General features: G+C 36.0%; 8 protein-coding genes, 1 long non-coding RNA gene, 2 other non-coding genes and 2 pseudogenes across 12 annotated transcripts; 6 read left to right on the top strand and 7 right to left on the bottom strand.

The window, feature by feature from the left end:
- Nucleotides 1-6,300: 6,300 nt before the first annotated feature.
- Nucleotides 6,301-12,417, bottom strand: LOC146929428 ((R,S)-reticuline 7-O-methyltransferase-like). The gene is made up of 3 exons (XM_085701360.1): nt 12,251-12,417; nt 7,414-8,178; nt 6,301-6,874 (listed from the first exon to the last, which is right to left on the bottom strand). The coding sequence occupies exons 1-3, from the start codon at nt 12,293-12,295 to the stop codon at nt 6,575-6,577; spliced, it is 1,110 nt and encodes a 369-aa protein (XP_085557486.1). The 5' UTR covers nt 12,296-12,417; the 3' UTR covers nt 6,301-6,574.
- A 9,697-nt stretch (nt 12,418-22,114) lies between these two features.
- LOC146929427 (small nucleolar RNA R71) lies at nt 22,115-22,220 on the bottom strand. The gene has a single exon (XR_015009230.1). It is a non-coding gene; the product is annotated as a small nucleolar RNA R71 (small nucleolar RNA).
- A 12,797-nt stretch (nt 22,221-35,017) lies between these two features.
- On the bottom strand, nt 35,018-40,424 carry LOC146929426 ((R,S)-reticuline 7-O-methyltransferase-like). Its single transcript, XM_085701359.1, has 3 exons — nt 40,300-40,424; nt 35,732-36,496; nt 35,018-35,596 (listed from the first exon to the last, which is right to left on the bottom strand). The coding sequence occupies exons 1-3, from the start codon at nt 40,342-40,344 to the stop codon at nt 35,297-35,299; spliced, it is 1,110 nt and encodes a 369-aa protein (XP_085557485.1). The 5' UTR covers nt 40,345-40,424; the 3' UTR covers nt 35,018-35,296.
- A 38,327-nt stretch (nt 40,425-78,751) lies between these two features.
- Nucleotides 78,752-79,672, top strand: LOC146929425 (uncharacterized). Its single transcript, XM_085701358.1, has one exon. The coding sequence runs from the start codon at nt 78,845-78,847 to the stop codon at nt 79,178-79,180; it is 336 nt and encodes a 111-aa protein (XP_085557484.1). The 5' UTR covers nt 78,752-78,844; the 3' UTR covers nt 79,181-79,672.
- A 51,480-nt stretch (nt 79,673-131,152) lies between these two features.
- On the top strand, nt 131,153-132,088 carry LOC146929424 (uncharacterized). The gene has a single exon (XM_085707318.1). The coding sequence runs from the start codon at nt 131,153-131,155 to the stop codon at nt 132,086-132,088; it is 936 nt and encodes a 311-aa protein (XP_085563444.1).
- An 8,089-nt stretch (nt 132,089-140,177) lies between these two features.
- On the bottom strand, nt 140,178-140,932 carry LOC146929423 (uncharacterized). Its single transcript, XR_015008267.1, has 3 exons — nt 140,812-140,932; nt 140,631-140,721; nt 140,178-140,536 (listed from the first exon to the last, which is right to left on the bottom strand). It is a non-coding gene; the product is annotated as an uncharacterized LOC146929423 (long non-coding RNA).
- A 4,259-nt stretch (nt 140,933-145,191) lies between these two features.
- Nucleotides 145,192-146,043, top strand: LOC146929422 (uncharacterized). The gene is made up of 2 exons (XM_085707317.1): nt 145,192-145,334; nt 145,686-146,043. The coding sequence occupies exons 1-2, from the start codon at nt 145,192-145,194 to the stop codon at nt 146,041-146,043; spliced, it is 501 nt and encodes a 166-aa protein (XP_085563443.1).
- A 23,542-nt stretch (nt 146,044-169,585) lies between these two features.
- LOC146929421 (allene oxide cyclase, chloroplastic-like) lies at nt 169,586-171,869 on the bottom strand. The gene is made up of 3 exons (XM_085708231.1): nt 171,573-171,869; nt 171,329-171,450; nt 169,586-170,055 (listed from the first exon to the last, which is right to left on the bottom strand). The coding sequence occupies exons 1-3, from the start codon at nt 171,790-171,792 to the stop codon at nt 169,654-169,656; spliced, it is 744 nt and encodes a 247-aa protein (XP_085564357.1). The 5' UTR covers nt 171,793-171,869; the 3' UTR covers nt 169,586-169,653.
- Nucleotides 171,870-189,545: 17,676 nt separating this feature from the next.
- On the top strand, nt 189,546-215,481 carry LOC146929419 (uncharacterized). Its single transcript, XM_085707316.1, has 11 exons — nt 189,546-189,977; nt 190,061-190,288; nt 190,712-191,082; nt 191,379-191,570; nt 191,695-191,826; nt 191,933-192,037; nt 192,139-192,384; nt 194,875-195,016; nt 214,523-214,579; nt 214,665-214,790; nt 214,878-215,481. Exons 1-11 carry the CDS (start codon nt 189,546-189,548, stop codon nt 215,400-215,402), a joined length of 2,556 nt encoding a protein of 851 aa, XP_085563442.1. The 3' UTR covers nt 215,403-215,481.
- On the top strand, nt 205,760-205,866 carry LOC146929420 (small nucleolar RNA R71). Its single transcript, XR_015009190.1, has one exon. It is a non-coding gene; the product is annotated as a small nucleolar RNA R71 (small nucleolar RNA).
- A 1,354-nt stretch (nt 215,482-216,835) lies between the features above and the next one.
- On the bottom strand, nt 216,836-219,816 carry LOC146929418 (protein FAR1-RELATED SEQUENCE 5-like; annotated as a pseudogene).
- A 3,652-nt stretch (nt 219,817-223,468) lies between these two features.
- LOC146929417 (putative histone acetyltransferase HAC-like 1) lies at nt 223,469-239,514 on the top strand (annotated as a pseudogene). The gene is made up of 13 exons (XR_015008266.1): nt 223,469-223,632; nt 223,733-223,826; nt 223,904-224,129; nt 224,245-224,759; nt 224,866-225,138; nt 225,223-225,499; nt 225,639-225,767; nt 225,853-226,053; nt 226,138-226,283; nt 226,377-226,680; nt 238,892-239,032; nt 239,123-239,178; nt 239,266-239,514. The product of XR_015008266.1 is annotated as a putative histone acetyltransferase HAC-like 1 (transcript).
- A 32,642-nt stretch (nt 239,515-272,156) lies between these two features.
- Nucleotides 272,157-273,984, bottom strand: LOC146929416 (uncharacterized). Its single transcript, XM_085707315.1, has 4 exons — nt 273,732-273,984; nt 273,277-273,473; nt 272,874-273,102; nt 272,157-272,794 (listed from the first exon to the last, which is right to left on the bottom strand). Exons 1-4 carry the CDS (start codon nt 273,982-273,984, stop codon nt 272,157-272,159), a joined length of 1,317 nt encoding a protein of 438 aa, XP_085563441.1.
- Between the last annotated feature and the right edge of the window lie 14,374 nt (nt 273,985-288,358).

Below are 288,358 nucleotides of genomic sequence, written 5' to 3'. Positions count from 1 at the left end.
ATTTTTCTCTTCATTTACCTTCTCACTCACCTTTTTCTCTTCTTTTTCCTTCTTGAAGTCTTTCTCATGACTTTCTTTTACAATGAGATCCTCTATTTTTTCAACATCTCTTTCACGCTTTTTATAATCATTTTGAATTTGAAGGAGCTCTTCCTCAAATGTTTTAAAAATAGCAGCAATCCCTCTCTCAATCCTTAGAGCGCTTTCTTCTTTTCTCACTCTTCTTTTCAAGATTTGATCATGACCGACCTTATCATGTGCAATAATGATTTGACAATTTTTAAATGAAAATGTGTATGTGTTGCTGTGTTGGTCATGCTTCGCTCGACGTTGATGCTGCCATGGAAGCCCAAGTAACAAATCTCTTGTTTTGGAAGGCACCACATCACATAGTACCTCATCTTCATATTCTCCAATTTTGAATGACAATCTCACTTGTTTGGTCACCAAAACATCAGCCATGTCTTTAAATTCTGGATCCTCAAGACTATAAAGAATATATGGATCTGGATGCTCCAGAACCGGAAGTCTCCATTTCTCCAGCATTGATGTGCTTGCCATGTTGATCCAATATTTTCTATCAATGAACAACTCACAAACTTTATCATTAACAAGACATCTTGTAAAGAAAAGATTCATTTGTTTGGCTTCCATGAAGGGCCACTAGGAAACAAAATGTTGAAACTTATGAATTTTTTTTTCCTTTGGAATTTTTTTTCTTCTCACTTTTTTTTAATGGTGATTTTTTTTTTCACACAAAATAAAACAAAGAGGATATAATGAAAGAAAGAAAAATGATATATAACACCTGATTTGTACCAAAGCTCTGATTACCAAATGATGAGTGCAATATTCCAAAAATGGTCATTTTTCCTCCAAACTCACCAAATTGCTTTGATAATTTGAACTTTAAAATTCTTGTGATTCAAAATGCAATAAAACAGAATGAAAAATGGATATTTGGGCTAAAATGGATATATGGCAGAATTTTGACCCAAACAGATTTTGTGGATAAAATGGAGAAATGGAATGGAAAGAAAGGGACGTCACACTTTCTAATCCAAGAAAGTGATAAGTCTATGGGATTGATGATCACCACAAGAAGGATTCTTGATATGATCAAAATTGGTCCAATCCAGAACCAAAGAGCAATTGCTCAAAAACACACATAGTGTAGTTTTTCACTCAAAATAGTCTTGTTTTATTCATAATTTTCGTGTCCTATATATAGGTAGGAGGGACACTTGCTGAATTACAAAGGAAAATGCAAATAACTCTTAAAATTCCTTCAGCCAAATTAATCTATCATTATTTCCTATGGCTGAAGTAAATTAACATGAATATAAGAAATGGTTACAAGACAAATCAATAAATGAGGGTGGCTGCTCTTGATGTTCATGATTATGGACGTGATTTTGATGATGACAGTGGTTTCATATGCTGAAATGAAATGCCTTCATTGTCTCATTGAAGTCTTGTCTCTTTCTTTTTCAATTCTGCCTTCTTTCCTCCATCAGATTAAAATGCTCTTAATGCTTTGTTTTTCTTTTGTCTTCAGCACTCCTTTGCACGAAATAAACACACAAAACACTCCATTTAAAGCTTTGGAAGCTTTAAAATGGATTAAACACACAAAATAACCATACTTAGTGTTTTTGGGCCAATTTTTATTCATTTTTTCATGTATTTTTTTTATATGTTTCCTTCCACATGCTTAATGAGCTCTTGATCTCATCATTCTTCCCCTCTTTAAGAGGATTTGACCTCAAATCCAGACCTGCATAAAATTGAAGTGAGCTATGTAGAAATTTTTCTCCTTGTGATTTTGGGACATAATCATTTTTCCAAAGAACATGACTGTTTTCTACTTGTTGAGAAAAAACTTCTTCATTTGCTTGGTTTCCTTCATGAGTTAAAGAAGAAAGGTTAGGAGATTGCAAAATATTAGAAGAATCCCAACATTTAACTACACATACCAACTTTGATGAAGGTACTAGTGTAATAGTAGGCCAAAACTTCCCAACATTTTTCTCTTCATTTACCTTCTCACTCACCTTTTTCTCTTCTTTTTCCTTCTTGAAGTCTTTCTCATGACTTTCTTTTACAATGAGATCCTCTATTTTTTCAACATCTCTTTCACGCTTTTTATAATCATTTTGAATTTGAAGGAGCTCTTCCTCAAATGTTTTAAAAATAGCAGCAATCCCTCTCTCAATCCTTAGAGCGCTTTCTTCTTTTCTCACTCTTCTTTTCAAGATTTGATCATGACCGACCTTATCATGTGCAATAATGATTTGACAATTTTTAAATGAAAATGTGTATGTGTTGCTGTGTTGGTCATGCTTCGCTCGACGTTGATGCTGCCATGGAAGCCCAAGTAACAAATCTCTTGTTTTGGAAGGCACCACATCACATAGTACCTCATCTTCATATTCTCCAATTTTGAATGACAATCTCACTTGTTTGGTCACCAAAACATCAGCCATGTCTTTAAATTCTGGATCCTCAAGACTATAAAGAATATATGGATCTGGATGCTCCAGAACCGGAAGTCTCCATTTCTCCAGCATTGATGTGCTTGCCATGTTGATCCAATATTTTCTATCAATGAACAACTCACAAACTTTATCATTAACAAGACATCTTGTAAAGAAAAGATTCATTTGTTTGGCTTCCATGAAGGGCCACTAGGAAACAAAATGTTGAAACTTATGAATTTTTTTTTCCTTTGGAATTTTTTTTCTTCTCACTTTTTTTTAATGGTGATTTTTTTTTTCACACAAAATAAAACAAAGAGGATATAATGAAAGAAAGAAAAATGATATATAACACCTGATTTGTACCAAAGCTCTGATTACCAAATGATGAGTGCAATATTCCAAAAATGGTCATTTTTCCTCCAAACTCACCAAATTGCTTTGATAATTTGAACTTTAAAATTCTTGTGATTCAAAATGCAATAAAACAGAATGAAAAATGGATATTTGGGCTAAAATGGATATATGGCAGAATTTTGACCCAAACAGATTTTGTGGATAAAATGGAGAAATGGAATGGAAAGAAAGGGACGTCACACTTTCTAATCCAAGAAAGTGATAAGTCTATGGGATTGATGATCACCACAAGAAGGATTCTTGATATGATCAAAATTGGTCCAATCCAGAACCAAAGAGCAATTGCTCAAAAACACACATAGTGTAGTTTTTCACTCAAAATAGTCTTGTTTTATTCATAATTTTCGTGTCCTATATATAGGTAGGAGGGACACTTGCTGAATTACAAAGGAAAATGCAAATAACTCTTAAAATTCCTTCAGCCAAATTAATCTATCATTATTTCCTATGGCTGAAGTAAATTAACATGAATATAAGAAATGGTTACAAGACAAATCAATAAATGAGGGTGGCTGCTCTTGATGTTCATGATTATGGACGTGATTTTGATGATGACAGTGGTTTCATATGCTGAAATGAAATGCCTTCATTGTCTCATTGAAGTCTTGTCTCTTTCTTTTTCAATTCTGCCTTCTTTCCTCCATCAGATTAAATGCTCTTAATGCTTTGTTTTTCTTTTGTCTTCAGCACTCCTTTGCACGAAATAAACACACAAAACACTCCATTTAAAGCTTTGGAAGCTTTAAAATGGATTAAACACACAAAATAACCATACTTAGTGTTTTTGGGCCAATTTTTATTCATTTTTTCATGTATTTTTTTTATATGTTTCCTTCCACATGCTTAATGAGCTCTTGATCTCATCATTCTTCCCCTCTTTAAGAGGATTTGACCTCAAATCCAGACCTGCATAAAATTGAAGTGAGCTATGTAGAAATTTTTCTCCTTGTGATTTTGGGACATAATCATTTTTCCAAAGAACATGACTGTTTTCTACTTGTTGAGAAAAAACTTCTTCATTTGCTTGGTTTCCTTCATGAGTTAAAGAAGAAAGGTTAGGAGATTGCAAAATATTAGAAGAATCCCAACATTTAACTACACATACCAACTTTGATGAAGGTACTAGTGTAATAGTAGGCCAAAACTTCCCAACATTTTTCTCTTCATTTACCTTCTCACTCACCTTTTTCTCTTCTTTTTCCTTCTTGAAGTCTTTCTCATGACTTTCTTTTACAATGAGATCCTCTATTTTTTCAACATCTCTTTCACGCTTTTTATAATCATTTTGAATTTGAAGGAGCTCTTCCTCAAATGTTTTAAAAATAGCAGCAATCCCTCTCTCAATCCTTAGAGCGCTTTCTTCTTTTCTCACTCTTCTTTTCAAGATTTGATCATGACCGACCTTATCATGTGCAATAATGATTTGACAATTTTTAAATGAAAATGTGTATGTGTTGCTGTGTTGGTCATGCTTCGCTCGACGTTGATGCTGCCATGGAAGCCCAAGTAACAAATCTCTTGTTTTGGAAGGCACCACATCACATAGTACCTCATCTTCATATTCTCCAATTTTGAATGACAATCTCACTTGTTTGGTCACCAAAACATCAGCCATGTCTTTAAATTCTGGATCCTCAAGACTATAAAGAATATATGGATCTGGATGCTCCAGAACCGGAAGTCTCCATTTCTCCAGCATTGATGTGCTTGCCATGTTGATCCAATATTTTCTATCAATGAACAACTCACAAACTTTATCATTAACAAGACATCTTGTAAAGAAAAGATTCATTTGTTTGGCTTCCATGAAGGGCCACTAGGAAACAAAATGTTGAAACTTATGAATTTTTTTTTCCTTTGGAATTTTTTTCTTCTCACTTTTTTCTAATGGTGATTTTTTTTTTCACACAAAATAAAACAAAGAGGATATAATGAAAGAAAGAAAAATGATATATAACACCTGATTTGTACCAAAGCTCTGATTACCAAATGATGAGTGCAATATTCCAAAAATGGTCATTTTTCCTCCAAACTCACGAAATTGCTTTGATAATTTGAACTTTAAAATTCTTGTGATTCAAAATGCAATAAAACAGAATGAAAAATGGATATTTGGGCTAAAATGGATATATGGCAGAATTTTGACCCAAACAGATTTTGTGGATAAAATGGAGAAATGGAATGGAAAGAAAGGGACGTCACACTTTCTAATCCAAGAAAGTGATAAGTCTATGGGATTGATGATCACCACAAGAAGGATTCTTGATATGATCAAAATTGGTCCAATCCAGAACCAAAGAGCAATTGCTCAAAAACACACATAGTGTAGTTTTTCACTCAAAATAGTCTTGTTTTATTCATAATTTTCGTGTCCTATATATAGGTAGGAGGGACACTTGCTGAATTACAAAGGAAAATGCAAATAACTCTTAAAATTCCTTCAGCCAAATTAATCTATCATTATTTCCTATGGCTGAAGTAAATTAACATGAATATAAGAAATGGTTACAAGACAAATCAATAAATGAGGGTGGCTGCTCTTGATGTTCATGATTATGGACGTGATTTTGATGATGATGGTGGTTTCATATGCTGAAATGAAATGCCTTCATTGTCTCATTGAAGTCTTGTCTCTTTCTTTTTCAATTCTGCCTTCTTTCCTCCATCAGATTAAATGCTCTTAATGCTTTGTTTTTCTTTTGTCTTCAGCACTCCTTTGCACGAAATAAACACACAAAACACTCCATTTAAAGCTTTGGAAGCTTTAAAATGGATTAAACACACAAAATAACCATACTTAGTGTTTTTGGGCCAATTTTTATTCATTTTTTCATGTATTTTTTTTATATGTTTCCCTCCACATGCTTAATGAGCTCTTGATCTCATCATGGTTTGTCTCATTTTCAAGTATTTTCAACCTCACACTTTCTCTTAGACGATTATGTTTTTCTTTCATACGACACTCTCTTATGTATGTAATACACTATTATTAATTTGTTATGAGTTAGTTTTTAGTTTGTTCTTATAACCTTTAGAGACTAAGTTTGAATGTCTTCACCAACAATATTAGTGTCAGTGTCAATTTTATTAATGATAATTTTTTCGGACACCCTTTTTTTAATTTAATATTGCTCTCATTTCAAATGAGTTGTATAGAGTAACTCATATACTTCATCAACTGTTAAAACACGCCTTTGGAAAAGCTTATCCCTAGTAGGAACCCGATTAAGAAACAGATGCCAAGCAAAAATCGAGACTTTGAGATGCACCGCTTTCAATCACATAAACTGATTATTATGCAGTTGATTATTATTGTCCACCTCTGTCAAGTAAGAATAAGCATAACAAACAGTGTAACAATTAGAAGGAGAGGATTAGTTAAGTGAAATAAAAAGGCAAAAAAATGTTGCACAACAATTATAATTCTTGAAACACACTAACAAGTCAACAGTGGATTCTCAACACTCACACAACAATCTGCATATGGAACCAAAAACAGCTCCCATGCATGAATCATAACTAGCTCTAGAGGGTGAGCAACATTTTTATTCAAATTATGATACAATGGAGTGTTTGCCTTAGCTAACAAAACAAAAGTCCAAGTAGAGTCACACAACACATACACAATCATCATCATCTTCATCATCATAAAACCAACAAACTCATTATGATTTATGAATTTAGATTGGAAATGCTTCAATGATGGATAGCAAAGCATTGATTTTAATGATGTTGTAACGAGGGAATCCTGTCTCTTTGAATAAGTATTTCCAGTTCTCTTCAGTCCTTTCCTTACCACCAGAGTTGTGTGCAAAAAATATCATGTCAAATGCTATGCCAATATCAGTAAATGGTTCATCTCCTTCTGGATCCAATACATGATCCAATATTATCACCTTTCCAGTTTTCTCTGGTATTGCCTTCCTACAATTCCTCAATATCTTTATGCAATGGTCATCACTCCAGTCATGAAGAATCCACTACCCATTCACACAAAGATATTCATTATATTATATATGCAATTCTCAAATAAACATGTTATTATCCATTTTATATTTATAGTTAGACCGTTAATATTCAACTAATTCTAACACATCTCAAACTATCTATAACAATACCTAAAATTTAAAAGACGTATTTGAAAGAGTGTTAGTATCATTGTTGTCAAAATCCCGACTTAAATCCTAAAATCCAGGATTTTGCGACTTTCTTCACCATCAACGACTTAAATCCATAGTAGAATCCCAAAATAGACAAAATTTATCGATTTTGATTGCGATTTTACGATTTCTTATAAACTAAGTCATTTATGACTATATACCATTTATAACGTATATTTAGTAATAATTTTTTTGGGTAAAATCCATCGATTTTGATTGCGATTTTGCAGTTTCCTATATCGATTCTACAAAAGTCCTTGAGTAAAATCTTTCGATTTTGAATGCGATTTTACAAGTCCCGATTTTGATAACCTTGGTTAGTATATACGATCATAAAATTCATATGTTTAGAGTTATACCTTGATGTAAATAGCATCAGCACTAGGAATAGAAACAAACATGTCTCCTCCAACATGGGTGATGCCATCATACCTAGGTGCCGTTGAAACAACATGAGGCAAATCAAAATTAATACCTTTAATGTGAGGGTAAGCTCTAACAATCTCAGACATAGATCCTCCAATACCACCACCAACATCAACCAATGTTTGAATTTGGTTAAATCCATCTTTGTATCCAGCAATAACAGCTCTAAACACAAATCCAGTTGTGCATGCCTGTCCTTTGTTAAACAACTCATTGAATTTTGGGTCCACACTAGCCATTTCAAATTGGTCATAACCATGACACCTAAAGAAAGCAGTGCCATTTTTTGTGCCTTCTTTTACAATTTCACTCATAAAGTTAAAAGGGTTCATATGAATTGGGTGAGTCTCTAGCAACACCAATGGTGCCAATGTCACTTTTGTGTCTTGTAGAATCCATTTTGATGCACGTGTCAAGCCGTAGAGAATTTCCCCGGTTTCTGATTTTTCTGCACTGAAAATCTTTCTACGAACCATGACTCTCATTACTCTTAAAAGTAAAGTGGAATCAGGGGAGGGTGCATCTTCAAGATTCTGCACAATTTGAGTTAAGGATAGTGGTTTACACTGACGGTCTATAATATCAGCTATACGTAGCTCCACAACTGCTTTTAGAGCAAAAGAGTCAGTAAATTGTGTCATGTATTTCCATATTTCAATTTGTCCAAGCAATGATTCCTCCTCTTCCTTGCTCACACCCTAGTCATTTATAAACTGTGATTAATAATAATTTTTTTTTTTGAAGAAAAACTGTGATTAATAATGGGATGGACTAAAAAAATAAAGGAATACAAAATAATTACAATTTCTTTTTTTTTAGGGAAAAATAATTACAATTTCTTAAAAGTTCTCTAAAAATATATAATTTTAAAATATTGGTCTATAAATATACCACTTTTTACGTTCGGTTTTTTCCTCTAATATTTTTTTTTTCAAACAATGATTTCTCAAATATTTTGTGTCAGTAAATTAAGTTCTCATTGATAAAGGTTGCACACATGCCATTGTATAGAGGGATTAAAAACAAAAGATGATACATTTATAGGATTATAAACTACTTTCATGGCAAATGTTTAAATAAGATTATTTTTATAGAATTCAGCATTGTTCCCATTGTTGTGAGTTGTTCCTCATAATGTTGTGGAGTATACCTATTTTAATGAAATTCACTAATTTTTGAGTTAAATATGTTTTAAATTCTTATAAATATACAAATTTTTCGTTGTAGTCCCTCCAAAATTTTCATTCGACTTAGTCCCTATAAAATTTACAATCACCACTTTTGATCCCTATTTTTAAAACAAATCATGTGTAGCTTTTATATTTTTCAATTAAATTGTGTAGAAATATGTAGAATATTGTAAAAATCTCTCCCAAAAAATTAGAATTTTTTAACAAAACTTGAATTAAATACGGATTTTTAACCGCAAAAAATATAAAATTTATATTTATTTTATGTTTTGTTAAAAAATTTATTTATTTTTAGTTATAATATTATGAACTTTTTTGTAAAATTTTATTCAAAAATATAAATGTTACATATGAATTTACTTAAAAGAAAGAATAAAAAATGAAGATGGAAAACTGGACTAAAAATCGAAGAGAAATTTTAGAACAACTAAAATAAAATGTTGATATTTTTATAAAGACAAACGTTTATAGACGTGGTGATATGTTCTTTACTTATCATTCATTTTGATATCACGTGTCGATGGACATTTTTATGCATATATAGACAGAGTTGACCCTTTGTGTGTTTTTTTCTTTCCTTTTTTGAAAAGGGTCTACAATTTCTTGAATCAATGAGATTCACAAGTCCATAAACTAAACAATTTGAGACATGTTTAAAGTGCCGTCCAACCATATAATCCGTTAGTAACTCTCCAAACTCTTAGAAATCGTGGTTGAGTCTAACACAACCCCACAAAACCGGCTTGTGAGGTGAGGAGTGCATCCTCTTTATAAACTCTCATCAAGAGTCCCATCTATCCGAGTCTATCCGATGTGGGACTTGGGTTTTTCCCAATACACCCCCCTCACACCCAGCACTCTTTGGGCTTGGTGCGTGAATAGATAGGTGGCCCATGAATTCGACAAGCTCTGATTTGTTGAAAATTAGGGCCTAACTCTTCCTTACAAAATCGGCTTGTGAGGTGAGGATTGCCCCCACTTATAAACATATTGTCAGGCGATCACCTATCCGATGTGGGACTCGTAACACACCCCCTCACGACCAGCACTATTGGTCTTGGTTCGTGGATACATCACCTATCCGATGTGGGACTCTTAACACACCCCCTCTCGACCAGCACTATTGGTCTTGGTTCGTGGACCGTGGACATAAATGGTGGGTGGCCCGATAGCGGAAACCTGATAGCAGGTGGCCCAATCCGATGTGGGACTCTTAACACACCCCCTCACGACCAGCACTATTGGTCTTGGTTCGTGGACACATCACCTATCCGATGTGGGACTCTTAACACACCCCCTCACGACCAGCACTATTGGTCTTGGTTCGTGGACCATGGACATAAATGGTGGGTGGCCCGATAGCGGAAACCTGATAGCAGGTGGCCCAATGGATCTTGGAGAGGCTCTCCTCACGACCAGCACTATTGGTCTTGGTTCGTGGACACATCACCTATCCGATGTGGGACTCTTAACACACCCCCTCACGACCAGCGGTGGGTGGCCCGATAGCGGAAACCTGATAGCAGGTGGCCCAATGGATCTTGGAGAGGCTATCCTCACGACCAGCACTATTGGTCTTGGTTCGTGGACATATCACCTATCCGATGTGGGACTCTTAACACACCCCCTCACGACCAGCACTATTGGTCTTGGTTCGTGGACCGTGGACATAAATGGTGGGTGGCCCGATAGCGGAAACCTGATAGCAGGTGGCCCAATCCGATGTGGGACTCTTAACACACCCCCTCACGACCAACACTATTGGTCTTGGTTCGTGGACACATCACCTATCCGATGTGGGACTCTTAACATACCCCCTCACGACCAGCACTATTGGTCTTGGTTCGTGGACCGTGGACATAAATGGTGGGTGGCTCGATAGCGGAAACCTGATAGCAGGTGGCCCAATGGATCTTGGAGAGGCTCTGATACCATCTTAGAAATCGTGGTTGGGTCAAACACAACCCCACAAAACCGGCTTGTAAGGCGAGGAGTGCCTCCTCTTTATAAACTCTCATCAAGAGTCCCGTCTATCCGATGTGGGACTTGGGTTTTTCCCAATACAAACCACATAAGTGGAGCCATTCATGATGGGATATCACTTGTGTACTATTGAGATACTAATACAATGGTCAATTATCCTTTTTCTTCATATGCATATATTTTCTCTTTAGCTCTTACTTAGATTGATTACGTGGCGCACTTTAATTGACTAATATTATATAACATTTGTAACCCAATGATACATAAGTGATAATCCTTGTGAATGTGATGCATTGAGTACATGTTGTCCTTTTTTATTATTTAATTTTGATTATTAAAAACAGATCAATCAAGATTTATTGTTTTTATTTTTAAGCCAATCAAGATTTATTGTTAGAACTTACACATATGTTATTTACAACAATGATAAATAGACACTTTTATTTTTCAAACACTCAATCAACATTTCATTTTATCTACCTCTCTTAATATCACATCAATAAACATGAGTGTCTCAAACAACCATTAGGCCAATAAAGCTCTTGCTTTAGACCTCAAATTTTTTATTTTTTTTAACTAGTATATATGTATATACTATAACTAGTAACGAGATAGCAACAATCTTGTAATGTGCGCGGCTTCCATGAAAGTGTTGATTTTGTTATTATGTAAAACGAAATTATTCATTTCCAAATGCATATATTACTTATATAATAATGATAACAATGCTTCTGTATGAAAAAGAAATGTTAAATGATCGATTACGATAATTTAATAAACAATTTTGTGTATAAAATTTACATCAGATATTTTTAAAAATAAATTAATTTTCTCCATCAAAAAAATATTAATTTTAAAAAGGCTTCATTATTTGTGTTTGCTTTAGGCCGCAATATTGATTGAGACGATAATGTGACTAAACTATCAAATTACTCTCTTTTTCTCTTTCTCTCACTTTGTTTCAAGGTGTACACAAAACATTTTTTTTTACATTAAGAAAGTGAGCACTTCTATATAAATGCATAAGCCTTCTTAACAACAATTATACCCTTCCATAGAAGAACTTTTGCAGTTAATGTGGTACATAATCACAAATAAAAGTTCGATGAATACATTAAATATTACAGCCACAGTTCAAAAAAATAATATATATATATATATATATATATATATATATATATATATATATATATATATATATATTTCCCGAAGAGTTTCCCAAACTCCTTAGTCCAATCCAAACTGAACATGATACAAACTGAGAAGGAGGGTTAGTATGAGATGCCAATAAATTAATCAATATAGTAATACTTAAATGCCAAATTGTACATTGCATTATTCCTTAATTAGGTTCAAAGAATGCATAAAAATTCTCTTAATTTTGTTTGTTTTGTCATGGGCAAATCCATGTTCTGTGAATTGGTAAACCTTACCTCTATCTTTTCTCATAAGCGCAATTTAGCACAATACTAAGGCCAAAATTAGGATTGTTAATTATTTGGTACATTATAGAGTTAATTTAACTGAAAATACCAAAAAATATGTTTAGTGTGTGTTGTTGTATATCATATCTATATCAATATCAATATCCACGCACCTTAAAGGCAGAAGGTGGAGAGTGATTGGAAAGAACAGTCTCCATGTTGTGTAAGAATTGTATACAAAAGAATTAGATGTTTCAAGTGAGTGCTGAGTGAGGAAAGCCTTTCTTTTGGTTACAGCTAGGCTTCCAATTCAGTGTGTTGAATTGGTTTACAAGTTGCAAAATCAATGGTTAATAAAGACAATAAAGTGTCATGAAATGTGTGCATATTTGCTAAATTAGGTATGATAATGTGACAGGTAGTGAGTGGTTGAAATTCACCACCGTAGATTTCATTCCATTATTGGATTATTGAGCTGATATCATAATGTGTGACCAATAACAATAATTCTACAATTATTTTCTAACAACTTTTGTGATAATTTATTTTTATTGATCAAAAACAATATAGAAGGAAGAATGAAGAGAGAATAAAAATATAATAAATGTACGAAAGAAAAAATTATACAAAAATTATCATAAAATGGTCGTACAAATATCATTACTACAATGTCATTAAATCTAAGGTATGTGTCGGCAGACATAGGATAGAGGCTTTCCGGAATGCCAACCTTGTTGGATGTCGGTGTTGTCTCCTGATGTCTGTCTTTCTCCCTGCTTAGTAGAAAAAGAAAAAAAAGGTATGTGTCGGCAAGGGTTTGGATCCCCTCCAATGACTGCACCATGCAGTGAAATCTTGTCCTTTCAAAATTAATTAAGTGAGAGTATTTAATGTTTAAAAATAAGAGAGAGATAATCATTAATGGCTGTGATTAAAACTGGAGAAAAAATTGGAGAGACTCCACTGAAGAGGATCTTTTCCAGACAATATACATGCCAAATGGAAGAAGGAATTGTGACTAAGCCTAAGCCTAAGCTATTAATAAAATATTCATGGCCAAAGTAATAAGGAATCAAATCTACTGTACCCAATTTTTGTCAAAAAAAAAATCTATTGTGCCCAATGAAATTGTGACTTAGCCTAATGTAGGGGAAATACTTGTGTGACATTAATGTCACGGTGACATTAAATCTAGGCCACACATTGAGTGACATTAGATGTGTTGTGTGGTCCAGATGCAATGTCAATGGCAATGTGTGGTTCAGATGCAATGGCACAGTGACATTAATGTCACCAAAGTGCCACCCCTAATGTAGTGAGTGAATTGCGTGACTAAGCCTAAGCTATTAACAATATTCTCACCCAATGGAAATAAGGAATCAAATCTATTGTGCCCTATTGATACTTTTAGGTACAAACAGCCTCTAATAACTAAGAAAGGAGGAGTGGCGTAGGGAATCAAATCTACCCTGCCCTTTTAGAACTTTTTTGTCAATGGGTTATCTTTTACTAATATAATTGGGAAAGTGAATTCATTCGATGAACCAATGTGTTATATATAAGGGTCTTGTTAACCAGTGTCCTCATGGCAATGGTTAAGAAAACTATAAATAAAAAATTTGTCTTGAAAATATAAATTTTGTCTTATGATTAAGTAATAATTATATAGTTTAGCGTACACTCTCGGTGTAGATCGTCACATTGGTATTCAAGGAGTCGGCTAAGGCGAGGTTCTACTCTTAATTGATTGAAAACACTATGTAGAACGCAACCAAAGCAAGGTCGACCACTAATTTGATTGAAAACGCATTGCAGAAACTCACCTTATAGCCATTATCAGCCGAGCCGTCACCCTTTTTTTTCCTTCTTCTTCTACTTGTTAGAGGGGTGATTTAGGGTCAATTTTGACCCAAAAATCACCCCTCCGAGTTGTTCTTCCTTCTATCCTAATTAAATAAGTGATTTCACATATTTTCTGTTTTCTTTCGTTTGTTTTTGTGATTTCGTCGTCTCTGAACGACTCTGTTTGTTTTGATTGCCCGTCTTTGTGCGGTGTGTTTTTAATTTCCCTTCTTAGTGCGGTGTTTATTTGATTCAAGTTGAAAGATTAACTTTGAGCAAGTGCAGATCCGATTAATGACAATGACTTTGGCGTCGTCAACGTTGCAGATCCGGAGACATGAGTATTCCGGAGACTTGAATATAGTCATATTAGTCATATTTATAGGCATAGATACTTTGCCGTTTTATGCTATTAACATGGATGATGTGAGTTTGTTCATAGATTCATCCTTTTTGTTTTTAATGAATTTGGATTTGTATTGTATCGATGTACTCTATCAATTTGAATGAATGAATATCGTTTACTTTTGTCAAAAAAAAATGTAATAATTATATAACTTTTTATAAAAATTTACTCCCTTCGGTTTCAAATGTAAGAAAGTTTTCACTTTTTAGATTCATTCAATAAATGATGTATGTGGTCTATATTATAGATCACATACATCATTTATTGAATGAATCTAAAAAGTGAAAACTTTATTACATTTAAGACCGGAGTGAGTACTTGTTTTGGTTGCTTAACCAATGCTTTGAGGGCACTGTTTAGCATTCTTCTGTATGTGTGTGTGTGTGTGTGTGTGTATATATATATATATATATATATATATATATATATATATATATGAGTTTTGCTAGAAGACACGTTTTTGATGGTGTCTTTTAGCAAGTTATTCTATGAGCATTTGTTAAAAGACACCAACTAATTTTTATGAAGGTGTCTTTTAGCAGAGTTATAACTAAAAAGTGGAAATCACACCTTGAGGTGTGAATTGCTAAAAGGCACCTTCATGGGTGGCATCTAGCAAAACTCGTATATATATATATATATATATATATATATATATATATATATATATATATATATATATATATATATATATATATATAACGCCCAATTTGAAAGTGTCTAGAATATTCAAATGTGCGCTAAAACTGATATTGGATACATTAATTATACAATAAAGAGAACAACATCAAGTCGCGTGTTCAGATACATTCACATCCCAAACTTGTTATGTTACATTATTACACCAAAGTTTGCTAAACGTAGTACAAATACAAAGTATGTAACAACACATCTCATAATGTAACATATGCATCTCTAATCCACATCAGGCTGGCTCCATGACAACAAGATCAATCCAAGACTTTTTCTTTACCTTTTCCTCGAGTAACCTGTAAACCTAAACAAATAATGAGGGGGATGAGACATAATGCCTCAGTGAGTTCTTTCTAACCCTATGCTAGTGATAACCTTTGGGGAAAAACCTACGGTTATCACGTGTCTAAGATACAACCTGCCGGTTGATTATACGTGTGTGGTCTTGCTCTTCTAGACGGTAGTGCTTACTGGATCCGTCATAGGTTCTTCTTAACTTACTAAAGGTCTTGCTTCACTATACGTGTCATGGCGGTCAAAGGGAAAGTCTAAGACCGCTATATCAAGATACTCTCTATGTATCAAGAACTATAATTCAAGACATGACTCTAAATCGAACGATTAGGTTTAACCTAACTCGTCATTGTCGTAACTTCTTTACTTACTTTACTTCTTAAACTTAAACATATCTAACATCAATTACAACCAAAAACATGATTAAGTTAGAAGTTAGCATCGAACAAACAAATAATAAATCTGAGTTCATTTTACCTATTAATTTCGGGTGGAGTAATCCCGAAAGTTAATCCCTTACTACCGGTGAAAAATTACCTAGCTAAGGCACATCGGACTCCCTCAGTGGCGTGCGGGTCCCTTACGGCTTATCCCGTCCCCCTTGGAGAACCTCTTGTATCCACCCATGGAAGAAATACAAAAGACACGACACCTACTCTTACTTAATGGTCTTGACCATATAAAAAGATTCTTGTCTTACTTACTTGCTTATCTTACGTGCGAAAAGATGATAATCGTTCACGCCTTAGCATAAATAAAATTCATGCCTAACTATCTATTTCTCGACAAGCTATGTCGAGTCTCTATGTTCATTCCCATACTTAATATATAGTTCGTTACCCGATTCTACACCTATAACTTCTCTAACATACCATGCATTACTTAATTAGTTAAATACTTGTTTCACAATCAAGAAATTCATTTCAAAATATGTTAAATGAAACCTTGGGTTGAGGGGTTCACTTTTGTAAGAAGATACAACGGAGAAAACCGCCTCGCGAATCGCCATGGCGAGTGAATTGCTGGGGAGGCGAGAAGTTGCTCGCTGTGGCGAGTTAGGGGCGAGTAAACCCCCTGTTTTGGAGGTCTAACTTGTTGTGGCGAGTAGTTACTCGCCGTGGTGAGTTATGACAGTCCAGCACCCTCAAAATTGGTATTTTTAGCCCAAAAACCTCAAATCCAAGTATCCCAAAGTGTATCATATCTCTGGTCAGGCAAAATCGTAGCCCGATTTCTACCCATCGTAGTCCGATTTTTTTCGTGTCGAAACACTCCAAAACCTGGTCAAAATCGTAGTCCGATGCCAAAAATCGGAGTACGATGGCTGCCTGACAGACAGCATCAGATTTTCCAATTTTCACGTTTTTGCGCGTGAAATTCAAACCGTTAACCCATTTTCGATGCCGTTTTCGCCTACGCGCTCCTGACACTTAGCTCTATCATAATCTTCAGAAAAATTCAAGTTTCAACCATCCCAAAATCATTTTCCCAAACCTCACATCAACACTCATTTTTCAAATGGCTAACACTCGAATTTTCACACGAAAATCCCGTTTTCTCCCAAACGACTCGACTAACATAATCACAACATGAAAACAGAAATTCTACTAAATCTAACTCACCCAACAACACCAAAAACTCAGCCAACAACTCACTCAACAAAATTCACCAATTCACCAAAACTCTCACAACTTTCAACAACAACAACAAATCTCATCATAATTCACAAATTCATGATACCCAATGCATCAATTCATCAACAACTCATGTTAAAACAACAACAACAACATTTGAACATGATTTCATCAACAATTCAACAACCACAACTTCATTCATCAATTTCATACAAAAACATACCATGTTCATATTTACCCACTTTGATATACAAATTCAACAACAACAACACAATTATCATACAAATCATGTTCTCAAACATAACAACAACAATCATGCACGAATTTACAACAATTAGATTCAATTCATCAATTTCACAAAAATGGGTAAGAAGAAAAAATTATGAAATTATGAGTGACTCTTACCTATAGCACCAAGAATCTCTAACCCAAGCTTCAATTTAGCTCATAGATGGTGAATTCCTCTTCTAGCTCTAGCCTCCAACCCCTTTCTCTTGTTCTTCCTCTTGAACTCTTATTTTCTCTCTATCTCTATCTCAATTGCAAATGTTGGTGAAAACCTATTTTCTCTACTAACAAGAGTATATATAGGTCCTATTTAATTGGGCTTAACTCACAACACCTTAATGGGCCTAACCCATTTCTATTCTAACCCCAAAATGTTACTACTCACTTAACGGTAAAAAGTAATACTAACGGTCACCTACCGGTAATAAAATAAATTACTACAACTCCCTAGCACTTAGTAAAATAACAACTCTCACTAAGCACTAAAAATAATCCTCAACAAAATTACAAAATTACCCCTACTCTCAAAATGACCAAAATGCCCCTAAGTCCAAAATGACTAAAATACACTTCTAATACCGAATTCCACAATTCCCGACCAAAAATACACACAGAGGCAAATAATCACATAAGAGCACATATAATACACGCAATAAATAATAAAATAAATCTAGCGAAAAATCGGGCTGTTATAGGATGCGCCGAGTGAAAAGGCCGTAAGCATAACGAACGCCTCGGGCATCACGTTCGTCATCAGAACTTAAAGAGGAGGTGGACCAAGAGCGTCTGTTCCACCTTGGTGGGGACTTTTTGGAGGAGATTGTCTAGGCAGGGATCGTCTTGGTGACCTCCTTCTTGGTGACCGTCGGCCTCGGCTAGGAGATCTCACGCTGACGGAACGTCTGGGAGATCTGGATCTAGACAAGCAGGGGCTCCTTCCTCTTCTGTAATGTTGTGGGGAATGAGTGTTGCGCAGGTGGATCAGCTGCTTCTTTGACTACTCAAGTTCAGCAATGCGTCGACTTTGCTCCTCTGCTAATGTCATTTGATGTTTAATTGTGCAAGTAAGTAGCTGATCCATGACTCCGTGGGAGTGGAATTGTCAGCCACTTCGTTAGGTTGTGGAGGACTAAAAGGTGTCTTCTCCTGCGTTGGAACCGCTAGATGGACACTCGTTGGAGTGGTTTCCCTCTGTGGGCTAGGTGCAGGAGAAGGAGAGGTTGTTTGTCCGTCACAATGAGGGCGTTGGACTAGGCTCTAAAGGCGTTAGGTTAGAGCATCGGTCGGGTTCGGGCCTGAACTCGGCAAGATGAATGAAACCGAGCATTCAATTTAAAGACCCAATTCCGCCCACAAATTAATATGGTTTGTGCGGGTTTCGGTTTGGACGGGTCTCGGTTTGTTCGGGTGGGTTGATTCGGTTATTTCTCCAATATTTTTTTATTCATTTCAAATTTATCTGGCTATTTTTTTAACAAAACTTTCATCAATAAATTAATAAGAAAAAGGTCATAGTTCAAAGTATCATATCAATCATTAACATATCACGCTATAAAAAATTTAACAAGAAAAAGAAAGAGATCGGTTATCATTGTTTTTCTTGTTCCCAATATCACGTGTTCATAATTAAAATATTGCACCTGAGACTTGGACATATATGGATCTATGAGTAGATCATGGCTAAATCTAAAGAAGAGTTTGCATTTTAAGTAGAACTACATAGTAAATCAACATAAGATGCCTGGATGTAGTAGGTGCTCTAACACAACAGGAATGCAAAAAGGAGAGATCTATGTTAATGCAATCGCAAGAGAGAGAGAGAGAGAGAGAGAGAGAGAGAGAGAGAGATGAAATTCGAATTTAGAGAAATAGAAGAAAAATGTTGAACAGGGAGAAAAGAGGCGTTGACAGATATAGATGTGTATAATGGATTAGTCTTTGTGGAGTAAATTTTATTTAGGTTGGTCAGGTTCGATTTACACGGTTTTGGATTTGTAAAAACCGGACATGACTGTATAAACCCACATAGACCCTATTTTTTAGTCTTTCTTCACCCGAGACCCTTTTTAACCCGCCCGATGGACCCGCGGGTGACTCAGATATATCGGTTGGTGGACAGGTTCGGATTTTGTGCTCACTCCTAGGAGGTGTAGTGAAGCACCGTTGGCAGCCATGGTTTTTATATGAAAAGTTTTGGTTTTGTTGGTAAAAAACGGAGATAGCTTGTTATTCCCCACAGACGGCGCCACTGATCGTACCTGATCAGAAGGTGGCTGTCGGTGCTTCTTTAATGCGGTAGTTGCAAGGTGGTGGAATACTTTTGTTGAGCGTTGGAACAAAGGGGGGTGTGTACCTACAGACACTCCGACGCTCAAGTCAGTAGAGGTTCTGAATGGGGGGTTTGAGAGTGAAAGAGATTCTACATTGCAGCCTCCTTTTTATAGAGGTGGGTGAATGTAGAGCCGTTGGAATGGCACACGTGTGTCTGACGGTTACGAAATCAGGGGAAGTGTAATCATCGATGAGATATTCGCGGGAACGTGGGAAAGAGACGTTGCAGTTCGTTTGAACTGGTCTCAGATGCTCCGAGCACCCCCCCCCGCTGAGAAGAGGTGTGTGGCGAGTAAATTGCCAAACGTAGTATTTGGGTTTGGTTTTATTATTGGGCCTAGGCAATTGGCCTAGGTCTTTGACCGGTCCAGAACAAAAACCATATAAAATTGTGTATTTTTTTAATTGATTTTGTGTATTGGTGCAACTTTATTCGAATTTATTCAATATGCAACTTTAATCAAATTTATTCAATACACAACTTGACAGGGCCGCAAGTGTACGACTATGTCGGTTTTAGTATAAAAGGTATCGTATCCACAGAGACCAATTTAACAACTACCGAAGTTCGTTGTTACTGTGTTTATCTGAGGCGAAATCAAAATATTTTGGATTTTGTGCGGAATAAAATAGGTTTTAATTAATTAATAGATGATGACATCTTGTCATTACGTAATTTTATATGTATTTTAGCACAAAAATGGAGTTCACAAGGAGACTTATGCAGCAAAAGAGCAGAAAAACTGAAGAAAATACAAAGAAAGAAAACGTGTCACGATTTATCAGAAACGTGACACGATTTAAGAGCTTCAGAAAGGTTTGGTTCGACATTATGAAAACGTGTCACGATTGGTAAAACGTGACACGATTTGGTGAAGCCCTAATTCAGTTTCTTGCTCCAGAAGGTAAAAACGTGTCACGATTCACTTAAAACGTGACACGATTTGGGCGATTTTCTGTGCCTATTTATGCTGAAGTCTATTCCAAAAACAAGGGTTACGAATTCTAGAGAGCCAAGTGCGATTTTGCAACTGCAAGGAAGACCAGGAGGACGATTTCTTCATCTTCCAACCACTTTGTGTATGTTTTATTACCTCTAATGATTATGTTATTTGTAAACACTATTATGAGTAGCTAAATCCATTAGAGGTTAGGTCTGAGATGATTCGTTGTAACCCTAATTGAGATATTATGTTGTGAAACTCTATTTATTGTGAATGATATTCTAGTCTTTATTCAATTCAATTGTTCTTAATGCTTTTTATATCCTGATCAAATATAAATATGATTTTGTGAGAATGAATGACTACTGACCATAGCTTTCTACTTAGACCTATTGAATTGTTCTAATAAACATGGTTAGTCTAGGAATGGATAATCGTTTATTAGTGATATTAGGTTAACGTGCTTTAAACCTTCAAAGATTATTAGACCACCTAAGGGATTAGGGGCTGTAGTTTAAGAAGAGGGTCCTAACTCAAGGGATTGATTAGGACTATTTTGTTAACTATCGTGGGATTAGAAGATCATTCATACGAATAGGTGCAACATAACAATTAGGGGAACATAGATGATTCGAAAGACCTAAACTCATCTCTCTCTTATTCTTGAAAACCAATTTATTTTTAGCAATTACTTTTATGCAATCAAACCAATCTACTGCCTAGTGGCAAATCAAAATAACCTTTATACATCCTAAAATACAACGTAGTTGAATTATTGAGACTAAAAACAGTCCTCGTGGGATCGATATTTTTACTACTTCGATAGTATTTGGTGCACTTGCCAGAGATCTATCAAGTTTTTGGCGCCGTTGCCGGGGACTGTTGAATTATTTCAACAAGGCAATTACGTTATAATTTAGGGTTTTTGCAATTTAATTTTTCTGTTTTTAATTTTTTATTTTTCTGTTTTCATATTCACTTGATTACTTTGCGTTGTGCAGTGCTACTAAGGTATTTTGCTGTTTATGCGAGGTAAACAGAGCTCGGACGACTTAGAGTACGATCCGGAAATTGAAAGAACTGCTAGAGCACTTCGGAAAGCTGTCGGATCGCAAAGGTTAGCTCAATCCGTTCCACCGGGTGTTCGAGAACAAGTACCGGAGCAATTCTCAAGTGAATCTGAAACAATCTCTTCTCCTAAATCTGCAACTATGGAAGGGGAAGGAGTTGTACCACCAAGACCTAAGCTTGGAGACTACGGGTTAGCCACTCATCGCGGTCAACTGACCCACACTTTTCAACCAGCTAACCCCGTAGCTTTCGACATCAAGACAACTGTCCTCAACGGTTTGAGGGACAAGCAATTCGATGGGACTGAAGCTATGAGTCCTCATGAACACTTGAGCCGCTTTGCTGAAACCTGCGAGTTTTGTGTGCAACCAGCCACCGTGACTGAAGCACAGAAGAAACTAAGGCTGTTCCCTTTCACTTTGACGGGAAGAGCAAAAGATTGGTTGCTAACAATTCCAAACGGGACTGTCCAAACATGGGAAGAGTTAGAGCTGAAGTTCTTGGAGAAGTATTTCCCTATGTCTAAGTATTGGGAAAAGAAGATGGAGATCTCTAACTTCAAGCAAGGAGAAGGTGAATCATTGTATGATGCTTGGGAGCGATTCAATTTGCTTCTTAAGAGATGCCCTAATCATGAGTTCACCGAGAAGCAATACCTCCAAATCTTCACTGAGGGGGTAACACCAAACACTAGAATGTTCTTAGATGCTTCCGCGGGAGGTAGTCTCAAGAGCAAAACTGATCATGAAGTCCAAGCTTTGATAGAAAACATGGCTGGAAATGAGTATCGTGCTGAAGCTAAGAAGAAGGAAATAGGAGTGTTTGGTGTGAGTGAACAAACTGCTATCCTTGCTAACCAAGCAGCTATGAACAAACAAATTGAAGCTCTAACTAAGGAGTTTCAAGGGTTCACTTTGGCTCATAAACAACAACAAGTAGCTGCAATCAAGTGCGACTTATGTGGTGAAGAACATCCCAACGGTGAATGCGTTCCGGAAGGATCAAGTGAAGAAGCTAACTTCATGGGAGGTTATCAAAGGCAAAATCAGTACTACAATTCAGGCATTAATAAGCATCCAAATCTAAGCTACTCAAATAACAATGCTTTGAATTCTCAGATGCTTACTCCTCCTCAACAACAACAAAGGAAGCCATCAGCTCTTGAAGAAACTATGATGAACTTCATGAAGATGACTCAAGGCAACTTTGAAGAGATGAAAAAGAGTCAAGAAGCTGAAAGAAAGAACAATGAAGCTTCTAGGAAGATGCTTGAAACTCAACTGGGGCAATTAGCTAAGCAATTGGCTGAACAAAGTAAAGGCGGATTCTCAGGTAACACTAAAGATAACCCTAAGAATGAGTCTTGTAATGCTATTGAATTGAGGAGCAAAAAGGTTTTGACACCTTTAGTTCCAAAAGCTCCAAAGAAGGTTGATGAAGTAGTTGAGGTGGAGGAGAACGATGTAGTTGAAAAAAATGATCATGGAGTAGTTGAAAATGAAAAGAAGAAAAAAATAGAGGGAGATAAAAGTGAGAAATTGATAGATGAAAACTCAATCTTGAGGAAGTCAAAGAGTCAAATCTTGAAAGATGGAGACAAGCCACAAATTATTCCATCATATGTGAAGCTTCCTTACCCTCATCTAGAGAAGAAGAAAAAGAAGGAGGAAGGACAATTCAAGAAGTTCATGCAACTTGTCTCACAACTTCAAGTAAATATCCCTTTCAGTGAGGCTCTTGATCAAATGCCTTTGTATGCCAAGTTCATGAAAGATTTGCTAACGGGAAGAAGAAAGCCTAAAGATGATGAAAATATTTCTCTTTCCGAGAATTGTAGCGCCATTCTTCAAAAGAAGCTACCACCTAAGCTGAAAGATCCTGGTGCTTTTACTATCCCTTGTTCCATTGGACCGGTAGACATTGGAAGAGCTTTATGTGATCTAGGAGCAAGTATCAACCTGATGCCTCTTTCAATGATGAAGAAGCTCAAGTGTGGGGAGCCAAAACCAACAAGAATGACCATTACTTTAGCTGATCGGTCAATCTCTTATCCTGTTGGCATACTTGAAGATGTGCTAGTCAAAGTTAATGATCTTGTGTTTCCAGCAGACTTTGTGATCTTAGACATGGCTGAAGATGAAGATATGCCACTCATTTTAGGAAGACCTTTCCTTGCAACTGGTCGTGCTTTGATTGATGTTGAGATGGGAGAGCTAATGTTGAGGTTCCATAATGAGCAAGTGGTGTTCAATATCTTCGAAGCAATGAAACACCGAGAGGAAAATCCCAAGTGTTACCGGATTGATGTTGTTGAAGAAATAGTAGAAGACAACTCTCGTGAACCTCAACCACCACAACCTCTTGAAAGAGCAATTGTAAATTCTATAGAGAGTTGTGAGCATGATGAAGATCTTGAAGTAAGTGATTGTGTGAAGCAACTAGCAGCAAGCAAGCAAGAGTTGGGTCCGGTAAAAATAGAAGAATTAATGGGTAAGCACTCTATGGATGCTCCTATTTTGAGTGGAGAAGGAGAGAAAAATCCAGAATTAAAAGAACTCCCTTCTCACTTGAAATATGTTTTTCTCACTAAGGATGCCTCTAAACCAGTAATCATCAGCAATACCTTGACACCTTTGGAAGAAGAAAAATTAATGAGGGTGTTAAGAGACAATCAAGGAGCTTTGGGGTGGAACATTTCTGATTTGAAGGGTATTAGTCCAGCTTATTGCATGCATAAAATACACATGGAGGCTGAATACAAACCGGTGGTTCAACCTCAAAGGAGACTTAACCCAACAATGAAGGAAGTGGTAAAGAAAGAGGTGCTGAAGTTACTAGATGCAGGTATGATCTACCCTATCTCTGATAGCTCATGGGTAAGTCCGGTCCACGTGGTACCAAAGAAAGGTGGAATGACGGTGGTGGCTAATGAAAAAAATGAATTAATACCCACCCGTACTGTTACTGGTTGGAGGATGTGTATAGACTACCGGAGGTTGAACACCGCAACAAGGAAGGATCATTTCCCTTTGCCATTCATGGACCAAATGATTGAGAGGTTGGCTGGCCAAGCCTTTTATTGCTTTTTGGATGGGTATTCGGGGTACAATCAGATTGCGGTAGCTCCAGAAGATCAAGAGAAGACAGCCTTCACTTGTCCATTTGGTATATTTGCTTATAGGAGGATGCCCTTTGGGCTGTGTAATGCGCCGGCGACCTTTCAAAGGTGTATGCTCTCCATCTTCTCTGACATGATAGAGAAGAATATTGAGGTATTTATGGACGACTTTTCTGTGTTTGGTAAGTCTTTTGATCAATGCTTATTTCACCTAGATGCTGTCCTTAAACGATGCACCGAAACTAACCTTGTTTTAAACTGGGAAAAATGTCACTTTATGGTGACCGAAGGTATAGTTTTGGGGCATAAAATAAGTGCGAAGGGCATAGAGGTGGACCAAGCTAAAATAGAGGTTATAGAGAAGCTCCCTCCACCTGTTAATGTTAAGGGAATAAGAAGTTTCTTGGGGCATGCTGGTTTCTATCGGCGTTTTATAAAAGATTTTTCAAAAATTTCCAAGCCCCTCTGTAACCTCTTGGTCAAAGAAACTGAATTTAATTTTGATGATGAATGTTTGAATGCTTTTTCTTTGATTAAAAACAAGTTGGTAACTGCACCAATAATCATTGCACCCGATTGGGATGTACCATTTGAACTTATGTGTGATGCAAGTGATTATGCTGTTGGTGCAGTTCTAGGCCAACGCAAGAACAAGTTTTTCCATGCAATTTACTATGCAAGCAAGGTTTTAAATGAGAATCAAATTAACTATTCCACAACTGAAAAAGAGTTGCTTGCGGTAATTTTTGCATTGGAAAAGTTTCGTTCTTATCTAATAGGCTCCAAAGTCATTGTTTTTACAGATCATGCAGCTCTTAAATATCTCTTGACCAAAGGGGATTCAAAGCCTCGGCTGTTGAGGTGGATCCTTTTGCTACAAGAATTCGATCTTGAGATTCGTGACAAGAAAGGAGTAGAGAACGTAGTAGCTGATCATCTATCAAGGCTGGAAAATGATGAGGTGACAAACAAAGAGAAGGCCATCAAGGCCGAATTTCCTGATGAACAACTGTTTGCTATTGGAGAAAGGCCTTGGTTTGCTGACATTGCGAACTTTAAGGCCGGTAACATAGTTCCTGATGATATGACCTATCCTCAGAGAAAAAAATTCTTCAAGGATGCAAACCACTACTTGTGGGATGACCCGTATCTGTTTAAGATAGGAACTGACGGTTTGATAAGACGTTGTGTTGCAGGTAAGGAAGCTCATAGTATCATGTGGCACTGCCATAGCTCAGCTTATGGGGGCCACCATAGTGGAGAAAGAACCGCGGCAAAAATTTTGCAAAGTGGATTCTGGTGGCCCACCCTTTTCAAAGATTGCCACGACTTTGTTGCACATTGTGACAAATGCCAAAGGACAGGTAACATCTCTAAGAGGAATGAGATGCCCCTATCAGGAATCATCGAAGTTGAACCATTTGATTGTTGGGGCATCGACTTTATGGGACCTTTCCCTTCCTCTTACTCTTTTCTTCATATTCTTGTCTGTGTTGATTATGTCACTAAATGGGTTGAAGCGATACCTTGTGTTGCTAATGATGCTAAGACAGTTGTTAACTTCCTGCATAAAAACATTTTCACTAGGTTTGGAACACCTAGAGTCTTGATCAGTGATGGGGGGAAGCACTTTTGCAATAATTTTCTTGAAAATTATCTCAAAAAGTATAACATAAAGCACAAAGTTGCAACTCCCTACCACCCACAAACAAGTGGTCAAGCAGAGGTTTCAAACCGTCAGCTGAAACAAATCTTAGAGAAAACAGTTGCGTCAAATAGGAAGGACTGGTCTAAAAAATTAGATGACGCACTATGGGCATATAGGACTGCCTTTAAGACTCACCTCGGGCTCTCACCCTATCAGTTAGTCTATGGAAAGGCATGTCATCTACCAGTTGAGCTAGAACATAAGGCGTACTAGGCCATTAAGACCTTAAACTTTGATCAAGAAGCCGCTGGTAAGAAAAGACTCTTGAAACTTAATGAACTGGAGGAGATGAGGCTTAGAGCATATGAAAATGCGCTCATTTATAAAGCCAGGACTAAAAGGTATCATGACAAAAACTTAGTGTCTAGGGATATTAACTGTGGGCAATTAGTTTTGTTGTATAATTCCAGGTTGAAACTGTTTCCTGGAAAGCTCAAGTCAAAGTGGTCTGGACCGTTCTTGGTGAAAAGTGTGTCACCTCATGGAGCTGTCGAGTTGATGACACCTGAAGGTGACCGAAGTTTCAAGGTAAATGGGCAAAGAGTTAAACCATATCTGGGTGGCGACCTACCGAAGGCAAGGGTAGGACTTATTTTGAATGATCCTTAGGGGTCGTCATGAGTCAAGCTAGTGACGGTAAAGAAGCGCTTGGTGGGAGGCAACCCACATTTAGATTTCAGGTAGTATTTCTTATTTCCTTTTTTATTGCTTTCAAATATTCAAAAATACAAAAAGATTTTTGCTGAAACGAATAGAGGAAGAAAATTTTTTGTTTTCCAATACTGTGCAAATCGTGACACGTTTTGGGCCAAACGTGACACGATTTGCCCCCCTCTGAAGCTCCTCTCAGAAATTTTTCTAAGTAAAAAAAGGGTGCCATTCGACATTTCCAGAAAACGTGTCACGATGCTGAAATCGTGACACGAATTTTGGCACCTAAATATTTTTCTAAGTCTCAAACTGGTGCAATTCGACAATTGGAAATCGTGACACGTTGGCCAAAACGTGACACGATTTCTGGGCAAGAAAATTTTCAAAAATGAAAAATCGTGACACGTTTAGCCCAAACGTGACACGATTTTAGCAGTTTCAAAAATTTAACCGTTACAAAACAAAATCGTGACACGTTTTTGGCCAAACGTGGCACGATTTTCCCAGCCTATAAATATATCCAACACGATTTTCATTCCATTCACTTCCAAAAGTAGCCAAACTCTGCCAAAATTTTCCCAGAACCCTAACCTACGATTTTCTAACCCTTTTCTACCAAAAATCTTCATCTTTTCATCTTCCAATCATCAAACCATCACCATTAACCTTCATCTTCACCCACAAACAAACCAAATCCAACATCTCAATCCTCTCCACTCCAACCCTAACCCTAATATCCATTTTTCTCCAAACCCTAACCTTAACCATGGTTGAGACCCGCAACAAAGGCAAGTCCCAAGCCACATCCCAACCAGCCAAAAAGGCCAAAATAGCCCCCAAACGCAAACAACCTGTCAAACCTAGCCCTAACACCGCACCCCCACCGTCCATCAACCACCGATTTTATAATACTGCTGCCCGTGACCGTTTCAAGGACATCCGAGGCTATAGGGTGATCCCGGAGAGAGGTTTTGATTTCACCAAACTCATCTCCAACCCTGAATTCCATCAAGTGATCACTGAGAGAGGGTGGGAGTCCCTTGTTAGTATGATTTTCGAGCAGGCCAACAAAACCATTGGGATAGAATTCTATTCCAATGCTAGGTATATGGGGAGGAAGTATGTGTCCTATGTGAGGGGGAAGGAGATAGACTATAGCCCGGAAAGGATTAATCAGTTGCTGGAGATTGTGCCACCGGAGATTTGTGATGTGAAGAGGAGGATGGAGGAGTGCAAGAATTGGGATGATGAAAGGTGGGAGGAGTTGCTAATGCAGATTTGTGTTGAAGGTGCTAAGTGGCATGGAGGGTCACATATGCTGTTGAGGGCTGACTTCAAGCCCCATGCAAAGGCGTGGGCATCTTTTGTGGTGCAAACTATTGAGGGCACCTCTTGTACTTCAGAGATTCCGCTGCCCCGCTTGTTGACGCTGTCTGCTATTCTTGATGGTGCACCCATCAATGTTGGTGAGTTAATTGCCGACAATATCTATATGTTTGCTTCAGGTACCAAGAAGGCACTCCCTCATTTGAGCCTTATCAATTGGCTTTGTGAGGAGGAGGAGTGCGATTTGTTTGCTAATGATTTGAGTGCAGCAATGATGAAGCCCATCACCGACACTTACATGGATAGCTTTGTCAAGGATTATCATGACCGCATGCAGACTATCATGGGTGCCGAGGCAGCAGCAGCAGGACAGCCACAGCCGCCACCACCACAACAGCCACAGCCACCACCTCAGAGTCAGACTTTTGCTGGAGAGGGGAGCAGCCAGCAGGGTGCCTATGCACCTATTCATCCTATGATGCTGGACTACATGTTCGGCCATGCCAACTGGATGAATGAGGTGTCAGATCAGGAGTATTGGAACCGTCCGAGGTTTGGTCAGGAGTTCACTGAGGCGGTTTGCCTCAACAGGAGGAAGATGACTGGGTCTTTCGAGCGCTTTGATGGGTCCGAGGAGGCTATGGACCACTACTTTGATGTCACCAGAGGTCGAGCTCAGGATAGAGAGCAGGAGATCCGAGCTGACTTTGCTGCTGGTGGAGCTCAGTCTAGGCAGCACTTTGGGGAGGATACCTATGCAGAGGAGGACCCCAACACTTGGATTCCGGAGGACCAGATGCAGGATTGAGTGGGCTACTGATGGCCCACCTATTTTTATTTTTCTGTTTTTGTTTCAGCACTTTGGTTATGTAACTTTAATTTTATGTTCGAACAATTTTAATTGCTTTTAATTAAGTTTAACTCGGTTTTATTCCCCCCGTTTATGTAATTATTCCTGCACTTGTTTATTATTGATGAATTTGTTTGTTTAGTTGACTTTTTACAGTTTGATAACAAATAGTTGTTCAAGTGGTATTCCAAAAGTTCAAAAGGAGGAGTGACTTGGTTTTCAAAGGCGAAGTGTACGGCGTTGCTAGGTAGTCACATACTCCCAGAAATCTCAGCCATAAGGTTCATTGCCATATTTTGTTTTTCAATTTACTTATATTTAGCTTAGTTTTCCATGCAACTACATTTCTAGAACTTGCATTGTTTCTCTATTATTGATTGGTCTTTGTTAATTACACACTGAGGCAAAAGTGCTTGGTCCTGTGAGCCTTTTGAAGCCTACCCTGACTATAATTGTTAAACTTTATCCTTTTCTTAGCCCCTTTGAGCCGGTAGGATTAGAACTTTTTGTTCGATGACAAACTACATTACAAACTTAGAGACTTTTAGGACTTGTCCCTTATTGTTTTTCTGAGTTAGGCATTGTAGAATGTTGCTTAAAATTAAGTTTGGGGTTGCTATTGGAATTTGCAACCAATTAAGTTTGGGGTGGGGGTACTAGAGAATAAGAGAACAAAAAGAAAAAGAATTGTCATGCAAAATGCAAAAATACATTCAAAAATTGATGTATGAAAAAAAAAAAAAGATGAAATGAATGATGAAAAAGGGACCAAACTTTGAAACATGCGAGTAACTTCAAACTCGATTGTCCCTAAAAGTTATAAATATTCTCTAGTACCTTTGCATTGATTGTTATTCCACGAGGTGAATGATCGTAGGATTGAATTTGTTCTTTAACTTCTGTAGGAATGCCTAACTCTAATTTTGTGTAGCCTACTTATCCAAATATGTCCCACCTTTCACCTAAGCCCCGTTATAACCCTAAAGACCTCAAAAGTGTGTAATGATATTGACTTTGATTGATGTTTAGAAACTTTTCAAGCGTATGGTAATATGTAGATCTGCATGTCGACTGGTAGAACCCTATTTCAAATATTTGCGTGGAGTTGTGAATTGGTGGATGCATACAAGTCAAACTAGCTCATCATTAGCTAGTAAGGTGTTGAACTTTTGGGTACTACTGCTTGAATAGGTAATTGTTATTTCACTGTCAATTGTCAGCTTTGCAAGTAAATTCCTTGAGGACAAGGAATGGTTTAAGTTTGGGGTTGTGATGACATCTTGTCATTACGTAATTTTATATGTATTTTAGCACAAAAATGGAGTTCACAAGGAGACTTATGCAGCAAAAGAGCAGAAAAACTGAAGAAAATACAAAGAAAGAAAACGTGTCACGATTTATCAGAAACGTGACACGATTTAAGAGCTTCAGAAAGGTTTGGTTCGACATTATGAAAACGTGTCACGATTGGTAAAACGTGACACGATTTGGTGAAGCCCTAATTCAGTTTCTTGCTCCAGAAGGTAAAAACGTGTCACGATTCACTTAAAACGTGACACGATTTGGGCGATTTTCTGTGCCTATTTATGCTGAAGTCTATTCCAAAAACAAGGGTTACGAATTCTAGAGAGCCAAGTGCGATTTTGCAACTGCAAGGAAGACCAGGAGGACGATTTCTTCATCTTCCAACCACTTTGTGTATGTTTTATTACCTCTAATGATTATGTTATTTGTAAACACTATTATGAGTAGCTAAATCCATTAGAGGTTAGGTCTGAGATGATTCGTTGTAACCCTAATTGAGATATTATGTTGTGAAACTCTATTTATTGTGAATGATATTCTAGTCTTTATTCAATTCAATTGTTCTTAATGCTTTTTATATCCTGATCAAATATAAATATGATTTTGTGAGAATGAATGACTACTGACCATAGCTTTCTACTTAGACCTATTGAATTGTTCTAATAAACATGGTTAGTCTAGGAATGGATAATCGTTTATTAGTGATATTAGGTTAACGTGCTTTAAACCTTCAAAGATTATTAGACCACCTAAGGGATTAGGGGCTGTAGTTTAAGAAGAGGGTCCTAACTCAAGGGATTGATTAGGACTATTTTGTTAACTATCGTGGGATTAGAAGATCATTCATACGAATAGGTGCAACATAACAATTAGGGGAACATAGATGATTCGAAAGACCTAAACTCATCTCTCTCTTATTCTTGAAAACCAATTTATTTTTAGCAATTACTTTTATGCAATCAAACCAATCTACTGCCTAGTGGCAAATCAAAATAACCTTTATACATCCTAAAATACAACGTAGTTGAATTATTGAGACTAAAAACAGTCCTCGTGGGATCGATATTTTTACTACTTCGATAGTATTTGGTGCACTTGCCAGAGATCTATCAATAGACGAGTAGAGACCAAAACGACGGTTACCGTCAACTTCCGTCACTCAAGTAAATTGTTGCGCTAATTAAATGGTAACGAGATAATTAAAGCTTCTTGTAGAATTTATCAAACAAGAGACAATGTTTGCTTTCGCAACACGTTGTCGGAATTTTTAAACGCGTAACAACCTACTTTCGTAGCGTATAATTACAGGCCTAAAAAATTCCTTTTTCGAAATTCAATAAACTCTTAATTAAAAGAAAAGAAATGCTTTCGCTTTAACCTTTTCTATTAAAAATTTGATACTCTTCTAAGTCGGATATCGTTTTCGCTCTTTCGATACGTAAACGATATCTCGGTATCTCTACTTTCGTAGTAGATTTTTAACAATTACAAAACAGAATTTTTCAAAACAATTGTTTAAATTCTCGTTACACTAAAAGAGGCGCGTAATTTACATGAGTTCCGTCGGTACGACGAAACCTCGTTTTGGACTCAAATGAGACTACTCGCGCATAATTATATTAAGCATACAAACTATTAATTGATTCATGCTAAAAAGAAATGAATTATACCTGTAAAAATCTGGCCACTTTAATTGAGTATAAATTCCCTCGAACAATTCGATGCAAACTGCTATGTAAGGAAACGTGCTGCAAAACAATGGACTAAACAAACAAATAATAATAACTAGGCACAAACATGTGGCCACGGCAAGTGAAACAAGCAATATAAATGAAAGTGGCACGGCAACAGTGAAGCAAGCACCAATATGAATGAAAGTGAACAAGCATCAACGTTAATTAATGAAAAGAAAATACAGGGAAAAGCTATGCTTAGGAACAGTAACGTGCAAATTGAAATAAAGGGACTAATCACTTGTGAATTAAATTACTGACAGTAACTTGAAAGCAAATAACAAAAGGGACAATTGAAAATTTGCTATTGAAAAGAAAATATCATTTCAGAACTAAAATACGGCAGCTAGGAAACAAGTTTTCAGAATTCTTAAAACCAAGAGCTAAAAAACGTGACAGCCTTCTTCTCATCAGCTGAGCCTCTTTTTATAGCACTCAATCTGTAACCAAAACATCCTTGCTTGAGCCTAAAGTTGTGGGATGAAGATTAGGATTGAATCTGATAACACTCGGAGACTCGGAAGCCTGGAGTGAAGCGTGACTCTTTCTTTGTTCTCACTTGAGTGTGACATCAGCATGATGTCATTAGCCATGGTGATGGGCTGACCATCGTTGACTAACTCAAGTTGCTCTTTTCACCTCCTTATTGGTTCTTTTACCTTTGACACCCTCGTTACCTGAAACACAGCGAAATACTAGCCAGAAGACATACAAAACACAATAAACGACCCTAAAATAAATAAAATTAAACTATTTAGACAATGTATTTTGCGTGTTATCAACACAACTTTAATTGAAATTATTCAATACGCAATTTTATTCAAAGTACCAAAATGTAAACCAAAATGAGCAGCATATCAAAAAAAAACATAAAAAAAAACATCCAGAACAATTAGACATTACAACTCATTATATTTAATCATCTTCCTCGTCACATAAGTTAATTGGGTTGTCCTCGACAGTCCCTAGGGCATCTGCTTTTGGTTGAGGACCAAAGTAGCTAGTCCTTCCGCTCCTCCTCAACCTGGAGTGATTGTACACCGGCACCATCGAATTGTTTTTTTTAATGGAACCATCACATTCGATTCTGTACCATGTTACACTCGAATTTGTTTCTTCTTCTCACCCTCTTTTTTTAATTGAGCAGCATTGCCGAGTTACTGGGACCATATCTACACAATGGAAACATCAGATCAAAACTTACTCTAATCCTAAAAATTCTACCACAAATTCCTAACAATTTCTAACAATACCTAAAAATTCCTAACATTTCGTAACACAATTCAATCAATTCTACTCTAATCAACATCTAACAAATCAATCAAATCATAAATATCTAACATCATAAAATGGCTATAGGCCCATTTAGCAGACAGGGTCGGCCCTAGGCATAGGCCGGGGGTGCGACAGCCTAGGGCCCATGCCGGTAGGGGGTCTTAAAAATGTTTTTATGGTGGAAGGTGTATATAGAAAAATTTGGTTGATTAGGGGTGTATATAGCAAAGTTCAAAGAAATGCCCCAAATATTCACAACGATGAAGGGTTGGGCTGAAGCTTGCTAATGTTTTATTCCATTTTTGTGCGGTATGCTATATATACCCCCTTTTAACACAAATATTTCTATATACATCCTCGCTATAATTTTGTTTTTCTTTATAATGTGCAAAAAAAATTAACATCGAAGAAATTAGTGATATTTTTTTGGGCCCTTTGTTCCTAATAATGTGCCTCGCTAATATTAAAAATATTGGTGATATTTATTATCCAAAAAATTGGGGTAATTTTATAACAAAACAAATTATATTTTAGTTGAAAATGGACTTACTAGAGAAATCAATCTTAATCTTGTCTTTCAAAGGTTCTAAAAAATTAATTATATCAATATAGTAATGTCAACTTTTTTGAATTGATCGAAAGGATTGAAAAATTTTCAATCAATATAGTTAAAATTTCTTAAGAGCTAAAATTTCAGTCTCTATTTTTTAATATAGTAATGCCAACTTTCTTAGATGCTAAAATTTCAGTCTCTATTTTTTAGGTGCTAAAATTTTAGTTTACTTCACAGGTCCTATTGTTCTCTACGCCTCCGATATTTTATTTTGTTTTGATGTCTAAGGAGTATTTGATTTATTTTCAGATCATGCCTAAAAAAAATATTTATTTGGTAGTGAAAAGCAAAAAAAAAAAAAAATGAAATGAAGAGCTAATAAAATCACAATAATGAGCAACAAAAATTTATAACGTATTATGTAAGAGGGCCCTTTCTCATATATATTATGTCTAAGGTCTTGAAAACTCTAGGAACGACCCTGCTAGTAGAACCAACCCATGAGAGGAGGGAATGACCTAGGTATTTAAGTTTGTATCTTCCAACACATGAGGCTATGAAAAACCTAGTTGCATTGTTTATCTTATTTTCTCTTTATGTCATTTTTATTTCCTTTACTTATAGCATAGCTTGAATTGATTGATAGTCGTAGAACCTACTATCACTTTGGCTTAGAGGATTTTGGATTTCTTTATGTAATACACCTTCATGTTATAGAACTTTAATTAATTTGTTTAGAGTTTTTTTTTTTTTTTTTTTTGAAAACTCGGTTGTTTAGGAACAAAGTTCAAATAGCCTCAGCAGTGTATTAGTGTCAATTTAATTAATAATAAATTTCCCATGACCCAATTTCTTTAAGTTTATATTGCTCTCATTTTGAAGTTAAATGAATTTTAGAAGAGGAAAAAGGGAAGAAAATGTGGAACACAAATTATAATTCATCAAACTCATGAACAAGTGAACAATAGATTCTTAACACTCACACAACACTCTGCTATCTGATCTGCTGATGGGACCAAAAGCCTCCCCCCATGCATGAATCATAGCTAGCTCTAGGTGGTGAGCAGCATTTTTATTCAAATTATGATACACAAAAGGAGTATTTGCCTTAGATAACAAAACTCCAAGTAAAGCCACACAACACAACACATACGAAATCATCATCATAAACCAACAAACTCATCATCTTCCATGAATTTAGACTGGGAATGCCTCAATGATGCATGGGAGAGCATTGATTTTGATGATGTTGTAACGAGGGAATCCTGTCTCGTTGAATAAGTATTTCCAGTTCTCTTCAGTTCTTTCTTTACCACCAGCGTTGTGAGCAAGCAACATCATGTCAAATGCTATCCCAGTGTCGGTAAATGGTTCATTTCCTTCTGGGTCCAATACATGATCCACAATGATCACTTTTCCTGTTTTCTCTGGTATTGCCTTTCTACAATTCTTCAATATCTTTATGCAATGGTCGTCGCTCCAGTCATGAAGAATCCACTGCCATTCACCCAAAGATAAGGTCAATTTTAAAGCCATATTTCGAAGAGTGTCACCATTATAATTAAATTCATGTGTATAAACCAAATGCACAATAAATTTGAAAAGAAACAATATATATGTTTAGCATTATACCTTCATGTAAATAGCATCAGCGCTAGGAACGGACACAAACATGTCTCCTCCAACATGGGTGATACCATCAAAATTAGGGGCGGTTGAAACCACATGAGGCAAATCAAAGTTAATAGCTTGAATGTGAGGATAAGCTCTAACAATCTCGGAAAGAGATCCTCCGATACCCCCGCCAACATCAACCAAAGACTTAATTTGGTTAAACCCGTCTTTGTATCCAGCAATAACAGCCCTCGACACAATTCTAGCGGTGCAAACCATACCTTGGTTGAACAAGTCATTGTATTTTGAGTCCAACCCCGTCATTTCAAATTGTTCATGACCATGGCACCTAAAGAAAGCAGTGCCATTTTTTGTGCCTTCTTTTATAATTTCACTAATAAAGTTAGCAGGGTTCAAATGAAAAGGGTGATTCTCTAGCAACAACATTGGTGCCAATGTCATTTTTGTGTCTTGTAGGATCCATTTTGATGCACGTGTCAAGCCGTAGAGAATTTCCCCGGTTTCTGATTTTTCTGCACTGAAAATCTTTCTACGAACCATGACTCTCATTACTCTTAAAAGTAGAGTGGAATCAGGGGAAGGTGCATCTTCAAGATTCTGCACAATTTGAGTTAAGGATAGTGGTTTGCCATAACGGTCTATAATATCGGCTATGCGTAGCTCCACGACAGCTTTTAGAGCAAAAGAGTCTGTGAATTGTGTCATGTATTTCCATATTTCAATTTGTCCAAGCAATGATTCTTCTTCTTCCTTGCTCACACCCTGGTCAATATAAAACTTGATTAATAATAGGATGGACTAAAAAATTAACTAACCATATTAAAATTTACTTATATTTTTATAATTAATTTTGTATTTGCGAATCCAACATAATAGGAATCTTTGACCTAGGCAAACACCTAAAGATATTATCAATGTTTATGTATTTTATATCTGCTACTCTAGCCAGACACTGTTTATTCCCCTTTGTTTGCAAAATTGAGCAATAATAACTATTAAAGGCTACATCTTTTTAATTTATAGAGAGAAGATGCAGTTGCGTTTGATGCATGAAATCATTATTTTTATGTAATTGAGATAGGAATGAAACTTCAAAAATAAAATAGTTATTTGTGTCCTTTTCTTGATGTCTCCAAAGTGAAATGTAAACGATAAGAATGCTTAGAACACTATCTTTCTAACACATTATTGTGGGTCATTTCGGAAATGACTATGAGTCCCACATATAGTGGTGGACTCATATGAATTTTATCAAATAAGATAATGATGTTTAGATAGAGTGTTAGAAAGAGAAAGTTTTTAGTGAGTCTACTAATAATTTCATCAATAAAATAGTAAGTGTGGAATTTTTTTTTTAAGAGTGTGGAAAATAAAGTGTTATATCAACAATATTTCACCATTTTTTATAAGGTTTCTTTTTTCATTATTAATTTATGATAAAAAAACGGTCTATAATGATAAAATATAGGTTAACTACATTTTTTATCCCCCTATTTTTACCTCGTCGTGGAATATTGATCTTTCTATTTTAAAATTCACCAATTTTGGTTCGTTGCTCAAATTTTTAGACTAAACAATGGTGATTTTACATGTTTTAATAAAAAATAACATAGAATCTAATGATGCAGAATCCTCCAATTGATAAATTATTTACATGTCATTAATTAAATTACAAGAATGAATAATTTCTAAAGTTGAATTTGAAGTTTTTAAAGAGTTTTCTTGCAAGTTCGTCGATATTGATCATTCCATTTCATCGGGTTGTATGTCACGTCATTCAAAATATGTCGCATCATCTTTCTTTAGTTTATAAATAAGTGGGAGGGACCAAAACGGGTGGATTTAAAAATAGGGAGATAAAATCCATGAGTGGTTGAAAATAAGATGATGAAAATTCAATTAAGCCTAAAATCTAATAAGAATATGATAATTTAGATAATGTCATATGGGTTTGGGTGCACTATCTCATCCTGCGACGCACAACATTAGTAAGCCATGAACACGAACCTCAGCTAGATAAATAAAATACATATGATTTTTTTTTTTTTGAGGAAAAATAAAATACATATGATAAAAGGTTGTTGAAATATTTGACATGCTTGATTATGCAATTCTGCATTTACTATATTTAGTATGTGATATTTTCGCCACGATTTTGTAAAAGAAAAAGAAGATTATAACCGGTTAATCAAACATGCTAATGAGACAAGTATTATATACAATAATCTGGAACAAATTATGATTCATTCAAAATAATATTTCATTGTTGCCATAAAATTATACCATAGTATAACTAATATCAAACCCATTGTGGTAGACAAAATTATGTTTAGTTTTGATTTTGAAAGAGAAAAAACGAACCTATTTTGGAAAATATTAAATCTTACAACAGAAAAATTCACGATGCATGATCCAGAGAGAATTAGTGTCAATTTGAAAATATAGTCATCATTATTTAAAAATCAGGTTTAGTTAGACTTTTACTTTTCTAATTTGGATTAAGTTTCTCTTTTTTCAAAGTTTAGCAAATGTGATCTTGTTATCTCTCCTTTTTTAATGAAAGTTTATATTCAAAAAAAAAAAAAAATATCAACTTCTTGTTATGTTAACTACTTCGTTTTGTCTCAAAAATTTGAGGGTTATGATTGATTTCGTATACAAAATAGTAATTAAGATTTTAGAAGTTAAAAGTTTAGTTAAAATTTGATAAAAAAAAATTAGAGGATCTTGTAGGATGTGATTATAGAGTTTGAAGAGAGATATTATATCATATATTTTTTTTAAAAGAACATTAATATTTAATTATTCTTTTTACTGCATAAACATGTAAACAAATGTTATGAATTTAATATATGAAACTAGCTAATTATATGTTGTACAAGTTAGTTTCTATCTTTCGATCAACATGTCGCACCATTAAATCAAATTATATATGTTGAGACTTATTGATCTTTTTTTTTGGTCGAAAGAGAGACTTATTGATCTAAACGTGAAAAAGACACTTGTCGATAGTGCATGAGTATTGTACTTGTGCACATTAGACAATTGTGGTGCTAACTCAATGGTAAAATTTTAACTTTAACCTCAGTAAAAAAAAGGGTAAAAAGTAAAAGTTTAGAGACTAAAGACCTATTAAGTTTTTTTTTTCAAAATAAATTTAATGACCTTTTTCAAATAATCACTTATAAGAAAAAAAAAAGTAATTTATAAAAAATTAAAGCTTCTTTTTTTCAAAAAAAAAAATAAAATGAAACTTCTTAAAATACATATATTAAAAAGAAAGAAGAAAAAAATAGGGTAAGTTTTATCTTAATTAAAGATAGTGTTGGCTTAATTAAACAACAATCAAATCAAGTTGTATCTCATTAAGTAGAATTGTCTACATGGATCAGAGGTAAGTGTTGTCTTGATTAAACAAACATGTATAAAAAATATTAGCAAGATAACATAATTTGTTTAAAATTATTTTTAGTCCATTAAGTAAAATAACTAAATTCTCTTTTTTATGTTTTTCATCAGTTAGACATAGTGGTTTTGTCACAAAAAAATGTTAAACATTGTGGTCATGATTCTTTACTCATCCATTTTTCATATCACGTGTGGATGGACATTGACTGTTGCTTTTCTGACATTGAATGTTTCCTAGAAATACATGAAAAAGACTAAAAAAATCCAGCGATAGTTAACTACCGCCAATTTACTAGTTATAAGTCAGCGGTAGTTAACTACAGTTGAGGACATTTTAGTATTTTACATGTGTTTTTAGCAAGTTTTAGACGTTAAAAAGGCAATTTTCATGGACATTTATACATAGAGTTGACAATTTCTTGAATCATAATGTGTCACAATTCAAAAAACTCAAAAATGTGAGACATGTTTGATGTACTGTCCATATGATCCATTAGTGTGTCTCCAAACCACATAAGTGGAGCCATTTGTGATTAATTATGTACCTGTTGTCCAATTTTATAATTCAATTTTGAATATAAAAAACATACCAATCAAGATTTATTGTAGACCTTACACATATGTAGTTTACATAAAGATGTGAACAGTTCTAGTTAATACAAAAACCACAATCTCAACACTAATTATTATACCCTTGCATGAAAGAAATTTTGCAATTACTATGTTACATAATAAAAAAAAAAAAAATAAGCTCAATGAATTAATTACAGCCACAGTTGGAAAAAAAAGATTCCATTTCCTGATGAGTTTCCCAAACTCCTTAGTCCTATCCAAACTGAACATTATACAAACTGGGAAGGCAGGGTTAGTATTGGTCCAGTGGCCATAAAAGCCAGACTGGAACATCACTTAAATAACACAGTAAAAAAATTAGAAATGTATCTGGTTTCTTCAATAAAATGAATGCATAAAAAAAACGTTGCATATTGTCATGGTCTATTCAAATTTAAACAAGACTAAGTAGGCAAATAGAGATGCACAGAACTCAGTTTCAAGTCTTAATATTATAGAAATTAACTAGTAAGATTAATTATTTATGTGTTAAATCATAATAATAGTGCATGCGTTGATCTATATCTGTATCTATATCTACGCACCTTGAAGGCAGAAGGTGGTGAGTGTTTGGAAAGAACAGTCTCCATGTTCTTTGGAATTGTGTAATTCAAGTGAGGGGTGAGGGAAGAAAGCCTTTGTTTTGGTTCCAATTCAGGTGTGTTGGATTGGTTTGCAAGTTGCAAATTCAATGGTTAATAAAGACGATAAGGTGTGATGAAATATGTGGTTGATTGCTAAAGTTCAAAAACGTGGCAGATGGAGTGTGGTTGAGATTCACAACCATGTGCATTATTGAAGTAATATCATAATGTGATTGATGAGTGTGTGGTGGAGATGATAACCATTAAAGTCTATGTTCTCCTTTACCACTACAGTTTGGTTCTGCACTAAAATGTAGTGTGTCTTTCAAAGCAACATTGATGTCGATAAATGCATTTTCTAAAGCAAGTAGAGAGTTAATTTGAGGTAAATCTAAAGTTGGAGTTTTCAACTTTATGATTTGTTGAATAAACAGGATCATTAGCATAGTGCATAACTATAGGACATAAGTAATGACAAACCTTGTGGTCACATCTTCAATTTTCTTCACCGTCTGAATATTGACACGTTAGCACATGTGTGCCATATATGGACATAGACCTCCAATAATTTCACTACAATATAGTGATTGGTATGTCGATAATATAAAAAAATAATGAATCGTAACTAAGCTAAGTCACTTTTTATAATAAAGAAAAAACTAAGCTAAGCTAGTAGGATTTATCATGCACAATGGATTAAGGAATCAAATCTTCTGTCTGTTAATTATTTTATTGTGCTACTAATAACTGAAAATGATTATTTAATCACCTACTCGAAGAGTATAAATTTTTGGATTAATGTGGTCAATTCATTCATGAAATTTTCCCTTTCAAAAAAAATAAAAAATATATAGTTAAAGTGTGTTTGGGTAGCTTCTACCACCAAAAACTCATGCATGTAAGGTTAGCAACTATGTAGATTTGTTTTGGTTCTCAGGGAAGATGGACATGGACAATGGATTGCAATAAAAGAAACCAAAACATGTTATCATGTGAGTAAAAGGGATTGCTCTTTAGGCACTTAGCAATAGGGGTGTTCAAAACCGAACCAATCCAAAAGAAAAACCGCTAATCAAATCAATCCAAACCGAAACCGCAAAAAACCGCATTTGGTTCGGATGTATTCGGATCATTTTTTTTACCTAACCGCATGGTTTGGTTCGGTTTGCGGTTTTGATTTTACCAACCGAACCAAACCAAATCAAACCAAACCACAATATAAGAAGAAAAAAACTAATTAAATATATATCATCTAGATCAATACTCATAGAAATTCAATGGAAACTTTAATAAAAGAACATATTTTTTCTCTTATTAAGTTTCTACTTTGCTGCTTTTTCTATCAAAAATGTATTTATGTGCTACTTGAACTCTTAGAGAATGATTAAAATTTTAGTCTTTTGTATTTCTTACAAAATAGGATTACTTTTTGTCCACGTTTTAATTTGGTCTACGTAGTTGAAAACATTGTTGGATGAAAATAAAATTATAATGTTGGATGAAATTTAAAACATTCCTGAAAATATGTTGTGTTTTAGCTTTTTAATTTGATTTTAAAGTTGAAAACAAAAAAATATATTATTGTCTAAAAAAACCGCACCAACCGATCCAATCCAAACCGGATTGGTTTGGTTTGGTTTGGTTTGGATTTTATTTTAAAAGCCAACCGAACCAAACCAAACCACATACTTATTTATCTTGCGGTTCAGATGACTTTTACCCTTAAAACCGAACCAAACCGCACCGCGAACACCCCTACTTAGCAATCCTTCACAAACACTTCAAACTTTTGTAATTATCGTTTAGTGGTGAATGTTAGTTAACTAGCGTTCGAGTATTTTTTTGAGGTACTTGTGAACAATTACTAAATGCTTAAAGAGCAATCTTTATGAGTAAATGTACCTGAAATCAGTTTAGAGATTGGATAGGGCAAGCCCAGAAAAACTAGCACGGCCCAGCCCATTTCAAAATAAAATTCTCCTTTTCACAAAAGAAAATAAAAAATAAGGCCTGTTACTAACAGGGCCATTGAATCTTTATATGGGTTTGGATCCTATATCTGTACACTCTTGTTCTCACATTTCTTTTTACACCTATGCTTTTTGGGCTTATGAGATCGTCTGAGAATGTCTTTATAAATGGCGGGCAATCTTTATCTCACAAACTAATTTTGTTGGGTTGTGTGAACTCAAACACAATTTATAAAATGGTATCAGAGTCTGGTTCAAGATAAGTTGGACCACCTGTTATCAGGTTTTCGTTATCGAACCACTCACCATTTATATCCAGACTATATAAGTCAAGTTCAGAGAGTAAGGGGTGTGTTAAAGAGTCTCGTAAGTTATGAGTGTGAGGGGGTGTGTTAAAGAGTCTCGTATCAGATACAAGATGGTCTGACAATTTGTTTATAAGTTGGGACATCTCTCACCTCATAAACCAGTTCTGTGGGATTGTGTAAGACCCAACCATGATTTCTAAGACTTATTGGAAATGATATATTTGCAGATATTAACGATCAAATATAGCATGGCTTAAAAAGAACGAGATGATTGAAGTGAACTTTAAGTACAATGAATTTTAAGTTTCTCATTAGAACAAAAGAACTCAAAGGGTTTGATAAATAAACTACAAATAGATAATAAAGATAGCGGACATACTAGAAAAAAAAAAAAATCATATTACTATATTAGTGACAGAAACTAATATAGTTTCTAAAAATTCTGTCGAAAAAAAAAATATTAGTGACAGAAACTAGGAAGAAAAAATATGAGATTTGTCAAAAATCCATCATCTGTAATTAAATATAGTGACTAAATTAGAAAAGAATTTCATATTTTTCTTCTCAAAAATCTCTTCACTAATTTAAGTTTTTAAGTATTTCAGTATACACATTATAAACGTCATATATAAAATAGAGAGTAAATAAACGTGGCAAAGAAAATGATATTAGACGATGAACTACAAGGACAAACTAACACTTTTCCCATGGACAAACCAACACTTTTCGGTAGGAAAAAATATTGATAACATAGGATGGTCTACGACTACAAGGAAGTAAAAAATCATTGTTAGATTTATGTGTTCATTTCAAAAGGGCTATTACTAAAGTATTTAGCAAAATCATAAGTTTGTTGGATTCTGGCTAGAACAATTTTTGATCAAACTTATTTACATTTCGTTCGAACTCCAGATTACGAAGATTCGTTCAAAATCTAAATTCAACAATAGCATATGGCAGACTACATGAGCACAAATTGTCTACTACAGCAAAAACATGAAAAATCATGCTATCATATGAAAGATTTATATACAAAACAAACACTAGTCATATTCCAATACTTATGATACATCTATGTGAAATGCAATAGAAGAACAATTCAAGAATATAAAGATATTTCTGGTTAATTTCTCTTACCTTTAAAACAAGCTTCACATAGAGCATATCTTCTCCCATTCATAGTTGGTGGTATAGGAGCAGAGAAAGTTTTGGAGTGGTTGTTTATATATATTTTTCACACACATTCTTTCTAGTTTTGGAGGAACAAGTAATGTTACTCAAAATGCACGAAATGCCACTAAAGTTTCTAGGAATATTTGAATTAGGAGAAAGTAAGTGTTAACAAAATGATGGGTTGAAACAGAATTAGTATAGTGGGCACCAGAAGTAGACAACAGCTGTAAGTAGGTTGGTTGCATTGAATTTGAAACTTTCATTTTAGGATCCACGCAAGCATGCGTTGTCAAGTTATTTTTGCGTCTAGGATAAGTATCTATCTTTTCACCCATTCTTGGATTTTTATTTCGATTCGATGGAATATGTCTCTCTTCCTCCTCTCTTCATTTTTTTAGGGCACGCGAATATTTGTCTTACATGTTTTTTTTTTTTTTTTTCAAGGATAAACTCCAGATCTTGCGTATATTATATATGGAGAATATTAACCAGTGCCCCTGGGGCATTGGTTAAGCAGCTAAAAGATGTAAGATTTTATTAAAAAGTGGTGTATAATTAATTAGTCAAAAGTAATGGTTTATATTTTCAGACAACTTTTCTACTTTTGTATTCCTTAACCAGTGTCCCGGGGGCACTGGTTAACAAGACACATTATATATTGTTCCTACCAACTGAGTTAAGCTCACGATGACGTCTTACATTTCAAATATTTTATTTATTATAAAATATAACATGTATCATAAGGGTGCATGTTAGCATTTTTTCTAATATAATCTAGGCTTAAATGCACTTTTGGACCCCTATGTTTCAAATAGTTGCGATTTTGGCCCCCTAAGAAAAAAAATGGATATTTTGGCCCCCTATGTTTTGTTTCTCTTTTGGTTTGCTGAAAAGTCAATAAAAAAATCGAAAAAATCAATTTTTAAATAAAATAAATGAAAAAAATAATAAAAAAATATTAAAAAATTCTGGAAAAATGAAAAATAATAAAAAAATTCTGGAAAAATGAAAAATAATAAAAAAAATAAAAATTTTCCAGATTTCAAATTGAATAAATGAAAAAAAATCCAGAAAATCAATTTTTAAATTAAATAAATGAAAAAAAGAATAATAAAAAATTAAAAAATAATGAAAAAATTTGAAAAAAATAATGTCAAATTTTCCAGATTTTTTAAAAAACGAAAAAAATAATGAAAAAATATTACAAAAAAATGAAATAAATTCTGGAAAAATGAAAAAATAAAAAAAAATTAAAAAACGAAAAAATATTACAAAAAAATGAAATAAATTCTTGAAAAATAAAAATATTAATAAAAATGATTAAAAAAACGAAAAAATTTTGACAAAAATTCATGGACAACATTCATTTCCCTAAAGAAGAAATATGTACCAAATTTGTGGCCAAGTTGTATTCTCGTTGGTGTTTTTGTGTATACTTTTTTCGTTTCCTTGCGCCTTTAGAATGTCAAATTTTCAACATTAGAAAATTCTGGAAAAAATTTGAAAAAAAAATTTCGAAAAAAATTCTGAAAAAATTCGAAAAAAATAATGTCAAATTTTCCAGATTTTTTTAAAAAAATTCCGTATTTTTTTCGAATTTTTTAAAAAATCTGAAAAATTTGACATAATTTTTTTCGAATTTTTTCATTATTTTGTATTTTTTTATTATTCTTTTTTTCATTTATTTAATTTAAAAATTGATTTTCTGGATTTTTTTCATTTATTAAATTTAAAATCTGGAAATTTTTTATTTTTTTAATATTTTTCATTTTTCCAGAATTTTTTAATATTTTTTTATTATTTTTCATTTTTCCATAATTTTTTAATATTTTTTTCATTTATTTTATTTAAAAATTGATTTTTTCGATTTTTTTATTGACTTTTCAGCAAACCAAAAGAGAAACAAAACATAGGGGGCCAAAATATCCATTTTTTTTCTTAGGGGGCCAAAATCGCAACTATTTGAAACATAGGGGGCCAAAAGTGCATTTAAGCCTATAATCTATTCGTTTAATTTTAATTGTCATTTCTGAACTAACGTATAATCATTTAAAAAATAATAATTAGTTGAGTTATCTTAAGAAAAAAAATTAGTTGAGTTAATTGAATAGTTAAACTACTTGAACTTAATTGTTTGGTTGAACAACTTTTATTTTAAAATCGAAAAGACCGATTCTAATCATAGAATGTGGCTAAAAAATTTATAATCATACCTAACACGCATCTCTTTATTCTAGAGTTTTACGTAGTTTGTACTTCTTATAGGTTGTCAGGTTTCGCGTTTAAATTTGCAATATCGTGTTCTAAGACCAATATCACCGTGCCGTGAATTTTAGCAGTCAAATTTGTTTACAAAAATGACATTCGAAAGAATCAAATCTAAAACTTCAGAAAGAAAGCTCCAAGATTCTAAACCAACACACGCTTTAAATATTGACCTCATGATATCACAATACCAGATATTATGGTCAAGCCCATAACTCTTAGTAATCTAATACATCTTTAATTTTGGAACCATATAGTTGCCAAACATAAAGAAACAAAGTGGATTGCCTACTTGATTGGATTTGAAGGATAAATTGGGGAATACATATACGATGGAATGATCACGAAGACTGCTTTTGTTATCCAAAGAAAAATATATAAAATAGAGAAAAATAATCACAAACACTGGATTTGCAAACTGATTGATACTTGGGACTTGTTGGATCATTGGTGTGAAGATGGAAAGAAATTGGAAGGTTGACAGATTAGACACTAAGTAATTAAACTTTGATATAGTGTTGTGTGAATTGAAAAAATAGAGTGTAGGGTCCCACATAAAATAGAACACACATTAGTAGTGTTTAAATAGTGATATTTAATTTTAAATACCTGATAATCTATACTATTTTATACTATATATAAAGAAAACTACCTCTTTCAGCACATTTTTGGGTTGAACTTTTCTTTCCAAAAATACGCTTAATTTTAAGTACAAATAACACATGTAACAAATAAATCTATACCATATACTAGATATTTGACCCGTGCTCCGCACAGTTTTATTGTAAAGGGATTGACATACGAATAGGGATATTGCCTACATGATAGGAATGAAATTGGTGCGATGCATTTTTTAGATGGAATTTGTTAGGTTAAATTACTGCTAACCTAATACAGCAAATGAGCGGGAAAATATTAGGTTAAATTGTTGCAGACTTAACAAAATTAATAAATAAGGATAAGAAAAACTACTTATTTCAGCACATTTTTGGGTTGAACTTTTCTTTTTAAAAATACCGTTAATTTTAAATACAAATAACAGATGTAACAAATAAATAAGAATAAATTTAATTTAAGGAGAAAACTTACACACTGTTCCTTATGAATTGTTCTTACTGTTAGCCAATTATAAAATAACACGTGGATTACTAATACATGTCACTAATCGTCTTCGTTAAGCCTCTTTTACCTCCGTAACCACAAATCAAACTCATAAAAAACTAGTACAAAACAAAAACTCATGTTACTTTTTTATCAGCCGCTTTTATGTTGTACATTTGTGTTGTTCCCCTGAATACAACCGACAAAGATTGCCAAGTATTTTCATATCTCTTACACAAAAAATAGTATTTCCATATTATTTTATTACTAGCGGAAAGACGGGCACTATCGTGTCCGTCTGTCCGCTCTTTCTATTGCGCTAACGCATGTGATTATTTTATTATGTTTGTTTGTATAATTTTGATTAAAAATTTTAAATTTTAAAATATTGTGGAAATTAATGATATATTGATTTATAAACAATATTGTCAAGGCATATAACAAAATTATTTTTGAACTCAACATATTTTAGTTTGCTTGCATATAAAATTAAGGTAAAATAATGAAAATTTATTGTTTATTCTAATAGTAATTAGTAACATCATAACATGAATTTGTGCATTGGTGAAATTTGTTGAATGTTGTGATTTATGTGGGTTGGTGTATATGTACATTGGTTGACTTTGTTGATGGTTATGAATAATTGAACTATGCTCTAAGTATCTCTTACTTGCTTGTGCATATACACTTGGTGAATCAATTTCATGTTAATTATTTTGGTAATAGTGATGAGGTGAGAATTGTGTGTGTGTGTGTGTGTGTGTGTGTGTGTGTGTGTGTGTGTGTGTGTGTGTGTGTGTGTGTGTGTGTGTGTGTGTATATATATATATATGATTTGGTGATTCCTTTGATAATGATGATTGCTTGCTTATAACTTTGAAATAATGAATTGTACTTTTTGAGTTAAGTATGTTAAATGAGGAATAAGGTGAGTAATCATTTCTTTGATTGATGTTGATGAATGATGAGCTTATGTCGATGACTTGATTAGAAATTGAATATGCTTTCTATTCCATGTTAGAATTGTGATAACATGATAAGTATGGAATGGGGGATGATATATACGAGGTGGTAGTATTCTAGGAATGTTGAGTATGTGTATTTGTCATGCATGAACCCTTGAATGCATATGTTTGTTTATTCTTGATTATGATTGATGTGAAGCTAACCCCCAGTGGTTTTAACCGCCTACCTGTTTGTATGAATGGGTAGACGGAATGCATGAGTAGTATTGCTTGTTTGGTGAGTTGCTCGAGGATAGCAGGACCTTCCTCTATTTATCTATTTCGGTGTCTTAGATTAAGTTATGATCTAGGATGTCAGTCGTTATCTTTATTTTGGATTGTTGTTGATGTTGTTGAGATTTTTACCCTTATGTCGGGATTTGGAGATTTTATGTATTGATGTATTTGGAGTTTATGACATGTATACTTGGAGATGAATGCTATATATCCGCTGCGTAGTTGTTTGAATTTTTATGCATGTTATATTTTTGGAGAACTTTTGGAGACGTGACGTCTTTTTCTTGAATAATTGTTTTATTTGCGTGTTTTATCGCTTTAATAGAAATAGGGCATTAGAATAGTGTCCGTCTTTCCGCTAGTGATGAAAATAATAATTATTATTATTCTTTATTCATGAATATCACTTCCCATAATTTTAGGTTATGTTTGTTGTGATAAGATTGAGAATCCAACTGAATTTCCTATCTTTCCTTCATTAGTTTGTTTCAGCTAATCTTGTGGGTTTGTTTCTTTTTGAACACATCCGATTAGTTTGTTACTTGAGCTGATATGTGGGTTGCTTAATTTTTACGTTTACTTAATTCTTAAGTTTCTCCAAATTAGTTACAAACTCTCCCTATAAAAGGAGAGCTCACTTAGTTCAAAAATCATACCTAAGAGTTTCATTGAGTTGTCGGGAACTCTTTCTCTCTTCTCCCTTTCTTGACTTGTGTTGACGAGTCTTTATTCTCTTCATCTCCTTTTTTCTGTCCCTTCGGAAATAAGAGTGTTCTTAAGACCATAGTCCCTTTTCGGTTTAATGTCCCTTCGAAATTAAGAATGGTCTTAAGTTCATTGTCCCTTCAATATTTTTATGTTCTTCGGAATAAATAATAATTTAAGATCATAGTCCCTTTTTCGATATAACGTCCCTTCAAAATTATGAATGATCTTAAAATATATTCTTCTTCGATTCTTGACGAAGTTAGACGTTAGAATGGTGTAAAACCATATTTGAGTGATCATAGTATCATAGTTGGAGAAGTTAATAATTAGAATGGTGGTAACACCATATTTGAGTGGTCTCAGCATCATAATAGAGTGGTAACAGTACCATATTAAAGTGGTTTCAGTATTAAAAGAATGGTCTTGGTACCATATTAGAGGCGTAATTCTCGAACGGTTTTCTACAGTGCAGTAGTTAATCAAACAGTTGTAGCTGAGCTTGTTTTATCCTGGAGGCGGTGTGGTTGATAGTCTGCCTTGCACAATTTTGGGCAGTGCCACGAAACGTCTTAAAGAGAGCGACCTGGTCGTGACTCAACCTAGTAACAACTTCGGTAGATAATATAATTTGGAAATCCAAATATAACAATTTGGTGGGCAGTGCCACGAAACGTCTTAAAGAGAGCGACCTAGTCGTGACTCAACCTAGTAACAACTTCGGTAGATAATATAATTTGGAAATCCAAATATAACAATTTGGAAATCCAAAAACAATAGGACTTGTAATCGAAAAGTGAAGAAACATTACAAGTGCAAGGTTATTTTCTTAAGGGAGATGTGCAAGGTTATAAAATAATATATTTAAGCGCTTATAAAATCTCTATTTTTATGATAGAAATATTTTAAAATCTCATTAAGAACAATTATCGTTCACAAGCTCAAGAGAATCTCCTTCAAAAAAAAAAAAAAGCTCAAGAGAATCAAAACTATTTTCATGATTGAATTATCTTGTTCAAGCTTATAGATCAAATATCAAACTTCGTATTTCGTCATTTGATTTCATATCTAAAATCAAGCAAATATATATAAACACTAAGGTTGAGTTAAGAAGAACAACATTCTCAAAAAGGAAAAAAAATAGAGTTAGTAATGATCGATCAATAAAATATTAACAATCCTAAGATTAAGAAAATTACTAGCACATAATTAAAATACAATCAAAGCAATGATATTAAAACGTAAGTGGGTTTGGTGTGAAGGTGAGAAAAGCACACAAGAAAATGGGTTGAATTGTGTAAACTTTTTTGTAGGTTTCTTTTTCTATATACCAACAGCCTCAACAAAATCTGAGATATACAAATTCTGATGTAGAGTCTGTGTGCATCAGATAAATATGAGAACACAAAGATAAAGAGATAGTGATAGAGAAAGCAGACACACAACAATTTTATATTGGTTCCTCCTACAAGCTAGAAGTAGTCGAGTCCCCTTGCACTTCCAAGGGATTTTACTATAATCACACCTGATTACAAATTGCTCAATGACACTTCCATGAGACTTTCCTATGCTCAAGCACAATTTTAAGATACTTCTATTTACTCAAGCACAATTGCAATAGACTTATTTGCTCTAGGACTCTCTACCTAAAGACTTCTGCTCTAGGACTCTACCGACAGACTTCTCTTGCTTAAGCACGCTGCTTAAAACTTCCCTTTTGCTCAATCCCCACTGATTGAGGCTCCTAAGTGCTCAAGGCTTCGCCAAGAGACTTGTATGCTCAAGCATGTAGGCGAGAGACTTTCTAAAGTGTTTGCCCCAACTGCAAACACGTTAATTTGTTCTTACGCTTTTTCTAACTAGTAAGCATAAACTGAACAAATGAACAGACTCCCTAGGATTTCTAAGATTTGACGTGAAATAAATCCTAAGTGTTTTTGCGCTATTAAATTTGACAGAGTAATGGCACAGTTAAATAGCATAATCTTGTTACTTCTTCTTCAGTTCTTCAGCTCCTTTTATAGGCAGTAATTTGAGAGACGTTGGAGAAAAGTGCCTGGGCAAATAGAATCGTTGAGAAACTTCAATCGCGAATGTTGTCCCTTTGCCTGATATGGATAATCCCATTGGAAAGTACTTTGAATTTCCTTTGCTAAAAGAGGAATTATTAGTTGCTTTCCTCGTTCCTGATGTCTTTTGCATGTAGCCAGAAGAAGACAAAATAGTTTCTCGGCCAGATGCAATGATAGAGACAACTCATATAATAAGACAAAAGTTTACGTGGATTCTAGGTCCCTCAGAATGACGTAGCCTAGTCAGCTTCTGTGTTAGGGTCCTTCACAAAATTTGTGGATGTTACTCCCTAGTTTCTATAAGACTCATGTCTACTAAGATGTTGACTTCTAGTTGACCTTTCAGTAGATCTTCATCCATAGTCTTATAAGCTTCCCAATCACTTTTTGATGCTCTTCATATATTCCTCCTTCATGATAAGAGTTCATGCACACTTGAACATATGATAGTAATCCAATTGTTCTTCAATACTTGGTTATCATCAAAACCCAAGAGAACTTGTAAGAACCATTTTTGTTCTAACAATCTCCCTTTTTTTATGATGACAAATACAAGTATTTTGAACAATTGTTGTTAATTTAAATTAACAGTTAGACTTTAGGGTTTGAAATTTGCAAGCCCCCCCTGAGTTTGACATCTCAGTACTGAGGTTCGCAAGCTCCACCTGAGTTTATGATAGTCCATTAAGATGAGGTTTGCAAGCTTCCCTTAAGTTATATCGCCAGTTAATTAAATTCTTTCCTAGTCACTCTTAAGCCCATCCAAATAACTAGTTAAATGTTTATCAGAACATTACCAAGATATAAGAGATTTTGATCACATAGAGGCTTGCAAGCTCTGATTAAGATCAATATGATACCTTATTAGTGGAGATTTGATAGGAACTGAGTCTACAATTTCATCCACTTCTTTTTCAAGAGTCAGTTTCCTTTTTTATAAGACTCTAATATATAGGTGATCTTCTAAGGAATTATTTAATGCAATTAAAACATTTAATCAAAAGAGTTCAAGTTGTTACATCATCATTTTCTCAAAATATGCATAATTCATTTTTATAAAACTCGCAGCGGAAAACAACATCATAAATATCTCAGTAACATATAACGAATCTCAACAACCATGTCTCGGCTCTCATAATACATCACAAACAATATCTCAAATCTCAGACATAAATGAACAACAAGTCTCAGCAACAACATAAATATAGAACATAAGTCCCGACACTCCTAATTAGAGCCTAATCTAGACTTCAAGCAAAAGATAATTGAGGGATGCGCCAAGCAAGCATCGGGTGTGTCGCGATGATTTTCAGAGATCAAGCTATTGATTAGCATTGACTCACAAATTTAGGTTCACCACCGAGCTTTAATTTTTCCCAAGGGAAAGGGTGAAAAGTTCGAATAAACCCGCATTTTTAGAGATTTAAGGTTCAGGGGTTGGTTACGTAAAGGGAAGGTTTTAGCACCCTAACCGTCTATAGTACTATATAGGAACCTCTTGCTTTTATTTATTTTGTGCTAAAATGATTTGTTTATTTGCTTGCAAAAAGGTTAGTGAGATAATAAAAAAGAAAATATTTTGTTATATTTTTTGATGATGGAAAGACAAAGGCGTATAATTAGATAAAAAAAGTTTTGTTATTATTGTGCTTGACAAGAGTTTGATCTTGCTCCTACGTATCTCCAGGTGCGATGGAGAATTCAAAGCTACGTAGTTCTGGGTAGAAAATATTTTTGTGTTGATTAATTTTATTTATGAAAATGATTTAGTCACTCTTTGGGTGAAAAAAGTTTGCTTAAAAAGAGACAAACTCACAATTGGGCGATGGTATTTGTTTTAGACAAAAGATTAAACGCACATGGGCGTGAAAAAGGTTTGTTTAAAAAAGGCGGATTCACACTTGGGTAATGGCATCCGTTTGAGAGAAAATTGAACGCACGTGGGCGTGAAGAGAATAAAGCTTGGTGGATTGAGATTGATTCTATTGATGTGTTTTTTTTTTATTATTTTTTTGAAAGCATTTTTTTGTTAAAAAGCCAAATAGCATGCAAGAAAAATAAATGTGAAATAAACAGGAGGTGCAAGAAGCGAAAAAAACAGATTTTGAGCTTAAGGAGTGGGTCAAACGTGGGCCTTCCAGATTAGATTTGGACCGTTGATTGATCAACGCTCCAGATCTGATCTGGAGGGGGGATAAATATCCTTTTCCAGCAAAAAAAACTCATTTTTTAAAACACTTCTCTCTCTAAGAGAGTTCTAGAGAGAGAAGCTCTCTTCCCCCCCGGTCTGCCTCCGGCCTTCTTCTCCGGTCAAGGGGGACTCCTCCGGCGCGGTGGCCGGCAAGCCCCCCAGTGGCAGCGTCGCTTCAAAAAAAATGCTCCGTTTTTTTCCCCTTACTTCTCTTCTCTTCCTCTACTCACTTTTGGCCTTAGAAATTTCAAAAAAAGAACCAAAACACCTAGATCTAAAAAAACACAATATCTTTTTCTTTAAATCGAATCTGTGGCGTTTTTTGGTGTTAGTACGGGGCTGGTTTTGTGTGTTGGTACGGTTTGGCCGATTTTGTGTGTTGGATTATGTGGCGTTGGGATGTTGCTATGTTTGTATCGGTTTTTTGTGGTGTTGTAATGTTGTTATGTGTTTTTTATGAACACTGCTTTTGGTTATGTGTTTGTGAATGATTTTGTGATTCTGAAATTTTGGTTTCTAGGGTTTGGACTTGTAAAGATTTTCCTCCCCCCCTCTGCTTCTGGTTGTGAATTCTGATATATAGGCATAAAGGATACATTTTTGTATCCAATGGAACCTACTATAGACTGGAAATTGCAAGGTTATTCCAACCAAAAGGACAAGGATAAAAAGTTTTTGGCAAGGTTTGCTGGGAACAGAAAGGAGGCACAGCAGCACTGCTGTTGCTGCTTTTTTTGACTTTTGATTAAAAAACGAAAGATAAAAAAATAAAAGAAATAATAAAAATAAAATAATAATAATAATAATAAAATAAAAACAGAAATAAAATAATTAACAAAAGTAGAAACAAATAAAAGACTAAAAGATAAATAAAAGACTAAAAGAGAAAAGTACAAAAAGTAAAAAACTGTGGGTCCGGAACAAACAAAATGAGGTATTTTAAATACCTCTCTTCCGAAATTTCGTTTGAAATGACAAAGACGTTCCTGTCTAAAAGACGAATAAAAAGGGAATTTTAGGTCAAAAATTGGGGTATGAGAGGGTGTAACACCCATAAACCCCAAATGCAATAAAACATGCAAATAAATCATTTATTTGAAAAAGTTTAAGATGTCACGTCATCATTTCCTCAAAACATGCATAATTTGGTTTTTATAAAAACTCGCAGTGAAAAACATCATAAATGTTCCAACAACATAAAACAAATCTCAACAACCATGTCTCAGGTCTCATAATACATCACCAACAATATCTCAAATCTCAGTAATAATAAAAAACAAGTCTCAATAACATCATAAATATAACATAAATCCCGACACTCCTAATCAGAGCCTAATCTAAACTTCAAGCAAAAGATAAAGAGGTAGTTCAAACTAGCCTCGAGCACTCACAACCAAAATGAATACGATCATGCACGTTTACACCATTTTTAAAATAGTGAGGTGGTCAATCAAACGACCACTGGAGGTTAGATATCATCAAAATCACAATTATCCCTTTTTGACCCATTTGACAAAGTCTCACAAAACACAATAACTTAACCAAGAAATCATATATTCCACAGTGAAATTTATGGATTTTCAATACAAACACATACCCAATAATATTTAGAACATATAGGTCATGAATTCAACAATAATCAACAACAACATCTCCATTTCTACCAATTTAAGCTAGAATTTCAAAGTGAACAATTTAACACATATCAACAATAAAATTCATGCATCAACAACAATTTTTCAACAACTTTCACATACCAAAAATCATCATTTATTTCCAAGCACGAAAATCAACATACAAACTCATCAATTTTCACAAATTAATCAAAACAAATATGACACAAAAGCTAAAACATGATTATAGATTATTAGGAAGAACAAACCTATCCCCTTTACCTTGATTTCTATTAAGCTTAAGCTAATACATCAAAATCTTCACTTCTCTCTCAATTCTCCCTATTTTTCTCTAGCCATCCTTTTGTGTGAATGTGTGAAATGAATAACTAACTCTAATTCTCCTCATAAGTTATCTTTATATACTCCAAGTAATGTGCTAGGTTACCTCAATTCATAATGGGCCTAGTTTATCTTACCATTTAATTAAAAAGTTACTACTCACGTAACTCGTTAAAACATCTCATTCATCACCATCTCAAAATAATTACCTCAAGTACTACTAACTTAATAAAAATAACTATTCACACTAAAACACTAAAATATACTACATTCGAAAATTACTAATTTACCCTCGCTCCTCAAATTATCAAAATGCACTTAGTCCAAAAAATGACTAAAATACCATTCTCGCCTAAAAATCCACTAATCCCAAATCAAACACACAAACAAGCAATTAAGCACATATAATAAATAAATAAAATAATCCCAGCGAAAAACGGGTTGTAACAATTCCCATCTTCGTGATTATTTGCATACAATCGAATTTCTTATTACCGATTCATTCCCCCATCATCATGATTCCCATCTTCGTGATTACAATACTCAATGAATACATGAACTTCAAGTAAAGACTCGACAATGCATAACTCACAACTTATCATCATTATATAATATATCCCATCATCGTGATTCTCATCATTAACCCATCATTTACATCGTGAAGTAATTACATCCATACATCACAAATAATCATCATCAAGCAAATCATCATCAAATCATCATCATAATCATCATCAAACATTCACCACAATAAAGAAGTGAAGTCCCATCATTTAGCAATCATAGTATTTTAGACGAGCAACCAATTACTCCAAGTTAATCCACTTTTCATGAATACATTTCTTCAACAAAACAATCACCAAACATCACCTAATCAGTAGCTAACAATCATTTACAAATTAACTTAGTATAAATCGTCATTTGTCAAAGTCCCTCTATTTTCCTTCAAAATTCATTTATGTTTCATTTTCACACTGTTCAACATATCTCATGCATATTAAGCATCAATTCATTCATACTCCATCATATAATTATGAGCATAAAGTCTTTTTCAAGCAAACAAGTCATATTTCCACATTTCATGAAAGTTCGTCTATAAATTCCAAAGTTCGTCTATTTTGATATTTTTCACAAAAAACAAGTTTCATGTTCATATCAATCCTAACTAGTTATTATAAGTCCATTGTTACAGAAAACAATTCATAACCTCATCATTTCGTTCAATAAAAACCAAGTTTCGAAAATTTCAAGTTCATGTATATTTTTCATTTAAAGTTCCTCTCAAATCATAAAACCAATTTAATCCAATTTAAAATAGGCTAAAATATGGTTTTAGTCCTTGTAAATATGCCTCGTTTTGGTTTTAGTCCCTGTAAATTTTTTTTGTAGTTTTTGGTCCCTGCAAAATATTTTGTTTTTGAAAATAGTCCCTCTTAGGGACCTTTTTAAAAATCAAAATATTTTGTAGGGACTATTTTTCTACAAAATGGGTTCAGTCATCATGTGTCACTTGTGCAAATCATCACAAAAGTGAGGCTAGGGACCAAAACCAAAACGAGGCATATTTGCAGGGACCAAAAACTACAAAAAAAATATTATTGGGATTAAAACCAAAATGAGGCATATTTGCAGGGACCAAAACCATATTTTAGCCTTTAAAATATGTTTCAGCAACATTATTAGTCAAAACAGCATCAAAACACATCAAAAGGAACACTCGAGGATGTCCGAAAACAACCCCGAAGGCCCGAGATGTGCATAACAACACGTGTTGTTCAGCACATCTCACCACGACGCATGGATGGCTCGCCCATTGACACCATATTGTTGCACAAACTTCATCACATATAACATAGTATAAGGAACAATTAAAACACTTAAAACATGGATTCATATCATCAATTAATCAAGTTATCATTGTTATACCCTAATTTTGGACCTAAAAATACTAGCTCCATTCTTCTTTTCTTGCATTTCAAGTCATTTGGACTGTCTCTGATTAATTACATCTTTCTCTGCATTTTATTTCAATATTACTTGCAAAATTCACATAAAAGGGCATTTTAGTCATTTCCTATGTCAAAATTTCCTTCAGTCTTTAAAAATTTGTTTGGGTCCTCTCAAATAGTTTGAATAAGTCTTTGTTTCCATTCTATGTCAAAATCCATTTCAAAAATTGCATTTGAAGTCATTTTGAGTCAGTTTAGCCCCTAGGGGCATTTTGGTCTTTTCATGTGTTAAAACCCTGTTTAAATTCTAAAAATTGTCTCTGAGTCTTTTAATTCGCTTGTATAAACTCTTGCTTTAATCCCTTGTTAAAAAAATCATTTTAAAATTGCATGTGAGTCGTTTCGAGTCATTTTAGTCCCTAGGGGCATTTTGGTCATTTCACATGAAATCTCTGATTCATTTTAATCTACTTTGTTGCTTTTAATCGTCTCGCTTTACGTTAATTTTCAATTTACGTTTTCATTTCAATTTTAGTTTTAATTTTCATTTTGGTCCTCGTACTTTTGTTATTTGCATTTTTATCCTTTTTAAGTTTGTTAGAGTCAAAGTCAAGGTTTGTTACAAGTCAAGTGCCACGTGGCATCACATCATTGGTCCAAGCATTCCCACATCACCTATAAATAGATGAGTCATGGTCAAAGTCACACAACTAATCATTTTCACAAAAACTCCACAAAAAATCACAAACTTCATAATTATTTCCTCTCAATTTTCCCTCTCTTCTAACTAACTTTCCACCACCCTAACTAACTTTCCACCACCACTTCCACCACCCTAACTAACTTTCTCATCATCTATCTCCACCATAACAAACTTTCTTATCATCCATCTCCTCCATAACAAACCTCCATAACCACCTTCAATCTTCATCTTCAACCTCCATAGCCACCACTTTCTTCATCCCTAATCCATCTTTTTCTTCTTCTTTTTCTTCAACAATTCTCCATTCAATCCCTTCAATAAATTCTCCCCTCTATTCAATCTTCAAACAACTCCGATGGATTCATTCGAATCAAATACGAATCTAAACTCACGAGTATCATAAAACCACCACATAACCATCTTTCCTTCCGAATCAAATTCACCAACGACCTTCACCATCACCGTAAACAACCTAGCAGCAATTTGAATCGGATTCATCATAAACACAAGTATTTAAATCGAGTCTCACACTCACGACTTTCACATCAGAAGTAACAACAACAACAAACGCAATCGAGTTCAAAGGAGAAGAAGGTAACCGAAGCAGATCGTTACAAGTAGAAGCTCAAATCAGTCTCGAATCAACAATAAAACGAGGAAGAAAAATTGAATCGTCTAGATCAAGCCAGTTCAAGTTCATATACGAAGAAGCTTTTTAGATCGGAATTCTTGTTGCTGATTTCCGTCATAAGTCCGTTGTTCCTCAGGTATCGTTGTTTTCCTTATTTTATCCGATCTTTGATTTGTGTTGAGCCTGTAATCGTGTCTTAAAATCCAAATTGTTGCTGGTTCATGTGTAAATTCATTGTTGCTTTTATGCCTGCGTTCATTTCCGTTCGAATTTGTTTTGGTGTTGTGTGTTTAGGATGTGAGGAACGATTGATGGAACGATCGGTCTGTATGTGTTTGTTTTGTATGTTTAACGTGTTTGAGAATGAAGAAGAAGAGTTTGAGCGATTAGGATGGAGGAGGGTTTGAGAGAAGAAGAAGAAAAGGTTTGAACGGTGGAGAAGAGAGAATACGCGGTCTGTAAAAAATAAGGAAGAAGAGGTTCTAACCCATTTCAATTGCCCAATAACCCATGGGTCTAACCGACCCAGCTTTAACCCATACCCAGCAGGCTTGTTCAAGCCCAACTACCATGCCTGTAAGCATGTGTTACGCACACCCCCCCATTCCTGTGCCTTTAACTGTTTTCTTGCTGTTCATACCCCCCAAGCATGTGTTTTGTTGCCGAAAAATTCCAAATTAATTCATACGTTTTTCTCCTATTTTTTGTAGTCTTTTATGATATTTGTTGTGTTCAAAATTGATAAAAAAATTAGTGTAGTGTTTTCGTGCTTTAATTGTGAGATTTTATGTTAAAAACTTGTGGTTTTTTTTGCCTAATTTCAATTCCATTTCTTGATAGATGTTGGTGATTCATGATATATGATTTTGTGAGGGTTTTGCTCCTGTGTGGATATGTTTTTTTGCTGAATGTGTGTCTTGTGCCTAATTGCTTGCTTTGCAAGACTTGTTTGTGAATAAATAATGTAAAGTATGCTTAAATTCACTATTAAAATGCATGGTCAATCACATCTCTTTGATCCCCATTTTAAAATCTGAGTTCATGTCTTCAAAATGTGTTGAAATGTGAGGATTATAAGTCATGTGAACCTTGCATTGTGTGGTAGGATTTTAGCTATATCTTGCATCATTTTTCCTATGTTTTGTGGTAATTTCTTTACTTTTGTTATAGTAACTTTTACTTGTTTTTGTTCCTTGATATTGTCATGTGCTACTAACCCATTTTGTTTCATGTTTCGTGCATCCCGTAAGCATTCCATTTTCCATCTCACATTCTTGGCTTTTATTTTCTTACACTTTAACTTTCATGCAAAAATTAGAATGTAAGACTTAGGAATTTTGTAATATTTTACTTTATGCCTTTAAATTTCTTGCAAGACCATAGAATGTATCTAGGCCAATGATGTAATAAGGACTATGGACTCTAATAATGTACACCGACACAAGCACCGACACATGCACACACCTCACTTTAGATATATAGCTAGAATATGCATGTTTAGATGTATGTTTAGGATTGTATGTTTAGATGAATGCCTAGGATTCATACTTAGAAAAATCAATTTTCAAAAAATATGAACAATATCACTCAAACCATTTTCTAATAAACCTTGGGATCAAAATCCCATTGTAATTGTCCTTTTCATTTTCTTAATCAAATTTTAATGAATTTTAATAATACTTAGACCATATTTTGCAAATAACTAATTCCACCTCACCTTTTCTAAATCTCATGCCCTTGAGGCCTCTTTCTATTCTTCAAAATCCCATTTTCAAACTTAAAATCAACCAACAAAAACAAAAACATTTTTGGAAGAGAACTACGGTGGATTTGATCCCTTAAACGGGTACGTAGGCAAGGAACAAAATTCCTTCAATTCAAATAAAATAAAAATTCAAACACATTCTTCTCCCTCCAATTCTTTACTTAGTAAACCTTTTAGGCTTAATATTTTCTTTCAAAATAGCATTTAAAAATAAAGCGCGCGCGTAGAAATTAAAGACGGTTCCTATAGGATACTATAGTCGTTATGGGTGCCTAACACCTTCCCGTAGCGAAAACAACTCCCGGACCTCGATTCTCAAGGGTTTTGCTTACTTTTTCCCTTCCCAAGAAAAAATAAGATATCACCGGTTTAAAAGGTTCAAACGTAATCAATGTTTGACACCCGAAAAACCAAGATAAAACAGCTGGCGACTTCACTGGGGAGCATTCGAGAGTTACGCCTAGTCTTTATTTCCACGCTTGCGCTCTTTTTTACTTGTTTCTTTTACTTGCTTTCCTATGTGAATAAATGTTTAATTTCTTGCAAACGTGTGGGGTGAGAATATCAAAAGTCCTGCACCCGGGCTGAGTGAACTTAGGATTTAGGAGGGATATAATCGACAATTCATTCCGGGGGTTGCCTCGTGTTTTGGATTATGCGATCAATCCCACATAGCTAAGGCATTTTGGAGGTGATGTTGTCGGCGCGTGTTGTCGCGTTTAGGCACTTTACTTCTAATTGTTCTATAACGCTATGAACCGTAGATAACCAAACCCATCCATGGCCATTTTCTAGGACGTAGTGCGGAGGCTAAACCGAGTGTTGTCTCGAGTTTTAGTCGTCACGCGATACTACACTCAAGTTAGACCTTCCACGTATAATCATGGAGCGAGTGTTGTCTCGTGACACCGTGATATATGTCGGAGAGGTTGCAACTTGGGAACCTTTTTAGAACCCGGTTACTATTTCCTAAAGCCCTAGTTTCACCGGACACCGTGTCCACCCATGACTCCTCGACTTTGAATTTCAACCCACCATGTTTTCTCCGAACTTGAACATAATCATGCATTCATGCATACATGCATAAACTTTCTCCATGCATTTGTCGGAGGACTTAGACAAGTCATCCTTTGAACATCACGGATGTGAACGCCAAGTGATACCATCTCAACTAAACTTTTAGTTTTGCTCAAGATCTTCAAATAAAACTGTGTTTCTCCGTGATGTTCACAACCACTTTGACAAGTCTCCTGACAAAAAAAGAGTCTTTTTGCATTCGCATATCATGCATCATATGCATCATTCATCGGTCACAAATGGCTTCCCGTGCTCATTGTCTCCTGGCTCTTCTGCCGCAGTCCAAAAGGTAGCTCGTGCTCGCAAGATTCACCAACCAGATAGAGTTTATCAGACAAGATTGTACAAGAGAAGAAACATGGCTAACCTTGAGGAAGAGAATGCCAGCCCCTCGGGCCAGCCCATTGAAGAGTCTAACCTGGACGAAATTCTGAGGCTTGTTAAAAGGAGTGACTATAAGATTGTTGGCCAGCTGCTGCAAACTCCGTCAAAAATATCCATCTTGTCTCTGCTCTTGAGTTCAGAGGCTCACAGGAAAGTGTTGATGAAAGTACTGGAACATGCCTATGTTGACCATGAAGTCTCCGTGGATCAGTTCAATGGAATAGTGGGTAATATTACTGCTTGTAATAACTTGGGGTTTGGTGACGATGAGCTCCCTGAAGCAGGGAAACACCACAACTTGGCTCTACATATCTCGGTACACTGCAAGTCTGACATGATATCCAATGTGCTGGTGGACATTGGATCATCCTTGAATGTAATGCCTGAATCTACACTAAGACAGTTGAGTCATCACGGAATCTCTCTGAGGGGAAGCAGCTATTTGGTTAAGGCTTTCGACGGATCTCGCAAAGATGTTCTTGGGGAAGTAGACTTTCCAATCACCATTAGTCCTGAGACATTTCAGATCACTTTCCAGGTTATGGATATCAATGCTTCTTACAGCTGTCTCCTCGGAAGACCGTGGATTCACGACGCTGGGGCAGTAACTTCTACTTTGCATCAAAAGCTCAAGTTCATGAGGAACGGTAAGATTGTCATTGTACATGGTGAAGAAGCATATCTGGTTAGCCAAGTGTCATCTTTCTCTTGTGTTGAAGCAGGGTCCGCTGAAGGGACGTCATTTCAAGGCTCGACTGTTGAAGGTGCAGAACCCCGGAGGGCTAGTTCTAGCATGGCTTCATTGAAAGACGCCCAGAAGGCTGTTCAAGAAGGGCAAGCTGCTGGCTGGGGCAAAGTGATTCAGATTCTGGAAAACAAGCGTAAAGAGGGCCTTGGATTCTCCCCAACCTCAAGCGTTTCAACTGGAACTTTCTACAGTGCTGGGTTTATCAATGCTATTGCTGAAGATGCTGCTGAGAGTAGTTATGTGCCTACATTTGTTATACCAGGAGGCACTGTGAGAAATTGGGAGGCCATTGATGTTCCTTTAGTCATGCATGCTTCCATGTAATGTGTCTTGTTGCTCATGTTTTTCTTTGTTTTCAAAATAACAATCCTTTCGCTCTGCCCAAGGCGAAAGTGATATCATTGTAAGGGCATGTTTGTTTCGGCATTGCCGTTATCAATAAAAAGTTGTCGTCTTTCTCACGACTCTTTGTTTTTTACTTTTTAGTGCCTTTTTCTTGGAAATAATGGTAATGCCAGAAAAAAAACCAAAACATTTGTATTTTTCTTATTAATTTCAAAAATCTGCATAGAAAACACTTTTTCTAAAAATCATCCCAATCATATTATGCAGATTGAACCACAATAAACTCGTTGAACACAGTGACCCTATGGTTCCTCCAAATTTTGAATTCCCTGTATATGAAGCTGAAGATGAGGAAGATGACGAAGAGATACCGTATGAGATCACTCGACTGCTTGAGAAAGAAAGAAGAGCCATTCAGCCTCACCAGGAAGAAATTGAGCTTATCAACCTGGGTACTGAAGAGAACAAGCGAGAGATCAAGATTGGTGCAGCACTTGAGCCAGAAGTGAAAAAGAAGATCACTCAGCTTCTCCATGATTATCCAGATGTCTTTGCATGGTCCTATGAAGATATGCCGGGTCTAGATCCCAAGATTGTGGAACATCGGATACCGACAAGACCTGAATGTCCTCCTGTCAGACAGAAATTGAGAAGGTCTCGTCCAGACATGGCTCTTAAGATCAAGGCAGAAGTGCAAAAGCAAATTGATGCGGGTTTCCTCATGACAGCTGAATATCCTGAGTGGATTGCCAACATCGTACCAGTACCAAAGAAAGATGGGAAAGTTCGAATGTGTGTTGATTACAGAGATCTGAATAAAGCTAGTCCGAAAGATAATTTCCCATTACCTCATATTGATGTTCTCGTTGACAGTACTGCTCAGTCCAAGTGTTCTCCTTTATGGATGGTTTCTCTGGTTATAATCAGATACGAATGTCACCTGAAGATAGAGAAAAGACGTCTTTCATCACTCCGTGGGGAACGTTCTGTTATAAAGTGATGCCGTTTGGCTTGATAAATGCTGGTGCTACCTATCAGAGAGGTATGACTACTCTGTTTCATGATATGATTCACAAAGAGATTGAAGTATATGTTGATGACATGATTGTGAAGTCAAGTGATGAAGAGCAGCATGTGGTATATTTGAAAAAGATGTTTGAAAGACTGAGAAAGTACAAGCTGCGGTTGAATCCTAACAAGTGTACATTTGGTGTAAGATCTGGAAAGTTGTTAGGTTTCATTGTCAGTCAAAGAGGCATTGAAGTTGATCCTGACAAAGTCCGAGCCATCAGAGAGATGCCAGCCCCTCAAACTGGGAAGCAAGTCAGAGGTTTCCTCAGACGTCTGAATTATATTTCAAGATTCATATCTCACATGACTACTACCTGTGGACCAATTTTCAAATTGCTCAGAAAGAATCAGCCTGTTGTATGGAATGATGAATGTCAGGAAGCTTTTGATAGCATTAAAGAATACCTGTTAGAACCACCTATCCTTGTCCCGCCAGTGGAAGGAAGGCCTTTGATTATGTATCTGTCAGTGTTAGATGATTCAGTGGGTTGTGTTCTCGGTCAGCAAGATGAGACCGGAAAGAAAGAACATGATATCTACTATCTGAGCAAGAAGTTCACCGACTGTGAGACCCGGTATACAATGCTTGAAAAGACTTGTTGTGCTTTAGCTTGGGCTGCCAAACGCCTGCGTCATTATATGGTGAATCATACAACTTGGTTGATATCCCGAATGGATCCAATCAAGTACATCTTTGAAAGCTCAGAAAGCAATCAAAGGAAGTATCCTTGCTGAACATCTTGCTTACCAGCCTCTTGATGACTACCAGCCGATTAAGTTTGATTTCCCTGATGAAGAGATTATGTACCTGAAAGCAAAAGACTGTGAAGAACCACTGATCAATGAAGGGCTGGATCCCAATAGCAAGTGGGGATTGGTATTTGATGGTGCTGTTAATGCTTATGGTAAAGGAATTGGGGCCATCATTGTAACACCGCAGGGGCACCACATTCCTTTCACCGCTCGAATAAATTTTGAATGCACAAACAACATAGCTGAGTATGAAGCGTGCATCTTGGGCATTGAAGAAGCCCTTGATCTGAGAATTAAGCACCTTGATATCTATGGAGATTCTGCACTTGTTATTAATCAGATAAAGGGTGAATGGGAGACTCATCATGAGAAGCTGATCCCATACCGTGACTATGCAAGACGTCTGTTGACATACTTTACCAAGGTTGAGTTGCACCACATCCCTCGGGATGAAAATCAGATGGCTGATGCTCTTGCTACTTTGTCTTCTATGCTTCGTGTCAATCATTGGAATGATGTGCCTGTAATCAAAATGCAGCGTCTTGATAGACCCGCTCATGTGTTTACTATTGAAAATATGCCAGATCAAGCTGATGAAGATGTGAATGATAAAAAGCCTTGGTATTACAACATCAAACAATTCTTGCAGAATCATGAATATCCACCTGGTACTTCCAACAGGGATAAAAAGACTTTGAGACGATGGGCTAGCAAATTTCTTCTGGACGGAGAAATCCTAAACAAAAGGAACTATGACATGGTCTTGTTGAGATGTGTTGACAAACAAGAAGCTGAGAAGTTGATGCATGATGTACATGATGGTACTTTTGGGACCCATGCTTCGGGTCACACCATGTCAAGAAAACTGTTAATAGCCGGCTATTACTGGATAACTATGGAGCGTGACTGCCACAAACATGCTAAGAGATGCCACAAGTGCCAAATTTATGCTGATAAGATTCATGTGCCTCCACATGCTCTCAATGTTATCTCTTCCCCATGGCCTTTCTCTATGTGGGGCATTGACATGATCGGAAGAATTGAGCCAAAAGCTTCCAACGGACATCGTTTCATTCTAGTGGCAATTGACTACTTCACCAAGTGGGTTGAGGCTGCCTCCTATGCAAATGTGACCAAGAAAGTGGTAGTGAAGTTTATCAAGAATAACATCATCTGTCGATATGGTGTTCCCAACAAGATCATCACTGACAATGGTTCCAATCTGAACAATAGCATGATGCAAGCTTTATGTGAAGAATTCAAAATTGAACATCACAACTCTTCTCCTTACCGACCTCAGATGAATGGTGCAGTTGAGGCCGCTAACAAGAACATCAAGAAGATTGTTCAGAAGATGGTCACTACTTACAAAGACTGGCATGAGATGCTACCATTTGCCTTGCATGGTTATCGTACTACAGTGCGCAGTAGGGGTGTTCAAAACCGAACCAATCCAAAAGAAAAACCGCTAATCAAATCAATCCAAACCGAAACCGCAAAAAACCGCATTTGGTTCGGATGTATTCGGATCATTTTTTTTACCTAACCGCATGGTTTGGTTTGGTTTGCGGTTTTGATTTTACCAACCGAACCAAACCAAACCAAACCAAACCACAATATAAGAAGAAAAAAACTAATTAAATATATATCATCTAGATCAATACTCATAGAAATTCAATGGAAACTTTAATAAAAGAACATATTTTTTCTCTTATTAAGTTTCTACTTTGCTGCTTTTTCTATCAAAAATGTATTTATGTGCTACTTGAACTCTTAGAGAATGATTAAAATTTTAGTCTTTTGTATTTCTTACAAAATAGGATTACTTTTTGTCCACGTTTTAATTTGGTCTACGTAGTTGAAAACATTGTTGGATGAAAATAAAATTATAATGTTGGATGAAATTTAAAACATTCCTGAAAATATGTTGTGTTTTAGCTTTTTAATTTGATTTTAAAGTTGAAAACAAAAAAATATATTATTGTCTAAAAAAACCGCACCAACCGATCCAATCCAAACCGGATTGGTTTGGTTTGGTTTGGTTTGGATTTTATTTTAAAAGCCAACCGAACCAAACCAAACCACATACTTATTTATCTTGCGGTTCAGATGACTTTTACCCTTAAAACCGAACCAAACCGCACCGCGAACACCCCTAGTGCGCAGTTCAACCGGGGCAACTCCTTTCTCTTTGGTATATGGTATGGAAGCAGTTCTCCCTCTGGAAGTGGAGATTCCGTCTCTTCGAGTGATCATGGAAGCAAAATTAACTGAGGCTGAATGGTGTCAAAGTCGGTATGATCAATTGAATTTGATTGAAGAGAAACGTATGGATGCTATGGCTCACGGACAGTTGTATCAAGTGCGAATGAAGAATGCTTTTGACAAGAAAGTCCGACCTCGAGAATTCAAGGAAGGCGAACTTGTATTGAAAAGAAGGATAAGTCAACAACCCGACCCAAGGGGCAAGTGGACACCTAACTATGAAGGTCCTTATGTTGTCAAGAAGGCTTTCTCTGGTGGTGCTTTGATTCTTACACACATGGATGGTGTTGAGCTTCCAAATCCTGTTAATGCCGATATAGTCAAGAAATACTTTGTCTAAAAAGAAAAGAACAACGTGGTAGGTCGAAAACCCGAAAGGGCGGCCTAGGCAAAAATGCGCTTCCCGGTGGGTCGAAAACCCGAAAGGGCGATCCAGGCAAAAGTTAGGGACAAAAAAAATATATGAAAAAGCTCGCTGAGATTGTACGCAACTCAGGCAAGAATGAGCGCCTCGATGAGCTGAAAACCCGAAAGGGCGGTTCATGCAAAAATGAGGTTGATAAAAGACAAGTTACTATATCTGGCAAATCACCATCACCCCTTGGGGCATCTGCAACTGTCAATGATCGTCTTCATCAGAGGCTTCTGTACCTGTGAATTCAAAATTTCTATGAAATGTAGCGGTCATCGTGTTCAATGTATCACCAACCAATAAAATTACCATTTTTCAAGCTTTGTAAATCCGTGAAGTCATGCCTTTGGCTGACTCTCACTCTTCTACATCAATTTGAGCCAGTGCCTTTGTTTGAAACTCTATTCATCTTTCTATTTTCAATGCTATATACAAAATATTTTCTTTCTATTTGATGATGTCAATGTCTGAAACAAACATTTTTGAAAATTGAAAAATCTTTTTCTATCTATTTTGAAAGCAAACCTGAGCAACAGGGTACATCTCAATGAAACATGCATGAATAAATGAATGTCAATGTCTATTTCAATACATGTTACAAGCAGGTTACTTCCCAGGATGATCTGTGGTCAATGACAAGAATGAAAAAACAGAATGGAAATGAAATTTTTTTTTGAAAAAATACAAATGAAAAGCTCGCTAGGTCGAAAACCCGAAAGGGCGGCTTAGGCAAAAATGAGCACCCCGCTGATTGACAACCTATGAAGGCAATTCAGGCAAAAATGGGGCAATGAAAAGAATTTTATTCCCAATGAATCGAAAACCCGAAAGGGCGGTTCAGGCAAAAATGGGATTGAAAAATGAAAGAATGAAAGAATGAAATATTGAAAAGCGTTGACCACAGATACGAACATCCAATGTTTACCCAGCACTGACATGCCTAGCAACGGCGACCTGTATCCAAGAACCTTCCAAGGGTCCTTCCTTTACAAGACTTATTGCCCTCAGCCATGGTTTCGATACGTCTCTCAACGACGGTCTCTCCAAAGAGGTTTTCCCCTGTGAATATGTTACAGCACGAGCCACCACGTGCCCAATCTTCCAATGTTTTGTCTGCCTTTGTGAAACTTCTCTGTCAAGTTACAAGCCAATCATGCATTTCAAGCATTCATACATGCATAATCATGCATTCTATGTGCTCATACATTCAATAATCTTGCTATACCATACATACATGCTGTATTTCCACTTCCAATTCCAATTTCAAATCAATTCCAATTTCAACTCAATCCAAATTGCAACTGTCAAACTCAATTTCAATTTCAGTTTCAATTCCAACTGTCAAATTCAAATTCAACTGTCAAATTCGATGCAATCTCAACTCTCCAATCTCAATTTCAAATCATTTCAACTGTCAAATTCGATGCAATCTCAACTCTCAAATTCCAATTTCAATTCAATCCAATCCTAATTCGAGGCAATCTCAATTTCAATTCAATTCAATCTCAATTCGAAGCAATCTCGATTTCAATTTCAACTTGATCTCCAATTTCAATCCAATCTCAATGTCAATGTCAATTTCAATTTTCAATTCAATTTCAATCCAATTTCAATGTCAATTTCTAACTCAATTCAATTTCAATCTCCAATCCAATTCAACTTCAATTCTCAATTCAATGTCAATGCCTATGTCTCAATTCAATTTCAATTTCCAATGTCAATGTCAATTTCAACTCTCAATTCAATGTCTACGTCTCTGCTCAATCTCAACTTTCAATTTCTCTTTCAATGTCAACTTTCAAATTCAATTCAAATCAATGTCAATTCACTCTCAACTTGCTTTTGGGCCAACAAAAATGGCCATGTCTACCTCCAAATCAAATCAATGACAATTTACCCTCAATTGGTATCTTGTCAAATTTGTATCTTGTTATCAGTCAAGTGACTAGTTCGATCCAATGAACAACTTGTACCTGCTTATATACCTATACTTCCAGACAAACGACAAGTTCAATCCAAAGGACAGTTTGTACCCAGCTAATGCTTTGTCTTCAGTCAAACGACAAGTTCAATCCAAAGAACAGTTTGCACCTACCTACATGATGTGGTGATGATCCAGCGGCAAGTTCGATCCAAAGAACAGTTTGTATCTACCCTTTTGTCCATATCTCCAGCCAAACAGCCGGTTCGATCCAAAGAACAGTTTGTACCTGTCTATCTGTTTGTATCTTCAATCAAGTGTCAAGTTCGATCCAAAGAACAGCTTGAACCTATCTCTTGTTTTGTATTCCTTGGTCAAGTGTCAAGTTCGATCCCAAGAACAGCTTGAACCTATCTCTTGTTTTGTATTCCGTGGTCAAGTGGCTAGTTCGATCCCAAGAACAGCTTGTACCCTATTTTCTTATCCCCTGGTTTGTCTACCCTGTCGATGTCCACCTGAATCCCCAATGACATGACATGCTCCATAGACTCCAGTCGTTTGTCTTGCATTCATAATCAAAGTATTGCATGGCATTCATATTTTTGAAAATCTGAGAACGTATTTTTATGTCCAAAAACAGTGCAAATGTTAATATTTAAGTATCTTCGTCCCATCAACTCAAAGACTTCGTCTCTTGACTCTCCGGACAAGGAAACTTAAATAGGGGCAGCTGTTATACCCTAATTTTGGTCCTAAAAATACTAGCTCCATTCTTCTTTTCTTGCATTTCAAGTCATTTGGACTGTCTCTGATTAATTACATCTTTCTCTGCATTTTATTTCAATATTACTTGCAAAATTCACATAAAAGGGCATTTTAGTCATTTCCTATGTCAAAATTTCCTTCAGTCTTTAAAAATTTGTTTGGGTCCTCTCAAATAGTTTGAATAAGTCTTTGTTTCCATTCTATGTCAAAATCCATTTCAAAAATTGCATTTGAAGTCATTTTGAGTCAGTTTAGCCCCTAGGGGCATTTTGGTCTTTTCATGTGTTAAAACCCTGTTTAAATTCTAAAAATTGTCTCTGAGTCTTTTAATTCTCTTGTATAAACTCTTGCTTTAATCCCTTGTTAAAAAAATCATTTTAAAATTGCATTTGAGTCGTTTCGAGTCATTTTAGTCCCTAGGGGCATTTTGGTCATTTCACATGAAATCTCTGATTCATTTTAATCTACTTTGTTGCTTTTAATCGTCTCGCTTTACGTTAATTTTCAATTTACGTTTTCATTTCAATTTTAGTTTTAATTTTCATTTTGGTCCTCGTACTTTTGTTATTTGCATTTTTATCCTTTTTAAGTTTGTTAGAGTCAAAGTCAAGGTTTGTTACAAGTCAAGTGCCACGTGGCATCACATCATTGGTCCAAGCATTCCCACATCACCTATAAATAGATGAGTCATGGTCAAAGTCACACAACTAATCATTTTCACAAAAACTCCACAAAAAATCACAAACTTCATAATTATTTCCTCTCAATTTTCCCTCTCTTCTAACTAACTTTCCACCACCCTAACTAACTTTCCACCACCACTTCCACCACCCTAACTAACTTTCTCATCATCTATCTCCACCATAACAAACTTTCTTATCATCCATCTCCTCCATAACAAACCTCCATAACCACCTTCAATCTTCATCTTCAACCTCCATAGCCACCACTTTCTTCATCCCTAATCCATCTTTTTCTTCTTCTTTTTCTTCAACAATTCTCCATTCAATCCCTTCAATAAATTCGCCCCTCTATTCAATCTTCAAACAACTCCGATGGATTCATTCGAATCAAATACGAATCTAAACTCACGAGTATCATAAAACCACCACATAACCATCTTTCCTTCCGAATCAAATTCACCAACGACCTTCACCATCACCGTAAACAACCTAGCAGCAATTTGAATCGGATTCATCATAAACACAAGTATTTAAATCGAGTCTCACACTCACGACTTTCACACCAGAAGTAACAACAACAACAACAAACGCAATCGAGTTCAAAGGAGAAGAAGGTAACCGAAGCAGATCGTTACAAGTAGAAGCTCAAATCAGTCCCGAATCAACAATAAAACGAGGAAGAAAAATTGAATCGTCCAGATCAAGCCAGTTCAAGTTCATATACGAAGAAGCTTTTTAGATCGGAATTCTTGTTGCTGATTTCCGTCATAAGTCCGTTGTTCCTCAGGTATCGTTGTTTTCCTTATTTTATCCGATCTTTGATTTGTGTTGAGCCTGTAATCGTGTCTTAAAATCCAAATTGTTGCTGGTTCATGTGTAAATTCATTGTTGCTTTTATGCCTGCGTTCATTTCCGTTCGAATTTGTTTTGGTGTTGTGTGTTTAGGATGTGAGGAACGATTGATGGAACGATCGGTCTGTATGTGTTTGTTTTGTATGTTTAACGTGTTTGAGAATGAAGAAGAAGAGTTTGAGCGATTAGGATGGAGGAGGGTTTGAGAGAAGAAGAAGAAAAGGTTTGAACGGTGGAGAAGATAGAATACGCGGTCTGTAAAAAATAAGGAAGAAGAGGTTCTAACCCATTTCAATTGCCCAATAACCCATGGGTCTAACCGACCCAGCTTTAACCCATACCCAGCAGGCTTGTTCAAGCCCAACTACCATGCCTGTAAGCATGTGTTACGCACACCCCCCCCATTCCTGTGCCTTTAACTGTTTTCTTGCTGTTCATACCCCCCAAGCATGTGTTTTGTTGCCGAAAAATTCCAAATTAATTCATACGTTTTTCTCCTATTTTTTGTAGTCTTTTATGATATTTGTTGTGTTCAAAATTGATAAAAAAATTAGTGTAGTGTTTTCGTGCTTTAATTGTGAGATTTTATGTTAAAAACTTGTGGTTTTTTTTGCCTAATTTCAATTCCATTTCTTGATAGATGTTGGTGATTCATGATATATGATTTTGTGAGGGTTTTGCTCCTGTGTGGATATGTTTTTTTGCTGAATGTGTGTCTTGTGCCTAATTGCTTGCTTTGCAAGACTTGTTTGTGAATAAATAATGTAAAGTATGCTTAAATTCACTATTAAAATGCATGGTCAATCGCATCTCTTTGATCCCCATTTTAAAATCTGAGTTCATGTCTTCAAAATGTGTTGAAATGTGAGGATTATAAGTCATGTGAACCTTGCATTGTGTGGTAGGATTTTAGCTATATCTTGCATCATTTTTCCTATGTTTTGTGGTAATTTCTTTACTTTTGTTATAGTAACTTTTACTTGTTTTTGTTCCTTGATATTGTCATGTGCTACTAACCCATTTTGTTTCATGTTTCGTGCATCCCGTAAGCATTCCATTTTCCATCTCACATTCTTGGCTTTTATTTTCTTACACTTTAACTTTCATGCAAAAATTAGAATGTAAGACTTAGGAATTTTGTAATATTTTACTTTATGCCTTTAAATTTCTTGCAAGACCATAGAATGTATCTAGGCCAATGATGTAATAAGGACTATGGACTCTAATAATGTACACCGACACAAGCACCGACACATGCACACACCTCACTTTAGATATATAGCTAGAATATGCATGTTTAGATATATGTTTAGGATTGTATGTTTAGATGAATGCCTAGGATTCATACTTAGAAAAATCAATTTTCAAAAAATATGAACAATATCACTCAAACCATTTTCTAATAAACCTTGGGATCAAAATCCCATTGTAATTGTCCTTTTCATTTTCTTAATCAAATTTTAATGAATTTTAATCATACTTAGACCATATTTTGCAAATAACTAATTCCACCTCACCTTTTCTAAATCTCATGCCCTTGAGGCCTCTTTCTATTCTTCAAAATCCCATTTTCAAACTTAAAATCAACCAACAAAAACAAAAACATTTTTGGAAGAGAACTACGGTGGATTTGATCCCTTAAACGGGTACGTAGGCAAGGAACAAAATTCCTTCAATTCAAATAAAATAAAAATTCAAACACATTCTTCTCCCTCCAATTCTTTACTTAGTAAACCTTTTAGGCTTAATATTTTCTTTCAAAATAGCATTTAAAAATAAAGCGCGCGCGTAGAAATTAAAGACGGTTCCTATAGGATACTATAGTCGTTATGGGTGCCTAACACCTTCCCGTAGCGAAAACAACTCCCGGACCTCGATTCTCAAGGGTTTTGCTTACTTTTTCCCTTCCCAAGAAAAAATAAGATATCACCGGTTTAAAAGGTTCAAACGTAATCAATGTTTGACACACGAAAAACCAAGATAAAACAATCATCACCACGCTCATATTTCATCCAAAATTTCACAATTCAAACCAAACTTCACAATCAACACCAATAATTCACAACCCATCAATATTCAAACATACCCAATGATTCAACAAGTGATTTAAAACATGTTTGAACAATAATCATCACAAATTTTATGGTTTTCACACAATTAAGCAAAATTTTTAAAAACAACTTATTCTACATCAACAACTTAAACATATAAACAACTTAATTCTACAAAATTCATCACACCCATAACCCAAAAGCTAAAAATATGATTATAGCTTATTTATGAGAACAACCCTATCTATCCCCCTTACCTCAATATCCCAAAGCTAAAGTTAGTGCTTCACTCTCCTCTTAAAAGTTTTGCTCTCCCCTTCTTTCTCTTCTAAGATCTTCTTCTTCTTTCTCCTATCTTCTCTTCTCTCTCAATTCTCTCTATTTTTTTTCTCTCTCTAGCCACCTTATGTGTGAATGTGTGAAATGAAATGTTCAACCCTAATTTTCACTAGTGTTATCCTTATATACTCTAACTAATGAGTTAGTTTAACTCATCTCATAATAGGCCTAGTGTCTCTTACCACTATATTTAAAAGTTACTACTCACTTAACTCGTTAAAACATCTCATTAAATACTATCTCAAAACAATTACCTCAAGTTACACTAAAGTACTCCTCTTTATAAAATTACTAGTTTACTCTCGCTCCTCAAATAACCAAAATACCCTTAGTCCTAAAAATTGACTAAAATATCCTTATCATCTAAAAATCTACTAATCCCAAATCAAACACACAAATAATCAATTAGCACATATAATAAATAAATCAATTAAGCACATATAATAAATAAATAAAATAATCCTAATAAATAAATAAATAAAATAATCCTAATCAATTAAGCACTTTTCGAACGAATTGATCAAGAACTATAGATCGAAGATCGGAAAAAAGAGGTGCCTTAGGAACTCACTCCTAACCACTAACAAGCTACCGGAAGACCGTAGACAATGCAAACAACATCAGCTACTACTCCAAAGCCAAACGAACTAGGATTTTGAGATAAGACCAAGCAACAAAACTTTAGTCAATACATTTTTACCAATGTCATGGTAAAAAAATTAGCTCGAAAGCGATACTATACAAAGGATGGTTTGAATTATATCAAAGCTAAATAAAAAGATGGTTTGAAGGTTATAGAAAACTAAATATGATTCATTAGTATTTTTCAAAGAACTCCATGTTCTAGACTCTTTTTTTTTTTTTGAATAATTCTCCATGTTCGAGACTTAAATACAGAAATTAAAAAAACAAATACAAAAATGTCATTTTCAGCCAACGATTATATTAACTCTTTTTCTTGAGACATTGACGTTAACTCTTTATGATCTGCTAATCTGGTCAATGGTCAACAATGGTAGCTGGAAAGTTCCTTTTTCTCTGTTATCTTATGGTCGTAGGCTTGACATTCAACGTCAACATTGCAAACACAACACCTCAAATGGTAGAATAAGTTATTACTGCTATTATTGGAGTAATAAATATTAACAATAGATTAGACAACATTATTCAAACGTGAACACTTTTTCTTTTTTTAAGAAACAAATATAATTTTACTAATTTTATCATGACAATTTTCTTTGTTGACAAATCTCTTTGAGTAACTACTATTGAGATTAAAAATGACAAAATAAGTAGGAAAAAATTATTCAGTAAGTGATGATTTTTGTCTTTCATATATTTGCACTAATTAGTTTCACAAATAAATATTTTTGGGATCACTAAATTTACATAGTATCCAAAAACCCACAAACTTCTTTTTTTTTTTTTTTTTTTGCTATTATAGATTTAGGGCAAAGGGATGTTACCCAAGTACAAGGCAAGGAAGACATTTGAGCTCAAAGATCACTTACAAATGTGTTTACATTTATCTTCCTTAAAAAACAATACTCAAACTCTAGACAAAATACCACAATCATGAGTACACTTAAAAATGCTAAAGAGACTTTCACGACTCATCATTTTGTATTACACTACTGATAAAAGCAATCGACTCTCTTAGTAAAAGATTTTAGAAGTATGCCTATGAGAAAATTGTAGATTTTAAAACTAATCTAAAACATCATTTATTTTTGTAAAAGCAAGGAAAACAGTAAAAGTAGGAGAGGCATGAATCAAATTACACAGAGGAGCATCTAATATAGGGCACCCCAACACTATCCTTTTACAAAAAAGCAGAAATAGAATGAAGGAGAGAGTCCCACCATTGGGAAGAAAAAAGAGGTAAACTATGCCCATTACGAACTAGATCATCATCTATAGTGTTGCCTTCCCTAAAGATGTGATTACAACAACAATTGATCTCTTGAGCTATCAATAAGTAATTTGTCCGTCGGATTAAAGCAGACTCCACTAACCTAGAGTCTGGTTCAATCCTAAGTTTCTCCAATTCAAATCTTTAGCTTTCTCAACGGCAAACATAGTTGCACTCAAAGTTGTTAAAATCGGGACTTTACTTCAGGTCGAAAGGAAATAGCAAAATCGAGACTCGTAAAATCGCAATCAAAATCGAAGGATTTTACTCAACTACTTTTGTAGAATCGATATAAGAAATTGCGAAATCGTAATCAAAATCGATGGACTTTACCAAAACAAAAATAATGTTAAATATATGTTATAAATTGTATATAGTTATAAATGACTCAGTTTAAAGTCCACAAAATACTTATACATAAATGACTAAAAAAATGGACAAAATTCTTCAAAACCCTTTAAAATTCTGCGATTTTGTATGAAATCGTAAAATCAATGGATTTTGCTTATTTTGGGATTCTACTATGTATTTGTGTCGTTGAAGGTGAATTTAAGTCGGGATTTTGACAACAATGGTTGCACTGAGTTCTGCTACCAAATTCACTCCAAATCCAATATTTCGATCGGACAAAGCTTCCTAGAAAATATGCATTGTTATCTCAGAAAATGACACCAATAGCAACAGTATAAGGGGCACCAAAAGATGATCCATCCATATTTGCTTTTATCCAACCAGGAGAAGGATGAGACCCTAAAACCTCAATCTATATCAAAGTTTTCATAGGTTTACAAGGAACATACAAGAAGTTGGAGAATCTATAATCTCTCATAGAAGAAGTGCTTGCACCACTAGAAATAGAGCTGCTTAATCTCACCTCAGCTATTACTTGGTGGAAGAGACAATGCATATAAAGCCTTTTGTCCTGAAATCTTCTAGAGTTCTAGTATTTCTCTCATTCCAATTTTTGTATAAAATGCTAGTGATAGTGTAGACAAGCAAGTTTTGCATATACTTGCCCAATTTATCCGTGCAACAAAGCAAAAAACCGTTCTAGTTACCTCTATCAATCTGATAATGAATTTCTGAACCGAGCCAGTCCCAAATTAAAGAAGAGAAGAGCTAGTGCATCTATGATAAGATTTACATCCAAAGAGTTGGACCATTGCTACTTGTCAGAGTAATGCCTGGTGCCTTAACATGCAAGCAACTAGGGATGTTCTAGTTTGAAATCAGAATATAAGCTGTTACTTTCATATTCAACTCAAATGTAGGTTCTCAAGTAAATTTAACATATCAGCAATTGGCCTCGACAACCACTTGTCGGTCCAAAAGTTAATTTTTTTGCCGATCTCCTATGCTTCACGTAGAATTCTGGATGACTTTGCTAAAGTGAGGTTTCATGTCTAACCAAATGGAAGAAGTTAAATGATGATTAACAGGTTTTCCATTTTAAGAAATCTGGTTGTACACATAACAGGCTACTGCTTATCAGAGGTGATAAAATTCCAAAGCAGATGAAACATTAGGAACTGTTAAATTCTCTTAACTATAAATTGTAATCAAATTTTTTTCCTAAACCAGTTTTTCCTGAGCATTATTGTTATTATTCAATTAAAATAAATTTACTCAATGTCAACATAATGCAAATTGAAAATGTGGATAGACGGATACATAGTGTCCGTGTTTTTGTTAGTCTATACTTCAGATACATTAGATTTTCGGAAAAATTTACTTACCTCCCCTTAGTGTTAGCTAAACGTAACCGACACCCTCTCTATTTTTTCAATTAACAAAGACCTCCCCTGCTGTCAAGTTTTGTCTAGCAGCCGTTAAATAACACAGAAACAAAAACATTTTTTTTTAGCAAGAAACAGAAACAGTAGTTTTACTTTCTTTAACATTTTCATTCAGAAATTGCTACATAGCTTTTGATTGGTTTTTCGAAAAAAGATTTGCTTTCATCAATCAAAAAAGAGGATTTATTTTCTTTGAACTTGATAACAAACGGTGTTAAATTGAGAAGGAAAAATGTGTGTCTATTTAAAGAGAGATATTAAGGAAAGTTAGCGTCTATTATAAAATTAGAGAAAGTATATGTTTTATATGTTTTATGGGTCTCGCTAACAAGTGTTATTGGGGACATAAAATAATAAACCAAATATTAAAGGTTTTTCCTTAAAAATTGTGTATTTAGTGTCTTAAAAGTTTCAAAAAAGTTATATTTTTAATATAAAATTTAAATTTTATTTCTATTTTAAACTTTTAAATTTGTGCCCTTAAATCACAAGTTAACATAACCCTTTAGTTAAAAAGACCAGGGAAAATCAAACGTAATATCCTCTTAATTTTCAATAAACCTTAAACCATTTTAATTAATATAAAATTTTCCAATTAATGCAAAAAAATACAATTAGAAAGTGATCACATGCACAACAACCAACCACGAGCACTAAACCAAATCATATAAAATTATAGTAGTATTTTACACATATAACAATGTATATAATGCATTGTCCTACCAACTGAGCTACCTTATAATGCAATGTATATAAGGGGCCGGGGTTCGAACCCCAGACACCCCACTTATTCACCTTATAAGGTGAATTCTAGCCACTAGGCTACCTGATCAAAAAAAAAAAAAAACAATGTAGGTTCGCCCGCCAAGTAAGAAAAAAATAAAAAAGAAAGAAAGAACGGTCAAACATACTCTAGAAGATAGAGTGGAAACAAATATATAAAGAACCCATAAAAGTTGGTCCCCTACATATTGTGGAAGATAGTATCCAAAGTATAAACTTTTTAAGCATAGAACAGAACCGAAAGAAGGAAAAAGAACACTCCTATTTTTGTTCTGTTTTTTTTCTTTTTTTCTTTCTTTTCAGATTCAGTTGTTGTAACCATGAACACACTTGTTCGCAACACCACTCTCACCTTCAGCAGGAGGCAAGGATATGAGCTTCTTGGTTTACAAGGGAAAGAGAAAACACTCAAATCAGTAAGCTACAGACGCAGAAGAGCCAAACAAAGGAAAATCTTTCTCACAACATACAAATTATCTTCTTTGAATACTTTTGTAGAACAGCCTAAAAGACCTAAGATAAAAAGGGTTGCTGTTAAGGTCAAGAAAATTGTTAACTCTGTTTTGTTGTTTATGAGAACTGGTTCTTTTAGATCATGTAATTCTAAGTCTGCTATTTCTGCTAGCTCTCCTGTTCCTATTAGGAAGATCCTTTGAGGATGATGAGTGGAGCGATGAAGCACGGATACGGACACGGACACGATACAGACACTAACACGCCGACACTGCTAATAATTTGAGAAAATCACATAATTCAGTGTAATTATAGGTGTCAGTGTCGTGTCGGTGTCGAACACGACACGGGACACGGCTAATCCGAGGAGTGTCCGTGCTTCATAGGAGTGGAGTAAGAGTTGTCTTTTCTTTGAGATTGGGATGATTTAATTTATTAATCTCTTTCCAATGTTAATTATATGTTATTCTTTCCGATCATTTCAGAAGGGCAATAAGCAAAGGGTTTTAGAATTAGTCTTCATATGGTTGATTGATGATGAGAGATTGCTATGATATATATGGGTATCAGTTGTTCTGTAAATAAAGCTTAATCTAATATATATATACTTCTACCGTTTACTATGATTTTTCTTCTAGTCATCAGATATTAGGTTGTTTTTCAGCATTCAATAAAATGATGGCTATCAATTTATATAGTCACATAATTATCTTGACACGTTGTGAACAGCGAATTGGTTCACGCAAATTTCCTTTTATTTGGATGAAGAATATGTATGGCATATAGAGATTCGATACATGTCAGTTTGTATTACTAGTACTACTTACAAACATGGCTGGTGATTAACTTGAACACCACAAAGCACAAGAAACCCTTAAAACCGTGTCTGAAGTTAAAGAAAGAAAGAAAATAGTAGTCAAAAGTTATAGGCTTAATACATCTTCCGGTCCCTTAATTTATTTTATTTTCTCAATTTGGCCCCTTAACTAATAAGTGTGTCAATTTGGTCCCATAAGTCTTCCTCCTTGTGGTCATTTATGTTAGTTTTTAACCTTAAATGTCTAAGGTGAACCAAACTTTGTAGGTGGTCTACCATAAACTTTATTAAAATTTGTAATTTTAACCGTTTGATTTTTTTTTTAAATGAAGATTGTTGGATCATGGAGGGGTCTATTATAGCTTATAATAAACCACAACCACCTAATTTTATTTCTTCATCTTCTTCCCCTACCAATCTTCTTCATCCGCATCTTTCTTTCATCTTCATCTTCATCTTAATCAAAGTTTCATAAAGTTACAAAATTTCATAACTATTTTTCAGCAACTCCACTCCAACACACCAAATTCCAGAATATTACAAGACCTAAAAAATTACAAAATTACAAACACACATCAAACCTAATCAAAACAAAACAACAAAACCAACACAATAAGCTGTATTAAGAGGGAAATAGTGTGAATGAAAAGTGTTTATTCTCATTGCTTGTAACTGAAGGTACAACTGGTTTATATACAAATATGAGTGTACATGATAAGCTACTGAAGTAATGCCGTACTATAGTGTAACTAAAACACTCTAAAGTTCAGTTGCTTGGGGCGCAAGTTATATCCTTATTATGTGTATTATCCAATAGCCCCCCACAAGCTGGAGGTTGATAAATGTCTAGCAAGCCCAGCTTGGATAAAAGAAGAGTGAAAGGTTGAGGATGAAAAGCCTTGGTGAAGAAATCAGCAACTTGTTCTTGAGAGGAAACTGGAAGAAGTTTGAGGATGCCAGACTGCAGTTTTTCTCTCACTATGTGGCAATCAATCTCCAAGTGTTTGGTACGTTCATGAAAGACAGGGTTAGTGCCTATATGCAAACCACTCTGGTTGTCACAAAAAAGAACAGGAGGTCTGGTGCAGGAAACATGGAGGTCTTGAAGAAGGTAAATCAACCATTGAAGTTCATAAGTGGCTGAAGCTAGAGCACGATACTCAGCTTCAGAAGAGGATCTAGAAACAGTTACTTGTTTCTTTGTTCTCCAAGAAATTAATGAATTCCCTAAGAAGAAACATTGGCCATTGATGGATCTCCTAGTATCAACACAATCTGCCCAATCTGCATCTGAATATCCTTGCAAGTGAAGAGGTGAATCTATGGGAAAGAATAAACCTCTGACTGGACAATTCTTCAAGTATCTCAAAACTCTTAATGCATCATTATGATGAGTATGTGTTGGGGCAGAAAGGAATTGACTTAATTGTTGTGTGATATAGGTAATATCTGGTCTGGTGGTGTTTAGATAGAGTAGTCTACCAACCAGCCTTCTGTAGGAGGAAATGTCTTCATAAGGTAATGCACCATCATTGTGTAACTTGAGAGAAGGGTCAGAAGGGGTAGATGCAGGCTTAGATCCTATAGTTCCTGAATCTGCAAGTAAATCTAAGCAGTATTTCTTCTGACAAATAGAGATGCCAAGATGAGAATGAGCGACTTCAAGCCCAAGGAAGAATTTTAACTGTCCCAAATCTTTAATTTTGAACAAAGTGTCCAAAATAGATTTAATAGATGTAAATTCTTCTAAAGAGTCACCAGCAAGGATAATATCATCCACATATACAAGTAAAATGGTGAAGGAAATACCAGTTTGCTTGATAAAGAGAGAATGATCAGAATTAGCTTGAGTATAGTGGTGTTGAATAAGAACAGAAGTCGGTTTATCATACCACTTCCTACTTGCTTGCTTGAGACCATAAAGAGATTTATTGAGTTTACAAACAGTGTTAGGGCTTTAAACTGAAAGGCCTGGAGGTAAAGACATGTAAACATCTTCATGTAAATCTCCATGAAGAAGAGCGTTATTAATATTAAGCTGATGAAGATGCCAGTGCTTAATGGAGGGTAAGGCAATAACCAGTCTGACAGTGGTGAGCTTTGCAACTGGGGAGAATGTATCAAAATAGTCAAGAACTTCAATTTGTGTGTACCCTTTGGAAACTAAACGCGCCTTGTATCTCTCAATGCTTTCATCAGCATTACGCTTGATTTTGAATACCCATCTGCATCCTATGGGTTTTACATTTGGAGGTAAATGCACAAGAGTCCAAGTGCCAGTTTGTTCAAGAGCCATCAACTCAACTTGCATCGCTTTCTTCCGACATTCAAGCTTGTTAGCTTCAACATAAGTTTTAGGCTCATTGTGTGTATGTAAGGATAAAACAAAAGAAGAGTGATTAGTAGACAATTTATTATGATTGAGATAAGAAGAAATAGGGTAAGTGGTGGATTGAAAACTATTGCATACATAGTCTTGCAAATATGAAGGTGTAGTTTTATTTCTAGTAGAATTTCTAGGTAAAGGAGGGACAGATGAAGAAGATGAATGAGGGATAGGGTCATCAATGAAAGGAGGATCAGGAGGGGTTGAGGAAGCATCATGGATAGGAGTCAAAGTGTCTGTAGTGGAAGGGGAAAAATATTCCCAGCTAGGAGTAGTTGAAGAGGGAGTGAACCTATAGGGAAGAATGGTTTCATAGAAAGTAACATGCCTGGAAACAAAAATTTCTCTGGTATTGAGATCAAGAAGATGGTAACCCTTATATCTAGATTTATAACCTAAAAACAAAGATTTTCTAGCACGAGGTTGAAGCTTTGACCTATGAGATTGTAGGGTGGAAGCAAAACATAGACAACCAAACACTTTGAAAAGTTGTATATTAGGAAGTTTGTGAAACATGACATGATAAGGAGACATATTGTTTTAAAATGGAGAAGGAACTCTATTAATTAGAAAAACAATGTGAAGAACAACATAAGACCAAAAGGAAGGAGGAAGTTTGGATTGAAACAATAGTGCTCTACCAATATTAAGGATATGTTGATGTTTTCTTTCAACATGACCATTTTGTTGAGGAGTCTCAACACATGACTTTTGATGAACAATGCCATGAGAAGCATAGAAATCATGAAGAAGGAACTCAGGCTCATTATCTGATCTAACAAATTTAGGCTTGATGTGAAAATGAGTTTTGATCATGAGAATAAAATGTTTCACATGATTAGAAACTTCTGACTTTGCATTTTAAAAGAATTATCCAAAGAAATCTGCTATGATCATCCACTATGGTGAGAAAATATTTGTGACCATGAACAGATGATATAGAAATAGGACCCCATATATCAAAATGAAGCAACTCAAAGTTAGCAGAAGCATGAGACATACTAGATGAAAAAGGTAAATGCTTTTGCTTTGAAAAATGACAAATGTCACAATTTCTTTATTATTATGAACAATAGATGGATATAAGCGAAACATCTTGGTCATTCTTTGATTAGAGAGATGACCAAGTCTAAAATGCCATAAGGCAGCAACAAGAATACAATTTCTTGAATTACAACTAACAGAAAATGAAGAAATACAAGATTTATTTGTGGAAAGCATAAAATTGTTGGAACAAGCATCAGAAGCAGGAGTATATCTGTAAAGACCATCCACTTGATTAGCCAAACCAATCATCTTCAACGAAGTTTGGTCCTGTATTAGGCACTTGTCATGAGAGAAATTCAAAACACAAGATAATGACTCACAAAGTTTAGCAACAGACATGAGATTCAACTAACATAAACGTGAATATAACACATTTATGATATAAAATTGAGGAGTAAAAACAACATTACTAGCATAATGGACAAGTATAGTGGTTTTATTTGGAAGGTTAACACAAACATGTTTAGTTCTATGAAAAGAATTAAAGTAAAAAATATTGCAACATATATGTTCATTTGCTCCTGAATCCAAAAGCCAGTAATTTGGAAGAGAAGGTATACCTGCATTAACTGAAGGAGAAGCAGAAATACTGGTAGAAATGAGGGGAGTAGCTTGGATATGGTTGGTGGTAGCATTTGAAGTAGAGGGAAGAGATGATGAAGGAACCAAATTTGCCTATTGCAGCAAGGATACAAGTTGAGTATATTGCTCTGGAGACAAACCATTACCAGAACCAGTGGAAACCTCCAAACCATGATCCATTGAGCTATTTTCATCAGGACCATCATGAAAAGCAGCATTTACTCTGGATTGTTGCTTAGGAAAACTAGGATGACCATGCTTTTGATAACAAAAATCAATTGTGTGATTGGTTTTGTGACAAAAGGTGCAGTATCTTGTTGGTTTCTGAGAGTTAAAGAAAGAACCTTTACCACGCCCTTGCGATTTCTTAACCTCAAAAGCATTCAATTGATTGGTACTATCATCAGAAACAGACACTGAAGAAGGTAAAGAGTTATTGCTTTCTTCTTTTACCACAAGTGAATACACCTTGTTAAGAGAAGGAAGAGGATTAAGAAGAACCTGAGTTTTAACAACTCCAAAATTGTCATTCAAACCAGTTAGAAATTGCATGATCTGATCTTCATTTCTGTAGATTTTAGCAACCCTAGTAGCATCACAACGACAAGCATGAACACATATACAAGAGGGAATGGGTCTGTGTGAGGAAAGTTCCTCCCATAATGCCTTCATCTCAGTGAAGTACTCAAGAATAGACTTAGTACCTTGTTTCAAATTATTGATGGAAGAACGCAGATTTGCAATACGTATGCGATCAACTTTTTAAAATCGTTCATGAAGATCTTGCCATACCTCATAAGCAGTGTCATAGAAAACGACAGTTTGGGCAATTGAATCAGAAACTGAATTGATGATCCAAGATTGCACCAGATGATTAGAACGTTCCCATGCATTTCAATTGAGATCATCAATATCAGGTGTTATACCCTAATTTTGGACCTAAAAATACTAGCTCCATTCTTCTTTTCTTGCATTTCAAGTCATTTAATATGTCTCTGATCAATTACATCTTTCTCTGCATTTTATTTCAATATTACTTGCAAAGTTCACATAGAAGGGTATTTTAGTCATTTCCTATGTTAAAATTTCTTTCAATCTTTGAAAATTGTTTGAGTCTTTTCAACTGGTTTGAATGAGTCCTTATTTCAATTCTATGTCAAAATCCATTTTTAAGATTGCATTTGAAGTCATTTTGAGTCAGTTTAGCCCCTAGGGGCATTTTAGTCTTTTCATGTGTTAAAACTCTGTTTAAATTCTAAAAATTGTTTCTGAGTCTTTTCATTTGGTTTAAATAAGTACTTGCTTTAGTTCTCTGTTAAAAATCATTTTAAAATTGCCGCTGAGTCATTTTTAGTCGTTTTAGTCCCTAGGGGCATTTTGGTCATTTCACACGAAATTTCGGCAGAGAGAGGTTACTTTAAAGTACCTCATTTAAGTAATTGGTTCATTTTAGTCCGTTTTGTCATTTTTAATCGTTTCACTTTACGTTATTTTTCATTTTTACCAATTTTAATTCAATTTTATTTTAATTTCATTTTAAGTCCTAAAAATTCTAAAAATTGCATTTTAGCCCTTTTGTGTCATTTTATTTTAGGTCTTTTTAATTTTTAGGTCAAACTTTTGTTTTAGTCCTTTTTAGGTTAATTGCAGAACGGTCCTCCAACTTTCAAAAATTGCAAGAAGGTCCCAAGTCCAAATCCAGTCCTTTTGTTCGAATTTCAGTCCAAGTCCAGGTGGCATTTTTGCATTGGCACAGGATCACACATGGCAGGCTATAAATAGTGCATTTACTGCACAATTCAGAATCAATCATTGGGAGCCAACTCATCAACACATTTCCATTTCTCTCTCTTCTCCACAAAGATCAAACCCTAACCGTTTTCCAGAAACACGATGAAGTTCATGAAGAACTTCATCCCCAAATCATAAACCTTAACTCAATTCAACTTCAATTCTTCACAGAACCGTACCAATTTCATCACGAAAAGCTCAAGTTCAACAATTACGTAACCAAAACAGTTCAAAATTAAGGTGATTTTGCTTCGCAATTCTCAGAGATTCGAAAGGAATCATCATCATCGAATTGTGAACTCTGCAATTCCAACACCGAATCATCCAGAGGATAAAACAGTGTGATCACAGAGAGTTTGAGGAAGAGAAGAAGAGAAATCAAAGAACCAGAGAGTACGAAGAGTGAGAAGACGAAGAGAGCTTCGATTTATTTTTGAAGTTCGAATCCAGAAGTTCACCAGAGGCAAGAAGAAGATATTAGATCATCTTCTCACCATTCTTTTGCTCGAACCTCCAAATTCCAGCAGGTAAACCGTCAAACTCATCTTTCTCTCTCATAATCTCGTACTCTTTTGTTTACGAACACTTTCACGTTAGAATCAATGTAGATCGTAAAGAATCAGTGTGGTTTGAAATGTTTCGAATTGATTTCTTCAAAAAAATATCAAGTTTAAAACGTTTCGAACCTCTTTCTTCAAAAAAGCATCAAGATCGAAACATTTCGAACTGATTCCATTGAAAAACGCTTAGATCGAAACGTTTCAAACGGTTTCTTTCAAAAAATAACAAAATCGAAACATTTCGAATGATTTTTCTTCGAAAAGTATCAAGATCCAAAACGTTTTGTCCGATCTACATAGATCTAGGGTTTTTTTTTGTGATTTCTGGTGTTTGATTCATGTTTAGAACGGAAAATAAACGGTGAAAAGCTTTAGATCACAGAGTTTTAGTGGTTTTGAGTGACGGTTAGGTCTCTGGCGGCGGTGAAACCCGCCGGAGAAGACGACGGAAACCTAGAGAGAGGGGAGAGCAATCTGAGAGAGGAGAGAGAAATGCATAGAGATAATGAAGTGGACCGGTCCACCAATCTTTATATAAGTGACTGAACCGGTCTGGTTCAGTCTTGGTTCACTGGTTTTGTGTGTACGCCGTTTGATCTAGGGTTTCAGGATCCTGGATCAATCCAACGTCCCTGATACACTTGGATGATCCAGGATCCATGCAGTTTTGGGTTGGGCTTAGTTCTTTCGTTTGTTTTGGATCTCCTGCTATGTGCACCACTGGACCTGGCTTTTTACACCTCCTGCATGTCAAATTTTTGTGCAAAAATTCCAAATAAATTCCCATGAAGTTCTTGATAATGTTCTTGGTTTTTTTATAATACTTTTGCATAATAAAATTTGATGGAAAATATGTGTATTAATTCTTGTTACTTGTTTACTTTTCTTGTTATTTTTCAAAGAATTTTGCTATGATTTTGAGAATGATACATTGGTGCATGATATGGGTACTTAATATGTGATTTTGTGATAGATATGCCCCTGAATTTGTGGTTGTTTTACTGTCTTATGAAATGGTTTGTGGATTTCTTGTTTTACAAGTTATGTAATTACTTTAGTGCATGAATAAAGTGCCAAATATGCCTAAGACCTATCATAATTCTTGACTTGAGTGTGTACTTCTAATCCTCATATTATGTAGTGTGATAAGACCTTTAGAAAAGTTGACATGATGTGAGGGTCATAGGTCATGCCTTTGTCTTAACATTATGATAAGTTTTAGGAATATTTTGCCACTTTTAGGTTAGAAATTTCATTACTTTTGCCTAGTTTTTGTTTTAGTATTTCTTTTGCTTATAATTTTCAATCCCTATTCTTCCTTATGCCACTAACCATTTCATTTCATGTTTCATTCATTCATAAGCATTCCATACTTCAACTCCTCCCTCACTTTATTTCTTGTATATTTAAATTTTTACCAAGACTTAGAATGTAACACTTAGGAATTTTGTAATATTTTTCCTATGCTTTTAATTTCTTGCAAGACCATAGCATGTATCTAGGCCAATGATGTAATAAGGATAATGGACTCTAACAATGTACACCGACACAAGCACCGACACATGCACACACATCACTTTAGCTATATGCTTAGGTTATGCATGTTTAGATATATGTTTAGGATTGAATGTTTAGATGAATGCTTAGGATTTACACTTAGAAAAATCAATTTTCCAAAAAAAATATGAACAACATCACTCAAATCCTTTTTTCATAATAAACCTTGGGATCAAAATCCCATTGTATTTTCCTTTTATTTTCTTAATCAAATTTCAATGAAAATTAATCATACTTGACCTTTTTTTCAAAAAATAACTAATCAAACCTCACTTTTTTCTTCAATCTCATGCCTTTAAGGCCTCTCAATCTCCATTCTTCAAATTCCAATTTTCAAACTTAAAATCAACCAACAAAAAAACAAAAACATTTTTTGGAAGAGAACTACGGCGGATTTGATCCCTTAAACGGGTACGTAGGCAAGGAATCAAAATTCCTTCAATTCAAACAAAACAAAATTCAAACACATTCTTCTCCCTCCAATTCTTCATTTAGAAAACCTTTAGGCTTAATAACACTTTCAAATAGCATTTAAAAATAAAGCGCGCGCGTAGAAATTAAAGACGGTTCCTATAGGATACTATAGTCGTTATGGGTGCCTAACACCTTCCCGTAGCGAAAATAACTCCCGGACCTCGATTCTCAAGGGTTTTGCTTATTTTTTCCCTTCCCAAGAAAAAATAAGATATCACCGGTTAAAAAGGTTCAAACGTAATCAATGTTTGACACCCGAAAACCAAGATAAAACAGCTGGCGACTTCACTGGGGAGATTCGAGAGTTACGCCTAGTCTTTATTTCCACGCTTGCGCTTCGTTTACTTGTTTCTTTTACTTGCTTTCTTATGTGAATAAATGTTTAAATTCTTGCAAACGTGTGGGGTGAGAATATCAAAAGTCCTGCACCCGGGCTGAGTGAACTTAGGATTTAGGGGGGATATAATCGACAATTCATTCCGGGGGTTGCCTCGTGTTTTGGATTATGCGATCAATCCCACATAGCTAAGGCATTTTGGAGGTGATGTTGTCGGCGCGTGTTGTCGCGTTTAGGCACTTTACTTCTAATTGTTCTATGACGCTATGAACCGTAGATAACCGAACCCATCCATGGCCATTTTCTAGGACGTAGTGCGGAGACTAAACCGAGTGTTGTCTCGAGTTTTAGTTGTCACGCGATGCTACACTCAAGTTAGACCTTCTTACGTATAATCATGGAGCGAGTGTTGTCTCGTGACACCGTGATATACGTCGGAGAGGTTGCAACTTGGGAACCTTTTTAGAACCCGGTTACTATTATCCTAAAGCCCTAGATTCACCGGACACCGTGTCCACCCATGCCTCCTCGACTTTGAACTTCAACCTTCCATGTTTTCTCCGAACTTGAACATAATCATGCATTCATGCATACATGCATACATGCATAAACTTTTTCCATGCATTTTATCGAAGGGCTTAGATAAATTGAATTTGTAAACATTGTAGGAATGGGGAAGACTAAGTCCTACAAGTTCAAGGAAGTGGATTTGGCTAGTTTGAGAGATTTAGCACTCAAGATCGAGGATCCGACTGGTTTCCGACATCGTTACGGGGCTTTACTTACTATTCTCCAGACTAATGTGGATGAGAAGCTTGTGCACACTCTAGTGCAATTCTATGATCGGGACTATCGGTGCTTCACTTTTCCGGACTTTCAGTTGGTACCTACTTTAGAGGCTTATTCTTGCTTGATGGGTCTATCTATTGCTAAGGGGGTACCCTTCGCGGGACTTGAGAATCCTCCTACTCCGTTGGTTATTGCTAAAGATCTCTATCTCAAGACCACCGATGTCTCCAAGAATCTCGTCACTAAGGCTCGTATCCGAGGGTTCACTTCAGAGTATCTTCTTGAGAAAGCCAAGCTCAATACCACTTGTCAAGACACTCTTGAAGCTATTCTTGCACTCCTCATCTATGGGCTTATTCTCTTTCCAAATCTTGATGGCTTCGTGGACATGAATGCTATTATGATCTTCCACTCCAAGAGTCCGGTTCCTACCTTGCTAGCTGACACATACCATGCTATTCACGATCGTTCCGGCAAGGGTCGTGGATACATTCTTTGTTGTGTGCCTCTCCTCTATAGGTGGTTTATTTCGTACCTTCCGGAGTCTTTCCACGACAATCCGGAGAATTGGTCTAGTTCACAGAGGATTATGGCTCTCACCCCTAATGAAGTGGTTTGGCTCACTCCAGCTTCTAGAGTTAAGGAAATTATCTTTGGTGGTGGGAAGTTTCTTAATGTACCTCTTCTTGGTACCCGGGGTGGAATCAACTATAACCCGGAGCTCGCCTTACGTCAATTTGGTTTCCCGATGAAAGAAAAGCCCATCAATCTTGCCACATCTCCCTACTTCTTCCACTATTCCAATGCTCCCACAGGAATAAGAGAGGATTTCATGGAAGCTTGGTCTAAACTTCGAAAGAAAGAGGTGAAGCATATGGGTGTAAGGTCCGGTGTTGCTCATGAGGCCTATACGCAGTGGGTGATAGACCAAGCCGAGGAGATTGGTATACCTTACCCCTCTATGAGATATGTGTCCGCATCTATTCCTACCATGCCTTTGCCTCTACTTCCACCTACTCAGGAGATGTATCAGGAGCATCTAGCTATGGAGAGTCGGGAGAAGCATCAGTGGAAGACTAGATACTATGAGGCTGAGAACTTGATCATGACTTTGGATGGAAAGGATGAGCAGAAGACTCATGAGGTGATGACACTGAAGAAAGAGTTGGCCAAAGCTCGGAAAGAAATTGAAGAAAAGGATAGATTGCTTATGAGGGACTCCAAGAGGGCTAGGGGTGCCCGTGATTTCTATGCACGATACTGCATTTATGAGTCTGAGTCTGAGGATGATGCTCCCACTTCCTACACTTGAGGATTTCCATTTCTTGTTGTTATTCCCAGTTGTTATTACTGCTTTACATTTCAAAGTCTATCCCTTGGCTTAGTATTTCAAAGGGAATCATCTTGTAAGACTCTATGATGTTTGTTTGTTTTGTCTGGTTTTGATGTTTCAGCTGTTTAGTAATGTTTACAAACTTCTAATTTGTCTAAAACCCTTCGATAACACAAAAAAAAAGAGAAAGAGTCCTTTTGCATATGCATTAACACATTTCATGCATCATATGCATTCATTGGTCACAAAAAACTTCTCTCGTGCTCATTGCCTCCTGGTTTTGTCCGCCGCAGTCTGAAAAGTGGCTCGTGTTCGCAAGGTTTACCAACCAGATAGAGTTCATCAAACAAGATCTCACAAGAGAAGAATTATGGCTAACTTTGAAAAAGAAAACGCTCAGCTCCGTGCCGAATTGGCTGCTATGAAAGAAGACTTGGCTAAGGCCCATGACACTATGTCTGCTCTGATGGCTGCACAAGTACAACCAGCCACATCTGTCCCAGCTTCTACTGAAGCGATTCCATCTATCCCACTATCTACTGTGATGACTGATGCTCGGTTTGTTATGCCCAATGGACGTCCCTATGGGCTCTCAGCTTTCTATTCTCCTAATACTGCTGCTGGTGTCTCTGGGTTTGCTGGTCAAGGACAGATTCCCATATCCACTGCTATGCCTCAGGTGACTACTGTTACCGATCCTATTATCCACACTGTGCAACAGGTGATTGATGTCGATACTCCGCGTGGACAAGACCCTGTAATGGAAGCTATGAAACAACAGTTAAGAGAGTTGGCTGGAGAGCTCCGTGAGGTCAAAGCTAGCTGTGGGAACGGTGTTTCCGCTAAGGCTCGTGATCTATGCTTGGTATCCCGATTTGAGGTTCCTAAGAAGTTCAAAGTGCCAGATTTTGACAAATACAATGGATCTTCTTGTCCACATAGCCATGTCATTCGGTACGTCCGAAAGATGGCCAATTATGCAGATAATGATGCACTGATGATACACTGCTTCCAAGACAGCCTAGCGGAAGATGCGGCAGATTGGTACACTGGTTTGAGCGAAGACAATATCCATACTTTTGAGGAACTTGCTGCTGCTTTCGAAAGTCATTATGAGTTCAATTCCCGTCTGAAGCCAAATAGGGATTCTCTTAAGTCCTTATCTCAGAAATCAGATGAAACCTTCCGTGAGTATGCCCAGAGATGGAGAGGGGCAGCTGCCCTTGTTTCTCCTCGGCTTGATGAGGAAGAATTAACACAGACATTCCTAAAGACTCTGAAGAAGGAATATAAGGAAATAATGATAGTCTCTGCTCCAAACAACTTCTCCGACATGGTTACCATGGGAACTCGTCTAGAAGAGGCTGTCAGAGAGGGTATCATTGTTCTTGAAAAGGGTGAATCTTCAGCCAGTGCACCAAAGAAGTACGGTAATGGCCACCATAAGAGGAAAGAATCCGAAGTAGGGATGGTGTCTGGTAATCAGCCTACACCTGTTAATGCTACTCAATTACCTTTGCCCTATCAATACATGCAGTACTCTCAACATCCTTTCTTCCCGCCATTCTATCGGCAATATCCTCTGCCACCGGGTCAACCACCAGTGCCCGTTAATGCCATTGCTCAACAAGTACAACAACAGCCACCTGCTCAACAGCAGCAGCAGCAGCAACAACAGGGTCCTTGGCCCAAGACTTATTTTCCACCAATACCAATGCGGTATGCTGAGCTACTCCCAACTTTACTTGCTAAGGGACACTGTGTCACTAGACCAGGCAAGCCTCCGCCTAATCCATTGCCTCCCAGGTTCCGACAGGATCTCACATGTGAATTCCATCAGGGTGCTCAAGGCCACGATGTTGAAGGGTGCTATGCTCTGAAGTATATTGTAAAGGACCTGATAGAAAAAGGACGGTTGACTTTTGAAAATAGTGTTCCTCATGTTCTTGACAATCCACTTCCAAACCATGCTGCTGTTAACATGATCGAGGCTTTCGAAAGAATCCCTGTTCCTCAAGGGGATCCCATGTTGGATGTCCGCAATGTTGTTTCTCCCTTGGTACCGCTACATGTTAAACTTTGCCAGGCTTCTTTATTCAAACACAATCATGCTTCTTGTTCAGAATGTCTTCAAAATCCTATGGGTTGTTGTGTGGTGCAAGATGATATTCAGAGCCTAATGGATAGCAAGCACTTGATTGTCAGTGATGTTTGTGTGATTGTGCCAGTGTTTCATGATTCTCCTGTTGAAACTGCATCTTAGACAAGGAATGTTGAGCCCTTAGTGATCAGGTTACCTGGTCCAGTATCTTATGCCTCTACAAAAGCAATCCCTTACAAGTACAATGCAACCATGATTGAGAATGGAGCAGAAGTGCCTTTGGTATCTCTAGCTACAGTTGATAATGTTGCGGGAGAAATCACAGCTTTGAGAAGCGGGAAAGTCCGTTCACCCTTGTTCCAAAAGAAGGTGGTTACACCTATTGCCACAGTGACTCCACCAGTTGCTCCTCCTATTGACAAGGGCCCCGGCCCATCAGGCCAATCTATTGATGAATCTAATTTGGACGAAATTCTGAGGCTTATCAGAAAGAGCGACTATAAGATTGTTGACCAGCTACTGCAAACTCCATCAAAAATCTCCATCTTATCTTTGCTCCTGAGCTCAGAGGCTCACAGGAAAGTGCTAATGAAAGTACTTGAGCAAGCATATGTTGATCATGAAGTCTCTGTGGATCAGTTCGATGGAATAGTGGGTAACATTACTGCTTGCAACAACTTGGGATTTGGTGATGATGAACACCCCGAAGCAGGAAAACACCACAACTTGGCCCTGCACATCTCCGTGCACTGCAAGTCTGACATGATATCCAATGTGTTGGTGGACACTGGATCATCCTTGAATGTAATGCCTGAGTCTACACTAAGACAATTGAGTCATCATGGAATCTCTCTAAGGGGAAGCAGTTATTTGGTTAAGGCTTTCGACGGATCTCACAAGGATGTTCTTGGAGAGGTAGACTTGCCAATTACCATTGGTCCTGAGACATTCCAGATCACTTTCTAGGTCATGGACATCAATGCTTCTTACAGTTGTCTCCTCGGAAGACCGTGGATTCACGATGCTGGGGCAGTCACTTCTACTTTGCATCAAAAGCTTAAGTTTGTGAGGAACGGTAAGATTGTCACTGTGCATGGTGAAGAAGCATATCTGGTTAGCCAAGTGTCATCTTTCTCTTGTGTTGAAGCAGGGTCCGCTGAAGGGACGTCATTTCAAGGCTTGACTGTTGAAGGCGCGGAGCTTCGGAGCTTCGAAGAGCCGGTACAGCTATGGCTTCATTGAAAGATGCCCAGAAGGCTGTTCAAGAAGGGCAAGCTGCTGGCTGGGGCAAAGTGATTCAGATTTTGGAAAACAAGCGTAAAGAAGGCCTTGGATTCTCCCCGACCTCAGGCGTTTCAACAGGAACTTTCTACAGTGCTGGGTTTATCAATGCTATTGCTGAAGATACTGCTGGAAGTGGTCACGTACCTACATTTGTTGTACCAGGAGGCACTGTGAGAAATTGGGAGGCCATTGATGTTCCTTTAGTCATGCATGCTTCCATGTAATGTGTCTTGTTGCTCATGTCTTTTTTTTGTTTTCAAAATAACAATCCTTTCGCTCTGCCCAAGGCGAAAGTGATATCATTGTAAGGGCATGTTTGTTTCGGCATTGCCGTTATCAATAAAAGTTGTCGTCTTTCTCACGACTCTTTGTTTTTTTTACTTTTTAGTACCTTTTTCTTGGAAATAATGGTAATGCCAGAAAAAACCAAAACATCTGTATTTTCTTATTAATTTAAAAAATCTGCATGAAAAACTTTTTCTAAAAGTCATCCCAATCATATTATGCAGATTGAACCATGATAAACCCGTTGAACACAGTGACCCTATGGTTCCTCCAAATTTTGAATTCCCTGTATATGAAGCTGAAGATGAGGAAGATGATGAAGAGATACCGTATGAGATTACTCGACTGCTTGAGCAAGAAAGAAGAGCCATTCAGCCACACCAGGAAGAGATTGAGCTTATCAACCTGGGTACTGAAGAGAACAAGCGAGAGATCAAGATTGGTGCTGCACTTGAGCCAGAGGTGAAAAAGAAGATCACTCAGCTTCTCCATGATTATCCAGATGTTTTTGCATGGTCCTATGAAGATATGCTGGGTCTAGATCCCAAGATTGTGGAACATCGAATACCGACAAGACCTGAATGTCCTCCCGTCAAACAGAAATTGAGAAGGTCTCGTCCAGACATGGCTCTTAAGATCAAGGCTGAGGTACAAAAGCAAATTGATGCGGGTTTCCTCATGCGGCTGAATATCCTGAGTGGATTGCCAACATTGTACCAGTGCCAAAGAAAGATGGAAAAGTTCGAATGTGTGTTGATTACAGAGATTTGAATAAAGCCAGTCCAAAAGATAACTTCCCATTGCCTCATATTGATGTTCTTGTTGACAGTACTGCTCAGTCTAAAGTGTTCTCTTTTATGGATGGTTTCGCTGGCTATAACCAGATACGAATGTCACCTGAAGATAGAGAAAAGACGTCCTTCATCACTCCATGGGGAACGTTCTGTTATAAAGTGATGCCGTTTGGCTTGATAAATGCTGGTGCTACCTATCAAAGGGGTATGACTACTCTGTTTCATGATATGATTCACAAAGAGATTGAAGTATATGTTGATGACATGATTGTGAAGTCAAGTGATGAAGAGCAGTATGTTGTGTATTTGAAAAAGATGTTTGAAAGATTGAGAAAGTACAAGCTGCGGTTGAATCCTAACAAATGCACGTTTGGTGTAAGATCTGGAAAGTTGCTAGGTTTCATTGTCAGCCAAAGAGGCATTGAAGTTGATCCTGATAAAGTCCGAGCCATCAGAGAGATGCCGGCTCCTCAAACTGAAAAGCAAGTCAGAGGTTTTCTCGGACGTCTGAATTATATTTCAAGATTCATATCTCGCATGACTACTACCTGTGGTCCAATTTTCAAATTGCTCAGAAAGAATCAGCCTGTTGTATGGAATGATGAATGCCAGGAAGCTTTTGATAGCATTAAAGAATACCTATTAGAACCACCTATCCTCATCCCGCCAGTGGAAGGAAGGCCTTTGATTATGTATCTGTCAGTGTTAGATGATTCTGTGGGTTGTGTTCTCGGTCAACAAGACGAGACTGGTAAGAAAGAGCATGCTATCTACTACCTGAGCAAGAAGTTCACTGACTGTGAGACTCGGTATACAATGCTTGAAAAGACTTGTTGTGCTTTAGCTTGGGCTGCCAAACGCCTGCGTCATTATATGGTGAATCATACAACTTGGTTGATATCCAGAATGGATCCAATCAAGTACATCTTTGAGAAGCCTGCTGTTACTGGAAAGATTGCACGTTGGCAAATGTTGTTGTCTAAATATGATATTGTGTACAAGGCTCAGAAAGCAATCAAAGGAAGTATCCTTGCTGAGCACCTTGCTTGTCAACCTCTTGATGATTACCAGCCGATTAAATTTGATTTCCTTGATGAAGAGATTATGTATCTGAAAGCGAAAGACTGTGTAGAACCACTGATCAATGAAGGGTTGGATCCCAATAGCAAATGGGGATTGGTGTTTGATGGTGCTGTTAATGCTTATGGTAAAGGAATTGGGGCCATCATTGTAACTCCGCAGGGGCACCACATTCCTTTCAACCCTCGAATAACCTTTGAATGCACGAATAACATAGCTGAATATGAAGCATGCATCTTGTGCATTGAATAAGCCATTGATCTGAGAATTAAACACCTTGACATCTATGGAGATTCTGCACTTGTTATCAATCAGATAAAGGGTGAATGGGAGACTCATCATGAGAAGCTGATCCCTTACCGTGACTATGCAAGACGTCTGTTGACATATTTTACCAAGGTTGAGCCGCACCATATCCCTCGAGATGAAAATCAAATGGCTGATGCTCTTGCTACGTTGTCTTCCATGTTCCGTGTGAATCACCGGAATGACGTGCCCGTAATCAAAGTACAACGTCTTGATAGACCCGCTCATGTGTTTACTATTGAAAATATGCCAGATCAAGCTGATGAAGGTGTGAATAATGGAAAGCCTTGGTATTTCAACATCAAACAATTCTTGCAGAATCGTGAATATCCACCTGGTGCTTCCAACAGGGATAAAAAGACTTTGAGAAGATGGGCTAGTAGATTCCTTCTGGACGGAGAAATCCTATACAAGAGGAACTATGCCATGGTCTTGTTGAGATGTGTTGATAAGCAAGAAGCTGAGAAATTGATGCATGATGTACATGACGGTACCTTTGGGACCCATGCTTCGGGTCACACCATGTCAAGGAAACTGCTAAGAGCCGGCTATTACTGGATAACTATGGAGCGTGATTGCCACAAACATGCTAAGAGATGTCACAAATGTCAAATCTATGCTGACAAGATTCATGTGCCTCCACATGCCCTCAATGTTATATCTTCCCCATGGCCTTTCTCTATGTGGGGCATTGACATGATCGGGAGAATTGAACCAAAAGCTTCCAATGGACATCGTTTCATTCTAGTGGCGATTGACTATTTCACCAAGTGGGTTAAAGCTGCTTCCTATGCAAATGTGACCAAGCAAGTGGTAGTGAAGTTTATCAAGAATAACATCATCTGCCGATACGGTGTTCCCAACAAGATTATCACCGACAATGGTTCCAATCTGAACAATAGCATGATGCAAGCCTTATGTGAAGAATTCAAAATCGAACATCACAACTCTTCTTCTTATAGACCTCAGATGAATGGTGCAGTTGAGGCCGCTAACAAGAATATCAAGAAGATTGTTCATAAGATGGTCACTACTTACAAAGACTGGCATGAGATGCTACCGTTTGCCTTGCTTGGTTATCGTACTACAGTGCGCAGTTCAACCGGGGCAACCCCTTTCTCTTTGGTATATGGTATGGAGGCAGTTCTCCCTCTGGAAGTGGAGATTCCATCTCTTCGAGTGATCATGGAAGCAAAGTTAACTGAGGCTGAATGGTGTCAAAGTCGGTACGATCAATTGAATCTGATTGAAGAGAAACGTATGGATGCTATGGCTCATGGACAGTTGTATCAAGTACGAATGAAGAATGCTTTTGACAAGAAAGTCCGACCTCGGGAATTCAAGGAAGGCGAACTTGTATTGAAAAGGAGGATAAGTCAGCAACCCGACCCAAGGGGCAAGTGGACACCTAACTATGAAGGTCCTTATGTCGTCAAGAAGGCTTTCTCTGGTGGTGCTTTGATTCTTACACACATGGATGGTGTTGAGCTTCCAAATCCTGTTAATGCCGATATAGTCAAGAAATACTTTGTCTAAAAAGAAAAGAACAGCGTGGTAGGTCGAAAACCCGAAAGGGCGGCCTAGGCAAAAATGCGCTTCCCGGTGGATCGAAAACCCGAAAGGGCGATCCAGGCAAAAGTTAGGGACAAAAAAAATGAATATGGAAAAGCTCGCTGAGATTGTACGCAACTCAGGCAAGAATGAGCGCCTCGATGAGCCGAAAACCCGAAAGGGCGGTTCATGCAAAAATGAGGTTGATAAAAGACAAGTAACTATATCTGGCAAAACTACCATCACCCCTTTGGGCATCTGCAACTGTCAATGATCGTCTTCATCATAAGCTTCTGTACCTGTGACTTCAAAATTTCTATGAAATGTAGCGGTCATCGTGTTCAATGTACCACCAACCAATAAAATTACCATTTTCCAAGCTTTGTAAATCCGTGGAGTCATGCCTTTGGCTGATTCTCACTCTTTTACATCAATTTGAGCCTGTGCTATTGTTTGAAATTCTATTTCTCTTTCCACTCTCAATGCTATATACAAAATATTTTCTTTCTATTTGATGATGTCAATGTCTGAAACAAATACCTTTTAAAATTGAAAAATCTTTTCCTGTCTATTTTGAAAACAAACCTGAGCAATAGGGTACATTTCAACGAAACATGCATGAATAAATGAATGTCAATGTTTATTTCAATACATGTTACAAGCAGGTTACTCCCCAGGATGATCTGTGGTCAATGGCAAGAATGAAAAACAGAATGAAAATGAAAAAATAATGATGAAAAAATACAAACGAAAAGCTCGCTAAGTTGAAAACCCGAAAGGGCAGCTTAGGTAAAAATGAGCACCCCGCTGATTGACAACCTATGAAGGCAATTCAGGCAAAAATGGGGCAATGAAAAGAATTTTATTCCCAGGTGAATCGAAAACCCGAAAGGGCGGTTCAGGCAAAAATGGGATTGAAAAATGAAAGAATGAAATATTGAAAAGCATTGACCACAGATGCAAACATCCAATGTTTACCCAGCACTGACACGCCTAACAACGGCGACCTGTATCCAAGAATCTTCCAAGGGTCCCTTCTCTACAAGTTTATATTGCCCTCAACCATGGTTTTGATACGTCTCTCAACGACGGTCTCTCCAAAGAGGATTTCTATGTGAATATGTTGCAGCACGAGCCACTACGTGCCCAATCTTCCAATATTTTGTCTATCTCTGTGAAACTTCCTTGTCAAACCACAAACCAATCATGCATTTCAAGCATTCATACATGCATAATCATGCATTTTATGTGCTCATACATTCAGTAATCTTGCTATACCATACATACATACTGCATTTCCAATTTCGACTTTCAATCCAACTCAGTTTCCACTTTCAACTCAGTTCAATTTCCACTTTCAATTTGACTCAACATCCAATTTCCAATTCAACTCAATTTCAAATTTCCAACTCAACTCAAATTCCAAATTTCAATCCAATCACAATTTCAATTTCAACTTTCAATCCAATTTCAACTGTCAAATTCAATTCAATTTCAACTGTCAAATTCAATTCAATTTCAACCTTCAATCCAATTTCAATGTCAATTTAACTCAGTTCAATTCCAATCTCTAACTCAATTCAATTCAATCTCAATTTTCAATTCAATTTCAATCTCCAACTCAATTCAATCCAATCTCAATTTTCAACCCAATTTCAATCTCCAATTCAGTTCAATTTCAACTCTCCAATTCAATGTCTATGTCTCTGGTCAATCTCAACTTTCAATCTCTCTTTCAATATCAAACTTTCAATTCAAAGTCTTTGTCAATGTTAATCCACTCTCGATTTGCTTTTGGGCCAACAAAATGGTCATGTCTATCTTCAAATCAAGTCAATATCAACTTACTCTCAATTTGTACCTTTCTAAATCCAACTTCCAATTTGTATCTTGTTATTGGTCAATTGGCTAGTTCGACCCAAAGAACAGCTTGTACCTGCTTATATACCTACATTTCCGGACAAACAACAAGTTCGATCCAAAGAACAGTTTGTACCCAGCTTATGCTTTGTTATCAGTCAAACGACAAGTTCGATCCAAAGAACAGTTTGCACCTATTCACATGATGTGGTGATGATCCAGCGGCGAGTTCGATCCAAAGAACAGTTTGTATCTACCCTTTTGTCTATATCTCCAGCCAAACAGCCAGTTCGATCCAAAGAACAGTTTGTACCTGTCTATCTGTTTGTATCTTCAATCAAGTGTCAAGTTCGATCCAAAGAACAACTTGTATCTGCTATATGTCTGTGTTTCCGGTCAAGTGCCAAGTTCGATCCCAAGAGCAGCTTGTACCTACCTCTTGTTTTGTATTCCTTGGTCAAGTGGCTAGTTCGATCCAAAGAACAACTTGTACCCTATTTTCTATCCCCTGGTTTGTCTACCCTGTCAATGTCCACCGGAATCCCCAGTGACATGACATGCTCCATAGACTCCAGTTGTTTGTCTTGCATTCATAATCAAAATACTGCATGGCATTCATGATTCTGAAAATCCGAGAGCGTATTTTTATGTCCAAAAACAGTGCAAATGTTAATATTTAAGTATCTTCGTCCCGTCAAAACAAAGACTTCGTCTCTTGACTCTCCGGACAAAGAAACTTAAATAGGGGCAGCTGTTATACCCTAATTTTGGACCTAAAAATACTAGCTCCATTCTTCTTTTCTTGCATTTCAAGTCATTTAATATGTCTCTGATCAATTACATCTTTCTCTGCATTTTATTTCAATATTACTTGCAAAGTTCACATAGAAGGGTATTTTAGTCATTTCCTATGTTAAAATTTCTTTCAATCTTTGAAAAATTGTTTGAGTCTTTTCAACTGGTTTGAATGAGTCCTTATTTCAATTCTATGTCAAAATCCATTTTTAAGATTGCATTTGAAGTCATTTTGAGTCAGTTTAGCCCCTAGGGGCATTTTAGTCTTTTCATGTGTTAAAACTCTGTTTAAATTCTAAAAATTGTTTCTGAGTCTTTTCATTTGGTTTAAATAAGTTCTTGCTTTAGTTCTCTGTTAAAAATCATTTTAAAATTGCCGCTGAGTCATTTTTAGTCGTTTTAGTCCCTAGGGGCATTTTGGTCATTTCACACGAAATTTCGGCAGAGAGAGGTTACTTTAAAGTACCTCATTTAAGTAATTGGTTCATTTTAGTCCGTTTTGTCATTTTTAATCGTTTCACTTTACGTTATTTTTCATTGTTACCAATTTTAATTCAATTTTATTTTAATTTCATTTTAAGTCCTAAAAATTCTAAAAATTGCATTTTAGCCCTTTTGTGTCATTTTATTTTAGGTCTTTTTAATTTTTAGGTCAAACTTTTGTTTTAGTCCTTTTTAGGTTAATTGCAGAACGGTCCTCCAACTTTCAAAAATTGCAAGAAGGTCCCAAGTCCAAATCCAGTCCTTTTGTTCGAATTTCAGTCCAAGTCCAGGTGGCATTTTTGCATTGGCACAGGATCACACATGGCAGGCTATAAATAGTGCATTTACTGCACAAGTCAGAATCAATCATTGGGAGCCAACTCATCAACACATTTCCATTTCTCTCTCTTCTCCACAAAGATCAAACCCTAACCGTTTTCCAGAAACACGATGAAGTTCATGAAGAACTTCATCCCCAAATCATAAACCCTAACTCAATTCAACTTCAATTCTTCACAGAACCGTACCAATTTCATCACGAAAAGCTCAAGTTCAACAATTACGTAACCAAAACAGTTCAAAATTAAGGTGATTTTGCTTCGCAATTCTCAGAGATTCGAAAGGAATCATCATCATCGAATAGTGAACTCTGCAATTCCAACACCGAATCATCCAGAGGATAAAACGGTGTGATCACAGAGAGTTTGAGGAAGAGAAGAAGAGAAATCAAAGAACCAGAGAGTACGAAGAGTGAGAAGACGAAGAGAGCTTCGATTTATTTTCGAAGTTCGAATCCAGAAGTTCACCAGAGGCAAGAAGAAGATATCAGATCATCTTCTCACCATTCTTTTGCTCGAACCTCCAAATTCCAGCAGGTAAACCGTCAAACTCATCTTTCTCTCTCATAATCTCGTACTCTTTTGTTTACGAACACTTTCACGTTAGAATCAATGTAGATCATAAAGAATCAGTGTGGTTTGAAATGTTTCGAATTGATTTCTTCAAAAAAATATCAAGTTTAAAACGTTTCGAACCTCTTTCTTCAAAAAAGCATCAAGATCGAAACATTTCGAACTGATTCCATTGAAAAACGCTTAGATCGAAACGTTTCAAACGGTTTCTTTCAAAAAATAACAAAATCGAAACATTTCGAATGATTTTTCTTCGAAAAGTATCAAGATCCAAAACGTTTTGTCCGATCTACATAGATCTAGGGTTTTTTTGTGATTTCTGGTGTTTGATTCATGTTTAGAACGGAAAATAAACGGTGAAAAGCTTTAGATCAAAGAGTTTTAGTGGTTTTGAGTGACGGTTAGGTCTCCGACGGCGGTGAAACCCGCCGGAGAAGACGACGGAAACCTAGAGAGAGGGGAGAGCAATCTGAGAGAAGAGAGAGAAATGCATAGAGATAATGAAGTGGACCGGTCCACTAATCTTTATATAAGTGACTGAACCGGTCTGGTTCAGTCTTGGTTCACTGGTTTTGTGTGTACGCCGTTTGATCTAGGGTTTCAGGATCCTGGATCAATCCAACGTCCCTGATACACTTGGATGATCCAGGATCCATGCAGTTTTGGGTTGGGCTTAGTTCTTTCGTTTGTTTTGGATCTCCTGCTATGTGCACCACTGGACCTGGCTTTTTACACCTCCTGCATGTCAAATTTTTGTGCAAAAATTCCAAATAAATTCCCATGAAGTTCTTGATAATGTTCTTGGTTTTTTTATAATACTTTTGCATAATAAAATTTGATGGAAAATATGTGTATTAATTCTTGTTACTTGTTTACTTTTCTTGTTATTTTTCGAAGAATTTTGCTATGATTTTGAGCATGATACATTGGTGCATGATATGGGTACTTAATATGTGATTTTGTGATAGATATGCCCCTGAATTTGTGGTTGTTTTACTGTCTTGTGAAATGGTTTGTGGATTTCTTGTTTTACAAGTTATGTAATTACTTTAGTGCATGAATAAAGTGCCAAATATGCCTAAGACCTATCATAATTCTTGACTTGAGTGTGTACTTCTAATCCTCATATTATGTAGTGTGATAAGACCTTTAGAAAAGTTGACATGATGTGAGGGTCATAGGTCATGCCTTTGTCTTAACATTATGATAAGTTTTAGGAATATTTTGCCACTTTTAGGTTAGAAATTTCATTACTTTTGCCTAGTTTTTTTTTTAGTATTTCTTTTGTTTATAATTTTCAATCCCTATTCTTCCTTATGCCACTAACCATTTCATTTCATGTTTCATTCATTCATAAGCATTCCATACTTCAACTCCTCCCTCACTTTATTTCTTGTATATTTAAATTTTTACCAAGACTTAGAATGTAACACTTAGGAATTTTGTAATATTTTTCCTATGCTTTTAATTTCTTGCAAGACCATAGCATGTATCTAGGCCAATGATGTAATAAGGATAATGGACTCTAACAATGTACACCGACACAAGCACCGACACATGCACACACATCACTTTAGCTATATGCTTAGGTTATGCATGTTTAGATGTATGTTTAGGATTGTATGTTTAGATGAATGCTTAGGATTTACACTTAGAAAAATCAATTTTCCAAAAAAAATATGAACAACATCACTCAAATCCTTTTTTCATAATAAACCTTGGGATCAAAATCCCATTGTATTTTCCTTTTATTTTCTTAATCAAATTTCAATGAAAATTAATCATACTTGACCTTTTTTTCAAAAAATAACTAATCAAACCTCACTTTTTTCTTCAATCTCATGCCTTTAAGGCCTCTCAATCTCCATTCTTCAAATTCCAATTTTCAAACTTAAAATCAACCAACAAAAAAACAAAAACATTTTTTGGAAGAGAACTACGGCGGATTTGATCCCTTAAACGGGTACGTAGGCAAGGAATCAAAATTCCTTCAATTAAAACAAAACAAAATTCAAACACATTCTTCTCCCTCCAATTCTTCATTTAGAAAACCTTTAGGCTTAATAACACTTTCAAATAGCATTTAAAAATAAAGCGCGCACGTAGAAATTAAAGACGGTTCCTATAGGATACTATAGTCGTTATGGGTGCCTAACACCTTCCCGTAGCGAAAATAACTCCCGGACCTCGATTCTCAAGGGTTTTGCTTATTTTTTCCCTTCCCAAGAAAAAATAAGATATCACCGGTTAAAAAGGTTCAAACGTAATCAATGTTTGACACCCGAAAACCAAGATAAAACATCAGGGTGTTCTATAGAACCATCAATGAAACCAAGTTCGTTTTTCGTGCCCAAAGAACGCTTCATGGAACTATTCCAAGCCAGATAATTTGAACCATCAAGCTTTGGCAAAACGGTTTGGGAAGAGGGACCTTCACTCGGATGAATGTAGAAAGAGGATTCTTGATCGGGACCTTGATTACGAGGAGCCATGACCAAGGAAAATCAATGGAGAAATGTAAGAAAAACAGAGTACGAAGAAAAACTCTGAAAAAAAGAAGGTAGGAGAAGAAGAAAATCGAAGCACGTAGCTACGAAAAAGCAAAGGAATCAAAGAAACAAAGCTTGAATGTGAAGAAATCAAGCACAAAAACGAAGAATCAAGCACATAATCATGAAGATTTAGTGAAGAAAAGATGAAAAATGCAACGGAAGTTTGTTAGAAAAGGTGGTTATGGATCGTTGCAAACTCCTCCATTGAAGGAGAAGAAACTGATACCATATTAAGAGAGAAATAGTGTGAATGAAAAGTGTTTATTCTCATTGCTTGTAACTGAAGGTACAACTGGTTTATATACAAATATGAGTGTACATGATAAGCTACTGAAGTAATGTTGTACTATAGTGTAACTAAAACACTCAAAAGTTCAGTTGCTTGGGGCGCAAATTATATCCTTATTATGTGTATTATCCAATAAGTTGTATATCCGCAACTGATATGAGCACAACAACAAGTGATGGCCATCACCCATATGTAAGTTAATTAAATAAATGAACAAAAACAATGAAAATTAGATTCAACACTTCCCACATGGTCCACCAATTAATTGCTTGCATCTTTACCAGAAAAATGAATTATGAAATTAATCAGAAACCACTAGACAAAAAATAAAATCACTGGGTTCCCTTTGTTATCAATGTTTTTGGTAGAGGAAGCAACTTGTTGTGATTTAAATCAATGTTTGGTTTTCCTATAACAGACGGAATCATTCTGTACTTTTTAATTTAATGGGTTAATGTTCATAAAAAAATGAGTTTAAATTGGAATTTGGAAGGGTTTAGATTAGATCCAAAAATGAGTTTTAGATTGGAATTTTAAAGGATTGATGTTGATGATGAAGGGTTTGAATTCGAAAATGAGTTATTTATGAAAGATTGGTAGAAGACAACATGAACAAAAAGGGAGGAGAATGAACAAGAGAAGAGGAAGAAGGGAACACGCAGATGAGAAAGAAAGAAGATGTTAACAGTAGAGAAAGAAAAAAGGGAAATGAGTTTTTTTATTTCTATTTTAATTTTAATTTTTAGGAAATTCAATAGGAATAATTATATGTTGTGAGTGTGCGCTTTCTAAATCCAGCCCTTGATCGCCAATCTTAAATGACATGTGGACAAGGGGTTAACAATTTTTGAAAAAAACTAACGGAGAAGACCACAGCACTAAACGGAAGAAGACTTATGGGACCAAATTGGCATACTTAATAGTTAAGGGACCAAACTGAGAAAATAAAATAAGTTAAGGGACCGGGGGATGTATTAAGCCGAAGTTATAATATCAATGTAATTATGTCATGCTCTATGACAATTATTATAACCTAAAAATCCAAAATAGAAAATTTCTTACATCTGAACTAAAAAGCTGATCGTACCTGATCAGAAGGTGCCTGTCGGCGCTGTATTGAATGCGGTGGTTCCTGGTGGTTGTTTATACTTCTAGTGAGGGTTGGACCAAATGGGGGTGTGTACCTGCATACAGTCCGACGCTCAAGTCAGAAGAGTTCAGAATGGGGGGTTTGAGAGTGTGAGAGATTCTACCTTGGTGGTTGTGAGGAGCCTCCTATTTATAGAAGTGGGTGAATGCAGAGCCGTTGTGAGGCACATGTGTGGCTGGCGGTTACGAAATCAGTAGAAGTGTAACCGCTGGTGAGATATTCGCGGGAACGTGGGTAAAGAGACGTTACTGTTCGTTTGAACAGGTCTCAGTTGCTCCGTGCAGCCCCCTCGGGGAGAAGGGGTATGTTGCGAGTAATTTTCCAAATGCAGCATTTGGGCTTGGTTTGTTATTGGGCCTAAGTGGTTAAGCCCATGTCTTTGACCGGTCCAGAACAGTAGCCCCCCAAGTCGTTGCTTTAGACTGAGAGTGATGACTTAAGCCGCAGCGAGGGGGCTGACCGCGGAAGTCATGAATGTGTTTGGAGAAGTACACATAGAGAATTTGGGAAGCTCTCTTAAGGGAGTGTTGGTTTGAAGTTTGTTGTGGATGATCTTTTTGCTCGGTTCGGGAGATCGTTATAAGCGACTTGGATATCAATGTTACTTTGTTTGTAGGGGTCAAGCTCGTAATGTGCGAGGACATGTGCTTGTTGATCCATCCGTTCGTTTGCCATGTTTTGCCAAGGTTGTCCTGTTTAGACGGTATGCCCGGCCTATCTGAGCTCGTCCACGTTGGCCAGAAGTGAAAAGATTCCCTCGTCAGAGAGTTGGTCGTTTGTCATTCGGTAATTAATGCCCGTGTCTCAAGGATGAGACGAGGGGACATGACCTTTGGTTTCTTACTGCCACGTGTAAAGGCTATGGGGGTACTTGAGTACCTAGCACCTTAAGGGCATCTCAGTTTGTGTTTCCAAGACATTATCAGAACCGTTGATCTATTCTTGACGTTTGAGAACCAAATGAGTTTGATCAGAACCATTGGATTCATTGGTTGGGATGATCTGGAGCGTTGTTACGTTTAGTTGATGAAGAGTCGTATGTGAAGGACTGCGCTGGATCGCTTATGCTTGGTTTCTGAAAGGTTTCCAATGGAGTATAAATATGTTTAAAACGTATGTTTAGAACACTTTGAGTTTTCCGTTTTAGCAAATTAAGGTTTTCAGAATTTCCTTTGGAGACTTCAAGTGCAGTTTGGTCATCCTCTTCATCAACATCAACTTCCAGTTTTTCATTTTTAACACAGGTTCGTTACTCCCTTTCCTTTTTCTTCTGCTTGTCGTTTTCCTTGTGATCACCCATAGTTTTTGTGTTTAAAAACTGTAATCTTGCATGCTAGTAGTTTTTACTCCATTGCGGTGGTTTCCATCGTTGTTTGGTGGTTACCACTGCGTTTCGAGGAGTGTTAGGATTTTAATCCTGTTTAGAGTTTTTCTTGGAGGGACACACCGTTGGTGGCTAGCCTTATCCTTTCTAGGGTTTTGACTACTCGCCGTTGGGTGGTGTTTTGCCATGGTCCTATTCCAGTTTTTAGGTCTTAGGGTTTCCTGACGTTGAATAAGGAGGGAACAGTGGGTATCATCGCTTTGGATTTACCTTTTCTGTGCTTTCCTTTTAGATTTCAGTCCATGGCAGGAAACCCTAATAGGAACGAGGCCGCCTCTCATGATGTCTCTTGTGTTGGAAAGGATCTTTTGGATGCGGTATTTGTTTTTTCGTCCAATGGCGTGGCGGAAATTCTGCATTCTTCCGTAGGAAGGAAGGAAGACTGGGAAATTAACCTTCCGAGCACCTTGGATCGAATATGTTCTAGATATGCTGCCAATCGTATTCCCATGTATGACATGGTTTTTAAAGAGATGGGGTTTAGGTTACCGTGTTCGCCGTTGTTTGTTACTACACTTCAGTGGTTGGAGTTGTGTCCCTCACAATTGCACCCGCACTCTTACCCTTATGTTAAAGCCTTTGAATTGATATGCAGATATCTTCAAGTCTCACCTTCTAAAGATATGTTCTTTAGCATCTTTTCTGTTCGAAGGAAGACAGATAGGAAAGACGGGGGAAGGTGGATATCCCTCTATCAAAGTAAGAGATTGTTTGCAGATTTTGAGGAGGAAGGGTCTACCGTTTTTAAGGAGAAATTCCTTCTGGTGCGACCGCGAACTGAGGTTGCCTTGAGTAACATGTTGAAAATGATAGAGAGACCCCATGCCAAGAGAGGTGTGGTTTGCACTCGGATCCCTCGTTTCAACTTTTTCTAGTACCTAGATCATTTTGATTATGATCTCAAACTTTTTAAGTGCAAGTATTCCTGGTTGTCGAGTCAAGACAAACTAGGGTATGATAGGATCCGTTGTTTTGTGGAGTCGTTGCACCCTATAGGAGTAGTCGGCGAGAACGGTGATCGTGAACTGGATTCCCTAGGGAATCTGGTTACCGTTTCTCGGGTGATCGATACTCGAAGTTTGGTTTTCTCTCTTAGCCCTGCGAAGTTACTTGGTAGTTGACATGTTTATTTGTTTTCTTGCCACCGTTCTATTATTTTTGCCTTCTGCTTATGCGTTGTTTTGCTTTTTGCAGGAAAAATGTCGAACATGCGCCCAGACATGCGCTCGCTTCTTCTTAAGGCGAATAAGAAGGTTGTTGGTCAGAGTAGTTATGATCGTAATCGAGAAGCTTGTAGAGAACGGACTGCTGACGTTTTGTACGTGGTGAGGGTTATGGATGATCCCTCCAAGGAGGAAGAGATTCCTTTGAAGAGAAAAAGGACGGATCTTTCGGACAAGGGTAAGCAAGTGCAGACTGCTCCGAGTAGGGCTCCTGTAACACCCATACTAGACGTATCTAGAAAGTCTAGCACGCGCGTTGAATTTAGTATTGGATACATTAAAATATACAACATAAAAACTTCGAAAGAATTTATATACAACAAAACACGTTCGTACAATAACAATACATCACATATTATCTTATCTAAAATAAATACATCCTTGAGATCCATATTCTTCACGCTTCGGGTATGAACGAGCTCTTGCTGAAAATCCATTCGGCTACTAGCTTGCCATCCATCCTGATAATCTGAAACAAATAAGGATTGGGATGAGACATAATGTCTCAGTGAGTTCCCCTAAATCCTAGGCTATAGGCAACCTCAAGGGAAAACCTACGGTCACCACGTGTCTACATTACAACCTGACGGTTGATTATACGTGTGTGGGGACTTGCATACTTAGACGGTAGTGCATACTAGAGCCGTCATAGTTTTATCTTATCTTGTTATAGGCCTCACTTCCTATACGTGTCATGGCAGTCGAGGGGGAGTCTAAAACCGCATTGACAAGAATACACTCTATGTATCAAGGCCTAAACATAACATAATCATGGCACGATTCTAAACCGGACGATTAGGGGAATCCTAAGATCGTCGTCGGTATCATGTTCTTTACTTGTTCTATTCCATGCCTTGTACTTGTCATGTAGCATCTAATGCTCTTATTCTTAAACATAAACTTGCATGGGTTCACTCTTGCATAACCATGAACATAACATAATCATATCATACATAAACGTATCTAAGTTCATTCAATTATGTTAGCGTTGAACAAACAATTATTATCTTGATTCATTTTACGGATAGTCCCGGGTGGAGTAACCCCGAGATCAATCCCATACATGACCGATGTACGTACATCAGACTCCCTCGGTGTCGTGCGGGTCCCTTGCGGCTTAAACCGTTCCCCTTAGGTCGAGAACCTCCCGTATCCCCCTGGCGTGGATAACAAGAGACACGAGCACCTACGTCTTGTTACTCAGTGACATGCGGGTCCCTTACGGCTTAAATCGTTCTCATAATGAGAACCCCTTGTATCCCCCTGATGTGGATATCAAGAGACATGTCACCTACACTTATTAGTCATGGTCTTGTCGTGCATACGTTAAACATATACATACTTACTTGCTTATTACCTCGGACCCTTGAGTCGATCCGATTAACGGTAAACTTATACTTGTTCATGTACATACTTAATCGTGGTGGAGTGATTAACTAATCAAGCCACATCTTATCATACTTGCTAAACACTCTTAACATATGCGAAGAGTTTATACTTCGCGTCTTAGCATTCTAGGAGTCTTGCTAACTTGCTAGTTCTCAACGACTATGTCGAGGCTCTAGTTTTCCATTGCTTAATGAATATTTGCTACCCGTTTCATGACATGATTTCTCTCGTATGCCATGCCTTACTAACTTGCTTAATACTTGCCTCATATCATAAAAATCATGCTTTCATTGATAATCATTTAGGACCTTGGTTTGAGGGGTTTACATTCGTTAAAAGACACCACAGAGAAAACTGCGTCGCGAATCCCCACGCCTGCCTGAAGCGAGCAAAACAATGGGATTTCTCCCTGTCTTACTCGCCTAGGCGAGTAGATTTGCTGGGGAGGCGAGCAGCAGCTCGCAGCTGCGAGTTGGGGGCGAGCAGGACCCCCCATTCGCAGTTCTAGCTCGCCATGGCGAGTAATTGCTCGCCGTGGCGAGTTAGGACAGTCCAGAACACTTAAAAATGGTATTTTTGACCCAAAAACCTCAAACCAAGTGTCTCTATGTGTTTTGGAACATATTTGATCATTGGAAACTTTTAAAACATGCATATGGCAAGTATTAACATGTATAGCATGCATGACATAAAAAGGGGCAACTAGACTAATACATAAACCCTAGAATTTTCATGTTGTTCATATTAATCATTCATGGCATAAACATAATCCCAAGGGTAGGAAAACTAGCTATGGAACTCACCTAATCATAATCTTGAAGCAACTCCAAGCTCCAAGCTCAAACATGCCCAAAACCTTAGTTTTGCTCCCTTTGCTTCCTTACTCATACCATTCAAACCTATCATCCCTTTCTTGCAAACCAAGACACCATTTCAAGCTCAAAACCATACTTCAACATTACCCTCAAAACACATATTCAAAACATAATGTCAAAAGGAATTCTTGGTGAGGAAGGATAGAGATATTTATCCATTCAAACTTATTATTATTACCTTGTTCATGTGGAGACCATACCTTGCACCAATTAGGATTCACCTTCACCATACACCAAACCCTAGATTTCCAATCACTTCTTCAAGAGGAGAAATAGAAGAAAATCAAACATAATCCATACTTCCTTAATCTTAAATGATCATAAGAGAACAAGTTTGGAAACTTACCAAAAGAGGATGAAGTTTCATTAAGATTGGTGAAGAGGAGAAAAGATGGAATGAACTTCATGAGAGGTGGAAAAAGAGAAATCCAACCTTAATCAAGCTTCTACTTGTACAAGAGATCATGAGGGAGTAATATCATTCACTTGCTATGGAGAGGAAGAAGATTTGGAAAATTGATGGAGAAGAAGAAGGGAAAAGTGGCGTGAGAAGGAGAGAGAGAAGGGAGAGAAAATATTCCTTCCAACTTAGAGAGAGAAAGAGATTGAGATAATGAGATATTTTTCCCAAAAACCACTTAAATATCCTTTCCGCGTGAAATTACTATTATGCCCTTGCCTCTAGCGTGTTTAAAACGTCTCTGATACTTTTCCCGTAAATAGCTGACCTATCATAAAATATTTCCAATAACCTACTTCCCATGAATTTAATTCCTCTGACACGATCAACTGGTAATATACCGATACTGCCAGGCGGGATATTACATTCTACCCCCCTAAAAAAAAATTTCGTCCTCGAAATTTAGATATCGACTATCTATCATCATGACAAAATTTACCATATTTGGTCTGAACCATACATATTCAAAACACAGATTCTGAAGAAGTTCGTCATTACTTGTGTTTCGTTCTGTTTCTCAATCCACATACTTAAGCATATAGCTTTCTTGACCTTAATATCACTTAACTTGAAGGCATTTAATACATCATGATTTAGAACTTTCCTTACTACACATAGACTCACTGTCTTGAACTCGTATCTTACTCGCTTAACATAAACCTTTCATAAATGTATCTTATCATAAACATGAACAATCAGGATTTGCCTTTTAACTGGGGTCCTACCGGAAACCAGGTTTGCTCTGCAGTGCTTACTTGTAACTTTGAATCATCTTTCCATGCATACATAATCTTATCGGGTAAACGTATATTTCCTACATCAGTTTACTTACTGTACTTCTAGACACATGCTTCTTACTTGTATTACTCATGTAAACGATTTCATGAATCTTTTATCTCTTTTCAGAACCTTAGGAAATCTTTCGACTTCATTGCAATCTCATTGCATTCTTATCGCATCCGAACTAATGGGTAACTCATATTGCCTGACCTGAAAAAGTGAAATCAACTAGCCACTTCATCTGACAATCTAATAACCAACGTTGCGGTTCACATGCTTTTGAAACTTTCTAACATATCCACTTGCACATACATCGTATACTCTTAATACACTTCCGTGTATCCTACATGATATTGACTTCATACGAATATTGTCGTTCCAATAGCATGGGCATTCTTTCAAGTGACGTCTCTTGTTAAATGATAACGATACGTGTTCTAAAATCTTTCTTAAAGAAATTTTTCTTAAACTTTGGTATTCGGGTTCTTGGAACGAATGTACACATGACTAAAAAGGTTTTATCATTTCCAAAACTGATTGTGTAATGGTACCACAGAACCACCAGACGAGTTTCTATATTTTGAAAAAGATTTAACAACTCGCCCCAAACTTGTCCACGACAAGTTGGTTCTGAAGCTTGTACGTCTTAAGTGAGATTACTTACGACGTATCTTATCAGTTTTGAAAACGTAAAATTTCATGAGTTAAAAATAAGTATCGTTCCCAAGTTCCTAAATACCAATCTTAGCTTTAAAAGCTATAAAATCATGGCTTGAAATGTCTTAACAAGCATCGTTTTCACTCAACAAGTATTTCATACAAGAGTATGAATCTCATTGCACATCACTTAAAAGTTGCTTCTCTCTCATGATAACTTGCTTACATATCCGTAGGAAATCCTTGAACCTCTTGACATTAACATTGTTCCTCTTCTTCGGAACACTAAACTTGATTCTTTACTTGAGTCGCAAGTCAAACCTTCTGAATCTTACAAGTTTTCCATATTTCATGATTACCGATTAACTTTCATGGCGCTACTCTGATTCCCTCCGGTTGGCTTAAACAAATACTATAATCCATTAAAGCAATTGAGACTTCAATTCATTCTTATCACTTGATTACTTACTTCTTGAGAACTTCCATGTTGCAACCAACATCACCACCTTACACTTGCCTTGTAAATTCAAAACTCATGATAACTTATCTTATACTCATAATACTTGACTTGGGGGTAAACCTTACGTTCTAGCTGGTTGCATTTATCATACATATCATACTTGAACTTATTTCCGAGTAAACTCAAATTCTTTGACAAACTCATCTTGCACTTGAACATATCTTTCTTGAACATCTAATCCTTGTACCTTCGCATTCTCGCATACTATATTTTGCTGAACCATACCATTGCTTGCTCGTTAATTTTTCCTTTAAGAAAACTTCATAAAATAGCGCATGGGTCATTGACGTTGATGATTTTCTACTTTATAAATATATATCAAGTTTAGGCCCCGGCCATTGCTTCGGGAATCATAGAACGAGTTGATAACACATACGTGTCACCAAACCTAGACTCTAATGAGTCTAGCCCGCTCTACAAGTGTCGTAGCAACCCGGTTCCTAGAAAATTTCCTATGAATTTTTCAAATGTCAACTTCAATCACCCATAGGCACCAATCTTTCTAAAATTATTTAAACTTTATATTTCAACATCATATCGAGCCTTAGCAAGTCTATTAAGCAAAACATAGATTCGAGAGATACGTCATAATTCTGAGAACCTTGTGTTTTCCATAACTTGCACCGCTTTAACTTCTTTCTTCATACCTTCACATCTATGACTTCCGTATCAATACCGGAACTTCCAATCTCTTGATCTGAGCTCTTTCTTGACTCTTGACACATTAACTTCCAAAGCTACCCTAAACCATATCGATTTCGTTGATCGTTGCCTATGCCCTTTTCCTTGAAAATCTTAGGAGATGATATGCATTCGTTACTTGATGTCATAAAAGATTTTCATCACATAAAAGATTATTGTGAGGACATCTCACCAATAGTCATTGCAAACCTTTGAAACGAACGGGTAAATTTCATAAAAACGGAAAATTTCGTTCCAAGTTCGCTATGGATGAGTTTCTCCAATTATATTATTATTTTTTTTTTCAAGTAACCAATGCACATCATTCATTCCTAGCATCATAAAACATTCTATAACATTTGCATGGCAACATCAACCTTTTCGATACAATTCTTGGCACGTCGGAAATCAATGCCTTAATACTGATAACATAAAACTTTCTCTTGAATCCTTAATTTCCTCCACTACGAATAGCTTACTTCTTTACGTTGCCACTTACGCAACTTGACAAACCTTCATGTCCTTAACTTCATTTACATATTGCTATTCCTGAGAACCTACTGTCTCCGTCAACATATGTCGACCTCTTACTACCTTGTAGCCTTGTACTGACATTTCAAAATATCATAAACCTGTTCCAACAACAACTCTTACCGAAACTTCCGGTCATGGTTAGATACATATATCCAACTTCTTCTCTTTCGGGTACATGGAGTATTACTATCATCTTACCCGACATTGTCGGAACATCCCTTCTTAACATGCCTTACATTCCCGGAGGATTCACACTTCCACTTGATTAGTTCACCGGCCACCTTTTGGCACGATAAACTACTTCATCCCATACTTCGTTCCTCCTGGGTCCTATTCAGCTCTCAGGCATCCATTCTAATCGTTGAATGCTAATTTGAGTTGATCAGGCTCAACTAACAACAACAACTAGAACATTTACCCGGAACCCAATGGTCCCACTACCTTAGTTGTAATTTAATGACCCAAGGCACAGTCTGAATCGACCTGCTCTGATACCAAATGTAACACCCATACTAGACGTATCTAGAAAGTCTAGCACGCACGTTGAATTTAGTATTGGATACATTAAAATATACAACATAAAAACTTCGAAAGAATTTATATACAACAAAACACGTTCGTACAATAACAATACATCACATATTATCTTATCTAAAATAAATACATCCTTGAGATCCATATTCTTCACGCTTTGGGTACGAACGAGCTCTTGCTGAAAATCCATTCGGCTACTAGCTTGCCATCCATCCTGATAATCTGAAACAAATAAGGATTGGGATGAGGCATAATGTCTCAGTGAGTTCCCCTAAATCCTAGGCTATAGGCAACCTCAAGGGAAAACCTACGGTCACCACGTGTCTACATTACAACCTGACGGTTGATTATACGTGTGTGGGGACTTGCATACTTAGACGGTAGTGCATACTAGAGCCGTCATAGTTTTATCTTATCTTGTTATAGGCCTCACTTCCTATACGTGTCATGGCGGTCGAGGGGGAGTCTAAAACCGCATTGCTAAGAATACACTCTATGTATCAAGGCCTAAACATAACAATATCATGGCACGATTCTAAACCGGACGATTAGGGGAATCCTAAGATCGTCGTCGGTATCATGTTCTTTACTTGTTCTATTCCATGCCTTGTACTTGTCATGTAGCATCTAATGCTCTTATTCTTAAACATAAACTTGCATGGGTTCACTCTTGCATAACCATGAACATAACATAATCATATCATACATAAACGTATCTAAGTTCATTCAATTATGTTAGCGTTGAACAAACAATTATTATCTTGATTCATTTTACGGATAGTCCCGGGTGGAGTAACCCCGAGATCAATCCCATACATGACCGATGTACGTACATCGGACTCCCTCGGTGTCGTGCGGGTCCCTTGCGGCTTAAACCGTTCCCCTTAGGTCGAGAACCTCCCGTATCCCCCTGGCGTGGATAACAAGAGACACGAGCACCTACGTCTTGTTACTCAGTGACATGCGGGTCCCTTACGACTTAAATCGTTCTCATAATGAGAACCCCTTGTATCCCCCTGATGTGGATATCAAGAGACATGTCACCTACACTTATTAGTCATGGTCTTGTCGTGCATACGTTAAACATATACATACTTACTTGCTTATTACCTCGGACCCTTGAGTCGATCCGATTAACGGTAAACTTATACTTGTTCATGTACATACTTAATCGTGGTGGAGTGATTAACTAATCAAGCCACATCTTATCATACTTGCTAAACACTCTTAACATATGCGAAGAGTTTATACTTCGCGTCTTAGCATTCTAGGAGTCTTGCTAACTTGCTAGTTCTCAACGACTATGTCGAGGCTCTAGTTTTCCCTTGCTTAATGAATATTTGCTACCCGTTTCATGACATGATTTCTCTCGTATGCCATGCCTTACTAACATGCTTAATACTTGCCTCATATCATAAAAATCATGCTTTCATTGATAATCATTTAGGACCTTGGTTTGAGGGGTTTACATTCGTTAAAAGACACCACAGAGAAAACTGCGTCGCGAATCCCCACGCCTGCCTGAAGCGAGCAAAACAATGGGATTTCTCCCTGTCTTACTCGCCTAGGCGAGTAGATTTGCTGGGGAGGCAAGCAGCAGCTCGCAGCTGCGAGTTGGGGGCGAGCAAGACCCCCCATTCGCAGTTCTAGCTCGCCATGGCGAGTAATTGCTCGCCGTGGCGAGTTAGGACAGTCCAGAACACTTAAAAATGGTATTTTTGACCCAAAAACCTCAAACCAAGTGTCTCTATGTGTTTTGGAACATATTTGATCATTGGAAACTTATAAAACATGCATATGGCAAGTATTAACATGTATAGCATGCATGACATAAAAAGGGGCAACTAGACTAATACATAAACCCTAGAATTTTCATGTTGTTCATATTAATCATTCATGGCATAAACATAATCCCAAAGGGTAGAAAAACTAGCTATGGAACTCACCTAATCATAATCTTGAAGCAACTCCAAGCTCCAAGCTCAAACATGCCCAAAACCTTAGTTTTGCTCCCTTTGCTTCCTTACTCATACCATTCAAACCTATCATCCCTTTCTTGCAAACCAAGACACCATTTCAAGCTCAAAACCATACTTCAACATTACCCTCAAAACACATATTCAAAACATAATGTCAAAAGGAATTCTTGGTGAGGAAGGATAGAGATATTTATCCATTCAAACTTATTATTATTACCTTGTTCATGTGGAGACCATACCTTGCACCAATTAGGATTCACCTTCACCATACACCAAACCCTAGATTTCCAATCACTTCTTCAAGAGGAGAAATAGAAGAAAATCAAACATAATCCATACTTCCTTAATCTTAAATGATCATAAGAGAACAAGTTTGGAAACTTACCAAAAGAGGATGAAGTTTCATTAAGATTGGTGAAGAGGAGAAAAGATGGAATGAACTTCATGAGAGGTGGAAAAAGAGAAATCCAACCTTAATCAAGCTTCTACTTGTACAAGAGATCATGAGGGAGTAATATCATTCACTTGCTATGGAGAGGAAGAAGATTTGGAAAATTGATGGAGAAGAAGAAGGGAAAAGTGGCGTGAGAAGGAGAGAGAGAAGGGAGAGAAAATATTCCTTCCAACTTAGAGAGAGAAAGAGATTGAGATAATGAGATATTTTTCCCAAAAACCACTTAAATATCCTTTCCGCGTGAAATTACTATTATGCCCTTGCCTCTAGCGTGTTTAAAACGTCTCTGATACTTTTCCCGTAAATAGCTGACCTATCATAAAATATTTCCAATAACCTACTTCCCATGAATTTAATTCCTCTGACACGATCAACTGGTAATATACCGATACTGCCAGGCGGGATATTACAGCTCCTACCGGCGAGGAAAAGTTTGCATTAGAGTTTGGATTATTATTTCTCACACAAGGGTAACATAGTATAGTATAACTTAAGAAGTTTGGTTGTTTCTTCATGTCAAGTGTGACAAACAATATATCTATTTGATGGTAGAGAATAATATTTGATCTGTCCGGTGATAATGGATGAGAGGCAACGGTGACGAAAAATGTTCCGGTATGGTGGCGATGAGTCGTCGCAGTGGAACGAAAGGTGCCTGCAGACACGTTAACACTCCAACACTCAAGTTAGTAATGGAACTGAGTAAGAGTGTGTACAAGGTGTGGGAAAAGTGAATCATTGTTTTAATGATTGGGCATTATGTAATTTACTTTTTGCAACAGATTTTTTTTTGGCGAAACATTTTTTATTTTAACGTTGGACGCAACATACCATGAATAAGGATTTCTCTATCTTTGTTTTATTTTAACGCTGTTTTTTTTCCAGGTATACATAAAAATTGCAATTAATTTTTTTTAAGGAAAGAAATATTTCAATTATAAACACCTGTACGGTATATTTTTGTAGGGGGTTGCTAACTTACTTCTACCTAAAAACATGAAGGAGTAAGTTAGCAAGTCTACTCCTACTTTGTTTTTACTAAAAACTCCTTTTGTTTGTGATAAACATTGTTTTAATTATTGGGCATTATGTAATTTACTTTTTGCAACAGATTTTTTTTGGCGAAACATTTTTTATTTTAACGTTGGACACAACATACCATGAATAAGGATTTCTCTATCTTTGTTTTATTTTAACGTTGTTTTTTTTAGGTATACAAAAAAATTGCAATTAATTTTTTTTAAGGAAATAAATATTTCAATTATAAACACATGTACGATATATTTTTGTAAATAATTTCAAAGATAAAAAAAAAAGGATGCAACACTTTCGAAAATAGATATTTGCAATATATTAAAAAAGGTGAGGCCTAGCCTACCTTTACAAACACATGGGCAATTTACCCATGTAACCTAACACCAATAAAATAAAAAGCAGCCACATGTACTCCATTGAATTTGAAATACTTATTATTTAGTTTTATAGATTGTTACCATATACTTTTGTTATTTTGCAGATTGACCCATGCATTAATTAAGTTTTTTATCTTCTCCAAAATATTGTCCAGACTATTTTCTTTCTTCTTCTGCGTTTTCTTCTTTCAATTTTTCAACTCAACCATTACTTCCTTCAATCCATTCGTAATTTGGGAAAAAAATCATCAACATCAAATTCATCCATCCTCCACTCATACCATTTCTTCCCTCTCATCTCTGGGGAAAATTCCCTAAGAAACTCATCTCTGTCACGAAACCCATCCCTATGTTTTTTTTCGTTTCACTCTCTCACAGTTCTATATCTCTCTCTGATGAAACTCCATAATCTCTCACGGTTCCATAATTTGGGGGAAAACAAAATTGATTCATCTCCACTCAAAGCCTTTCATCCCTCTCATTTGTTAAATGATAATTTGTAATTTTCCATATTCCTAAGTTCCTAGAAATACATTCATGTATCTGTAAGTTCCATAGAATGTCATTTAATATTTCTAGATGCATTCACTTCTTTACTAGAACTTTCTATGCATCAATATAACTAGCGGTTCTATGTATTGACATGGCATTGGAATGAAAAGAATTATTACTGCCAATTCATAATTGTCACGTTTTCTGTTCCTTTTCTTCCTCTTTTGAGAATCATCCAGCAAGGTGTAAGTAAAGCCATTTATCCTAGAATATTTGGTGTTAAGAAGGCCAAAGATGCATGGGATATTCTGAAGACGGAGTTTCAAGGCTCGTCATAAAGCTGCAGTCTTTATGGGGCCAATTTGAAAACTTAGCAATGAAAGAAGGTGAGAAAGTCAAAGATTTCTTCTCTAGAGTAACTGAGATTGGAAATCAAATTAAAAGTTGTGGAGAAGAAGTTCCAGAAAAGAAAGTGGTTGAGAAAATATTGAGAAGCCTTCCACAAAAATTTGAACATGTTGTTGCTGTTATTGAAGAAACAAAGGACCTCACAAAGCTCTCACAATATGAAATGATGGGTTCCTTAGAAGCTCATGAGGAAAGAGTGAATAGATACAACAATCAGCCATTGGAGAATGTTTTTCAAGCAAAGATGAATATCCGGAGTTCCAACTCGCGACAAGAAGGAAGAGGGGACTCATTTCGTGGACATCCTTCCAATAGAGGTCATGGAAGGCATTCTGGATACAGAGGAAGAGGAGGAGAAAGGATACGAGGTAATTCTAATTCTTATTGCCTTAAGGTTTTGGGTAAGAGTGTGGTGTCTCTCTTGCTTGTGTGGTTGTTCTAGCCTCGATGTGGACGGTCCCTGCCGGCTCCCCTAGTGACCCAACATCATTCAACTTATTCCTAGCGGATTTGCAAGTAAGTAATTTTTTCTCGTTTTAATTGCTATTTAAATGGTTCAAATTGTTTTGTTTGATTTAGGGGTTTAGGGTTCTCCATATTTTAATGAATATTGAATTATTCACTGGTTGTGATTATTTGATTTGGGGATTTATGAATTATGCTTGGTCAGATACAAATATGTCATAATCCTTCTGCATTTTATTTTATTCACTGCTCATGCTTTGTGCTACTTGTTTTATCTTGGTTTTTCGGGTGTCAAACATTGATTAAGTTTGAACCTTTTTAACCTTTGATATCTCATTTTTTCTTGGGAAGGGAAAAATAAGAAAAACCCTTGAGAATCGAGGTCCGGGAGTTGTTTTCGTCATGGGAAGGTGTTAGGCACCCATAAAGACTATAGTATCCTATAGGAACCGTCTTTACTATCTACGCGCGCGCTTTGTTTTTAAATGCTATTTGAAAATGTTATTTACACCTAAGGGTTTACTAAGTTAAGAATTGGAGGGAGAAGAAGGTGTTTGAATTTTTGTTTTATTGGACTTGGAGAAGCCTTGACTTCTTGCCTACATACCCTTTTAAGGGATCAAACTCCATGTAGTTCTCTTCCAAAAAATGTTTTTTTTGTTTTTGTTGGTTGATTTTAATTTTGAAAATGGAATTTTGAAGAATAAGAGAGAGAGGCCTCAAGGGCATAAGATTTGGAAAATGTGAGGTGAAATTAGTTATTTTGCAAAGAAAGTCTAAGTATTATTAGAATTCATTAAAGTTTTGGATCCCAAGGATTATTTGGAAAGTGATTTGAGTGATATTGTTCATATTTTTTGGAAAAGAGAATTTTCTAAGTATTGTGATTCCTAAGCATACATCTAAAGCATACATTCCCTAAGCATACATCTAAAGTATCCATGTGATGTGCGTGCATGTGTCGGTGCTTGTGTCGGTGTACATCATTAGAGTCCATTGTCCTTTACATCATTTGCCCTAGTTTACATTCTATGGTCTTGCAAGGAATTAAAATTGCATGGAATAAAAGTACAAGAAACACCTAAGTTTTTTTACATGCTAAGTCTTAGCAAAATTTGTAAATTGCAAGAAAATAAAACTAGAATGTGAGATGAGATGAGCTTATGGGATGCATGAAACAAGAAGTGAAAGGGTTAGTAACATAAGGCATAATAGAATAGTAATTATAAGCAAGTAAAATAGTACTAAAAAAGCAAAAAACTTATCAAACAAAGTAGCAAAGTATGTCTAAAAGTCTACTATAATAACAAGGCAAGCACATGACCCATAATTCTCACATCATGACCATTTAACCAAGTGTCTTATCTCAGCCATAACACAAGAATCATAAGGAAATATCAAGCCAAAGAAATCATAGTACATTTTTTAGGCACGTTTCACACTTCATTTTCACAAGAATATTCACATTACTTGCAAAACAAGAAAGCACAAAATTAAACACCCAAAGCAATAGGACCTTAGACATTTTCAGAGGTAAACATATCACAAAATCAAGACTTAAGCATCAATACCACATAGCATAATATCTTGATCAAGGTATAGTAAACCTTCACAAGATTTATCAAGAAAAAAGTAAACAAATCACAAGACATCATCACACATATTTTTAATCAAGATTTATCACGTAAAACAGGTCAGGAATCATAAAAAAAAATACAAGAACAACTAGGAAAATCTTTAGGGATTTTAACAAAATTTTCATGTGAACAGTGGTGTAAACAACAACATGTAGTGTTAAAATAGCAAGGATATAGGCAACAACGAAATCCAGTACAAAAAACAAGCCCAAGCCCACACACACATGGATCCTGGATCACAAGGAAGATTCTAGAGCGTAGGATTGATCCATAGAGGCTAACCCTAGATCTAACGGTGGATATGTTGGTCCAGAGGTGAACCAGACTGGTTCAAACGAACCGGTCTGGTTCATACACCTATATATTCACAAGTACACCGGTTCATTCATTTCTCCCATTCGTTTCTCTCTCTAAGGTTCAAACTTCTCTCCCTTCTCTCTAAGTTTCCGATCATCTTCTCCGGCGGGTTTGACCACCGCCGGCGAAGATTCCGGTGACGGAACCCTAACTTTCTCCGATCTACATGGATCTAAACCCTAAACTACTCTATTTTTCATGCTGATTTCAAATATGAGCTTAGATTTGCAAAATAAACGGTGGAACTCTGTAGATCTACGTTTGATGTTTCGGTTTCGAATCTTTTTCAATCTTTTTCGAAAGAACAAGTTCTGGAATTTGTTAACCTACGTCGTTTCACCGTTTATTTACGTTTATGAACCTTCGATGAAGATTTGAAACGAAAACGAGAAGGTTTTACGAGTTTACCTGAATTTGAATGGAGATTCGAGCGAGAAGACGAAGAGAACCTTCGCGAACCTTCTCTGAGCTTCTGGTAAGTGCTTCGTTGTTGTTCTTCTTCTTCTCTGGTTCACTTCGAATTCAACTTCTCTTCTTCTTTCTCTCAAAACTTTCCTTGTGATCGTGTTGAATTCGTCGTGATTGTTGACGAATTCACGCTTGAATTGCAAGGAAGAAAGTTCAGTGATGAAGATTCTCACAGAGAATCACTGAGAACTTTCGCTAAATTCGAAAAGATTTGTTGAATTGAAAACGTTTTGGCTTCGATCTTCTGGAAATTTGTATTGATTTTATGTATTTGATGATGAATTTGTTGATTTGCGTTTGTTTTGGTGAATCTGGAAACGGTTAGGGTTTGTTAGATGATGAAGTTCTTCATGAGCTTCATCATGTTCTTGATGAGAAAGTGGGTTTGATCCGTTTTTTTGAGAGAGAGAAAAGAAGGTTCTGTTTGTGTGAGTTGGCAGAAAGTGATTGATGATTGGTACTGTTGCATTGATTAGGTGGCCTATTTATAGCTGACATGTGTATTGCCTTGACCAATGGATTCGTGACACCTGGACTGGACTTTGAGGAATTCGGCCTTGCTGAGTTCTTAAACTTGAGGACCTTTGTGCAATTTCTGAGACTTTGGGACCAATCTGCAATTTGCAAAAAAAAAAGGACTAGACTGCAATTTTTTAAAGACTAAAGGACTAAAATTTAAATTGAAAAAGATTTTATGGACTGAAATGAAAGAAAAGAAAAAAAAGACTAAAAATGCAAACTTTAAAGATTTTAAGGACTGAAATGAAAAAAGGACTAAAGTGCAAGAAAGACCCTTTGGATGGTTTAAAATGCAAGAAAACATGAACAAAGTCATAATTGAAAATTTTTCAAAACAAAGACAGTAAAACATGCAGCTAAAACATAGTAAAATATCAGGGTAAACAATATCAAATTGGCAATCTCTCAAGAGTAATAGACACATATCAAAGATGGAAGAAAAGAAAAAAAAAATATTTTGAGCAAGTATTTTTAGGTCCAAAATTAGGGTATAACACTACTTTGTTTTGTCTTATAATTTGGGAAGTTGCTTGAAATTTGCCCCATTAGTTGGTTTATTCATTTTTTTAGTTAGAGTTCTAGCAGAACGTGGTTGACTTTACGATTCCTTTTAGAGGCTATACAATAGGGATATTAATAGCAATAGCAATATTCCTTCAAATTGATTCATTGGTTGTGTTGTTCTTCTTCATTAAGCACATAGTATTGGATTGATAGATGTATACTTATAGTTTTTGTATTTTGTGGACTGAATCTTAGATTGTTGTTCAACTTACTACTTCATGGTGCATGGCATCAGTGGCTATGATTCCATTTTTTGTACTGAATATTGTAGCTCTATAACATGTATTCTAAAATGTTATCAGCTCTATGCGTAACTAACATGGTTCAATAATTAATTTAAGACCTCAACTCTAAAGTTTAAAATAAAGGTCTGCGATTGTGGTATGTGATTGTATCAATCAGCTGCACCAGGTGTCAACGGATCCGTTGACACCAAATCTCCACCATTTATTGTTTTTAATCCAAAGGTCTATAATTAATGTACACTTTTATTCCGTGAAGATCTTTCCCTGAGTCCTAGATGAGTATTTGCCTTTAATCATTGAAAAACTCAAATCCATAAAACCTTTATAAATTTTGCGAGAAGCTGCATAGCCAGATACCAATATCTATAGGATCGATGCTTAATTATATCAAAGTAATCATGAATTGAAGATTCAACGCCATTGGGAGCAATATTTGGGTGGGGAAATTGGGACGTATTGGAATCCATTTGTTAAATTTTAGGTTTTTAACCATTTTTAGTTAATTAAACATTCTACCAGGTAGTATCATTCCAAATGAATTGGTTTTGGTTGAAGTCAATTTGAGATCGGTGGGAGTATATAAACAAAATTTATAGTTTTGGTAAAGACGATCAGTTCATTCTGGACATCATTAAAGACGATCCGGCAGTGAGAATCAAGAGAGACAAGAGCATTTAAGTAAATTTAACAAACAATTATGAACCTTTAGATTAAAAAAATAGACGATAGAGATTTGGTGTCAACGGATCCTGACTCTATACATATATATTCAGTTTTGAATGAGTCAAAATTGATTGTATAAGTGTACAATTGTTTTTTTACATGTTCAAATGCATTTCTGAATTATGGATTTTCACTCTAGAATTAATTCTAATTTGAAGCTAAGATTTGTAGTGTTTTCTCCAGACATGTTTTTTACATTTATATTTATTGTTTACCTCACTTTTATGTGAATTTATCCAAATATAAGCCATTTTACATTCAACTCAATTTTAACTAAAATCAATTTTCTAAAATCAATTTTTGTCACCATAGAATCAAAACACACCTAGCTTTAGCTTGGGATTCTGTGAATGGGAAAGAGATGCTCTTAGGATCTTGTTAACTTCTAATGAAAAGAGGCTTTGCATTTTTCTTAACATACAATTGACATATAAATCTAACTAAGATTTTCACTCTTTAACATTTCAGGGGAATGGCAATACCTGACCCAACACAACTATATGGCCTAAAGCTAATAATGAAAGATCACTCTTATGCAGAAGATGGTCTTCTAATTTGGTCAGCTATAGAAAATTGGGTCTGCACCTACGTGAGCTATTACTACCCAAATCCAAGCCTAATAATCAATGATAGAGTTGCAAGTTTGGTATTCTGAATCATGTTCGCCTAAATTGAAAGACAATGACAATCGTGTCTCGGTCCTAACAATCCTAATTTTGAATGCATCCGTGCAACATACTGCACTTAATTTTGGACAATACCCTTGTGGAGGGTACATGCCAAATCGTCCCCTGTTGATGAGAAGATTAATACCAGAAGAAAGAGATCCTGAATATGCAAGTTTTGTATCTATCCACTCCTACGTTTTCTCTAGTGTTGCCCTCTCAAGTACATTTTTAAGCAGTTGGATTAATCCAACGGCAAAGAAAAACATCATATTAATGTTGATATTTATAAAATAATTATTAGTTTTTAAAATTTAAGCATATCAAAACTTTTTCATAAAACATTCTTAGAAAAAAATATTATATCAGTATATATAAAAATTTGATTTTTGAGATATAAGCATATAAAATCTGCTACGAATGTGTTGTAAATATTTAATGATATTTTGTATATAAAATAAAAAATGTTTAATAAAAACACTATATTAATGATGATAATTTAAAAGTGGTCACGAGTTTTTAAAATTTTATCATATAAATTATCACATATACATACATAAAAATGGAAAGACGCTCGACAATATTAACAATCTAATTATTTTTTATATAATTACCAAAAATGTTACGTGACCCGTGCGAAAACACGGGTCTCTTATTATTTTAACTTAATGTAAAAAAATATCCAAATGAAAGGACACTCCTCCGTCGACAAAACGGTCCTTCAGAAACATTCCACCGTTGGATATGACCTAATTAGAATGTGTTGGGTATTTGTATTGGCTGCATTATTGCTAAAACAAATATCCTTGTTCTGTAAGTTGGAACCAATGTTCCAGCATGTGGTTAGGCAGCTCTATGAGATGTTGGATACAATGTTCCAACATCCTGGCATGGTTCAGTGTGCCTGGGTTCTGCCTTATCTGTACGCGCGTAGTTTATCCATTAAGGAAACCATATTTCCTTTACTTACTGACCAAGTAACGCGCATATCTTATTAGAATCAGTTGTGGAATATTACTAAAATAGACATTTTATTTTAGGAAATATTTGTTACGATTTGGAATGTTTTAATATAGGTTCCGACATATTAGGACTTTCCAGATTTGTATCTGATTCTGTTTTGCAGGTTTGCTGAACCGATCTGCAAGTTTACTAAAGCCCAATGGTTATTTAGCCCAAGCTGCTTCAGTATAAAAGGAAGACTTGAAGACCTAATTGCTCATTCAAGCCGTCACGCTAAAAAGTTTAGATTTTTAGGGTTTGAGTCTTCATGTATTCTACTCTTGTATCGATTGTGATGTAGGTTTAGGATCTTTACTGTGTTCTTGCTAGTGTCGTGTTTAGATACTTGTTTAGGACTAGTTTTGTGAGTATTGATACTCTTGTGCATCAAACCGAAGTTGTGAAACAAGGTTTGGTTGTTTGTGTTGGAAGGTAACTTCTATCTTTTGTGTTTGAGGTCTGATAGGTCACTGGGGCAGTGACTGACCATTAGGATAGTGAGATGGGATCTCAGATCTAGGAGTTCCTAGGTTGAAGTCTAGATGGGTAGGTCCTAGGTCATACAGTGTAAACGAGGAGTTTGCTGAGAGCTATTGAATAAGGACTACACTAGTGGATTTCCTTCCTGGCTTGGTAGCCCCCAGATGTAAGCGTGTTGTGCTGAACTGGGTCAACAAACTTCATGTGTTCTTTATTTTTCTGCACTTTATTTTCTTGTTTTATTTTCTGTTTATCGCATGATGTTGAAACATTAATCGGAACATCGCAAACGTTTAAACACCTGACAGAACCTAATAAAACAAGTCGCTAGAATTTCAATTGGCATCAGAGCAGGCACCCTGCCTGTTTTAGGGTGAGCTCCAGGGAGGACTATTCTAGCACTATGGACAAGGAAGGTGGTTTTGTAAACATGCCTCCTCTGCTGGATGGGTCCAACTATGATTATTGGAAATCACGCATGAGTGCCTTCCTCAAATCTATTGACAGCAAAACATGGAAGGCAGTTCTGAGAGGTTGGGAACATCCTGTGCAACTTGATGTTGATGGCAACAGGACTGATGTGTTGAAACCTGAAGAAGAATGGAGTGCTGATGAAGATGAATTGGCTCTTGGAAACTCAAAAGCACTGAATGCTCTGTTCAATGGTGTGGGCAAAAATATGTTCAGACTGATCAAGCAATGCACTGTGGCTAAGGATGCTTGGGAGATTCTCAAAACTGCTCATGAAGGCACAACTAAGGTAAAAACTGCTAAAATCCAACTTCTTACCACTAAATTTGAGAATCTGAAAATGTTAGAAGATGAGAGCATTCAGGATTATCACTTAAATGTTCTAGACATTGCAAATTCCTTGGAGTCTCTTGGAGAAAAAATCCCTGATGAAAAACTTGTGAGAAAGATTCTTAGATCTCTACCCAGGAGATTTGACATGAAAGTCATTGCCATAGAAGAGGCTCAGGATGTCTCTAGCATGAGGATTGATGAATTAATTAGATCCCTTCAGAATTTTGAAATTATGATAAATCGCAAAGAAAGGAAGAAAGAGAAAAACATAGGCTTTTCATCTAACTGTGACACTAAAGATTCTCAGGAAGAGTATGTATCAGATGAAGGACTCACCGAAGCCATTGTACTTTTTGGAAAACAATTCAACAAGGTTCTGGAACAAGCTAGTTTGAGACCTAGAGTAAATGGTCAGAACATCAGATACAACATTGGAGAACAACAAGATGATATGATCAAAGCAGGAACGACTAACAAGATAAATCTCTCCAGAGGGGATCAGTGTCATGAATGTAAAGGATATAGACACACTCTGACAGAATGTGCTACTTTTCTCAAGAAACAAACAAAAAGCTTTAATGGCACCTGGTTGGATGAAGGTGTACCTGACAGAAATGCTGATAACATTTTTACTAAGCAGGTGACAGCCATGACTGGTAGAATCTCTTCTGATACAGAAACGCGTAAGGAAAAGTCGGCTCATGATGAGCTTGTTGTCCTCTACAATAGTTTGTCTGTAAGAAGTACAGAGACATGTCAGAAGCTAGAAGAGCAGAAAATGGTAAATTGTCAACTTCTAGCTGAAAGAGGTAACCATCTGGCAAATGTTTCTGAACTCAATAATGAGGTAAGGCTCCTGAAATCTCAACTTGAAAATCTTAAGAAACAGGTGAAAATGATGACAACTGGTACCAATATCCTGGATGATATTCTAGAAGGACAAGCCAAAGAAAATTCAAAAGGTTTAGGGTTCAATTATAGTTCTTTAAATCAAAGACAACAAAACCGTAATGTTGCTTATGCACCAGAAGATCATGGGATGATAAGAAAAGAAAAGCATGACATCATTACTAATGATCTAAACACCTCATCTGTTAGAAAGAAAATGTTGCAGCATTCAGGAAAACATCTCAACTCTAAGAACATAAAGGCAAAGCATTGGATATGTCATCACTGCAAGAAGAGAGGTCACATAAGACCATTTTGTTTCAAGTTGTATGGTTATCCTGACACCTCAAGTTACAAATGGATACCAAAATGCAACAATGTTGGACTAATGGTTCTCACATCTCTAGGAACATCTTCTAGTGACACTTGGTACTTTGACAGTGGATGCTCTCAACACATGACTGGGGAAAAACATCTGGTTAAGGATATAAGATCATGCAATAAGGGAAATGTAGTCTTTGGTGATGGCAGCAATGGAAGAGTACAGGGTACTGGAGATATGTGCAACAAGAAGTCACCCAAACTTGAAAATGTTCTCTTAGTCAAAGGACTAGTAACCAACTTAATTAATATCAGTCAACTTTGTGACCAAGGATTAGACGTAAACTTTACCAAAACTGAATGTCATGTTACTGATCAAGCAGGAAAGGAACTGATGAGAGGGATTAGATCTAAGAATGATTGCTATATATGGGTTCCTTGTGAAGAGCATCAGATTTCAGAACAAGACACAATGTTGAGTAGAAAGTTGAAACATCATATGAGTTGCAAAGTTCATAACCTCGCGTACCTTGAAAATTTGAATAAATTGAAAAGGATTTTTTTTGAGGATAATCACTTCTATAAAAGAGACCATCTCATTAGAAATCCTATTAAGCAGAAATATACCTCAACTAAAGACCTCTTGTTTTTTTTTTGCATATACAAAAATATTAAATAAAAGGGACAAGATTGACTTTTTGTTACAAAAGAAGTTATGGCAGTTGATTTATGAAGAGCGTGCAAGTTTCCTTATCATCTCTCTCTCTTTAGTGGTGCACGCTATTTCAGGCGGTTTTCTTTTTCAACTCCCAACTAAGTGCAATCATTCTCCCCATAACCCTAGTCTGTCTTCTATTTTCTCAAAACCACCTGAAACCATCTACATTCTCACAACATTACACCGGAATCATTCCTCTCTCACCAAACCTTCTCATTCGTCTCATAACATCATGAAGTTCAAATCCGACCTAACCCCCTCAAAAAGGATTACTCCTGATCAACACAGTTCAGATGCTTCTGTACCAAAAAGTGTTGAACCACTCACTACTGTCGCCCCCATCTCTGCTAAGAAGAAAACCACCTCTAAATCTGCTGGTAAGAAAGCTTCTACCAAGAAAAGCACCTCTAAGGATGCTCGGTCCAAGATCTCTGCTCACGAAACAACGAAAACAAAGGACAAGGAAGAACTCAAAACTTCTTCTGCTATCTCAGTTCATTCTGAGAAGAAATCATCATCTGGCACTGGTAAAGGAAATCTTGATAAGACCCTTATTTCTGATGTTCCTGATGCCTGTAAAAAACTAGGGTTAGAAGATTTAAATGACGCAATAGATAGTGCTGAGATAATGGATGTAGATGCTGGTAATAAAACAAACATCAATGACTCTGTTGGTCAAGATCCTGATGAAACAGCTGCTCGTAAGAATGTTGGACCAGATGTTGAAACATCCTTGGGCCAACCCAGTAACTCTGTGGACATCACTACAACTGATGGTGGTGACAAGCAGGTTAGTATGGAAACTGCTCCACATGGAGATGAGAAGTCTGACAAGTTTGTTGATAACATTACGTCAGAGAAGGAGGGTGAATTTGGCGAAGTCTCTAAAGAGACAGATGAGGATAACAGTTCTGAAAACAAAAATGAGGACAAAGATGAGGCCAGTGTTGAGGAAGAGAACTCAGATGACATTCCTCTTGCAGACAAGCTTGGTGGTGAAGGTGTGGCCAAGAGACTGAGAAGCAACAAAGGGGTGGTTGTGACTCCCTCTAGTACTATTCATAAAACTGCAACCATCTCAGAAACTGAGACTCCCAAAAGCCGAATAAAAAGCATTGGAGTGGGTCCTAAGAAAAATTGGAGTAAGGTAAAGGTAAAGTCTACTGATGGAACCTCGAGGAAGAGGAAAGTGACCTCCTCTAGCGAGTCTGATTATGGTGTTGAGGAAGATGTCCCAAACATCACCACTACTAGTACAAGGAAGTCTGCTGGGAAGAAGGTTGTCCAGACTGTAGAGAATGTGCCTATTGACAAGGTATCATTCCATCTTCCAGAATTTGCACAAAGATGAAAGTTTATCTATCACAGAAGGATTGGTGTTGAGAGAGAATTGAGTGAAGAAACGGTTAGAATCAAGGAAATTATGGAACTTATCAAAAGGGCTGGACTCATAAAAACTGTGTGTAATCTTGGTGATTGCTATGAAAAGCTGGTCAGGGAGTTCATAGTAAACATTCCTGAAGACTGTGACAACCCTCTAAGTAAGGAATTTCAAAAGGAATATGTTAGAGGAGAATGTGTCAACTTCTCGCCCTACATCATCAACAAATTTCTAGGGATAGGTGAAGAAGGATCTGCTGAGATAGAAGCAACTGACAATCAAGTTTGTAGGGAAATTACTGGTAACAAGGTAAGGACATGGCCTAAGAAGGGAAAGATGTCTTCTGGGAGATTGAGCGTGAAATATGCCATTCTCAACAGAATTGGAGATGCAAATTGGGTTCCCACAACCCACACTTCAGATATTGCAACTGGCTTGGGTAAATTCATTTATTCTGTTGGAAACAAAGTCAAGATGGATTATGGTAGGTATATATTTGATCAAACTGTAAGGTATGCAAAGACTGATGCAGTCAGGCTTCCAATAGCCTTTCCATCTCTGTTGTGTAGTATTATGCTAGATCAACATCCAAGTCTTATCACTGCCACTGATCTGCCCAAAAAGAGGGAATCTCCACTCACTATCCATCAGAAACTCTTTGGAGATCATCATGCTCCAGATCTTGCTGGAACATCTGCCTCCAACCCTGCTGCAGGGATCATGACAAAGGAAGAAATCATTACTGCTCTGAAGGATACTTGTGTTATGCTTGATGAAAGGAAAACCAAGTTTGAGTTAATGATTCATGCCTTGGAGAAGGAAGATGGTGACAATAATGATGATTCTGCTAAGGGTAATAAGTATGAGGATGCAGAGGATGCTGAGGATGCTAATGAGGATGAAGACAAAGCTGGAACTGAAGATGAGGACCTGGACGATGCAGAAGCTTCTGGAAGCAGCTCTGAGGCAGCTGAATGATTGTTTTGTTTGGTTTTTGATGTAATTTCAGAACATATGTTGTGGGCATAGCCCTGTTTCCTTTAATGCACCTATGTGTGCCTAATTGGTCTGTAACCGTATTCTCTTCAGCTCTCTATTTTGTTTGCCAGCTATTATGTGACACATTTTGGTTTCTCTGGTTAATGCATGCAAACCTTAGATTACTACAATGTGTTGTTTATCTTATTTCTTTTGTTTGGCATATTTTGTGGCTAAAAAGGGGGAGAAAAATTGATGTTTCTCTGCTTATACTCCCCTTCTGTATATGTTCTCTGCATGTATTTATAATATGCCTATTTGTGTATGCCTGATTGCTTATTATTCATATTATATGTTGTTGCATTTTTGTTGCAACTATTTAAGGCTTGTGTGTAGATGTTGGCTTTCATGTTGCAACATCTTGATGGTTTGATAGGTCTTCATGTTATTCTGAGAATCTGTTCTCAGTCATTTTTGTTTGTACGTGTTCCTTGCTGACATTCTCTGATATGTTGGAACATGTCCATGAAGACATATGTAGATGTTAGCACTTGTGCTAAAACATCTCTATGCTTCTGAGAACTCTGGCTTTCTTAGATGCTGTACATGTTCCCTGCAAATGCTTTATCCTAGGTTGGAACATGTCTTTGAGACTCTGTGGAGATGTTGGCACTCAAGCTGCAACATCTTGGTGTAATCCTGAGAGTTTATTTTTCTTAGGATTCTTAGTGTACAGGTTCCCTACTACTGTCTTATATTATGGAATTTGTCTGAATGACTTCTTAAAGTCAAGGTTGATGTGTGTGACCTTTGATAGGTCTGCTAGCATGTATCTGCTGATGGTTGCTAGTTTGTGAATATTCCTTGAATATCTGTGTCCAGATCCTGAATCTTTTATGTATATGCATTAGGAGTTTATCTGTTCAGATTTTCAGTATGCATGTATTCAGGGGGAGTATTGGAATATTCCTGTAAGTAGTCACTCATGAGATATTATATTCAGGGGGAGTGATACTTCTATGTGTGCTTGTGCTAAGTCCAAGCTGGTTGAAGGATGTTGAGTCAAAGGTTTAAGCATCTGCATCTATCACTTGTAAGTTTGGGAACTTGTGTTTCCTGACTTCTGTTGCTGTTGGTGATAGGTATTTGAAGACATCCTAGTCTGTCACATGTAAGTATAGGAATTTAGGTTTCTGTGCTTCTATGGTTGGTGGGTGACAGTACTCTGTAGGTATGGGAAATTTATTTTTTCCCTTGCCTCTATGTGTGGCAGGTTCTCCTGTCTGATGTGCTAAAGGATGTTGGAACATCCTATGTCTGTAGCATTGGAACTTGTTTTTCCTCTGCTCTTGAGAGATCTTGCTTCTCTCCACTTCTGTGTTGGAGGTTATCTTCCTTGACTGTAGCTTTGAAATTTATTTTTCCACTGCTCTTGAGAGAAATTGGTTCTCTCTTCATCATCTGTACAAGAACTTAGGTTCCTTAGGTGTAACTCAGGAATTTATTTTTCCTTAGCTCTTGAGACTATGCTACTGATCTGATCCGCTGCTGCATGTCTCTGATCCAGTGTAATACCTCTGCCAGCTTAAGCTGTGATTGAAGATCTGTGAGGTATTCTATGTATGCACACTTTGTTTTTCTTCTAGAGTGATACTATCTGCTACTTCTTCTTCTTGAATATGTGTTCGTGATGACTTGAGGAAGTGTATCTATGGTGTCTCTTTGGATTTTGTGTGCTAGCTGTTTCTTCATAGGTGTGTGCTCATGCTTTTGGAGGAATGGTATTTTTATGTATCCCTCAGTTTCATAAGAATTGGGCTTAATTTGTTTTAGCCAAAAATTTGCCAAAGGGGGAGATTGTTGGGTATTTGTATTGGCTGCATTATTGTTAAAACAAATATCCTTGTTCTGTAAGTTGGAACCAATGTTCCAGCATGTGGTCAGGCAGCTCTGTGAGATGTTGGATACAATGTTCCAACATCCTGGCATGGTTCAGTGTGCCTGGGTCCTGTCTTATCTATACGCGCGTAGTTTATCCATTAAGGAAACCATATTTCCTTTACTTACTAACCAAGTAACGCGCATATCTTATTAGAATCAGCTGTGGAATATTACTAAAATAGACATTTTATTTTAGGAAATATTTGTTACGATTTGGAATATTTTAATATAGGTTCCGACATATTAGGACTTTCCAGATTTGTATCTGATTCTGTTTTGCAGGTTTGCTGAACCGATCTGCAAGTTTACTGAAGCCCAATGATTATTTAGCCCAAGCTGCTTCAGTATAAAAGGAAGACTTGAAGACCTAATTGCTCATTCAAGCCGTCACGCTAAAAAGTTTAGATTTTTAGGGTTTGAGTCTTCATGTATTCTACTCTTGTATCGATTGTCATGCAGGTTTAGGATATTAACTGTGTTCTTGCTAGTGCGTGTTTAGATACTTGTTTAGGACTAGTTTTGTGAGTATTGATACTCTTGTGCATCAAACCGAAGTTGTGAAACAAGGTTTGGTTGTTTGTGTTGGAAGGTAACTTCTATCTTTTGTGTTTGAGGTCTGATAGGTCACTGGGGCAGTGACTGACCATTAGGATAGTGAGATGGGATCTCAGATCAAGGAGTTCCTAGGTTGAAGTCTAGACGGGTAGGTCCTAGGTCATATAGTGTAAACGAGGAGTTTGCTGAGAGCTATTGAATAAGGACTACACTAGTGGATTTCCTTCCTGGCTTGGTATCCCCTAGATGTAAGCGTGTTGTGCTGAACTGGGTCAACAAACTTCGTGTGTTCTTTATTTTTCTGCACTTTATTTTCTTGTTTTATTTTCTGTTTATCGCATGATGTTGAAACATTAATCGGAACATCGCAAACGTTTAAACATCTGACAGAACCTAATAAAACAAGTACGCTAGAATTTCAGAATGATAATGAACAAGGAACTTGAACTTCGGTATATGTCAATACGACATACTAGCCTTTTAGAAACCAAGTCAAAATGAAAGAACATTTACATCGTCCGCAAAAACGGTCCCAATCGACGATCGATATCGAATAAAATGAATCGACCGTTATATATGACCTAATTAGAATGAGAATGGATAAGGAACTCGAATTTCAAACGATCGGGATCTTTGGTATATGTTAATCTGATAAACTAATCATCTAGAAACCTAGTCAAAATGATCATTTGGGTTGCTTATATTTAAGACCATATAAAGTGTAAAGAAAAAGGAGATATGATAAATCTGTTCTAGTTATCATAATGAAAGGACACTCCTCCGTCGACTAAAACTATCCCAAACTACTAATTGTATTGACTGAAATGAATTCGGCTGTTAGATATGACATGATTTAAATAAGAACGAACCAGGAACTTGAATTCCAACATCGGAATATTCAGTATATGTCAATTCGACAAACTATCCATTCAGAAACATAATTAAAATAAAAGGACACTCCTCCGACATCAAAAATGGTCTCAAACTGCGAACAATATCAAATGAAATCAATTTGTATGTTCGACATGACCTAATTGGAATGAGAATGGACTAAGAACTCGAATTTTGACGATTAGAAACTTCGGTATATGTGTATATGATAAACTACACCTTTAGAAACCTAGTGAAAATGACAGGACACTCATCCGACAACTAAAATGATCCCAAACGACTAACCTTGTCGAATGAAATCAATTTGACAGTAATGCATGACTTAATTGAAAAGAGAATGAACTAAGAACTCACATTTCGACGATTAGAATCTTCGATATATGTCACTACGACAAACTATCCCTTTAGAAACATAGTTAAAAAACTAGGATCGCTATCTATTTCCTATCATAATTCTTAACATAATCTTATTCATGACATGTTTTCATATTAAAGTTAGAAAGTTAGACTTGAACAAACAATATTATCTGAGTTCATTTTACGGAATCGACCCGAGTGGAGTAACCCCGAATACATTCTCTCTAATTGAAATTCTGCCAGGCTAGCTTTCATGTCTTTTATACGATGTTACGAACAGAATGTCGAGTAAGATGTTTTAACGTCAAGCTAGCAGAAAACAGACAGATCAAGGCAAATATAACAAATGTAGAATTCTAACGCGTTAGTTAGAAGCTGTTTTATGTGATGTTTCAATTCCAGATGCGCAGAAAGCAGATGTTCCGTTTAATGTTTCAACATAGTGCTAGCAGTAAGCATAAACAAACAGCAAAATAAAAGACAAAAAAGTAAATGGCACAGAGAGTTTGTTCACCTAGTTCGGCACAACTCACCTACATTTGGGGGCTACCAAGCCAGGAAGGAAATCCACTAGTGTAGTCCTTATTCAATAGCTCTCAGCAAACTCCTCGTTTAAACTATATGACCTAGGACCTACCCGTCTAGACTTCAACCTAGGAACTCCTAGATCTGAGATCCCATTTCACTATCCTAATGGTCAGTCACTGCCCCAGTGACCTATTAGACCTCAACCAAAACAAAAGTAGAAGTTACCTTCCAACACAAACTACCTAACACCTTGTTTCACAACTTTGGTGTAGTACACAATCTACCTAGCTCCTTGCTTCATAGCTTTGGAGTAGTGAACACGACAACCAGTCCTAGACTTGCATCATAAAGGATACAAGAGAGGAACACACAGGGAAGACGACTCAAAACCCTAAAAATCTATTCTTTTATCAATCGATGGTTTTGATACATTACAACTCAACTAAAGGTCCATCTCGATGCATCAAGGTGATACATAGAGAGGCTCACAAATAAAGCACAAGTTGAAACCCTAAAGACTCAATTCAATTATCTTGAATTGGTGAATAAAACTAGGGTACAAGTCTTCCTTATATAGCCTTTCAAAGCATGTGCATTTTCGTCATAGGCTAAACATATATTTGTATCAAATATTCTCTTCAGAAATATATTAAAACAAATATTTTATAGAAAATATATTTTCCAAAATTTCTTTTGAAAATATATTTTACAATTATGGTAACTCCTAAAAAGTAGGAACATTTTTAGGAACCACCAAGCACACCACCAAGGAATCCTAAAATATTGTTTATATTTTAGAAACAAATCTTCCAGCTGATTCTGGGCAAAAACGTGCTGCTTGGTGAACAAGAAATAGGTCGTGGTTTCCTTGCTGAGATAAAGATTGCGTAAACCAAGCCACATAAACAGGGCACACTGAACCGTGCCAAGATGTTGTAACATCGTATCCAACATACATGAGTATTTGTTTTAGCAACAACGAAGCCAATACCCAAATACCTAACACTAATAGACCGGCCAAATTCTTATCTGAGGCTAGAGCCCGACTCCTATTGTCGTCGTGAAGGTTCCTTTTCGGTCTGGACCTATTCAGAATAATCTGGAGCTTTTCTGAGCCACAACTTATCTGAAAATTTATATTTATATATCCATATATAATTTTGTAACATATATCTAATATGACATGCTGAGTATAAATCTTATACTTTTATATGCTTGTCTGAGTATGTCTCTGATTCATTTCTGATAGTAACTAGCTTCGTCTAACTAAGTCGAAGTTTCATAACTAACATTCCCTGTTTCTAATGGTTAGAAATCTACCGGATATTAACATTTCACAATATATATATATATATATATATATATATATATATATATATATATATATATATATATATATATGGACAATGTTAACCTGTGCCCCTGGAGCATTGGTTAAGCAGCTAAAAAAAGTAAGATTTTATAAAAAAAAATTGGTGTAATAATTAGTTTGTCAAAAGTAACAGTTTATATTTCCAAGACAATTTTTCTACTTTTGGATTCTTTAACCAATGCCTCGGGGGCACCGGTTAACAAGACCCTATATATATATATATATATATATATATATATATATATATATATATATATATATATATATATATATATATATATGTATATATATATATATATATATATATATATGCCTGTGATGAGCATTAACATGTTTATAGCTTAATTCACCTTTAAGGGACTTAATTGGTGGCAAGAATGCGTTTGGAGGGTTTTTGTTTAAGTTAGAAAGCATAAATTATTTTTGGGCATACAAATAAGCTCTTTTCTCCTCCAAACATACCAAATGAATATTAACCACCAATTCATCAAAAATTAGTTTTCTAAAACATGTAAATTAAGCTAAAAACACATCTAGCACTACACTTCACTTGGGGGCAATTCTACTTTAACATACATTAATCATATTTCAGGTTATCTCGCAATCACACATAAATAACCCAAGCTGGGAACTAACCTACTAGGAACTCACCTTAGCATTTTATGAATTCTCTACATTGCTTAAGCCCCAAATAAGCTCATGTCATCTCCATAATCCCTTTTCTCCAAAACAACTTATTTTGGCATATTGCTTCTGCTTATAACTTTTTCATTTCGAATTCAGCCAAACTCTTGATCAACCATGTGGAAACTATAATCAATCCAAGAATCATTTATAACCAGCTTAAATTCACGTTTTAGCTTATTTCGGAAAAATCCATGTCAAACCCGTAAGCAATTTTCAGCATAAATATCCAAACTTTAAATGCGTTTTCCGAATTCAAACTTAATGAATAACTCGCCTTTAAGCTTCTGAAAGCAGGTTATTCTCAACTTATAGCATATGCTTCTAGATTTTAATCCAAACAGTAAGAATAACAACTTATGTCTTTGCTTAAAGCCCCAAATCTCTCTAGCTTTAGCTTCTGCTCAAGCTTCCTTCAATCCTTGCCTTCAGTTCGTGCTCCATTTAAACCCATTGCTACAAAATACTAGCCCTTGTAACAACTCAACCTCAAGCTCTTCTACCCAAGCTTCAACTTTTACTTCTTTAACCAAATCTAGCTTCTAGTCATCAATTCAACAAAATAAAGCTTATGAACTTGTACATGCAGCTAGCTAAACTTGCTTGAGTGGGACAGATTTCCACGGTTGAAGATAGAGAGGGAGTTTTCGGCCAAAGAGATAGAAAAAGGAGTTCAAGGCTTGGTTGATGTATTCCCTTGTTCTAGGGATGAATTATGTATGATTGCATGTGGATTTTGGGGAAGGAGAGTTTGGATGAAGTGAGGTGGAGAATAGAGAATTTTTTTCTCATTGCTTTTGTTAAGTGTAGGAAACGGAGAACGAAAGAATAATAAGGGAGTATAGCATTAAATACTAGGATGTTGTAAACACACATATTCCCTCCTACTTGCTTGCAACTAATTATTTAATACATCCACAATTTTAAACAAAAATTCTTAAATAGCTTGACTAGCTTTCCATTGAAATTGTTTCCCTCCATTGCAGTGGTTCGAATCCTTCTGTGTTTATTTCCTTGTAATTTTTTTATCCTATTTTTTTGTTTCTTTGTAATTTTTTTTATCCTATTTTTCAAAAAAAAAAATTATAAAAATAGAAATATATGACATCAACGGGAAGGAATAGAACTCAAATCCCTGAACTGATTGTTGCTATACTTATCCGATGTCCTGGAATCCGTTATTGAAACAAACTTACAAATAGTTATTTTACTAACTCAATTCTACTCGAAAATAACGAAAAATGTCAAAATCAATTCTATACTCGGAATAAAAGTGGAACGAAAGATACACGCTTGCAAATTTTTAATAAACACCTTCATTCACCTTTTTTATCTAGGGGTCTTTGATCTAGGACTAGGGAACTCGTTTCTAAAGGAAAACAAATGCATTCAATAACAACAAAAAGAATATTAGTAGTAGAGTTCGTAATGTGAAGCAAGATTCAATCATAAAGTAAGAGATAAACAATCCTTTTGAAGAGGACCATTTAAATAGACAAATGAAATAATCAATATATTTTTTATTGACAAGTTTAGGTCACTTTCCTCTCCTTTTATAAAAATTGATAAGATTTTGCCTAGTTCGGTGACAATTTATAATATTTTTTCTCCCAAAAATGCATGCATTAACCAACCTCAGAATGATGCTCAGATACAAGCAAACCGAGTTATATTTTCAAATATGGAAGAAAAATGTAACAAAAAAACATATGATTAGTAAAAAAAACATATATTATATTAAGTAAGCAGAGGCAAAAAATATGAATCAACGAAACTTCTTTAAGCATGAAGCACTTGTCAGTAAGAATGTTTTAGTATTGAAAACATGACAAATCCAAAATGTAAACTAAGTCTAAAACACTGCAAAGTACACAACTTTATCATCATCACTAACACATCGCTTGTTAGTTGACAAGTTTTCAGCTTCCAACTTAGAAAAAACTAACTGCAATCCAGTCTAAACTTTAAAGCAAGAAATATGAGTCATACTAAATCACAATCTGATAAAGACATGCTAGAACGCCACCAAAGTTGGTTTGCCAATTACCAATTCAACTCCCTAATGCAAATCAACTATCAATTCATGCGAAAGTAAAGAACCACTCCAATTTTACTTCGACCTGTCAAATAACAAACTAGGAAATATTAAATAAGCACTTACAACACAATCATTAATTCAAACTCAAAAAACACAAATTCCAAACGAGCACTTACAAACAATAACAACATATGAGAATGTTTCTTAATTTTGATATCTATTTTGATGTTTTGCTAAACTCTCCATGTCCTTCAACACGCTCATAAACTGTCGTACATAAATGAAAAAATCAGAAGAAAATAAAAATACAACAAAATAAACACAATCAATAAGTTTTAAAAAATTGGTATAACATACACTATTTGTTCCAGGATTCAAAGGAATGTTGTTATAATGTGATGGAAGGATGTCTGCCGGAGGGTATTGTGAAGAAGTTAATCCACCCACATTTAGAATCTCACCGTACACAGGAAAAGAGTTACCAACATACCCAACACCATGGTTCCATCTTGCAAATCCATGTGGCATACCATTCTACATCAATCAAAACATAATAATTAAATTAATTAAGATAACATATTATGAAATTTCAAATCAAAACGATATTTAGCAATGTAATACAAATAAGTAATTACGTTTTCAATGTTAACTATAATATTTGGAGTCTGTCGCGTCATTTTTCGGAGGTCAAGCTATTTTTATTAGCATAGACTCGCTATTTTATTTCACGACTGAACTTTTAAAAAATTTTAAGAAAAAGGGGAAAAAAGTTCAAACCACCCCATATTTTGAAAAGATTTTAGGTTCGGGGGTTAGTTACATAAAGGGAAGGTATTAGCACCCTTTATGTTCGTAGTACTCTACGAGAACCTCTTGATTTTATTTAACTTTTTGTGCTTAAACTTGCTTGCTTTTTAAAAGAAGGAATTAAAGTGATAAAAAGAAAAGGAACATTTTTATTTACATTTTTTTATTGATCTGGAAGGACATGGTCCTTTGCCTACGTACCCGTGAGGGATCAAAACCTCGTAGTTCGGGGTAGAAATTGACGTTTGATTGGTTTTGTGTTTTTTATTAGTTTTGAAAAAGTTTTAACGAGAAAAGCCAAGTGGCAAAAAGAATTTGTTTGTGTTTTTTATGTTGAAAGAAAAATGACTCAAAGTAGAATTAAAATTGATTTGAAATTTGATTAAGAAAGAAAATAAAAAGAACGATCACTTGATTGAAAATCAAGGTTTATTATGAAAATATTTTTGTGATTTTTTGATTATTTGAATGTTTTTGTTGTTTTGGAATAATGAATGAAAATTAAACTAACGGAGCAAAAAAATTAAAAGCGCGTGGATTTTTGTAGTCACGTTGGATCACCACAAAATCTCTAATCTAATTTTTTTGTATTTTTTTGATATATTTAAAGCGGTAATGAATAAAATGAAATGGACAACCGAAGGGACAAAATTCCGAAGGGACTTTTCCGAATGGACTTTTTCCGAAGGGACAGAAAAAAAGAAGGAGAAGAAAAGAATAACTCGTCAACACAAGCAAAAGAAGGAGAAGAAAATATCTTGTTTCAATTGTTAAAAAGAAACCGAATGATAAGGGTGATATAATGGTAGGTGGAATCATTACTTTGCTTGTTAGAAAGTTTGGGGTGAGTGTGAATCAAGGGATCAAGAGGATAGAGGGGAACTATTATCTAGACTTATATACTATTTTATCCTTCCTTAGAACCCATGGCCCTACTCACAATTACCAATATGAATGGAGAAATTGTTTGATTATTCTATCTAATCCGGACATAACTAATCCGGAGGTGGTGGAAAATTTGCTTTATGTTGGTACTAACCCACAGGTACATAATGATGGTGATGATGATGGTAATGAAAAGGAGGTAGGTGCAAACTTGCACCATGAACAAGAAGCCGGTGGAAGCTATAATGATGAACGGCGGGCATGGATGCAAACCAAAGTTCAGAGAAAAAGCACCGAGAAACAAGGACAAGATCTCCAAAACATGATGCAACACCTTCACCCTCCAAAGTCCACCTTATGGACCTTAATAAAATTGTGAGCTTTCCTCTTCCTATACTCTTCTTTCTTCTTTCTTCTTCTTCTTCTTCTTCTTCTTCTTCTTCTTCTTCTCTTTTAATTTCTTTTTCTTTTGAATCATTGAGGACAATGCTTCCCCTAAGTGTGGGGGGGGCCTAATAAAGTGTCTAGAGTCGTAGTGTCCAAACTCCCTTGAACTTTATTCTTTTGTTTTTAGGGCAAGAGGCATGACCAGTAGCTTGTTTTTAATGTAGAAATGGCATGAAAATTTTTTGTTTTGTCTCTTCCTTAGGTTGCTTCTTGTACATAAAAGTAGTTTCTCGTGTTTCTTATGTTCTTGCTATACCCATATCTTGTTTTAAAAATTCTCCAATGAGAAAAGCACCTGGTTGCAATCCTTGAGTAAATGTATGAATAGGTATTTTAAGGAGCACGTTCTATCTTTAGTGTTAACCTAGACCCTTTAAAGTCTTCAGAGTAAAAGTAGTATAAGTTTTTGTGGGAAAATTAATCAAATTGATTCTTAATTGTTATATTCTTCTTAATTTGTTAATGTTAAATGGGGCGGGAGAATGGCACCAACATGTGGGGGAAAGGACAATTACATCCTAACTTCCTAATTGTGGTGGTGACTCCTTAATTTGAACTTAAAGTGAAACAAATTCATCAATGCTAGGGGGAAAGGACAATTACATCCAAAAAGACTTCCTACGCGGAGATGAAACAAATAATAATTTTGCAGCGCTGCTTAGGGTGATTTTGAATCTAGGGGGAAAGGACAATTACATCCGAGAAGACTTCCTACGAGGATAGATAGCCCCTAAGCATCTGCAGCCCCTTGTGCTTAATTGTTAAATTAAATCAATCTTAACTTAAATTCCCATCACTCTTATATGAAATGAAGAAAGGACTTTTCTCGGTTACTTTAGCACTAGGGATAGAACCTATTCCTCATAATATCTGTCTTATACAAGAGCAAGAAAAGGGTTGGACTGCACACACACACTCACTTGAGACTTGATGTTGGGTAGAATAGGTTCATGAGAAGTGTTTGAAGTTGTAATTAGTGTACTTGAAGCAAAGCCTTTCTTTTGAGACATTTGTTCTTAATATTGCCATAATCAAATCTTTTAGTTGCTGCTATGTCCATTGCCTTTTGCTTGAGGACAAGCAAAGATTCAAGTGTGGGGGAGTTTGATGAGTCATAGATAGTCTAATTTATTGCCTTATTTAGTTTAGTTTTATTTAAGATTTAGTTTTATTTTATTGCATTTTATTTTCTTTTAGAATATTTTACTTTAAATTGTCTTTTATTTTATTTTAGGAATGAATATATGGTGGAAGGTGCCTTGGAGCGAAAGAAAGAGGACTGGAGCAAATACAGCGCAAGAATACGAAGATACGGGGCAAAAATACATTCCCCCCTTACCAGAAGCTTGGCACGGCCCGTGCCAACATGTGGCACGGCCGTGCCCGATCCAGAACCCTCTTTTGCTGCTTTTTCTTCGGGCCCAAGTTACCCTGTTGCAGCTTTACTGTTTTACCCTTTTAGTTGCTTAGATTTTAAGTCAATTGTAAAGCTATAAATAGAGTAGCACTCCATCATAAACATTCATCTTTTGTTCTTGGAATAAAAGTTCACTTTTATATTATTGCTCTTTTATATTACTGTTTTCTCTCTTCTTCCCCCATGTCTACAATGAACGTTAGTGAGTAGACTTCTTCGTCTTAGGATTATTGGGGAGTCTAATGACTCAATCCTAAACAAAACAAGCCTAAACCCTAATTTCTATGTAACCTTAATTTCTAATCTAGATTCACCGTCTTAACATGGATTAACAATTATCAAACTGTGGAAGCGAAAGCGGAGGGTTTGATAATCGTTAATCCATCATCCCAAACGTCAATTCATAAAGCGAGAGCGGAGTCTTGATGTTGGAACAAGTGAATCTAGACAATAATTGCAAAACAGTGAAATAGTCTTTGCAATTATTGAGACAAAGAGTAGTTTCAATCCTCTATGCATCTTCTAGTAATCATGTCAGCGAAATAGGCTTGGTTGCTAGAAGTAAACTCTCACCGGACTTTCATCGGAAAGGTGAGGGGCTAAGGGAAACCGGTCTTTAGAAATTAGTGTGTAAACCATAAAATTAGATGTTTAAGTCTTGTCTAGTGAAGGGTTTGTTGTTATGACAAACCAATAATCCCAAGGCTCTTTTATTATTATTGTTATTTACTTTCAGCAATTAACCCCCCTTTTTATAAGCTTTCTTCTCTTCTAATCATTCTCTAAAAGTTAATTGAATTCACAACTCCCTAGCGGAACGATACTCTTTCTTACTACTATTACTTCGATAGGCCGTGCACTTGCGGTTTGGCTCTATCAAGTTTTTGGCGCCGTTGCCGGGGAGTTGTTGTAATTTGATTAACTTTTTAATAGTGATTAGACTGAAAAAAAAAAATCTTTTTCCTTATTTTATTTGATTTTATATATATAAAAAAAAATCTTTTGCTTTATTTTATTTTATTCTATATTTTGTTTATATTTCTTTCCTAAATAAAAAAAAAAAAATATATATATATCTTTCTTTCTCTCTCTCTCTCTCTCTCTCTCTCTCTCTCTCTCTCTCTCTCTCTCTTAATTTATTTATTTCTTTTTTCTATCTTTTAACGGTTTTGATTTCAGGCATGGCTCAAAACTACTATCAATGGACTTCTACCCCTGTTTTACCTCCTTCAAGAGTTTATGGAATATTTGGTCATACCAGAGTTGAATGTCAACTAGGTAGTGTTGTTAGAAATCCTGAGCAAGTTGCTCAATTTAACCAAGGGTTTAGGAATAGTCAATTTTTTTTTCAAGACCCTCAAAATTTTTTTGGACAACAAACAACACCACCCTGTTTTACAAACAATCGAGGAATCCCTCAAAAATCCGACTTGGAACTTTTGATAGAAAATTTTGAATTAGATAACATCAGGCATAACCAAGAGTTTAAAGTCAAAGCTGGAATTTTGAATGACTCTCTCAATAGAGTGGATTCTCTTTTTACTCACAACAAAATGCTTGAGGCTCAAATCCCTCAAGTAGCCCAACAAGTAACCTCTTCCCCACAACCCTCCGGAGTCTTCCCGAGTCAAACTGAAACCAACCACAAAGGTCCGATAAATTCTATTACACTTAGGGATGATAGGAAATTAGAGGACCCTGTTGTAGAAACCAAGACAATTGAGGTTGGGATAGAGAGTGAAAAACCAAACAGTGAGAAAGTTGTAGTAAAGAATGAAAAGCTTAACATTCCACCACCATATAATCCAAACACTCCTTTACCACAAGGGTTTGATGAGTCCAAGTTAGATAAGCAGTTTAGGAAACTAATTGAAATAATTCAAGATAAATTGCCATCTAAACTTAAGGATCCAGAGCGTTATTCCATACCATGTGTCATAGGATCAGAGAAAATAGAAAGAGCCATGTGTGACTTAGGAGATAGTGTCAGTTTACTGCCATTGTCCCTTCGTGAAAGATTGGGTATAGGATAGAGAAACCTATTAACCGTCAAGCTAATGACAATAAAAGAACGCTTCGTGGGAGGCAACCCACGCATTTAATTGCTTTGTTTTGTTTGTTTTTCTTTGTTTTAAGTTGTTTTGTAGGTAAATGTCCAAGTGTGATTCGAAAAAACTGAAAAAAGAAAATTTTGAAGCCCCCTGACCAGAAGGTTGGCACGGCCCGTGCTAATGTTGGCACGGCCGTGCCATTGTTTTGAAGACAAAAACCATGCCAAGCCACAGAATGTTGGCACGGCCCGTGCCAAGGGTGGCACGGCCGTGCCTGATATCTACCCACCTATAACCTTAAAAAAAATTTCTTCTTCTTCCTCATTCTCAAACCCCAAACCTCTTTCATCTTCTAACCCTCTCTCAAAACCTCCATAACCATCCATCTTCAAACCTTCATATCTCCATCGAAACTCAACCAAACCAATTCAATTCTTCCACAAATCGATCACAAACTTCACCCAAACCACAAACAGCCAATCAAAAAAAAAAAAAAACTTTCAGCCACCCAAACCAATAATTCACCAAAACCCTACTCATTCAAAACCTAACCCAAAAACCACAAATCCTTCACCAATCTCATAAGCGAACTCATAAACCTTATTCAAACAAAAAACCCCAACCCTAAACCAATTCTTTCCACCAAAAATCTTCCCAAACCCTAAACATTCAAGTCAACCCAAGGTCAAGGTCTAATGGCTTCAAGAAGAAGTGGTAAGGAACCAGCAAGGTCTCAAGGAGGACCTCCCTCAAAGAAGGAAGCACAAATCAAGTTTAAGGACAACTCACAAAGGGATAGGTATAAAATTCTAATCTTTAAACCCTTGCATCCTTCTCGATATCATGATTCTCATACTATGAATATGCTGGAGCTTAGAAATGATGCCTATAGGTTGATAGGAAGGCTAGGTTGGACTGATATGTTAGAACCTATGAGGGATTATGAGAATTTCACCTATGAATTTTTGAGTTCCATTGTTTTTACTAAAGATAGGTTGAATTATGATAACCCTAACCATAGAGTTTCTTTTAGGCTAATGAATATTGATTATGATATGTCTCTTCAGCACTTTTGTGATGCCTTAGGTTTTGCAAACGAGGGGTATATCCATGATTCTTGAGATCCTAGCCTTAAGACGGTTGACTATCAACCCGTTGTCTTTTAGGAATGTATCACCGACCTTAGCTCCTTTGTCACTAGAGCCAATAAAGCTAGCAACATTCACAACCCTGTACTTAGGTACCTTCAAAGGGTAATGGCTTGCACTATTTGGGGTAGAACCGAGCTAGGAAACACTAGAGCCGATGAGCTGTTCATGTTGTGGGCAATGCTCTACAAACCACCCCGTCAACACTTGTTTCTATTTGATTGATTACCTAGACTTGTAGGTACTAGATCAGCCGGTAAAGGAGACATAGTGGTGGGTGGCATCATTACATACATAGGTAGGCATTTTTGCATTGGTGAGTATAGGGGATCAAACAAATTGAGGGAAACAATAGACACCCTCATTGCTATAAATTTCATCAAACCTCGTCCACCACTCCATCACCAACTCAAGTTTAATGCGCCTATCATGTTTTTACTTCCTAACCCATCTCGGACTAGCACCGAGGTGGAAGCAAATTTGTTGTATGTTGATGATGTGCAGGTTCTTAGTGAGCATGATGATGATGAGGGAGACGATGCTAACTTGCACCATGATGTAGGAGAAGGTGCTAATTGCACCAAGAGGAAGAGCACTATGACTATGAAACCGGTAAGCTCGATGAAAATCAAAGATGGGCATGGATGCATAATAGAGTAGGAAAGAGGTAGGAATGATGAGGATTAATGAGTTGTTTATATTGTGGAATTTGCTTTTTAACCATCATATTAACATTTACTATTATTTGCTTGATTATCTTGTTTCAATTGTTAAAAAGAAACCGAATGATAAGGGTGATATAATGGTAGGTGGAATCATTACTTTGCTTGTTAGAAAGTTTGGGGTGAGTGTGAATCAAGGGATCAAGAGGATAGAGGGGAACTATTATCTAGACTTATATACTATTTTATCCTTCCTTAGAACCCATGGCCCTACTCACAATTACCAATATGAATGGAGAAATTGTTTGATTATTCTATCTAATCCGGACATAACTAATCCGGAGGTGGTGGAAAATTTGCTTTATGTTGGTACTAACCCACAGGTACATAATGATGGTGATGATGATGGTAATGAAAAGGAGGTAGGTGCAAACTTGCACCATGAACAAGAAGCCGGTGGAAGCTATAATGATGAACGGCGGGCATGGATGCAAACCAAAGTTCAGAGAAAAAGCACCGAGAAACAAGGACAAGATCTCCAAAACATGATGCAACACCTTCACCCTCCAAAGTCCACCTTATGGACCTTAATAAAATTGTGAGCTTTCCTCTTCCTATACTCTTCTTTCTTCTTTCTTCTTCTTCTTCTTCTTCTTCTTCTTCTTCTTCTTCTCTTTTAATTTCTTTTTCTTTTGAATCATTGAGGACAATGCTTCCCCTAAGTGTGGGGGGGGCCTAATAAAGTGTCTACAGTCGTAGTGTCCAAACTCCCTTGAACTTTATTCTTTTGTTTTTAGGGCAAGAGGCATGACCAGTAGCTTGTTTTTAATGTAGAAATGGCATGAAAATTTTTTGTTTTGTCTCTTCCTTAGGTTGCTTCTTGTACATAAAAGTAGTTTCTCGTGTTTCTTATGTTCTTGCTATACCCATATCTTGTTTTAAAAATTCTCCAATGAGAAAAGCACCTGGTTGCAATCCTTGAGTAAATGTATGAATAGGTATTTTAAGGAGCACGTTCTATCTTTAGTGTTAACCTAGACCCTTTAAAGTCTTCAGAGTAAAAGTAGTATAAGTTTTTGTGGGAAAATTAATCAAATTGATTCTTAATTGTTATATTCTTCTTAATTTGTTAATGTTAAATGGGGCGGGAGAATGGCACCAACATGTGGGGGAAAGGACAATTACATCCTAACTTCCTAATTGTGGTGGTGACTCCTTAATTTGAACTTAAAGTGAAACAAATTCATCAATGCTAGGGGGAAAGGACAATTACATCCAAAAAGACTTCCTACGCGGAGATGAAACAAATAATAATTTTGCAGCGCTGCTTAGGGTGATTTTGAATCTAGGGGGAAAGGACAATTACATCCGAGAAGACTTCCTACGAGGATAGATAGCCCCTAAGCATCTGCAGCCCCTTGTGCTTAATTGTTAAATTAAATCAATCTTAACTTAAATTCCCATCACTCTTATATGAAATGAAGAAAGGACTTTTCTCGGTTACTTTAGCACTAGGGATAGAACCTATTCCTCATAATATCTGTCTTATACAAGAGCAAGAAAAGGGTTGGACTGCACACACACACTCACTTGAGACTTGATGTTGGGTAGAATAGGTTCATGAGAAGTGTTTGAAGTTGTAATTAGTGTACTTGAAGCAAAGCCTTTCTTTTGAGACATTTGTTCTTAATATTGCCATAATCAAATCTTTTAGTTGCTGCTATGTCCATTGCCTTTTGCTTGAGGACAAGCAAAGATTCAAGTGTGGGGGAGTTTGATGAGTCATAGATAGTCTAATTTATTGCCTTATTTAGTTTAGTTTTATTTAAGATTTAGTTTTATTTTATTGCATTTTATTTTCTTTTAGAATATTTTACTTTAAATTGTCTTTTATTTTATTTTAGGAATGAATATATGGTGGAAGGTGCCTTGGAGCGAAAGAAAGAGGACTGGAGCAAATACAGCGCAAGAATACGAAGATACGGGGCAAAAATACATTCCCCCCTTACCAGAAGCTTGGCACGGCCCGTGCCAACATGTGGCACGGCCGTGCCCGATCCAGAACCCTCTTTTGCTGCTTTTTCTTCGGGCCCAAGTTACCCTGTTGCAGCTTTACTGTTTTACCCTTTTAGTTGCTTAGATTTTAAGTCAATTGTAAAGCTATAAATAGAGTAGCACTCCATCATAAACATTCATCTTTTGTTCTTGGAATAAAAGTTCACTTTTATATTATTGCTCTTTTATATTACTGTTTTCTCTCTTCTTCCCCCATGTCTACAATGAACGTTAGTGAGTAGACTTCTTCGTCTTAGGATTATTGGGGAGTCTAATGACTCAATCCTAAACAAAACAAGCCTAAACCCTAATTTCTATGTAACCTTAATTTCTAATCTAGATTCACCGTCTTAACATGGATTAACAATTATCAAACTGTGGAAGCGAAAGCGGAGGGTTTGATAATCGTTAATCCATCATCCCAAACGTCAATTCATAAAGCGAGAGCGGAGTCTTGATGTTGGAACAAGTGAATCTAGACAATAATTGCAAAACAGTGAAATAGTCTTTGCAATTATTGAGACAAAGAGTAGTTTCAATCCTCTATGCATCTTCTAGTAATCATGTCAGCGAAATAGGCTTGGTTGCTAGAAGTAAACTCTCACCGGACTTTCATCGGAAAGGTGAGGGGCTAAGGGAAACCGGTCTTTAGAAATTAGTGTGTAAACCATAAAATTAGATGTTTAAGTCTTGTCTAGTGAAGGGTTTGTTGTTATGACAAACCAATAATCCCAAGGCTCTTTTATTATTATTGTTATTTACTTTCAGCAATTAACCCCCCTTTTTATAAGCTTTCTTCTCTTCTAATCATTCTCTAAAAGTTAATTGAATTCACAACTCCCTAGCGGAACGATACTCTTTCTTACTACTATTACTTCGATAGGCCGTGCACTTGCGGTTTGGCTCTATCAAGTTTTTGGCGCCGTTGCCGGGGAGTTGTTGTAATTTGATTAACTTTTTAATAGTGATTAGACTGAAAAAAAAAAATCTTTTTCCTTATTTTATTTGATTTTATATATATATAAAAAAATCTTTTGCTTTATTTTATTTTATTCTATATTTTGTTTATATTTCTTTCCTAAATAAAAAAAAATATATATATATATATATATATATATATATCTTTCTTTCTCTCTCTCTCTCTCTCTCTCTCTCTCTCTCTCTCTCTCTTAATTTATTTATTTCTTTTTTCTATCTTTTAACGGTTTTGATTTCAGGCATGGCTCAAAACTACTATCAATGGACTTCTACCCCTGTTTTACCTCCTTCAAGAGTTTATGGAATATTTGGTCATACCAGAGTTGAATGTCAACTAGGTAGTGTTGTTAGAAATCCTGAGCAAGTTGCTCAATTTAACCAAGGGTTTAGGAATAGTCAATTTTTTTTTCAAGACCCTCAAAATTTTTTTGGACAACAAACAACACCACCCTGTTTTACAAACAATCGAGGAATCCCTCAAAAATCCGACTTGGAACTTTTGATAGAAAATTTTGAATTAGATAACATCAGGCATAACCAAGAGTTTAAAGTCAAAGCTGGAATTTTGAATGACTCTCTCAATAGAGTGGATTCTCTTTTTACTCACAACAAAATGCTTGAGGCTCAAATCCCTCAAGTAGCCCAACAAGTAACCTCTTCCCCACAACCCTCCGGAGTCTTCCCGAGTCAAACTGAAACCAACCACAAAGGTCCGATAAATTCTATTACACTTAGGGATGATAGGAAATTAGAGGACCCTGTTGTAGAAACCAAGACAATTGAGGTTGGGATAGAGAGTGAAAAACCAAACAGTGAGAAAGTTGTAGTAAAGAATGAAAAGCTTAACATTCCACCACCATATAATCCAAACACTCCTTTACCACAAGGGTTTGATGAGTCCAAGTTAGATAAGCAGTTTAGGAAACTAATTGAAATAATTCAAGATAAATTGCCATCTAAACTTAAGGATCCAGAGCGTTATTCCATACCATGTGTCATAGGATCAGAGAAAATAGAAAGAGCCATGTGTGACTTAGGAGATAGTGTCAGTTTACTGCCATTGTCCCTTCGTGAAAGATTGGGTATAGGATAGAGAAACCTATTAACCGTCAAGCTAATGACAATAAAAGAACGCTTCGTGGGAGGCAACCCACGCATTTAATTGCTTTGTTTTGTTTGTTTTTCTTTGTTTTAAGTTGTTTTGTAGGTAAATGTCCAAGTGTGATTCGAAAAAACTGAAAAAAGAAAATTTTGAAGCCCCCTGACCAGAAGGTTGGCACGGCCCGTGCTAATGTTGGCACGGCCGTGCCATTGTTTTGAAGACAAAAACCATGCCAAGCCACAGAATGTTGGCACGGCCCGTGCCAAGGGTGGCACGGCCGTGCCTGATATCTACCCACCTATAACCTTAAAAAAAATTTCTTCTTCTTCCTCATTCTCAAACCCCAAACCTCTTTCATCTTCTAACCCTCTCTCAAAACCTCCATAACCATCCATCTTCAAACCTTCATATCTCCATCGAAACTCAACCAAACCAATTCAATTCTTCCACAAATCGATCACAAACTTCACCCAAACCACAAACAGCCAATCAAAAAAAAAAAAAAACTTTCAGCCACCCAAACCAATAATTCACCAAAACCCTACTCATTCAAAACCTAACCCAAAAACCACAAATCCTTCACCAATCTCATAAGCGAACTCATAAACCTTATTCAAACAAAAAACCCCAACCCTAAACCAATTCTTTCCACCAAAAATCTTCCCAAACCCTAAACATTCAAGTCAACCCAAGGTCAAGGTCTAATGGCTTCAAGAAGAAGTGGTAAGGAACCAGCAAGGTCTCAAGGAGGACCTCCCTCAAAGAAGGAAGCACAAATCAAGTTTAAGGACAACTCACAAAGGGATAGGTATAAAATTCTAATCTTTAAACCCTTGCATCCTTCTCGATATCATGATTCTCATACTATGAATATGCTGGAGCTTAGAAATGATGCCTATAGGTTGATAGGAAGGCTAGGTTGGACTGATATGTTAGAACCTATGAGGGATTATGAGAATTTCACCTATGAATTTTTGAGTTCCATTGTTTTTACTAAAGATAGGTTGAATTATGATAACCCTAACCATAGAGTTTCTTTTAGGCTAATGAATATTGATTATGATATGTCTCTTCAGCACTTTTGTGATGCCTTAGGTTTTGCAAACGAGGGGTATATCCATGATTCTTGAGATCCTAGCCTTAAGACGGTTGACTATCAACCCGTTGTCTTTTAGGAATGTATCACCGACCTTAGCTCCTTTGTCACTAGAGCCAATAAAGCTAGCAACATTCACAACCCTGTACTTAGGTACCTTCAAAGGGTAATGGCTTGCACTATTTGGGGTAGAACCGAGCTAGGAAACACTAGAGCCGATGAGCTGTTCATGTTGTGGGCAATGCTCTACAAACCACCCCGTCAACACTTGTTTCTATTTGATTGATTACCTAGACTTGTAGGTACTAGATCAGCCGGTAAAGGAGACATAGTGGTGGGTGGCATCATTACATACATAGGTAGGCATTTTTGCATTGGTGAGTATAGGGGATCAAACAAATTGAGGGAAACAATAGACACCCTCATTGCTATAAATTTCATCAAACCTCGTCCACCACTCCATCACCAACTCAAGTTTAATGCGCCTATCATGTTTTTACTTCCTAACCCATCTCGGACTAGCACCGAGGTGGAAGCAAATTTGTTGTATGTTGATGATGTGCAGGTTCTTAGTGAGCATGATGATGATGAGGGAGACGATGCTAACTTGCACCATGATGTAGGAGAAGGTGCTAATTGCACCAAGAGGAAGAGCACTATGACTATGAAACCGGTAAGCTCGATGAAAATCAAAGATGGGCATGGATGCATAATAGAGTAGGAAAGAGGTAGGAATGATGAGGATTAATGAGTTGTTTATATTGTGGAATTTGCTTTTTAACCATCATATTAACATTTACTATTATTTGCTTGATTATCTTGTTTCAATTGTTAAAAAGAAACCGAATGATAAGGGTGATATAATGGTAGGTGGAATCATTACTTTGCTTGTTAGAAAGTTTGGGGTGAGTGTGAATCAAGGGATCAAGAGGATAGAGGGGAACTATTATCTAGACTTATATACTATTTTATCCTTCCTTAGAACCCATGGCCCTACTCACAATTACCAATATGAATGGAGAAATTGTTTGATTATTCTATCTAATCCGGACATAACTAATCCGGAGGTGGTGGAAAATTTGCTTTATGTTGGTACTAACCCACAGGTACATAATGATGGTGATGATGATGGTAATGAAAAGGAGGTAGGTGCAAACTTGCACCATGAACAAGAAGCCGGTGGAAGCTATAATGATGAACGGCGGGCATGGATGCAAACCAAAGTTCAGAGAAAAAGCACCGAGAAACAAGGACAAGATCTCCAAAACATGATGCAACACCTTCACCCTCCAAAGTCCACCTTATGGACCTTAATAAAATTGTGAGCTTTCCTCTTCCTATACTCTTCTTTCTTCTTTCTTCTTCTTCTTCTTCTTCTTCTTCTTCTTCTTCTTCTCTTTTAATTTCTTTTTCTTTTGAATCATTGAGGACAATGCTTCCCCTAAGTGTGGGGGGGGCCTAATAAAGTGTCTACAGTCGTAGTGTCCAAACTCCCTTGAACTTTATTCTTTTGTTTTTAGGGCAAGAGGCATGACCAGTAGCTTGTTTTTAATGTAGAAATGGCATGAAAATTTTTTGTTTTGTCTCTTCCTTAGGTTGCTTCTTGTACATAAAAGTAGTTTCTCGTGTTTCTTATGTTCTTGCTATACCCATATCTTGTTTTAAAAATTCTCCAATGAGAAAAGCACCTGGTTGCAATCCTTGAGTAAATGTATGAATAGGTATTTTAAGGAGCACGTTCTATCTTTAGTGTTAACCTAGACCCTTTAAAGTCTTCAGAGTAAAAGTAGTATAAGTTTTTGTGGGAAAATTAATCAAATTGATTCTTAATTGTTATATTCTTCTTAATTTGTTAATGTTAAATGGGGCGGGAGAATGGCACCAACATGTGGGGGAAAGGACAATTACATCCTAACTTCCTAATTGTGGTGGTGACTCCTTAATTTGAACTTAAAGTGAAACAAATTCATCAATGCTAGGGGGAAAGGACAATTACATCCAAAAAGACTTCCTACGCGGAGATGAAACAAATAATAATTTTGCAGCGCTGCTTAGGGTGATTTTGAATCTAGGGGGAAAGGACAATTACATCCGAGAAGACTTCCTACGAGGATAGATAGCCCCTAAGCATCTGCAGCCCCTTGTGCTTAATTGTTAAATTAAATCAATCTTAACTTAAATTCCCATCACTCTTATATGAAATGAAGAAAGGACTTTTCTCGGTTACTTTAGCACTAGGGATAGAACCTATTCCTCATAATATCTGTCTTATACAAGAGCAAGAAAAGGGTTGGACTGCACACACACACTCACTTGAGACTTGATGTTGGGTAGAATAGGTTCATGAGAAGTGTTTGAAGTTGTAATTAGTGTACTTGAAGCAAAGCCTTTCTTTTGAGACATTTGTTCTTAATATTGCCATAATCAAATCTTTTAGTTGCTGCTATGTCCATTGCCTTTTGCTTGAGGACAAGCAAAGATTCAAGTGTGGGGGAGTTTGATGAGTCATAGATAGTCTAATTTATTGCCTTATTTAGTTTAGTTTTATTTAAGATTTAGTTTTATTTTATTGCATTTTATTTTCTTTTAGAATATTTTACTTTAAATTGTCTTTTATTTTATTTTAGGAATGAATATATGGTGGAAGGTGCCTTGGAGCGAAAGAAAGAGGACTGGAGCAAATACAGCGCAAGAATACGAAGATACGGGGCAAAAATACATTCCCCCCTTACCAGAAGCTTGGCACGGCCCGTGCCAACATGTGGCACGGCCGTGCCCGATCCAGAACCCTCTTTTGCTGCTTTTTCTTCGGGCCCAAGTTACCCTGTTGCAGCTTTACTGTTTTACCCTTTTAGTTGCTTAGATTTTAAGTCAATTGTAAAGCTATAAATAGAGTAGCACTCCATCATAAACATTCATCTTTTGTTCTTGGAATAAAAGTTCACTTTTATATTATTGCTCTTTTATATTACTGTTTTCTCTCTTCTTCCCCCATGTCTACAATGAACGTTAGTGAGTAGACTTCTTCGTCTTAGGATTATTGGGGAGTCTAATGACTCAATCCTAAACAAAACAAGCCTAAACCCTAATTTCTATGTAACCTTAATTTCTAATCTAGATTCACCGTCTTAACATGGATTAACAATTATCAAACTGTGGAAGCGAAAGCGGAGGGTTTGATAATCGTTAATCCATCATCCCAAACGTCAATTCATAAAGCGAGAGCGGAGTCTTGATGTTGGAACAAGTGAATCTAGACAATAATTGCAAAACAGTGAAATAGTCTTTGCAATTATTGAGACAAAGAGTAGTTTCAATCCTCTATGCATCTTCTAGTAATCATGTCAGCGAAATAGGCTTGGTTGCTAGAAGTAAACTCTCACCGGACTTTCATCGGAAAGGTGAGGGGCTAAGGGAAACCGGTCTTTAGAAATTAGTGTGTAAACCATAAAATTAGATGTTTAAGTCTTGTCTAGTGAAGGGTTTGTTGTTATGACAAACCAATAATCCCAAGGCTCTTTTATTATTATTGTTATTTACTTTCAGCAATTAACCCCCCTTTTTATAAGCTTTCTTCTCTTCTAATCATTCTCTAAAAGTTAATTGAATTCACAACTCCCTAGCGGAACGATACTCTTTCTTACTACTATTACTTCGATAGGCCGTGCACTTGCGGTTTGGCTCTATCAAGTTTTTGGCGCCGTTGCCGGGGAGTTGTTGTAATTTGATTAACTTTTTAATAGTGATTAGACTGAAAAAAAAAAATCTTTTTCCTTATTTTATTTGATTTTATATATATATAAAAAAATCTTTTGCTTTATTTTATTTTATTCTATATTTTGTTTATATTTCTTTCCTAAATAAAAAAAAATATATATATATATATATATATATATATATATATCTTTCTTTCTCTCTCTCTCTCTCTCTCTCTCTCTCTCTCTCTTAATTTATTTATTTCTTTTTTCTATCTTTTAACGGTTTTGATTTCAGGCATGGCTCAAAACTACTATCAATGGACTTCTACCCCTGTTTTACCTCCTTCAAGAGTTTATGGAATATTTGGTCATACCAGAGTTGAATGTCAACTAGGTAGTGTTGTTAGAAATCCTGAGCAAGTTGCTCAATTTAACCAAGGGTTTAGGAATAGTCAATTTTTTTTTCAAGACCCTCAAAATTTTTTTGGACAACAAACAACACCACCCTGTTTTACAAACAATCGAGGAATCCCTCAAAAATCCGACTTGGAACTTTTGATAGAAAATTTTGAATTAGATAACATCAGGCATAACCAAGAGTTTAAAGTCAAAGCTGGAATTTTGAATGACTCTCTCAATAGAGTGGATTCTCTTTTTACTCACAACAAAATGCTTGAGGCTCAAATCCCTCAAGTAGCCCAACAAGTAACCTCTTCCCCACAACCCTCCGGAGTCTTCCCGAGTCAAACTGAAACCAACCACAAAGGTCCGATAAATTCTATTACACTTAGGGATGATAGGAAATTAGAGGACCCTGTTGTAGAAACCAAGACAATTGAGGTTGGGATAGAGAGTGAAAAACCAAACAGTGAGAAAGTTGTAGTAAAGAATGAAAAGCTTAACATTCCACCACCATATAATCCAAACACTCCTTTACCACAAGGGTTTGATGAGTCCAAGTTAGATAAGCAGTTTAGGAAACTAATTGAAATAATTCAAGATAAATTGCCATCTAAACTTAAGGATCCAGAGCGTTATTCCATACCATGTGTCATAGGATCAGAGAAAATAGAAAGAGCCATGTGTGACTTAGGAGATAGTGTCAGTTTACTGCCATTGTCCCTTCGTGAAAGATTGGGTATAGGATAGAGAAACCTATTAACCGTCAAGCTAATGACAATAAAAGAACGCTTCGTGGGAGGCAACCCACGCATTTAATTGCTTTGTTTTGTTTGTTTTTCTTTGTTTTAAGTTGTTTTGTAGGTAAATGTCCAAGTGTGATTCGAAAAAACTGAAAAAAGAAAATTTTGAAGCCCCCTGACCAGAAGGTTGGCACGGCCCGTGCTAATGTTGGCACGGCCGTGCCATTGTTTTGAAGACAAAAACCATGCCAAGCCACAGAATGTTGGCACGGCCCGTGCCAAGGGTGGCACGGCCGTGCCTGATATCTACCCACCTATAACCTTAAAAAAAATTTCTTCTTCTTCCTCATTCTCAAACCCCAAACCTCTTTCATCTTCTAACCCTCTCTCAAAACCTCCATAACCATCCATCTTCAAACCTTCATATCTCCATCGAAACTCAACCAAACCAATTCAATTCTTCCACAAATCGATCACAAACTTCACCCAAACCACAAACAGCCAATCAAAAAAAAAAAAAACTTTCAGCCACCCAAACCAATAATTCACCAAAACCCTACTCATTCAAAACCTAACCCAAAAACCACAAATCCTTCACCAATCTCATAAGCGAACTCATAAACCTTATTCAAACAAAAAACCCCAACCCTAAACCAATTCTTTCCACCAAAAATCTTCCCAAACCCTAAACATTCAAGTCAACCCAAGGTCAAGGTCTAATGGCTTCAAGAAGAAGTGGTAAGGAACCAGCAAGGTCTCAAGGAGGACCTCCCTCAAAGAAGGAAGCACAAATCAAGTTTAAGGACAACTCACAAAGGGATAGGTATAAAATTCTAATCTTTAAACCCTTGCATCCTTCTCGATATCATGATTCTCATACTATGAATATGCTGGAGCTTAGAAATGATGCCTATAGGTTGATAGGAAGGCTAGGTTGGACTGATATGTTAGAACCTATGAGGGATTATGAGAATTTCACCTATGAATTTTTGAGTTCCATTGTTTTTACTAAAGATAGGTTGAATTATGATAACCCTAACCATAGAGTTTCTTTTAGGCTAATGAATATTGATTATGATATGTCTCTTCAGCACTTTTGTGATGCCTTAGGTTTTGCAAACGAGGGGTATATCCATGATTCTTGAGATCCTAGCCTTAAGACGGTTGACTATCAACCCGTTGTCTTTTAGGAATGTATCACCGACCTTAGCTCCTTTGTCACTAGAGCCAATAAAGCTAGCAACATTCACAACCCTGTACTTAGGTACCTTCAAAGGGTAATGGCTTGCACTATTTGGGGTAGAACCGAGCTAGGAAACACTAGAGCCGATGAGCTGTTCATGTTGTGGGCAATGCTCTACAAACCACCCCGTCAACACTTGTTTCTATTTGATTGATTACCTAGACTTGTAGGTACTAGATCAGCCGGTAAAGGAGACATAGTGGTGGGTGGCATCATTACATACATAGGTAGGCATTTTTGCATTGGTGAGTATAGGGGATCAAACAAATTGAGGGAAACAATAGACACCCTCATTGCTATAAATTTCATCAAACCTCGTCCACCACTCCATCACCAACTCAAGTTTAATGCGCCTATCATGTTTTTACTTCCTAACCCATCTCGGACTAGCACCGAGGTGGAAGCAAATTTGTTGTATGTTGATGATGTGCAGGTTCTTAGTGAGCATGATGATGATGAGGGAGACGATGCTAACTTGCACCATGATGTAGGAGAAGGTGCTAATTGCACCAAGAGGAAGAGCACTATGACTATGAAACCGGTAAGCTCGATGAAAATCAAAGATGGGCATGGATGCATAATAGAGTAGGAAAGAGGTAGGAATGATGAGGATTAATGAGTTGTTTATATTGTGGAATTTGCTTTTTAACCATCATATTAACATTTACTATTATTTGCTTGATTATCTTGTTTCAATTGTTAAAAAGAAACCGAATGATAAGGGTGATATAATGGTAGGTGGAATCATTACTTTGCTTGTTAGAAAGTTTGGGGTGAGTGTGAATCAAGGGATCAAGAGGATAGAGGGGAACTATTATCTAGACTTATATACTATTTTATCCTTCCTTAGAACCCATGGCCCTACTCACAATTACCAATATGAATGGAGAAATTGTTTGATTATTCTATCTAATCCGGACATAACTAATCCGGAGGTGGTGGAAAATTTGCTTTATGTTGGTACTAACCCACAGGTACATAATGATGGTGATGATGATGGTAATGAAAAGGAGGTAGGTGCAAACTTGCACCATGAACAAGAAGCCGGTGGAAGCTATAATGATGAACGGCGGGCATGGATGCAAACCAAAGTTCAGAGAAAAAGCACCGAGAAACAAGGACAAGATCTCCAAAACATGATGCAACACCTTCACCCTCCAAAGTCCACCTTATGGACCTTAATAAAATTGTGAGCTTTCCTCTTCCTATACTCTTCTTTCTTCTTTCTTCTTCTTCTTCTTCTTCTTCTTCTTCTTCTTCTCTTTTAATTTCTTTTTCTTTTGAATCATTGAGGACAATGCTTCCCCTAAGTGTGGGGGGGGCCTAATAAAGTGTCTAGAGTCGTAGTGTCCAAACTCCCTTGAACTTTATTCTTTTGTTTTTAGGGCAAGAGGCATGACCAGTAGCTTGTTTTTAATGTAGAAATGGCATGAAAATTTTTTGTTTTGTCTCTTCCTTAGGTTGCTTCTTGTACATAAAAGTAGTTTCTCGTGTTTCTTATGTTCTTGCTATACCCATATCTTGTTTTAAAAATTCTCCAATGAGAAAAGCACCTGGTTGCAATCCTTGAGTAAATGTATGAATAGGTATTTTAAGGAGCACGTTCTATCTTTAGTGTTAACCTAGACCCTTTAAAGTCTTCAGAGTAAAAGTAGTATAAGTTTTTGTGGGAAAATTAATCAAATTGATTCTTAATTGTTATATTCTTCTTAATTTGTTAATGTTAAATGGGGCGGGAGAATGGCACCAACATGTGGGGGAAAGGACAATTACATCCTAACTTCCTAATTGTGGTGGTGACTCCTTAATTTGAACTTAAAGTGAAACAAATTCATCAATGCTAGGGGGAAAGGACAATTACATCCAAAAAGACTTCCTACGCGGAGATGAAACAAATAATAATTTTGCAGCGCTGCTTAGGGTGATTTTGAATCTAGGGGGAAAGGACAATTACATCCGAGAAGACTTCCTACGAGGATAGATAGCCCCTAAGCATCTGCAGCCCCTTGTGCTTAATTGTTAAATTAAATCAATCTTAACTTAAATTCCCATCACTCTTATATGAAATGAAGAAAGGACTTTTCTCGGTTACTTTAGCACTAGGGATAGAACCTATTCCTCATAATATCTGTCTTATACAAGAGCAAGAAAAGGGTTGGACTGCACACACACACTCACTTGAGACTTGATGTTGGGTAGAATAGGTTCGTGAGAAGTGTTTGAAGTTGTAATTAGTGTACTTGAAGCAAAGCCTTTCTTTTGAGACATTTGTTCTTAATATTGCCATAATCAAATCTTTTAGTTGCTGCTATGTCCATTGCCTTTTGCTTGAGGACAAGCAAAGATTCAAGTGTGGGGGAGTTTGATGAGTCATAGATAGTCTAATTTATTGCCTTATTTAGTTTAGTTTTATTTAAGATTTAGTTTTATTTTATTGCATTTTATTTTCTTTTAGAATATTTTACTTTAAATTGTCTTTTATTTTATTTTAGGAATGAATATATGGTGGAAGGTGCCTTGGAGCGAAAGAAAGAGGAGTGGAGCAAATACAGCGCAAGAATACGAAGATACGGGGCAAAAATACATTCCCCCCTTACCAGAAGCTTGGCACGGCCCGTGCCAACATGTGGCACGGCCGTGCCCGATCCAGAACCCTCTTTTGCTGCTTTTTCTTCGGGCCCAAGTTACCCTGTTGCAGCTTTACTGTTTTACCCTTTTAGTTGCTTAGATTTTAAGTCAATTGTAAAGCTATAAATAGAGTAGCACTCCATCATAAACATTCATCTTTTGTTCTTGGAATAAAAGTTCACTTTTATATTATTGCTCTTTTATATTACTGTTTTCTCTCTTCTTCCCCCATGTCTACAATGAACGTTAGTGAGTAGACTTCTTCGTCTTAGGATTATTGGGGAGTCTAATGACTCAATCCTAAAAAAAACAAGCCTAAACCCTAATTTCTATGTAACCTTAATTTCTAATCTAGATTCACCGTCTTAACATGGATTAACAATTATCAAACTGTGGAAGCGAAAGCGGAGGGTTTGATAATCGTTAATCCATCATCCCAAACGTCAATTCATAAAGCGAGAGCGGAGTCTTGATGTTGGAACAAGTGAATCTAGACAATAATTGCAAAACAGTGAAATAGTCTTTGCAATTATTGAGACAAAGAGTAGTTTCAATCCTCTATGCATCTTCTAGTAATCATGTCAGCGAAATAGGCTTGGTTGCTAGAAGTAAACTCTCACCGGACTTTCATCGGAAAGGTGAGGGGCTAAGGGAAACCGGTCTTTAGAAATTAGTGTGTAAACCATAAAATTAGATGTTTAAGTCTTGTCTAGTGAAGGGTTTGTTGTTATGACAAACCAATAATCCCAAGGCTCTTTTATTATTATTGTTATTTACTTTCAGCAATTAACCCCCCTTTTTATAAGCTTTCTTCTCTTCTAATCATTCTCTAAAAGTTAATTGAATTCACAACTCCCTAGCGGAACGATACTCTTTCTTACTACTATTACTTCGATAGGCCGTGCACTTGCGGTTTGGCTCTATCACTTTCCTCATTGATTTATCTCCATCGGTAACAATCGCTTTTGGATGTTTTTCGCACATGGCCTTTGAAAACACATTTAACACCCACTTATATGTCTCTATTTTTTCATCAGAAATTAAAGCACATGCAAAAATGGTCGTTTCACCATGGTGGTTGAATCCTGTAAAAATTACAAGCGGCTTGTCATACCCGTTCTTTTTATAAGTGGCGTCAAAGAGAACCACATCGCCAAAACATTCATAATCAAGCCTGCTTGCAGAATTGCCCAAAATATATTTTCTAACCGACCATCATCTGTAAAGGTAAACTCTGAAAAAAAAGGTCGAATCATTATCAGCTTTACCCTGAAAATAACTCAAAGTAGCAAAAGTATCCCCACCTTCAATTCTAACCCTTCCTTGATGATCAGTGTAGTTATATAGATCCTTTTTTATAAATCCAAGATTTTCATGTCCTCCTTTTTGGCGCATTAAGAAACCTAGTATATGACGGGTTCTTACACCTTGAGAATGCAAACCGCTAACAATATGTTTATCCGATTCACTCAATTTCCTATAATTCGGAATCAAATGAACAGGATTTGGAGGACTTAGTTCATGGTTGTGATTGGGCTCAAAATTAGTAACTTTCCAAATCTTCTGAATGAAATCATTGGCTACTCGAAGTCTAGCAAGACATCCAGTTCGCATGGTTTGCCTATTACTATCTTCATTCTTCTTATTTTTAGTTTCACTCTTTCCCTCTTTAGCTGCACAACAATTTTTCCCTCGTGATCCTTTACCACATCATCCTTCCTTACGACAAACCCATGGAAACGGGCATACGCTTTGTAAAATTGTATAGCTTCTTCCTCTGTGCTAAACTCCATAGCTTTTATATCATCATTTGTAATTTCACTTAAACTTTTCTGACCATTGCAATTCTCTGTCTTTCTATCTCCATCACTACCAAAACCATTATCACTACTGAATTCTACCTCTACAATATCATTATCGAGATGCTGAGTTGCTTCACTATAGGTTGACATTTTAAATTAAATTTACCTGAAGTAAGAGATAGTAATATGTTCAATAATTTAAAACTTCATTGAACTACTGGAAGAAAAAAAATTAAAATGATCATACACATATACTAGTATAATATGTTCAACAAGCTTCTTGTTTAATTTATTCATCAAATAGTTGTTTACATGTTATAACTGAATCTCACATTATCTCAAAAATGAAGCGTCCTCAACAAAATTAATGGATGGTGGGTATGAAAACCAACATCTGTTTTTTTTATAGGTAAGCCAATTTTTTTTTAAATAGCAAAGAAAATTCATTAAATTATAGCATAATGAGTGCCAATAAACAGGTTTAACAATACAACAAGGTTTCACCAAAATTGATCTAATTCAACCACTACCTACTCATGCAACAGAAAGCTATAACCACTCCATAATACATATGATTAAAGCCAATCCACTATACTGCTATACAACAGACTTTGCAATTACCACAACAGTCCCAAATTGCCAACACAAAATGCAAAACAATGCCAATTTTTAATCTACCCCTTTATTTTCCCATTTCCATCTTTCAATCTTTTTCAATTTTAAATTGCAAAAATGCCAATAGCTCCTAGCTAGAAAATTATAGACAATAAAAGATGTACTTTACATTCATGTGATTCATAGTATGTTTAAGCCGTGCATAGAGAATTAGTATGTGTTGCTTACTTACATAACTAGTTTATACATGCTACATATTTCAGTTGAGGTGTAAAAATGAAGGCATCATAAGCTCAGATAATGGTGAAGAGAAGCTCAATTTAGTAACCGAATTCCACTGAAGTTTTCTCATTTGAAGGGAAAAAAAATGATCATTTACAATAATATTCAGCACAGGAATAGAACTAGAGCAATAAGGCAAAAGGTATAACATAACACAATGTTACTTTCTAAACTAGCTCGTGATTTTGGTTAGAAGAGAAAATTATTATAAAATAAAACTTGGAATATGCCCAAGTGAATAAATTCAAAAGACAATGACAAAGCAATCAACAAGAATTATCAGTTAAGGCATTTTCCAGAACATACTTTAAACTTCATATATAATTATTAAATAAGTGTGGTTAACATTTTATTAGAAAACAAAAGGAATATACCGTGGTGTGTTGAATTGGCTACATATGAATTTTGTAACACCTCCAAATTTGTTCGTGTATTTTGAGTGTTGGAATAGCGAACCGACCTCTAAAAGGCGTATGAAGGGTTTTCGGGTGATTTGGCATGCCACAATTTGTTGATTTGGAAGGTGAGAAATGCGAGGATATTCAAAAACCAATTTAAGGAGTTTAATGAGATTGTCGACGAAATCAAAGTGGTGTCTTAGTTTTGGGTTTTGAATAGGCTCAAGATTGTTTCTTGCCTTTATTATGAATGTGATTGGAATCCAAGAGAATGCCTAAAGAGGAAGTGAAGTGAAGTAAGGTTTGCGGTTTGTTGAGAGTCGGTTGGGCGTTTTTTCCCGGTTATGTACAGCCGCAGCGGTGCTGCTGCTTTTTGGTTTGGCTGGGTGTTTTTATGCTGCTGTAGGCCTGTTAGGAGTATTGTTTTGCTGCTTTGTAGCAACTGCCATCTATTTTGACTATGTTTGTTGGCCTCTGTTTAGCTTTTCAAGCCTTTAGGTAGTAGTTTGTTTTACTGTGGTGCTGATGTTGTAAGGCTTTGCTCCTATTTCACAGCCTATTGCACGTCTTGTGCTTGGCTGCTTCTATTGAAATAAAATTATGTTGCTTAAAAAAAACGGAAAATAATAGAAGAGTGGTTAAAAATACGTAAAGAAGATGCTTGGTTCTGCCAGAAGAGTTTTAAAATTCAAGTGGGATGATGGCTGTGTAGAAATTCAATTGAATATGTATTTGCTTACTCCATAAAATTAAGCTAGACATATGAAATATCCAGATCTTTACTTGTGTTCAAAAAACACCAAAATCATGGCTGTTTATAAGGTCTAAACTCTGCTGCGGTTGCCACCACTCAACCGGACACGCACGCACATACACTCACGGACATTCTTGCATATTTACAGGGTATAATTGATGAATCCGTGTTTCTCTCTATTTATCAATACAATCTCCACTATACGAAGTGTTGAGTGAATCTATGAAACTACGTCTTACAGATTAGCCAACAATACCTACAGATGCTTTTGTTTTATGTCGTTAACTATAGTTTTTATGAATAACTTTTCAAAAAATATTTATAGAAATTCTGTTTGTGCGCTTTTGGAAAACGTTTGACAATATTTTGTATCACTTACAAAGTGTATTAATGAAGCTAGAAAATACATATACAATTTCATTTCCATATCATGGGAATCCTCATTTTTCTTGAAAGTAATTTAATAGAAATTGTCAAAGTCATTTCTGTTGAACAATGGCAAACAGAAGCACATGTTACTGGTGTTTTTTATATCTGTTGTCAAATCAATGTGTAACTTCAGCCCCACTTTATTAGCCAAATTCCAACGGGTGTCTTTTGATTAATTGTGGGACTGTTACATAAATGAATTACTCCTTTCTACCCTAACACTCTATATATAAGAATGGTTGTGGCTGACAACTGACAGTAAGCACGGGCACTCCTCGGACTAGCCATGTCCTGGTGTCAGACACGTGCTGTGTCCAACACCGACACGACACGATACTGACACATATAATTACATTGAAATGTAATTTTTTCAAATTATTAGCTGTGTCAGTGTGTCAGTGTCTGTTGTGTACAGTGTCCGTATCCGTGATTCGTGTTTCATAGGACAGTACTGAAAAATTCCTCTTATTGTTAGCTATTCTTTTCATCCCTCTTTCTCTATTCCTCATAAAACTATCTGGGCAATTGTTCTGTGATTTCCATAGCCTAAGGCCACAAGTGCATGTGTCCATAGGCTCGTTGTGTTAACCTTGGGGAGCGATCAGTGAGTTGGATTGCACCAAGTCCAGCCGAATTTCGCTTTCGCTTTCAGGACAGTGGTTTCCACGGCACATCAAATTTCCTAAGTTTCTAACAATTTCATGATTAAGAACCTTTATACCCATAGATATTAATCTCATGACAAACATGAGAACACTCTTTTCATCCATGCATTCAAAATGACAATAAGATGTATTCAAATATGGCATTGTCAAAGAAGAAAGTTGTGTTCAAATACAAGTATCTCACGACACACATAAAAATCGAATGCTCAATGCAAACACAAACATCAAATATTCATTAAAACATGAAGAACCCTAAACCCCCAAATCAAACAAAACAATTTGAACCATTCAAATAGCAATCAAAGTGAGACAAAAAAATTACTTACTTGCAAATGACAGGAATCGTGAGAGATAAGTTGAATGAGAGAGTTTCGTCGGATGGAAGAATCAATTTTTGTTCCCAAATTATGAATGGATTGACGGAAGAAATGGTTGAGTTGAAAAACTAAAAGATGAAAACGTAGAAGAAGAAAGCAGTTTTTTTTTTTTTTTTTAAATGAGAAGAAAGCAGTTATGCAGAAGAAGAAAATAGTCTGGGAATTTTTTTTTAATTAATTAATGCATGGGTCAATCTGCTAATAACAAAAGTATACCGGGTCAATCTATCAAACCCATCTCCTTGTCCATTTTTTATTGTGGATTACAGTTGTCCATGTTATATTCATGCCACTTCAAGATGGGCAGTTTACCCACCTCTTTCCCAAGGCAATTTAGAAAAAACCTATTAGTATTACTTTGCATGAAGAAATCTTCAACAAACGTTCAATAAACTTGCATGTTGGATTAATTCAAGTTCTATTACCCAAATCATGTTTCATTAATTCACGGGAATAATTCTGATATTAGGCAAAAAAAGTTGCATGGCATTGAATACTTGACACTCACCGACTCCCATATACTGATATTCGTATTCATTTACGCCCCAATTATCAAATAAAAAGCATCAATTTGTATGTTTTTAAAAAATTGAAAATCCAAAGGAAGTAGAGGACACATGACATTGATATAGAACAAGCATATAAAATAACACCACTTTCAAATCCAAGAAAAAGTTTGACATCACAAATTTCCAAGTTTCTTCGACGACTCGTCACAAAATATGTAGTTGACAGTAAAACGAACTACTTAGTGTTACTGTGTTACCAACGTTACGAGTTCACCTGAGCTGAATTAGCTTATTAAATTTAGTAGTACTAAAAAAGCTAAAAAGAAATAGAGATATGGACTGCTTGTAGAATACCACTGGATTACACATATCAGAACTTTAAGAACTACAGAACAAGTTGTTTACCAAATCTATTTCCTTTAAGTTGCTTAAACATGTTCCTTACATGCTGGTTTTAAACAGACGACGAGATGACAAACAATGTAGGTTTCACAGATGTTCTCTTGCTTCGTCCCGGAAACAGCCATTAACAAATTAATATATCGAATAAACTACAAATCTGCAGAGATTTGAATGAATCAAAATGATGTGGGATTGAATTGAATAACAAAATGAAAACCTACATATAACCAAGTTAGGCTGAGTATACTCGGAACTGGAATCGGATTGTGATTAAAGGCTTGAGCCGTTGGAGAAGGAATGGTGTTGTTAATAAGCTATGCATTGACCAATGTACCAATTTTTTTTGGTAATCTAGTTTAGAATTTCGGTCTCTAATTTAGTCTCTAAATCGGTCAGTAAAGGCGAAGTTTTTAGTCCCAGAATTTCAAAACAAAAATATCCCTGGTAGTTTTTCATTTGATTGATCATTTGAATTTCTAATATAAAATTAAATATACAAATTCAACTATATAAATGCAGGATTTCCACAAATTCAAAGAATTGATTAAATAAAGAGTTTCTTTGAGTTTGTGTCGTATTTTGATTGATTAACTATGAATAACTAACCAAATCCTTGTTTAAAGCATCATCGGACAATGGCTAGAGTAAACATAAATAACATGACATGATAGCAAAAATAAATTTTTATGGAAAAGAATACCTTGTTCTACGACAACGAGGTTGCATATGAAACAAAGAGTTAGATATAACTATATTCATAGAAAACAAACAATAAGATTAAGAAGAGATCATTATATATTAAGTTCATTAAGGATGTCCATTACTATTTTTTTTTTTCAATCAACTCTTTGTGAGAGTAATTAGGGTTCAAAATTGTTTATCTTTCTATCAATTCGAACATTGATTCATAGGTGTGGATGGCTGCATGATTGTTGAACGGTGGGAATTCAACTTCTGATCTCTTTTTCATTTATTCAAAATTAATGAGATAGAAAAAGGTTTTTAAGTGTAGTTGGTGGGTGTGAAAGTGTTGTTGGCTGTGGGAATATATAGGAAAAGGGATGGGAAAAAAATTTACTCACAAGTGTTCTCACAATGAACAGTTTATATCCTTAGATCAATTAAGATATAACTATTTTGTTTGGTAAAGGTCCTCAAATTTTATTTGAATAAGAAACAACATGCTATCAATAGAAAGTAGTTTCTTTCAAGTTATTCGTATTTATGCCATTTTTTACAAAATTAATAAACTCACACTATATGATTGATAAGATCACCAACAAAAAAATATGATTGATAAGCTACATTAGATTTTTTTTAAAAATGATAATAAATGATAAATGCAATCGGATATTAAGTATAATGACCATGTCTTCTCAAACCGGCTATCAAACTTGAAAAAAAAAACTATTATTTCCATGAGCTTAACTCAATTAGCAGGGATATTGCCTATTATATATAGGGGTCGGGGTTTGAATCTCGGACAACCCATTAGACTATTTGACAAAAAAAAAAAATACAAATTGTTTGAAAGTATACTTTACACAACATAAAGTTAATAACATTTTTAAGTTTTACATCCAAACTTAATTACCACCATTTCTTAATTAGTTGGTGAAACCAGCAATAATAGCATGAGGCTCAGAATCTTTAGCATCTAAACTTGGCTCAACAGCTAGGTTAGGCTCAATAGGCTTAACAAGAAATTCATGTGGTAAATCCTTAATACCCTTGAGATAAAATGTGTAAAATAGCTTAAATGGAGACACAATTTGATGAAGCTTAACTTGACCATAAACACCTTCAAATATTCCAGTTCCACCAATCACAGCCAAGTAAGTATCCTCATAAGTTAAATAAGAACCTTGCACAGAAATATGACCATAGTCTCCAAAATAAAAACTATATATTGCTTCATATATGTCCCCTTTTTTCTCTGCTTTGTTTTGAATCAAAACACATATTCCAGCTGTTATTCCTACCCTCTTTTGTAAGCATCCTGAGTACAACTGCAAATTCCATAACCCCAAAATCAAATAAACTCCTTTACCTTTATCCTAATTCTATATTTTGTTGGTACAATCCTAATTTCTAATTTTTAGTTTTTATTTTATTTTTAAATTTGCATAAATTAGGCGTACATGATGCAAAGTTTGTAGTTTCTAATGGACAATATTAACTTTAAAAAATAAGGGTCATGCTAATCGGTCCTCAAAAACCGGTTAAAGAAGCAAAAAATAATAATTAAAAATGACATAATTTAGACTTTTGAAACATTGATTCCACAACTTTCAATATAATACTATTAGAATGGAGACACTTACTTTCAGGTTCTTAAATAGATCTCACACGTATACATCACTTATTTATTATATTTTAATAGTAGTACACTCCAATATCTTGAGTCAACAGTACCGGACCAACCCAAGTGAGTTGGTCTTATAAATACTAACAATATTTACTTCATATTTTTTTAGGAACTAGCTTACTTTTGGGAAATGCTAACATGTGTTTTAAAGACACATGTTAAGAAACTCAAATGTTAAAAATTTGTTTTGTAAATTGCTACAAATTATTTCTAATGTTAAAAATTTGTTTTGTAAATTGCTACAAATTATTTCTAAAAATGTCAAAAATTAATTTTTATCAATAAATAATACTTTCTATTTATAAAAACCTTAAAAAACAATATTTACTTTTTAGTTTTAAAAATTAATTTTTAGAGCACACGTTAGCATAATTCTTTACTTTTTAGCCCCTTAAAACAATATATACTCTTCTTATATCCCTCAAAAAACAATAAATACTTTTCTTATATGGAGTACTTAATTGACATGTTTTTTCCTTTTAATTTTTTTTTACCGTCAAATAAAAACTTTTACAATTAAACTGTTGGGCTCTAGCTCGTGTCACAATTGTGCAGAGATTATGAATGTGCCACGAGACATACTCTCTTTTCGATCACCATGAGTCACCTTTACATTTTATATAAAAAAATTATTTATATTTTAAAATATTTATATTAAAGTAAATTGAAATAAACAAAAAATCAACTATAAGTACATTAACTCTCTGCAATTAAGAAAATATATACTAGTACTAACTTAAAACTTAAAATCAAACGGTAATTTCCCTAAAAAAAAAAAAGTTTTACCCAAAATTGAAAAAAGAAACTTTAAAGTTTAAATCCAAAATTGCAACTTGTAATAAAAGCTCTTAAAATATTTATTGCACAATGTGAATATTTAGATAAAAAAGAAAAAATAATGATAACCAACTCACCTTGTTGCTAAATGGAATTAGATCACCAAATGTGTTGACGTTTTTTTGACTCAACCTAAGATAAGCAGGACTTCCACGATCTTTTTCATTGATCTCATAAACACTAAGTTCTTGTACTTTGACTATTAATCAAGCAACAAAAAAAAAAAATTAAAATCAATGGGTCAACATAGATATTATTAACAAGCAAGTAATTCCATCATAGTTCCTTAATAAAAAAACAAGAAAGATACAAGGAGTGAACCTGAGTTAGATGATTGATCTTGGCTTTTGCAAATGAAAAACTTGTTTGATTGGTAAGAGTGTACTGAGGTATTAATGTTTAGGTTGAGTGTTGTTGTAGTGAGTGAAGGGAAGGTTAAGATAGTTGATTTGGATGAGATGTTTGGTTGTGATGATTTTATGTTGGAAGGTTTGGCATAGAAAGAAGAAATTGTTCTCAAAGCAAAGAATGAGGAAGACATAATTTTTTTATGATGAGAAAGTGGAAGCTATAATCAAGCGAGGGGAACGTTAATAGTAATGGTGTGATATATATAACCATAAGCTGGTACTGCATGTCGCAAAACAAAATGCATAAACTAAATACAAAATAATAAACATCAATAAAAAAGAAAAACAAATTATTGTTGTTGTTGTCGTCTATAATCAAGCGAGGGAGATGTTACTAGTAATGGTGTGATATATATAACCATAAGAAGGGGGCTGGTATTGCATGTCACAAAACAAAATGCATAAACTAAACACAAAATAATAAACATCAATAAAAAAGAAAAACAAATTATTGTTGTTGTTGTTGTCGTCGTCGTCTATAATCAAACGAAGGAGATGTTACTAGTAATGGTGTGATATATATAACCATAAGAAGGGAGCTGGTATTGCATATCACAAAACAAAATGCATAAACTAACCACAAAATAATAAACATCAATAAAAAAGGAAAACAAATTATTGTTGTTGTTGTTGTTTATAATCAAGCGAGCGGGATGTTACTAGTAATAGTGTGATAAATATAACCATAAGAAGGGAGGTATTGCATGTCACAAAACAAAAGGTATAAACTAAACACAAAATAATAATCATCAATAAAAAATAAAAACAAATTATTGTTGTTGTTGTTGTTAGAGAAAGTGTATTATTTTTGTGTGTGCCTAATCAATATGTTTGACCAAACAAACTAACTCCTCGAAAGGTCTTTCATGGTCCCAAAACTATAAACATAAATTTTGGGGTAAGGATCCTTTCTATTTACTTAAAATAAATGGAAAAACATTTAGATAATGAGTCCTAGTTGATATGTTGGGTGTGATGGAAGGTTGATCGTTGTTAGAGGGAGAGGATTATTGGTCTTGGAGGCTGAGGCTGAAGAGGGTTTCTTGGTTTTCTTGGCATGTGGTTACCTCTTAGGTTTGTCTCTCGAGGAAGGGATAGGGTGGGAGAAATTTATTTTATCATATCGTTGGTCCGAAAAGGTTGGACACCATCTAAGGTTCATGTTTGCTCATGGAAGCTCTTCCTAGATAAGTTTCCTACTTGGTAGATCTTTTAAGACACAAGGTTATAGTGGAATTAGATGGAACTTCGTTTTTTTTTTTTTTTGTGTTTGGTGGGGGTGGAGAAACACTTGTGTGGACCAGGACCAAGAATTTTGGTTTGGTCACACACAAAGAGAGAAGAGAGAAGAGAGAAGAGAGAGAAGAGAGAGAAAATGGAGAAGAGAGAAGAGAAGAGAGAGAAGGCAAATTCTTGTGTGTGTAACTAAACCAAAATTTTTGGTCCTGGTCCACACAAGATTTTCTCTAAGGGGTGGGGTTCATATAGAATTGTTAAGTAGCATGTGGGGAAGTCTGTCTTATCATATTTTTAGGGTCCTTTATTGGTTATTTTACAATCATTAATTTGAGTCATTTTTATAGGCACTTGAGTCATTATAAGGTTTGTTTTAGTACGGTTTAGCAAGAATCGATGAAATTAGCATTGTCCTTAAAATATAAATATGGATTATGCTAACAAGTGTCTTAAGTTTCGGCCAATACTCTTAAGCTTTGTTTGGGAGCTTGGAGGGGAGGGGAAGAGAAGACTTTGGAGGGTTGGAAATATAGGGGAAAATAGTAAAATCTTTCACATTTTTTTTAAAGAGTAATTTTTTTAGAGAATGATAAGTTAATGCTTATGATTAATATATTTTTAATTTTAAGAATATTATAACTGGTTAGATTAAATTTGAGAAATTCATGTAAACCCTGCGAAACCCTCCTCACTACAATATTTAGTTCCCTCAAATGATGAGGGCTTTGTATTATGAAGAAAAATGAAACCACAATGTCTTCCCCTCTCAATGTCATATATTTCTTCCATTTATTCCTTCCTTTTTTTCCAAACCCCTCCATTCCTTTCAAAACTCGCAAGCAAATCCTAAGGGCACTCTTTATCATTTTCCTATAAATATAAGGTAAATAATGTTGGCCAGAGAAAGCTAGGTGGCGGAGGACTTAATTTTAGAAATCATAAACTCTTAACTCAAATTGCAAATCTTGAGATACCATCGATTGGAAAGTCATCAAATGCAATTCAGAAATTCAATTCATTGCAAGAGCATGTTAGGAAACATGGCATCCATGGATGAAGGGAGAGAAAAGCTTATGAAAGTGTATTATTGATAGTAAAATGTGATATTACAAATGAGAAAGTTATCCCACTTATGGGGAGGTTACAACTATATATACTAATGGGACCAATACTACTTGTAACTAAACTATATATCTCTAATAGTCCCCCTCAAGTTGGAAGGTGCTCAAAACACTTCCAACTTGAAATGAGAAAATACAAGGAAATACATCAAGCAAATGAAAATACAAGGAAAGATGCCGGAAACACATCGGCTAAAAACCAAAGTCATCAAACAAGTGCTTATCCAACAAGAAGCAACCACAACTCAAGGTTGAACCAATTGAAGAAAGAAGCATCAAAGCAACGCTTAACTACCATTCGGTAGAAGCCAATATCAACAAAGCCTTAAAAGGTACAACGCTTAACCATCAAGAGTGTTCAATCACTCAAGATAGAAGCACAAGAACGCTTAACCACTCATGACGGAAGCATATCACTACAAGAAACATTACAATTTCCCAGGGGCGGAATCCCTGTCAAAAGGGCGGAATCCCTGGCAAACTGGACGTTTGTCAGGGAATTTCCCAGGGGCATAAGCCATCACAAAACCGCTCATCGGAAATTTTTTGCCAGGGATCCCACCCCTGGGAAAAAAACGAGGGCCTTAATCCCTGGTAAAAGCCCTGGCATTTTCCCTGACATAAGCCCTGGTATTTTCCCTCACTTTATTCTGCAACCAGATTGACTCTGACTGACTGACTCTGACTCTGACTGACTCTGACTGACTGACTCAAGTCAATTCGAAAAATACCAGGGACATGCGAGGGGTTTAACCCCTGGCAAACGTCCATTTTATTTTTTTTTTAAAATGTTTTATTTATAAAAACGTATTTTTTATTAATTAATTAAATATTTTAAAAATAATTTTAATTAATAAAATGTGTTTAAATTAATTAAAAAACAGATTTTTATAGATTGTTTTAGCATAAAAGCAGATTTTAATTTATTAAAAAACAGATTTTTTTAATATAAAAATAATTTTAACATCATTTTAATTTAAAAAAAAAACTGATTATGAATACACTATTTTAATAAACTGTTTTCCAACAATATACCTTTTTAGAATATTTTTTATGAAGTATTTTTATTTAAAAAGCAGTTTTTAAAATAAAAAATAAATAGGCATTCAAAAAAAAATGTTTTAAAAAATTAATTATTATAGTATATTTTTTTTTTCATAAAAATTAATTTTAACATAGTTTAAAAAAAACTGTTTTCCAACAATAAACCTTTTTAAATCAGTTTTTTTAAAAAAAACTGTTTTAAAAATCAGTTTTTTTACTACACAAATTAAAAAAACGATTTTCCCTAAATTAAAAAAAAAACGTTTTAAATAAACTGTTTTAGTAAATAAAGAGTTTTCTACAATAATTATAAAAAATGCTATTTTTTTTAGAATAGATATCAATTCTAAATTAAAAAAAATGGATTATATACTATAAACTTAGTGTTGGACCATACATTTTTTTTTGTCATTCTAGCTAGTATAACTATAACTGCACACATAATCAATAAATCTACCAAAAAAACATATATTCAACAACATGCATATATTCCATTTTGTCACAAAAAAAAAAATGCATATATTCCATAAATAATTTGAATATACCATAGGAAATACCATAGAAAATATATAAGTTGATAGATAATAAAAAATAGTAGAAGAATGAGTTGGAGAAGAATGAGTTATAATAAAAAATAGTAGAAGAATGAGTTGGAGAAGAATGAGTTATATGAACAGAATGAAGAAGGGGAAGTGTTGTGTATTTTGCTGAAAATTTTCCAAGTATTGGTAAGTGATGGTGCAATAGAAATTGACGTAAGAAGCATATATATATATTGGAATATACTATTGGACTGCATGCCAAGGAAAAAACGTGAGGCAGCCCCTCGCTTATGCACATCTACTCCTAGGCTATATTATAGCTTCAGAATGGTCAACAAGTCAGAAAAAATAGTAGGGGCTGAGTGCAATTTCCCACGGTCTTGACCCCTTAAAATTCAGCTTTTGCAGTTATTTTCTCAGCCTTTGTCTTGTCACCTGCAAAAGCATAGATGCCAGGGACAGCCCCTCACATTTTCCCTGCCAAACGGTACCAAATGCTTTCCAACCCACGTGCTGCTGTCTCTTGGTTTGAATTTCATATTGGCGCCTCCATTATGCCAGGGGCTGAATGCAATATCCCACGGCCAAACCCCTGGTATTTACACCCAAAACTTTTGTCCATTTGCGAGGTGAATCCCTGGCTTTGGCCCTCGTTTTTATGCCAGGGGTTTAAACCCCTGTTAAAAAGCCCTGGCAAATGGCAATGTTTCTTGTAGTGTATCAACATGTCTTAACCATCATGAACAGAAGCACAAAACGAGAAAAGAAGTGCAAGGAGGGCCATAGTCTACAATGGAAGGAGGTCATATGTTGAACAAACTTCACACCAAAGGTATCATGAAGCAACAAGACCAAGGTTCCAAAGATAAAAGTGATGCCCATCAATGCCGAGCCGAGACAAGAAAAGAACCAAATGCAACCTGTAAAAGGAAAACTGCCAATAGCAAGTAACAACTGATGAGGGGCAGCAACAATCAAAGAATGCTCCAATCAGACCAAAACAATAATCTTCAAAAGTGTTAGAATGAAATTCCATTAGAGATCCATAGGACAACTTTTTTTTAATGGCAGCACTTGTTTCTCTTGTTAATCCTATAACATGTGCAGGTGTAGCTTCCCATGCTAAGGTGGATGTCATCAAAATTCCAAAGATGTGGATGAGATAATAGGATTACCATACCATACACCAACCCAGTTTCATCCAAGCCAATCATTGACAATCCACAAGTTAAGAAGATACCTCTCATAGATCATGATATAAACAACCAAAAGGAGAAATTAATGCACTAAAGGAAAGCCACCAAGTCTAAAAAACAATAGTATAGGAAGCAATCTACCACAACCAGCACAATTATGCAGCCCAAAAAAAATATGCTGAAGCACCAACATAGCAAAACACTTCAAACTAAGTGCTGTCCTTGAATGAATTAATGACACCACATGGTACCAATAGAATCAAAACAGAATCCATAACCTTCTTAATTTCAGCACAAAGAACACCAATATCGGAACAATTCATACTCATCACAATCTTCTCCACATTTACTTGAAGATGATGATTGAACAAAACTGAAATTAAATGGAAGATGGAGTAAGAATGAAACCTTTAAGCAACCTGATGTAGAAGCTCAAAAATGGCAGTGAAGATGGTGAAATTACGGCAACCAGAGACAATACCAAACACAAAGATCCTCATATGCAAATGAGTAGCAGAGCACATACACACCACATCACTAAGTGAAACCAAATCTGAATAGTGAACACCAATCACAGCAATTGGATAGAGTGCAGCAGAGGATTTTAACAACGGCTGCAAAATCACTCAGTGGTACCAACTTATATCGGAAAATGCAATGATGATGTCAAAGGTTTAAGGCAACCAGAGCTTCAACACTGTGATATACAAATTGCAACAAATCACAACCTCAAATCATTCACAATCATCCAAACAGATCACAACCTCTAACAGAAATTGAGTGACTTCTGAAATCACTAACCAAAACCAGATATTGACAATAAAGGAGGAAACAAATCGCAATTGGAATCGCGAGAATCGCAAAATCGATTTGCTAAACAGAGTCACAAAACTGAAATTGATAACTCAGAGAAAGGACAAAAAATGAAGTATGAAGTGAGGAACGAAAGAAACACTGAATCGTATTCCAAAATGCGCAATCGAACTTGATCTAAAACAGATCATATGATGCGATCCCGAATTCTGAAATCGAAAGAACCTTGAAATTGAACAGGAATTAGATTCCAATCAAGAAATCAAACAAGAAGTGAAAGGAATCCAAACCGAAATGAAATGAATTTTCTCTGATGAAAGACGAAACTGTAACCCTAGAAATTGGGGAAAAATTGACACGATAATGAATGATTTCGAGCAAGAAACTCGAATCGAAGGTGAAAATCAATCAGAAAATGGATTCTAATCCAGAAAACCGAATTTGCAATTGAAGTAGAATCATGCCAGAACAAAGCTGAAGAAAACGATGAAAACGGTTGAGGAAGAAAAGAAAATGAAGGAAAATGAAACAAGAGAAAGAAAGTGAAAGAGAGAAAATTATATTTTCTCTAGTAAATGCAGCGGAAAAATCCTTCAGGGATGATACCAAATTTGCTCTGATACCATGTTAGGAAACATGGCATCCATGGATGAAGGGAGAGAAAAGCTTATGAAAGTGTATTATTGATAGTAAAATGTGATATTACAAATGAGAAAGTTATCCCACTTATGGGGAGGTTACAACTATATATACTAATGGGACCAATACTACTTGTAACTAAACTATATATCTCTAATAGAGCATCATCAGGTTTCAAAACAAATCGGATTTAACAATTCGGAAATTGATCAATGTAATATGAAAAATGACAGTGGTGCTTGTGCTAATATTTAGGCGGAACATCTAAAAAAACCTATAAATCACGTACAATCAAAACCCCGTTAAAGGTAAGACTCAATCGAGGACTACCACCAAAATCAATCAAAACTAACCACCAAAATCATAACCAACATCAAAATGAAAGTCAAACTAATCCTGATATCGAGTATGGATGGTGTTTTGCCTCTAACCCTGAAGCACGCACGAGACGTATTCTTCAACATTTCCTCTAACTCTGGACTCACGAAAGACCTCTTGAAGATGCATTATTCCACAACTTACTATTGATATATCCAAAAACAAAAGCCATGCATGCATGCATGACATGATGAATCTAATATATAAATAAACAATTGGATTTCGTAGATATCCAACATGATTAAAATAAATGTTGCATGTGCATGGTTTCTCGTACGTAGTTACTTTGTAATCAATGCAATAATCTATGCTTCTAGATTGACTCAATATAATAAAAGTTTCTCATATATAGTCTGCTCTATTTTTGTCGACTTTTTTATTTAGCTGATCGATAAGTCGTAGATACTTGATGCCCATAAATAATTCTTTCATGAGAAGTAAAATAGAGTATATATGTTGAACAGTTTTGTGCGACCGTATATAAATGTTGTTACATGTGATTTTATTGAAATATATGTATGAGAAGCATGTTGGTATGCTGCATATTTGTAGAACTTAAATTGAATTATCGTTCTGACTTCTTTTTTTATGTTCATTAGGAAAAGAAATTTTACAAAAGGAGACCCCCTCAAAAAAAAAAAAAAAAAAGGGAGACCAACAAAGGTCTTGAAAACAAAATCACCACTAATCGTTAAAGGATCTAGGAGAGAAAAAACTAAAACCAAAACCATAAAAAGGCATGAAACAAGGAGTTGATGCTACTTAAAATGATAATTTAGATGCTAAAAATGGTGATGTTGTTGCCGAAATTCACATCGGTGTAGATATATTCAATCCAAGAAATTAAGATTCTCTTGAGCCTGTAAAATGATTGAGGTTTAGTAGCTACAATTTTAGGTTTTTATTTTATTAGAGATCAATTTTTAATAGTAGAGTCGGGTCTCCAATTTGATTGGATCGACCTGGCTAATGTTGCGTATATATATAGGGATTATTTTCTAGTATGGAAGACCTACAATGGGAATTCCATTGAATCTGAGTCTGTTCGGGTTTGTTCCAAGTTCTTGACGTGGTTGCTAACTCAATTACATTTCCAAAGGAGACGATTATTTTCCACAATCTTTCTCATTGATCTCATAAACACTAAGTTCTTGTACTTCGACTACAAATTCAAGAAAGAAAAAAAATCAAAGGGTCAACATAGGTATTATTAACAAGCAAGTTCCATAGATATCTTTAACAAACAAGAAAGATATAAGGAGTGAACCTGAGTTAGATGATTGGTAAGCTTGACTTTTACAAATGAAAGACTTGTTTGATTGGTAAGAGTGTAGTGATGAGGTATTAATGTTTAGGTTGAGTGTTGTTGTAGTGAGTGAAGGGAATGGTAAGATAGTTAATTTTACGAGGGGAAGAAAATATATAGGAAAAGTAAAATATAATTTTGCGAATTTTATCTTGACAATTTTTGGTGTTGATAAAGCTCTTTAATTTGTGTAGTTATTGTAGAGACTCAAAATGCCAAAACAAGAAACATAATTTTATCTATTAAGTGATAATTTTATCTTTTATAGTTTTACTAATGGTTTTCACAAGTAAACTTATTTGGGATAATTATATCTACGTAGTTAAACATAAAAATACACTAACTCATTCAAAAAGTAAATAATTTTAAAAAGGGAAAGTCAAGGTCACCCAAAGCAACCATAGCCTTCGCTCATGCATAGAAGAAAAGCTCACAACACAAACGCTTAGATCATTCCCAATGGGGAGAACGAGGGGAGTTTAACTTCTTAAATACTCTCTCCGTCCCAAATTGTATGTCGCTTTAGGGAAAAATATTTGTCCCAAATTATATGTCGCTTTACAATACCAATGCAACATTAATGTTACTTTTCCTATGTATAACCTTAACTATTTATTACTCTTTCTTCTTTCAATTCTTTCATTTATCTTTCCCATATTATTTATTAATGACGATTTTATAAAACAACTCATAATATCTCTTTTCCACACAATATTAATTGCATTTCTTAATATGTATGAAATGTCCAAAACGTCATACAATTTGGGACGAAGAGAGTATGATACCTCATAAATACCCCTTTTAAGGAGAAAAATAGAAGCGAACTTAATGACAATGGTTCTACTTTTCTCTCTTCATGAGTTCCATTTTATTTTAAGGGTCATGCTAACTCGTGCCCCCGAGGCACTGGTTAAGCACACCATAAAAGGAAAGCATTGCTAAGAAAGGAAATTCTTTAAAAATTTTAAGGATTAATTACACAATTTTCACTACATTAATTATCATAAAATTTCATTTTTTAGTACCCTTAAGCAGGGTCTGGTTATGGTGCATACGGATTTTCCTTATGCACCCTGCATAAGGATTTCTAATATGGCCCATTAATCTGTAGCCCAACAAAATTTGTTTCCTACACTCCCCAAAACTGAAAACAAATCAAATTGGCAAAACAAAATTTCTCAAAAGTCATTTTTCAAACAACTCACCGTCATTTCTCAAAAAGACATTTCTCAGACAACCTCCACCATCGGAAACAACCTCCACCACCAGAAATCCATCGGAAACAACCTCCACCACCGGAAACAATCGCCGTCGTTCTTCATCAACACAAGGCAGCGAGCAACATCGTCGTCTTTCTTCACCACCGGAAACACCGTCGTTCACTACACCAGCGTCTTCACCACCGTCGTCGTCGTTCACTTCCAACGCCGTCGTTCACTTCCAACGCCGTCGTTCACTACACCAGCGTCTTCAAACACCAGCATCTTCATCAACATTACCGTCATTCACCATCAAAACTCAACAAACAGCAACATGTCGAAATCAAATCAGGTTTGAACCTTAACTTCTTTTTCGTTATTGTGCTATGAATCAAAGTGTTTCTGTTAGTTAGAAATGGTTTTGTTTAGTTCAATAAGGTTTGGAAAGAAAATTTGATTTCAATTTGGGGAAATCTCAATCCGCTGCTCTAAATTGACAGATTAATGTGCAAATGTGTAACTCTAAACTGACGGTTTAATTTCGATTTGGAGAAAACATTTGAAAATTGTATTGGAAATGCTTTCAGAATGTTGAATGTTTCCACAAATTTAAAATTATACCAAAACCATTTTCCTGTTGAAATGGTTTCTATGTGTTGTACTGCAAAACCATTAGATGTACTTAATGGTTTTGGAGTACAAATAGGAGGATCTATAAAGCTATAGTTCAGTAGAATTTAGTAGAAAATTTGTTAGGTATTTCTTAGTTCCCTGTTTGTTAGGTATTGTTAATATTGTTATTTATCATATCAAAATAAGCTGACTTAAAATGGATATTTATAACTTGGTGTGATCATAAGAATACATCATATTACAGCTATTAGTTAAAATGGATATTTATAACTTGGAGTATATGTAACATATTTTTCTCTTCCTTTTGATTGAGATCCAATAACTACCACATTTGTAGAAAATCACCTGCATGTGTCAAATAACTACCACATTTGTAGAAAATCACCTGCATGTGTCAAATATTTCATCATCACATTTTGACTCTGGAATTTCATGTTTTCATTTGAAATTCCCTTGAGCTCTTGAGTAAGGGGACATGCATCCATTTTGTCTTACATTATCCGAAAATTCATTTTCACCATTAAGATTTGAGTAGGATAAAGTAGGTGAAGTTGTTATATGTTCCAATGATTGCATTGGTGAGTCACACCTAGGAGGAAAATATTCAAACAGTGCATCTTGTACTTTAGTATACTCCTGTAGTTGGTGTAGCAAAACTGTCAGTTACATCTCCAAATTATAGCCATTCAGTCTCAATTTTCCTCATTTGCTCATATTATAAGCTTGCATGAATCCAGAGAATTCAAATTCATAAGTAGCATATGATAGTATTCCTTACCTCCTAATGAAGTTCTAGTATAAGCTTATACTAGAACACTTCTACTTCTTGAATAGTTGCCCTTTAAAATCACAACATTGGTGGAAATTAGTTGCACTAAATCCATCAATTGTTGCCCTGTAGCAGCATTTCAGTTCCTTACCTGATCAAAATTATGTCAAACCACAGATACATGTAAAGCCTAAGGATGATAACATTAAATAATAGTTTACTATTAACAATTTAATTTTTGTTCATAGATTTTTCTAAACAAATTTACTCTTAACCAAATTCTTTTTCAAATTTAAATTTAAATCTACACCATAGTTAAGAGGAATTCCAAAACAAATATAGTCGGATACATATAGACACACACAATTATACATAATAAAAAAATTGGATAAACGATCACCTAAACAGTAGTAACATATTGAACATTTTCATAGTAGTTTAATTATGAAAAAAATGAAACAAAAAAGATGTAATAAAAAAAACAACACCTAAGGCTGCTAGAACTTAGAAGTTACTTTAATAAAATGTCCATAATGTATTTGTTGTTTTTAATAAAATTATACTAAAACCATTTTTCTGTGGAAATGGTTTCTATGTGTTGTACTCCAAAACCATTAGATGTACTTAATGGTTTTGGAGTACAAATAGGAGGATCTATAAAGCTATAGTTTAGTAGAATTTAGTAGGAAATTTGTATTATTTCTTAGTTCCCTGTTTGTTAGGTATTGTTAACATTGTTAGGTATTGTTAATCTTGATAATCTTGTTAAATAGTAGAAATTGAAGATGTTGTTCTTTGCTCATAGCTAGAAGCTGCATCTGATTTTGAACTCTCTGAATTCAAAAGGTTCAATTCATTGGATAGTAATATCTCTGGTACTTTCTCTTGACTCTTATTTGCATTTTCCTCTCCATTATACCATAACCATTTTTCTTTGCAAATGGTTTCTATGTGTTGTACATTAAAACCATTATATGTACTTAATGGTTTTCTGTGATCATGCAGGTGAAAAAAAACCAGGGACCTAGGGTCATTGCCATCATTCAGTATTGGACTGACACAATCGAAGGAGGAGCAAGGAAATGTCACAAGATTAAGGAGCGGTGGTGATAAAAATAAGGAGCGGAAATCAGACGAGGCTAAGGGAAAAGAAAAGAAGCAGTACATAAAGAAGAATGAAAAAAAGAAACAACAGAATGAAGCACAAGATTCCGATGAAGGAAAATCGGATGATGAAAATGCAAAACAAAGACTGAGGCACAAGATGAGTATACCTAAGGTATATGATCTTATGCATTCAGTAGATGGCAAAAGAAGAAAAAATGAGATAATTGGGCTTCTGAATGACAGTGGTTTTGGAGGAATGATGCATATCTGCAACTGGACAAAAGTCCACACTTTCTTTGTGGATTGGGTTGTTAAAAACTTTGAGAAAGAGCATATGTGGTGTAGACCATGATTTTCGGGTGTCAATCCATTGATTGGTTTTGAACCTTCAATCGTTTGGACTTTTCGATCTTTATTCGTGGGAAGGGAAAAGATGAATTAAAAACCCTTTTTGGATCCGGGGGTTGGTTACGATTGGGGAAGGTGTTAGGCACCCGCATCGTCTGTTGCGGATTCGATGAGAAAACTCACACCAATAACAACTTGATGTGTGGAGCAAGGGATAATTAAGCAACCAAAATCAAAGTGTATGGAACAATTATAAACACAAGCCAAAAGTAGAAAACAACAGCGAGAGAAAAGGAAGAGAGAACACAAAGAATTTGTTGACCCAGTTCGGTCCAAATTGACCTAGTCTGGGGGGGAGAGCAGCCCTCCGTTCCACTATATGATGAGTAACGTTACAAAAGAGATTTCAATGGGTTACAAGAATAAGTCTCCCGCCTAATTCTACCCAAATCCCAGCCTCTTCCCGTAACCAAGAGACTCAATCCTAATAGTGTTTCCCAAGGTGAATCAACCTTCAAACCCTAGTTTGTTGCCAAGAGACAAACTCTATACAAACCCTAGTTTGATTTCTAAACCCTTGTTTCAGCCCCCTCTATCTCTCAAAATAGTCTGATACAAGGCCTATATTTATAGTAAAAGAAACTCCCATAAAATTGTAACAAATCTGGCCCAAAAATACGTTTCTGAAAAATAACAGCACGCGAAATCGGCCACCGATTTTTCCCAATCGGCCACCGATTTTTCCCGAACAGAAAGCCTCCCAAAAGGCAGCCAAAATCGGCCACCGATTTTCCAAATCGGCCATCGATTTGTACTTTCAGCAAACATCAATTTTGGCCTCCAAACTCCAATTTTGAGTCACTTTCACAACAATCTCCACCTTGACTCCAAATTAGTGATGATGCCCATTTAACATCAACACCTTGCTGCTCTTTCCCTTGCTTCCCACTACACCAAGTAGCTCCACAAGTTTACACCTTAATCTCTTCAATCATCGGAATGCCTTCCGCCCCTTTGAAGATCCTTGTGTCCAAACTACTCAAGGAATTTTAGGTAGTTCCACAAGTACACACCTTAACCTCTTCAGCCATCGGAATGTCTTCCGCCTTCTCGAAGATCCTTGTATCCAAACTACACTAGGAATTTCAGGTAGTTCTACAAGACTACACCATACCTCTTCAATACGAGACATCTCCCGCTTCCTTGAAGATCACCTTGCATCCAATCACCCTTGGACTTTTAGGGTAATTCCACAAGCCGTGCTATACATTCTTCAACCTCCGGAATGCCTTCCGTCTTCATGAAGAAAACCCTTGCTCACCACTAGAGCATAGCACCCAAGGTCCTCCATAGTCGTACCACTCCCGGTGTGTTCAACTCCACCTAAAGCTGAGCTTCCAACCTCTCAACTAGCAAATGAGTACATCCCACTATGTCTTCCTTGAACCTCCACCTCAACCGGTAGATCATGAGTATTCTTACCACCGCCTCTCCAGGCTGATGTTGAGTGTTTAACGTCTCTCCAGACGACCACCGCTCTACCAGGCATCACCCCCAAGGTGAGAAACATCACCTTCATCCTCCAAACAGCACACCATCAAAGCACCTGCATCCTCATAACCCTCAGAGACAATTTGTACGGAATTACCATTAATCTCCGGACAATCCTTCTTGAAGTGACCCATCTTGTTACACTTAAAGCATTTAAACTTTGTCTTGTTACTACTCTTTCCCCGGTTACCTCTACCTCCACCATTCCCTCTTGAAACACTTAGGCCTTCCCCGTTTTCATCAACTCTCAAGTCCTTCGACTTAGTCAACTCCTTGGTTCTCAAAGCTGCTTGAACTTCTTCCAAGGTAACAGTGCCTTCTTTTCCATAGAGCATGGTATCTTTAAACGATTCAAAAGATCTAGGTAGAGCACACAACAAGAGTATAGCTTTATCTTCATCCTCAAGATTCACCTCAATATTCTCCAAGTCATCAAGGATTTTGTTGAACTCCGTAAGTTGCTCCATGATGGCCTTTGACTCCACCATCTTGAATGAGTAGAGTTGTTGCTTTAGGAATTGCCGATGAGCCAAAGACTTTGTCATATACAAAGATTCCAACTTTGCCCACATCGATGCCGCGGTTGGTTCCTTTGCTACTTCTCTCAAAACTTTATCTCCGAGGCACAAGACAATGGCACTCCTGGCCTTGTCCACCATCTCGGTCTTCTCCGCTCGTGTCATGGTGACCGATAACGAACCTTCACCCTTCAAAGCTTTCTCACACTTTTGCTGTATCAACACCACTTCCATCTTTACCTTCCATAACCCAAAATCGTTATCTCCGGTAAACTTCTCAATATCCCACTTCGAACCCATGGTACTTGATTATCCTTTGACCTTTGCCCCACGGTGGGCGCCAATTGTTGCGGATTCGATGAGAAAACTCACACCAATAACAACTTGATGTGTGGAGCAAGGGATAATTAAGCAACCAAAATCAAAGTGTATGGAACAATTATAAACACAAGCCAAAAGTAGAAAACAACAGCGAGAGAAAAGGAAGAGAGAACACAAAGAATTTGTTGACCCAGTTCGGTCCAAATTGACCTAGTCTGGGGGAGAGAGCAGCCCTCCGTTCCACTATATGATGAGTAACGTTACAAAAGAGATTTCAATGGGTTACAAGAATAAGTCTCCCGCCTAATTCTACCCAAATCCCAGCCTCTTCCCGTAACCAAGAGACTCAATCCTAATAGTGTTTCCCAAGGTGAATCAACCTTCAAACCCTAGTTTGTTGCCAAGAGACAAACTCTATACAAACCCTAGTTTGATTTCTAAACCCTTGTTTCAGCCCCCTCTATCTCTCAAAATAGTCTGATACAAGGCCTATATTTATAGTAAAAGAAACTCCCATAAAATTGTAACAAATCTGGCCCAAAAATACGTTTCTGAAAAATAACAGCACGCGAAATCGGCCACCGATTTTTCCCAATCGGCCACCGATTTTTCCCGAACAGAAAGCCTCCCAAAAGGCAGCCAAAATCGGCCACCGATTTGTACTTTCAGCAAACATCAATTTTGGCCTCCAAACTCCAATTTTGAGTCACTTTCACAACATCGTCCACGGTATTTCGTGGGAACCTCTTTCTAACTTTATCTTGTGCTAGGTTATTTTTATTTGAAAAATTTATTGCTTAAGATCTAAGTGAAAGAATGGAGGGAGAAGAAGTATGAGTTTTTGTTATTTTTATTTGGTCGATTTGGAAGGAATAAACCCTTGCCTACGTACCCTTAAAAGGGATCAAAACCGCCGTAGTTCTCTCTCAAAAATATTTTGTGAGTTGAGTTATTTTTTAGAGTTTTTGAAAATAGTTTTAAGAAGGGAAGAGAGGCCTCAAGGCATAGAATAATGAACGAAGTGAGGTTGTTTCATTTTATTTAAGAAATTTGGTCTAAGTTTAATTAAGATTCATTTAAGAATTTGATTAAGAAAATAAAGGAAAAATCTCTTGGATTTGGATCCAAGGTTTATTAAGAAAATAATTTGACTTTTGCTTATTTGATTTTTGAGATAAAAAAGGTTTTTCTAAACTAACGGAAAGCGAGCGTAACGACGTGAAAAATAAAGCGAGAGTAAAGCAATAAATAAAGTGATATGGTGTCGGTGCAAGTGTCAGTGTGTGCAATTACTACGCTCTTACATACCATTCCTAGGTCCATTCTAAAGCAAGAAATAACAATGCGAAAAGTAAATTACATCAATGCCTAAATACACACTAATATCATGGAAATTAAATTAATTGCAAAAATGATAAAAATGCATGGAATTATACCAAAGATGATGCAAAAATAAAACATACCAAAATATTAGATCATGAACAAAAGAATTAGAAGAATAACACATACTAAAACAAATACCAACTACAATGCATGAAATTAGGCATATATAAAAATGCATGTATCGTAAGTTTTGAAAATAAATATTAAGGCAAAAAAAATACATGAAACACGAACCAAGATGACATATCAAAATAAAAAGGTTTGAAAAATCAATTACAAATGCAAGAAAAAAACAAAATATGCAAGATAAATATTTTTTAAAAGAAAAAGGGGGTGCAGAATTGAAAATGGGAGTAAAACAGTAAAACAGTAGTGAAAATATGAAGGAAATTGGGCTCAGACTGTAGTCTCATCACAGCCATTAGATCTAAATCAAAGAGTTAAAAAAACAAGGGTGCAGATATGAAAAAAAGGGGGTGTAATAGAAAACTGCATATAGGACAAAAAATGTGGGGGGCCCGCAGTCAACAAGGAAGGAAGGAGGTCAACTCCTTCCTCTGGTTCACGTAAAACACCAACAACAACATCATTATCACTTCAAAAATTAAAATCTCAATTCTTCACCAAATCTCACAAACTAAAATACCATTTTGCTTGGATTTTCACGCTGATCATGAATCTAAGTTTAGATTTCACAGTGAATGTTTGTATAGAGAGAAAAGTGAGAAAAAAGTTTTGACCCAAAAAAATAAAACTAAAAAAAACAGTGAATTAAGCAAAAATAATTAAAGGGAAAGCATCATAACAACTCCAGGGGTGTAAAATCATCAAAACCCACCTTAATTGAGCCTTTAAATGGTCTAACTCACTATCACTTTTTCTTGAGGAATTGTGGTTTTGAATTCACGAATTTGGATGGTTTTTCTTGAGTTTTTGAGTGTTTTTGGTTTGTTGGAAGTGTTTATGAACTTTTGGTTGAAGAATGGTGAAATTTCATGGAGAAATGATTATTTTGGAATTTTTGATGAAAATGGTGATTTTCTCTACACAAAATTTCGGCCCCCTCTCTCAATGAGTTGTTGGGTACTTATAGAGGGAGTGACTTGGTCACCAAGAGTGCAAAAATTAGGTTAAGTGTTGGGTAAGAAAGGGTAGTTTGGAATTTTGCAAAAAATGAGTTTTTGGGACTTTTTTGGATGATTTTTGGTGGTGAGTGATGATGTGTTGGATAATGATGAGTTGTTATATGTCAAGAAGAATCTAGATGCACAATTTGTGGGGAAAGAAATGAAATGGGAGTGAAATGTGCATTTTTGGTGAATTTGTTAAAGTTAGTGTTTTTTTTGGTATTTTTGAAAATGAATTTTGTGCCTTTGAAAATAATAAAACAAAATGGTGTAAAGTTTGTGATTTTTGTGATTAGAAATGTAATAGAAAAGAAAAGAAATGAAATTGGAATGTTTAGTGTAATGAAATTGAGCTTTCTTGAAAATGAAGTAACAAAATAAAAATGTAAAAAAATAAAATAAAATAAAATAAAAATGTATAAAAAAAAAAAGGAAAATTTGAGTTAACTTGTAAAACAAGTCACTAAGAAAAAACATTAATGGGAATGCATGTGGATTTGAAAAGTTGACTTTTGGTCAACTGTTGACCTTGGTCAAAGGTTGACTTCGGTCAACAGTTGACCTTGGTCAATGTTGACTTTTTTTTTTAAATTTTTTTTTAAAAAAAATGAAGAGAAAGAAAGCTTTGGTTGGGTCAAAAAATGGGGTATGACATGTGGATTAGATTAAGCAAGACTGAGGTACTTCCCTTGAAAGAAGATGATGTACATAGGGTGTATGAGCTTCCAATGGCGGGGAAGCAGATTAATGTCGATCTTTGCTCGGAGGCAGCAATAAAGAGCTTGAGAAAAGAATTAGGATTGAATGGTAATTATTCTGCTTCTGTGAGGATGACAGAGTTGGAGAGAGTAGTGAAGACTCTAGAGAAACCAAAAGCGTGGGTGAAGGGTGCAATATGTTTTATCATTCACAAAATTTTGTGCCCCACTAATAGTAGCTTTGTATCTCTCCAATATGCACACATATTAGAAGATCCAGCTGGGGTATCCTCATATAACTGGTGCTCACATGTTCTTGGATATATGAAAGAAGGCCTGCAAACTGTGGAGGTTGCAAATCCATTAGCGGACTTCCACTTCCTAATGGTAATCATTCTATATATATATATTTTAAAAATAACAAAGTGTTTGACTTTTAAATTATGTATGTGCATGTATTTATTGTGCAGATTAATTACATGGAGAAAATGGGGAAGAGAAGCCCATTTCTGACAGGAAAATACAAGCGGCCATCACTTCGTGATTGGGATGTCAAGACGGCAAACCAAGACCTTCAGAAGGTCCATGACCTTATGGGACTCGAGCATGGACTGACAGCCGGGGTAACAAGGCTGCACAACACCGATGAAGGTCCGCTTGTGTTGTGTTTTGATGCATATACTTGTCCACTCTCTAAGGTGAGAGGAAAATAATCATATAACTACTATTTATGCAATATTATGGTTTTAGCTAATAATGGTTGTAAATAGATGCAACACTAGTTTATGAGTTGAAATTTTCTAGCCAGAGAGCCAAGCCTCTCTGATTCACATATTTCTCACATTACACTTTACATAATTGCTTAATGTGCATGTGGAGCCTCATACTGATCAATTGAGACCATATTCTACACTAAATTATAAACTAAACAAGATTGTGTAGTTCATGATGTGACTAATGGAGATTGCATAGAAACAGTGTGTCAATAATCTCTTTGGATGTACATCACTATGTGTCAAAATGACATATGCTTAACTGTTAAGTGTTTGTAATATTATGCAATATTATGGTTTTTAGGTGAGGGATATCTTAATAGTACATAATGTATATAAAAATTGCAGGCAGAGATGCATCTCAGTCACTATAGGTCTTGTATACGGATCTACACTACAGCCGCGGAAACCTTGGAAAGAAGGATAGTTGAGGGAGATGTTGGAACTTCTGGGCAAAATGATGCAGTTCCAAAAGAAACAAACAAACCCAAGGACAATCCGATTAAAGTGCAACTGACTCAAGTGCAACCTGAAACTGAGGAGAATAAGAGTTCAAGTAATGGAAACAGGATGGAAGTACCTGAAACTGATGATAGTAGAAGTTTGAGTGCCAGAACAGATAAAACCCGCAAAAGAAAAGAAAGAAGTTTTAGTGTGGATAATGGGCAGGCTCAGAATGAATCATCCATCCCACACACAAGCACTCGAGGGGAAGAAAGGTACTACATCTAATTTTAAGTCTTAATAGGGTTTAGTTAGACTCTGTAAAATAATTTTGTAAATAATGTTCAATAACTGTATCCGCTGATTCATAGTCTATTCAAGGTAGCTACCCATCATGATTCATGTTTAATGTGAGCTCCAATTGGGTCAAATGAAAATGATATTTAGAGAAAACTGACAAAACCATACGATAACAAATTGTACAGGAAAAAAATTCCATAATCCTCTGATAGCAGTTATCATAAAATTCCATAATACCCCGTCTGTCTCAATTTATTACTGATGGTTTCAGATTGAATAATGACAAAGATGTAGAAGATGAGATCGATCACAAAATCATTGATGATGATGAAGAAGCTGAAATTGATGCAAAAAGCCTTGATGATTCAGTGAGAAAAGCATGCCATATAGATCTTTCCTTTACACAGGAAACAATCTTGAAGTTTCCACAGTTTTTTGATGGGGGGCTAGCTTCAAATGCAGGGTAAGAAATGAAGATATATGATGTGTTTTAATGGTTATATGAATATATATTTGTGATGTGTAAAACTATAAGAACTAACTAATGGTTTTCTATATATAATGGTATATGATGGTTTTCTATATAGTGAAACAAGCAATGTGAACCAAGCACCCGTGATGGAGGAGGAGAACCCGAAGGAGAAGAAGCCTTTGAAATCTGAGGAAAGAAACTTGAAGTTTCCAGAGTCTTTTAATGGAGGAGAAGCTTCAAATGCAGGGTAAGAAATGAAAATATATAATGAGTTATAATGGTTTTAAATTTGTGTTGTGTAAAACTATAAGAACTAACTAATGGTTTCCTATATATGATGTGTTTGCCAATAGTGAATCAGTTAAGACACAATGCAAAGCAAGCAATGTGAAGCAAGCAAACCCGGAGGGGGAGAACCCGGAGGGGCAGAAGCCTTTGGAATCTGATAGAGTTATAAAGTAAGAATGATTCAATGTGACAACTCTACTTTACGCTTGATTCATTAAATTCTGCAAAATATTAATTCTGCAAACTAACAATTACGTAATTTATTCGACAGTGCAATTCCGTTAAGGTCGGTGTTACCAGAACAAATAATCAACATGGATAATGTCAAGACTGTGCAGAGAAAGAAAAGAAAGAAGCATGATATGCTTTATTCTGGTGGCACATATCCTGAGCGTAGAAGAACTGTGAAAAAATCAAAATACCTTGCAAGCCCGTATGATGAAGCTGTGTACGAGTCAAATGCAAATAAGATGCAGAAGGATATATCAACATTTGGATGGAGCATTTCACATGATGAGTAAGTTGATTTATCACTCATTTTTTTAAAATTTTGATTTATCTTGCATGTGGTTAGAGTAAGTAAACATGCAGTGGGTGTGAAGATATTTATTGTAGCTTTTTGATTGGACTATGTCATGCTATCTTTTTTTTCTTTTCAATAATCTCTGCATTCGACTTCTAGTGATTACTTCCTAAATAAGAAATAAAAATATCTAGTGATTAATCTCTTGAGAGTGATAACTGCCTCAAAATAATCTCTTGAGATAACTGGTGTAACATCCCAGACTGCTTTCAGGATCGCCGACTGACCCCACAAACCAATACGAGTCTTTTCAGCTCATTTTGTCCTCACTCGCACGCTTACCGGGAAACTTCCCAGTAGGTCACCCATCCCAAAATTACTCCAAGTCAAGCACGCTTAACTGTGGAGTTCTTATGGAATGAGCTACCGAAAAGAAGATGCATCTTGTTGATATAGGTAGTACCAAACAATTCTTATAAGCCTTCCTTCAACCATGTAGTCCCATACCTACACGACCTCAGGATCCTTCTCATATTCCGATGTGATTCGGTTCCTCTATAAGCTGTCGGGAGCCGCTCATTGCCGTGTCTTGTGCACCGGCGACCACTCCCCTACTCTCGTCAGCCGTGGGTGTTACATGCCCACCAGCTTCTGCCTGGTTCGTCCCCGAACCACACCGTACTGGGAGAGGTCTGCTCTGATACCATTTGTAACATTCCAGACTACTTTCAGGATCGCCGACTGACCCCACAAACCAACACGAGTCTTTTCAGCGCATTTTGTCCTCACTCGCACACTTACTGGGAAACTTCCCAGTAGGTCACCCATCCAAAAATTACTCCAAGTCAAGCACGTTTAACTGTGGAGTTCTTATGGAATGAGCTACCGAAAAGAAGATGCATCTTGTTGATATAGGTAGTACCAAACAATTCTTATAAGCCTTCCTTCAACCATGTAGTCCCATACCTACACGGCCTCAGGATCCCTCTCATATTCTGATGTGATTCGGTTCCTCTATAAGCTGTCGGGAGCCGCTCATTGTCGTGCCTTGTGCACCGGCGACCACTCCTCTACTCTCGTCAGCCGTGGGTGTTACAACTGGATTTTAATTAAATTGAAATCTTTAGTTAGGCTATGGTTGGAGAAAGTTGTTGATAAATTATAAGTTACCTAATAGTGAATGTTATAGGCTATTGGATAACTTGGCGAATTGAATTTGTAGTGATCGATAAAATTAGTTGTTGAACTTACGAATACTAGTTGAGGGTGGGCGTAATTAATCATACCATTAGATATATGTCATTTTCTGCATACTAAATCCAATGACTTGTAACACATGAAGTCTGAATCCAATGACTTGTTGTTAGTCAGTCTGAATCCAAATGGTTCCAATGACTTGTTGTAACACATGAAGTCTCAATCCAATGACTTGTAACACATAAAGTCATTCCATCTTAATCCAATGACTTGTAACACATGAAGTCTGAATCATAACAACTTGATCAAATAGTCCAAATTCGCAACAGTGTTGGCAATTCATTGTTTCTCTAAAAAAAACTAATTTGTGTTGGAACCATTTGTTTGGAAAATCAAAATCCGCTGCCCTAAATTATTCCAAAAACATTTGTCTGTGGAAATGGTTTCTATGTGTTGTACTCCAAAACCATTAGATGTACTTAATGGTTTTGGTGTACAAATATGAGGATATATAAAGCTATAGTTCAGTAGAATTTAGTAGAAAGTTTGCCTTATTTCTTAGTTCCCTGAAAAGCCATAGCACTTAAAGTTTCTTCAATAAAATTCCATTCAAGACTATCATACGCCTTAGCTATATATGTCTAGTTTAAGACCAATAAAACCTTTTTTCTTATTTTTGAGCATATGAAGTTTATGAAAAGTTTCAAAAGCAAGTAAAACATTGTCAGTTATTAGTCTTCTTGGAACGAAGGCACTCTGATAGGGACTTATAAAACAGGTTTGATACGATTGGAAATAGTTTTGGTAATAATCTTAAGCATCACATAACATAAGGCTATGGGTCTGAAATCACTAGCATTCATAGGATTGGAAATCTTGGGAATTAGGCAGATGAAAGTATTATTAAAACATTCAGGGTTAGCCTCGTTATTAAGAATATTAAGGATAGAGAGGGAGACATCATGACCAATGATGTCCCAAAACCTTTGGAAAAATAAAGGTTGTTAAGTTGAAGACATTCACTCGGGTTTAAACTCAATATCCTGTGTGTGAGTTTCAACAATGTTTGTCATTTACATTTTCACAAAATCACAGAGATATCCACGTCTCAACAGACTATGACCTGGTAAAAAATACTATGAAACTAACTTGGCGAATTCAATTTGTAGTGATCGATAAAATTAGTTTTTGAACTTACGGATAAAATGTGGTTGTAACTTTGATCTGGTCTTAAATACTTTGATCTCAGATAATATCCTAAATGCTAAATGCTTTATAATAATGTAGGGAGGAGATTTTGTACTGCTCGGATAACAGGGCTCATGCTTTCAGTCTGCAAAGGAGAGACTTGTGGACACTTCAAAAAGATGAATGGGTGTCATGCTTCGTGCTAAATGCCTGGGTCAATTGCTTGAACTGGAATCAACCTGTAACAGCTCGATTTTTCGCTAGATTTATTTTATTATTTATTTAATTCTCCTATGTGTGTTAATATGTGCTCTTATGTGATTATTTGCCTTTGTGTGTATTTTTGGTTGGGAATTGTAGAATTCGGTGTTAGAAGGGTATTTTAGTCATTTTGGACTCAGGGGTATTTTGGTCATTTTATGAGTAGGGGTAATTTAGTAATTTTGAGAAGGATTATTTTTAGTGCTTAGTGAGAGTAGTTATTTTACTAAGTTACTAGTGAGAATGTAGTAATTATTTTATTTCCGGTAGTTGACCGTTGTTATTACATTTTACCATTAAGTGAGTAGTAACATTTTGGGTTAGAATAGAAATGGGTTAGGCCCATTAAGACTTTGTGAGTTGAGCCCAATTAGATAGAGCCTATATAAACTCTAGTTGGTAGTGAGAATAGGGTTTTACCAACATTTCCACAATTGAGAAAAGATAGAGATAGAGAGAAGATAAGGGTTTGAAGAGGAGATCTAGAGGAGGCTAGAGAGAGCTAGAGATTCAAGCTTTGGGAGCTAAAGTGAAGCCTTAGTGTTGATTGTGAAGAATTAAGGTAAGGGGGTTAGGCTTTAATCATAATCTAGTAATTTAATTTCTACCCCAATTCTTTGCATAATTGTGGTTAAGTGGTTAATTTGATTTTAGATGAATGATAGGATTATATGCATGAATTGAATGATAATTGTGTTGTTGTTGTTGTTGAATTTGTATGTCAAAATGGGTACATATGAACATGATGAGTTTTTGTATGAAATTGATGATGAATGATGTTGTCGTTGTTAGATTGATGATGAATTCATGTTCAAATGTTGTTGTTGTTGTTTTGATATGTGTTGTTGATGAATTGATGCATTGGGTATCATGAATTGATGAATTGGTGATGAGAATTGTTGTTGTTGTTGAAAGTTGAGAAAGTTTGGCGAATTGGTGAATTTTGATGTGTTGATGTTACAATCTCAACACTTGTGTATGTTTAAGTGTTTCGAAGCATATATGACCTATAAACATTTTTGGGATTGAGTTTTGGGGTTTGGAATGATCAAAATTGAGATTTTTGGGTGAAAAAGGGTTGAAACCCGAAACATTTTTCTGCAGAATTATGACTGTTCGCTTAAGCGAACGCTTAGCGAATGCGTAAGCGAACATCATTGCAGGTTCTGACTTCAGTTCGCTTAAGCGAACCAGGCCTTCGCTTAAGCGAACCTGACCAGTTTCAGCCACCTTTGATTTTTTGTTTTGTGCACTTGTGGACCAATCTGAGCTTTTTAAAATGATTCTTTTAACTTGTTTAACCTCTGTTTATATCTTTAATCGTACTGGAACATTGTATGAGTTGAATTGGACTTGAATTTGTGGAATTCACTTAACTTTTGAAAAATGGTCCAAGAATGTCAATTTTCTGAAAACCCGTTTTTCTCATGGAATTGAAGTAGGATTGAAGTTGTATATTGTTTACATGATTTCTAAAAATGGTTGCGATTGGTTTCATCAAGTATTAACATGTTTTGCTTTGAAAATTGCATTTTTTGTAAAAATGATAAAGTGAGACGAACTTTGCAATTTTCATGATTTCGTCGTGTTTAGCCGGTGAAATGCCAAAGTATACCCTACTGTACTTATATGTAGCCTAGGGGAATACTTAGTTGAGGCATTGGATCTTGTTTGCTTGGTTTTGGTTCAATACTTCAATTATTTTGAAAAGGGAATACCGATAGACGAACTTGTTGAAAATAGTTCTTTTAAACCAATTGCATTACAAATCTTTCATGAATGGTTTTATATGATTGATTGATGATATATGGATGATTGTGGATGATTGAATATGATGTCTATCATGATATGATGTGTTGTTCCATTTTACTTGGTTTATGAAAAGTATATGGAATTGATATGATATATGATATAGTTGACGTTGATGTGTGTGATGATGACTCTTACGTGGATTGTGATTGTTGAATGTGTGGACATGTATACTTGATAATGCAATTGTTGTTGAGATAGTCAATGTAATTGGAGGTGTACTTTTACATTGGTGATTTGTAAGAGAGGAGGTGTACTCTTGCATTTGTTATGATGGAGTTGTGCATTGTCGGCTTCTTGTTGTATGTCCATGCATCATGATCATATTGAGTCGTATGTGAAATGTAAGAGAGGAGGTGTTCTCTTACATAGGTGATTGGTAAGAGAGGAGGTGTTCTCTTACTTAGATGTTCGGTTGGCATCTATTGTTGTTGTTATGGTACCACATGCATATATGTGTCGAGTATAGGCGCATTGCATATTGAAATGGTGTTTTGTTGTGATATATGAATGATGTTTGTTGGTGATGAACATGTTGATGAATGCTAGTTGCGATGTTTGAAGTTGTTATATGAATGTATTTATTAATGTTAACTGTTCATACAAGCTATTTGAGAAATGAATTGGATTATTGATGTCAATTATTAAATGTTGATTATGATTAATGTAATGCTTACCCCCAGTGGTTTTTGCCGCCTACCTGTCTGTATGGATGGGTAGACGTTGTGCAGGAGTAGTTGCTTGAGGTGAGTGCTTGGATAGCGGGAGCTTTCTCCGTTATCGTCTGGTGTCGTAGCTTAGGGCTCTGATTAGGGTCGGTGTCTTATGTTATGTTGTTGAACTCTGTTTTTATTATGATGGTCCACGTGTCGGACTTGGAGGATTTTCGTATGATGTTGTATTTTGACCATGGCATATATATTTGGGAGACGTATGAATTATATTCCGCTGTGACTGTTGAGATATGTTATATATATATATATGCATGTATGTTTGGATTTTGGTTTTTGCGTTAGACGTAGCGTCTATTTCTTGAATATTTGTTATATTCGCGTGTTTTATCGCTTTAATAGAAATAGGGCGTTACAAGTTGGTATCAGAGCCGTGGTCAGTCTTGTCCTGACTAGTATGCGTTGATTTTTCCTGTTAGTATGCGAATGGTAATGAGCTACCTTCGGTACTTGTTTGTTGTGCTGTTGTTCTTATCTGTTGGTTGGTTATGTGTAGAAGTGAGATGGCTGGTGGTAGAGATGATGGAGCAATTGCGCAGGCTTTGACTGCAATGGCACAAGTGTTGGCTCAGGCTAATGAGCAGGCGACAGTTGGTCATCGTGATCCTGGAGAGGCTGAGGACCGGAGGCTTGATTGTTTCTTGAGAAACAGTCCGCCGACGTTCAAGGGTAGGTATGACCCGTATGGAGCTCAGCCATGGATGCAGGCCATGGAGAGGATATTTCGTGCTATGGTGACTAGTGAGGATTAGAAGGTCAGATTGGCTACTCATATGCTTGCTGAGGAGGCTGAGTATTGGTGGACCAATGCTAAGGGAAGGCTTGAGGCCGGTTGTGGAGTTGTGACTTGGGCTAGGTTCAAGACTGAGTTTTTGGGGAAGTACTTTTGATAGGGCCAAACCGCAAGTGCACGGCCTATCGAAGTAATAGTAGTAAGTAGAGTATCGTTCCGCTAGGGAGTTGTTCAACTTAATTAACTTTTTAAAGAATGATTAGAAGAGGAGAAAGTTTAGTAAAAGGAGGTTTGATTGCTGAAGGTAAAAACAATAATAATAAAGGGCCTTAGGATCATTGGTTCATCATAATGACTAATCCTTCACTAGACAAAACCTAAACATCTAATTTCATGATTTACACACTAATTTCTAAAGACCGGTTTCCCTTAGCCCCTCACCTTTCCGATGAAAGTCCAGTGAGAGTTTACTTCTAGTAACCAAGTCTATTTCACTGACATGATTACTAGAAGATGCATAGAGGATCGAAACTACTCTTTGTCTCAATAATTGCAAAGACTATTTCACTGTTTTGCAATTATTGTCTAGATTCACTTGTTCCAACATCAAGACTCCGCTCTCGCTTTATGAATTGATGTTTGGGATGATGGATTAACGATTATCAAACCCTTCGCTTTCGCTTCCACAGTTTGATAATTGTTAATCCACGTTAAGACGGTGAATCTAGATTAGAAATTAGGGTTACATAGAAATTAGGGTTTAGACATGTTTTGTTTAGGATTGAGTCATTAGACTCCCCATCAATCCCAAGACGAAGAAGTCTACTCACTCATGTTCATCGTAGACATGGGGGAAGAAGAGAGAAAATATCAGTAAAGTAAATTGCGAAGAAAGTAAAAGGGAAAATAAAGACTTTTATTAAAATAGCAATTGAAATAAACAAAGTAAATGATGATTGTTTATGGTGGAGAGCTACTCTATTTATAGCTTTACATTCGATTTAGAAACTAAGCAACTAAAGGGATAAAATAGTAAAGCTGCAACAGGGTAACTTGGGCTTGAAGAAAAGCAGCAAAAGTGGATTCTGGGACGGGCACGGCCGTGCCACATGTTGGCACGGGCCGTGCCAAGCTTCTGACTTTGGGGGAACATATTTTTGTCCCGTATCTTCGTATTCTTGCGCTGTATTTGTTCCAGTCCTCTTTCTTTTGCTCCAAGGCACCTTCCACCATATATTTATTCCTAAAATAAAATAAAACACAATTTGAAGTAAAATATTCTAAACTAAAATAAAATGCAATAAAATAAAATCAAATCTAAAATAAAAGTAAACTAAATAAGGCAATAAATAAGACTATCTATGACTCATCAAACTCCCCCACACTTGAATCTTTGCTTGTCCTCAAGCAAAAGGCAGCAAACATAGCAGCAACAAAAGATTTGATTATGGCAATATTAAGAACAAATGTCTCAAAAGAAAGGCTTTGCTTCAAGTACACTAATTACAATTTCAAATACTTCTCATGAACCTATTCTACCCAACATCAAGTCTCAAGTGAGTGTGTGTGTGCAGTCCAACCCTTTTCTTGCTCCTGTATAAGACAGATATTATGAGGAATAGGTTTTATCCCTAGTGCTAAAGTAACCGAGAAAAGTCCTTTCTTCATTTCATATAAGAGTGATGGGAATTTAAGTTAAGATTGATTTAATTTAACAATTGAGCACAAGGGGCTGGAGATGCTTAGGGGCTATCTATCCTAGTAGGAAGTCTTCTCGGATGTAATTGTCCTTTCCCCCTAGATTCAAAATCACCCTAAGCAGTGCTGCAAAATTATTTATTTGTTTCATCTCCGCGTAGGAAGTCTTTTTGGATGTAATTGTCCTTTCCCCCTAGCATTGATGAATTTGTTTCACTTTAAGTTCAAATTAAGGAGTCACCACCACAATTAGGAAGTTAGGGATTGTCCTTTCCCCCACATGTTGGTGCCATTCTCCCGCCCCATTATAACTTTAACAATTTAAGAATATAACAATTAAGAACATTGATTAATTTCCCACACAAACTTATACTACTTTTACTCTTAAGACTTTAAAGGGTCTAAGTTAACACTAAAGATAGAACGTGTTCCTTAAAATACCTATTCATACATTTGCTCAAGGATTGCAACTGAGTGCTTTTCTTATTGGAGATTTTCACAATAAAACAAGACATGGGTATAGCAAGAACATAAGAAACACAAGAAACTACCTTCATGTACAAGAAGCAACCTAAAGAAGAGACAAAACAAAAAAAAAATTATGCCATATTTTACATTAAAAACAAGCTACTAGTTATGCCTCTTGCTATAAAAACAAAACAAAAGAATAAAGTTCAAGGGAGTTTGGGAACACTACGACTCTAGACACTTTATTAGGCCCCCCACACTTAGGGGAAGCATTGTCCTCAATGATTCAAAAAGAAAAATAAAAGAAGAAGAAATAGAAGGGGAAGAAAGGGGTGCAGAAAGCTCACAGTGTGCTATGAATAGCAAAAATTGATGAATTTTGGGATCTGCAAGCTGGCACGGCCGTGCCAACCTCAGCACGGGCCGTGCCAACATTCTGTTTCTTGCCCCCCATTTTGCTTGAAAAACATGGCACGGCCGTGCCAACATCAGCACGGGCCGTGCCAACCTTCTGGTAAGGAGGCTTCAAAAATTTTCAATTTCTTGAATTCTTGTCGAATCATACTTGGACAATTACCTACAAGACAACTTAGAACAAAGAAAAACAAAACAAAAGCAGTTAAAAGCGTGGGTTGCCTCCCACGAAGCGCTCTTTTATCGTCATTAGCTTGACAAAAAGAAAAACAACTTTAAGGCGGGTCAATAAGTCTCCAAGCAGCCACTACTTCAGTCCCTTCCCCTACATTGTAAACCTTTAGCCTATGTCCGTTAACTTTGAATGGTCCGGTTTTTTCAGAAAAGATTTCAATAGCTCCATAGGGATAGACCTTACGGACTTGAAACGGACCAGACCACCTAGACCTTAGTTTTCCTGGAAAGAGCTTCATCCTAGAATTAAAGAGTAATACAAGGTCACCAATTTTGAAGTCCTTTTTAAGGATATGTTTATCATGCCATTTTTTTGTTCTTTCTTTGTAAATGCGAGCATTCTCATAGGCATCTAACCTAAGTTCTTCTAACTCACTCAGTTGAAGTTTCCTTTTTTGACCGGCTAGTTTTGGGTCCAAGTTAAGATTCCTAATTGCCCAATAAGCCTTGTGCTCGAGTTCAATCGGGAGGTGACAAGATTTCCCATAAATTAGCTTGAAAGGAGTCATTCCAATGGGAGTTTTGTAAGCCGTTCGATAGGCCCAAAGAGCATCATCAAGCTTACTTGACCAATCTTTCCTAGAGATAGAAACTGTTTTTTCAAGGATGGCCTTTATTTGTCTATTTGATACCTCGACTTGTCCACTAGTTTGTGGGTGATAGGGTGTTGCAACTTTATGTTTCACTCCATATTTTTGTAAAAGTTTTTCAAAATGTTTAGAAATGAAGTGAGACCCTCCATCACTTATGACAACCCTTGGCACCCCAAACCTTGGAAATATAATTTTCTTGAACAATTTCATAACTACATGTGCATCATTGGTGGGGGAAGCAATGGCCTCAACCCATTTGGACACATAATCAACAGCCACCAATATGTATTGATTACCAAAAGAAGAAGGAAATGGCCCCATGAAATCAATACCCCATACATCGAAAATTTCAACTTCAAGGATGTTGTTTAAGGGCATTTCATTCCTTTTAGTAATATTACCGGTGCGTTGACAATTGTCACATTTAGAAACAAAGAGATGCACATCCTTAAAAAGTGATGGCCACCAGAAACCAGATTGAAGTATTTTAAAAGAAGTTTTTTGACTACTGGCGTGGCCACCATAGGAGGAGGAGTGACAATGGTGAAGAATACTACTTACCTCGCTTTCAGGGATGCATCTTCTAAAAACTCCATCCGAGCCTCTTTTGAAGAGGTAAGGCTCATCCCAATAATAGTGCTTGAGATCATGGAAGAATTTTTTCTTTTGCTGGTAGTTCAAGTTAGGTGGTAGTACTCCTGCTGCAAGAAAATTAACAAAATCTGCATACCAAGGTGTGTTAGCTTGTGCCTATAAGAAGAGTTGGTCATCCGGGAAGGAATCATCCAAAGGCAACTCATTCTCATTGGGTTCCCTAAGGCGGGACAGGTGATCAGCTACAACATTTTCAGTGCCTTTTTTATCCTTTATTTCAATGTCAAATTCTTGGAGGAGCAAAATCCATCGGATCAATCTTGGTTTGGCATCTTTCTTGTTTAACAAATATTTTATTGCCGAGTGATCTGTGTAAATAATGATTTTTGATCCTACCAAGTATGGCCTGAATTTGTCAATAGCATAGACTACTGCTAATAGTTCCTTCTCAGTTGTAGCATAATTTACCTGTGCCCCATCAAGTGTCTTACTTGCATAATAAATGGCGTGCATCTTCTTATCTTTTCTTTGTCCCAACACGGCCCCAACTGCATAGTCACTTGCATCACACATTATTTCAAAGGGTAAGTTCCAATCTGGCGGTTGTATGATTGGGGCAGTGACCAAAACTTCTTTTAACCTGCAAAATGCTTTTAGGCATGCATCATCAAACACAAAATCTGCATCCTTAAGAAGCAAACTGGTTAGTGGCTTAGTGATCAAAGAAAAGTCTTTAATGAAACGGCGATAAAATCCGGCGTGTCCTAGGAAACTCCTTACTTCCCTTACTGAGGTAGGAGGAGACATTTTTTCAATAATTTCGATTTTTGCTTTGTCTACCTCTATACCTCGTTCAGAAACTAAGTGTCCTAGGACGATTCCTTCTCTTACCATGAAGTGGCATTTCTCCCAATTCAGCACTAAGTTCACCTGTTCACATCTTTCTAAAACTTTTTCCAGGTTAGTTAAGCAATTATCAAAACTGGATCCATGCACAGAAAAATCATCCATAAAAACTTCCATTATATCTTCAACAAAATCAGAAAAGATAGACATCATGCATCTTTGAAAAGTAGCGGGAGCATTGCAAAGACCAAAGGGCATTCTCCTATAGGCAAAAGTGCCAAAAGGGCATGTGAAGGTAGTTTTCTCTTGGTCATTAGGGTGGATGGGTATTTGGAAGAATCCGAAATAGCCATCTAAGTAACAAAAGTGTGAATGCTTTGCTAACCTTTCTAACATTTGGTCTATAAAAGGGAGTGGGAAGTGATCTTTACGGGTTGCTTTGTTAAGCTTCCTATAGTCAATACACATCCTCCAACCGGTGACGGTTCTAGTTGCAATGGATTCATTTTTATCATTTTTAATAACAGTGAGACCACCCTTTTTAGGTACAACTTGAACTGGACTAACCCATTTAGAATCAGAAATTGGATAAATAACACCTGCATCTAGGAGTTTTAAGACTTCCTTTTTCACAACTTCTTTCATGTTAGGATTTAACCTTCTTTGGTGCTCAACGGAGGGCTTATAGTCCTCTTCAAGTAGTATCCTATGTGTACATAATGAGGGGTTTATTCCCTTAATGTCATCAATGGTATAACCTATAGCCTTAGGGTATTTCTTGAGGACATAGAGTAATTTTTCAGTTTCTACCTCATTCAAGTTTGCATTCACAATAACAGGGTAGGTTGAGTTAGGGCCCAAGAATTCATACCTCAAGCTTGGTGGGAGTGGTTTGAGTTCCCACCTTTGGCGCCTCTTTTGGTAGAGGGGCTGCTTCTTCTTTCATTAATTCTTCCATGCCCAAACCTTCCATGGGAGGGTTTTCATTCAATAACTCCTCGTAAGCTTTGGCATCTCCTTCTAGCTTTGTACCTGCATCACTAACCAAGCATACCTCCAAACCATCATGTGTAGTTGATGCTAAGGAGCATTCTTTCACACAACGGTCAATTATATCTAACATGCAACAAGAATCTTTAATGGAGGGATTTTTCATAAGTTTAGCAAGTTCAAATTCAACAGTATCTTCACCAACATTAAATTCAAATTTCCCATGTTTAACATCAATTATAGCCCCCGCGGTAGCAAGGAAGGGCCTTCCCAAAAGTATGGGTACTTGGTTATCCTCCTCTATTTCCATCACAACAAAGTCCGTAGGGACGTAGATTTCTCCTACCTTGACAGGGACATCCTCTATGATTCCAGCTGGATACTTAAGGGAACGGTCTGCTAATTGTAGGGTCATCCTAGTTGACTTAAGCTCCCCCAATCCCAATCTCTCATAAAGAGATAAATGCATCAAACTGACACTGGCTCCTAAGTCACACATTGCCCTCTTTACTATTTCAGACCCTATGACACAAGGTATTGAGAAACTTCCTGGATCCTTAAGCTTGGGTGGCAACTTATTTTGGATGATGGCACTACATTCCTCCGTAAGGTTCACCGTTTCACTTTCCTCAATTTTTCTCTTTTTTGAAAGAATTTCTTTTAAAAATTTAGCATAGGTGGGCATTTGAGTTAGGACATCGGTGAAGGGAACATCAATGTAGATTTTATTCATCATTTCAATGAACTTTTTAAATTGCTCATCAAGCTTAGACTTGGCAAATCTTTGAGGGAAAGGAATCTTTGGTTTGAAGGGAGGTGGTGTAACTTCCTCACTTTGTGGTTTCTCACTCTCTTCTTTAGCCATCTCACCTTGCGGTTCACTAGTCTCTTCCTCACTAGGCTTGACTCTTAAGGGGTCTTCTAATTGCTTACCACTCCTAAGTGTAACGGCGTTCATTCTAGGTTGGCAAAATTGAACAACTAGAGAGAGCTGAGCCTCTAAGACCTTATTGTGAGAGAAGATAGAGTCTACTTTTGATGTAAGTGAAACAAAAGAGTCATTCAAAAGTCTAGTTTGATTTGCAAGCTCTTTGAGCTGCTCGGATTGGTTAAGAAGATAATTTTCCATTAAAAGTTCAAGATTAGACTTTTGAATAACCTTTTGGTCATTAGCATAACTTGGTGGTGTTGTTCCTTGAACCAAGGGATTTTCATTAGGGCTTTGGTCAAAACTTACCCCTTGGTTGTTTTGAATAAAGTTTATTTGCTCAACACTACCTAGTTTGCATTCACTACATGTTTTACAAGGGAATGTAGGAGTAGTATCACTAACATTAAGTTTTTCAAATTTGTGGGTTAGTGCATCAATCCTAGAAGCAAGGTGGTCATAGTTAGAGACTTCGTACATACCTGCCCTCTTTTTGGAGGGTGAAGACTTTGTAGCGAGTTCTTCATCAGTCCATAGAAAGAGATTTCGAGCCATGTCTTCAATCAATGCATAGGCTGTTTCGAAGTCTTTGTTCATTAGAGCACCACCTGCAGCTGTATCAACAAAGATTTTAGTAGCATGAGATAAACCATTGTAAAAAGTGTGGATGATCAACCATTCCTCTAGTCCATGGAGGGGGCAAAGTTTAAGCATATCCTTAAAATGTCCCCATGAATCATGAAGAGATTCCCCATCTTTTTGAGTAAATTGAAAAAGCTTTGCCCTTAGTTGGCCGATTTTTGATGGGGGAAGGAAACGGATGAGAAATTCACGCTTTAACTGGTCCCATGAAGTGATGGAACCAACTCTTAGGGAATGGAACCAATTGAGAGCCTTATCTTTTAGAGAAAAAGGGAAGAGATGTAGTCTCAAGGTTTCTTGGTTTTTCTTATATGTTACGGTGAGCCGCCAAAAGGTTGAGATATGGAGATTGGGATCCTCATCGGGGGATCCCGAAAAATAATTTTGCTGCACCATTTTAAGTTGGGCAGGCTTAATTTCAAAATCTTCATCTTCAACCGTTGGATACACAATAATAGCATATGGCTCTTCCATTGAAGGAGTCACGTATTCTTTAAGAGCACGTCTTTCAGCCATGTTGGTATTATTTTTATGCTTTCCAAGAAGTTAATGATGAAGAAAGATAAAAAGTTAAAAATAAAAAGAAAAGAGAAAGAAGAGAAAATTCTAATCACTAAGAAAAAGCTAATTAAATTAGTTAACTCCCCGGCAACGGCGCCAAAAACTTGATAGGGCCAAACCGCAAGTGCACGGCCTATCGAAGTAATAGTAGTAAGTAGAGTATCGTTCCGCTAGGGAGTTGTTCAACTTAATTAACTTTTTAAAGAATGATTAGAAGAGGAGAAAGTTTAGTAAAAGGAGGTTTGATTGCTGAAGGTAAAAACAATAATAATAAAGGGCCTTAGGATCATTGGTTCATCATAATGACTAATCCTTCACTAGACAAAACCTAAACATCTAATTTCATGATTTACACACTAATTTCTAAAGACCGGTTTCCCTTAGCCCCTCACCTTTCCGATGAAAGTCCAGTGAGAGTTTACTTCTAGTAACCAAGTCTATTTCACTGACATGATTACTAGAAGATGCATAGAGGATCGAAACTACTCTTTGTCTCAATAATTGCAAAGACTATTTCACTGTTTTGCAATTATTGTCTAGATTCACTTGTTCCAACATCAAGACTCCGCTCTCGCTTTATGAATTGATGTTTGGGATGATGGATTAACGATTATCAAACCCTCCGCTTTCGCTTCCACAGTTTGATAATTGTTAATCCACGTTAAGACGGTGAATCTAGATTAGAAATTAGGGTTACATAGAAATTAGGGTTTAGACATGTTTTGTTTAGGATTGAGTCATTAGACTCCCCAACAATCCCAAGACAAAGAAGTCTACTCACTCATGTTCATCGTAGACATGGGGGAAGAAGAGAGAAAATATCAGTAAAGTAAATTGCGAAGAAAGTAAAAGGGAAAATAAAGACTTTTATTAAAATAGCAATTGAAATAAACAAAGTAAAGGATGATTGTTTATGGTGGAGAGCTACTCTATTTATAGCTTTACATTCGACTTAGAAACTAAGCAACTAAAGGGATAAGACAGTAAAGCTGCAACAGGGTAACTTGGGCTTGAAGAAAAGCAGCAAAAGTGGATTCTGGGATGGGCACGGCCGTGCCACATGTTGGCACGGGCCGTGCCAAGCTTCTGACTTTGGGGGAACATATTTTTGTCCCGTATCTTCGTATTCTTGCGCTGTATTTGTTCCAGTCCTCTTTCTTTTGCTCCAAGGCACCTTCCACCATATATTTATTCCTAAAATAAAATAAAACACAATTTGAAGTAAAATATTCTAAACTAAAGTAAAATGCAATAAAATAAAATCAAATCTAAAATAAAACTAAACTAAATAAGGCAATAAATAAGACTATCTATGACTCATCAACTTTCCTGAGGATTTGACGACTAAGAAAGAAGTGGAATTCTTGAACTTGAAGCAAGAGAACCGTTCAGTGGCTGAATATGCTGCAAAGTTTGAGGAGCTTTCGAGGTTTTGTCCGTACATCAATGCGGAGGATGCTATGGTTTCTAAGTGTGTGAAGTTTGAAAGCAGTTTGAGGCCCGACAACTACCAGTATATGTGTATTCAGGAGATCTGAGACTTTTATACTTTGGTGCATAAGTTTCGTATGTTTGATGATGTCGGAAAGGTTAGGGCTAATCATTACAAGGCTCAGCATGATAAGAAAGGGAAGAGTCATGGATTTGGGAAACCGTATAACAAGGACAAGGGAAAGAAGAAAGAAGGTGGTGGAGGCTCTAAGTTGAATGTTGCTGAGGTCAAGTGCTTCAAGTGTGGCACGTTTGGTCATTTTGCTAATGATTGCAAGAATGGTGATAAGTGCTACAAGTGTGGGAAAGCGGGTCACAAGGCTTTTAAGTGTACTTATGTTGGGAAGGAGATCACTTGCTACAATTGTGGTGAGAAGGGGCATATTAGTACTAAGTGTGCCAAGCCAAAGAAGACGGCGGGGAAGGTGTTCGTATTGAATGCGGAAGAGGTGGAGCATCCGGATAATCTCATTCGAGGTATGTGTTTTATCAATAGTACTCCTTTGATTGCAATTATTGATACTGGTGCTACTCATTCTTTTATTGCGGTTAGTTGTGTTGAGCGTTTGGGTTTGGTTGTGACTCCATTGTCTCGAGGGATGGTTATCGACACCCCGGCTAGTGGTTCGGTGACTACTTTTTTTGTGTGTGCTAAGTGTCTTGTTAGTTTTGGTAACGTTGATTTTGAGTTGGATCTTGTGTGTCTTCCGTTGAAGCATATGGACGTGATTTTTGGTATGGATTGGATGTTGACTTTTGGTGTTAACATTAATTGTTTGACCAAGAGTGTAACGTTTTCTAAGCCGGTAGTTGAGATGGGTGAGAAGTTCTTAACCGCGGAACAAGTGAAGAAGTCCTTGGAAGGTGAAGCTAGTGTGTTCATGATGTTTGCTTCCTTGAAGGAGAGTAGTGAGAAAGGAGTTGGTGATTTGCCGGTAGTGCAAGAGTTTCCAGAAATTTTTCCGGACGACATTACCGAGTTACCGCCGGAGAGGGAAGTTGAGTTTGCAATTGATTTGGTACCAGGAACGAGTCCTATTTTGATTGCGCCGTATCGGATGTCTGCATCAGAGTTGGGTGAATTGAAGAAGCAGTTGGAAGAGTTGCTCGAGAAGCAGTTTATCAGGCCAAGTGTTTCTCCGTGGGGTGCTCCATTGTTGTTGGTTAAGAAGAAGGATGGAAGCATGAGGTTGTGTGTGGATTATCGGCAGTTGAACAAGGTGACGATTAAGAATTGGTATCCGCTTCCGAGGATATACGATTTGATGGATCAGTTGGTTGGTGCAGAAGTGTTCAGCAAGATTGATTTGAGATCAGGATATCATCAGATTAGAGTCAAGGCGGAAGATATATCCAAAACTGCGTTCCGAACGAGGTATGGACACTATGAGTATTCTGTGATGCCATTTGGAGTATCTAATGCGCCATGTGTTTTCATGGAATATATGAATAGAATATTTCATCCTTTTCTGGACCGTTTTGTGGTAGTGTTTATCGATGATATTTTGGTGTATTCTAAGTCAGAAGAAGAGCATGCCGAGCATTTGAGGATTGTGTTAGCTGTTTTGAAGGAGAAAAAGTTGTTTGCTAAGTTGTCGAAGTGTGAGTTTTGGTTGCGGGAAGTGAGTTTCCTTGGTCACGTTATTTCTAAAGGTGGTATTGTCGTGGATCTGTCGAAGGTTGATGCAGTGTTGCGGTGGGAATCACCTAAGTCTGTTTTTGAGGTTCGAAGTTTTCTTGGTTTGGCAGGTTATTATTGGAGGTTTATTGAGGGATTCTCTAAGTTAGCGTTGCCATTGACGCAGTTGACTCGGAAAGGACAAGCTTATGTTTGGGATGCTAAGTGTGAAAAGAGTTTCTAGGAGTTGAAGAAGAGGTTGACTTCAGCTCCAATGTTGATTTTGCCGAATCCGAAGGAATCGTTTAATGTATATTGTGATGCTTCTAAGATGGGTCTTGGTGGTGTGCTTATGCAGAATCGTCAGGTTGTGGCTTATGCTTCGAGGCAGTTGAAAGTGCATGAGAAGAATTATCTGACTCATGACTTGGAATTGGCGGCAGTGGTGTATGTGTTGAAGATTTGGAGGCATTATCTGTATGGTTCTAAGTATGAAGTGTTCAGTGATCACAAGAGTTTGAAGTATTTGTTTGACCAGAAGGAGTTGAATATAAGGCAAAGAAGATGGTTGGAGTATCTTAAGGATTTTGATTTCCAGTTGAGCTATCATCCTGGAAAGGCTAATGTTGTTGCCGATGCTTTGAGTAGGAAGTCGTTGCATATGTCTGCTTTGATGGTGAAAGAGTTGGAATTGATTGAGCAGTTTCGAGATTTGAGTTTGGTTAGTGAGTTGACACCGGAAGGTGTGAGATTGGGAATGTTGAAGCTGACGAGTAATATTTTGGAAGATATTAAGAATGGTCAGAAGGAAGATTTGAAACTTGTAGATCGAGTGGTGTTGGTTAACCAAGGTAAGGGTGGAGACTTCAGGTTGGGTGAGAACAGTGTTTTGATGTTTCGCGATCGTGTTTGTGTACCGAGTGTTCTTGAGCTTAAGAGACGGATTCTGGATGAAGGTCATATAAGTAGTTTGAGTATTCATCCAAGAGCGACTAAGATGTATCAGGATTTGAAGAGGTTGTTTTGGTGGCCTGGAATGAAGAAGGCGAATGCAGAGTTTGTGTATGCTTGTTTGGTTTGCCAGAAGTCTAAGATTGAACATCAGAAACCGTCGGGTTTGATGCAACCGTTGTTTGTGCCAGAGTGGAAGTGGGATAGTATCTCTATGGATTTTGTTGGAGCTTTGCCGAAGACTGTTAAGGTTTTGATTCGATTTGGGTGATTGTTGATAGGTTGACGAAGTTGGCACATTTTGTTCCTATCAAGACCGGTATGTCTGTGGCTAAGTTGGCTGAGATCTACATTGAGAAGATTATTAGATTGCATGGTATTCCTTCTAGTATTGTGTCTGATCGGGATCCGAGGTTTACTTCTAAGTTTTGGGACAGTTTGCAAGTTGCTTTGAGAACTAAGTTGAGGTTGTGTTCTGCTTATCATCCGCAGACCGATGGTCAGACGGAGAGGACTATTCAGAGTTTGGAAGATTTGTTAAGAGCTTGTGTTTTGGAGAAAAATGTCAGTTGGGTCGAATGTTTACCGTTGATTGAGTTTACTTACAACAACAGTTTTCATTCTAGTATCGGAATGGCACCGTTTGAGGCTTTGTATGGTAGAAGGTGTTGAACTCCTTTGTGTTGGTATGAGTTAGGTGAAAGTGCTTTGTTATGGCCGGAGGTTGTGCAAGAAACTACGGAAAAGGTTAAGATGATTCAAGAGAAGATGAGAGCGTCTCAGAGTAGGCAGAAGAGTTATCATGATAAGAGGAGGAAGGGCATTGAGTTTCAGGTTGGTGATCATGTGTTTTTGAGAGTGAATCTTGTAACTGGTATTGGTCGTGCTTTGAAGTGTCGGAAGTTGACTCCTCGTTTTGTTGGACCGTTTGAGATTGTTGAGAAGGTTGGGGTTGTAGCGTATCGGATTGCGTTACCACCAACATTGTCGAATCTTCATGATGTGTTTCATGTGCCTCAGTTGCGAAAGTATGTGTATGATGCGTCTCATGTGATTCAAGTGGATGATTTGGAAGTAAGGGATAATTTGACCGTTGAGACTTGGCCAGTTAGGATTGAGGATCGTGAAGTGAAGCGTTTGCGTGGCAAGGAGATCGTTTTGGTTAAAGTGATTTGGGTTGGACCGACTGGTGAGAGTGCCACTTGGGAGTCGGAGAGTAGGATGAGGGTTTCGTATCCAGAGTTGTTTCCTTCACGTAATTTTCGAGGGCGAAAATTATTTAGTGGGGGAGAGTTGTAACAGCCCGATTTTTCGCTAGATTTATTTTATTATTTATTTAATTCTCCTATGTGTGTTAATATGTGCTCTTATGTGATTATTTGCCTTTGTGTGTATTTTTGGTTGGGAATTGTAGAATTCAGTGTTAGAAGGGTATTTTAGTCATTTTTGACTCAAGGGTATTTTGGTCATTTTATGAGTAGGGGTAATTTAGTAATTTTGAGAAGGATTATTTTTAGTGCTTAGTGAGAGTAGTTATTTTACTAAGTTACTAGAGAGAATGTAGTAATTATTTTATTACCGGTAGTTGACCGTTGTTATTACATTTTACTGTTAAGTGAGTAGTAACATTTTGGGTTAGAATAGAAATGGGTTAGGCCCATTAAGACTTTGTGAGTTGAGCCCAATTAGATAGAGCCTATATAAACTCTAGTTGGTAGTGAGAATAGGGTTTTACCAACATTTCCACAATTGAGAAGAGATAGAGATAGAGAGAAGATAAGGGTTTGAAGAGGAGATCTAGAGGAGGCTAGAGAGAGCTAGAGATTCAAGCTTTGGGAGCTAAAGTGAAGCCTTAGTGTTGATTGTGAAGAATTAAGGTAAGGGGGTTAGGCTTTAATCATAATCTAGTAGTTTAATTTCTACCCTAATTCTTTGCATAATTGTGGTTAAGTGGTTAATTTGATTTTAGATGTAGAAATTCGTGCTTAATTGTGATGATAGGATTATATGCATGAATTGAATGATAATTGTGTTGTTGTTGTTGAATAAGTATGTCAAAATGGGTACATATGAACATGATGAGTTTTTGTATGAAATTGATGATGAATGATGTTGTGGTTGTTAGATTGATGATGAATTCATGTTCAAATGTTGTTGTTGTTGTTTTGATATGTGTTGTTGATGAATTGATGCATTGGGTATCATGAATTGATGAATTGGTGATGAGAATTGTTGTTGTTGTTGAAAGTTGAGAAAGTTTGGTGAATTGGTGAATTTTGATGTGTTGATGTTACAATCTCAAAACTTGTGTATGTTTAAGTATTTTGAAGCATATATGACCTATAAACATTTTTGGGATTGAGTTTGGGGGTTTGGAATGATCAAAATTGGGATTTTTGGGTGAAAAAGGGTTGAAACCCGAAACATTTTTCTGCAGAATTATGACTGTTTGCTTAAGCGAACGCGTAAGCGAACATCATTGCAGGTTCTGACTTCAGTTCGCTTAAGCGAACCAGGCCTTCGCTTAAGCGAACCTGCCCAGTTTCAGCCACCTTTAATTTTTCGTTTTATGCACTTGTGGACCAATCCGAGCTTTCTAAAATGATTCTTTCAACTTGTTTAACCTCTGTTTATATCTTTAATCCTACTGGAACATTGTATGAGTTGAATTGGACTTGAATTTGTGGAATTCACTTAACTTTTGAAAAATGGTCCAAGAATGTCAATTTTCCGAAAACCCGTTTTTCTCATGGAATTGAAGTAGGATTGAAGTGGTATATTGTTTACATGATTTCTAAAAATGGTTGCGTTTGGTTTCATCAAGTATTAACATGTTTTGCTTTGAAAATTGCATTCTTTTGTAAAAATGATAAAGTGAGACGAACTTTGCGATTTTCATGATTTCGTCGTGTTTAGCCGGTGAAACGCCAAAGTATACCCTACTGTACTTATATGTAGCCTAGGGGAATACTTAGTTGAGGCATTGGATCTTGTTTGCTTGGTTTTGGTTCAATACTTCAATTATTTTGAAAAGGGGATATCGATAGATGAACTTGTTGAAAATAGTTCTTTTAAACCAATTGTATTACAAATCTTTCATGAATGGTTTTATATGATTGATTGATGATATGTGGATGATTGTGGATGATTGAATATGATGTCTATCATGATATGATGTGTTGTTCCATTTTACTTGGTTTATGAAAAGTATATGGAACTGATATGATATATGATATAGTTGATGTTGATGTGTGTGATGATGACTCTTATGTGGATTGTGATTGTTGAATGTGTGGACATGTATACTTGATAACACAATTGTTGTTGAGATAGTCAATGTAATTGGAGGTGTACTTTTACATTGGTGATTTGTAAGAGAGGAGGTGTACTCTTGCATTTGTTATGATGGAGTTGTGCATTGTCGGCTTCTTGTTGTATGTCCATGCATCATGATCATATTGAGTCGTATGTGAAATGTAAGAGAGGAGGTGTTCTCTTACTTAGATGTTCGGTTGGTATCTATTGTTGTTGTTATGGTACCACATGCATATATGTGTCGAGTATAGGCGCATTGCATATTGAAATGATGTTTTCTTGTGATATATGAACGATGTTTGTTGGTGATGAACATGTTGATGAATGCTAGTTGCGATGTTTGAAGTTGTTATATGAATGTATTTATTAATGTTAACTGTTCATACAAGCTATTTGAGAAATGAATTGGATTATTGATGTCAATTATTAAATGTTGATTATGATTAATGTAATGCTTACCCCCAGTGGTTTTTGCCGCCTACCTGTCTGTATGGATGGGTAGATGTTGTGCAGGAGTAGTTGCTTGAGGTGAGTGCTTGGATAGCGGGAGCTTTCTCCGTTATCGTCTGGTGTCGTAGCTTAGGGCTCTGATTAGGGCCGGTGTCTTATGTTATGTTGTTGAACTCTGTTTTTATTATGATGGTCCACGTGTCGGACTTGGAGGATTTTCGTATGATGTTGTATTTTGACCATGGCATATATATTTGGGAGACGTATGAATTATATTCCGCTGTGCCTGTTGAGATATGTTTTATATATATATATATATATATGCATGTATGTTTGGATTTTGGTTTTTGCGTTAGACGTAGTGTCTATTTCTTGAATATTTGTTATATTCGAAATGTTTTATCGCTTTAATAGAAATAGGGCGTTACACAACCAAATGAAAACAGGACCATACTGGTTACACCATTCATCAATTATGTATGCATTACATTCCATGAAAGTTAAAAGTTTACAAACTGTTTATGTCTTTTTGGAATTGATTTTACTCATTTCATATATACAGGTTGACTTGGAAAGACCTGATGCCCTAAATATAACAAAACAAGTTGCATGCAAAAGGTTCATCGAGAGATTAAAAAAGTTCAAATACATGGATTGCAAGGCTATTGACCCTACATGCCTAGAATATGTAAGACTCCATTCATTATAGTTTTGGAAATTTCTGCAGATTGATTGTTTGAATTATATGATGTTGACTATTTTACTGATGAAATAGATAATGACGCCAGCACTAATTGGAAATTCGGGCTTTCATTATGTATGCTTCGTTGTTAATCTCAAGAGCCAAAAAATCCAATTCCTGAATAGCTTGATGGGAGAGACATTGCACATGAAGAATGGCGAAGCAACTGTCTACAAGAAGATGTTTGATGTATGGCTGAAGGAGGTGGAAGCATTTGTGACAGATTTGTATAAGAAAAGAAAAATCGCAATGCCTTTCGAGTTTACCACATTTAAGTGGGAAACACCAAGGATGCCTACTCAACCTGACAAAGACAGTTGTGGAGTCTTTTGCATGAAGTTTCTTGCTGAATGGGAGGGTGGCAATACACAAATGGAATCATTCAAAGACTGGTCCAAAATGAAAAAGCATGTGAAGAAAGGGAAAATTATGGATTTCAGAATCGGAATATGTTCCACAATAATAACTGACACAAGCAATTGCAAAAGAACCCATGTCGAGAAGGAAGCAACTTCATACTATGAAGAAATGCTTCAAAAGCTAGCACGTCCAACTTGAATTCGAATTAGTTTTAATGTTTTTATATTATTGAGTTTGATTAAAGATTTTCTGGATATGTATCAACTTCATACTATGAATTACTTTTATTATGTTTCTGGATATGTTTTTTTTTCCTAATGATCTTTCTAATGATCTTTAAAAAAGGTCTTTGTGACTTAAAGATAAAGCATAGATATAGGAGTAAGACATGAAAAGATAGAAGACAGAAGCAACACACTGGTAACGTGGTTTTTGTTCTATCTTTCTCCCAAAACAGTTGACCTTAGTGTTGTCTTTGTGTTTGTGAGAGAAACAAAGACAAAGACACCGCACCAATAACGCGTTTCTCAAATTCAATTCCATTCACATTAAACTCAAATTCAAACTCAAACTCAAATTCTAACTTCAGCAAAACGATGTCGTTAGAAGAAGAAGAAGAAGAAGAGGGTTTAATGTTGGGGTTGTAACGTCGCATGCCCCGCACTTTCACTTTATGTTTGTTTTTCGTGTTACCCTCCAGTTTTTACAGAAAGTGACACTAGTTATCCAGAGTCATGCCAAATAATTTGTAGTTCATTTTATTTGTTTCTTTTTATATGTTTCATAGTATAATGTTCATTTTATTTTATTTTTCAAACAAACTTAGGGGTATGGAATACTGAAACCATAAGTATGGTTGAATCGTTTTGATAGTCTTGTATGTAAAACCAATATAATTGTGTAATGGTTTTAAATGAAATTATTAATGGTACATGGGTTTAAATAATGGTTAAGATGTTACACACTAAAATTATTATTGAAACAATAAGTATGGTTTAATGGTTTTGATAGTCTTGTATGTGAAACCAATATAATTGTCTAATGGTTTTATAATAAAACAAAAGAATAAATGTAATAAACATTTAAACAATTATACACTAACTATAGTACACACTTATAACATTTAAAACAATTACCTAATGTGAATTAAACAATCAGTGACGACTTTTTTTGTACAGCCTCATCGTCTCTCTTTTGTTTCTTCCGTTGTAAAACGAATTTCTGCCTTTGTCAAAATATAATTGTGGTTTAATGGTTTTGATAGACTGGTATGTGAAAGAAAAATAATTGTCTCATGGTTTATAAATTAAAAAAAATGAAAATTATTATTGATAAATGGTTTTAAATAATGACTATTACTGAAACCATAAGTGGTATTTAATGGTTTTGTTAGTGTACTACATGAAACCAAAATAATTATCTAATGGTTTTGTAACAAACTATAATCATCAATACATAAAAACAAATAATGTGAAATGTATAATTTCATTTAGATCATATCCAAAATATAATCATCAATACATAACATTAAAGAATGTGAAAATGTATAATTTCCAATAAATCATATCAAAATAATCAAAATAAAATCTAGTACAAACTTATAACCTAAAAAACCAAACTTATAAAAACAATCAATCAGTGACCACAATCCCCAATAAAGCTTCATCATCTCTCTTTTGTTTCTTCCGATTGATAAGGAATTTCTGCCTTTCTCTAGCTTTTCAATAATCACTTTTAAGTCGCTTCTTTGACTTAATTGGATTTGGTCTTTCTTTGAAATTTGGTGCGGTGGGCTTCACCCCAGCAAATGTTTCACCAACAGCAGCTAATTTTGAAGACTTAGATGGCGTCGGGCCTGTACGAATACCTTTAGAAAGAAGCAACTCCTCTGCCTTTTTTCCAGCTTCAAGAACACCGTTGAGAAATTTTTTAGATGACTCCAGATCTGCACAAAAACGTGTAGAAAGCTGGACTGTAACAGCACAAATTTGTTGATATCGTTGTGCTTGAGTGGTGTCTTCAGTGCCAACATTGACGGTCGATTTCATCTTATCGACAGACGGACGCACATCTCTAGTCCAACGCTTTAAAACATATTGTCCAGGTATTGTCTTCAAAGAATGATATTGCACATGACCACCTAAGAACTCCAAGATCTTCAAAACATGTCGACATAAGAAGTCCCTGTTCTCAAACATACGACATGAACAACTAAAACTTTTGCTTCTAATGTCAATTGTGACAAACCTTTCATCAAATCGATCATGATCTTCAAAACTTGGGGAAAGGTTTTCTTGAAGTTCTGCATCCAAAACATCAACATTGGAAGGCCCGTTATTATCAGCATCATCATAATTATCATCAACCTTATCAATTGTGAAAACTTTGAAAAACTTCTCAAAGGCAGACCCTTTTGTTGTGTCCTCCTCATAATAGTATTTGAAGGAAAGGTCATACTGCCTGTGAATAAATGCAAAGCATGAAGGTGTGTACTTGTTTACAACGGACCGCATCAAGTGACTGTTGGGATAATTATTTTTTGTTCTAGTGTTTGCAGCCTTGAAGTCCAACTCAACATGATTATCCCTCATTCTCTGAACCATAATGTTGAAATGACTAAAGAATCGAACAAGTGAATGGTCTGGCTGCAGAAATCCACGAAGAAAAGCATTGAAAGACTCACTTAACTGAGTCGTTTTCAGACCAGCTGTAAAATGTGACTTGACCCAAGCTGAAGACCAATGCATACGATTTGCGTAAGTTTGGACAAGCCACCTAAAGTCTGAGGTAGGCCTTCCATCAAAACAATTTATCATCATCTGATCCCAATTATAGTCAAAATCTGATTCATCATCTACATTTGAAACCAAATTATTTAACTCATAAAAAAATGCACTGTTTGCACGAGAGCCAAGATTTTTCTTTGCATTCTCTGCCATGTGCCATGAACAAAGCCCATGAAAAACACCTGGAAAACTATTCGAAATTGAACACAATAACGCACTAGCCTGGTCTGTATAAATCGTCTGTGGTTTCTTATTGGACATACACTTCAAGAATGTTTTAAACAACCAATCAAAAGTAGCTGCTGTCTCATCGTACAATAGCGCAGCACCAAATAAAACACTCTTATGATGATTGTCAAAACCAATAAAGGCAGCTGAAATTTAAATTATCCATATCAGAACAAAATACAACATATATATATATATATATATATATATATATATATATATATATATATATATATATATATAACTTATAGTAAATAATGAAAGCAATCACTAATTTAAGTCCAATCTAACCCTTAATTAGTCATTGCTAGCCTGTAATCACAAATTATAAAAAATCACGCCTCACCAATGCGTAAACTCAATGATAAAACACACCTAAATATTCTAATAAGTATGTACTAAAGTTCGATCACACAAGACAAAATGCCTAGGCAGTTCAAAATATAAATTCCAATCAACATCATTTAAGTTTGTCTCAAACCATCTTTCAGGTTTGATATCTGGAATCGACAAAAACCCAATGAAACCAAATGGCAGAAGCGAGAAAATCCCTAAACAAACAGCATGGTTAAACCCCTATAGTTCAAATAAGTAAGAACTGTAGTCAATCCTAGGTAGTTCAAAATGTACTGCTACTTATAATACACATGCCAGAACAACTTAATGAAAGTAAACACTAATTTAAAACCTGAGAGAAGTAAAAAACACTAACCTAATAGCCGATATTTATTGTTTGTTCGGTAAGTTGTATCAAAACTGATGACATCGCCGAATAGAGAATAATCTAGTTGCATAATTCCATCTGACCAAAAAATACTAGCTATGTCTTCTGCAGCATCAACTTGAATTACATAGTAAAAAGATGGTTTCGAGAGAGCTTCATTTCTAAAGAATTCTTGAATTACAGTTGCTTCACCAACCACCATCTCTTTTTGATGAATTGTCATTAGATAGTTCTTTAAGTCTGAAAACCGAAAAGGAAGATTCTCCGTGCCTCCAACTCCTTGACCCATAACTTCATAAGACGTTCTCATCGACATTCCAGCTTTAGAATTTATAAGAGCTAGTTGTCCTTGAACTTCATTTACTTCTCGAAATGATCTAAGGTAACACGAATGCTCTGGTTTATGTAATGGATGACAGTGAGCCACATCCCATCTATATATCTTATACACATTCAAAACTTCATCCAGCTTCAAATATATTCCAGCTTTACAACCAACCCTTTCCTCAGGTTTTTCTTTCACTTTCACAAACTCAATAACCAGTGGACTGTCTGTTGTTGGCCTGTTGTTAGGATTAAGCAAACTTCCCTTCTTGAAACCTTGTTTGTTACAAACATAACGCACATAATGTACCTTATCTGATTTCTTATTTTGTGAATTGATCTTCGACTTCAACATAGTCCTAATAGAAAATCCAGTGTTATATGCATAACTACCATAAAAATCTTCAATCTCTTTAATAGATTGAAAGACTAAAGAATTCCATGATTCATTATTGCTAGGCGAGAAACATTGAGAACTATCAGCATGAATCAGTGATGAAGTTTCAACACTCAGTTGTCCACTCTCAAATGAAGTTGATATCAAATCCATCCTGCATTTTCGTCAAATAGTTATTCATATTCACATTCCCAAATACACATCAATATTTATTCTTTATTCATATTCACCTATTTTAATACTAATATCATCAAGATGAAGAAAGCTAAGAAAAAACTAAGAACTTAATTGTTAGGAGTACATTGTAAAGAGCTCCTGTAATGACATGTAATGAACAATAGTTGTATTATTAAATGTAAATAACTCTTGTAACATTTTTCTGGAAAGGACATAAATGCATTGACAATTAACTTTGTGTGAATTGAATTTTGAAACATCAAGCTAAATTTTACAGTGTCATGAATAAATGGAAAAATACAAATAATTTGAAGAACACATAAAGTTCCAAGAACATTTTTGAGGATTCCATGGCAGGAAATTAATGGTTCAGATTGAGATCCAAATCTAAGGCTGCAGAGGTTTAACTTAATTACTATAAAGCACTATGGTTTAATATTGGTTTCTTACACTAGTAGGGAACATAATTTGATGGTAAGTTTCATGGATTCAAGTATGTGTATTGATACAGTATATGTACTGAAAACTAGAGTACAGGTACAATATATTATGATATAGATATATAAAAACATCAAAGTACAATGATTGAAATATAAGATAAATACAATTTTCATAATGTTTTAACTCTATTAAGCAAAAATTTTAGGTTATGTCATGTATATCGTGAGCATCATGAGGAGCATTTGGAAAGGAATATCATAGGCCACTGAGCAGTAATGAAATCAGAGTCATAAAGTCAGAAAATTAACCTTAGAAGCAAACCAGAGTAGCAGGTATGTCATTCAAGAAAAAATAGTTTGATCATAAAGTCAGAAAATTAACCTTAGAAGCAAATCAAAGTAGCAGGTATATCATTCAAGAAAAATAAGTTTGAATCGATTCATGGCAAGTCATATGAGTTTTGTGATACGATTCACACATTTTTTAGACGACTCAAAATTGAATCTATTCTGAATTTTATGAAACGATTCACACAAAGTCAGAAACTTTGTGATACGATTCAGATAGAACTGAGTCGATTCAAGAAGTAGAAAACTCAGTTTTGACAGTAGGAATGCAATTTTCTTAGGTCACAAGCAAGGGGAAACACAATGAATCATTTATTGCAAGGATGCATACATTGCTTGGGTGCTTTAACAAATTCTAGGATATCATTCAAAACCTCATTCAAAACCTTATTTCTAGAAGCAAACCAGGGTAGCAGGTATATCATTCAAGAAAAAATGCAAAAGTTTCTAGAAAATTATGAGTCAATTCAAGTGTTTTCAATACACTACAATGCTAAAGTGCTTATACTAAAGACTGGTCAATTCAAGTGTTTTCAATGCACTACAATCCATAATTCTCTCACATAGGTATGTTTGGTTCTTGGGTGACAAAAATTGATTTTGAATGAATTGATTCTGGCTAAAAGTGAGTTGAACTATAAATTTGTGCATAAAAATCAAAAGCTACAAATTTGTGCGTAAGAATCAATTCTGTAAGCAACCAAAACATCTCAGAATTAATTCAAAACCACCAGAATCAAGTTCATAATAGAAGATGAACGCAATAAATATATAATTGAAAGCTAACCAGAGCGACGAGCAAGGGTGAATGCCGGTGAAATCAGGTCGTGACCTAGCCGGAAAACCACGTTGGAGCAAGCGTAAGCGCGAGCAAGAGAGAAACGTCGGAGCAATTGAGTCGGAGGAACGTCGGAACAGTTGAGTCACGTCGTGACCTAGCCTGAAAACCACGTCGGAGCAAGTTCCAGCGCGACCAAGAGAGCAACGTCGGAGGAATCAAGTCGGAGCAGTTGAGTCGCCGTGACCTAGCCGAAAAACGACGTCGGAGCAAGGGTCAGGGCAAGCATGGTAACGTCGGAGCAGTTGATTGCGAAAACGCGTGCGAGCAAGAATGATTTTCTGCAATCAAAGTGTGGGTGTGAGATGTGAGCTGTGAATCGTTAGATTAAGCATGATCTGATGGTTGACAAATACTTATGCATGGTGCATAAGTTATGGCTTATGCACCATAACTTTTGTCCCTTAACCATAACTTTTGCCCCTAACCAGTGCCCCGGAGGCATCGGTTAGCATTTCCCTTAAATCAAATACCCTAGTAATTTAGACTTCCTAATTTATTTCATGTTAGTTTTTATTTTGCTTTAATAAAGATTTGGTAAGTTAAAAGATTATTCAATTACATACATCGCTTTGTAACCAAAACAAAAAAATTACATACATTGCTTGTTGGGGTTTTAGAAACATTCATCGCTTGTTTGGTACCGCTTATTGTTCAGGTTAGTGTTTCTTTATTTCTTGATCATATAGATTTAAAAGGAAAAATAAGATTGCATATTATAAATTCATTTACTCAATGGGAATCCTAATATCATTAATTTTTCTACTTAATGATTTTGAACATTGACGAAATTAGTTTAGATTTGATTTATTAAACTTTGATTATTGTATGCAAATAGATACACCATATTTTTTTGTCAAAAAAAAAAAGATACACCAGATTTTGTATCGGAGATTGGTTAGGTTTAGTTGGCTAGTCAATGCAAAATACTTATTGTAATATTGTAATATGATTTAACTAATTTTTAATTAAAAATTTAAATCCCTATAATATTAATTTTATTTTTATTTTAATAGGATTTAACTTTTTTAATTTACTTCAAAAAATTTTTTTTAATTAATTAATAAATGAAATGTATTATTAAAAACAGTAAAATAATAAATAAAATATGTTTTTTGAAAGTGTTAAATAAAATAGTATAAAAGAAGGGTAAATTTGAAATTAAAGGTATTTCACTTTCGAGCCTTCAAAGCCGTAAATTCTTCAAAGCCGTAAATTCTCTCACTTTCTACCTAAAACCCTAATCGCTATTTCCCTTCAAACGAGCCGTAATTTCTTCAAAGCCGTAATTTTTAATTAAAGGTACATTGCGATCGATTAAAATTTGTGCTACTACTAGTACTACTAGTAATCCGATTACGATATTATGGCTAAATTTTTGTGAAAGAATTAAATGATTTCTTATTTGTGAAAGAATTAAATCGATTATGATATTATGGCTAGAATAGTTATATTGGTTCTTTGAATTTAGCATGTGAATGTATCAAAGTATATGAAGCACGGATACGGACATGACACGAACAACACTGATACGCCAAAACCGCTAATAATTTGAGAAAATCACATAATTCAGAGTAATTATATGCGTCGGTGTCGTGTCGGTGTCGGATACGACGACTCGTGTCCGACACGGGGTGTGTCCGACACAGGGACACGCCTAATCCGAGGCTTCATATATCAAAATTGAAAATACATCAAACATCTCTTTTGCATGTAATTTGATCTGATGGACTAAATTGAGAATAATAAGAAGACACATTCAAGGACCAAAATGATTATATTGATAGCTCATCACACATTCATGTGTCAATATGGCCGTTTACGCTTAAATTTATAGGGTCATGCTTACTTGTGCCATAAAGACATACGTTAAGAAACTAAAAAAGGAAATAAGAAATAAATTGTATTGAAAATATAAATAATCAAACTTTTAAAAGGAAATATGTTTGTCTGGATTTTCTCTAATGTTTGTTGATTATGTTTTTGGTTTCACAGTTAGAAGATGCAAATACCAACAGATTTTCAACCACATGTCTCGTATATCCAACGGAAGAGAGCATTTGATGAATTAAGCAATCGATATCGAATAAAACAAAGAGGGTTCTCCACAAACTGGCGTGATCGTCTTCAAGTGATACACAGCCGCAATTGGATGAGAAATGAAATGTAAGTGATTTTAGTTTCACATTAAAAGTGGTTGCATTTAATTCAACATATACTCTGATTTAGTTGAGACTTTACTAACAAATAATTTTGTTTCCTTCAGTTCAAAATTGATCCAGTTTGCAGTTAATGCAATTAATAATGAGAAAATTGCAACTGTTCTGGAATGGAGGCTATTTGTGTCTGCTGATTCAAAGGTTTGTTAATAACATTTCTACAATATGCTATTGTATGTTGTTAATTAAGCTCAATTGTTTTTCTGCATATTTGGCAGGAAGCATATATGAACCTGGAGACATTGAATCAACGTGTGGCAGCTGAACTGGATGATGGTGCAATCTCTTTTGCCAATGCTTATTATGGCGTGCCTGAAGCGGGACTATCTCATGAGCTGCCTCCTTTGCCCGAATCAATCCCCACATGTGCTGATACGGGTGTGCTTTATAACGTAACTGTTTCTGGTGGTGGAAGCTATGTTCCTCAACAACATGCACATAATTGTACGTTAAAATTAGATTGTGATTTCTTTTCAAGTTTCAATCCTTATTTGTGGAATATTGATTTCTTCTTTGTAGGTATATTATTGACTTTGTGTTCCCTGTTTTAATTTTGCAGTTGAGATTGATATGACAGTGGGAAAACCCCTCCAGCCTGAAGAATTTTCCAATGATTTTCCTGACATCTGATCTTGTATAGACTTCTGTGATTTCTTCCGTGAATGTCAATCACAGAAGTTAGATATTCAGGATAATCTTGCTCATTATATCAACAACATAAGACGGAAAATAGAGTCTGGTTGTGATGTCTCTATTCAACATAAGGATGTTATTATTATTGATGATGATGATGATGATGCTGACGAAGGGGCAGATGATCTTGAAAGACATGGCATGACAGACAAAACCAATCATAATCCAATGGAAATTGACATTGGAGCGAATCACAGTATGCATGCCGTCATAAGCCAAGTTCCAATTCCTATTGATGTAGAGCAAAAAGAAGACAGAATTGGATTCAACCAGGAGAGGACAGATGCCAATCAAGTAAATGATGATGTTTCCTTGATTGATGTGTTCACACGTGACCAAATAAAAGAACATCTTGATAGTCTGAAAAAGCAATCTGTTCAGGTTAGTACACCACCTGCCTGTGTTTTCAATTACATTGTATAAACCTAATGAGGATAGATTATGTGTTTATAGCTTTAACCTGAAGTTGACACTTTTTTTCACACAGAGTACAATTGCGGGCGACAACGACACATGCCAACTATGTGCAATGAATGAACTTCCCTTTTCACCCGTACAAATCTGTTGTTCACATTGTGGCAAATGCATCAATCGAAATGCTAACTATTTCGGTAAAAAAGGAGAAGAATTTGATCCAGAGTGTTGCTTTTGCTCTGATTGCCAAAAGATGTCTAAAGACAAGTGCATCACATTCAACGGGACATCTGTTTCAAAGACACTTCTTGAAAAAATGAAAAATGATGAAATAATTAATGAACCTGTAAGTTTTATTACCCTTTAATATATAATTCAGTTTGATATAGAGAAATTCAAACTAACTCTTTATAACTGTTGTTTCTTCTAGTGGGTTCAATGCAATACTTGCAAAGGATGGCAGCATCAAATATGTGCACTCTAACAAAGATTTGGACTGCAATTCTGAGTATACATGTCCTTTATGCCTCTTAAAAGAGATTGAAAATGGAATGCAAATTCCCTTAAAAGATATTTGGACTGCTTTTGGCGCTAAGGACCTGCCGAAAACCGTTTTTAGTGACCATATAGAGAAAAGACTTTTTGAGCGCCTAATGCAAGAGAGAGAAGAAAGGCAGAAAATTGAAGGGAACGAAAATCTTGATGAGGTAAGATTAAGCAAACTATACATTTAAAATGGTTGAATACTGTACGGAAATATATTATTATTTCAGCTATAGCATCTCAGTAAATCTTTATTTCTTAATACTATTGTCTGATTTGTCACGCATGACTCCAAAACTGTAGGTTAAAGTTGCGGAAAGTCTCACTGTTAGAGAAGTGATATCTGTTGACAAACAACTGACAGTGAAGAAGCAGTTTCGGGACATCATTCCAGAGGAGAATTACCCTGCTGAATTCTCTTATAGATCAAGAGTAAGTCTAAAGTGATTAACATATTAGCTTTCTCTTTCTGTCGTTTTTATTTCAGATTAAATAACATAATTTCCTGTGGTTTTAGGTTATTCTTCTATTTCAGAAGATTGAAGGAGCAGATGTATGCATATTTGCAATGTATGTCCAGGAGTTTGGCTCGGAATGTGGCAATCCCAATCAACGCTGCGTATATATTTCATATCTCGATTCTGTCAATCATTTTACACCTCAAAGACAGACTACAAGCGGAGAAGCTCTTCGCACAGTTGTTTACCATGAGATATTGGTAATTTGATTTTAAGAATTGTTGGTAATTGTTTTCCGTGAGATATCGGTCAATGTATTTATGCTTTATTTTTTCTATCATCAGATTGGGTACCTTGACTTCTGTAAGAAACGAGGTTTTGCAACTTGCTACATTCATGCATGTGCTCCTAAGAAACGAGGGGATGATTACATTCTAAATTGCCATCCGAAAACTCAGAAGACGCCGAAGGATGATAAGCTACAGAAGTGGTCAGTCCCCCTCCTTTTTTCCCTCCCTATGTATCTATTGAATTTTCATGAGCATGTGTATCCATTGAGTATTTATATTATTTGTTTATGCAGGTATCTTTCAATGCTAACAAAGGCCACTAAAGAAAATGTAGTTGTTGGTTTAACCAACATGTATGATCATTTCTTTGTTTCTACTGAAACACGGCACTCCAAGGTAACAACAGCTCGTCTTCCGTACTTTGATGGAGACTGCTGGTCTGCTGCTGCTATGGATCACGCCGAGATCATTGAAAAAGAGTGCAGAGGCGACTATGGAAATGCATTGAAGAAAGCACTGAAAAGTAGATCTTTAAAGGCCATGGGATACGTCAATCCTCCCAAAGGAAAAGCAAAAGACATTCTGGTGATGGAAAAGGTATGTCAATCTTCTATATTAAAAGTTTGAATTGGTTATTAGTAAATTGGATTCCCTGCTGTATTAACGCATTCAGGACATCAGCGACTCTCGATTTTACGGTCCAAAAAAAATTTAACTCTAAAATTTAAAAAACAAAACATAAATCAATTCCCCGAATGAGTGATTTTAACAAATGCATACTTGACTTGATTGGACCAATGCAGGAGAGCCAAATCTTGCTATTAGAAGCAAAGATTGTTAGACAGTAGAAGCAAAGGTTAAATCAAGTTTATGATTTAAGATGTTAACAATTTTGCATTCATAAAGCTGTGAAGTGTTTAGTTTTTAATTCCAAACTGATATGCTATTTATCCAATGAGATATATATGCTTTTATATTCAAGTGAATATGTTACATTATATGTCCGTGTAATCTGACCTTTCTTCCTTTTCTTTTTCAATCAGCTCGGCCAAAGACTATTGCCTATGAAGAAAAACTACATTGTAGCACACTTGCAGGTCTCTGTGGATGATATCCCCTTCAACACTAAACAGAATGATATCATCCTTGAGAATGCATTATTTGAAAATAGAAGTAACTTTCTGAGCTTCTGCCAGAAGAATCATTTTCAGTTTGACACACTCCGCCACGCCAAGTATTCCTCAATGATGATCCTCTACCATCTAAAGAATACTATTCTGCCGACAGTTTGAAAAGGATGTGATAATTGTTGTCCAGAATATACGGAGAGAAATGCTGATTGCCGTCAACACAAGTTGAATCAAGACGAGTTGAATCAGAAATTGGTTAGTTCTCGGGATTTATTGTTTTTATTACTTGTTTGTTACGGATTGTTCAAAATTTCGCTTTAATAAATTTTATATTCCGTCTTTCCTTGTCACAGCATGCTTACTTGCTGACTTATATTCGATTGCAGTAAACACACAGACGCGGCTAATATTTTTTGGGGTTACTGGAATCCCGGAATTGCTGGAGGTTTTGCAGCATGTGTCTCAACGTCGCTTGCCTAAACCTCAAAGATGCCGTTATCCAAACTGTCTTCAAATTAAAAAGACGTTCACTCATGCCAGCCGCTGCACTACTCCAGCTTCTTGGAGCTGTCTTGTACCACGTTGGATGTATGTACTTTTTTAATTTGTGACATAAAGTCAATTTTTGGGCTAAACCGAGCATAAATTTTAATCATTTATGTTTATGTCAAATTTTACAGGTATCTGAAGAATCAAGCTGAATTGATAGCAATAAATATATCAAGCAAAATTATATCTCAACGTAGAGTTGCAGTTGTGGGAAGCAACATAATTCAATGAATCTTTGTACACATTATTTATATATAGTGGAATTTTTCGCTGGACTAGGTCCCGTGGTTTTTATTCTCTCACATTGAGAGAAGTTTTCCACGTTAAAATTAACGTGTCCTGTTTATAGCTTCTTTTATCTTTTATTGCTATTATTCTTTTATATTAAAATGAACACAACCACCAATAACTATAAAAATGTTTCTTCTTTTAAAAAAATATGGTTCTTAGGAATGTTAAGAATTTACGAAAGCATTTGCGAGGTTAATATTTACGGTAATATGATACCTAGGAAACTAATCCTAAAAATATATTTTGAATACATTTGCTAGGTTATATTTTCTTTGATTTAGAGGTAAACTATCATCGAAAATTGTACATTTAACTGGCTAAGCTTATTAAAACTTGTAAATTTACTTTTAATTTAATCATGTACTCAAGACAAAGTAGTATATTTATAAACTTTGATGAAGTATATAAAATTTGTTAAAGTTTATTTAATCACACTAGTACATACTCTTTAATAAAAGTTTCTAAAAATATTTTTCCAAGTCACAAATATTATTTAATTATACTGAAACATTTTATCTCATTTTATGTTTGATATCTTTCAAAAATGCGTTCGTAATGACAACACATGGATTTTTTTATTGGAAATTCAGTTTATACATCGTTTACCAGACCACTAAGCCTAGTCAACCTCAAAATTTGCCGAGAATTTTATTTAAGTCCTATTCTACCATCATTTTGATAGTAGAAATTTTGATACATTGAACCATAGGTCTATGCAAAGGATTCCAACGATACGGCTCCATTAGTGAGCATAGACCAATATGAAAATTTACAATTTTACCCTTTTATTTTTGGACCTCGCAAAAAACAAGATTTTTTTTTCGAAAACTAAAGCGATTAAATTAAAGATATAATTGTTTAATAATCTTTTTTGAAGAGGCAAAAAACAAAACAGATTAAAAAACTCCATTTGAAGCACAAGGTGTGCCTAAAAGGAAGCAAAGAGAGTATATAATTACAATCCGGCTAAAAACAAAGCCAGAAAAGAAAAACATTATATGGGAGTATAACCCATACAAACCAGAGGATTAGACCACCATGAATTGAAGTCTTAACAAAAGTTAGGAATGTGCGACTTCAACTACCACCAAGAATAAAGCTTAATATGATCTAGTAATTTGTCTAATGATAATTTTTTGTTGGTGAAAATACGAGCATTACGCTCCATCCAAATACACCATATACCTGCCAACCAAATCACTTTAATACAAAACTTGATCTCCTTCCTGAACTCATGGGAATCGTCGAATTGCAAGCCATGCTCTCCTATATCAAAGGGCTGAACCGTTTGAGATTCCCAACCATCTAAAAACACAATGCCAATACCATCAAAAAAAATCACAGCCAAGAAAAAGGTGATCAATAGATTCCTCCTTCCCACAACCTCCGAAACATACCAACGATCCTACAGGCAACACTCCACGACAAAATAAATTATTCTTTGTTGAAATCCTTTTATTAAAAATTCTCCAAGCAAATAATGAAACTTTCAGAGGCGCATCTTTGTTCCAGATTAAGTCTACATGAATATCATGATGAGGCTACTGGGTCTGTGTAATGATCTGATAAGCACCTTTTACAGTATACCCCTCATATGTATTATGATACCAAACCCATGTATCCACTGCATTATCCTGCAAAACAATGTTATCTAAAAGACAAATACAGTACTAGTGCAAGTTCTCTTCCTTCCCAAGCAAACAAACTCTTTCTCCACCACAACCACTCTTGCCCATCAACCCCCCCCCCCCCCCCCCCCCCCCCCCCCCCTCCCCGACCTTGCCTCTGCATCTCGGATATAGTAACACTACTATTAACACTTAAATCAAACTACCGCCTAAATCTAGCCCGCAAGCACCTATAATCAAACCAAGGATCACACCAAAAGGATGTGATCTCCCCATTGCCAACTAAGCGCTCCACCATTTCCTTAAACCAACTCTCCTCACCACCTTCCACTCCCTCATTGATAACACACAAATCCTTCCACCAAACTAACATATGTCTCCCTCGTCTCCTAACAAGATCCTCCTCAACCCTATATTTAGCGGACACGACTTTAAACCACAACCCACCCTAATGAACATACAACCTCCAACACCATTTTTCTAACAACACCACATTAAACTCCCTAAGCTTTCTAACCCCCAAGACACCAAGTTCCTTAGTAGAACAAACTTTATCCAATAAATCCAAATTATAACTGTTTAATATTATATATATATATATATATATATATATATATATATATATATATATATATATCCTCTTCTCCCTAAAAAAAATCTAGTGGAAATTTTTTCTCAACAAAAAAATGCATATACTCACTAAAAAAAATATTATTTTGCTCCAAACAAATTTATTTTCTTAAAAGAAATACTTTTCTTCCAACAAACAATATTTATTTTTTAAAAATATAATATTTTTTTTTTACAAAAGGTTGGAAAGTTGAGTTGGACCAAAAGTTGGTCTTCAATAGGGCCCATCAATAAAACAAAAAAATTAAAGTTGCGGCATATTACAAATTTACTTAAGAGGAAGCTAAGAAATATGGGACTATTACTTTTCCTACCCTATCACCTTCTCGCGCGCCCTATTTTTTTTTTACAAATTTACCCTTGAGATTTTGGATTTTATAAGTGGTTATCCATGTTGCAAGGAGGTTCAGAAAAAAGAAAGGAACACGACCAATTTTTTTTGAGGTTTTCGGATTATAGAATCCAAATTTGTGAAAAACTCATTTTTCCCACCCCCATCCCACCCCAAAACAAAGGTAAAACACATTTTGGATTTTAACATCGAGGGGTTTTTTTAGAAAAAAATAGGGCGCATGAGAAACACATATGGTGGGAAAAGTAATAGTAAAAGTATGGGACTTTATAGGAGTCTTAATGAAGTGGGCTTATCAATTTGAGTTTTTTTTTTTTTACAACTCTAAACCTAACACAAACCCTTCCTCAGGTAAAACCCTTATAAATGTGTTGAGATGCGCTCACTTTGACAATTGGAAAAAGCTTGCGGCGCCGTTTCTCTGAAATTTTATCTTCCTAGGTATCCCTGTTATCTTGCATTTACAGAGAATTGGTAATCTGATAATTCATTAAATGGATTGAATTGAACTTGGTTTTGTGAATCAAATCAAACTTTTTGAAAAATGCTCAAGAACACATAATTTTCCGAAACTCGTTTTTCTTGAGGGAAAATGATAGGGTTAAGGATGTTTACTGTAACCATGATTTATAAAATAGATTTAAATGACATTCATGAGCTTTAACTTGGTTTTGCTTTGAAAAATTGAATTCTTTTGAAAAATGATAAAGTGAGATGAACTTATATGAATTTTGGAATTAATTGGAATTGGCCTATGATGTGTATACGCATATTCTATTGTGATCATATGTGAGTAGTGTATATGCTTTGTTGAGGTGTTTGAACACGTTTACCTTGTTTTGTTGAATTACTTAGAAAATATTGCAAGTTAAGAAAATAAACGAACTTTGTAAAAATGGTGTTTTATGGTTGAATGACTTATAATTGACTTTGTATTCATGATGATATGATGGAATAAGAATGAAGCAATGATTATTAGGAGTTTTATATGTTGTTTATCATGATTTGACTATATGACGCCTTTGATGTGGAATTGTGATTTATGAGACGGTTGTGTTTTACTTATGGTGAATGAATGTTGATGTGGAATATATTTATGACTCTTGTGAATATGACTTGTTGAAATGTATGGATGTAAATACTTGATGATTCAATGGGGGGTTCTTGGTGGGAATATTATATGATGGAGGGGTTCTTGTTGTAATTTATCACATTGTCGGGTCTTTGCTTACATGCCCATGCATTCATTGTCATATTGAGTCTTGGTGGGAACATAACCGGAGGGAGTTATGTTAATACATAGTCGGAGGGGATTGCGTAGTGGATTCAATACGGTAAAATTATCTCTGGAATCCTAATGGTACCACATGCATCTAGGGAAGAGTCTAGAACATTGCATGCATTTGATATTTTGTGAAATTATGTCATACTTGACTATATGATTATGTGCATTGGTGAAACTTGGTTAATCATATGAATTGTGATTGGTGAATCATATGAATTTGGTGATTTATGTGATCGGTGAATAATGTGAATTGTGTAGAGATGTGCACATGATGATGTTTGTTATCTTTGGTGATGCTTGTACACTTGCTAATTTTAGTTTATGATAGTTGCTTTGGGTGATAGTAATGAAATATGAATCATGTATGTTAATTTGGTGCCTCCTTTGATGATGATGATGATGATGTTTTCCTTGCCTATACTTTGAAATGATGAATTGCATTTGTTGAGTTAATTAGGCAAGAGTTTATATGTTCCATATGATTGATGTGAATTAGATGAATTGCGTGCGTTATGTGAAGTATATGTTTTATGTGAGATGAGTGATGTTGCATGTATGATTATACTTTCTAAATGACAAAGTTGGTGTAGTTTAAAGATTAAGATAAATAATGAATGAGGTGATAGATCCTTGTATTGATTTGATGTTATCAAGTGATGTACTTTGTTGATGAATGGAATATGCTTGATGTGTTATGGTAGAAGTATGATAACATGATTTGAATTGAATTTGAAGATAATATTCATGTGAAGTTAGTATTATAGGACTGTTGAGTATGTATATGTGCTATGCATGAAATCCTTGAATGCTTATGTTTGATTCTACTTTAATTGTTGAATGTTATCTAACCTCTAGTGGTCGTTCGGTTGACCGCCTGCCTATTTTTATGGATGGATAGACGGCGTGCAGGTGTAGTTTTGCTTTCCTAGGTGAGTTGCTAGAGGATAGCTTTGGAGCTACCTCGTCTTTTAGATTTTTATCACTCGGTATGTTGAGATGAGATTTTATTTGGTGATATAGTATAATTATGTGACATGGCTGAAGGTGAGAAAAACACAAGAAGGGGGGGTTGAATTGTGTTTTGAAATTTTCTTCGTTTCTCCTATACTGAACACTCTGAATCTAAATGCAGCGGATAAAAACAGAGAGAGAAGAAGAAAGACACAAAGCAATTTTACAGGTTCCTTCCACAAACAGAAAGTAGTCTTGTCCCCCTTGCACTTCCAAGGAGAGTTCACTATAATGTAATATCTGAATACAATTGCTCAAGCACACAGCAAGAGACTTCCTTTGCTCAAGCACACTTTGCAAGAGTCTTCCTATGCTCAAGAATAGAATCAAGAGACTTCTATGCTCAATCACAACTGCAAGAGACTTCTAATCAAACAAGATTACAAAGAAAAATGTTTGAGGTTGAACACTTGATATACAATCAGTGGTGTTCACAATACAAATCAGATAAGACTCTTAAGACTTAAGAATTTCTAAGATATGAACTTGAGAAGCAGAAATTCTAAGTGAACTTTGAATGCAGACAATTTCAGCAGAGTTTTGGCACTTGTAAAATGTTGAGTCTTGTGTTCAGCATTACCAAACTCTAAGTCTTCACTCCTTTATATAGAGGTGTGAAAGAGACGTTGTGAAATTGCCAGCACATTAAAAGAGTCATTGTTGAAGCTTGATCAATCACCAATGATCTTTTGCCTGATATGGTTGTTGTCCTATGAAGAACCAATTTTAAATCCATTCCTATTGTGAAGGAACATTGTTTCAGGCAGAGCTGTATTCTGGAGCTGTTGTCTTGTCTTGTAGCGTGGACACTGCAGAGTAGTGGAGATAGTGGTTATACACTTCGTACACTTTGTACTTTGTCAACGCTTCTTGAAGATAAGCATCCAATGCCTTCACATCTTCACAAAATGACCGTTGCAATGTATTTCCAATCTTCTGCATTGCTTTTGAATCCAATATACAGCTTTTGAAGTGTTAAATCTTGAATCTTCAGCTTCTGATGAGGTTGCTTCTGAGTAACTTGCTTCGGATGAGCTTCAGCTTCTGATGACGTCATCAACTTAAGGAGCACTTTGTCTTCAGGAGTACTATTGACTTCAGGAGCACTTTTCTTTAGACGCTTTCAAGCTTCCTTTTCTTGATACCTTAGCTCTCTTTTGTTCTTCAGAACCTTTGTATGATGTAAATTTTTTAACTATGGTCTTGTACACTTGAACAAATATTAGCTTAGTCCAATTGACAATTTTTAATACCTTGTTATCATCAAAACTCTCTAAGGTTTATTGTTAAACACATTTTGTTCCAACAATGGCTACTTTGGAGGATTTTATTATATGTTGTTGAGATATTATGATATTATTTTCCGCTAGGATGTTTTGAAAAAAATTAATCATGCATGTTTGGACTTATAGAAGAAGTAGAATCTAGATCCTTTGTATAATTGTATTAATTGCGTGATTTATCGCTTTAAGGGTTTAGGGTGTTACATGAACATTCTCTTCAACATTTACTCTTTTATTTGTTGAAATTCATGTGTTTCATATTTTAAAAATGGGTTCTATATAAAGTGGTATGATCCACATCAATTTCACTCAATTAAAGAATGAGTCGCAAAGAGAGTGTTAGAAATATAGTATTTCCAGTATTTAAATTATAAGAAATTTTTTAAAAAATATAAAAATTTTGTCAATCTAATCTCTAAATTAAAATCTTAATAGCATAAACTAAATTGATAGATTTCATATCATTTAAGAATTATTTATTTTTGGGTTAGATATGCTTTCGCCTCTTATAAATTTTTAAAATTTTGTTTTTAGTCCCTACAAAGATAGTTTAGAGACTCACCATTTGGATTGAGCTTTTTTTAAGCTTATGAAAAATAGCTTATGCAAATAAATAAGCTTTTATATTAATTCATAAGTTCTCACTAATGAAATTTGTATCTTCATAAGTTATTTTTTCAAAAACTACCTTAACAAGCTTATGGATAATAAATAAAAGCTTATTTATTTGCATAAGTTTTTTTTGCATAAGCTCAATCCAAACACACCTAAATCTTTACATAGTTTACAAACTAAATTGATGCTCTTTTTAAATAAACTTAAATTATTTTCATATAATTCATAAGTTATTTTCATAAGCCATCTTTAATAACCCGTGAAAAATACCCACTTGGGTTGGCCTGGTGGTATTGGCTTGAGATTTGGGAGTGTGCTCCTCCTCGAAGTCTCAGGTTCGATTCTCTCTGGTGTCAATTTGGGTGGGCAAATTTAGTTCCAAAAAATAACCCGTGAAAAATGAAAATAGCTTATAAACATGTAAGTCTTTTCTAACATTTCATGGATTAAGGGAATGTTTGGGCAAACAACTTATTCAAAGCTTATAACACACGTGTTTATGGAATGAAAAATTCAGAAGACTTGCCAATATTACATGGTCATTTTAAAAAATTAACCCATGATTAATCATCTTTAACTGTGAAATTCGCTATGGTGTAATGAATAAAATATAATTTTGAATAAAAAATAATTTTACTTTTTTTTCTTTATATAATTATGAATTTAGGTAAAGTCAATTTTTAACCTAAAACCAACCCTTCCTCTATAAAACCCTTATAAATGTTGAGTTTGCAATCAGTTTGACAATTACAAGGCGCTAGCGGCGCCGTTTCTCCAAATTTCATCTCTTCCTTCGTCTCCTCTCTTATTATCTTGCATTTGCAGAGATCTGGTAAAGTGATCTTTTATTTTATCTATTCAATTATCACTAGATATTTAAGATATGTTCGCACACACATATTCATACATGGCGAAACACAAGTCATATGGTTCTATAGATGACTAATTGCATCTTTTATTGTTGGGATTTTTCTCATATTTAATTTTGTATTGTTTTTCCTCTACTAGATCTACAACCGATGCAACAATGGTCGAATCATTGGCTATCATATCAAGTATTTTCTTCGACGAGTGTAATTTCTTTGATTAAGTACGAGGAGATTCTGCGCTTGTGCTTCTTTGGATGAAGGTGAAAACGATGGATGCATGTATCTACTGTTCGATATTTACTATTATTTTTTAGTTTGATTAAATCTTTTAATTTAAGGTGTCTGTTTTTCCTATGAATTTGTAGGATTTATCTTTTTTAATAATGTTCAGTGAGTGGATGGATGATAATAATGTTATAATAGTGTTTGTCAAATATTATTCTTTGTGGTGGCTAAAAGTTTAGCAGGTTACTTTTGTTTTTGGCACCCAAATATAGTGGTCGAACCCCCCTAATGTGTTTGGTTATCGGCTAGCACTATTTTGTTATTTCTCATTGGAGTGCTTGTATTTTTAGTAGTCTATTTGGCATGCCTTGTGCTGAAGGGATTGTTGTGGTTTTGTTAATATAATCCAGTTTGGCTTGTTAAAATAAATTCCTCAACATGACAAATCTTTTTAATTATTGTGGATGGAACCATTTATATAATATGATATGTTGTGAACTGCCCATTATGCGATTATGTCTCAAAATGTTTCTTTGTTTTGTTAGATCGCTTGATTCTTTGTTATTGTCTTGTGCTAATTGTCATATCTATGAAAGAGAGTTTTTTATAATTAATATTGATTAGTAAACTTTTTCTCTAAACATTTGATCAATTAGAATTTGTCTAACTATTTTTCTCCAAAGTAAAAATGAATTTATTTCTTGCCCAATGGCAACTCCATGTGGTCAAAACGTACCATGCAGGGATGAAATAGAATCAATAGAGGTTGTCCATGAAAATGAATGGAAGTAACATGCATGTTGTATGTGTGTGTAGCTAGGTCATTTTATAAATAGTGGTAAATTCAAATGTTGATTATTTGATTTGCATGTCTAGCTCTTTCTAGTGATCTAAGAATATGATATGAATAGGAGACATTTGAAAATGAAGATGATGATGAATGTTATGGAGTCTTATTCTTCCTCGATATTCTTCCTCCATATGTAGCTTTTAAATTATGTATGTCCAGGAATTTCGCTCTGAATGCGGCAATCCCAATCAGTGGTGTGTATATATATCATATCTTGATTCCGTCAAGTATTTTACGCCTGAAAGAAGGACAAAGAGTGGCGAAGTCCTTCGTACCGTCGTTTACCATGAGATATTGATATTTTTCTTTTAAACTCTATTTCTATGCCAATAGAACTAATAAAATGAACACTTAATCCTTCCATTCTTTCTGCTTATACTTTTTTTTTCCTTCTTATCATCAGATTTGATATCTTGATTCTAAAAAAGGTGGTGATTATATACTATATTGCCATCTCAAAGAGAAAAAGACTCCGAAGAATGATAAGCTACGCCGCTGGTTAGTCTTACTTTCTCCTTATGTGTCTGTGTGTATTGAATTTTCATGAGTTAGTGTATACAATACATTGAGAATTTGAGAGTACGATTTTCCTTCTTTTATCATTTGTTTATAATATTTATTTGTGCAGGTATCTTTCAATGTTAAAAAAGGCCGCCGAATAAAATATTGTCGTCGGTTTAACCGACGCATATGATCATTTCTTTCTTCCTACTGAAAAAGGGAACTCCAAGGTGACAGCTTCTCGTTTGCCATACTTTGATGGAGACCGCTAGTGCGGTAATGGTATGTAGTTTGTAATATTGTGATGAGAGTGCTATGAACAACCTCTTTCTAATACTTTTTTTTGGGTACAACATTCTCTCTAGTACTCACTCTCTTATTGGATGAAAATAATGTGGGTTTGACCATTTAAGGACTCATTTTCGAAGTATGAGACCCACATTGATTTCACACAATAAAAGAGTGAGTGTTAGAAAGTGATAGTTCCAAGCATTTCTCTATTGTGATTGATTTAATATATGTTGTTTGTAAATTAATTTATGTTCTATAATTACAAATTCAATAGATAGTGTTTGATTGATTGATTTAATATCTCTCTTTCCTATTATGCATAATCAATGTATAGGATAATGGCGTGATCCAACTAACAATGCGGTGTCCCAAAACCGTAAGATTGGAGAGCTTCCCAAGAAAGTTAATCCGAAAATTGGATACAATACTAGTAAGCGTTGGTCAGATGATGAAAACAATGTGCTCAAGTCCGTCTTAGAGACAAAAAGTTGGGAAGACATCAATTGGAACGACATCAGGAATGAAGAAAAATTGTTTGGTCGGGATTTGAAAGCGATTCGGGACAAGGCAAGGAAACTTTTAAAAAGGAAAGACAAGATCCGAAAATTAGATACAATATTGGTACGCGATGGTCAGATGATGAAAACAATGCGCTCAAGTCCTTCTTAGATGCAAAAAGTTGGAAAGACATCAATTGGAAAGACATAAGGGATGAAGAAAAACTGTTAAAACAAATGAAGTCAAAACCTCTAAACCCTTCCTCAGATGCTTTCAGATCCAATAAAGTCTTTTCTTGTTGTTTCATTAAATAAACGTATTTATCTTTTAAATCTTTCAACTCATTGGTTTTGTGTTCAAAGTGTGTGAGGAGCTCTTTAAGTGATTCAATAAATTCTTTTCTGGGAATTTTAGAGTATACCTCATTTTCATCTTCAGGGTCTGGTTCAGGTTTAGCATCTGAAGCCACTGTAGCTACTAACCCCACAACCACATTTGCTTCATCCTTAACATCATCCTTATCAGACCCTGACTCATTCTCTAAATCTTCCTAAGTGGCCATCAGACTCTGCTTGATCTATCTTCTGAACTTGTTGGATTTGTTAAAAAAGAGTAGAGGAGACTATGAAAAGTTGTTAAAATAAGTGTCAAATAGAACAGTAAAGGGCTTGGGACAGGCCAAGTCTTCCAAAGACATTCTGGTGATGCAAAAAGTGTGTATATCTTCTCTTTTACTTTGTATTGTTCTTCTACATCCTTTTTTATAGGCCAATGTAAGTTATTTTCATAATTTTGATTAGGTTGGCCAAAATATATTGCCTACAAGAGAAAACTTCCTCGTAGCTCATTTGCGTTCTTCATACATGCACTGCCATGAAGTGATTGTGTCTTGGAAGCGATGGTTTTGCACTGAATGCGAGAAATTTCTGGATTGTGAAAAATATGATAACTTGAATACATATTTGAAATGTTTAGCATTGAATGAAATAAAAAGGGTTTTTTTCATTGACTTCCATTTCACATATTTCAGTTGCCATAGTTCTGACAAACACATTCAAAGAACGACGAGGTGCATACACTTTGTCAGGTAACAACCTAAACCTGATGTTTTTCATATAATTTTCTCATCATTAGGTAATTTCATCCAAAACATTGAATTAGGTGCCATTTTCAGGCTGCTGTTGATGATTTCCCCTCCGACACTAAACATAATGATATCGTCCTTGAGAGTGGATTGTTTGAAAATAGGGAGAACTTTTTGATATTCTGCCAGAAGTCTCAGTTTCAGTTTGACACACTCCGTCGTGCCAAGTATTCCTCCATGATGAACCTCTACCATCTACTCCTCCGTGCAAGAAGTCTTAGTTTCAGTTTCAAAATGAACAACAATTGACTCCAAAGTGTTCAACACCAGTATGTCAATCTCGGAATCAGGAGTCAAATAGGGAAATGGTATGAATTTAATTTTGTTGATTTATTGTTTTCAGTACTAATTTATTCTAGATTATATTGTTGATCATACTTACTGACATACACACAGATGGTGAAACTGATGAACGTTTTGAAGCATCTCAATGCTGTCATCCAAACTGTTCACAGATCAAGAAGTTGTTCTCTCATGCCAGTAAGTGCAAAATTCGAGTGAATGGAAGCTGCCACAATTGTAAAAAGATATGGTTTATACTAACTACGCACTCCAGGAATTGCAAAGACTCGGAATGTAGAATACCGCATTGCAGGTGTGTTACAATTAGAATTCTACACTGCCTAGAGAATTTTGATATTCTACTTTATGACTTTTTCTTTTACTAAACTATGCATAAATTTACTAATCTATGAATACTTATTCTTTTATAATGATGTTGATTTTGTAGTGATCTAAAGAAGCATGTAGAACGGAGATCAATGCATTCTGAATCTTGTCATAGAGCTGAAGTTTTGGAAAGCGACAGAGCAATCGTCATTGGTCAATGAATCTTTGTGAATATATAGAGTCCACAATAAGTGGTTATAAACAGTCAACGTGCAGTGACCACTTGACAAATTTTATTAGCTTTGATGATGCGTATTAAATTTCGTTGAAGCTTAAGCGTAAACAGTTCGACATAAGTGTTGTGATTTTCATCTTTCATTTTGTGTATATAAATTTGATTATGTAACATACATAGGTTAGGAATAGGCTTACTATTCATTCTCTTAAAATAAGAGACTTAATTTTGTGTTGTTGTGAAATATATTCTATGGTTGAGAGCCTAAGCTCCAACTATACAATTCAAGTGTCATTTTAAGAGACTTGAAATTAGAAAATCAATTTTATATTGTTGTGAATGTATACATCAATTTAAATGTTTGAAGTACCACATTAATGGCATTTCATTCATGTTTGGAGAAAAACACAAAGAACAGCTCAATGGTAAAAATTCTCTGTGTTGCCATAAATTCTATGTGAAAAAACATTTTATTAAAAGTTGATATGATATGCACTCCTATAAAGTATGTAATCCACTTTGTGTAAACACCCCCTTCAAATTTCACACTTTATGTAAAATGTCCCATGAAATTTACAAAAATCAAGCAAATTGGTTAATGAATCTCTTGTGACAAACAATTTCTCTTCTGCTTTGATGAATTTGGTGTAAGGGTTTGATCCTTAGAAATAGCAACAAGTTAAAGAATAATATGGATTGTATCGAATGTACTTAGAAGAATTATAGTTGAAAAAAAATGTTGTATGTCACATTATCATATGTTTTTTATCATATGAATAATTAATTAGTAAAGTTAAAAGAAAATTAACTTTTTATAGCTTTTCGAGGCTCAAACCTCGATAAAATAATATAAGATTTTCCTTTAATAATACTACTATGATATTTTTTTTAGTAGTGATATTTGTAAAATTGTGAAAAAATTTTGGACAATATTTTTTCTTCTTCTCTCTTCTAATTGGTCAAAAACAATATGTATGTATGTATGTATGTATGTAAGAGGGTTGTTCAAAATTTGTTAAAAATATTTGTCCTAAAATTGTTGTACAAATATCATTACCATTTTTTTGAGCTTCTGTAAAATTTACTAGGTCCACGAACTTATGCTTATCCCACTAACAACTAATACTTAAAAGTTTGATTTTTTTTCTTTTTTTAATAAACTAATTTATGTATTGTGAGTTTGTTTTTTCATAATAGTTATGTATTTGTAAAAGTTCATAATTTTTAGAAAAACTATAACAAAATGATCTTATGACATTGTTCAATTAAGAAATTAAAAAATTTATTTTTGTATAGAAAATGGTGCATTTATTACTTTGACAAGTTATCCTTTAAGAATATTTTTTTAATGGATTCCTTAAACAATACTATTAGGAAAACTGTTAGCTTGAGTTTATGTTTTTAGTCAAAATATGGACTATTTTCTATCCTCCGTCAAATGAAGTTTCTGCATCCGCCATAGGTTAAGAAAGTGAGGAGGGGTGGACTCTTTATTTTGTTGTGGATACGGGAAACGAAGATTGCTCTCCCCCGTGTGTCTCAAAGCCCCTACAAAACTCGAAAATACCCCTTACCGGAAGCTATCTTTCAGTCAGTTATTTACTGGAACATAGCTATAGTTTGGGGTCCTAGTGAGCTTAGCTCAGTTGGTAAGGACAATGCATAATATATACAAGGTTCGGGGTTCAAATCCAGACCACCATAAAAAAAATAGCTTTAGATAGGGGAGAAATGCTAACAAGTGTTCCAATATGAAGTTTAAAATAGAAAGTTTATCTTATGATTTATGTATTCAACACATTGAAACATCAAAAAGCAATTTTTTCATATTAAATGTTTTCATATTTTAATCTTTAACAAGTGTCCCAAGAACACTTGTTAGCAAATGTTTTAGATATGGATCAACATTTTTTCTTGATTGGCTATGAGAAAATGGATGAACGATTGTTAACTTTGATTTCAAATTTTGAATCATTAATATGTGTTATAAGAGAACTTGTTCTAAAGACCCTTAGATAGGTATCAAAATAAAACCTGCCCTTTTTTCTTGATTGGCTATGAGAAAATGGATGAAGGATTGTCAACTTTGATTACATTGACAGTGGTTATCAGCCAAATTAATAAAGTATTTTAACATATGTAAAGTTCATTTGTATTGTATAAGAAGAAAGTTGCTTTTTTTGACATACAAAACTTCCTAAAAACACATGGAAATGACGAAATTACCTGCAAATGATAAATAACTAACGGAAAAACCAACAACAGTTAACTACCGATAGCTCTAGCGATAGTTAACTACCGTTGAATTCCTTTTTTCATCCTTTCACCAACTTTCTGAACGGTGTGAAGTGTAGCACTCCTTTATTACTCAAGGTCAATGCTATGTCAATTATCATAAATGCATATTAAATGGACGTTCGTTGTCATGAATATATTCAATGAAATATATTTTGTTTTACATATTAAATGGACATTGATTGACATGTTTTTATCATTCTTTTACTTTGTTTTTTGTTGTTATTTTTAAAAGTAAAATTTGTAACTGCTAAAATGGAAGAGATTATGATACCTACTTATGTATAAACATATTTCAAATTAAATAATCCAAAACCCGATAATGGGTATTTTTGTAAAAAAAGTAGAACGCTTAAGAAGGTAATAGGGTGGGAAAATTAATAGTCATGCGTAAGGGCACATGGGGCAGTAGCTCCAGTGCGAATTTTTCAGTTTTTCGTTCCTTTTTAGATCGTTCTTCCATTTTGAAATGCCTTGGAACTTGGAATGAATTTTCTTCATCTTGTATTGTCTTTTGCAACCTTCTAAGAACCATTGGTCTTTAATCTTCATATATGTTATCCTTCAGTTGATGTCTTGTTTTGCCGATTTACATTATTTCTCACTAAAAAGACTCGAAACACCTATGAAGTTGCATGAATTAGGATAAAAGTGAATTACAACGACTTGAATCAAAATAATACAATTGGTTGCTCAAACCATCGACAACTCCTCTAAATTACATCTTATTTGCCTTCAAATGCAAAGAAAACTACTAAAACCATAGCCTAAAATATCAGATGATGCTCCATCATCATTAAAGCTCCACGGTCTATTTTGATTTTGATTTTGATAAGAAATGGAAGAATTTACGTTATGTTCAATTTTGATTATCATGTTTGGAGGCATAATCCTATGTCTTGTTTAACGGTTGTTTTCTAGTTTCTCTATTTTGTTTTCTACTGTTGTTATTTGTAATGTGACTCTGCTGGTTGATTTATTTAGTTTCTCTGATACATCTTATGTTTGAGGGATTTTTCTTTAAATGGTCCCCCTTTCTCCCATTCTCTCTACCTCATTATCTATCTAAAAATAAACCTACAAATTTTTTTTTTCTCTCAACAACAAAATATTTATTTTCTTAAAAAAAAATATTATTTTGCTTCAAAGAAAATTCTAAAAATAATAATTTTTTTCCAAAAAATATTACTTATTTTCAAAATAATATTAGTTTTTAAAAAAGGTTGGAAATTTGAGTTGGACCTCAATAGAACCCATCAATAAAACAACAAAAGTGGGTTCGAATCCTGGTAAAAGTTCACTCAAAAGAAGACAAAACAATAGGCTATTACTTTTCCTACCCTACCCATTTTTCACGCGCTCTATTTTTTCCTGAACTGAGTTTTTCCATATTTATGAGATGAAAAAATGAGCTGTTCACCAATTTGGAATTTATAATCCGAACACCTAAACAAATAGGGCGTCTTCCTTCCCTTCTTTAGATTATAGAATCCAAACACCCCCTAAACATAATTTTTCAGGGGAAAAACAGGTCAAATTATATAATTTGAACCGTATAAGTATAAATTCTGAGTTTGCTTGTAATATGAATAATCAGTTTAAGGACCATATTAATCTTCCTAACTCTCGTCATTCTCTTTTAGGTCATTGTTAGCTGTTCTTAGTCAAAAATCCGGTTTTCACGCTACTTAATCAAATTGCTCCTAAACTTCCCCAAAAATCATAAAAAAATCAAGTATCAAGACTTCCCTAGAAGATACTTCTTACGGGATTCCACCCCTCATAATCCAAAATTCCATAATTTATACCCATATTTAGTTTTTTTTTTAATTTTTCATATTCTCATAAAAATTCGAAAAAATTTGCATTAGTTTTATTTGATTTTTAGAATTTTTTGGCGGTGCTTTTATATTTTTATGGTTTTATTAGACAGGTTTTTATCATTTTTACTTTGGTTTTTTGCTTGTATTTAAAAGTAAAATTCAAAACTGCTGAAATGAGAAAGATTCTAATTTCAGATTATACATAAGCATATTTCGGATTATAAAATACGAACACAGTTTGGATGTTTTCAGATTTTATAATTCGAAATCCCATAGACATTTTTGTAAAAATTATGGGGCGCGTGAGAAGTAGATCGGGTGGGAAAAGTAAATCCCAAAAAAATATGGGGCTTTACAAGAGGCCTAACGAAGGGGGCTTTTCAATTCAATGGTTTTTTTAAAGCTCTAAACCTAACATAAACCCTTCCTCCGAAAAACCCTTATAAATGTTGAGTTGTGTTTACTTTGACAATTCCAAAGAGCTTGCGGCGTCGTTTCTCTAAAATTCATCTCCCTTTGTATCCCTGTTATCTCGCATTTACAGAGAATTGGTAATCTGATATTTCATTATCTATCTATTTATCACTATTAGATATTTAAGATATATATTCACACACGCACACATATACTTTTTTTGTTGAACGACAATATATATACTTGAATGATTGAATTTATCATGGTGATATTTTAGGGTCGGTACATCAATTACATCTTCATTGTACTTAAACAATATATGCATCGCGAAATATAAGTCATTTATCTGATTTTATCATTGATTAGTTACATCTTTTTTTTATTAAATTTTCTTTTGTTTTTCGTCTATTAGATCTACAAGCTATGCAACATAAATCGATTCATCGGCTATCAACTATTTTCTCCGGCGACTATGATTTCTTTAATTAAATATGAGAACATCAACAAAGAAAACTGAATTGTTCCAGTGGTAATTTTAATGAAGGTAAAAATAATGTGTTTTTTGTGCGTGTCCTTTTTCACATTTACTACGGAAATTCTAGCGCACTTGTTTTAATATGTTCTGTCAGATGTTTTAACGTTTGGAGTGTTCCGTTTAATGTTCCAACATCACGTGATAAACATAATTAAAAACAAGAAAATAAATGATAGGAAAGTAAAGAACACAGTGAGTTTGTTGACCTAGTTCGGAACAACACGCCTACGTCTGGGGGCTACCAAGCCAGGAAGGAAATCCACTAGTGTAGTCCTCATTCAATAGCTCTCAGCAAACTCCACGTTTACACTATATGGCCTAGGACCTACCCGTAGACTTCAACCTAGGAACTCCTAGATCTGAGATCCCATCTCACTATCCTAATGGTCAGTCACTGCCCCAGTGACCTATCAGACCTCAACCAAAACAAAAGTAGAAGTTACCTTCGAACACAACAACTAGCACCTTGTTTCACAACTTCGGTGTAGTGCACAAGAGTACCAAACTCACACACACAGTCCTAATCAAGTATCACAGGCGATACAAGAAAGGCACACTGTAAGAGATTCTAAACTTGCATCACAAAAGATACAAGAGCAGAATACATGAAGACTCAAACCCTAAAAATCTAATTTTTAGAATGACGGCTTGAATGAGCAATTAGGTCTTGAAGTCTTCCTTTTATGCTGAAGCAACTTGGGCAAAATAAATCATTGGGCTTCAGCACACTGCAGATCGGTTCAGCTAATCTGCAAAACAAGAATCAGAAACAAATCTGGAAACTCATAAAATGTCGGAACATTTATAGGATCATTCCAAACAATAATAAATATTTCCTAAAATATAATATCTACTTTAGAAATATTTCATAGCTGCTTCTTAGAGGATATGCGAGTTGCTTGATCAATAAGATAAGGAAATATTGTTTCCTTAAACAATAATGGGCGTGCATAGATATAGGCATGAACCCAGGCACACTGAACCGTGCCAGGATGTTGGAACATTGTATCCAACATCTTATAGAGTTGCCTAACCACATGTTGGAACTTTGGTTCCAACTTACAGAACAAGGATATTTGTTTTAGTAATAATGTAGCCAACACAAATACCCAACAATCTCCCCCTTTGACAAATTTTTGGCTAAAACAAATTAAGGCCAATACTTATAAAACAGAGGGATATAGAATACCATTTCTCCTAAAGCATGAACACACACCTATGAAGAAACAGCTAGCACACAGAATCCAAAGAGATGCCTTAGATACTCTTCCTCAAGTCATCACGAACACGTATTCAAGAAGGAGTAGCAGGTAGTATCACTCTAGAGATAGCAAGAGTGTGCATACATAGAATACCTCACGTGTCTTCAATCACAGCTTCAGCTGGTAGAGGTATTACACTAGATCAGAGACATGCAGCAGCGGAAAAATAAATTCCTAAGCTACAACTAGGGAACATAAGTTCCTGTAAAGAGTATGTTCCAACATCCTTCACCACAAGAGCAGATGAAAAATAAATTCCTATGCTACATTCAGGGAAAACAAATTCCCACACAAATATAGGATGTTCCAACATCCTTCAGAACATCAGACAGGAGTACCTGCCACACATAGAGGCAAGGGAAAAAATAGTTTTTCCATACCTACAGAGTGCTGTCACCAACCAACCATAGAAGCACAGGAAAAATAAATTCATATACTTACATGTGACGGTCTTGGATGCCTTCAGAATACTGTCACCAACAACATATAGAAGCAAGGGAAAAATAAATTCCCATACTTACAAGTGACAGACACAAATGTCCGAACTTCTGACTCAACATCCTTCACCCAACTTGGACTTAGAACAAGCACACATAGAAGTATCACTCCCCCTGAATATATGATCTTATGAGTGACTACTTACAGGAATATTCCATTACTCCCCCTGAATACATGCATACAGAAAATCTGAACACTCAAAAAGCTCCTAATGCATAGACAGAAAAACTTCAGGATCTGGATAAACCATTCAGGGAATATTCACTAACTAGCAAACCTATCAGCATATATATGCTAGCAGACCTATCAAAGGTCACACAAACCACTTAGACTTTAAAAAGTCATACACACAGACATGTTCCATAATATAAGGAAGCAGCAAGAAACATGTACACTTAGAATTCCAAGAAAAATAAATTCTCATAATTACATTAAGATGTTGCAGCTTCAGTGCCAACATCTGCACAGGGTCTCACAGACATGTTCCAACCTTTTATAGAGCAGCTGTAGGGAACATGTGTAACAGCCTGATTTTTCGATTAGATTTATTTTTATTATTCTTAATTGTGTTATATGTGCTCTTGTGTGATTATTTTCCTCCGTGTGTATTTTTGGTTGGGATTCGCAGAATTTGGTGTTAGAAGGGTATTTTAGTCATTTTGGACTTAGGGGCATTTTGGTCATTTGAGAGCAGGGGTAATTTTGTAATTTTTGATGAAGGTTATTTTTGTGCTTAGTGAGAGTTATTATTTTTACTAAGTGTTGGAGAGTGGAGTAATTATTTAGTTTACCGTTAAGTGACCGTTAGTGTTATATTTTACCGTTAAGTGAGTAGTAACAATTTGGGTTAGAATAGAAATGGGTTAGGCCCATTAAGACATTGTGAGTTGAGCCCAATTGAGTAGAGCTTATATAAACACTAGTTGGTAGTAAAATTGGGGCTTTACCAACATTTCATTTCATTTTTCAATTAAGATAGAGATAGAGAGAAGATAAGAGTTCAAGAGGAAGAACAAGAGAAAGGGGTTGGAGGCTAGAGCTAGAAGAGGAATTCATCATCTAGGAGCTAAATTGAAGCTTGGGTTAGAGATTCTTGGTGCTAGAGGTAAGAGGGTTAGGCTTCACTCATAATTTCATAACTTTTCCCTTTTACCCATTTTTATGAAATTGATGAATTGATTTTAATTGGTGTAAATTCGTGCATGATTGTTGTTATTATGTTTGAGAACATGATTTGTATGATAATTGTGTTGTTGTTGTTGAATTTGTATGTCAAAGTGGGTAGATATGAGCATGGTAGGTTTTTGTATGAAATTGATGATGAATAATGTTGTGGTTGTTAGATTGATGATGAATTCATGTTCAAATGTTGTTGTTATTGTTTTAACATGTGTTGTTGATGAATTGATGCATTGGGTATCATGAATTGGTGAATTGGTGATGAGAATTGTTGTTGTTGTTGAAAGTTGTGGAAGTTTGGTGATTTGATGAATTTTGTTGTGTTAACGTTTTAATCTCAAAACTTATGCATGTTTAAGTGATTTGAAGTGGTATAAGTGTTTATTACAAGTGTTATGATTATGGGTAATGTTTTGATTTAATTCGGGAGTCTTGTGTTTGAATCTAGTGATTTAAGAGTGACTCCTAAGTGAAAAACGTGTTGTTAAGCTGATTTTTGAACTGTTGTGAAGCCCGAAATTGGCCACCGAATTGCCAAAATCAGCTACCGATTTCTGAGCTGGTTTTCCAGTTTTGACTCTGCAAAAATCGGCCACCGATTTGTCAAAATCGACCACCGATTTTCTGTCAGGGAAATCTATAAACATTCACATTTTTCACCCTTTTTCGTTTTGAATTGGCCTTCGGTGTAAACATGAAAGTTGTAGATAATTTTGTTAGCTTTCCAGAGGCTTTCGTTTGACTTGAAAATGATTTTTAGTTTTTGAGTTATGATGAAAATACTCCAAGGTGGTCTTGATGAAGTTTTACGAAAAATCCGCATAACTATTTCTAAGTCGACCCAAACCTTATGGATTGTTTCCTAAATTCAAACTTGAGTTTTATTAGTTCAATTAAGGCGTTTTAGAGTATTCAACTTATGGTGTGAAGGTTCTATCTTGGTTTTGTTTTATAAATGTATGGTTTTGTAAAATGCTACCAAGAGATGAACTTGGTTAATCTCATGATTCTGTTATAATTGGCCGATGAAATGCTTATGTAACCTCTACTGCACGCACATGTGACTTGTGAGAATACATGGCATAGGCAATTGAACTTGTTTACCTTGTTTTGGCTTAAATGCTCAATTATTTTTAATGTTGTGACTTTGAGAGACGAACATGATTGAAATTGAGTTTTAAGAACCAATCGTATATGAATCCTTTATGGATAGTTGTTATACCTTATGTGAAGATGATTGGTGGTGTATATATGTGAAAACTATATGTTGCTTGAATTGTGGATGTTGTTGGTGATTGTATATATGTCAAGTGGTGGTGAATTGTTATCCATACATATATACTAATTGAATGGTGATGAACATGTTTATGTTATGTTGTATGTTGAACATGTTAAATGATGATTGTTGGTGGTGAATTCATACATGCTAATATTGATGATGATCTTGTTGGTGAATGCATGTATGCAAAATGATGGTGATGGTGAAGTGATTATTGTATGTTTGAACATATGCATTGAGTCGAGTCATATGTTCATGCATTCATGACTGATGGTGGCGGATTTTATATCCAATTGAGGTGATTACGATGTTTTTGTTGTATCGAAGGTGACGACCTTGAGGTGATTTGGTACGGCATGCATCTAGAAGAGTCTAGAACATTGCATGCATTTGAATAATTGATGAGTTGTGTCATAAATGAATATGTGACTTGGTGAATTTGTGCATTGGTCGATTTTGATGAATGTTGTGATTGTGTGGATTAGTGTATATGTACATTTGTGAATTTTGTTGATGATTAGGATTAATCGAATTATGCTCTAATTGCATGTCTTACTTGTTTGTGCTTATACACTTGGTGAACCTATTTGATGATAATTAATTTGATAATAATGATGAGGTGAGAATTGTATATGTATATACATAAGATGTGATGATTTCTTTGATAATGATGATTGCTTGCTTATAACTTTGAAATGATGAATTGTACTTGTTGAGTTAAGTATGCTAAGTGAAGAATAAGGTGAGTAATCCTTCATTGATTGATAATTGATGAACTTATGTCGATAATTTGTTTAGAGATTGGATATACTTGCTATGCCATGTTAATAATGTGATAGCCTGAAATGTAAGTGATGGGGGATAATAATCATGTGATGCTAGTGTTCTAGGAGGGATGGTTATGTATATGTGATACGTGTATGATACACTTGTTGATACGAACTTGGAATGATGATATTGAATGATATGAGTGTCGTTAATACTTGTGAATATCTATATGAATTGTTCTTGAATATACCTTTCATTTCCAATGTTCTTGATTTAATCTTATATGGATTATGATGATGTAATGCAAACCCTCAGTGGTTTACCACCTACCTTTCCGTATGGACGGGTAGATGGAGTGCAGGGTACTTAGATTGTGTGCTTGATGTTGCCAAGGAGCGGAGTTCCTCCTTTTTATATGCAAGTGTCTAGATTAGGGCTCTGATCTAGGGTAGTACTTGCATGTTGGATCTTGTTTTGAGTATGTAGTTGGAGTTGAGACATTGATTGTATCTGAGAGATGTATTTTTGTCATGAGATTTGGAGATGTTACTCATATGGTTTTATATATGTTCCGCTGCTATGTTTATGAGACTTGACAATTTATACATATATGTTGTTTCTGTTTGATGATGTAGCATCTATTTCTAGAATATATTTGTATATTCGCGTGTTTTACCACTTATTAGAAGTAGGGTGTTACAAGTTGGTATCAGAGCCTGGTTGGTCTTGTCCGGACTAGTATTCGTTGAATTTCCTGTTGTATGCGACATGTATGGAAGTACTATCGGTACTTGTTTTGCTGTTCCGTTCTTTTAGGTGGGTTTGAGCGTAGTGGGGGAGTAGCAGTTTGCTTCAGGTTTGTTTGGTATGGCAAGGGAAGGTATCTTTGGCTGCGGAGGCTCAGTTGGTTGTGGTTTGTGTTAAGGTTCTTGTTGATTTTGAGTTGGATCTTGTGTGTCTTCCGTTGAAGCATATGGATGTGATTTTTGGTATGGATTGGATGTTGACTTTTGGTGTTAACATTAATTGTTTGACCAAGATTATAACATTTTCTAAGCCGGTAGCTGATGAAGGTGGAAGGTTCTTAACCACGGAACAAGTGAAGAAGTCTTTGGATGGTGTAGCTAGTGTGTTCATGATGTTTGGTTCTTTGAAGGAAAGTGGAGAGAAAGGAGTTGGTGATTTGCCGGTAGTGCAAGAGTTTCCAGAAGTTTTTCCTGACGACATTACTGAGTTACCGCCGGAGAGGGAAGTTGTTGGTTGTGGTTTGTGTTAAGGTTCCTGTTGATTTTGAGTTGGATCTTGTGTGTCATCCGTTGAAGCATATGGATGTGATTTTTGGTATGGATTGGATGTTGACTTTTGGTCTTAACATTAATTGTTTGACCAAGAGTATAACGTTTTCTAAGCCGGTAGCTGATGAAGGTGGAAGGTTCTTAACCACGGAACAAGTGAAGAAGTCTTTGGACGGTGAAGCTAGTGTGTTCATGATGTTTGCTTCTTTGAAGGAAAGTGGAGAGAAAGGAGTTGGTGATTTGCCGGTAGTGCAAGAGTTTCCAGAAGTTTTTTCGGACGACATTACTGAGTTACCGCCAGAGAGGGAAGTTGAGTTAGCAATTGATTTGGTACTAGGAACGAGTCCTTTTTCGATTGCGCCGTATCAGATGTCTGCATCAGAGTTGGGCGAATTGAAAAAGCAGTTGGAAGAGTTGCTCGAGAAGCAGTTTATCAGGCCGAGTGTTTCTCCGTGGGGTGCTCCTGTGTTGCTAGTTAAGAAGAAGGATGGAAGCATGAGGTTGTGTGTGGATTATCGGCAGTTGAATAAGGTGACAATTAAGAATCGGTATCCGCTTCTGAGGATTGATGATTTGATGGATCAATTGGTTGGTGCGGAGGTGTTCAGCAAGATTGATTTAAGGTCAGGATATCATCAGATTAGAGTAAAGGCGGAAGATATATCCAAAACTATGTTCAGAACGAGGTATGGACACTATGAGTATTCTGTGATGCCATTTAGAGTATCTAATGCGCCAAGTGTCTTCATGGAGTATATGAATAGAATATTTCACCCTTTTCTGGACCGTTTTATGGTGGTGTTCATATATAATATTTTGGTGTATTCGAAGTCTGAAGAAGAGCATGCCGAGCATTTGAGGATTGTGTTTGGAGTCTTGAAGGAGAAGAAGTTGTTTGCTAAGTTGTCGAAGTGTGAGTTTTGGTTGCGGGAAGTGAGTTTCCTTGGTCATGTGATTTCTAAAGGTGGTATTGTCGTGGATCCGTCTAAGGTCGATGCAGTGTTGCACTGGGAATCACCTAATTCTGTTTTTGAAGTTAGAAGCTTTCGTGGATTGGCAGGATATTATCGGAGGTTCATTGAGGGATTTTCTAAGTTGGCGTTGCCATTGACGCAGTTGACTCGGAAATGACAAGCTTATGTTTGGGATGCTAAGTGTGAGAAGAGTTTCCAAGAGTTGAAGAAGAAGTTGACTTCAGCTCCAGTGTTGATTTTGCCGAATCTGAAGGAATCTTTTGTTGTGTATTGTGATGCTTCTAAGATGGGTCTTGGTGGTTTGCTTATACAGAATCGTCAGGTTGTGGCTTACGCTTCGAGGCAGTTGAAAGTGCATGAGAAGAATTATCCGACTCATGATTTGGAATTGGCGGCCGTTGTGTATGTGTTGAAGATTTGGAGGCATTATTTGTATGGTTCTAAGTTTGAAGTGTTCAGTGATCACAAGAGTTTGAAGTACTTGTTTGATCAGAAGGAGTTGAATATGAGGCAAAGAAGATGGTTGGAGTATCTTGATGATTTCGACTTTCAGTTGAGTTATCAGCCTGGGAAGGCGAATGTTGTTGCTGATGCTTTGAGTAGAAAGTCGTTGCATATGTCTTCTTCGATGGTGAAGGAGTTGGAATTGCTTGAACAGTTTCGAGATTTGAGTTTGGCTAGTGAGTTGACACCGGATGGTGTGAGGTTGGGAATGTTGAAGTTGACAAGTAATATTTTGGTAGAGATCAAGAATGGTCAAAAGGAAGATTTGGAACTTGTAGATCGAGTGGTTTTGGTTAACCAAGGTAAGGGTGGAGACTTCAGGTTGGGTGAGAACGGTGTTTTGATGTTTCGTGATCGTGTTTGTGTACCAGATGTTCTTGAGCTTAAGAGAAGGATTTTGGATGAAGGTCACAGAAGTAGTTTGAGTATTCATCCAGGAGCGACTAAGATGTATCAAGATTTGAAGAGGTTGTTTTGGTGGCCTGGAATGAAGAAGGAGATCGCAGAGTTTGTGTATGCTTGTTTGGTTTGTCAGAAATCTAAGATTGAACATCAGAAACCGTCAGGTTTGATGCAACCGTTGTTTGTGCCAGAGTGGAAGTGGGATAGTATCTCTATGGATTTTGTTGGAGCTTTGCCGAAGACTACGAAGGGTTTTGATTCGATTTGGGTGATTGTTGATTGGTTGACGAAGTCGGCACATTTTGCTCCTATCAAGACTGGTATGTCTGTGGCGAAGTTGGCTGAGATCTACATTGAGCAGATTGTTAGGTTGCATGGTATTCCTTCTAGTATTGTGTCGGATCGGGATCCGAGGTTTACTTCTAAGTTTTGGGAAAGTTTGCAAGCTGTTTTGGGGACTAAGTTGAGGTTGAGTTCTGCTTATCATCCCCAGATTGATGGTCAGACGGAGAGGACTATTCAGAGTTTGGAAGATTTGTTGAGGGCTTGTGTTTTGGAACAAGGTGTCAGTTGGGTCGAATGTTTACCATTGATTGAGTTTACTTACAACAACAGTTTTCATTCTAGTATCGGAATGGCACCGTTTGAAGCTTTGTATGGTCGAAGGTGTAGGATGTCGTTGTGTTGGTATGAGTCAGGTGAAATTGTTTTGTTAGGACCGGAAATTGTGCAAGAAACTACGAAAAATGTTAAGATGATCCAAGAGAAGATGAGAGCGTCTCAGAGTAGGCAGAAGAGTTATCATGATAAGAGGAGGAAGGACATTGAGTTTCAGGTTGGTGATCATGTGTTTTTGCGGGTGAATCCTGTAACCGGTGTTGGTCGTGCTTTGAAGTGTCGGAAGTTGACTCCTCGTTTTGTTGGACCGTTTGAGATTATTGAGAAGGTTGGGGTTGTAGCGTATCGGATTGCGTTACCGCCATCTTTGTCGAATCTTCATGACGTGTTTCATGTGTCTCAGTTGCGGAAGTATGTGTATGATGAGTCCCATGTGATCCAAGTGGATGATTTGGAAGTAAGGGATAATTTGACCGTTGAGACTTGGCCAGTTAGGATTGAGGATCGTGAAGTGAAGCGTTTGCGTGGCAAGGAGATCGTTTTGGTTAAACTGATTTGGGTTGGACCGACTGGTGAGAGTGCCACTTGGGAATCAGAGAGTAGGATGAGGGTTGCGTATCCAGAGTTGTTTCCTTCAGGTAATTTTCGAGGGCGAAAATTCTTTTTAGTGGGGGAGAGTTGTAACAGCCCGATTTTTCGATTAGATTTATTTTTATTATTCTTAATTGTGTTATATGTGCTCTTGTGTGATTATTTGCCTCCGTGTGTATTTTTGGTTGGGATTCGCAGAATTCGGTGCTAGAAGGGTATTTTAGTCATTTTGGACTTAGGGGCATTTTGGTCATTTTGAGAGCAGGGGTAATTTTGTAAATTTTGCTGAAGGTAATTTTTAGTGCTTAGTGAGAGTTATTATTTTTACTAAGTGTTAGAGAGTGGAGTAATTATTTAGTTTACCGTTAAGTGACCGTTAGTGTTATATTTTACCGTTAAGTGAGTTGTAACATTTTGGGTTAGAATAGAAATGGGTTAGGCCCATTAAGACATTGTGAGTTGAGCCCAATTGAGTAGAGCTTATATAAACACTAGTTGGTAGTGAAATTGGGGCTTTACCAACATTTCATTTCATTTTTCAATTAAGATAGAGATAGAGAGAAGATAAGAGTTCAAGAGGAAGAACAAGAGAAAGGGGTTGGAGGCTAAAGCTAGAAGTGGAATTCATCATCTATAGGAGCTAAATTGAAGCTTGGGTTAGAGATTCTTGGTGCTAGAGGTAAGAGGGTTAGGCTTCACTCATAATTTCATAACTTTTCCCTTTTACCCATTTTTATGAAATTGATGAATTGATTTTAATTGGTGTAAATTCTGGCATGATTGTTGTTGTTATGTTTGAGAACATGATTTGTATGATAATTGTGTTGTTGTTGTTGAATTTGTATGTCAAAGTGGGTAGATATGAGCATGGTAGGTTTTTGTATGAAATTGATGATGAATAATGTTGTGGTTGTTAGATTGATGATGAATTCATGTTCAAATGTTGTTGTTATTGTTTTAACATGTGTTGTTGATGAATTGATGCATTGGGTATCATGAATTGGTGAATTGGTGATGAGAATTGTTGTTGTTGAAAGTTGTGGAAGTTTGGTGATTTGATGAATTTTGTTGTGTTGACGTTTTAATCTCAAAACTTATGCATGTTTAAGTGATTTGAAGTGGTATAAGTGTTTATTACAAGTGTTATGATTATGGGTAATGTTTTGATTTAATTCGGGAGTCTTGTGTTTGAATCTAGTGATTTAAGAGTGACTCCTAAGTGAAAAACGTGTTGTTAAGCTGATTTTTGAACTGTTGTGAAGCCCGAAATTGGCCACCGAATTGCCAAAATCAGCCACCGATTTCTGAGCTGGTTTTCCAGTTTTGACTCTGCAAAAATCGGCCACCGATTTGTCAAAATCGACCACCGATTTTCTGTCAGGCAAATCTAGAAACATTCACATTTTTCACCCTTTTTCGTTTTGAATTGGCCTTCGGTGTAAACATGAAAGTTGTAGATAATTTTGTTAGCTTTCCAGAGGCTTTGGTTTGACTTGAAAATGATTTTTGGTTTTTGAGTTATGATGAAAATACTCCAAGGTGGTCTTGATGAAGTTTTACGAAAAATCCGCATAACTATTTCTAAGTCGACCTAAACCTTATGGATTGTTTCCTAACTTCAAACTTGAGTTTTATGAGTTCAATTAAGGCGTTTTAGAGTATTCAACTTATGGTTTGAAGGTTCTATCTTGGTTTTGTTTTATAAATGTATGGTTTTGTAAAATGCTACCAAGAGACGAACTTGGTGAATCTCATGATTCCGTTATAATTGGCCGATGAAATGCTTATGTAACCTCTACTGTATGCACAAGTGACTTGTGAGAATACATGGCATAGGCAATTGAACTTGTTTACCTTGTTTTGGCTTAAATGCTCAATTATTTTTAATGTTGTAACTTTGAGAGACGAACTTGATTGAAATTGAATTTTAAGAGCCAATCGTATATGAATCCTTTTTGGATAGTTGTTATACCTTATGTGAAGATGATTGGTGGTGTATATATGTGACAACTATATGTTGCTTGAATTGTGGATGTTGTTGGTGATTGTATATATGTTAAGTGGTGGTGAATTGTTATCGATACATATATACTAATTGAATGGTGATGAACATGTTTATGTTATGTTGTTTGTTGAACATGTTAAATGATGATTGTTGGTGGTGAATTCATACATGCTAATATTGATGGTGATCTTGTTGGTGAATGCATGTATGCAAAATGATGGTGATGGTGAGGTGATTATTGTTTGTGTGAACATATGCATTGAGTCGAGTCATATGTTCATGCATTCATGACTGATGGAGGCGGATTTTATATCCAATTGAGGTGATTACGATGTTTTTGTTGCATCGAAGGTGACGACCTTTAGGTTATTTGGTACCGCATGCATCTAGAAGAGTATAGAACATTGCATGCATTTGAATAATTGATGAGTTGTGTCATAAATGAATATGTGACTTGGTGAATTTGTGCATTGGTCGATTTTGATGAATGTTGTGATTGTGTGGATTAGTGTATATGTACATTTGTGAATTTTGTTGATGATTGTGATTAATCGAATTATGCTCTAATTGCATGTCTTACTTGTTTGTGCTTATACACTTGGTGAACCTATTTGATGATAATTAATTTGATAATAATGATGAGGTGAGAATTGTATATGTATATACATAAGATGTGATGATTTCTTTGATAATGATGATTGCTTGCTTATAACTTTGAAATGATGAATTGTACTTGTTGAGTTAAGTATGCTAAGTGAAGAATAAGGTGAGTAATCCTTCATTGATTGATAATTGATGAACTTATGTCGATAATTTGTTTAGAGATTGGATATACTTGCTATGCCATGTTAATAATGTGATAGCTTGAAATGTAAGTAATGGGGGATAATAATCATGTGATGCTAGTGGTCTAGGAGGGATGGTTATGTATATGTGATACGTGTATGATAATGTAGCCAACACAAATACCCAACAATCTCCCCCTTTGACAAATTTTTGGCTAAAACAAATTAAGGCCAATACTTATAAAACAGAGGGATATAGAATACCATTTCTCCTATAGCATGAACACACACCTATGAAGAAACAGCTAGCACACAGAATCCAAAGAGATGCCTTAGATACTCTTCCTCAAGTCATCACGAACACATATTCAAGAAGGAGTAGCAGGTAGTATCACTCTAGAGATAGCAAGAGTGTGCATACATAGAATACCTCACGTGTCTTCAATCACAGCTTCAACTGGTAGAGGTATTACACTAGATCAGAGACATGCAGCAGCGGAAAAATAAATTCCTAAGCTACAACTAGGGAACATAAGTTCCTGTAAAGAGTATGTTCCAACATCCTTCACCACAAGAGCAGATGAAAAATAAATTCCTATGCTACATTCAGGGAAAACAAATTCCCACACAAATATAGGATGTTCCAACATCCTTCAGAACATCAGACAGGAGTACCTGCCACACATAGAGGCAAGGAAAAAAATAGTTTTTCCATACCTACAGAGTGCTGTCACCAACCAACCATAGAAGCACAGGAAAAATAAATTCATATACTTACATGTGACGGTCTTGGATGCCTTCAGAATACTGTCACCAACAGCATATAGAAGCAAGGGAAAAATAAATTCCCATACTTACAAGTGACAGACACAAATGTCTGAACTTCTGACTCAACATCCTTCACCCAAGTTGGACTTAGAACAAGCACACATAGAAGTATCACTCCCCCTGAATATATGATCTTATGAGTGACTACTTACAGGAATATTCCATTACTCCCCCTGAATACATGCATACAGAAAATCTGAACACTCAAAAAGCTCCTAATGCATAGACAGAAAAACTTCAGGATCTGGATAAACCTTTCAGGGAATATTCACTAACTAGCAAACCTATCAGCATATATATGCTAGCAGACCTATCAAAGGTCACACAAACCACTTAGACTTTAAAAAGTCATACACACAGACATGTTCCATAATATAAGGAAGCAGCAAGAAACATGTACACTTAGAATTCCAAGAAAAATAAATTCTCATAATTACATTAAGATGTTGCAGCTTCAGTGCCAACATCTGCACAGGGTCTCACAGACATGTTCCAACCTTTTATAGAGCAGCTGTAGGGAACATGTGTAACAGCCCGATTTTTCGATTAGATTTATTTTTATTATTCTTAATTGTGTTATATGTGCTCTTGTGTGATTATTTGCCTCCGTGTGTATTTTTGGTTGGGATTCGCAGAATTTGGTGTTAGAAGGGTATTTTAGTCATTTTGGACTTAGGGGCATTTTGGTCATTTTGAGAGCAGGGGTAATTTTGTAATTTTTGATGAAGGTTATTTTTGTGCTTAGTGAGAGTTATTATTTTTACTAAGTGTTGGAGAGTGGAGTAATTATTTAGTTTACCGTTAAGTGACCGTTAGTGTTATATTTTACCGTTAAGTGAGTAGTAACAATTTGGGTTAGAATATAAATGGGTTAGGCCCATTAAGACATTGTGAGTTGAGCCCAATTGAGTAGAGCTTATATAAACACTAGTTGGTAGTGAAATTGGGGCTTTACCAACATTTCATTTCATTTTTCAATTAAGATAGAGATAGAGAGAAGATAAGAGTTGAAGAGGAAGAACAAGAGAAAGGGGTTGGAGGCTAGAGCTAGAAGAGGAATTCATCATCTAGGAGCTAAATTGAAGCTTGGGTTAGAGATTCTTGGTGCTAGAGGTAAGAGGGTTAGGCTTCACTCATAATTTCATAACTTTTCCCTTTTACCCATTTTTATGAAATTGATGAATTGATTTTAATTGGTGTAAATTCGTGCATGATTGTTGTTATTATATTTGAGAACTTGATGTGTATGATAATTGTGTTGTTGTTGTTGAATTTGTATGTCAAAGTGGGTAGATATGAGCATGGTAGGTTTTTGTATGAAATTGATGATGAATAATGTTGTGGTTGTTAGATTGATGATGAATTCATGTTCAAATGTTGTTGTTATTGTTTTAACATGTGTTGTTGATGAATTGATGCATTGGGTATCATGAATTGGTGAATTGGTGATGAGAATTGTTGTTGTTGTTGAAAGTTGTGGAAGTTTGGTGATTTGATGAATTTTGTTGTGTTGACGTTTTAATCTCAAAACTTATGCATGTTTAAGTGATTTGAAGTGGTATAAGTGTTTATTACAAGTGTTATGATTATGGGTAATGTTTTGATTTAATTCGGGAGTCTTGTGTTTGAATCTAGTGATTTAAGAGTGACTCCTAAGTGAAAAACGTGTTGTTAAGCTGATTTTTGATCTGTTGTGAAGCCCGAAATTGGCCACCGAATTGCCAAAATCAGCCACCGATTTCTGAGCTGGTTTTCCAGTTTTGACTCTGCAAAAATCGGCCACCGATTTTCTGTCAGGGAAATCTAGAAACATTCACATTTTTCACCCTTTTTCGTTTTGAATTGGCCTTCAGTGTAAACATGAAAGTTGTAGATAATTTTGTTAGCTTTCCAGAGGCTTTCGTTTGACTTGAAAATGATTTTTAGTTTTTGAGTTATGATGAAAATACTCCAAGGTGGTCTTGATGAAGTTTTACGAAAAATCCGCATAACTATTTCTAAGTCGACCCAAACCTTATGGATTGTTTCCTAAATTCAAACTTGAGTTTTATTAGTTCAATTAAGGCATTCTAGAGTATTCAACTTATGGTGTGAAGGTTCTATCTTGGTTTTGTTTTATAAATGTATGGTTTTGTAAAATGCTACCAAGAGATGAACTTGGTTAATCTCATGATTCTGTTATAATTGGCCGATGAAATGCTTATGTAACCTCTACTGCACGCACATGTGACTTGTGAGAATACATGGCATAGGCAATTGAACTTGTTTACCTTGTTTTGGCTTAAATGTTCAATTATTTTTAATGTTGTGACTTTGAGAGACGAACTTGATTGAAATTGAGTTTTAAGAACCAATCGTCTATGAATCCTTTATGGATAGTAGTTATACCTTATGTGAAGATGATTGGTGGTGTATATATGTGAAAACTATATGTTGCTTGAATTGTGGATGTTGTTGGTGATTGTATATATGTCAAGTGGTGGTGAATTGTTATCGATACATATATACTAATTGAATGGTGATGAACATGTTTATGTTATGTTGTATGTTGAACATGTTAAATGATGATTGTTGGTGGTGAATTCATACATGCTAATATTGATGGTGATCTTGTTGGTGAATGCATAGCAAAATGATGGTGATGGTGAGTTGATTATTGTATGTGTGAACATATGCATTGAGTCGAGTCATATGTTCATGCATTCATGACTGATGGTGGCGGATTTTATATCCAATTGAGGTGATTACGATGTTTTTGTTGTATCGAAGGTGACGACCTTGAGGTGATTTGGTACGGCATGCATCTAGAAGAGTCTAGAACATTGCATGCATTTGAATAATTGATGATTTGTGTCATAAATGAATATGTGACTTGGTGAATTTGTGCATTGGTCGATTTTGATGAATGTTGTGATTGTGTGGATTAGTGTATATGTACATTTGTGAATTTTGTTGATGATTGTGATTAATCGAATTATGCTCTAATTGTATGTCTTACTTGTTTGTGCTTATACACTTGGTGAACCTATTTGATGATAATTAATTTGATAATAATGATGAGGTGAGAATTGTATATGTATATACATAAGATGTGATGATTTCTTTGATAATGATGATTGCTTGCTTATAACTTTGAAATGATGAATTGTACTTGTTGAGTTAAGTATGCTAAGTGAAGAATAAGGTGAGTAATCCTTCATTGATTGATAATTGATGAACTTATGTCGATAATTTGTTTAGAGATTGGATATACTTGCTATGCCATGTTAATAATGTGATAACCTGAAATGTAAGTGATGGGGGATAATAATCATGTGATGCTAGTGTTCTAGGAGGGATGGTTATGTATATGTGATACGTGTATGATACACTTGTTGATACGAACTTGGAATGATGATATTGAATGATATGAGTGTCGTTAATACTTGTGAATATCTATATGAATTGTTCTTGAATATACCTTTCATTTCCAATGTTCTTGATTTAATCTTATATGGATTATGATGATGTAATGCAAACCCTCAGTGGTTTACCACCTACCTTTCCGTATGGACGGGTAGATGGAGTGCAGGGTACTTAGATTGTGTGCTTGATGTTGCCGAGGAGCGGAGTTCCTCCTTTTTATATGCAAGTGTCTTGATTAGGGCTCTGATCTAGGGTAATACTTGCATGTTGGATCTTGTTTTGAGTATGTAGTTGGAGTTGAGACATTGATTGTATCTGAGAGATGTATTTTTGTCATGAGATTTGGAGATGTTACTCATATGGTTTTATATATGTTCCGCTGCTATGTTTATGAGACTTGACAATTTATACATATATGTTGTTTCTGTTTGATGATGTAGCATCTATTTCTAGAATATATTTGTATATTCGCGCGTTTTACAACTTATTAGAAGTAGGGTGTTACAAGTTGGTATCAGAGCCTGGTTGGTCTTGTCCGGACTAGTATTCGTTGAATTTCCTGTTGTATGCGACATGTATGGAAGTACTATCGGTACTTGTTTTGCTGTTCCGTTCTTTTAGGTGGGTTTGAGCGTAGTGGGGGAGCAGCAGTTTGCTTCAGGTTTGTTTGGTATGGCAAGGGAAGGTATCTTTGGCTGCGGAGGCTCAGTTGGTTGTGGTTTGTGTTAAGGTTCCTGTTGATTTTGAGTTGGATCTTGTGTGTCTTCCGTTGAAGCATATGGATGTGATTTTTGGTATGGATTGGATGTTGACTTTTGGTGTTAACATTAATTGTTTGACCAAGATTATAACATTTTCTAAGCCGGTAGCTGATGAAGGTGGAAGGTTCTTAACCACGGAACAAGTGAAGAAGTCTTTGGACGGTGTAGCTAGTGTGTTCATGATGTTTGGTTCTTTGAAGGAAAGTGGAGAGAAAGGAGTTGGTGATTTGCCGGTAGTGCAAGAGTTTCCAGAAGTTTTTCCTGACGACATTACTGAGTTACCGCCGGAGAGGGAAGTTGTTGGTTGTGGTTTGTGTTAAGGTTCCTGTTGATTTTGAGTTGGATCTTGTGTGTCATCCGTTGAAGCATATGGATGTGATTTTTGGTATGGATTGGATGTTGACTTTTGGTCTTAACATTAATTGTTTGACCAAGAGTATAACGTTTTCTAAGCCGGTAGCTGATGAAGGTGGAAGGTTCTTAACCACGGAACAAGTGAAGAAGTCTTTGGACGGTGAAGCTAGTGTGTTCATGATGTTTGCTTCTTTGAAGGAAAGTGGAGAGAAAGGAGTTGGTGATTTGCCGGTAGTGCAAGAGTTTCCAGAAGTTTTTTCGGACGACATTACTGAGTTACCGCCAGAGAGGGAAGTTGAGTTTGCAATTGATTTGGTACTAGGAACGAGTCCTTTTTCGATTGCGCCGTATCAGATGTCTGCATCAGAGTTGGGCGAATTGAAAAAGCAGTTGGAAGAGTTGCTCGAGAAGCAGTTTATCAGGCCGAGTGTTTCTCCGTGGGGTGCTCCTGTGTTGCTAGTTAAGAAGAAGGATGGAAGCATGAGGTTGTGTGTGGATTATCGGCAGTTGAATAAGGTGACAATTAAGAATCGGTATCCGCTTCTGAGGATTGATGATTTGATGGATCAATTGGTTGGTGCGGAGGTGTTCAGCAAGATTGATTTAAGGTCAGGATATCATCAGATTAGAGTAAAGGCGGAAGATATATCCAAAACTATGTTCAGAACGAGGTATGGACACTATGAGTATTCTGTGATGCCATTTAGAGTATCTAATGCGCCAGGTGTCTTCATGGAGTATATGAATAGAATATTTCACCCTTTTCTGGACCGTTTTATGGTGGTGTTCATATATAATATTTTGGTGTATTCGAAGTCTGAAGAAGAGCATGCCGAGCATTTGAGGATTGTGTTTGGAGTCTTGAAGGAGAAGAAGTTGTTTGCTAAGTTGTCGAAGTGTGAGTTTTGGTTGCGGGAAGTGAGTTTCCTTGGTCATGTGATTTCTAAAGGTGGTATTGTCGTGGATCCGTCTAAGGTCGATGCAGTGTTGCACTGGGAATCACCTAATTCTGTTTTTGAAGTTAGAAGCTTTCGTGGATTGGCAGGATATTATCGGTGGTTCATTGAGGGATTTTCTAAGTTGGCGTTGCCATTGACGCAGTTGACTCGGAAAGGACAAGCTTATGTTTGGGATGCTAAGTGTGAGAAGAGTTTCCAAGAGTTGAAGAAGAAGTTGACTTCAGCTCCAGTGTTGATTTTGCCGAATCTGAAGGAATCTTTTGTTGTGTATTGTGATGCTTCTAAGATGGGTCTTGGTGGTGTGCTTATGCAGAATCGTCAGGTTGTGGCTTACGCTTCGAGGCAGTTGAAAGTGCATGAGAAGAATTACCCGACTCATGATTTGGAATTGGCGGCCGTTGTGTATGTGTTGAAGATTTGGAGGCATTATTTGTATGGTTCTAAGTTTGAAGTGTTCAGTGATCACAAGAGTTTGAAGTACTTGTTTGATCAGAAGGAGTTGAATATGAGGCAAAGAAGATGGTTGGAGTATCTTGATGATTTCGACTTTCAGTTGAGTTATCAGCCTGGGAAGGCGAATGTTGTTGCTGATGCTTTGAGTAGAAAGTCGTTGCATATGTCTTCTTCGATGGTGAAGGAGTTGGAATTGATTGAACAGTTTCGAGATTTGAGTTTGGCTAGTGAGTTGACACCGGATGGTGTGAGGTTGGGAATGTTGAAGTTGACAAGTAATATTTTGGTAGAGATCAAGAATGGTCAGAAGGAGGATTTGGAACTTGTAGATCGAGTGGTTTTGGTTAACCAAGGTAAGGGTGGAGACTTCAGGTTGGGTGAGAACGGTGTTTTGATGTTTCGTGATCGTGTTTGTGTACCAGATGTTCTTGAGCTTAAGAGAAGGATTTTGGATGAAGGTCACAGAAGTAGTTTGAGTATTCATCCAGGAGCGACTAAGATGTATCAAGATTTGAAGAGGTTGTTTTGGTGGCCTGGAATGAAGAAGGAGATCGCAGAGTTTGTGTATGCTTGTTTGGTTTGTCAGAAATCTAAGATTGAACATCAGAAACCGTCGGGTTTGATGCAACCGTTGTTTGTGCCAGAGTGGAAGTGGGATAGTATCTCTATGGATTTTGTTGGAGCTTTGCCGAAGACTACGAAGGGTTTTGATTCGATTTGGGTGATTGTTGATTGGTTGACGAAGTCGGCACATTTTGCTCCTATCAAGACTGGTATGTCTGTGGCGAAGTTGGCTGAGATCTACATTGAGCAGATTGTTAGGTTGCATGGTATTCCTTCTAGTATTGTGTCGGATCGGGATCCGAGGTTTACTTCTAAGTTTTGGGAAAGTTTGCAAGCTGTTTTGGGGACTAAGTTGAGGTTGAGTTCTGCTTATCATCCCCAGATTGATGGTCAGACGGAGAGGACTATTCAGAGTTTGGAAGATTTGTTGAGGGCTTGTGTTTTGGAACAAGGTGTCAGTTGGGTCGAATGTTTACCATTGATTGAGTTTACTTACAACAACAGTTTTCATTCTAGTATCGGAATGGCACCATTTGAAGCTTTGTATGGTCGAAGGTGTAGGATGTCGTTGTGTTGGTATGAGTCAGGTGAAATTGTTTTGTTAGGACCGGAAATTGTGCAAGAAACTACGAAAAATGTTAAGATGATCCAAGAGAAGATGAGAGCGTCTCAGAGTAGGCAGAAGAGTTATCATGATAAGAGGAGGAAGGACATTGAGTTTCAGGTTGGTGATCATGTGTTTTTGCGGGTGAATCCTGTAACCGGTGTTGGTCGTGCTTTGAAGTGTCGGAAGTTGACTCCTCGTTTTGTTGGACCGTTTGAGATTATTGAGAAGGTTGGGGTTGTAGCGTATCGGATTGCGTTACCGCCATCTTCGTCGAATCTTCATGACGTGTTTCATGTGTCTCAGTTGCGGAAGTATGTGTATGATGAGTCCCATGTGATCCAAGTGGATGATTTGGAAGTAAGGGATAATTTGACCGTTGAGACTTGGCCAGTTAGGATTGAGGATCGTGAAGTGAAGCGTTTGCGTGGCAAGGAGATCGTTTTGGTTAAACTGATTTGGGTTGGACCGACTGGTGAGAGTTCCACTTGGGAATCGGAGAGTAGGATGAGGGTTGCGTATCCAGAGTTGTTTCCTTCAGGTAATTTTCGAGGGCGAAAATTCTTTTTAGTGGGGGAGAGTTGTAACAGCCCGATTTTTCGATTAGATTTATTTTTATTATTCTTAATTGTGTTATATGTGCTCTTGTGTGATTATTTGCCTCCGTGTGTATTTTTGGTTGGGATTCGCAGAATTCGGTGCTAGAAGGGTATTTTAGTCATTTTGGACTTAGGGGCATTTTGGTCATTTTGAGAGCAGGGGTAATTTTGTAAATTTTGCTGAAGGTAATTTTTAGTGCTTTGTGAGAGTTATTATTTTTACTAAGTGTTAGAGAGTGGAGTAATTATTTAGTTTACCGTTAAGTGACCGTTAGTGTTATATTTTACCGTTAAGTGAGTTGTAACATTTTGGGTTAGAATAGAAATGGGTTAGGCCCATTAAGACATTGTGAGTTGAGCCCAATTGAGTAGAGCTTATATAAACACTAGTTGGTAGTGAAATTGGGGATTTACCAACATTTCATTTCATTTTTCAATTAAGATAGAGATAGAGAGAAGATAAGAGTTCAAGAGGAAGAACAAGAGAAAAGGGTTGGAGGCTAAAGCTAGAAGAGGAATTCATCATCTATAGGAGCTAAATTGAAGCTTGGGTTAGAGATTCTTGGTGCTAGAGGTAAGAGGGTTAGGCTTCACTCATAATTTCATAACTTTTCCCTTTTACCCATTTTTATGAAATTGATGAATTGATTTTAATTGGTGTAAATTCTGGCATGATTGTTGTTGTTATGTTTGAGAACATGATTTGTATGATAATTGTGTTGTTGTTGTTGAATTTGTATGTCAAAGGGGGTAGATATGAGCATGGTAGGTTTTTGTATGAAATTGATGAAGAATAATGTTGTGGTTGTTAGATTGATAATGAATTCATGTTCAAATGTTGTTGTTATTGTTTTAACATGTGTTGTTGATGAATTGATGCATTGGGTATCATGAATTGGTGAATTGGTGATGAGGATTGTTGTTGTTGAAAGTTGTGGAAGTTTGGTGATTTGATGAATTTTGTTGTGTTGACGTTTTAATCTCAAAACTTACGCATGTTTAAGTGATTTGAAGTGGTATAAGTGTTTATTACAAGTGTTATGATTATGGGTAATGTTTTGATTTAATTTGGGAGTCTTGTGTTTGAATCTAGTGATTTAAGAGTGACTCCTAAGTGAAAAACGTGTTGTTAAGCTGATTTTTGAACTGTTGTGAAGCCCGAAATTGGCCACCGAATTGCCAAAATCAGCCACCGATTTCTGAGCAGGTTTTCCAGTTTTGACTCTGCAAAAATCGGCCACCGATTTGTCAAAATCGACCACCGATTTTCTGTCAGGCAAATCTAGAAACATTCAAATTTTTCACCCTTTTTCGTTTTGAATTGGCCTTCGGTGTAAACATGAAAGTTGTAGATAATTTTGTTAGCTTTCCAGAGGCTTTGGTTTGACTTGAAAATGATTTTTGGTTTTTGAGTTATGATGAAAATACTCCAAGGTGGTCTTGATGAAGTTTTACGAAAAATCCGCATAACTATTTCTAAGTCGACCTAAACCTTATGGATTGTTTCCTAACTTCAAACTTGAGTTTTATGAGTTCAATTAAGGCGTTTTAGAGTATTCAACTTATGGTTTGAAGGTTCTATCTTGGTTTTGTTTTATAAATGTATGGTTTTGTAAAATGCTACCAAGAGACGAACTTGGTGAATCTCATGATTCCGTTATAATTGGCCGATGAAATGCTTATGTAACCTCTACTGTATGCACAAGTGACTTGTGAGAATACATGGCATAGGCAATTGAACTTGTTTACCTTGTTTTGGCTTAAATGCTCAATTATTTTTAATGTTGTAACTTTGAGAGACGAACTTGATTGAAATTGAGTTTTAAGAGCCAATCGTATATGAATCCTTTTTGGATAGTTGTTATACCTTATGTGAAGATGATTGGTGGTGTATATATGTGACAACTATATGTTGCTTGAATTGTGGATGTTGTTGGTGATTGTATATATGTTAAGTGGTGGTGAATTGTTATCGATACATATATACTAATTGAATGGTGATGAACATGTTTATGTTATGTTGTTTGTTGAACATGTTAAATGATGATTGTTGGTGGTGAATTCATACATGTTAATATTGACGGTGATCTTGTTGGTGAATGCATGTATGCAAAATGATGGTGATGGTGAGGTGATTATTGTTTGTGTGAACATATGCATTGAGTCAAGTCATATGTTCATGCATTCATGATTGATGGAGGCGGATTTTATATCCAATTGAGGTGATTACGATGTTTTTGTTGCATCGAAGGTGACGACCTTTAGGTTATTTGGTACCGCATGCATCTAGAAGAGTCTAGAACATTGCATGCATTTGAATAATTGATGAGTTGTGTCATAAATGAATATGTGACTTGGTGAATTTGTGCATTGGTCGATTTTGATGAATGTTGTGATTGTGTGGATTAGTGTATATGTACATTTGTGAATTTTGTTGATGATTGTGATTAATCGAATTATGCTCTAATTGCATGTCTTACTTGTTTGTGCTTATACACTTGGTGAACCTATTTGATGATAATTAATTTGATAATAATGATGAGGTGAGAATTGTATATGTATATACATAAGATGTGATGATTTCTTTGATAATGATGATTGCTTGCTTATAACTTTGAAATGATGAATTGTACTTGTTGAGTTAAGTATGCTAAGTGAAGAATAAGGTGAGTAATCCTTCATTGATTGATAATTGATGAACTTATGTCGATAATTTGTTTAGAGATTGGATATACTTGCTATGCCATGTTAATAATGTGATAGCTTGAAATGTAAGTAATGGGGGATAATAATCATGTGATGCTAGTGGTCTAGGAGGGATGGTTATGTATATGTGATACGTGTATGATACACTTGTTGATATGAACTTGGAATGATGATATTGAATGATATGAGTGTCGTTAATACTTGTGAATATCTGTATGAATTGTTCTTGAATATACCTTTGATTTCCAATGTTCTTGATTTAATCTTCTATGGATTATGATGATGTAATGCTAACCCTCAGTGGTTTACCACCTACCTTTCCGTATGGACGGGTAGATGGAGTGCATGGTGCTTAGATTGTGTGCTTGATGTTGCCGAGGAGCGGAGTTCCTCCTTTTTATATGCAAGTGACTAGATTAGGGCTCTGATCTAGGGTAGTACTTGCATGTTGGATCTTGTTTTGATTATGTAGTTGGAGTTGAGACATTGATTGTATCTGAGAGATGTATTTTTGTCATGAGATTTGGAGATGTTACTCATATGGTTTTATATATGTTCCGTTGCTATGTTTATGAGACTTGACAATTTATACATATATGTTGTTTCTGTTTGATGACGTAGCATCTATTTCTAGAATATATTTGTATATTCGTGCGTTTTACCGCTTATTAGAAGTAGGGTGTTACAACATGTACATCATCTGAGAAAAATAAATTCTACACCAGTCTTCTATAGACATGTTCCAACATTCCAGAGAATATCAGCAAGGAACATGTACATAAAAAAAATACTGAGAACAAATTCTAAAAAAAAAATACTGAGAACAGATTCTCAGATTATCATTAAGACCATCAAGATGTTGCAACATGAGTGCCAACATCTACACATAACCTACACATAACCTGGCATACACTAAGCTGCACATATTAGGATTAATGCAGACATAGGGAGTATAGATATACCAATTTTTCTCCCCCTTTTTAGCCACAAAATATGCCAAACAGAAATAAGTAGTTTTAGAAGGGAATAAATTCAGAACCGCAAATAGTACCAGTAGAATACCAAGGAAATGAAATGCAGAGTATTAAGGTATTACAAATCAAAATAGGCACACACAGGTGCACAAAATATTCAGGGCATAGCCCACAAAAAAAAATCATTCAGCAGTTCCATAACTGCTATCTGAATCTTCCTTGTTGTCTTCATTCCCATTGTCTGTTTCATTTGCTTCTTCATTTTCCTCCTGTTCTTTGGCAGTTGTATTTCACCTTCCAGGGAGTGAATCATCAGCTCAAACTGAGCTTTCCTTTCATCTAGCAGTACACAGGTATCCTTGAGGGCCTTCACAATTTCCTGTTTTGTCATTGTTCCTGCAGCAGGTGCACTTTCAGATGTTCCAACACTGTCTGGGACATGATCAGCACCAAACAGTTTTTGGTGCAAGGTTAGAGGAGATTCCCTCTTGGCAGGGATATCTTTTACATTCTTAATGTTGGGATGCTGGTTGAGAATGATGTTAAAGATTAAGGTAGGAAAAGCGATAGAAAATTTAATAGCATCTGTTTTGGCGTGCCTCATAGTTTGTTCAAAAATGTAAGCACCAAAATCCATCTTGGTCTTAGTACCTATAGCATAAATAAATCTACGAATCCCAGTGGCAACATCTGAGGAATGAGTGGTAGGTACCCAATTTACAGCAGCAATTCTATTTAGAATGGCATACTTTACAGACAACTTACCAAATGAAATCTTTTTCTTCCTGGGCCAAGCTTTGACTTGGTTGGCATAGATTTCTCTGGAAATTTGACTGTCAGTTGCCTGTAACTCAGAGAAATTTGTTTTCTTTAACACCAAGAAATTTGTTGATGATGTTGGCAGAAAAATTGACACACTCTCCTCTCACATATACATTTTGATATTCTATGCTAAGAGGATTGTCACAATCAGTTGATATGTTTACCAGACCTGCTTCTTTGATGAGTTCCATTACAGCTTCAATTTCCAATGCTTCCTTCCCAAGCTCTCTTTCCAATGCCAGCCTCCTATGATTAATGAACTTCCACCTTTGAGCGTTTTCAGGCAGATGAAATGAAACCTTGTCCATTGGAATATTTTCCACAGTCTGCACATTCTTCTTTCCAGCTGACTTCTGTTTGGTAGAGGAGATGATGTTTACAGCATCTTCATCAACATCATTTTTAGATTCACTCATAGATGCAATCTTTCTCTTCTTTGTTCTATCAGCTGCAGTCTTTACCTTCAACTTACTCCAACCTTTCTTTGGACCTATACCAACATTCTTGGTCCTAGCCTTTTCAACCTCAAAGGGAACTGCATTCCCTTTACTACTTCTTAGTCTTTTGGCCACACTCTCACCAAATTTTCTGCCCAGTGGAACGTCATCTGAATCTATATCGTCAACATCCACCCCATTTTCTTCATCCTTCTTACCAGCAACATCCTCCTTAGGATCAGTCTCCACTTCATTCTGCTTTGCTCTAGTCTGTTTCTCTTTATCACCAGACACTAGTTTCTGTTCAGACTCATTCTCATGAGCAGATTCATCTTCAGGAGATTCAACATCATCAAGTTTCTTTTTCTGTTGGTCCATGGATGTTTCAACATTTGGTTCACCATTCTTAAGATCATCACTTTTATTAGGAGAGAGTTGAACAGTGTCTTTTGTCACATTCTCCACATTAAAATTAGGATCATCTACATCCATATTTTTGGAACGATCTATGGCTTCGTTCAAATCCTTTACACCTAATTTTCTACCTGATTCAGGTACAGCAGAAATTAGGTTTTTACTAGAGTTACCGTTTTCAACCTTGGTAGAGGCATTCTTGATAATAGCTTCATTATCAGTAACGAAAGGATCCTTCTTACAAGTGCTAACATTAGGTTTGACAACAGCGTCTTAGATTCACCCCTTTTTGTTTTAGTAGCCATTTTCTTCTTCGAAATAGACTTTGCTACAATTTTCTTCTCAGATTTTGGAGAAGTCACTGTTGTGATGGAACCGGCCATTTTAGAAGAGTCAGTTTCACAAGGTTCTAAGACTGAGCTTTCTTTGGTGGTCTGAGGGTCGTTTTTGAAGATCATAGCGACTAGATTGATTTGGTGAGAAACAATGAAGTGATAAGCAAGAAGGTGTTGCAAAGGGAAGGAGAGAACACAAACGTTTTTTCTAAATTTGAGTGAAGAAAAGGACAAAGTAATGATGGGATGGAAGTTATTGCGTGTGGTTGGTGGTTTTAGGGAGGTTAGAGAAATTTGCCCTAGATTAGCGTGCAGTAACGGAGCATATTTGAAAACAATTAACTGCCATAATTTCTCTTGCAGTGTAATATCTAAATTGCCCCTCAAATCTTTTAGAATCTTGTAATCCAAGATTCTTAAATTAAAAGTAGCTAATTTTTCTTAAGACTCAAGTGTTTTACGGGTTGTAATGTTTTTCTCAAGAGACAAACTGAAACAGATAAATTTGAAGATATATGGGTTTATCCAACTGTACTGGGAAGTATTTTGTTGAACAACAACTGTGCTCAAGTTGATACAACATAATGTTGGAACATCTTGTTCAACATAACATTTTAATAACCCCTTTTTCAGCATCACACGTTTTGAGAGTCTGTTCTCAACTGGAGTGAACTTATCTTCACAAGTATATTGGGCACACATTCAGTTTTCTCTAAAATCAAACCCTGATTAAATCCAGTCAGTTTCTTAGTCTGATCTTTGTGAGGTGGAATCCACAAGTAACAATTACCTTCAGATTTGATACCTCTCATTATTACTTCCCCTTTCTTATCAGTCACAAAACAAGCAGATTTGCTGAAGTTCACATTCATCCCTTTTTCACACAGTTGACTTATACTAATCAGATTAGTGGTTAGACCTTTTACCCATAGAACATTATCAAGTTTTGGTGACTCAGGGATGATCAGCCTTCCTGAACCAAGGATCTTACCTCTTGTCTGATTTCCAAATACAACATAGCTGTTGGTACAAGATTTCTCAACATTAAGAAGATCTTTAGATCCAGTCATGTGTCTAGAGCATCCACTGTCGAAATACCATCTTTCCTTAGAGGGTGTTTTCAGAGAGATGTGAGCCATCAATCCTACATTATAAATCTTAGGTTTCCATACTTTCTTGACAGTTATCACTCTTGGTTTATGTGCCTTCTGACGAGGTTCTTGTGGCAGTCCATATAACCTATGGCAGAAAGGTCTTATGTGCCCTTTTTTTCCTGCACAAATGACATATCCTAGAAAGAGATACCTTTTCAAGTTTAGGAACCTGATGTTTCTTAGTATGTTGCAACATACCTTTGCTTGCTGTTGGATCATTTATTCCAGTGGAAGCTACAAACTTTATATCCTTTACAGGTCTCTTCTTCTTAGCCATCCCATACTCTACTAGGGCCTGGGCAAAAGTCTTGGTTTGCTGACTCTGATCTGAATTTTTAGAGGTGAATCCTATCCCATTTGGTTTACCCTGAATTTGCCCTTCCAGAATCTCATCCAGAACATCAGTCCCAGTGGTCATCATTTTTACCTGCTTCATAACATGATCAAGTTGAGAGTTCAGCTGAATTACCTCATTATTGAGTTCTGAAATTTTTGCTAGATGTACAGTATTTTCTTTCACCAATTTGTTGGTGATGTTTTTCTATTCTTCAAGTTGTTTACAGATGTCTGTGTTTCTGTCATCTAGTTTTTTATAAGAGACTGCTAACTCATCAAAAACTAGGTCTTCATCACAAGATTCATCCTCAGAAAAAACTCTTCCAGTCAGTGCAGCAACATGTTTGATAGATTCATTCTCCACATCTCTTTCAGATTCATCATCATCAGACCAAGTAACAGTTAAACCTTTCTTTTGTTTCTTGAGGAAAGTAGCACATTCTGGTCTAGTGTGACCATATCCTTCACATTCATGACATTGAACTCTCCTGTATTGATTGTTCTTCTCATCAGGTCTAACATTCTTCTCATTACTGGTTTGTTGATCATTGTTGAATCTGATGTTCTGCCCATTTGGTCTGGATCACTTGTTTACTTGCTCTAGAATTATGTTAAATTGTCTTCCCAGCATGACAAGATTTTCTAACAAGTCTTCCTTACTCACAAGATCTCATAGTGATTCATCATTCTCAGTACTTGAAATGTGTGCCACACTTTTACCTTTCTTCTCAGTTTTGTTGTCAATAACTAGTTCAAAATTTTGAAGTGAGCCTATAAGTTCATCAACTTTCATACCTGAGATATCATGAGCTTCCTCAACAGCAGTTACCTTCATGTCAAACCTCTTGGGTAGTGATCTGAGGATTTTTCTCACAAGCTTTTCTTCAGAGATCTTCTCTCCAAGTGAGTCAAAAGCATTAGCAATATCTAGAATATTCAAGTGATAATCTTGAATGCTCTCATCTTCTAACATTTTTCGATTCTCAAATTTAGTAGTAAGAAGTTGGATTTTAGCACTTTTTACCTTAGTTGTGCCTTCATGTGCATTTTGTGAATCTCCCAAGCATCCTTAGCCACAGTGCAGTGCTTGATCAGTCTGAATATATTCTTGTCTACCCCATTGAACAAGGAATTCAATGCTTTGGAGTTTCCAAAAGCCAGTTCATCTTCAGCAGCAGTCCATTCCTCTTTTGGTTTCAACACATCAGTCCTCTTTTGGTTTCAACACATTATATCCAATTGAGGTGATTACGATGTTTTTGTTGTATCGAAGGTGACGACCTTTAGGTTATTTGGTACCGCATGCATCTAGAAGAGTCTAGAACATTCCATGCATTTGAATAATTGATGAGTTGTGTCATAAATGAATATGTGACTTGGTGAATTCGTGCATTGGTCGATTTTGATGAATGTTGTGATTGTGTGGATTAGTGTATATGTACATTTGTGAATTTTGTTGATGATTGTGATTAATCGAATTATGCTCTAATTGCATGTCTTACTTGTTTGTGCTTATACACTTGGTGAACCTATTTGATGATAATTAATTTGATAATAATGATGAGGTGAGAATTGTATATGTATATACATAAGATGTGATGATTTCTTTGATAATGATGATTGCTTGCTTATAACTTTGAAATGATGAATTGTACTTGTTGAGTTAAGTATGCTAAGTGAAGAATAAGGTGAGTAATCCTTCATTGATTGATAATTGATGAACTTATGTCGATAATTTGTTTAGAGCTTGGATATACTTGCTATGCCATGTTAATAATGTGATAGCTTGAAATGTAAGTAATGGGGGATAATAATCATGTGATGCTAGTGGTCTAGGAGGGATGGTTATGTATATGTGATACGTGTATGATACACTTGTTGATATGAACTTGGAATGATGATATTGAATGATATGAGTGTCGTTAATACTTGTGAATATCTGTATGAATTGTTCTTGAATATACCTTTGATTTCCAATGTTCTTGATTTAATCTTATATGGATTATTATGATGTAATGCTAACCCTCAGTGGTTTACCACCTACCTTTCCGTATGGACGGGTAGATGGAGTGCATGGTGCTTGATGTTGCCGAGGAGCGGAGTTCCTCCTTTTAAGGGCTCTGATCTAGGGTAGTACTTGCATGTTGGATCTTGTTTTGATTATGTAGTTGGAGTTGAGACATTGATTGTATCTGAGAGATGTATTTTTGTCATGAGATTTGGAGATGTTACTCATATGGTTTTATATATGTTCCGTTGCTATGTTTATGAGACTTGACAATTTATACATATATGTTGTTTCTGTTTGATGACGTAGCATCTATTTCTAGAATATATTTGTATATTCGTGCGTTTTACCGCTTATTAGAAGTAGGGTGTTACAACATGTACATCATCTGAGAAAAATAAATTCTACACCAGTCTTCTATAGACATGTTCCAACATTCCAGAGAATATCAGCAAGGAACATGTACATAAAAAAAATACTGAGAACAAATTCTAAAAAAAAAATACTGAGAACAGATTCTCAGATTATCATTAAGACCATCAAGATGTTGCAACATGAGTGCCAACATCTACACATAACCTACACATAACCTGGCATACACTAAGCTGCACATATTAGGATTAATGCAGACATAGGGAGTATAGATATACCAATTTTTCTCCCCCTTTTTAGCCACAAAATATGCCAAACAGAAATAAGTAGTTTTAGAAGGGAATAAATTCAGAACCGCAAATAGTACCAGTAGAATACCAAGGAAATGAAATGCAGAGTATTAAGGTATTACAAATCAAAATAGGCACACACAGGTGCACAAAATATTCAGGGCATAGCCCACAAAAAAAAATCATTCAGCAGTTCCATAACTGCTATCTGAATCTTCCTTGTTGTCTTCATTCCCATTGTCTGTTTCATTTGCTTCTTCATTTTCCTCCTGTTCTTTGGCAGTTGTATTTCACCTTCCAGGGAGTGAATCATCAGCTCAAACTGAGCTTTCCTTTCATCTAGCAGTACACAGGTATCCTTGAGGGCCTTCACAATTTCCTGTTTTGTCATTGTTCCTGCAGCAGGTGCACTTTCAGATGTTCCAACACTGTCTGGGACATGATCAGCACCAAACAGTTTTTGGTGCAAGGTTAGAGGAGATTCCCTCTTGGCAGGGATATCTTTTACATTCTTAATGTTGGGATGCTGGTTGAGAATGATGTTAAAGATTAAGGTAGGAAAAGCGATAGAAAATTTAATAGCATCTGTTTTCGCGTGCCTCATAGTTTGTTCAAAAATGTAAGCACCAAAATCCATCTTGGTCTTAGTACCTATAGCATAAATAAATCTACGAATCCCAGTGGCAACATCTGAGGAATGAGTGGTAGGTACCCAATTTACAGCAGCAATTCTATTTAGAATGGCATACTTTACAGACAACTTACCAAATGAAATCTTTTTCTTCTTGGGCCAAGCTTTGACTTGGTTGGCATAGATTTCTCTGGAAATTTGACTGTCAGTTGCCTGTAACTCAGAGAAATTTGTTTTCTTTAACACCAAGAAATTTGTTGATGATGTTGGCAGAAAAATTGACACACTCTCCTCTCACATATACATTTTGATATTCTCTGCTAAGAGGATTGTCACAATCAGTTGATATGTTTACCAGACCTGCTTCTTTGATGAGTTCCATTACAGCTTCAATTTCCAATGCTTCCTTCCCAAGCTCTCTTTCCAATGCCAGCCTCCTATGATTAATGAACTTCCACCTTTGAGCGTTTTCAGGCAGATGAAATGAAACCTTGTCCATTGGAATATTTTCCATAGTCTGCACATTCTTCTTTCCAGCTGACTTCTGTTTGGTAGAGGAGATGATGTTTACAGCATCTTCATCAACATCATTTTTAGATTCACTCATAGATGCAATCTTTCTCTTCTTTGTTCTACCAGCTGTAGTCTTTACCTTCAACTTAGTCCAACCTTTCTTTGGACCTATACCAACATTCTTGGTCCTAGCCTTTTCAACCTCAAAGGGAACTGCATTCCCTTTACTACTTCTTAGTCTTTTGGCCACACTCTCACCAAATTTTCTGCCCAGTGGAACGTCATCTGAATCTATATCGTCAACATCCACCACATTTTCTTCATCCTTCTTACCAGCAACATCCTCCTTAGGATCAGTCTCCACTTCATTCTTCTTTGCTCTAGTCTGTTTCTCTTTATCACCAGACACTAGTTTCTGTTCAGACTCATTCTCATGAGCAGATTCATCTTCAGGAGATTCAACATCATCAAGTTTCTTTTTCTGTTGGTCCATGGATGTTTCAACATTTGGTTCACCATTCTTAAGATCATCACTTTTATTAGGAGAGAGTTGAACAGTGTCTTTTGTCACATTCTCCACATTAAAATTAGGATCATCTACATCCATATTTTTGGAACGATCTATGGCTTCGTTCAAATCCTTTAAACCTAATTTTCTACCTGATTCAGGTACAGCAGAAATTAGGTTTTTACTAGAGTTACCGTTTTCAACCTTGGTAGAGGCATTCTTGATAATAGCTTCATTATCAGTAACGAAAGGATCCTTCTTACAAGTGCTAACATTAGGTTTGACAACAGCGTCTTAGATTCACCCCTTTTTGTTTTAGTAGCCATTTTCTTCTTCGAAATAGACTTTGCTACAATTTTCTTCTCAGATTTTGGAGAAGTCACTGTTGTGATGGAACCGGCCATTTTAGAAGAGTCAGTTTCACAAGGTTCTAAGACTGAGCTTTCTTTGGTGGTCTGAGGGTCGTTTTTGAAGATCATAGCGACTAGATTGATTTGGTGAGAAACAATGAAGTGATAAGCAAGAAGGTGTTGCAACGGGAAGGAGAGAACACAAACGTTTTTTCTAAATTTGAGTGAAGAAAAGGACAAAGTAATGATGGGATGGAAGTTATTGCGTGTGGTTGGTGGTTTTAGGGAGGTTTGAGAAATTTGCCCTAGATTAGCGTGCAGTAACGGAGCATATTTGAAAACAATTAACTGCCATAATTTCTCTTGCAGTGTAATATCTAAATTGCCCCTCAAATCTTTAAGAAGCCTGTAATCCAAGATTCTTAAATTAAAAGTAGCTAATTTTTCTTAAGACTCAAGTGTTTTACGGGTTGTAATGTTTATCTCAAGAGACAAACTGAAACAGATAAATTTGAAGATATATGGGTTTATCCAACTGTACTGGGAAGTATTTTGTTGAACAACAACTGTGCTCAAGTTGATACAACATAATCTTGGAACATCTTGTTCAACATAACATTTTAATAACCCCTTTTTCAGCATGACACGTTTTGAGAGTCTGTTCTCAACTGGAGTGAACTTATCTTCACAAGTATATTGGGACACACATTCAGTTTTCTCTAAAATCAAACCCTGATTAAATCCAGTCAGTTTCTTAGTCTGATCTTTGTGAGGTGGAATCCACAAGTAACAATTACCTTCAGATTTGATACCTCTCATTATTACTTCCCCTTTCTTATCAGTCACAAAACAAGCAGATTTGCTGAAGTTCACATTCATCCCTTTTTCACACAGTTGACTTATACTAATCAGATTAGTGGTTAGACCTTTTACCCATAGAACATTATCAAGTTTTGGTGACTCAGGGATGATCACCCTTCCTGAACCAAGGATCTTACCTCTTGTCTGATTTCCAAATACAACATAGCTGTTGGTACAAGATTTCTCAACATTAAGAAGATCTTTAGATCCAGTCATGTGTCTAGAACATCCACTGTCGAAATACCATCTTTCCTTAGAGGGTGTTTTCAAAGAGATGTGAGCCATCAATCCTACATTATAAATCTTAGGTTTCCATACTTTCTTGACAGTTATCACTCTTGGTTTATGTGCCTTCTGACGAGGTTCTTGTGGCAGTCCATATAACCTATGGCAGAAAGGTCTTATGTGCCCTTTTTTTCCTGCACAAATGACATATCCTAGAAAGAGATACCTTTTCAAGTTTAGGAACCTGATGTTTCTTAGTATGTTGCAACATACCTTTGCTTGCTGTTGGATCATTTATTCCAGTGGAAGCTACAAACTTTATATCCTTTACAGGTCTCTTCTTCTTAGCCATCCCATACTCTACTAGGGCCTGGGCAAAAGTCTTGGTTTGCTGACTCTGATCTGAATTTTTAGAGGTGAATCCTATCCCATTTGGTTTACCCTGAATTTGCCCTTCCAGAATCTCATCCAGAACATCAGTCCCAGTGGTCATCATTTTTACCTGCTTCATAACATGATCAAGTTGAGAGTTCAGCTGAATTACCTCATTATTGAGTTCTGAAATTTTTGCTAGATGTACAGTATTTTCTTTCACCAATTTGTTGGTGATGTTTTTCTATTCTTCAAGTTGTTTACAGATGTCTGTGTTTCTGTCATCTAGTTTTTTATAAGAGACCGCTAACTCATCAAAAACTAGGTCTTCATCACAAGATTCATCCTCAGAAAAAACTCTTCCAGTCAGTGCAGCAACATGTTTGATAGATTCATTCTCCACATCTCTTTCAGATTCATCATCATCAGACCAAGTAACAGTTAAACCTTTCTTTTGTTTCTTGAGGAAAGTAGCACATTCTGGTCTAGTGTGACCATATCCTTCACATTCATGACATTGAACTCTCCTGTATTGATTGTTCTTCTCATCAGGTCTAACATTCTTCTCATTACTGGTTTGTTGATCATTGTTGAATCTGATGTTCTGCCCATTTGGTCTGGATCACTTATTTACTTGCTCTAGAATTATGTTAAATTGTCTTCCCAGCATGACAAGATTTTCTAACAAGTCTTCCTTACTCACAAGATCTCATAGTGATTCATCATTCTCAGTACTTGAAATGTGTGCCACACTTTTACCTTTCTTCTCAGTTTTGTTGTCAATAACTAGTTCAAAATTTTGAAGTGAGCCTATAAGTTCATCAACTTTCATACCTGAGATATCATGAGCTTCCTCAACAGCAGTTTCCTTCATGTCAAACCTCTTGGGTAGTGATCTGAGGATTTTTCTCACAAGCTTTTCTTCAGAGATCTTCTCTCCAAGTGAGTCAAAAGCATTAGCAATATCTAGAATATTTAAGTGATAATCTTGAATGCTCTCATCTTCTAACATTTTTCGATTCTCAAATTTAGTAGTAAGAAGTTGGATTTTAGCACTTTTTACCTTAGTTGTGCCTTCATGTGCATTTTGTGAATCTCCCAAGCATCCTTAGCCACAGTGCAGTGCTTGATCAGTCTGAATATATTCTTGTCTACCCCATTGAACAAGGAATTCAATGCTTTGGAGTTTCCAAAAGCCAGTTCATCTTCAGCAGCAGTCCATTCCTCTTTTGGTTTCAACACATTAGTCCTGTTACCATCAGCATCAAGTGTCACAGGATGTTCCCAACCTTTCAGAGCTGCCTTCCAGGTTTTGCTGTCAATGGATTTGAGAAAAGCACTCATGCGTGATTTCCAGTAGTCATAGTTTGAGCCATCCAATAGAGGGGGCCTGTTTACAAATCCACCTTCCTTGTCCATGATGCTAGAATAGAACTCCCTGGAGCTCACCCTAAAATAGGTAGGGTGCCTGCTCTGATGCCAATTGAAATTCTAGCGCACTTGTTTTAATATGTTCTATCAGATGTTTTAACGTTTGGAGTGTTCCGTTTAATATTTCAACATCACGTGATAAACAAAAGTAAAAACAAGAAAATAAATGACATGAAAGTAAAGAACACAGTGAGTTTGTTGACCCTGTTCGGCATAACACGCCTACGTCTGGGGGCTACCAAGCTAGGAAGGAAATCCACTAGTGTTGTCCTTATTCAATAGCTCTCAGCAAAATCCTCGTTTACACTATATGACTGATGACATGCCGTCATTACGTAATTTTTAGGACTTATTGTGACATTTTGATAGAGTTCTCATGCAACTTTTACTGTTCTGGAGTGCAAAAAGCTGAAATATTGAAGTCTGTCTGAAGCAAATCGCGCCACGCCAATTTCAAGCCTTGCCGCGATTTAAGAAGCAAAATTACAACATCTCTGTTTGAAGGGAATCGCGGCATGCCAATTAAAAAGGCGCGGCACGATTTTGATGGGTCAGGCCCAAAACTTCTATAAATACTGCACTCAAACTGAAGAACAAGGGTTACGATTTTGGAGAGCAAAGTGCGATTTTGAGACATCGGAGACGGCTAGAAGGGCGATTTCTTCAACCTTTTACCAATTTGATGACAGTGCATCAACTTTATTTTTTAAGTCATATTTAGGTCTTTATTATAGCATTTAGAGAGCCAACTGCAATGAATTCATGGGGAAATCAAGCTAAAACAGGAACAAGAGCTCAAGAGAAGAAAATTCAAGAAACCTAGGAAAATTGCCTAAAACTCAACCATCGTGCCACGTTTATCACGTTCGTGGCACGTTGAAGGAAGCGTGGGACAAAGGATTCAGCACTGGAATTTTCGTGGCACGAAGCAACATGCAACGTGCCACGATGGTTGATTTTGTCTGCTGCCACGTAGGATTAACGAAGCATCGTGCCACGACCAGCCAGTAACGTGGCACGATGATGGGCTCTTCTGAAACCCTAATTTTCTTTCTATAAATATCCAGCTGCTAGAAAGGGTTTTGGTACCGATTATTATTGCGATTTTGAGCATCAAAGACGACAGGAGACCAAGGAACGAGCCCTGAATCTCATACCAACACCCTGTTGGTTAGATTTATGTATGTTTTCTCTTGTTATTTCTTATGATTGTTTAGCTATGAGTAGCTAAACCCTTAGTTTGGTTAAGCCATGATGAAACTTTTGTAATATATGATTTTGTAGTTGAACTCTCTCTACAATCAATGCTATTCAGTTTTTATTAAGAATTACTTGTGTTTATTGCTTTTCATGATTATTGTTTTGTATGACTACTAGCCCTAGCTTCTTGCAATCACATGAATTGATCTTAGGAATTGAATGACTACTAGCCCTAGCTTTTAATCCTGAAATAGTAATTTTGTTTGACTCAACACTAGGAGCCTAGAGATAGGAAATTGAGGGTTATGATGCATGAATTAACGTTCCAATATTGCTTCCACGGTTATTCAATCACGTTAAGAGATTAATAGGGTTATAACTTAGGAAAGGGTTTTGATGCGAGAGATTGATCAAAGTCACTTAGTTAATTTATCGTAAAAACTGAGTAGTAATTGAGAGTAGAGAGAGGAAGACTTTTTCATATAAAGCAATAGTGGATTCACCGGCTTAACCATTCATCTCAATATAATTTTCTTTCAAACTCTTTTTATTCTAATCAAATTTGATTAAAACCAAACCTTACTGCCTAGGGCAACCTAATACAAACTTTACACATCCTAACGTATAACGCGCTTGCTACACTTGAAATTAACACAGTCCTTGTGGATCGATATTTTTACTACTTCGATAGTTTTTGGTACACTTGCCAGATATCTATCAAGTTTTTGGCGCCGTTGCCGGGGACTGTTGAATCATTTCAACAAGGCAATTACGTTATAATTTAGGATTTCTGCAATTTAATTTTCTATTTTTATTTTATTTTTCTGTTTTAGTATTCATTGATTACTTTGCATTGTGCAGTGCTACTAAGGTATTTGCTGTTTATGCGAGGTAAGGTGAGCGCCGACGATCTCGAATTCAATCCAGAAATTGAAAGGACTGCTAGAGCACTCCAGAAAGCTGTCCGGTTGCAAAGGTTGGCTCATTCCGTTCCACCGGATGTTCAAGAACAAATACCGGAGCCACTCTCAACTGAATCTGAAACATCTGCTTGTCCTAAATCTGCAACTATGGAAGGTGAAGGAGTTGTACCACCGAGACCTAAGCTAGAAGACTACGGGTTAGCAACTCATCACAGTCAACTGACCCACACTTTTCAACCAGCTAACCCCGTTGCTTTTGACATCAAGACCACCGTTCTCAATGGTCTTAGAGACAGACAATTCGATGGGACCGAAGCTATGAGTCCCCATGAACACTTGAGCCGCTTTGCTGAAACATGTGAATTTTGTGTGCAACCAGCCACCGTGACTGAAGCACAAAAGAAACTAAGACTCTTTCCTTTCACCTTGACGGGAAGAGCAAAAGATTGGTTGTTAACAATACCAAACGGGACTGTCCAAACATGGGAAGAGTTAGAGCTGAAGTTCTTAGAGAAATATTTCCCTATGTCTAAGTATTGGGAAAAGAAGATGGAGATCTTTAACTTCAAGCAAGGAGAAGGTGAGTCATTATATGATGCTTGGGAGCGATTCAACTTGCTTCTTAAGAGATGCCCTAATCATGAGTTCACCGAGAAACAATACCTCCAAATCTTCACAGAGAGGGTAACACGAAACACAAGGATGTTCTTGGATGCTTCCGCGGGAGGTAGTCTCAAAAGCAAAACTGATCATGAAGTCCAAGCGTTAATAGAAAACATGGCTGGAAATGAGTATCGTGCTGAAGCTAAGAAGAATGAAAGAGGAGTGTTTGGGGTAAGTGAGCAAACTGCTATCCTTGCTAACCAAGCAGCTATGAACAAACAAATCGAGGCTCTAACTAAGGAGTTTCAAGGCTTCACTTTGGCTCACAAGCAACAACAAGTAGCTGCAATCAAGTGTGATTTATGTGGGGAGGAACATCCCAATGGTGAGTGTGTTCCCGAAGGATCTAGTGAAGAAGCAAACTACATGGGAGGATATCAAAGGCAAAATCAATACTACACTCCAGGAATCAACAAACATCCCAATCTAAGCTACTTAAATAACAACGCTTTGAACTCTCAAATGCTTGCTCCTCCACAACAACAACAACAACGAAAACCTTCAGCTCTTGAGGAAACTATGATGAACTTTATGAAGATGACTCAAGGCAACTTTGAGGAGATGAAGAAAAGTCAAGAAGCTAAAAGAAAGAATAATGAAGCTTCCAGGAAGATGCTTGAAACTCAATTGGGGCAATTAGCTAAGCAATTGGCCGAACAAAACAAAGGCGGATTCTCAGGTAACACTAAAGAAAACCCTAAGAATGAGTCTTGTAATGCTATTGAATTGAGGAGCAAAAAGGTTTTGACACCTTTAGTTCCAAAAGCTCCAAAGAAAGCTAACGATGTAGTAGTGGAGGTAGAAGAAGATGGCGAAGTTGAAAAAAGTGAAAAAGGAGTAGTTGAAAATGAAGAGAAGAAAAAAATAGAGGGAGAAAAAAGTGAGAGATTAATAGATGAGGATTCAATCTTGAGGAAGACTAAGAGTCAAATCTTGAAAGATGGAGATAAACCACAAGTTGTTCCATCATATGTGAAGCTTCCATACCCTCACTTGTCCAAGAAGAAAGAAAAGGATGAAGGACAATTCAAGAAATTCATGCAACTTATCTCACAACTCCAAGTGAATATTCCTTTCAGTGAAGCTCTTGATCAAATGCCTTTGTACACCAAATTCATGAAGGATTTGTTAACTAAAAGAAGGAAGCCTAAAAATGATGAGAACATAGCACTTTCTGAAAATTGTAGTGCTATTCTCCAAAAGAAGCTACCACCTAAGCTGAAGGATCCTGGTGCTTTTACTATCCCTTGTTCCATTGGACCGGTAGACATTGATAGAGCTTTATGTGATTTGGGAGAAAGTATCAACTTGATGCCTCTTTCGATGATGAAGAAGTTGGGATGTGGTGAGCCAAAACCAACTAGAATGACCATTACTTTAGCTGATCGGTTAATCTCTTATCCTTTCAGTGTACTTGAAGATGTGCTAGTCAAGGTTAATGACTTGGTGTTTTCAGCAGATTTTGTGATCCTAGATATGGCTGAAGATGAAGAAATACCACTCATACTAGGAAGACCTTTTCTTGCAACTGGTCGTGCATTGATTGATGTTGAGAGGGGAGAGTTAATGTTGAGATTCCATAAGGAGCAGGTAGTGTTCAATATCTTTGAGTCAATAAAGCACCAAGATGAGAACCCAAAGTGTTACCGGATTGACGTTGTGGAAGGAATAGTTAAAGATGACTCCCATAAGCCTCAACCCATGCCACCTATGGAAAGATTAATTGTTGAATCTATAAATAGTGAAGAAGTTGTTGAAGATGTTGAGGAGAAGGGGTGTGTTCAACAAGTTAAAGCAAGCATGGAACAAAAGCAGCAACCATCATCTGGAGAAACCATTAACAACAAGTACGGAGGATCGGAAACTTGGAATGATATGACGAAGACCACTATCACTGATCCATGTGGTGTATTAGCTTATAAGAAGATCCCCTTCGGAATGCAAAATGGGCCAGCTACCTTTCAATGGTGTATGCTTTCAATTTTCTCAGATACAATAGAAAGAGCTATGAGGTATTATAACAAAGGGTTGGTAAGAAACAAGCCTTCTTATGAGACTATGGAGCGGACGAAGTCTGGTATACAAGAAACTTTAAAGGGTAAAGAAGAACAGCTGAGACTGAACCATGAAGGTGGACTCCCAAGCAAGGAAGAGGGAGAGATGTCAATTGATCCTTAGGGATCGTCATAAGTCAAGCTAGTGACGGTAAAGAAGCGCTGGATGGGAGGCAACCCATCGGATTTCGATCCGCTCAGGTATGGTTTTTAATTATTTATTTATTTCATTTTTTATAAAACAACAAAACAGCAAAAAATATTTTTTTTTAGAAAACTGAAAAGAAAAAAAAATTTAAGTCTAGACCAAACGTGGCACGACTGTTCTTCATCGTGGCACGTTTTGAGAGTTGTTTCAACATGGTTCGCCAGTGGAAATTTCGTGGCACGAACACTCTCAAAACGTGGCACGTTTGCTGGAAGAACTAAGAACGTGCCACGATGGTTCTATGATCGTGGCACGTTGCTGCCCAGAACGATGATCGTGCCACGTTTTTCTGCATCGTGGCACGTGAGTGTGAAGTTTGAAATCATTTGACCGTTACAGACCATTTCGTGGCACGACAATCACCCAACGTGGCAGGATGACCCTTGCCTATATATACATGCTTCACAAATTTTTTCATTATTCCATTCTCCCTACCGAAACTCTGCCCAAATTTCGCCCTAATCCTCCTCTTCCTCTCAGATTCGTTCTTAACCCTCATACAATCAAGTTTTTAACCCTACAAACAACCTAACCCACATATATAACCAACCAAATAATCTTTAACCCCAAATTCAACCAAATCTTTCTTTCACTAACCCTAACCTACAAATCTTCATCTTCCCATATCCCAAAACATCCAAACCATCTCACCCTCACTCTACAAATGGCCTCATCATCCCACAAACGTTCTAGAACAACCCGCAACACCCAATCAACCCAACCACCTCCTGAACCCACTTATGAGAAATTTGAAGATGATGTGCATGCCGAACGATTCGAGAAAATCAAAGGATTCAAGTTTTTTGGCGAACGTAAGTTCGATTTCGTCAATCTCCAGAGGTACCCACAATTTGAAACTACGATGAATGCCCTTGGGTGGAAAAAGTTGAACGATTTTGTTACTAAAGAGGGCAATCATACTATTGCTCTTGAATTCTTTGCAAACGCTTATGAAAGGAAGGATAATGTTGCCTTTGTGCGTGGGAAGAAGATTGATTACAGCCCTAGAGCCATCAATGCACTTCTAGGATTAAAGCCTCCAAGAGATTGTCATGTGGAATGGAGGAGGTCGAGGAGTCAGAGAAATTTTCCGACCGACGATGAGCTAATGCAGATTTTGCATGAAATTGGAGAGGTGGGAGTGGATTATGCGCGGTCTAGAGCTACTGGTCTTCCTACAAGGATGGATGTGGTGGATCTCAAGCCACAATACAAGGCTTGGGCTTCATTCATTCATTCTACTTTGGAGAGTGTGTCTGCGACTTCTGAATTGCCTATGGAACGGTTATACATTGTGGAGGCGATCATTTTTAGACATGGGATTAATGTTGGGCGTTTGATCAACTTGAGCATTCAACAAATGGCAGATTGTGGAACTTCAGTCCATTTGGGGCATGTTTGTTTGATTAACGCATTGTGCAAGGCGAAGGGTGTTCCTGAGGAGCATGGGGACATCATGTTAAAGTCAAAGGGAGACATCGATGATACCGCTATGGTGAAGTTTGAAAAGAAGAAGGGTCATGAGGGACCACCGGTTCAGAGAGAGCGTGGAGGATCATCTCAGGAACAACCTATGCAGGAGGATGTGCCTCAATACCCACCACTACACCCGATGATGCTGGATTACTGAGGAGGTATGGCTTGCTGGGCTCAGGACACATCATCACAGCTGTATGTGGACGGTCCCTACTTTGGAGCAGAGCTTTCTCTTGCTGCTGATCAGCACCGTCAGAGGTCACTGCAGAGCAATGCTTTTGACCGGTTTGGCACTGAGGCCAACATGGAGGACTACTTTGTGGAGCAGAGGAGACGTGCTGGTGAGAGAGAGGGTCGTCTTCGATCCGACTTTGCTCGTGGGAAGGCAGCCAGTGATCAGAGCGTGAATGAATTTTATGCTGGCTTGCAGGGTGATCCAGAGGCCACTGATGATGATGAGGAGTGATGGACTTGGAGTCCAAATTTCTTTTTCAGTTTTCTATCTTTTGTTTCTTTTATTTAGATGTAATTTTTATTCTGTTTGAACATTTTACTTGATTTGCACGTTGTTTAACTTTAATCCCCACCGTTTGTGATGCTTTCCTTTGTTTATTATTGATGAATCTGTTTGTTTGTGGAAATTTATCAGTTTCATAACAATGCTATACCAATGATATGCCAAAGAGTTCAAGGAGGATGATGCCTAATTCAAAGGGAAGTGTTCGGCAAAGGAAGTAGGTAGCCACAACTCCCAGATATCTCAACATGTAAGGTCCATAGCCAAATTTTTATTTTTTTTCAATTTTACATATATGAGTGTTCCATGCAACTGCTGTTTCTAGAACTTGCGATATTTCTCTATTTGTTGATTGGTCTTGTTTTGTACACACTAAGGCAAATTGCTTGGTACCTTGAGCCTTTTTGAGCCTACCTTGATTTATGAATTATTTATCCTTTGTAAAGCCAATTTGAGCCATTAGGTATAGATCCCTTTTGTTCGGTGACAAGCCACATTACAAACCTAGAAGACCTTAGGAATCAATGTCCCAATTATTTGTTTGAAGTAAGCTCTTTAGGTTGTGAAATGTTCAAGTTTGGGGTTGCTTCTGGAATTAGCAACTTACTAAGTTTGGGGTGGGGGTACTAGAGAACCAAGAAAAGAAAAATTGCTAAATTCTACATTTTATCTCTTGAAAAGCACTTGGAAATGTGCAGAAAAAAATGAATGAATGAAAATAAAAGAATCTTGTGTATGAGACCAA

This window comes from Medicago sativa, chromosome 4 (assembly GCF_051527215.1).
Source record: "Medicago sativa cultivar Bolivia chromosome 4, Bolivia_mono, whole genome shotgun sequence".
Classification (NCBI taxonomy): domain Eukaryota; kingdom Viridiplantae; phylum Streptophyta; class Magnoliopsida; order Fabales; family Fabaceae; genus Medicago; species Medicago sativa.
This window is presented reverse-complemented; position numbering and strand designations above follow the sequence as displayed.

Coding starts and splice junctions, on each gene's coding strand:
- LOC146929428 (XM_085701360.1), bottom strand. CDS start 12,295: ATGGAGACTGTTCTTTCCAATCACTCTCCACCTTCTGCCTTTAAG. Junction 8,179..12,250: donor CTCCACCTTCTGCCTTTAAG/GTGCGTGGATAT, acceptor ATAAATGACTAG/GGTGTGAGCAAGGAAGAGGA. Junction 6,875..7,413: donor CTGATGCTATTTACATCAAG/GTATAACTCTAA, acceptor GTGAATGGGTAG/TGGATTCTTCATGACTGGAG.
- LOC146929426 (XM_085701359.1), bottom strand. CDS start 40,344: ATGGAGACTGTTCTTTCCAAACACTCACCACCTTCTGCCTTCAAG. Junction 36,497..40,299: donor CACCACCTTCTGCCTTCAAG/GTGCGTAGATAT, acceptor TATATTGACCAG/GGTGTGAGCAAGGAAGAAGA. Junction 35,597..35,731: donor CTGATGCTATTTACATGAAG/GTATAATGCTAA, acceptor GGTGAATGGCAG/TGGATTCTTCATGACTGGAG.
- LOC146929425 (XM_085701358.1), top strand. CDS start 78,845: ATGAACACACTTGTTCGCAACACCACTCTCACCTTCAGCAGGAGGCAA.
- LOC146929424 (XM_085707318.1), top strand. CDS start 131,153: ATGGAACTTATCAAAAGGGCTGGACTCATAAAAACTGTGTGTAATCTT.
- LOC146929422 (XM_085707317.1), top strand. CDS start 145,192: ATGGCTCAAAACTACTATCAATGGACTTCTACCCCTGTTTTACCTCCT. Junction 145,335..145,685: donor GTTGCTCAATTTAACCAAGG/GTTTAGGAATAG, acceptor TATTACACTTAG/GGATGATAGGAAATTAGAGG.
- LOC146929421 (XM_085708231.1), bottom strand. CDS start 171,792: ATGTCTTCCTCATTCTTTGCTTTGAGAACAATTTCTTCTTTCTATGCC. Junction 171,451..171,572: donor AGATCAATCATCTAACTCAG/GTTCACTCCTTG, acceptor CTTGATTAATAG/TCAAAGTACAAGAACTTAGT. Junction 170,056..171,328: donor TAATTCCATTTAGCAACAAG/GTGAGTTGGTTA, acceptor TGGAATTTGCAG/TTGTACTCAGGATGCTTACA.
- LOC146929419 (XM_085707316.1), top strand. CDS start 189,546: ATGTGGATTAGATTAAGCAAGACTGAGGTACTTCCCTTGAAAGAAGAT. Junction 191,083..191,378: donor AGCACTCGAGGGGAAGAAAG/GTACTACATCTA, acceptor TGATGGTTTCAG/ATTGAATAATGACAAAGATG. Junction 195,017..214,522: donor GCTTGAACTGGAATCAACCT/GTAACAGCTCGA, acceptor TAATAGAAATAG/GGCGTTACACAACCAAATGA.
- LOC146929416 (XM_085707315.1), bottom strand. CDS start 273,984: ATGTTAGAAGATGAGAGCATTCAAGATTATCACTTGAATATTCTAGAT. Junction 273,474..273,731: donor CAACAAAACTGAGAAGAAAG/GTAAAAGTGTGG, acceptor ATGAATGTGAAG/GATATGGTCACACTAGACCA. Junction 272,795..272,873: donor TGATCCAACAGCAAGCAAAG/GTATGTTGCAAC, acceptor TCATTTGTGCAG/GAAAAAAAGGGCACATAAGA.